Raw genomic sequence first — 220,449 nt, 5'->3', positions numbered from 1 at the left:
TTTTTAAAATTTTATTTATTTTAGGGGCCGGGTGTTGGCTCATCTGGTTGAGTTCACATGTTATAATGCACAAGGACCTGGGATCTAGCCCCTGGTCCCCCCCTGCAGGGGAAAGCTTCAAAAGTAGTGACGCAGTGTTACAGTGTCTCGCTGTCTCTCTCCCTCTCCTCCGTCTCAATTTCTGGCTGTCTCTATCCAATAAATAAATAAATAAATAAATAAATAAGGAAATAAATCTTTTATTTATTTTAATTTATAGATATTTAAGAGATTACATGTTGTTGCGGCGGTCTGGTGTCGGGCTGCACCGCGGAGAAGAGAGCGGACATCCAGAGCAAAGGGGTACACAGATCTTTATTATAGGATGGGGGGGAGGTTTGGTTCAGACCACGTGGAGCCAGCCAGCAATGGCCGACCACGGGGGGAGAGCAGGGAGCAAGACCTCAGAGAGGGAGAGCCGAGAGCCCAGAGAGAGAGAGGGGAGGGGTGAGGGGTCTTTTTATTGGGAGACAACCAGGGGTGACGTGTAGGGCCAGGATTGGTTGAAAGGGGGCACTCTAGGATTTAGCGGGGCATAGAAAAACCTGGGGGCGGAGACTGCATCAGAATAACTCCTCAGCAACAATTACATACATTTAAATGTATATTTATTTAATTTATAGGACAAAGAGAAATTGAGAAGGGAGAGAGAGAGGGAGGTAAGAGAGGGAGAGAAAAGAGACACGTGCAATACTATCGTTGGGAACCAGAATCTTGAACCCCAGTACCTGCATATGGTAATGTGTGTGCTCAGCTGAGGCCCCAGGAATTAGGCTTCTTTGCTTTTCCTTCTCCTTACTTTTCTTTGTTATCCATGGAGTTTGATGCATAAGGCTGAGATTTGACATCGCCCCAGGAATAAAGGGCCAAGGACAAGGACTGATGTGTCAAGATCCCAGATTTCAAGCCTGTGTGCACGGGAGGCGGGGGAAGGACTCTGGGTGGGGAGGGGCTCATTAGCAGCTTGCACCCAGGCTGGAGGCCAAATTGCCAGAAGGCAATGAAACATTCTGGTCACCGCAGTCCTTGGCATCCTGTCTAAATCCTTCACAAGCCGGCACATTCGTGTCCCACCTGCCGCAGTTAGTGTGACCAAGGGCTTCCGCCTGACACCTTTGGACACCTGATGTTGAATGATGTGTCTGACCTGAAAGTTGGGGATATGTCATCTCTTGCTTTTGAGCAGCTAGTGACTGATGAACACAGGAGGCACAAAAGCCTGATCCTTGTGCCTCGGGGGAAGGGACAATTCTGTAAAGCAATTTACAAGCCTGACTCCCCATGGATCCGGTCAGAGCTAGCATTTGACAGGCAACAACAACAACAACAACAACAATGGAACAAGAGTTGGATGCATTCCCCTCCTTATCCTACTGTCCTCAGTCCACACAGGATTTTGTCCTGGGCATTATGCACACCTGTAACTGTCCCAGGGAACCTACACTGAGCCGGCCCTGTTAGGATTTACCGTGTGAGTGGCAGGGGCCCACGTGCTTACCAAACACCATTTCAACAGCAGCTCAACACTTCCACTGGATTCTCTTCCTTCTTCTTCTCTTCCTCCTCCCCACACACTCCCCCACACTTCCACTGCCTTCTCCCCTCCCCCCTCCCCTCTCTTTCTCTCCCCTTCTCCTCCCCTTCCCTTTCCCCCTCCTCTTTATATTCCCTGAAGCCCACGGGGACCACAGAGCCAAGTGCAAGGGAGGGAAGGATGAGGGTCTAGAGCTGAGCTGTCTGAAACAGCAGACACTAACCACAGGTCACAGCTGGGCACTGGGAATACAGGGTCAGTGCAAATGAAAGACTGCACAGTTAATTTTACTTAATTATAACTTAGGCATTTGTGTTCTGTTTGGTTATCAAGCATGTTTAGAACAATTTACTTCTTTTTCAATTGTAAATTTTCATATAACTTAAATTTTATGAGGTCAAGAATTTCCAGTGAAGACTTAGTCTCCAAGCAGCTGAGGAGGCAGCTCAGTGGTAAAACAAAGGATTCACATGGCTGAGGTCCAGAATTCAGCCCTCACTCTATATATGCCACAGTGATGCTTGGGTTCTCTCTCATTATCATTCTTTCTCATTAAATAATGTTTCTCACCAGGGCTTTGCTGGGGGGGGGGGTTTCACTCTTACACAATTTTACTACTCATGAATGGCTTTTCTCTTTTCTTTTCCAGACAGAAGATGAGATACAGAAGAGAGAGAGAGAGAGAGAGAGAGAGAGAGAAGGAGAGACAACAGAGCACTGCTTCCCCTTTGAGTAAGGTTCCCATGTGGTGACCAATACCATGGAAAACCACTTCCCAGTCCCCAATTTAAAAAAAAATGTTTTTTTTAAATAAAATGCATTGTCCAAACTGAGGTGTGCTGACTGTATAAAAAATGGATGTCAAACCCTCACACTTATGGGCATCTAATTTTTGACAAAGGGGCCCAAACTATTAAATGGAGAAAGAAGAGTCTCTTCAACAAATAGTGCTGGGAAAAATTGGATTGAAATATGCAGAAGAATGAACCTGAACTACTATTACTTCACCACACACAAAAGTCAACTCCAAATGGATCCAGGACTTGAATGCTAGGCCAGAAACTACCAAATACATAGAGGAAACATTGGCAGAACTCTTTTCCATCTAAATTTTATAGGCATCTTCAGTGATACAAGTCCAACTGCAAGGATGACTAAAAAAAAACAAAAAGAAACCAATGGGACTACATCAAACTGAAAAGCTTCTGCACAGCCAAAGTTACCATCACCCAAACAAAGAGACTCCTCACAGAATGGGAGAAGATCTTTATATGTCAGACATCAGACAAAAGGCTAATAACCAAAATATATAAAGAGCTCACCAAACTCAACAACAACAACAAAGTGACCCCAATGGGGAGAGGATATGAATTAGAATATTTGCCAAAAAGAGATCCAAAAGGCCAACAGACATATGAACAAATGCTCCAAGTCACTGATAGTCAGAAAAAAGCAAATAATAATAATACAACATTGAGATACCATGTCATCCCTATGAGAATGTCATACATCAGAAACAATGGCAACAATAAATGTTGGAGAGGTTGTGGGGGCAAAAGAAGCCTCCTGCACTGCTGGTGGGAATATCAATGGGTCCAACCTCTGTGGAGAGCAGTCTGGAGAACTCTCAGAAGGCTAGAAATGGACCTACTCTATGACCCTGCAATTCCTGTCCTGATAATATATCCTAAGGAACCAAACACACTCATCTAAAAAGATCTGTGTACACCTATGTTCATGGCAGCACAATTTGTAATAGCCAAAACATGGAAGCAACCCAGGTGTCCAACAAAGGATAAGTGACTAAGAAAGTTGTGGTCTATATACACAATGGAATACTACTCAGCTATTAAGAACAATGACTTCCCCTTCTTCACCTTGTCTTGGATGGAACTTGAAGGAATCATGTTAAGTGAGATAAGCCAGAGAGAGAAGGATGAATAGGGGTTGATCTCACTCATAGAAATTGAGGAAAAATAACAGAAGGGAAAACACAGCAGAACTTGGACTGGGTTTGGCATATTGCACTGAAGTATAGACGTGGGGGGTGGGAAGGCTTTCAGGTCCTAGTGCATGACGGTGATGACTTAGGTGGGAGGGTTAGAGCGTTTGTAGAAAACTGAGAAATTTTGCACAGGTACTAACAACTGTATTTACTGTCAACTGTAAACCATCAATCCCCTAATAAACAAATAAATAAATAAACTGGATGTCAGACTTCAAAGATCAATTATCAAAAAAGGTAATGTCATACATTTATTAATACTTTTAATATTGGTTGCATATCTGTATTACTTTAGTTTGTTAACAAAAATGTTACTAAAACTAACCTGTTTCTTCTTATTTTTAAAAGGAACTGCCAAAAGAAAGTCAACTTATATCTGTCATAAGAATACGTAATGGTTACAGGTGTGATAAGAATTGATGCAAGGATCTGAGGGTCCGGCAGGGCAGTGGAGCCCAGGCTCATAGCTCTCCAAGTAGGGACTTAGAAACCCTTAGCCCCAGAGGTATTGAGACGCTTCGGGCACCTGTATATCCTCTCAGGAATCTGCCATGTGTCCCCTGTGACTCCCAGAAGCTAGAGCCAAGGTGAGGATTAAGGTACAAAGGAATTACTAAGGAAGTACTCCCAGGAGGAGCTGGCAGGAAATTGAGGGACTAGGGGTGGGAGGAGAGGGCAGGCATGATGATGCAGGGTTTTGTTGTTGTTGTTGTTTTGTTTTGTTTTTTGCCTCCAGGGTTATTGCTCCGGCTCGATGCCTGCACCACGAATCCACTGCTCCTGGAGGCTTCCCCCCCCTTTTTGTTGCCCTTGTTCTTTTGTTTGTTTTGTTGCTGTGGTTACTATTATTATTGTTGATGTCGTTGTTGTTGGATAGGACAGAGAGAAATGGAGAGAGGAGGGGAAGACAGAGGTAGGGAGAGAAAGAGAGACACCTGCAGACCTGCTTCACAGCCTGTAAAGTGACTCCACTGCAGGTGGGGAGCCGGTGGCTCGAACCAGGATCCTTACGACAGTCCTTGAGCTTCGTGCTATGTGCGCTTAACCCACTACGCTAGCGCCCGACCCCCCAACGATGCAGTTTTAACAGACCTGCAGCAGGGAAGGCTTTCAGTCTGACCCAGATAGAAAATTATACTTGGGAATGTAAATTGGTACAGCCTCTGTGGAGAGTAGTCTGGAAAACTCTCAGAAGGCTAGACATGGACCTTCCATATGATCCAGTAATTCCTCTCCTGGGGTTATACCCCAAGGACTCCATAACACCCAACCAAAAAGAGGTGTGTACTCCTATGTTCATAGCAGCACAATTCATAATAGCTAAAACCTGGAAGCAACCCAGGTGCCCAACAACAGATGAGTGGCTGAGAAAGCTGTGGTATATATACACAATGGAATACTATGCAGCTATCAAAAACAATGAACCCACCTTCTCTGACCCATCTTGGACAGAGCTAAAAGGAATTATGTTAAGTGAACTAAGTCAGAAAGATAAAGATGAGTATGGGATGATCCCACTCATCAACAGAAGTTGAGGAAGAAGATCTGAAAGGGAAACTAAAAGCAGGACCTGACCAAATTGTAAGTAGGGCACCAAAGTAAAAACCCAGTGGTGAGGGGTAGACATGCAGCTTCCTGGGCCAGTGGGGGGTGGGAGTGGGCGGGAGGGATGGGTCACAGTCCTTTGGTGGTGGGAATGGTGTTTATGTACACTCCTAGCAAAATGTAGACATATAAATCAGTAGTTAATTAATGAGAGGGGGAAAATCAATTGTATGTCTCAAAGTTTCTCAAAACACAAACTGAATCTTTTTAATATATAGGCTGTGTATTTGATATGCGGACTCTCTCAAAAGCCTAGACCAAGTAGATTAGAAGCATCCAATAGCACAGCTATATACAAGATACTGGATACTGTACAGCAAACCATAACAAAGGGACTTTTCAAAGTTAACCCAATTAACAAATAATGTGATGATAACATTAACTATCGATTGTCTCTTTGAACCCTAAGACAGCAGGAACCTCACATCTCCACTATAGAGCCCCTACTTCCCCCAGTCCTGGAACCCTTGGATAGGGCCCACTTTCCCGTATGCATCTCCCAATCCAAACCAAATAATATTGCATCTGCCGATCACAACCTAACCAACGCAACGATTGCCACCTCAACATGCTTCACCTCAGACTGTGTCCAGAGACTTCACGTGTGGAATGACAATCCTTCAGCTTCATTACTTGGGTGAGACCTTTCCTTTTATAGTACGCTCTAATTTCATCTCAGGTAGTTCACTTTCTAACAAAGTCCCATAACCTAGATATACACCAGTTTCTGTGAGAGAGAGCTTATGTGCACACGTATCCATAAACTACTGCAACATATATACCTGAAAGCAGAAGTACACTAGAGTTTGCAGTGAGTACCTCCCTAACACTTCCTCTCCACTATTCCAAGCTTGGGAGCCATGACTGCTCAACAAATTGTTTGGCTTCGTATGTTAACTCTCTTTTCAGTCACCAGGTTCCAGATGCCACCAGGATGCTGGCCAGGCTTCCCTGGATTGAAGACCCCACCAATGTGTCCTGGAGCTCTGCTTCCCCAGAGACACACCTTACTAGGGAAAGAGAGAGGCAGACTGGGAGTATGGACCGACCAGTCAACGCCCATGTTCAGCAGGGAAGCAATTACAGAAGCCAGACCTTCTACCTTCTGCATCCCACAATGACCCTGGGTCCATCCTCCCAGAGGGCTAGAGAATGGGAAAGCTATCAGGGGAGGGGGTGGGTTATGGAGATTGGGTGGTGGGAATTGTGTGGAGTTGTACCCCTCCTACCATATGTTTTTGTTCATTAATCCTTTCTTAAATAAAAGTTTTAAAAATAAATAAAAAAAGAAAATTATACTTGAGAAGTTGTCCCAAGTCAAGGTAAGGGAAGTTGGCTTCCAGAGTTCCCCACCGACCATTCTGTGACCACAGGTCTCCTCAGCAGGACACAGAATGCCTAGGTACCTCCCATTTGCTGTCCACCTACTGGTAGAGCAGGCCCAGTAGACCAGAGTAGAGCAGACTACAGGTAGAGACACTGAAGCCACGGAGTGAGTGGCCAGAAACAGGAAGGAAATTCTGAGCTACAGAATCTACAGAATCCACTGTCCTTCGTCATGAAGGCCACCTGAGTCCATCTCTTCCCTGCTATATGAAGAGGAAATTTGAATAAGCAACTTCATGCTCTCTCCTCCATTTATCTTGTCTCTCAGATTCTTTCTACAGCATTTCCTCTATGAATTTAGGAAAACCCAATCAGAAAGGGCTTTGTGTCTTCTAGTCAGCTACAAAGGGAGCCATTTTGATTTTGTTCTCTGTATTGAACCTGCGCTTTTGCTTAAATATCAAACTCCACCTGCTCCTGGTTGTCACTTTTTCCTTTTTTTTTTTTTTAATTGGATAGGACAGAGAGAAGTTGAGAGAGGAGGGGGAGATAGAGAGGGAGAGAGAAAGACATACACCTGCAGCCCTGTTTTATTGCTTTTGAAGTGACCACGCCCCTCCAGGTGGGCGGCTGGAACCAGGATCCTTGCTAACCCAGTGTGCTTCCACCCAGCCCCCGTCTGTGCTCTTTCTAGACATTCTGATGTCTGTTACCTCTGGTTTCATGCTTTAAACTTTCTTTTTAATCCGTTAATTCCCTGCTCCAGCTTTAAGACATTTTATTTAATTCCCCTATGGGAAAAGGTTGAAGTTGGGGCCGAGTGGTGGTGCAGCGGATTGCGCACACATGTTATAATGCAGAAGGATCTGGGTTCAAGCCCCCAGTCCCCAGCTGCAAGAGGAAAGCTCACAAATGGTGAAGCAGTGATGCAGGTGTCTCTCTGCCTCTCTATCTCTCCCATCTCAATTTCTAGCTGTTTCTATCCAAAAAATAAGTAAAGATAATAAACATATTTTTTGTTAAAAGAAAAGAAAAAAAGCTGAAGTTCACAGGATCAAAGCTAGTACATTATCTTTATTGGAAGAACAAATCTTGGTTAAGATTATTTAGATAAAAGAAGCTATTTTAGACTAAGTGTACTTGACTGCCCTCATAAATATGACATCATTTAGATTTTTTTTTTTTTGCCTCCAGGGTTATTGCTGGGACTCGGTGCCTACACTACAAATCCACTGCTCCTGGAGGTGATATATATTTTTTTGCCCTTGTTGTTTATCATTGTTGTTGTTATTGATGTCGTTACTGTCGGATAGGACAGAGAGAAATGGAGAGAGGAGGGAAGACAGAGAGAGAGAGAGAAAGATAGACACCTGCAGACCTGCTTCACCACTTGTGAGGTGACCCCCCCTACAGGTGGGGAGCCAGGAGCTTGAACCAGGATCCTTACACTGATCCTTGCACTTTGCACCATGTGCACTTAACCTGCAGCGCTACTGCCTGGCCTCCCATTTAGATTTTTTTAAAAATTGTGATAATTTCTTTTGAAAGATTATAGGCTACCACCTCTAGGGAATTTGACTGGCATTATTTAAAAAATCATATTTCACTTAAAATGTGGTTGGACTTAACTCACATTCTATGTAAATTTTGGAGACTTTGATATTTAATAGGTTCAACTTACGATCACTCAGAGGTCTTAATGTGTCATACTTCATTTCACCAACAGAAACAGTAAATAATAAACATTAGAGGATATAACAACATCCAGTGTTGTCAGCAAATACCTAACATTTTAGCAGAGAAACTAAAAGAATCTGAAGACTAAAGATCACTTCAAAACTCAGTTAATCAGAGATAGCAAACCTTCAGCACAGACACTCCAACTGGCTGAATCTACATCCAGAGCAGACATCATCAGTTAACCACTATGGTTTTCCTTTGTTTTGTGTATGTTTATAAAATGCTTCAGAGTTCTCTTCAATTCTCAGAAGCTGATGGTTTGGGCAGGGCTCTTCTGGTAGTACTAATAGAAACCAACCTGAGCCAGTAAGGGGCAATTCCATACACACATAGAAAGGTGTCCCCAAAACATCAAGCCAGAGAATTCAGCTGAACCTCAGGAACCATTAGCACTTTTACTTTTATCTCTGCGTGATTCTGCCTGTCTGTTTCAACTTTTCTTTCAGTAGTCAGGCTGTAGTATGTTGCATTTCCAACAGGCTTGAGGTAATGTGGCCAATCACAGCACCCACACTCATTCCAGTTACAAACCCACAGAGTCTATCTGAATCTAAGAACCAAATTCCTGAGGAAGAAAGGGGTTGGCAGCACTAGGTCATGTGACCACTCCTGGCCCTATCAGCTACAATCCAACAAGAAGTGGTGAGGATTCAAAATGGCTCCTTAGTGCTTACTCTTCTGGAATGGAAAGTTGCTATCAATGAGACCAGTGATAACATTTCTCCCAGAATAAGCCAACAACCCAGAGATATTTGCCATTATTATTATCAATCAGTAGGCCATGGTACAAGACATAAAACATACTTTTCTCTCCAGGATCTAGATAAGTGCTGATAATAGATCTTCCATTGGTAATAGAAATGTTCTGTGTCTGTTCACTGAGATAAGATTGCCACTGGCCATATGTGAGAGTCTAAGCACTTGAAATGTGACCAAGGAGCTGGATTTTTAATCTTATATAATTTTGACCAATTTAAATGTAAATGTACTGAGGAGCTTCCATGTTGGGTCATGTACATCTAGGCTTTTCCAGTTTAAAGATAAGGGAACTGAGCTCCTCTGCCACAAAGTTAAGGACACAACTGGAAGGAAAATATATGTCTTTTCTCTCTTTTTAAATTTCCCATCTTTAGTAACTGGAATTGTGGGAGTCTGAATCATTTTCCGTGTTATTCAAATTTCTCGTGTTAAATACTCATACTTAATCATTTAAGTATCATTAATCATTAATCTTTGATGTAAAACTTTCTGAAATGTATTGCATAATTTCCCTATCTTGCAGGGAGATGGATGAGGACATGTGGCCTTAGTTGTAAACTTTTCTTAAGAATACAAACTTGCAACCGGGACCTTCATTTGTCATTCCAGCTGCAATAATGAGGCCCCCAGAAGGAGGCCAGGGGAGGGTAACAGGGCTGCCTTATCTCTTTAGCTGGGAAGGAGTCAGCTGCCTCCCCTTTTCTTGTCATACCCTGACATGGTAGCTTCTGACAGCATCCACCTTCCTACCCTAGCTCCATAATGAACCAAGGACAGGAACTTGATCAACCAGTGGGCTTAAATTCACCCACAATTCCAACTCATTAGTTCTGGGGGAGTCAGGTACACGGAATTCTGCATGGAAATTTTCCATAGTGCCAGGTCGTCCTCCCCCCCGACTCCCCCATAAAGGTTTTTAATGATATAAGTCTCACACAAACTGATCGTGAGCTAAATGCTATGAGTTTTCTTTTCCTTTAATTGTGCCACTCTGGCAATGTTGATATTGCAAAGCACAAGGTATCAAGGCAGGATAGAATTGTGCACAAAATGTGTTGAGCAGTGAAATTAAAAATAGGTAGAGTGTATTTTGATAACTTCTCTGAGTTAGTGTATCATCTGATCATGGAACAGAGAGAGTTTTATGAGTCTTGGAAATATTCAGAAACCAAAGTGAATTTTTAGAAAACTGAAAGGGAAAAAAATGTTTTTAAAAAATTATCTCAGTATTCACTATTCATATAGAGACTTAACTTACAGTAGTTGTATTCACTCAAAACATATCTGAGTGCCTGAGAACTGAAAGGATTCCAAACCGGGGACTTGTTAGCACAAAGTCCATGTGTTAAAGCCCATGGCCTACGACTGGAAAAAGCAAGATACTCTGATGGCCTTAAGCTCAGACCTCAGACTCCTCTCCTGGGCTTGGACAGAGGTTATATGAATGAGGGCTTCAGAAAGAAATCTGAGTTCTGCCATCAGCAGCACCCAAAGTCAGTAGATGACTGTGCACTCTGTTCACCTCTGGAGAGACAAAAATCCATTTTCTCAAAAAGATCTCCCTGCCCAACTAAATTCTCCAATGTTCAGGAATCTTTGAGAGTAAACTTCAGTTATCCAGGGGAGAGGGGGAATTTTTATTGGGACCAGGTAGTAATGCACCCAGTTGAGAACACATGTCATAGTGTGCAAGGACCCAGGTTCAAGCCCCTATTCCCCACCTTTAGGGAAAAAGCTTTGAAAGCACTGAAGCAGTATTGCAAGTGTCTCTCTTCCTCCTTCTCTATCTCGCTCTCCCCTCTCAATTTCTCTCTGTCTCTATCCAATAAAATAAAATAACTTTTAAAATTGTTTATGTAAAGTAGAACCTGAGCTGGAATTGGCGTATTGCACCAAAGTAAAAGACTCTGGGGTGGGAGGCGGGGAGAATATAGGTCCAAGAAAGATGACAGAGGACCTGGGGGGGGGCTTGTATTGTTATATGGAAAAATGAGAAATGTTATGCATGTTCAAACTATTGTATTTACTGTCAAATGTAAAACATTAATTCCCCAATAAAGAAATTAAAAAAAAAAAAAAGAAAAGAAAAAAATGTTTATGTAAAGGCATCACCAACAGACAAGTGTTCTGTATTTATACTTGGCCTTCTGGAACTGCCTAAGAATTTGCACAAGGGAAGCTCCCAGCCTGCCTATATGCTTCTCTGGAAAATAACTTCACTAAGATGACCATGTTATATATAGTCAAGTTTTGATTATCCACTAGGCAGGTTCCCCACACAGTTTTTTTTCAGTCCTCTGTTTGCCTCTCTCACCTCCCACTGACACATACTTGCTACAGCTTGTAGCAACTTAGAATTTCCCGAGTCACACTCTCCTGCCCCAGTGCCACTCAGTCCTGCCCCCCACCCCCCCAAGAAGTCTATAGATCAGAACAACAGTTACCTTCCTCTCCTCCAGCCTTCCCAAGGAATGGTACCAGGGTGTCAGAGAGAAATAGAGAACTTATTGGCAAGGCACTGAAAAACCAAACTCCTGTGTCTGCAGCCTGAAGGGGTCATTGTCCAGGGTGGGGCAGGGACATTCAATAGCTCCCCCTCTCTTTTCACAGTTTGGCTTCATGTTGTTGTTTGAGGTGCTCTGTATTCCCGAGGCATGTGACACACCCTTCCCTCCTCAAATCCCAGATGAGTACACACACAAATTCTCAAGACCTGTCAGAATTGCTTCGTTCCTATCTGCATTTTAGGCATCAGTGAAAGTGGTCCTGGAGTTTGATTTGGGGAATTGAAAGACTATCCCCAGGTCTCCTGACTTCTGAGCCAGAGCAAACTCTAAGCTAAGAGCTGTGGTTCTCAGCCTTGGAGTTGGGCTGCCTCAGTCTCAGCTCCAGAGAATCTGATGTGACTGGCCTGAGCCAAGGTCAGAACACTGAGGCTTAGGGCAGTAGCTGGGTGAGAGTGGGGAGAGGCTGTCCAAGATCCCCTCAGTGATCCTGAGTCGTGGGGGTGTTATCGCATTACCCATATGATCCCAACGTGCACCTGAGGTTGAAAACTACTAGCTTAGAGCCTCACTTGGCTAATAGTGACTAGTGACTCGTCTTCAACTGTGCGGCTGTGGCTCCACTAAATTAAAAGACATGTTTGACTAGGAGCTGGGGGAAATGTGTGTAAGTCAACATTTCATCCACTCAACAGACTTTTTAATTTTTCTTTGAGGGCTGCTATTAAAGGGGTAGATGTGAGAGTGCATAATGAAATCACTGACACGAAGGACACTACAACCCCTCGGACCTGAGCTCGTGCCCCCTGGAGTTTCCCATGGGCACAGTGGGCTCTGGCCCCTCCTCCTTCCTTGTTTACACCCAGCTAGTGACTCCTTATCCCAGGCGCCATGGTCTCTGGCTGCTGTAAAGAGTGCAGTTGCTTGAATTATGACAGTTATCTCTGCTAATAAAGTTCACTTTTTTCATGCAGAGTTATAAATACATATGCAGCTCGCCTATTCGAGGAGGCACGTGGGAGGCAAGACTGAGCTGTGGGCCCCTTCTAGAACAGAAGCCACTCCCTGGCACCTGCGCATATATAACTTTCCTGATTAACAACCCCCTTCCCCACCCCACACCCAAGACTCATGCTCAGGGTTTTCTGGCGAAAAGAATTTATTGTCGACAGCCCTGGCAGAGGAAATCAGAAATCGCCCTCCTTGACATTACATTCTGTCCTTGGGGGCCCCCAAATGGGTCCACAGTCAATGACTTGCCTTTTCCTGAGGAGAGATGGTCCCAGTCTGTGAGAAGGCCAGGGTGGCATTAACCTGCTGTACACCAACAGCCAATTGGAGCAATTGGAGATCAGAGCATTCAGCATCAGAAAAGGGGTGTGCGGGAAGGGAGGCCCACTGTGCACATCTGGACCACGCCAGTAAGTGTCTTAAATCAAGGGAGTGCTTGACGGGCTGGTGAAGCACCTGAAGACGCAGGAGGCAAACAAATTCAGCCAGTTGTCTGGAGGAGAGCAAATGGAGGGGTTTTCTAAAAAGAGCTTTAACTTGCTACTAATTGCCACACCACTGCAAACTACCAACCAGATGACTGCAGTTTTACAACTGAGCCTGGTATTTGATCTGCTTGCAGGAGATCATACTGTGTGGGTAATAACAGTTAGGCATGGTGAATGTTATGTCACATACTGCTTTAAAAAGAATCTAAAGCTATCTATTTTGATAACAAATATGTTTATTTGCAAAGAAAAGTAAGAATCTGGCAATGTGGGTTGTCTAACCAACAGCTCTATTTCTTGCTACTAAGTGTTGATTTGGGAGGAAAAAGGAGGGGTTCCACTCCTCCTTCCACATAACAGAGTGAGCAATGACTTTACCCTCCCTATCCCCTATTCCTTCAGTTGGAGAGAAATCTTGCTGCATCCAAAGAGCCCAGTCAATTTTCTGGGACTGGTTGAGGGTTGAGTCTGCCATGGACATGGTGTTACCACCTTCTCTTCTATATGGAGGAAGCGGACTTTCCAGAATCATTGTCCCTGTCCTGTATCAGGTGACTACTCACAAGAGGAATCTAAGCAAGATCTGGGGAAAGGAAGGTGTCATTCTACACCCAGTGAGCAGCTATGACTCTCTTGGTAGCTTCTTGGCACAAACCTGAGGCATTACACACTGAGGTGTTTCAGACTAACATCTTTCAGGGTCAGCTTCTCTGGCGCTTGTAGAGTTTCTGGATTCTTTGCTGCTGGATCATCCAGAAGTCACTCAGAATGCACTGAGTGGCTTTATTATTTTTTTTTTTATCCTTGACCCTGACTGATAGAGTGCCCATATGGTACATTTCTGACCAATAAGTGTAAGGCGAGATCTGCTGGAGAACTTCTCCTTAATCCTAAGAGATTGGAAGAAACGGCTTCTGTCTACCTCTGGGTGACACAGCATTTGAATGTTATGTCTACTACAGCTGTCATTATTTGCAGCCAGCCAACAGTAGAGCCAGGATGCAAGTAGAAGGCAGAGGCAAGAGAAAGCTGGAGTCCTGCAGCCAGTTGTCTTTTAATGTATGCAGGTCCATTCCTTAGTGAAGCAGGTACTAAGAGTTTGATATTGCTCCTATATTTTCTAAGAAAGAGACAGCATTCTCTTGTCTGTCCTTTCTCCTTCCTTTTTCATACTCCCACCTTCCAAGCCAACAGATACCCATACCATCTCTGTATCAAGTACATCACACACCATTTAAATAACCATGTGAGTTATTGGTTCACATTAATATGTCTGCAATATTATTGTATTTGATCATTTCTCTATCTCCCCATTATACTTTCAAAGAAACTTAAATTGCCAAGGCATCAATATGATTCCATCATTTGAATCATTTCTTTTTAATAGCTGTTTTTTTTTTTACTTTTATTATTGAATACAGACAGAGAGAAATTGAGATGGGAATGGAAGGTAGAGAGGGGGGAAAGACAGAGAGACACCAGCAGCCCTGCTTCACCACTCATGAAACTCCCTCTCCCCACAAATGGAGACCAGGGGCTTAAACCTGGGTCCTTGCACATTGTTATGTGAGCGCTTAACCAGGTGTGTCACTGCCTAACCCCTTTGAGTCACTTCTTACATTACTCATCTATGGGCAGTCCTCACCATGCAAATACAGACAACCCTTACATAGCTGACCTTAACAACTGAGAGCTAAACTCTAGATCAAGAGTGTTCTATACAGACCACATGTGTGCAAAAGTAACTGCAAAGTAATTTTCTCTGCCACTAGGGTTATTGCTGGACTCAAATGCCTGCACTATGATTCCATCACTCCTGAGGGCCATTTTTCATTTCCTTTTTATGACTGAGACAGAGAGAAATAGGGAAATAAAAGGAGAGAGAAAGAAAGAGACAAAAAGACAAATTCACCTCTCATGAAACTTCCCCTCTCCAGGGACTTGAACCTGAGTCTTTGCACATAATAATGTGTGTACCCTACTGTGTATGTCACTGCCTCCCCCCGTGCAAAATAATCTTTTTTTTTAAAGATTTTATTTATTTATTTATTCCCTTTTGTTGCCCTTGTTGTTTTATTGTTGTCGTTGTTGGATAGGACAGAGAGAAATGGAGGGAGGAGGGGAAGACAGGGGGGAGAGAAAGACAGACACCTGCAGACCTGCTTCACCGCCTGTGAAGAGACTCCCCTACAGGTGGGGAGCTGGGGGCTCGAACCGGGATCTTTACGCCGGTCCTTGCGCTTTGTGCCACGTGCGCTTAACCCGCTGCGCTACCGACCGACTCCCTCAAAATAATCTTAATAGGAAAAATCACAACCATTTCATAAGAAATTTGTCAAAATATTAAGTAGGGATAGTTGAAAAAAGGTGAAACTACAATAACTTATCTGGAACCAAAAAACACCTAGAATTGCCAAAGCAATCTTGAGGAAAAGAAACAGAGATGGAGGCATCACACTCCCAGATCTCAAACTGTATTATAAGACTATCATCATCAAAACAGCCTGGTATTGGAACAAAAATAGGCACACAGACCAGTGGAACAGAACTGAAAGCCTAGAACTAAACCCCCACACCTATGGACATCTAATTTTTTATAAGGGGGCCCAAAGGATTAAATGGAGGAAGGAGGCTCTCTTCAATAAATAGTGCTGGGCAAACTGGGTTGAAACATCCAGAAGAATGAAATTGAGCCACCTTATCTCACCAGAAACAAAAATCAACTCCAAATGGATCAAGGACCTGGATGTTAAACCAGAAACTATCAAATACTTAGAGGAAAACATTGGTGGAGCACTTTCCCACCTAAACCTCAAGGGCATCTTTGATGAAACAAACCCAATTGCAAGGAAGACTAAAGCAGAAACAAACCAATGGGACTACATCAAATTGAAAAGCTTCTGCACAGCCAAAGAAACTATCACACAAACAAAGAGACCCTCACAGAATGGGAGAAGATCTTCACATGCCATACATCAGACAAGAGACTAATCACCAAAATATACAAAGAGCTCAGCAAACTTAGCAACAAAAAAAGCAAATGACCCCATCCAAAAATGGGCAGAGGATATGAATAGAACATTCAGTACAGATGAGATCCAAAAGGCTAATAAACACATGAAAAACTGCTCCAGGTTACTGATTGGCAGAGAAATGCAAATTAGGACAACACTGAGATATCACCTCACTCCTGTAAGAATGGCATACATCAAAAAGGACAGCAGCAACAAATGCTGGAGAGGCTGTGGAGACAGAGGAACCCTTCTGCACTGCTGGTGGGAATGTAATTGGTCCAGCCTCTGTGGAGAGCAGTCTGGAGAACTCTCACAAGGCTAGACATGGACCTTCCATATGACCCAGTAATTCCTCTCCTGGGGATATATCCCAAGGACTCCATAATCCCCAACCAAAAAGAAATGTACACCTATGTTCACAGCAGCACAATTCATAATAGCTAAAACCTAGAAGCAACCCAGGTGCCCAACAACAGATGAGAGGCTGAGAAAGCTGTGGTATATATACACAATGGAATACTACGCAGCTATTAAGAACAATGAACCCACCTTCTCTGACCCATCTTGGATGGAACTAGAAGGAATTATGTTAAGTGAGCTAAGTTAGAAAGATAAAGATGAGCATGGGATGATTCCACTCATAAACAGAAGCTGAGAAAGAAGAACAGAAAGGGAAACTAAAAACAGGATTTGACTAAATTTGGAGTAGGGCACCAAAGTAAAAACCCTGGGTTGAGGCTGAGGGTGGATGTCCAGCTTCATGGGGGAGAAGGAAGAGAAGGGAGGGGATGGGTGGGATGGGACACAGTCTTTTGGTGGTGGGAATGGTGTTTATGTGCACTCCTATTAATTTGTAGTCATATAAATCACTAATTAATAGGAGAGGGGAAAAATTGATTGAATGTCTAAAACTTTTTAAAGCACATACCAAGTCTTTTTAATACATAGGCTGAGTCTTTGATATGTTGACTCTCTTAAAAGCTTAGACCAGGGAGAACAGAAGCAACCAGTGGCACAGCTCTATACAAATAATGTCAAAGGACATAAATTATGGTGATGTTGTGTATGATACAGCAAATCCTAACAAAGGGATATTTCAAAGTTAACCCAATTGCCAAATGATGTGATTATAGCAATGACTATCTATTGTCTTCTTAACCCTAAGATAGCAGGAACCTCCCACTTCCTCTAAAGAGCCTATATTCCCCCCAGTCCTGGAACCTCTAGGGTGGGGCTCACTTCCCTGCATACTTCTCTCAATTCATACCAAATGATATTGCATCCGCCGATCCCAACCTAATCAACGCAATGAGTACCAACTCAGCATGCTTCACTTCAGACTGTGTCCAGAGACGTCAGACATGGAATGTCAACCCTTCACCCCCATTACTCGGGTGACCTTTCCTTTCACAGGATTCTCTAATTCCATTCCAGGTGGTTCACTTCCTAACAAACTCCCAAAACCTAGATATAGACCAGGTCCCATGAGATAGGGCATATGTATTTCACATGTATCCGTAAATTAGGGCAAAATATATACCTGAAAGCAAAAATACACAATAGTCTGTAGTGAGTTAGTATAAAGTTCATAATGAAATAGTGTCTACTTAGACTTAGATACCCTCCTCACCTACTTCCTATTACAGTTCTCTCACTCACTCCAAAGCTAACCTTAGCAAAGCAAGAACTGCAAAATCTGAATAAGGGCAAGAGACTGGCGTACTTTAACCATGACTCTTTAGTCACTATCAGGCCACTTCATCAGCTGGGGCCCTTATCGGAGAGTCCAGAGATTCCCAAACAGACATGGCCTAGACCTCGAATAAATCCCTCTCTCCATTGATACCAGTCATCTATATCAGGAACAACAAAACAGACCCCTTTATGGGCCCCCAAAGGACCTTGCCCTCAACTTGGATCAGCAATGGTAGAGAATGTTCCATCCTCCAAAGGGAGGCTGGACAATATACTCTATGCTACACCTGAGGAAGATGGGTCCTGATATTGGGGCAGCTTGTAATGTTCCTACTGATGACCACAGAATGTGAGGTCGGATCTAGAGGGATGCAGAGGTCACATAGGCCCCTAAACTGAATATGGGCCCCAGATCACATCAAATTGATGGGGTTTACAGTCAACAATATTTATACCCCTTTCCCACATTAGGGAACTACTCTCTTCCCTGATCCAGCTTTCTGATCCTTTTTCCAGCCATGACATCATCTCCCCAGACTAGATCTTGGATCCACCTGCATATCAGATTTCAGGCTCAGGGGAAAAAAGAAAAAGAAAAAAATAGACTGGTATAGTCACAGGCCCTTTGGAATGTAACTAAAATATGCCTACTAGCTATCTACAAAATGGAGGACCCCCCCCCAACTCTTCATCTGCACTATTCCAGCCTTAAGGTCCATGATTGATCAACAATTTGTTTGGCTTTGCATGTTAACTCTCTTTTCAGCCACCAGGTTCCAGATGCTAGCATGATGCCAACCAGACTTCCCTGGACAGACAACCCCACCAATGTGACCTGGAGCTCTGCTTCCCCAGAGCCCTTCCCCACTAGGGAAAGAGAGAGTATAGATCGACCTGTCAACACCCATATTCAGTGGGGAAGCAATTATAGAAGCCAGACCTTCCACCTTCTGCATCCCACAATGACCATGGGATCATACTCCCAGAACATTAAAGAATAGGAAAGCTATCAGGGGAGGGGATGGGATACGGAGTTCTGGTGGTGGGAATTGTGTGTAGTTGTACCCCTCTTATCCTATGGTTTTGTCAATGTTTCCTTTTTATAAATAAAAAATAGTAATAATAAAATAAATAAAACAGTAAAAAAGAAAAAGAAATATGTATACTGTTTGCAGCTCCAAAATTCAAACACATGAACTACTGTCATCATGGTGTCAACTCTACACAAAATTTCTTGGTGACTTCTAAATACTATGTGGTATTAGAGTTTGAAGATAATTATAGGTGAGTCTCTGCATCTTACCTCTGGGATGCAGACAGTTATATTCTATGAATTCTCCAATCAGGGTGAGTACTGATTACCTAAAGTGTCACTCTTCTTCCCCAGGCTCCCCTTAAACACCCCAAATCTTCTGAATTGGCATTAGACTTATTCTAGGAAGAAGTCAAGAGGACTTGTGAGGTTCGAATTTCACATGCTAAAAGTCAGCTGGACATGGAGAAGGAGCAGTTTCATTCGATCACTATCATCCAGGTCAGTGGATCAACAAAATCGTAAGACTTAGCAGTAGTGTGTTAAAGAGGACTTTAAGGCTCTATGTAGGCTCGTTAGAGAAAAACAAGATAATTGATTAGCAAAGTCTAGCTTGGCTCAGGGAGAGGGGAGTGAGCACACACGTGTTCTGTACAGGCCATTACTGGCTTAGAGTTCAGCTCTTAGTTGTTAAGGTCAGATACTTAAGTTTGCCAGCATATCAAAAAGGCTTTTGATATCTCAAGGATGTAGTTGTACCAGCCAAATCCACAAGACACATAATTATAAACCCACTTATATGAACTATAAATGAAACTGTATAGGCTCAGGGGAGATTCAGCCACAGAGCAAGTACTTTACCCGTCTAAGGCCCTGGGTTCAATTCCCAGTAGTGCATAAAATGGTGGAACATGACTTTGGTCTATAAATGAATAATAAAAGAGAATCACAGATGAGCATCTGTTACTAAGTGGGAAGCTGCATGGTAGGATTAAAAAACCTCAGCTTTGGAGTCAAGTTTTACACCATGGCTACATCTTACCAGCTACTAACTAAGTTTCTCAGAGCACTCTGTTGACAAGGATGTGGAGGCTGTGTCTCAGGCTGAGGGGGGGCTGTTGTGATTTATTCACAGTGTCAGTCTGGGTGGGGGGGCTGTCGTGATTTATTCACAGCGCATGAAAGAGTGCAGGTGGGGGAATGAGAGTAGGAGTAGCTTTTATTTCTATGTATTGTGATGTGTTCAGGTTTGTTTCTTTCTTTCTCCCCCCCCCCCCACATATCAATGCAGTTTCTCCCACAGGAAAGTCTGTTTTCTAGAATAAAAAAAAAAATAGTCTCGTGAACATGGGTATAAAAGATCTTAACAGCTAGTATCATCAAGTTATCATCATAAAATAAACACCACTGACACATGAATGAGAAGTGACAGTTTGTGACTCTGTACATATACTCCCCTGCTCAGAGCTGGAGACAGGAATGGTCTCGTTCTGTGCCCTCCACTCTCCACTTCATGTTCACCTTACAGGTCAGTGCATTCGAAGAGGAGCATAATGAACACGGTAAATGTGGCTTCCATACCTCACTGAAAATTTTTCTAGTTTCCAAATGAAAGAAGCAAAAAATAAAGACACATTTTTACCCAAAAAAAAAAGTTGTTATGCAGTTATTATCCATCCCACCTAACCCTACATAATCTTATTTGCAGAGGACTAGAACTTCAGAAGACTAGAAGAGAGAAATAGGGGCACCAGTCCTGCAAGTCTGAGCTCCCTCTGGTCTGCACTTGCCCTTGGTCACAGATGGAAACATCCCAGTTGGTATTTGTGGTTCTCTTCACGGAAGTCCAGTCTCACCACAGCCACTTCTTGGTCAGACCCTCAGCCAAGCAGAACTACATCTAACATGCATCTAACATCTCAAAAGTTGCTAAATAACCATCATTAAAAAAAAAAAAAAACTTAGACTAAGGGAGTCGGGCGGTGGCGCAGTGGGTTAAGCGCAGGTGGCGCAAAGTGCAAGGACCGGCTCAAGGATCCCGGCTCAAGCCCCCGGCTCCCCACCTGCAGGGGGGTCGCTTCACAAGTGATGAAGCAGGTCTGCAGGTGTCTATCTTTCTCTGTCCCTCTCTGTCTTCCCCTCCTCTCTCCATTTCGCTCTGTCCTATCCAACAACATGACATCAGCTTTGTTTTCTCTGGGAAAACTCCACTTCTGCCCCCTCAAGTTGCCTTGTAGTTTGTGGCAGCACCAGTGCCATGTTAGCCAAGTCAAGCACTGAAGACTTTTCTGATGCCTTTTTCTCATATCTCATATCTGACAAATAAGCCTGTCCTGCTGCTGAACTTTCAGAGCAGATCTCAAATTCCCAACTCCTCTCAGTTTCTCCCCTCCACCAGCCACTATGACTTTCCTCATATCTAACTCACATTTTGCTTCTTCTTATGGTCCCTTCAGTCTACTCCCCATGCAGCTGCCATTGTAAACTTTAAAAACTGAAATTAAGACAACATAATAGTCCTGATTAAAATCCTAGAGAGCTCAGACTGACAGGGGTTCAGAGGTTATACAGACTCCTGTGTCAGATTGATGGGGTAAACAGTTCATTGTATTTATATACTTTCAACAAGTTTGAGAGCTACTCTTTGCCCTCATCTAGCTTTCTAGCCCTATTCTCAACTCTGACTTCATCTTCCCAGACAATATGTTTAGCCCACATGCATGTTAACTATCAAGCTCAAACAAAAATTACTGAAGTCATGGGCCCCTAGGAACATATCTAAAATAGACTTCCTAACTTGTCTCCAAACTAAAATTCTTATTCTATTATGTTCTATTCCTATCTTTTGGTTTCTGTATATTGTTTACTGTGATTGTTTTGCCCTGCTCTATATCGTATTGTCTTTCAGCCAACAAGTTGCAGATGCTACTATGACACTGTCCTGACTTCCCTAGGCAGACAACCTCTCCAATATGTCCTGGAACCTCACCTCTCCAGAGTCCTACCTCACTAAGGAAAACCAGAAACAAGCTGGAGGTATGGATTCACTTGCCAATGTGCATGTCCAGAGGAGGCAGAGAAGCAGTTACAGAAGCCAGAATTCCCACTTTCTGCACGCCAAAAAGAATTTTAGTCCGTACTCCCCAGAAGGTAAGAAATGCTGAGGAAGATGACCAGAGGGCTCTGAACTCTAACGGCACCAAGACCCAGAAAAAGCAGAGGAGAGAAGGAAGAGCGCTCAGAAATAGGAACAAGTGTAGGTGTGACTTGGAAAGGAAGAGAAGGCAGGAGCATAGAAAAAAAAAATGGGGGGGCTGGACGGTAGCACACTGAATCAAGCACACATAGTAAGAAGCGCAACGACCCGCACAAGGATCCCAGTTCGAGCCCCCGGCTCCCCACCTGCAGGAGGGTGGCTTCGCAGGCGGTGAAGCAGGTCTACTGGTGTCTGTCTTTCTCTCCCCCTCTCTGTCTTCCCTCCCCTCTCAACTTCTCTCTGTTCTATCAGAAAAAAAAAAAAAAGAAAAGGCCTCCAGGAGTGTTGTTTTCGACGGGTTATGTTGTTTTCGCCGGGCTGGCTTCACGGGCGGGTAACAGACGACCAGGGACTCATGGCTGGGTTGTACGCAGTATCTCTTTATTCATGCAGGACGCAGCACAATCTAAGACGAGCTAAGCTAAACTCAAGGTACAGTACCCTAAAACTCACAATGCTGTCTTTATATATACTTGCCAAGTAAGGTGGAAACAGGATGTGACATAGAGAGGGTGGAGAGAAAAGTGACTGGTGAAAATCAGAGTGTGACAAAGAGAGGATCAGGGTGTGACAAGGAGGGGGGGTGGAGCAAAAACATATCATGAAACAGTGGGGATTGAACCAATGCCCTGGAGGGAGGTGCTTGTTAACAGCGGTTATATAAATAGAATGAAGTGGTTATGTAAATAAAATAGTGTTAAGCAGGGGGGATTTAAACCAAATGAAACAGAAGGGGTCTCATGCATACCAACACAGGAGTAGTGGATTCATAGTGCAGGCACTGAGCCCCAGCGATAAACCTGGAGGCAAAAAGAAAAAGAAAAAATGGGCAAATATATATAAACATAGATAGTTATAGAAATAATAGTCAACTGTGACTTTGGGAGAACAGCTTCACTTTCCAGTGGAGGGATGGGGACTCTGGTGTTGGGAACAGTATGGAATTATACCCGTTATCTCATATTTTGTAACAAAATTTTTTTATTATAACAAAGTCTTATCTTTTGTGGTATTCACATTCTCAATGGAGGGATCATAGGGCATAATAAGGGAACACTGTTACTTGGTATATACAATCTATACAATATAGTAGAAGGCATTATATGCTTCATATCTAATTGGTCATACTCTGGGAAATATCTCATGTGTTCATTTCCTTGTTTGTGTCCTGTCCCTGCTCAGTATACATTAACAAGAGAGATAGGACAGGACCCTTAGCTATCTGTGCCACAGCACACCTCCAGCCTTTACGACAGTGTTGGCTTGTAATCAGTTGTTCATATATTCCTTAAGTACGTGACTGGCTTTTCTGGCATGTGTTCAAATGGACAGAAGTAACCTTTCAGTTATAAAGGAAGACTTTGCTATAGAGGAAAAATTGCTCAGATGCCTTTCACTCCAATTATCTTCTCTAAATCTTGACCTCCAATCCTACCCCCACCTCATGCTGATGGACCCATTCATTACATTTGCATCAAGAAAACACATGTCAGCCTAATTATTCCTAAGTGACACACATTTCCTGAAGGGCAATATACCTCTTTGTTTCTGACTAAAATGTCTGTTTTCAGGATTGTATCAAACATCTATATTCCAGCTCTTTGTTTCGTTGACACAAGCAATCATCACCCAGCCAGAACCAAATAGAGATAATGAAAAGACATACACAATGCTGAACCCTAACGACCTAACATAAACAGTGAACTTAAGAGTCTAACGCTAGACAAATTATGTAGTCCCTTGTAATTCAAGTTGTTCTTTTTTGTATATATATAAAACATCTGAGTGATAATGTTTATTTTCCCTAATTTCCTTAGGAAATGTGTATTATTTTACACCATAGTGTTATGGAAGGTCAGGTTCTGAATAGACTTGGAACTCCTCTAATTTCAGTCCAGATGTAGAAACTAAGGTCTGGTAAGGCTAAGTGAGCGAGCCAAGCTCACAGATGATTATTGGCAAGGCTGAAAGCAGAGTGCTTATTTTCTGACCCCTGGGTTGGTGTTCTTCTAGCCTCATCATACTTAAGCTTGTCTTATTGTCTTCCAGTCAGCTAATATTACAATTATTTAGAAAGATTTATTTGTTTTTCATAAGTGACAGAGACCAGAGCACTGCTCAGCGTCAGCATATGGTGGTACCAATAATTGAACCTGGGATCTCTGGAGCCTCATGTGTGGGATTTTGGTGTGCTAACTGCTTCAGTATCTCCCCAGTCAGCTCACATAATCTATTTTTTCCTTCTTATGGAGTAAGGGCTCCACACATGGCCAGACTCATCATTTTAGGTCATTCTGCCCCTGTTCTGCTAGAGAGACAGACAGAGACAGACAGAGACAGAGAGGTCCAGGAGGTGGCGCAGTGGATAGAGCACTGGATTCTCAAGAAAGAGGCAAGAGATGGGGAGACAGAGCACCCCAGCACCAGAGCTTCTTCCAGGGTACAGCGCCTGCCAAGTGGTGCCAGGGCTTGACGGCATGACCTTTACCCAGTAAAGTCATCCCTCTGACTCACACGGTTCTTGAGGGACATGATAATGAATTGTATCTCCCATAGTGCTTAGCTGACCATATATAAATGTTTACGAAGTGGAGGAACTGTCATCGTTCCCTGTTGTCAATCATCTGGGAGATTCCAGTTGCTTCCCCTCCACTGAAAATGCGGACTCTTAGTTCACTGTTTGAATATGGTAATTATTCTTGGCGACTTCAACCAGTTCATAAATGGCTCATCTGATATTCTGGTCACTCAAGTTTTCTGAACACCTTACCTCTAATGATATTTTCCCCATGTGTATACACTGTAACTCTAATTTTTTTATTTTGGGGTAAGGATTTGCATATGAGAAAGAGAGAGGCGAGAGCACTATTCCGCTGTGACAATGTGATGCTAGGAGCCAAACTTGGGGTCTTATGCGTGCAGGTCGTCCTTTCCACCCAGATCTGTTTCATTGCTTGGGAAGAGACTCCGTCTCCCCACCCCCCCCACCCCCGCACCCTGCCCCCGCAGGTGAGGAGCCCGGGGTTGGAACCCAGATCCTTGCGCTTTGCACTATGTGTGCATAACTCCATGAGCTACTGCCCGACCCCCTCATTCTCTATTTTGCATCATTAATGTTTGCTTTTCTTTTCAGCCTCTACTATGATGTAACATCTTTCATCCTAAAAGACACAACTTTTAGGCTTCCCATCCTTCACCTTCTGCTCCATTTCTTTACTACCCTTTACATCAGGCTCCACCTGACGCTGTTGACTGGCTACGGAAGAAGGGCAATCGCTAGAAGAAGAAGAAGGAGAAGGAGAAGGAGAAGGAGAAGGAGAAGGAGAAGGAGAAGGAGAAGGAGAAGGAGAAGGAGAAGGAGAAGGAGAAGGAGAAGGAGAAGGAGAAGGAGAAGGAGAAGGAGAAGGAGAAGGAGAAGGAGAAGAAGAAGAAGACTGCCCTTTAAAACAAGACTCTTCGAACACGTTGCCTGTTCTCTCTTCCCATTGCTTCACTTCTCGTTTTCTTCTTTCTCTTTCTACTCAGATTTTTTATCTACAGTATTTTTCTTTAGCCTTTCCTAAGGTTATCAGCAGCCTTCATGTGGTCTAATCCAAAAGTCAGTTCTTCTCTTTTTATTGGACTTCGTGGCATTCAACCACTTGACCACTCTTTCTTGGTTTCTGGTTCTTACCTCATTCAGTCTCCTTTATTGACTCTTCCTACTCTGCTGAGAAGAGTTTGTGACTTCTGTCCTTTGCTTCATTAATATAATTTATTATAGGGAGTCGGGCGGTAGCACAGCAGGTTAAGCGCATGTGGCACAGAGCACAAGGACCGGCAAAAGGATCCCGGTTCAAGCCCCAGGTGCCCCACCTGCAGGGGAATCGCTTCACAGGTAGTGAAGCTGGTCTGCAGGTGTCTATCTTTCTCTCCTCCTCTGTCTTCCACTCCTCTCCGGATTTCTCTCTGTCCTATCAAAGGACAGCAACAACAACAATAATAATAATAACCACAACAGTGTTAGAACAACAAGGGCAACAAAAGGGGAAAAAATGGTCTCCAGGAGCAGTGAATTCATGGTGCAGGCATCAAGCCCCGGCAATAACCCTGGGAGAAAAAAAAATTACATATATATATGTACATATATAAATGTAATTTATGACATTATTTCAGATGTCAAACTAACCTTGCTTTCCTGGGATACACTCAACTTGGTTATAGTAATTCCTTTTCATGTTGTAAATTTTATTGAATAATATTTAATAATATTTTGTATCTTTTCTTATGAGGGAAAGTGATCTGTAGTTTCTTTGTCTTGTATTGTCTTTGGCTTTAGCATCAGAATATTACTGCCCTCATAAATTAAATTGGGAAATAGTCTCTTCTTTTGAAAAAGTTAATGAAAGGTTGTTATTACTTATTCTAAATTTGGCAGAATTCACCAGTGAAATCATCTGGACCTGGATTCCCATGAGATATAACTAATTCATTTTCTCAACTTCTTTTTTTTTCTCTCATATTAATTAGTGATTTATATGACGACAAATTAATAGGAGTGTATATAAACACCATTCCCACCATCAAAAGACTGTCTCATACCATCCCCCACCCCCCACCCCGAGAAGCCAAGCATCCACCCTCACCCTCACCCTCACCCATTTTCTTAACTTCTTACAGGTTTATTCAAATATTCTGTCTCTTCTTGAGTCAGTCTTGGTAATTGATGTATTCTAGAAATTTGTCTGCTTCACTTAGATTATTAGTATGAAGCTTATAATTGATAGTCTTCTTCTTCTAGCGTTTGCCTTTCTTCCGTAGCCAGTCAACAGGTCAGGTTGAAAGTTGTCAGGAGCTGCTTGTTGCTGGCTTTGAAAGTGACTGGGATCCATGTGGATTCAGTCGGCTAGGAAGGATCGTCAGTTTCCCCAATGAATGGGTACTCACGGGATGCACCACGAGAAGGTCGATCCAATGCATCCCATAATTGATAGTAATTGATAGTATCACCTTATACTGTTTTTTTTAACTTTATTTTCCCTTTTGTTGTCCTTGTTTTTTTTTATTGTTGTAGTTATTGTTGTTGTTATTTGATGTCATTGTTGTTAGATAGGACAGAGATAAATGGAGAGAGGAGGGGAAGACAGAGAAGGAGAGAGAAAGACAGACACCTGCAGACCTGCTTCACCACCTGTGAAGAGACTCCCCTGCAGGTGGGGAGCCGGGGGCTCGAACCAGGATCTTTACGCAGGTCCTTGCACTTCGAGCCATGCGCGCTTAACCTGCTGTGTTACCGCCTGATTCCCATAGTTGTTATTATTATTATTATTATTATTATTATTATTATTATTATTATTAAAAGGTTTACAAAGAGAATGTGAGCGAGAGGGTGAGGGGGAGATGACCGGAACACTGCTAATTCTGGTGGAAGATGGTACTTGGGATTGAACCTGTCCCTCCAGGGACTCTGCGTTCTAACAAGGCAAACTATCTCATCAGCTGATACTTTTAATTGTTCGAGGGTTGATCCCTCTTTCTTTCCTCATTTGAGTAGTTAAGTGTCTTTTGTTTATTTCCTTAGTTTATGTTGCTTTTTCATTACATTTTTCAAAGAACTATTTTGAAAATTATTTTCTGTTTCCAGACACGACAGTCATGGTTTGATTTTTCTTGCTTGTTTTAGGTTTAGTTTACACTGTGCTATCTACTTTTTGTGTAAGGTTAAGATTTTTATTTAAGGCTTTGCTTTTCTGATATGGTCATCTGACTTTACACAATTCTGTAAGCATTGCTCAAGATGCATCCCATATACTCTAAATCTCATATTTTTAAAAATTTTTATTTATTCATTCCCTTTTGTTGCCCTTGTTGTTTTATTGTTGTAGTTATTGTTGTCATTGTTGTTGGATAGAGCAGAGAGAAACGGAGAGAGGAGGGGAAGACAGAGAGGGGGAGAGGAAGACGGACACCTGCAGACCTGCTTCACCGCCTGTGAAGCGACTCCCCTGCAGGTGGGGAGCCGGGGGCTCAAACCGGGATCCTTAATGCTGGTCCTTGTGCTTTGTGCCACCTACGCTTAAACTGCTGCACTACCGACCAACTCCCTAAATCTCACATTTTTATTTTCAACTAGTACAACTTGATTTAAACCACGTTAAACCTCACTGAAAACATGAACTATTCAGATGTGTGCTGCTTACATTCCAAATTTTTTATGTTTCCTCAGACGTTTTTCTGTTATGAATCTCTAATTTAATTACATTGTAGCCACAGACAATAGTGTTTTTTTTTTTTAATAATTGCAATCTTCTTTATTTTATTTTGTTCTGGGCTACTACATAACCTTTATCCTGGAGAATGCTGCATGTCCACATTAAGAGAAATGTGTATTTTGCAGTTATTGTGTAGAGTATTCCACAGATAACAGCTAACTGAAAGTGCTGTTCAAGTCTGCTATAATTGTTACATCAATTATTAAAAAGTAAGTCATTGAGGGCAGGGGTAGACATCGTAATGGTTATGCAAAGAGAATCTCGTGCCTGAGGCTCCAAAGTCCCAGGTTCAATCTCCTGGACCACCATAAACCAAAGCAGAGCAGTGCTCTGGTAATAAGATAAAATTAAAGTAAAATAAAATAAATGTGTGTGAGTGTGTGTGTTTGTGTGGTTTATTTCTCCTTTCATTTTTTACCTGTTTTTTGCCTCCAGTACTTTTGGCATTGGTTCTTACGATTGTTATATCTCTTAGTTGCACTGACCTTTAGAAAAATATCTTCATAATATTTCTTGTCTTATAAGTTTATTTTGACTTTTGTTAATATAGTCATTCTATCAATACACGGTGTAAGGTTCTGCTTATATGCTGCTATTCCCCTTTCATTTACATCAGATGTGCTTTTATCTTTGAATCACAGGTATATTATCACTTATAGGCTTGTGACATGGAGTTAGGTCAGGCTGTTTTATTCAGTTCAATGAAATCAACTTTTGAGTAGTCTGTTTACTACTACAATCATGCTTAACCTATCTATGGATATAGCTAGAGTTTCTTTTGCCATTTTGATAGTTGCTTTTCAATTACTTCATATTTCATTCCAAGAAGTAATGGAATCATAAAATATATATATTTTAAAACAACTTCTCATTAAATACACAAAACATAGAAAAATAAAGAAATGACTTATACTGCCATCATTCAAAAATAACTCCATTTAGTCTGTGGTCTGACTCCTCTCAGTCTTTAGAATGTCTAGTCCCTTCACAGATGTTTGCCTGCTATCTCTTTTCTTGCTCGCATAGTTTATAGCATGCTAGAAGCACACTGTATATTTTCTTATGCAGTTTACTGTGTGCATTTTTCTGTGATGCTTTTAACCACTGAACCGTCGGTAGTAGAGACACTCAAACAGTTAAATAGCAACTTTCCTTGGTGAGTTTGTTTGTTTGTTTGTTTGTTTAATAAATGAAATGGCTCCAGAAAATCTGTTACGAAAATAACTGCAGTTATGAAAACAATGGTCAGGGTTGGCAGATAAGGTATCTGAAAAGCACCAAGTGCACCAGAAGTTTTGGAATTGTGTACTTAGTTTGTGGCTTCCTATTTTGTGAAACAGAACAGAGAAAGTGAACAATCTCTGTACATTATATAAAACTCGCATGTACAGTGATTGGTCTTAGTGTCTTAGAGGAGTGCTATGGGCTACTTTTTACTACAGATTACATCTGTGTGTGTCTGCATGCATACCATCTTCTATCAAACTTACTAATGTGGAATCTGAACCTTTCTCTGCTTGTCTTATTAACTTTTGATATTGTATGTGTCAGTTTCCCTATGTTCCATTATTTTTAAAAAGTGTTTGTTATATTTATTTATTTATTTATTTTGCCTCCAGGGTTATTGCTGGGGCTTGGTGCTGGCACTGCGAATCCACTACTCCTGGAGGCCACTCCCCCCCGCCCCCACTTTTGTTGCCCTTGTTGTTGTTATTATTGTTATTATTGATGTCATTGTTGTTGGATAGGGCAGAGAGAAATGGAGAGAGGAGGGGAAGACAGAGAGGGGGAGAGAAAGACAGACACCTGCAGACCTGCTTCACCGCCTGGGAAGCGACCCCACCCCTGCAGGTGGGGAGTCGGGGGCTCAAACCAGGATCCTTACGCTGGTCTTCGCGTCATATATGCCTAACCTGCTGCTTTGCTGCTCGACTCCCTTATCTTTATTTATATATTGTTGGTATGTTTCATATTGGTTTGCTCCCCTTCCCCCCGACCTCTGAAAGAATTGGTTTGGCCCTTGCTAGTTTCGAGCCCCAGTTTCTCCCTGCCCCCTATGCTAAGGACGTCCAGAGTCCCAGCAGCAACTGTGGAGGGAGAATGATGGGGAAGCACATGGTGTGGTGATTTTGCCCGCTTGTGAATAAAGATTAAACTGCAGCTTCTCAGCCCAGCCGTGTGTCCTCGAGTCTCTGTCTCTGTCTACCGCTGCAACGCTAGCCCGGCCTGCTAGAGCCTCTGAACTTAAACGACAATATATTGGATAGAGACAGCCAGAAATTGAGAGGGAAGGGAGTGATAAACAGAGAGACACCAGCAGCCCTGCTTCACCACTCATGAAGCTTCCTCCCTGCAGGTGGGGACCAGGGGCTTGAACCTGGGTCCTTGTGCACTGTAACATGTTCATCCAACTAGGTGCACCACTACCAGACTCCAGGTCTTGTTTTATATGTGTAAATGCACTCGAGTTCATGATTACATCATGTGGTATGTTTTCTTAGAGTGTAATTCCTTTTATAATTACTACATATCACATTTTTCCCTTGCATTCTTACATTTAACTAGATATTAAGTTGTTTTGGCTCGTATTTTCCTAGTTTCTGTGTGTTAGTTTTGCCTCCAGGGTTATTGCTGGGGCTGTGTCCACACTAGGAAACCACTGTTCCTGGCAACCATATTCCCCCTTTTCATTTGATAGGACAGAGAGAAATTGAGGGGAGGGGGGAGAAATATAGACAAAAAAAATTTAAAAATAAGTAAATAAAATAAAGTAGGAGGAAATAAACGAAATGAGAGGAAGCATTTTGCATAGAAATTCATTTCTCTGGTGCTGGTGCTGCTTGTGGTTTCAAGGTCACATTTCCAACACAGAGTTAGCATAGGTGCTATAGAAAGGCACCTGAGGGGCCCGCGGTAGTGCAGTCGGTTAAATGCAGGTGGCATGGGGCGCAAGGACTGGCGTAAGGACCCCGGAAGGACACTTCACAAGCAGTGAAGCAGGTCTGCAGGTGTCTGTCTTTCCTCCTCTCCATCTTCCTTCTCCTTTCTCTATTTCTCTCTGTCCTATTCAACAACAACAATGTACAATAAGGGCAACAAAAATGGGAAAAATGGCCTCCAGGAGCAGTGGATTTGTAGAGTAGGCACCAAGCCCTAGTGATAACCCTGGAGGCAAAGAAGGAGGAGGAGGAGGGGAAGGGGGAGAAGGAGACATTGGGTAGGAGAAGCAGTGACCCCTTTGTCACACTAGTTTAAGGTACTTTTCTAGAGCTTAGTCCAGCCATGTATTTTTAGTTCTCTTATTGACTCTTGGAACTGCTGACCATTATTTTAGGAAATTGGGGGGGGGTAGTGGTGGCACACCTGGCTGAGTACATGCCACTATGCTCAAGGATGCAGCTTCAGGCTCCCAGTCCCTACCTGAAGAGAGGAAGCTTCACTAGCAGTGAAGTAGTGTTATGTGTGTCTCTCTGCCTTTATTTCTCTTCCTCTTCCATCCCCTCTCAACTTCTCTGTCCTATCAAATAAATAAATGCACAAAAAAGAAATTATGTATCTTGCAAAAAAAAAAAGAACCCTAACCAATAAAACAAGTCAAAGTCTAAAATAATATTTGATTCCTCCTGAACAAACAGACTCTACCCTTTAACTCAGCTTTGCCTCCTACCATTATCTACTACATCTTAAAGGACTAAACTTTTGATTCATCTAGTTTTAAAATTCCAGAATACAGGCACTTGAAAAACGATGACTATTTTCTTTTTTTTTTTTCTCCACCAGGGTTATCTCTGTGACTCTATCTGCACAACTCCACAGTTCCTGGTGGCTCTTGTGATCGGGAGGGGGGCAGATAGCACAGCATCACTCCACTGCTTGTGAAGCTTTTCCCCCACAGGCACTCACTCTCCCATGTGGTGGTCAGATGCTTTCACATGGTATGTGTGCTGTTACCTGAGTCACCCAGCAGCATTACCACGCTATTATGGTAGATGAGCCAAGTTATTTGCAAATGTATTTTAGTTTATCCTTTCTTCTTACATTTCATTCATCCCCTTCAGATTCAACTTTTTCTTGTTGGATTATATCCCTTAGAATGTCTTTTAATAATTAGCAGTTGCAAGTCCTAAATTTTGAAAATGTGCTTCCCTTTTCCTCTTGAAAGTTTGTTAGCTAGGTATAGAAGTCACATTTCTCAGTTCTAGATTCTGAACACTGAAGATATTTTCCACTGTCCTATATCCACTATTTCTGCTAAGAAATAACAGGATAACTGGCATACTTTAAAGATGACTCTTTAGGGGGTCAGGCAAAAAAAAAAAAACTCTATAGTCACTATCAGGCCACTTCATCAGCTGGGGCCCTAGTCAGGGAGTCCTGAGATTCCCAAATAGACATGATGGGCCTAGACCTCGAATAGATCCCTCTCTCCATTGTTACTGGTCATCTCTATCAGAAACAACAAAACAGACCCCTTTGTGGGTCCCCACAGGACCTTGCCTTCAAATTGGATCAACAACGGTAGAGAATGTTCCATCTTCCGAAGGGAGGCTGGACAACATACTCTATGCTACACCTGAGGAAGACAGGTCCTGAAATTGGGGCAGCTTGGAACGTTCCTACTCATGACCACAGAATGTGAGCTCAGATCTACAGGGATGCAGAGGTCACATAGGCTCCTAAGCTGGATATGGACCCCAGATCATATCAAATCGATGGAGTTTACAGTCAACAATACTTATACACCTTTCCCATATTTGGGAGCTACTCTCTTCCCTGATCCAGCTTTCTGGTCCTTTTACCAGCCATGACATCATCTCCCCAGACTAGAACTTGAATCCACCTGCATATCAGATTTCAGACTCAGAAAAAAAAAAAAAAAAGAAAGAAAGAAAAACAAATACTAGTATAGCCATGGGCTCTTTGGAATATAACTAAAATAGGACTACTAGCTATATATAAAACGGAGACCCCCCCAACTCTTAATCTGAACTATTCCAGTGTTTAGGTTCATGATTAGTCAACATTTTTTTTGGCTTTATATGTTAACTCTTTTTTCAGCCACCAGGTTCTAGATGCTAACATGATGCCAACTGGACTTCCCTGGGCAGATGACCCCACCAATGTGTCCTGGAGCTCTGCTTCCCCAGAGCCCACTAGGGAACGAGAGAGGCAGGCTGGGAGTATGCATCAACCTGCCAACACCTATGTTCAGCAGGGAAGCAATTATAGAAGACAAACCTTCCACCTTCTGCACCCCACAATGACCCTCAGTCCAGACTCCCAGAAGGATAAGGAATAAGAAAGCTATCAGGGGAGGGGATTGGGATACAGAGTTCTGGTGGTGGGAATTGTACCCCTCTTATCCTATGGTTTTTGTCAGTGTTTCCTTTTTATAAATAAAAATTAAAGAAAAAAGAAAGAGAGAAAAACTTAAATGCAGGGCTGGAGAGACAGTGAAGCAGTAACACAAAGGAGGTGAGAAGTCCCAGGTTCAAATTCTAGTAGTCAGAACTGAGTGGTACCGTGGTTTTAAATACACACACACACACACACACACACACACACACACACACACACACACACACACACATCTTAGATGATAGAAAGCATATAGACACTACACAACACTAACAACAGTAATGTGGTTGCCTAGTTTTTAGCAATATCCCTCACAGTCATATCTGTTTAGGATCTTTGCTCCCACTTTAGAATTTTAAATGGAGCTGTGTTCAAGTCTTCTTCTTCTTCTAGCGTTTGCCCTTCTTCCGTAGCCAGTCAGCAGCGTCAGGTTGAGCCTGATGTAAAGTTTCGAGACCTCCTTTGAATCTGGAGAGGTGGCAGTCGTTGACAGACTATGTGGGTCATAGTCTGTCTGGAGCCGCAGGGGCAGTTCGGGTCGTCTCTGGCTCCCCAGCGATGGAACATAGCGGCGCACCGGCCATGGCCTGTTCCATAGCGATTGAGGAGGGCCCAAGAACATGTTTCATTAGATGCAGGTGCTAGTCTCATGGATTTGAGGATGTCTCAGTATTGTGGTGTTAACAGTTGGACATTTTGTAAGAGTAAGGAATAACTTTATAATAAAGCTTTTCAAATATTAGGGTTTGAACATGAAACTTATTTTATTGTATTGCTCAACTATACAGCTTTATCATTCCTATTATTACTCTCTCCCCAACTATGGAAATGTAGTTACTGTACTATTAAATCTGAATGGTCCTTCAGAGTTCCCACAGACTTTCCTATCAGTTTCTTACTTGCTTATGAAAGAATAAGCCAAGCGATGTCAAGCTTAGATTTTTTGTGATAAAATTCAGTAGCAAGTTAAATGGTTTTCTGGGTGAAGGGTGAAACTGAGTCAGGTATTATGCAACCTCTACTGGGAAAACTGAGTCTATCGTTTGCAAGGTTGCCAGAGATGGTGTACTATAAAATATTTTCATTAAGTGATCCATGAAACGGTGCAGTGGATAAAACAGTGGACTCAAGCATGAGGTTCTGAGTTCAACCCCCAGCAGCACACGTATCAGAGTGATGTCTGGTTCTTTCTCTCTCTGCACCTACCTTTCTCATAAATAAATATATCTTAAAAAAATAAAACAAAATGTTTTCATTAATTTTTGTTAATTAGAACATTTCAGAAGAATCCTGAAGTTTCGTTAGCTCAATCATAAAACCAATTAAAAGGCATGTTCAGTTCATAATTTAAATTATACTCTCCAATATATACATTTTAAATGTCTTCCCAAAAATTAATTTTCCCTCCTGTTCCTAATCTAGTTTCTGTTGTGCTTTTGAATTCTAGAACTTTAACCTAGAGGAGCGATTACTGTGGGTGGGGCAGGGAGACGGGGATGTATAAATTCTTGGCTAGTTATCCAGTGTTTAACAGGTCATGTGTGAGTGAGGGTAAAATTTTACACTCCTTTACTAAGAGAACTCTTTATTGGATTTAACACATAGGTAATTATTTACAAGGGTGACTTGTAATCACAAAGTAGTCTAGTGACATTACCACAGAACCTTTGTTTTAAGAGAACTCAAATGCTTTCACAACATTAATTCATTCACCTTCATTGAGCTGATAAGAGAGGCTGGGTGACAATATCCCTATTTTATAAACTGAAGTTGATGAAATAAGAGAGAAAGAGGTACTGAAGACAAAGCAAAGCAACAAGTTAGACTTCCCATTCAGCTTAATGTTACTTCTGTGGTAAGAGTCCCTCCATCTTAAGCAGAAAGTGCAATTTTATAGCAAGGGATGTCATTTTAGATAAATTGTTTCCATACAGCCAGGACACTAGCAGGTCAAAGAATATCAGAAAGTTCATGCTGTTAATTAATTGACACTAGTGTTCATTTTGCACTGTTTTTATTTTTTGAAACCTATTATTTATTTAGTGAATATTTGTAATAAGAGTTGCAAAGGAGAAAGGGGAGGGTTAGAGGGAAAGAGAAATATACCAGAGCACCGCTCAGCTCTGACTTAGGGTGGTGCTGGGGATTGAACCTGGGAGCTCGGAGGCTCAGACATCAAAGGCTTTTGCTTAACTATTATGCTATCTACCCAGCCCTGTTATTATTATTATTTTCCTACGGGGCTGAAAATAAGCTTTTTGTTATAAGTGCAGCTTTGTTTTATACTAACAGCCCTGGCACAGGTTCTCTCTCCTCCTTCTCCCCCCACCCCCTCCAGCCTGCCATTAGACTCAAATCGATCTTTTCAATAAAGTCTATCCCAGGAGACACAATTGATGGAGGGAAAGGGGGGGGGGGGAGACTTAAAAAAAAAAAACCCAGCTTGACGTCAGGCGTCTGCGTTCTAACCATCTGCACCTTTTATTAAGCAGGCTGGAGCCGGCAGGGCGTAGAGACACAGCACACAACACACTTCTCCCACACTCGCCAGGAATGGCACCGGCGAGCCCCTGCACAAGCAAGCAAGCGGGCTGCGAGCTGGAGGGTGATGCAGAGAGTGTGTGTGCGCGCCCCTTCTCCATGCGAGGACGCTACTGGAAATCCTGCACGTCTCTCTCATTGCTCTCGAGTGGGGGGCAGAACCCTTCAGATGCGAAAGAAAGGGGGTGGGGAATCATAGGCCAGCCATCCAAGGTTTTTTAATATATATATATATTTTTTTTTCTCCCAGAGATGCTCTGCCTGGTTTCGGAGGGGGGCTCCAGGCAGAGAAAAGGCTGAAAAAAGCCGTCGGGACTGCAGAAGATGCCGCCCCCCAGGACTGCCTTCTCCCTCCCGCGTCTTTCCCGGGGCCCCCAAATCCGGAGGGGCGTGTGCCGGGGAGGCGCGTTCATTCTCCCGGGACGCACAGGCTCCGCCGCCACCTGCCACCCCCCCCCCCCGGGACCCGCTTTGCCCCCTGGCCGACCCCCAGAGGCATTTCCCCTCTTCCTGCACGTGCGGGTCCCGACCGCCCGCCTGCTCCCGCCGCCTCCCACCCAGGTACCCACGTCTCCCGCCCGTCGGCCCGCAGCGCCAGCCTCGCGGGCTCCCGGCAGAGCCAGCACACGCCCTCCACGTGCGCGCCCCGGGCCGCTACCCCGCACCCTCCGCTGGGCTCCGGCTCCCCGGGCTCGCAGCCCCGGGCTCCGCCCACCGCGCCCCGGGCGCGCGCCCAGAAGCACCTGGCCGCCCCTCCCCCGGCTTCCGCCCCCCACGCCCCCGCCTCCCCGGCCCGCGCGCCGCCGCCTCGCGCCCACCCCGCGCCGCTTCCTCCCCCTCCCCCTCCCCCTCCCCCGGCAGTGGGCGGAGCCCGGGGGCGAGCGAGCGCGACGGCGTGGCCAATGGGCGCCCGGCTTACTCTGGCCTCTCCCCCGCGCGGCGGCCAATCGCGGCGGGCGGTGGTGGGAATATTGTGGAGTGGAGTTTGATGCCGCCGCTGCCGCGGGCTGGAGCGGCGCGGCCGCGGGAGCCGCCGGGGTGTTTCGGGAGGGGGGCGTGAGGCGGCGGCGGCGGCGGCGGCGGCGGCGGCGGCGGCAGGGGCGGCGCGCGGAGGCCGCCGGGGCTCCGAGAGAAAAGAAAGGCAGGAAGAGGGCGGGGAGCCCTGCTCCGGCGGGGAGGCGGGGCGGCGGCGCTCTGCACCTCTCGGCGGCGGCGGCTGGCGGGGCCGCCCCCTGCCCGCGGACTCAGCGCAGCTGGCGGCCGACGCGAGGGCCCCGGGCAGCGGCCGAGGCCACCGGGGCGGGGGCGAGGGCGACCGCCATGGCGTTCCTCAAACTCCGAGACCAGGTAGGCGAGGGGCGGCGCGGCGAGGGGGAGGACAGACGGACGGACGGAAGGAAGGAAGGAAGGGCGGGCGGGGGTCGCGCCCGGGGCGGCCGGGGGTGGCGGCGGCGCCTGTCAGCCGAGCGGCGCGGCCGGGAACCCACGTGGGGCCGAGGGGCGGGGCCCGCGCTCCCGCCGCCCCGCGCGGCCAGGTGAGGCCCGGGCCTAACAGGTGGCTCCCGCGGCCGCCCGGGCCCGGGGTCACGACCTCGCCCGCGCCGGGCCTCCGAGTGCGGGTTCGAGGCCCCGCCCGCAGCTTCCCACACGGGTCCGTGGGCCCCGGGTGTGCGCGCGTCTCGGCCGCTCCCGTGGATCCGAGCCGGCGCCCCGGGGCTCGGAGACAGACGGACGGACGGACCGACGGACGGGAGCAACTCGGTGACCCAGTCGCCGCGCCGTGACCGTGACGATGCTTCGCCCGCCTGAGGAGCCGGGAAGAGGAGAACCGGGCTTCCTTGCCCGCGGCGGGCCGAGACGGGCCGAGCTGTGCGCCGCTTCTTTGAAGGGAAACCGGAGACGGACGCGGGGAGCCGCCCGGGAGGCGTCGCGGGAGGCAGCCGGTCGGGTCCGCGCCGAGCTGGAACCTGTTGGCACCACGTGCGTCTCCTCCCCGCCCCCCGACGACCGAACTGTTGACTCAGATCGAAGGGGAAATGACTTGCTTGCATGGAAAAGTGGTTCTGGAAGTGAATATCCCACTCGCAAAAACAAAAACAGAAACAAAACAAACAAGCATGGTGGGACGCTCCCTAGCCACTTTGTTCTGTAGTGTCTCTTAGTGAGTTTTCTGCCTGATAGTTTTCCGCGGCTCGGTCGTATCTTGAGTTTTCTTTTCTCTTTTTATTTATTTTTTTATTTTTAAGTGAATGCCCCTTTTGGTTTAGGCTGGCTGAACTTGCCTTTCCTTCGGTATCCGAAGAGTTTGAACTGGGCTTAACACCAGGGCACGATACTTGGAAGCACGCCACTGTTGACAGTCTCGTTGAGACGTTGTCTCTTCTGTTGTAAAGCTGCGTGTTCAGAGGCTGCCGGCTGTTAGTCCGCAGGTATCACTCGTGTAGCGCTCCTGTATCACTCGTGTAGCGCTCCTGTATCACTCGTGTAGCGCTCATGTATCACTCGTGTAGCGCTCATGTAACACTCGTGTAGCGCTCATGTAACACTCGTGTAGCGCTCATGTAACACTCGTGTAGCGCTCATGTAACACTCGTGTAGCGCTCATGTAACACTCGTGTAGCGCTCATGTATCACTCGTGTAGCGCTCATGTATCACTCGTGTAGCGCTCATGTAACACTCGTGTAGCGCTCATGTAACACTCGTGTAGCGCTCATGTATCACTCGTGTAGCGCTCATGTAACACTCGTGTAGCGCTCATGTAACACTCGTGTAGCGCTCATGTAACACTCGTGTAGCGCTCATGTAACACTCGTGTAGCGCTCATGTATCACTCGTGTAGTGCTCATGTATCACTCGTGTAGCGCTCATGTAACACTCGTGTAGCGCTCATGTAACACTCGTGTAGCGCTCATGTATCACTCGTGTAGCGCTCATGTATCACTCGTGTAGCGCTCCTGTATCACTCGTGTAGCGCTCATGTAACACTCGTGTAGCGCTCATGTAACACTCGTGTAGCGCTCGTGTCCGCGGCGTGAAGCGGAAGCTCGAAGCTCGGCAGGGCCCTGGCAGGTGAAGCGCGGCCGCACCTGGCTCCTGCAGTCAGCCCGGGCCGGATTCTCACGGCGTGAGATTGGAGCCTCCCCGCGCATCCCTACTAAGACAAAAGGCATTTTGTGCTCCCATAGATGGTAGCTAAGGTGGTGATCGATTTTGGCTTTGTTTTCTTGTCACGGACTTTTGCAAAGGTTGTTTTGGGAGTCAGATCATGTCATGCATGCAGTAGGAGTTGGTGGACTTGTAGGAGAGGGTCCCCTTTTGTTCACCGTCAGGTTTTTTAATCAGAGTATTGGTGTTTTTTTTTTCAGATGGACGTAAAATGTAACTGCACCTTTGCATTTGCATATTTAGGAATCAACTGTAACACTGACTCCAGTTTTTTGTAGTGCCTATCAGCACGCTGTAATGTGACATGTAAAATGCCACTTGTAAACTTGAGACTTGGACAACTTAGTGACTGACGTGTCTGGGAAGAGCTCTGACATTTAAACTATTGCACTAAGCAGTATTTTGTCTCTTTTCAAAGGCTTTGGGAAATGAGGGGGTTTTTTGCCTGCTTTAAAAGGAATAGCCATTTTATAAATCATGACATTAGTTACTAAGGATGATAAAAATGAAACTTGTGCTGCCTACAGGAAAAGTAGTACAGCTAGACGAGTTATTTTATTTGGAGAGAGAGAGAAGCTCTAGATAGGTCCACAGGCTTCTTAGCTGTAGAAGTTACTCAACATCACGTTTTAAGTCTCATTTACATTGGAGATAGAAAATAGTCGAGTCTTACTTTTCTGTTTCTATATTTCTGTTTTATTCTAGTTTTTTAAATACCCCTTGATGTGTGTGTGTGTGTGTGTGTGTGTGTGTGAAAAGTGGTGTGCATGCGTGTGATTGTGCACACAGGAGTGTCAAAAGGTTTCTGATTATACAGACAAAATCAGTGGGTAGTATAGTATAGTTTTCATATTCAATAAGTAAATAAAAGTGTTCCCTCATTTCCTCTTGATACCTAATTATGGGCTAAGACTACTCATATACCGTCTATTCGTAGATGAAAATAATCTCTTTGTATAAATATAGGTGAGATAAAATCGTTTTCTGTTTGTGAGAGTAGAAAAATGAAGTATACCTCTGTTTCATAATTACCCAGCAGAAATCTGTAACTGTTGCAGGGTTTTATTCCAACAGGTGTCACTGTCAGAATTTTTCTTTGCACCTAGCAAAATATAGCAATTATTAAATTAATTACACTTTTCTGGTTTTATTAAGATATTTTTATTTAAAGCCTGTGTAAGTTTAAAATGTATGTAATAATTTGACATGTGTTTATATTGCAAAGTAATTACCACAGAAAGGTTAGTTGGCAGCTCCATTTCTGCACATAATTACCTTTTTTTTGGTTTGTAGATAACATCTAAATCTACTTTCTTAATAACTTTCAGGTATGTAATTCATTGTTGTTAATTATCATCATGGTGCTGTATACTGGATTCCCAGAACTTACTCATGTTATACCTAGAACTTTGTACCTTTTGGTCAATTACATTTTGATATCGCATCAGTGATTCATAATACAACCTTATCATAAGGCAGGAAGATAGTGTCTAGTTCTGAATGGACACATTCATAATTGGGAAGTTATATTGCAGCTGACAATTGGCTGCGTAATCCTGAAGGCTCTAGGCTGATGGAGATTGTGTCAAATGGGAGCAGGCCTATTAGTCACTGCTTGGGCCTGGTTTATTCTTACTGTTTGGTGCACTTAGTATTTTTCAGAACTCCAAAATGCTTTTTTTTTTAATTGAGAAATTCAGATTCTTAAAAAAAATCTCTGTCACTGTTGGTCAGTTGGTATCACTGACACTTTAAGCTGGTTTTAAGAGGAGCTTGTGGGGTGGGGGAGGTGGCTCTCTTGGCAGAGCTCATGTTGCCATGTTCCAGCCCCCAGCCACCCGTGGGAGCAGTTGCACCAGGGCAGAGTTAAGACCAGTGGATCAATGTTGTGGTGTCTCTTCTATCTCTCCTTCTTTGTCTCAGCCTCTGTCTTAAAAAAAAAAAGTCCACCAGATCAGAGGAATGGTGCAGGCATGGAACCCCCTGGTGCTGGTGGCAAAACATGTCCACCACTACAGAAAGCCACTAGCAGTCACCCCATTCCTCCCTGTCTGTGAATCTGTCCTGTGTATTCCATGTAAATGGAGCCATGTAGTATGTGGCCTTTCATATCTGACATTTCAGGGCTGGGCAGTGGCACGCCCAATACAGCACACACACAGTGCAAAAGGACCCAAACTCAAGTCTCTGGCCCCCACCTGCAAGGGGAGCAAAGCAGTGCTACAAGTGTCTTTGGCTTTCCCTCCTGGCTCTCCCTCTCCCTCCCCCTCCCCCTCCCCCTCCCCCCCCTTTCTCAAAAAGGAAAAATAAATGGCCAAGGAGAGCAGTGGATTCATCACACAGGCACTGAGTCCAGCCAGAACCCTGTGGCAAAAAAAAAAAAAAAGTCTATTCATGTTGTAATGGTTATAAACTTTCATATCATACCTAAGTTCTTAAATATCTACAGTTTAACACCACCACCCCCATTGCATTTGTGCAATCTGTACAATTATATTTCAGTTTTTTTGACTTTTGCTTTTATGATAAGTTAAAACTTTGTTGTAATAACTTTTATGTTTGGATTACCTTTGTCGAGGAATTATCCTTATACTCTAAGTTAATGGTCAGTAGGTAAGTATTCAAGGCTTTTTTGAGCAGGTGTGGCATGTGTCATCAAGCAGTAGGTGAGCATAACTTGACTGTTTTGTGTAAACAATGTGTTCTCCCTGGATCAGATGTCCACTATGGTAGAGCATTATGTAACCAGGGAACAAAATGACCCATGAAAAAATCTTACAAATGGGGATACAGAATTATGACATCCTGAAAAACACTGGCACACAACTCTTCTGGTATTCTGCATTGAGTATGTAACTGAGCATCATGCATGTGGAGACCGTGTGTGTGTGCGTGCGTGTGCACACGCACAAAAGGTGCAATAGCTGTAGAGTCTTGTCTAGAAAAGGTGCAAAAAAACACAGAGTACATGGTGTGTGAGGTACTTCACATGGAAAACATAAAGACTGGAGAAAAACATGGAGCATATTATCTGAAAATTTCCTGACTTGGGGAACTTTGCATTAACAGTGTAGAAGGTGGAGAGCATTGATGAGAGAGAGAGAGAGAGAGAGGGAGAGAGAGAGAGAGAGAGAGGGAGAGAGAGGGAGAGAGAGGGGAGTGTGCATGTATGCATTTTTGTTATTTTAAGAAAATTCGGGTTCACTTTACTGAGGAAATGTCGAGTTACAGGGTTGTTGTCAGGAGGTCGCGCCTCCATGTGTCCCCAGTGCCTGTACTCGCACCATCCCCCGAACCACAATCCGGTTCTCAGCAGAGGGACTTGGATTCCCTGCTCCCCTTAGTGTGCCTCCCTTGCCCTTCACAGAGGCACTTTTCTATTTCTCCATTGCAGGTTTCAGAATAGTAGGTTGCAACAGACAAAACAAGAACGAACACCCAAGACCAGTTACATAGCTACTACTGTAATTCAGAACGTAGCTGATGGAGGAGCAGCCCCTGCGTTTTGCCCTCCCCATCGACTAGGAATAGTAAAGAGGATCGATCACCTGAACGCAGCAAGACTGGGCTCACTCCAGGAACCCAGCAAGCCACGGGTGAGTGAGTGCAAACACTGGCTCATGGGCAGAGAGGGGCTTAAGAAGAGACTCCTGGGGCCAAAAGCCTGCACTTGGGAGCGGCTGGTACAGTCCGGCAGTTTGCCAGTTGACACACCACTTCTAGTCTGAGTTTTAGCAACAAAAAGATTGCTGAAGGGAGGAGAAAGTCACTAATTTATAACTGTGAGTCTCCATTGCTGTTGCCCCTCAGGGGCTGGAACAGAACGTTGCTGAAATATTGTAGTACAAATAGTAAGCTAAGCCATGAAAACATTTAAATTGGTATGCTTTTTGGTACAGGAGATCGAACCCAGCATCTCTGGCTTGCTCAGTACCACTGAACTGCGCGCACACACACACACACACACACACACACACACACACACACACACCAGCTTTTTTTCTACTTTAGAATTGAAGGGAGAGTGCTAGTAAGTGTGGATTGCTCTTCACCAGTACCTATGGCATTCTCCTTGCAGCATCGGTGTGGTGCCAGTGATTGATCTCAGAGCCTCTGACATTCAAGGAGGGCATTGCTGGACCATCTATCTCACTGGCCCCAGGGAGTGAGCACATCTAGAAAGGATCCTAACAACCATGTTAATGGCTCTCTGATTTGTACAATTGAGTGTCCCAGTGATAGAACACTTGAGTTTTTTGTTGTGGCTTAGCCCCATTAGGATAAATTAAACATAAAAAGGTAATTAATTTTTTTTATTATTTTTCCTTTTGTTGCCCTTGTTTATTGTCATTGTTGTTTTTGCTGTCGTTGTTGTCGGATAGGACAGAGAGAAATGGAGAGGGGAGGGGAAGACGGGGAGAGAAAGACAGACACCTGCAGACCTGCTTCACCGCCTGTGAAGTGACTCCCCTGCAGGTGGGGAACCGGGGGCTCGAACCAGGATCCTTATGCCAGTCCTTACGCTTTGTGCCACCATGTGCTTAACCCGCTGCGCTACCACCTGACTCCCTAAAATGTAATTTTTTTTATCAGCCAAAACATTGACTTGAAAGAATAGACCATCCAGGTTTGGGTTATATTACTATTATTATTTTAATATTTCATCTTATTCTCTTAGTCTAATATGTTACAGTACAATTTATAGTTGGTAAGTGTACCGTGCCTGGGCATGAGATGCCCTGGAAAGTGTTCTGTGCCCGGAGAAAATAACTTGAGGCGAAGTCTTTTTATTCTGGGTAATGTGTATCCTGTGTGTAGTTCATCACAAGCATGTTACAAGGCAATATTTCTAATTTGAAGCAAAAGTTCATGAAATCTGCAGTAACTGTAGCCAACAACACTTTATAGTGTTACAGTTCATTGTCCACAAATGTAAAGTTAAAATGAGTGAAATTCTCCAGTTTAATTTACATTCCTAGCTCCCAGTCCTAGTTCATAGTTACACGAAAGTGATTCTTCTACCTTGTTTAGTTTAGACTGACTTTACTTAGTTAGGGATATTCTGTATGTGTGCCAATTAATGTGCAAAGCAAAGATGAGATAGGACTGATCTCATAACTGTGATGAAGTCTTCACTTTTGCCTCATAAATTTAAGTTCAAATTCTCAATTAGCAATAGTTTATTTATTTAAACTTATTAATTACATAAGAGTAAAACTATTATATTTCCTTCTCTTTGATTAATTTTTTTACCAGAACATTGCTCAGCTCTAGCTCATAGTGGTGTTGGGAGTTGAACCTGAGACTGCAGAGCCTCAGGCTTGAAAGTTGTTTTTTATTTCCGTGCTTGAATGAGTCATAAAGAGATGTCTAGAATCAGTATTGACAAAGTGCTTTCTCCTGCATCTTGGAACTAGTTCTGAGTATTTATTTTAATTAAAAAAATGTTTTCATGTGCTGGGGTTGAACTTAGGGTCTCATACATGCAAGGCATGGTCTGTTCCTCTGACCTACATACCTCTTAGTACTGTGGTCTTTCCTTTGCCAGTGATCTTTATTTCTTCGTGTGGATTTCAGTTACTATCTTTTTTCAGTCTTGAAGAGCTTCCTTTACTATTTGATTTAATATCTCCTGAATAATACATGTTAGCATTAGTGAGTGAGCCCTGTTCCATTTTCACAGCTGGGAATCATGTTGGGCGAGAACTGAGGAAATGACAGGAGATGAGACTGGGGACAGTTCCTGAAGTATCTCGTCTTCTAAGCTGTGGAACTTGAATCTCACAACTGTGTGGAGCAACTTCTGGAAGATTTTACATAGGGGTTTGTCATCAGATTTGAGCTTTGGGGAAAGGGTTTTGCTAAGACTGGGTTCTAAATGTTTGTGTAGAAATGACAGTGACAAACCACAGGTTTTAGGAGGAAGGTGAATATATCCTGTTCTCTGGAATTCCTTCTTCATTCTTTTGGGCGATTGAAGGCTGTTTATATCCGAGTGACTATTTCCTTTCAGGCATAAAATATTTACAGATTTGTGGCATAGTGATATATAGTTTGCAGAATGAGAGCCTTGGGAACTCTGTGAAGCTTGTGATGGCAAATGTTTGAAAACCAAAAGGAAGAACAGATTGCTTACTGTTTTTGTAAATGAAATGAGGTGTTTATTGAACATTTGATATATACACATTCTGAAATAGGACTTTCCTATATGTCTTTTTGCCACCAGGTTATTACTGGGCCTTGATGCCTCTCATTGACTCCACCACTTCCAGTGGCCATTTTTTTCCCGGTGGGGTTTGGGGGGTAGTTGCCGCAGTGAGTGCTTCACTGCTGTGAAGCTTCCACCCTGTGGGTAGGGACTGCGGGCTTGAAGCTGGGTTCTTGCACCTGGTAGTCTGCACCCCCTCTTTTTTTGTCATTAGTTTTTAAAGACCAGCAGTAAATATGTGGTGTGCCTTCTAGTAGTTTTGATGTAACAGAAGTATTTGATGTTTTACATATTTGGTAGCTAGTGACATTTAAAAAAATATTTATTTATGAGCTAGAGAGATCTTCAGTATCACTCTAGCATGTGTGGTGCCGAAGATCAAACTAAGTCCCATGCTCCACCATTGGCATTCCCCTGGCCACACTGCGTTCTTTTTTAACCACAGAAAAAATATGTAGTATGTTTTGCTCCTTAGGAAAACTGTAAAGTAGAAAGTTTACTTATTTCAAGTTGTTGCTACTAATTCTTCAAAGAAGTAGGAAATGAAGGGGAAATTCTCATTCTTCGCTGATTCTTTTGTAAACAATTTGTCACAATGTGTCAGTGAATAGTTTTTCCCTTGAGTAACTTCTGCAAAAGGTTCTCCCCATCCTCACTACTCTTATATATCACTTCACTTGTCTCTAGGTGTGTAGGAGCTCTTTTTTTTTCTCCTCCTTCTCGTTTATAAAATCCTTAAACTTGGGGGCCAGGTGGTATTTAAGCGCACTTGGCATGAAGCACAAGGACTGGCATAAGGATTCTAGCCCCCAGCTCCCCACCTGCAGGGGGGTCGCTTCACAGGTGGTGAAGCAGGTCTGCAGGTGTCTGTCCTTCTCTCCCCTTCTCTGTCTTCGCCTCCTCTCTCCATTCCTCTCTGTCCTATCCAAGGACAACAGCAGCAATGGCAACAATGAGCAAGGGCAACAAAATGGAAAAAATAGCCTCCAGGAGCAGTGGATTCCTGGTGCAGGCACTGAGCCCAGCAATAACCCCTAAACTCCATCATTGTCAAGACTGTAACAGTGTCTTCATTAAGCTATTGGAAGTTAGAATCGAAACTAAGGTAATCTGTCTGTTTAATCTTAAAGATGATATTTCTCAAAGACTGGGATTATAGGGCCTGGCACCAGACACATAAACAGGAATTGAGGCTTGTAATTATGCCATGGTTTCTTTTTAAATTCTGGAGTGCAAAGTAGTATCTTCATGTGCCATCCTTGGTGTGTTTCCACTAGTAAAGACTACCTGAGAATTCACAGCATTGGTCCCACTGTTCTGCTTTGCTTCTCTTAGCACTGTCTGAAGTAATTCTACTTACTTGACTGTTTATCATCTGTCTCCCTCTACTGGAATGTGAGCTCCAAGAGGGCAAATACCATATTGCTTATGTACTGTATTTCCTTCACCTCTGCTAATGCTTGCCATATAGTAGTTGTTCAAATAATTGCTGGATGAAAAATGGGTTCTATTAGTTGTATCTGAAATAGGACTCTAGTGCCTGTATATTTTGCAAAAGCACCTCAGATTACTTTGATGTTCAGTCCCAAGGTTGAGAAACTGGCTTGTCTTCCTTTTCTGACATGCAGTAAGTAATATGCGTAGAGTACAGGAGACAGACTGTCCTACTATCCTTACTGAAAGATGACCAGTAGAGGCTGTCTCCATCCTTGAAGCTGGCAATACGGCTGAGTCCTCTAGAACAATTAAGTTTAGTACTGTTTGCAGAGTATTACTTGTAAATTAGAATAGGCAATTGCTTTCAGTCATCAATTATTAAAGTTAAGAAAGGTGAGATGGTAGAATGAAATTTTCAGTCCTTTTTTCTTTAAACAAAAAAGGCAAGATTGGGATTCTAGATTTTCTTCAAACATTGCTTCTCAGTGGCAGGTAAGTTGGGTATTTTGCAGTGGTGGGTGAGTCAGAGATGTTCTTTGCTTCTATGGAATAAAGACCAAGGATGCTGTTAAGAGCCCACAACAAAGAGTTGCCAGTCTAAAATGTCGTTATTCCAGAGGTTGTGAAACCCAGCTCCAAAACAGATTGCTTGGAGATAGTGTCATTGCTTAATGGAATATTCAGCTATGGATCCATGGAACTTGTGTGTGTCTGTGTGTGTGTGCACACATATACACACACATATACCAGTTTGGGGTTCTTTCTGCGTAAAACTGAATGTCTTGTTTAGAACAAGCTGGAATTGGGGAATTTCCTTTTTCTTTACTGAGTAGGCTGTAAACTCACTAGCAGTTGGAAAATAGTTATGTTCTAGGTAATTGTTTGTCACCATTAATTTGTATTAAGTGAAAGAACACCGATTAAATCAGCAGTAGGGAAAGGCAAGGGCCCAGGAAGAGTTCTGCACCACAGCTTCCCATTGTCTTTTGCCTTTGGAGTCTAGAGGACAGAGCTTATTTCCCCCGGCAACACTGTGACGGGCTGCATGGAGCACTCCAGTCAGAGTAGCCTATCTGTACTTTTGTGTAAAGGGTTTTTAGTGCTGGTCAGTTACAGAAGTGTGGCTGATGATTCCTGTGACTGATCTTGGACTCCAGCTCCTCCAGAGGTCAAGTTGATGCTGCATGGCCCAACCCCCTCACTGAACATCCCAGTATTAGACTATTCCAAGGCTCCATGTAAACAAATGAAACTTTTATAAGATAGGGCATTTGGAGGGTTTAGAGGTTACCTTCCTGTAGCTGGGAGAGGGCCAGTCTTTTCTTTACCAAGCTTATTTATTTTCTACACATTTTGGGACCTGGTATTTTAGAAACAAAGCTGAGTGATTCTTGAGCCTCCTTTAGGACATACTCTTGGTGAAGTAGGACTGCCAGTATGAATACTCAAATTTTGTATCTTAGTGAACCAGTGCTTTTCAAAGTGTGCTCATGAATCCCTGGTAGTCCCTAAGGCCAAGACTATTCTCCTAGTAATAGCAACAATTTTCTGTGTTCTCTCTATGTTGACACTAACCCCACAAAAGTGACGGTAGTGAATTGCTGATATCTCATTAGGCTTCACTGCCATTTACTCAGAGGTTAAGATCTTAGGACTGTTTTCAAATACAGATACTTCATGCATGCGGTTTTACAGTTTTAAACTACTTTTTCTGATATTATTGGTAATAATATATGTGACTCATGTATTGTAAGACCTTAATAACTTAGTGAAGTAGCATTTTCCAAATGAATGATTTGTAATATTTTAATAGCCATTCTAAAGTTTATGAAATGGTATTTTGTGGTTTCAATTGCAGTTCCTGAATGATCATTGGTGTTGAACGCATTTTCACGTCCCTTTAATGATTTCTATATTCTTCAAGCTCTTTGACCATGTTTTACCTGAGCTTTCTGTGCTTTTCAGTTGTCGTTCTTTTTCATGTTCCAGATATTGATCCCCTATGATTTGCACCTATTTCCCCTGTTCTGTACACTGCCTGTTTACTCCACTGCACATTTCACATTTTGACCAAGTTCACTCTCTTTGTTGTTGACTATGCTTTTTGTATAATATTTAAGCAATCACTGTCAAGCCTAGCGTCCTGAAAGTTTTGTCTATGCAAAGAGTTTTATAGTTTTAGCTCTTATGTTTAGATCTTTGATTAATTTTGACCTGATTTTTGTATGTGGTGTAGTATAGGGGCCTAACTTCATTTTTTTGCCTTTGTTTATTTCTCAGAGTCAGGTGTTGAAAAAGATACTTTTTCTTTTTTTCCGAGGAATGGTTTTTGACATCCTTGTCAAAGTTTTGCATTGGTCTCTGTGTCTATGTTTACACAAGTGCTACACTATTTAAATACTAAAGCATTGTTGTGAGTTTTGAAATAGGGAAGTGTGAAATTTCCAAGTTTATTGTTCTTATTCAAAATTGTAGTTATTTAGTTAGTCCCTGGCAGGTTTTTTGGGTTTTTTTTGCCTCTAGGGTTACTGCTGGAGCTAGGGGCTGGCACTATGCATCCACTGCTCTTGGTGGCCATTTTTTCCATTTCACTGCATGGGACAGAAAGAAATTGAGAAAGGAGAGGGAGAGAGACAGAGAGACACCCAGAGACCTGCTTCACTACTTGTAAAATGTTCCCCCTGCACAGGATGGGCAGCTGGGGCCTGTAACCCAGATTTCTGCATCAGTCGTTGCACTTAGTGTTATGTGCCACCGCTCAGTCCCCATCCCTGGCATTCCATATGAACAGAAGGCTGTATTCTATTTCTGTTTTTTTTTTTTTTATAATTTTTAAAAATATTTTGTTTTATTTATTCCCTTTTGTTGCCCTTGTTGTTTTATTGTTGTAGTTATTATTGTTGTTGTCGTCGTTGTTGGATAGTACAGAGAGAAACGGAGAGAGGAGGGGAAGACAGAGTGGGAGAGAAAGACAGACACCTGCAGACCTGCTTCACCGCCTGTGAAGCGACTCCCCTGCAGGTGGGGAGCCGGGATTCGAACCGTGATCCTTATGCCAGTCCTTGTGCTTTGTGCCACCTGCGCTTAACCCGCTGCGCTACAGTCCAACTCCCCTCTATTTCTGTTTTTTAAAATTGGGGTTTGGTAAGGATTACATTCAATCTATAGATGATTGCTGTACATTGTGTAGATGTTTTAGCAATATTGAGTCTTCATTGGAACAGCTCCTTCCATTTATTCTTTGTCATTAGTTTCAGGAACATTTTTGTTTTCAGTATATAGGGTTTTTGTTGTTGTTTGTTTTTAGATGTTTTATATACATTAGTATGATTACTGACAGCCATACAAGAGACCTGTATTGTGATTTTATAAAAATACTTTTATATTGCACCAGTGAAAAGGACTCTGGGGAAGGAGAGATAGGAGGGAGCAGACAAGGTGTTTGGTGTCCTGGTGCACAGTGGTGGGAAGGACCCAAGTTGGCTGGTTGTTGAGAGTGCCTTGTAGGCAGCTATCATGGGAGATGAGAAGTTGTACCCTGTGTCAGCAACTAAACTGTTACTCTCTAGTTAGATCGGAGGGTGGGGGGGATGCTTTTCAAAGACATTTTATTAACTGTGGAATTCTGTATTTAACATTGGTTAAAACTTAGCTTCATTTTCTTCAATGCCTTATCTAGTTGCTGCGTATCTTCCCCATTATAATTTTATTTTATTGATTGTTTTTTAAAGATTCATTTTGTGCTGGGGAGATAGCATAATGGTTATGTAAAAGACTTTCATGCCTGAGGATAGGAAATCCCAGTTTCAATCCCCTGCACCTCTGTGAGCCAGAGCTGGACAGTACTCTGGTAAAAAAAAAAAAAAAAAAAAAAAAAGATATATTTCATATCAGATACTTAGTCAACTTTACCAAGAGCACTGCTCAGCTATGGTTTAAGATGGTACTATGGATTGAGCCTCCACCTTTGGTACCTCAGACATGAAAATATTTTTGCATAATCATTATGGTGTCTCTCCACAACACTGTTATTAGCATTTTAAGTATTTATTTATTCCCTTTTGTTGCCCTTGTTTTATTGTTGTAGTTGTTGTTGTTGATGCTGTTTATTGTTGGATAGGACAGAGAGAAATGGAGAGAGGAGGAGAAGACAGAGAGGAGGAGAGAAAAATAAGACACCTGCAGACCTGCTTCACCGCTTGTAAAGTGACTCCCCTGCAGGTGAGGAGCCAGGGGCTCAAACTGGAATCCTTCAGCTGGTCCTTGCACTTTGCACCACCTGCACTTAACCCGCTGCGCTACCGCCAGACTCCTGTCATTAGCATTTTTAATTAATTATTTTTAAATTTCCTCCAGGGTGATCACTAGAGCTCAAATCCATTGATCTCCATGACCATTTTTTCCTCTTTCTTTTCTTTCTTTCTCTCTCTCTCTCTCTCCGCCTCCCCTCTCTCTTTCTTTCTACTTTATTGGATAGGACAGAGAAATTGAGAGTGGAGAGGGAGAGAGAGAGAGAAACACCTGCAATCCTGCTTTACCTCTCCTGAAGCGTCCCCCCTTTAGATATGGAGTGGGTACTAGAGCCAGGGTCCTTGTACATGGTAATGTGTATACTTAACCAGGTGCCTCACCTCCAGCCCCCTCATTATAATTTTAGTAGCTGTATCTGTTTTTCAAGTTGATTTACCATTTTGCCCTATTAATATTTAATCTGAATTCTTTTAGATTATAGTTCCTACTTCGGGTTTAGTATTTTTTAGTTGATATTTTTCCCAGCTCCACATTAGCAAAACAAAAGTAGCTACCTATATAATCCTTTTTTTTTGTCTCGATAAAATTCATGTAACAGATTTCACTATGTAAACTATTTTAAAATGTACAATTTGTGGAAGAATTAGCATCAAAATGGCTATTATACCCAGAGCCATATACAAATTTAATGCAATCCCCATAAAGGCTCCACCAGTTTTTTTTAAAGAGACTAGAACAAAAGCTACAGGAGTTTATCTGGAACCAGAAAATACCTATTTTGAGAAAAAAAGATCAGAACTGGAGGCATCATACTGCCAGTTTTCACCCCTCTCTTATCACCCTTTGTCTTCTCAATTTCTCTCTGACCTGTAAAAGATGGAAGGAAGGAAGGAAGGAAGGGGGCACCAGGAACAGTGGATTCATTGTGTAGGCACTGAGCCCCAATGATAATCTTGGAGGCAAAAACATTTAAAAATTTAAAAAAGGGGAGTCGGGCTGTAGCGCAGCGGGTTAAGCGCAGGTGGCACAAAGCACAAGGACCGGCATAAGGATCCAGGTTCGAACCCCGGCTCCCCACCTGCAGGGAATTCACTTCACAGGCAGTGAAGCAGATCTGCAGGTGTCTATCTTTCTCTCTTCCTCTCTGTCTTCCCCTCCTCTCTCCATTTCTCTCTGTCCTATCCAACAACAACAACAACAACAATAACAACTACAACAATAAAAAACAACAAGGGCAACAAAAGGGAATAAATAAATAAAATAAATATAAAAAAAATTTTTAAAAGAAACTGCTGGGACCAATGGTTGTAAAACTCAATGAAAACCCCGGTGGCAGTAAGCTATAAATAGCATCCTTTGCACAAATCTATTTAATCTTGATAAGTTACACTGTCTTTTTTTTCTTACTTGGTTACAGGGCATGAACCTGGGATCTCACACATGTGTAATGTCATCACTGAATGAGCTCTGGACTGTCATTTAAAAAAATATTTATTTGTTTATTATTAGCTAGAGATAGAAATTGTGAGGGAGGAGGAGGTAGAGATGGAAAGAGACAGAGAGACACCTATAGTCCTGCTTCCCCACTCGTGAAGTTTTCCCCCTCCAGGGGGGAACCAGGGGCTTGAACTCGGGTCCTTGTGCACTATAATGTTTGCACTTAATCAGGTGTGCCACCACCTGGCCCCTACTGACTTTTTCATTTTTAAAGAGGGGACAGGTGTTGGTCATCATTTCTCCTTTGGCTAATTCTGCTTCTAAAGACCCCTTCTGTTTCTATCCGTGTTAAGAGAGAGAAATTCTTTCCCTTATAATAGTCTTGTTACCTTTTTAAAATTCAGTTGACCATAGGTGTACAGTTGGAGTTTGTACTCTCAGTCCAAAATAGTCCATTGATCTGTGTATCTGCTTAAGCTAGCACCACACTGCTATAATTTACGATAGTTGTGCAGTAAGGTTTGAATTCAGTTGTGAGTTCTCCATTTTCATGTTTTTTTGAAGACTATTAGGAGTTTGAGTCCTGATTTCTATATAAATTTTATGATCTGCTTTCTCATTTCTGTGAAATAAGACCTTTTGGGGTTTTGACAGTAATGCTGCTACCAGTTGCATCACTGCCCTGGCCATGCCTCTCTGTCCCATAATTCTCCCTGCAAACTGTGAGACTTTGATTAGATTTGGGCTGTTTTTAAGCAAAAATATGTCAAAAACAATGAAGTATCTCAACACAGACTCACTATCACCTTATTCTGTGTGTCAAGTATCTTAGGCTGATATTTATATGTACATGTGCACATTTACATGCACATAAACACGTATGTAGATACATCGATTTATGACGCTTCACAGGAGGCAGCCACGTGTAGACTGGTTTTTCTGGTAGTAATACCAGTCTGCACATGCTGTCAATTTGATCCATTGTTTTTTTTCCCTTCAAATCTTTTACTTAATGTTTTCATTGGGGAGGGGGCTTAGCAAAATGATGATTGTTTTTAAATTGCTTCCCCTAGAGTGTGGCAAAATAAATGTTCTATTTATGAATCAGTATACCTGTTACTTACATTGTATTTTTAAGCAGGGAATAGTATCCTTGTTAGCTAGATTTGACTAACACAATGCTTTGCACATGAAAGCTATGCCCATTACTCTGAATTAGAGATACTATCTGGAAGTGCAGATTTCTGGGCCCCATCTCTAGAATTTTGTGATGTGATTGGTCTGGCAACCTTTGAATTGGAGGAAAACATGTCTGGCATAGTAAACGGAATCTATCTACATGTACTTAAGTTACCTATTGAGAAAAGAATTGTTGTAATTAACCATTAGCATGTATCTAATTCATCTTTATAGCTTTTTAGATTTCATTTTAACAGGCAATCATAGATCACTGTTTAAAGGAATAATAAGTATGCATCATACAGATTGTCCCATCTGTAGCCACATTACCCTAAGTCTTCTAATTTCTCTTAATATAGCCAACCAATATTTACTGGATAGAGACAGCCAGAAATCGAGAAGGAAGGGGGGGGGAGGTAGAAAGGGAGAGAGACTGAGAAACACCTGCAGACTTGCTTCACCACTCGTGAGGCTCTCGCCCTGCAGGTGGAGGTGGGGGGCTTGAACTTGGGTTGCTGCACATTATAACATGTGCACTTAACCATGTGTGCCACCACCCAGCCCCGCCTTTTTATTTCTAGAAGTGTTAATGGTTATATAAATAAATGTCTATTACTCTCCATTTACATGTTAGAGAGCATAATAAACATGCAGCATAAGTAAATGTGTGCATCTTACTGCTCTCTACCTCCAGTGTCTTGACTTCATCCTTCATCAGTTCTATTACTATGCTTTTTTTTTTGGTGGCCTCCAGGATTATCGCTGGGGCTCAGAGCCAGCACTATGAACCCACTATTGCACCTACTGGCCATTTTTTCCATTTTATTGGGTAGGACAGAAAGAAGTTGAGAGAGGAGGGAAGATAGACACCTGCAGACCTGCATCACTACTTGTGAAATGACCCCCCTGAAGGTGGGGACCCAGGGGCTCGAACTAGGATTTGTGTGCATGTCCTTGTGATTCTTCACATGATGTGCTCTTGAGCCTCTGCTCCGCCGCCTGATCCCTGTAACTATGACCTCTTTCTATTTTACCATTATGTACCCAGTTCCCCACTGATGGATCTCTAGGTCGTTCCCAGTCTTTTGCTAATACCAACAACTCTGCAAGGAATAACCACCAGACTTGAGAGATTACTGACTTGGTCTCCAAATGTCTCCTCAGTTTAAGCACTGGCTGCAGCTCTTGACATTCCCAGACCATCCATGCTACTGATTCACTGGGTATCCCGTTACCTGTCGAGTTTGGTAACTTGCTAGAATGATTTCTAGAATTTAGGAAGGTGCTATACTTAGTGCTATCATTTTGTTTTGATGAGATTGCCAAAATCTCATCTAGCTTAAGAGGGTCCCATACTGGAAGTTTGCGTGTCCTGGGATGCATTGCTCTCTAGCATGTTGATGTTCTGTTAACTGAACTTTGGCATCAGGATTTCCAGTTGGGATTTCAGCTTATAGGCATTATGTGCAGTCATTGGGCATATGATTGAACTGTCTCTAGCCCCAGCTCCTGTCCTGGGGACAAAGGGTCAGACAGGTTAAAATCACATGGCTTGACTTTTTTTTTTAAGATTTTATTTATTTATTAATGAGAAACATAGGAGGAGAGAGAAAGAGCCAGACATCACTCTGGTACATGTGTTGCCGGGGATCAAACTCAGGACCTCATGCTTGGGAGTCTGATGCTTTATCCACTGCGCCATCTCCCAGACTACAACTTGACCTTATCATATGGTTATCTGCTTGCCACTCTTGTTATTTTCCTCCTCCCTCTCTCTCTCCCCTCCCCCCTTCCCCTCCTCCATATAGAAGGTGAGAGACAGGGAAAGGTAGAAGGGGAAAGAGATAAAAGGAGGGAGAGATTGTGTGTGTGTGTGTGTGTGTGTGTGTGTGTGTGTGTAGGCATGCATGTGCACGCACCCACCCTCAGTACCAGTCCACCCCTCAAGACCCTCTTTGCAGTCCCTCCTGCACTGCTGGTGGGATTGTAATTGGTTTCAGCCTCTGTGGAGAGAACTCTCAGAAGGCTAGAAGTGGACCTACCCTATGACCCTACAATTCCTCTCCTTGGGATATATCCTAAAGGAACCAAACACTCATCTAAAAAGATCTGTGTACATGTATGTTCATAGCAGCACAATTTGTAATAGCCAAAACCTGGAAGCAACCCAGGTATCCAACATAGGATAAATGACTAAGAAAGTTGTGGTCTATATACACAATGGAATGCTACTCAGCTATTAAAAATAGTGAATTCACCTTCTTCAGCTTGTCTTGGATGGCGCTTTGAAGGAATCATATAAAGTGAGGTAAACCCGAAAGAGAAGGATGAATATGGGATGACTGCACTCATAGACGGGAGTCTAAAAGTAGAAGGGAAAGCAAAGTAGAACTTGGACGGGTTTGGAAAGGACTTTGGGGTGGTGGGTGGCTCAGGTCCTGGAGCATGACAGTGAGGGAGGATCTAGGTGAGGGGTTAGGTTGTTACACAGAAAACTCTAAAATGTTAACACTTGGACCAACTGCTTACTGTCTTTGTTGGTGCAACATTAAAGTGTTTATAGCTTTTGTCCAATTTAAAAATCGGGTTTTCTTATAGAGTTATATATATTTTTTGTTCAGGTTTACAGTTAATGGTATTTATATACTTTTCCCATATTTGGGAGCTACTCTTCTCTTACCAGCTTTCTAGTCCTATCTGCAACTCTGACACCATCTTCTCAGACAATACTTTCAGCCCACCTGCATGTTAGCTATTGGGCTCAGGCAAAAATTAGTAAAGTCATGGCCCCATGGAATATACCTAAAATGGACTTCTTTTTTAAAAATGATTATTTATTCCCTTTTGTTGCCCTTGTGGTTTTACTGTTGTAGTTATTGTTGTTATTGATGTCACTGTTGTTGGATAGGACAGAGAGAAATGGAGAGAGGAGGGGGAGACGGAGAGAGAAAGACACCTGCAGACCTGCTTTACCACCTGTGAAGTGACTACCCTGTGAAGAGACGGGGGTTCGAACCGAGATCATTATGCTGATCCTTGTGCTTTGCGCCACCTACACTTAACCCACTGCGCTACCGCCCTACTCCCCTAAAATGGACTTCTAAGCTCCTTCCAACATGAAGACCCCAGTCTCATCTGCTATATTTTTATCTTTAGATTCCTGACTAAATGAATTGTTCAGTTTTATATCTTTATGCTTTCTAGCCACCAAGTTGCAGATGCTACCATGATGCCAACCTGTCTTCCTTGGGCAGATGACCTCACCAATGTGTCCCAGAACCCCACCTCTCAAGAGCACTACCCCACTAGGGAGAGATAGAAATAGGCTGGGGGTATGGATCGACCTGTCAATGTCCATGTCCAGTGGATAAGCAATTACAGAAGCCAGACCTCCCACCTTCTGCACCCCATAAAGATCTTTGGTCCATACTCCCAGAGGGATAAGAGTAGGGAAGCTTCCAATGAAGGGGATGGGATACAGAACTCTGGTTCTGGGAACTGTATGGAGTTGTACCCCTCTTATCCCACAATTTTGTCAATCATTATCAAATCACTAATTAAACATTATTAAAAAGTAAAATATTAAAAAACTTCTTTCTTTAGTCTTATGAATTTGAAAGGGTTTGCACTCTGTGGCACATATATTCATTCCCTTACTGATGGATTTCAATAGACAGTCATTTGTATGAACTCTAATTACTATTTTTATTCATTGATTTCACTTTTTAAAAAAATTCTTTATTGGGGGATTAATGTTTTTTAGTCGACAGTAAATACAATAGTTGGTACATGCATAACATTTCCCAGTTTTCCACACAATACAACTCCCATTAGGTTCTCTGCCATTCTGTTCCAGCATTGATTGAATTTCTGATATTATCTCTGAGAACTATTTGCCTACTTGGAGATACACCTGCATTTTCTTCTTGAGGTTTTATAGTTGGAGATGATAAATTTAGCTCTGCGATCTACTTTGAGTTAACTTAATGGAATTAGAAGTCTGTTGCTTTTTTATGTAATTGACTTAGTTTCTCACCATTTTTGTAAAAAAGACTCCATCCTCCCCCAAACCCCAGTTGACTTTTCAAAGCTCAGTTGATCATCTATAGTTGTCTCTAGTTCTGGTCTTTTCATTTTAGAATAGAGCCGTCCCACCGAGCTATGCATTCATCCTTTTCCCTGTTTGCTGTTGTTTTACGTATGAATGATCACACACACACACACACACACACACACACACACACACACACACACACACACACACACACACACACACACACACACACACACACACACCATCACAGCCAGATGCTCCTAGGACAAAAATCTAGGCCCTTGTGCATGATAAGATGAGCTTTCTCCCTGCCCCTATATCATACTGTCTTTACAGTGTCCACTGGTACCTCATGACTGTGTTTTCCCTGCTTTCAGTGGAATTTTGTTTTGCTTCATTTTTTAATTTATTTTCCCTTTTGTTGCCCTTGTTTTTTCTTATTGTTGTAGTTGTTGTTGTTATTGATGTCGTCATTGTTGGATAGGACAGAGAGATGGAGAGAGGAGGGGAAGACAAAGAGGGAGAAAGATAGACACCTGCAGACCTGCTTCCCTACCTGTTAAGAGACTCCCCTGCAGGTGGGGAGCCCAGGGGCTCGAACCGGGGTCCTTACGCCGGTCCTTGCGCTTCACGCCTCGTGCGCTTAACCTGCTGCGCCACCGCCTACCCGTTTGCTTCATTTTTTTAATCTTGGGGAGAAAGAAAAGGAGGGATAACATGCCACTCTTTCATCATTCATGAAGTTTCCTTTGATGCATAGATGGTGCTTCCATGTAGTGCCAGGGGCTTGCCCAGGGCCATACCAAGTGAGTTATCTCCCAGGCCCTACCTCTAAATGGTTTTGACTCTTAAAAGTTGCTTTGCCTTTTCAAATCAACCTGAATTAGCTTTTTCAATTCTACAAATATCTGGAACTTCAGTTTGAATTGCATTAGGTCTACTGGTTTAGTGAAAAAAAGCTGACATCTTAGAAAATATTAGTCTTTCAACCCATGAATATTTGCTTTTTAAAAATTATTTATTTATTTATTCCCTTTTGTTGCCTTTGTTTTATTGTTTTAGTTAGCCTGTGCTTAACCCGCTGTGCTACCGCCCAACTCCCGTAATCAAAATTTTAAAAAAATATTTTTTATCTTTATGTGATAGGACAGAGAAAAAAATCAAGAGGGTTGTGGGAGGGAGAGGGAGAGAGAGAGGCCTGCAGCACTGCTTTACTGCTTGTAAAGACTCCCCCCCTGCAGGTGGGGACTGACTGGAGGGAGATGGGGAAGAAGCAAGTTACTAAACGGTATACATTAGCCCCCACCCCCCCAAAAAAAGAGAATTTACTTTGCGAGCAATTGTGATCTCTTAAAATTCATATATTTTTTAAGTGACCATGTTTTAAATATCTAGAATATATATTCATTGAATACTTTATAGCTTCTTAGATTAGGGTATCCCCAGAGAGAAATATCTAATACTGCCTTATAGCAAATGTATTTGATGAATTCTTTTTTTTCAAGTTTAGAAGAATGCCTTACTGCCTTATTATTTCTGATATCAAACCCAACTTTTTTTGAGTTTCTTGTGAGAATTCGGTAATAAGGATTAGTTCATATATAAAGAAAACTCTTCAAAGCCATCTTGTAGGTCAGTTATTTTCTTTCTTTATAGGAGGCTAGAACAGATTCTGAGTCAGTAAGCTGACTGCTCTCTGGTGATTCTGTGTCTTGTCATGGTACTCGTTATTTATAGGCTAGCCCTTCAGTCTTAGGGTCAGCATACCCTTGCTTTTGATATCTGTTTTCTGCCACACGCCTGATATTGGAATAGAAACAATACAACTACTGCTTCCACCAGAGGAAGATAGTATGGGAGTTCCCATAGTCGCTCTGCAGTTATGTAGGCAGCTTTTACTGATTGGTTGTTATTTGTGCTTTATAACTTTGAACATAACTTTTATGTGAGTGCTTGTAGCAGCCAATGTCCTTTGTTGCAGGCATTTTTGTTTATAAGTTAGTGGGATCTGCAGTCATGGAAGACTTAGTACAGTAACTTATAAATTCAAATAGATTTTCAGTGGAGGGTGTCTAAAAGTCAAAGCTAATATGTCTGTGGTGTAAATTAGAGAAGGGAATATTAAATAGCTGAAAAGAATACTTAGTTTGATCTTACCCGGAAAAACAAGTAGATTGTTAAGTGTCTTCATTCTTCTGGCCAGCGTTATGCATCTTCTTCCTCATAACTTATATTCCCTTACATGTTAAATGTGGTACGCACTGTAAATAAACATTGTCAGCCATTCAGTTATCACTGGGGAGCCTCAAATATGTGTGTGACCCCTGTGTTCTAAAGTGGTCTTAAAAAATCTCAAAGCCTAGAGGTGTCAGACTTTGGGTACCAGTGTGGTAGATGTTACCTCCTTGCAGTAGATATCATTGTCCTCGATGGTTAAACTTGCTACTAGGAAAACACACACTGGCAAATGTTCATGCAAATCTAGAAACTGACTGACTTTAAAGCTTCCTTACCATTGGCGAGCTGCAAACTGTGCTGCACTTTGGTTAGATGTTTGGTGATCCCAAAGAATTATACAATTTGATACTAAGTAGACTTGAAAGAAAGAATGGAAGGATGAGAGACTGGTTGCACTTGTGTGACAGCTGTCTTATAAATCATTCTTTCCCTAATAAAGCAGTAGAATTTTCCTAGGTAAATTAAACATTTTAAAAATGGCGGGGGGCCGGGTGGTGGCGCACCTGGTTGAGCACACATGTTACAGTGCACAAGGACCCAGGTTCAAGTCCCTGGTCCCCACCTGCATGGGGAAGATTTCACAAGTGGTAAAGCAGGGCTGCAGGTGTCTCTCTGTCTCTCATCCTCTCTATCTCCCCCTTCCCTCTCGATTTTTGGCTGTCTATCCAATAAATAAAATAGTAATAAAATATTATAAAAACTAATTTTAAATGATGATTAGAAATCTGTTATGTAGTCATTTTACTCATTTGTATTCTGATAATGGTGGGGGAGGTTATTAGAACATTATCAGGTTGTGTTCTTCAAGCAGAGTAAGGACCATACTCAATGTATATTTTCTCTTTAAGAATTCTGCATTCTGAAGAGAAAACACTCAGCAGAACCTGGACTGGAGTTGGTGTATTGCACCAAAATAAAAGACTCTGAGGTGGGGGCGGGGGTGGGGAGAGAGTATGGGTCCTGGAAAAGGATGACAGAGGACCTAGTGGGGGGTTGTATTGTTATGTGGAAAACTGAGAAATGTTATGCATGTACAAACTATTGTACTCACTGGCGACTGTAAAACATTAGTCCCCCAATAAAGGAAAGACTGTTTTTTTAAAAAAGTAATTCTGCATTCTGTATGATTGTGAATCTCTACCTGACTTTTTCAGATTATTTACCAAATTACTGCATTAAAGATGCACAAGACTGTGGTCTGGGAGGTGGTGCAGTGGATAAAGCATTGTACTCTCAAGTATGAGGTCCCGAGTTCAGTCCCAGGCAGCATGTGTGCCAGAGTAATGTCTCTGTTGAGACCCTACCGAATTTCTGTAAGGGAATAGAGCAGAAGGTACAAGGGTTTATCAGAATTTATGAGTAAGTTACTGTGCTAAGTCTTCCATGACTGCAGGTCCCACCAACTTATAAACAAAAATGCCTGCAACAAAGGATTTTGACTACCGTAAGTACTCACATAAATAAATAAAATCTTTTAAAAAAAATACACAAGACATTATCTCATTGGTTGCTAACCTGGAATAGTTGTTGGTGACTGAAATCCTGTAGAAAACTCACCCCCTTCACCTGCCTCTGTTCTTCATAATGACTTTTCAAGTTATCACCACAACCACTTCTGTACTTCATAATGATTTTCTAACTTCTAGCACTCAATAAAGACTGGACAAATATTGAAATGCTCCGAATTCTGCTCTTTTAACAGCATTTGATTTGAATTAGTGTGCAAACAACAACAAGGTCAAGCATAAGATAGTAGATGTGAGACTCAGCCAGGACATGGCAGGAAAGTGCAGGCTCTGCTGATGGCAGGTAGCCCATTTTTCCTTTCTTGGGTGAAGACTGTTTTAGATCATTAAGGACCTAAGTTGTAATTCCCACTCTTAGCCACTGGATGGTGCCTTTGGATTGATTTTTGAAAACTAAATTTACATAGGGGTTAAAAATTCATGGTAAAAAGCAATGAAATGTGGGTGGTGATATAATATTTGGCTGTATAGCTAAGCAGATTAAAGCGAGCAACACAACCATCATTTGTGATACAGCATGTAATTTATTTTTAAGTTAAATCGTGTATAAACAGGTGCTAACCTATGTATTCAGTCCAGCACATTAGAAACTTTTTAGATGTAATGAATAAGTAACTTTTTTACTTACTCATTAAATTTTATTTTGATGTGCTGTTGGGAATGAACCCAGAACCTCATACATGCATGATACCTCCTAGGCCTGGTCCTGTCCCCCACACTCACCACCCCCACGCCCGTACTTTTTGAGGCAGGCGAGAGAAGAGAGGCACGACAGCATTTTGCATGGTACTTCCGTGCTGTGACAGAGTCTAAACCCAGGGTCTCGTGCACAGCAAGGTCTGTGCTCTACCAGGTGAGCTATTTGCCAGGTGAACTGTCTCCCTCGTGGGGCCACACTACATGGGAGCTCCATGGAAAGGGGAAACATTAAGAATTAGAAAGCAGTGACGTAGTGTCTTGCCTTCTCTTTGTCTTTCTCTTCCTCTCTGTCACTCTCTATCCGAACAAATAAAGTTGTCCTTCTAATTATTTTGTCTATTTCCCCTATCCAGGACCCATCAAAATTTTATTTCACAAAAATCATATTCCATTTCTCTTTGGTAGTTACCAGATGACTTTAATAGTTACCGCCTTTGTTGAATACTTGGGCCTGTAGAGTTTATTTGGGATAGTAGCAATGTTGTAAAGGTCTCAAAGGGATACTAATCCCATGTAACAAAACATTCTCTTATTTTTTTTAAAGAAAGAAAAATAAATACAGACCATGAAACACCACTGTCTCCAAAGCCCTTTCACTAAGGTCTTCTTTCTTTAATGCACTTTTCTTTTTTTCTTTTTCGTAAGCTGTAATTTTAGAAGAGACTCATTGCATATGAGAGAATTCCATAGAGATGGAGAGAGAGAAGCCAGAGTGGCACGCAGGCCCATGAAGTGCAGAGAACCTCAGACACCCAGTCCTGTCTCAGTCAGTGGAACTACTTCCTTGGCTACAGTATTAGTTGTGTAAAAATAGGAATTATATTTATATAAAAACAAAGTTACATAAACTAAAAATAGAGTATACTTTCTATGCATAACTGTGCAAACACCAAACTAGAAGAAGTCCAGAAATGAGTTCCATTCACCATAGCAAAAATAGTCTAACACTTAGGGAGAAACCTAACAAGGGAAATGAAAGACCTCTGTAACTGAAAACTAGGAGACACTTCTCAAGGAAATAGAAAAAGAGATAAGAAGTGGAAAGACCAACAATGAATTAATGTCATCAAATTGACTATTCTACCCAGAGCCATATGCAGATTTAGTGCAATCTCTTATCTAGATCCTACCAGATCTCTTTTAAGAGAATAGAACAGAAGATACAAAGTTTTATCTGACGACAGAAATAGCCGGGATCGCCAAAGAAATCCAAAGATAAAAGAGCAAGAATGGAAGCATCATGCTTCCTAACTACAAAACATTCACAGAGCCACTGTGATCACAATGGCCTGGTACGAGAACCAAAATACACACGTAGACCAGAAGAACAGCACTGAGCATCCGACAATCAACCCTCGTGCCTACAGACGTCTAATCTTTGGCAAGGGGAGCCCAAAACATAAAACAGACATATGGTTTAGGGGGAATCTTGGATTGTAACACATAGAAGAATGAAACCAGATGAGCATATTTCATCATATGCAAAAATAAACTCCAAATGGATCAACAATTTAAAGTTAAGGCCAGAAACCCTCAGGTACTTAGAGGAAAGCATAGACTAAACTCTCCTCTGTAAGTTTTAGAAACATCTTTGCAATACAATTGCAAGGAAAGCAAAAGCAAAAATAAACTAATGGGATTACATCAAAGTGGAAAGCTGCAGGACAAAAGGAATCAGCACTATAGAGAGACCCATGTGGAGTGGGAGAAAATATTTATGTGTCATACATCAGACAGAAGACTGATAACCAAAATACAGAGAACTTACCAAAGTCAACAATAAAAGGACAGACAACCTATTGAAAGATGAGGAAGATAAAAGCAGAATCTTCTCCAAAGAAGAAATCCAAATGACCAGCAAACATGGAAGAAATGCTCAAAGCCACTGATGACCAGGAACATGCAAATTAAAAACAGTAATGAGATAACCACTTTATACCTGTGAGAGTGTCATAATTAGCAAAGAGAAACCAGCTTCTGGAGAGGCTGTGGTGGGAGGAATGAACGGAGCATTGCTACATTGCTGGTGGGAATGTACTGATAACTTGGTTCAACTCCTATGAAAAACAGTCTGGGCATTTATCAGAAGACTAGAAACAGACCTACCTTAAGACCCAGCAGTCCCTCTACTGGGCATATACCCAGGAAAAAGAATACCTGTCCACAAAGATATATGCACACCTATGTTCATAGTAGCATAGTTCGTAATAAGCCAAACTTAGAAGCAGCCCAGGTGCTCAGTGATAGATGATGATTAAGAAAGTTGTGGTACTTGTTTAGAAACAAACTTTCAAAGCCAAAGTCATTTAAACTACAGCCAGAGAACAGGCTTGGCACTGAAGTAATAAACCAAGGCTGCTGAGATTTTACACTTGTTGGGCTACCTCAAAGAACTAGTAGCAAAGAGCACAACTTCAGATGCTGCTTCTTTTCATGTCAAATTGTTGCTATTCACAAATGACATGATAGTATACGCAGAAAATCCAAAAGAAGCTAGTAAAGAAACTCATGGAATTGTGTGTGCTATATAATAAGGTGGCAGGCTACAAAATTAATGTACATAGCTCACACAATTCCACAAATTTTTTTTTTTTTTTTTTTACTAGATTCTTTTGGATTTTCTGTGTTTCTAAACAGTGAGACTTTTTGCCTAGGCAGTGTTAAGATTTTTGTCCAAACTCTAACTTATTGGAATGTGGATTTTTGTTATTTACTCTTGTAAGACTTGCTTTATTCTTTTTTGTTATCACCAGGGCTTTACTGCTCTGAGATTGCTTTTTCAGAGAGACAAAAACATAGAAGCAGAGATATGCAGAGAGAGAGAGACCGACCGACCGACCACAGCACCAAATCTTAACTCCTGTATACTGGGGCCTGAGCTTGAGCCTGAGTTATGCACAGAAAAAGTGAGGTACTTATCCAGATGAGGTGCCCAGCTCACTTTTCCCCCCCTTATCTGTAAAAAAATGTTGAATTTAGGAAATAAGAATCATTACTAGGGAGTAATGATACTAAGGTAAAGACAAGTATATCAGCATAGAGAGAGAACAAGTTACCCATAATCCTGCCATTGAGCTAGTCTAGTGTTGATTTTTTCCAAAAAGTCATTCTGTTCTCCATTAACATAATTAGAATCCTATTGTACACTGTGTTGTTTCTAACATCTTTAGGATTGTTTTGTGTATTTGGAACTTCTCAGCAGTGTTGGTTTCTTGATACTAACTGTTCCATTGCATGATATATGGGGAAAGGGAGACAGACACCTGCAGAGTGCTTCACCACTTGAAGTTTCTGCCCTGCAGATGGGGACTGGGGCCTTAAACCGGGGTCCTTGCTTATTGTAATATGTGTGTTCAACCTGGTGTCCCACCAGCCCCTAATGTTTTATTTAAAATAATTGCTTTGGCAGGATCATGACATGTAAGCTTTTATAGGCCTCTCAATACTTACATATGTCTACATTCTTGCAAATAGAAATGCTAGTTTAACTGGTCATTTGGAGGAGGGAGTGCACAGAAGTTTGGTAGTGTAGTATGGAACAGTGTCCCAGTAATCTTACAATTTTGTAAAGCATTATTAAATCACTAATGCAAATGTTTTAAAAGAAATGCTAGTTTAAAATTTTTGAAACATTACCATGCTTGGGACTGGATTTAATCATCCCACCCCCACCCCGGCCCTACTTGCAGGGGAATCTCACAGAGGAACAGCCCTGCAGGCATCTCCTTCCCTTCTCTGTCACCCACCCACCCACCCCCCCGTGTGTGGCAGCTGTGGACCAGGCCTCAACAATAATCCTGGTGGGATGGGGAAAAAAACTGGGAAGACTCACAGAACTCCTGACAGTAGCCAGCAAATTAATTTTCTCCCAAAAGCCCAATTTATGCCTTGAATCACCTCTGCTGACTTCTAGCTTAGCCTGTTGGTAGCCTACTTTTCTTGCTTTGACTTTAGAATTACTTTGTATTTTGGTTATATCTCATACTGCACCTTAGAGACAGGCTTCTGTGATACAAATCTGATCGTTATATTTTTATTTAGAATACTTTGCTTTTCTCTTTATTTTTAAATTTAATATGCATATATTTTGAAGTGGTCTATGTGAGACTTAAAAATAAGGTGGTAGTGATGTCTTCAGTGCAGTAAGCATACTTCAGACATTTTAGTTGGCTAACTAATAGGCATAGAATATTAGATCTGTGACTTAGAAAAGTGGCCGGTGGCATGTAGAGTTGTTAATTAGTTCACCCTGGTTATAAATGTCAAATACCAACTTAAGGTAGTGTGAAACACTAGAGAATATCTATTGATCAAACAGTGGATGTGGTCAGCAAAAAATAGATTCAGGACATGATAATACGGACTCCCCACAAACATTTTGTTTTTTTCCCGTGGACATTTTAGCTTAGGTCACCCATACTTAAAATTCCAAAAGACAGCAGCTTTTCTTGAAAGTTTTGGTAGGAAAGTTAAATACTGAGCAAGATACTTTTTTGCTTCAGTAATATGTTCATCCCTGAGCTAAACATGTGGCTGGCAGTAGGTGTTACTATGCCCAGTCCTGAATCTGCCATATGTGTTTGAACAAGACGCGCTCTCTAAAGGAAGGAATTCTTGTGGAAAAGCCTATGTCTGCTTGTGAGGTTGGATAGACCTGGAGAAAGGAGAGCTATGGCTTAAGACACCACTTAGGTGGTGGCTGTAATTCTGTGTGAGAATGGAAGTGGGTCTGAAGTAGGCCACTATGAGAGACAAGTTAAGGATGATTTATAAAGTAAAATGAGTGATGAAGTATGGAAACACTTTTAGATATGGTGACATCATCACTATTAGTTAGCCTGGGAATTTCAGTAAAAGAACACTTTTGGGAGTAAACTAGAAGTTGAGTTTTGCCATGGTTAAGGCAGAGATGGTGTAAAGTATGCAGGTGAACAGGCCTGTTGAAGATATCAAAGTTGAACTTGGAAGTTAATTTAGAAGCAGTGACTTGAAAGTGTCACATAGATAATAAATACTATAGATACAGATGTGATGGCTCAGAAGAGACTGGAGTGAGAGGAAATCCATTATTTCAGTGTATGGGCAAGGTAGGAAAAGTGGCCCCCAAGGGAAAGTGGTTTAGGAAAATACGTGAAATTTTTATGGAAATTCACTAAGAATTTAATAAAGCTGATTGACAACCCAGTATTGTAGAGTAATTGAAAAAAAAGTGTTTAGTTTTGAAAATGATATCAGCAGTGTCTTCACAGCATTTCCAGTTGTGTACTAAGTATAGAAATCAGATCAGAGCAGGAGTGAAAGTCAGTCAGTGGAGTGACGGACTGTAGAGAACTGGAGAAGCTTGCTGGTGGCAGAAGGGGACAGGCAGCAATGAGGGATAGATAAAAGTGATGTAAGAAAGAACTCGAAAGAATAATAAGACTTACAAACAACTGGGTTATATCTGAATACACTTTCTTCCTGCACAACTACCAGCTCTTCCCATCAGACTGCAGTTTTTGAGGTTTCTCACCTGACATTTATAAAATATTTGATAAGTGACTATTAAGTGACTGAAATATCAGAGGGCAGAAGTTGGCAATACAAGGATGTTTGGGTGAAAGTTGAAGGAATTCATCTTTTGTCTTTTCTTTCTGAGATAATTTCTCTCCAGTCTACTCATTTTAGGGGATTTCAGGGTGGAATCGTGAGAATAGACGTGAAAACATTCTGAAATTAAATTGTCTTGGTAAGATAAGATGGAAGGAAGCCTAACTGTTCATTTAATTTCACACAGATGTATGATCCATGGGAAGAGCCAGGCTTGGGGAGACAGGTGGGCCTGAGTTAGGATCCAGCTTCCTCCACTTCTTAGCTATGTCACCTCTAGCTTTAGCTTGTTTAGTCCATAACTTAAAACTAATAATACTGGCTTTCATTTTACCGGCACTGCTCAAGTCTGGTGCTGAGGATTGACACTGGGACCTTCTAGTTTCAGGCATGAATCCTTTGCATAATGATTCTGCTGCCTCCCCACACTTCAACTGTATTGACTCTTCAGTGGGAAATTTTATTTGTGTGTGTGTGTGTGTGTGTGTGTGTGTGTGTGTGTGTGTGTGTGTGTGTGTGTGTGTGTGTCGGGGGCAGGTAGAAAATAAAAAGTACTCGCTTCTGTCATACGTGGTGCCAGGACTTGAATATAGAACTTAAAAGCGTGCAGATCCTGTGAGCTGCTGCTGTGCTGTCTCTGTAGACGATTTAGCCCAGGTTTTTAACCTGTGAAATCAAGAGAAAAGGGGAGTCGGGCTGTAGCGCAGCAGGTTAAGCGCAGGTGGCGCAAAGCACAAGGACCGGCATAAGGATCCCGGTTCGAACCCCGGCTCCCCACCTGCAGGGGAGTCGCTTCACAGGCGGTGAAGCAGGTCTGCAGGTGTCTGTCTTTCTCTCCTCCTCTCTGTCTTCCCCTCCCCTCTCCATTTCTCTCTGTCCTATCCAACAACGACAACAACAATAATAACTACAACAATAAGACAGCAAGGGCAACAAAAAGGAATAAATAAATAAAATAAATATTTTTAAAAAAAAAAGAAATCAAGAGAAAAGAACTACTTTTCAGGCATATTGTTACAGCTGAGAGCACATGCAGGACCTAGAACAGATTAAAAAATTCTGTGCTAAAGAAACTGATAGCAGAGCTAGCTACTCAGTTAAGAATGGGGTTACTATCTTTTCTGGTATGGGACTTTTCTTTCCTTTCCTTTTTTTTTTTTTTAATATTTATTCCCTTTTGTTGTCCTTGTTTTATTGTTGTAGTTATTATTGTTGTCGTTGTTGGATAGGACAGAGAGAAATGGAGAAAGGAGGGAAAGACAGAGAGGGGGAGAGAAAGATAAACACCTGCAGACCTGCTTCATCACTTGTAAAGTGACTTCCCTGCAGGTGGGGAGCCAGGGGCTCGAACCGGATCCTTATGCCTGCCCTTGTGCTTTGCACCACCTGCGCTTAACCCACTGCACTACCGCCTGACTCCCTTTTCTTTCCTTTTAAGAATCTAAAAAAAAAAAATCTGTGGATAACCTTCAAGTTCTAGGCACTTGAAAGGAACAGACTTTATTTTACTCTGAAATAACTTTGGTTTTTATTTTTTTAATTTTATTTTATCTTATTATTTTTAACTAGAGCACTGCTCAGCTCTGGCTTATGGTGGTGCAGGGGCCCCTATTGAAGCTGGGACTTCGGAGCCTCAAGCACAAGTGTCCCTTTGCATAACCATTATGCTATCTACCCCTGCCCTGAAGTAACTTTGTTATAACCATAGGTTTTTACAAGTTTATCAAGGGCATGAAAATCTATTAAAATAAATTCCATACCTGAAACATATTAAAATTATCTTTTCTTTCGATGGCAAAAAAAATACTATTTAAATTTTCAGGTAGTTGACTATAAAGAGACAGTGTAGCCGCTATGTAAAATGTCTTTCATGCTAGAGGCACCGAAGGTCCCAGGTTCCATCCCTAGCACCACCATAAACTGGAATTTAGAAGTGATCTGGAAAAGAAAAAAAATAAGGTAATAATCATTAATAAAGGAAACTGGGAGTCAGGCGGTAGCACAGTGGGTTAAGCGCACGTGGCGCAAAGCGCAAGGACCAGTGTAAGGATCCCGATTAGAGCCCCTGGCTCCCCACCTGCAGGGGAGTCCCTTCACAAGTGGTGAAGCAGGTCTGCAGGTGTCTGTCTTTCTCTCCCCCTCTGTATTCCCCTCCTCTCTCCATTTCTCTCTGTCCTAGCCAACAACGAACAACATCAATAACAACAACAATAATAACTACAACAATAAAACAACAAGGGCAACAAAAGGGAATAAGTAAATAAATTAATTAATTTTAAAAAAGATAAAGGAAACTAAAGAATATGAAAAATGTTCTATTAGTTGTGTCATCAGTTCAGCTTAAAAATAGTTATGTTCAGTGTTTTCTGTCTCCACTCTTGTTTGCTTTAGAAAGATGTGAATCATTTCTCTAGTTTTTCCCAAACACTGGCTACGTTGAAGTGAGAGTGGTGTATGGAGCCTCAGTTTGTGTATGAAGTAACTAGTGTTCACTTCAGCTACTGATCTTACTGCACTTGTGGGAATTCCCCGGATGTCTCCTGTAATCATTGCTTATGGAGGTAAATACAGGGTAACCATAGCAACTTATTTTTAAATTGGAGATTTTCTCCCCTCAGCTTTTAATGTGCAGTAACTTGATACTACATTTACTTCAGTGTCACCAGGTTGTAGAAACCAGAATGAGTTCCCAGTAGCCTTTTCTCAGCCTTCTTTTAAAGAAAGGCAGAAATTCAGCTTGTTTATCATAAAAATTCAGTTTGCTGAGTTCTAATATTGGGACTAATTTGTTTTAGACATGGTTGCTGAAGAATTCTTAATTGGCAGCTAGTACTGTGATTACACTATTACACTTGAAGATGTTTATCCTGGATCTACTTGGACATAATTGGTACATGATTCTGGAGCTACCGCTAAAAAGCATAAGTTTGTTGCTCCAACTTGAGAGGTGAAATATGATACTTGAAAGCAACACAATAAAATGCACTTTCAGTCTTTTCTTTCATTCAGTCTGAATGATGACACTTTTGCTTATTAAACTACTTCTCAAAGTAATCAAAATTATAAAGAAAATATAATTTTAAAATATTGCTTTAATACTATAATATATATGAATATATATATATATATATATTTTTTTTTTCTCTCCCTGAACAGCAGAGCACTGATTAGCTTTGGGTTTTGGTGGTGCAGGGAATTGAACCTGGGACTTTGGAGCCTCAGGCATGAGAGTCTCTTTGCATAACCATTGTGGTACCTCTGCCTCTGTACTGTTTACTTAAGAGCAGTTTTCTCTTTAAAACACCGTTTATGAGTGAGTGAATAATGACTCACAATGTTGGGATACCCAGGCACACAGTTCTGTACTGCATCAGTCACCAGAGCTTTGTGCCACCCCTCTCCCCTCCCCGTAGTTTTCTTTCAGGGCCTGATGGCGGCTTTCTCAGTACAGTGACCATGTCACCATGTGCAGGGACCCAGATTCACACACACAGCCCCTCCTAGAGGAGAGAAGCTGCACTAACTGTATGGCTGTCCCGCAGGTGTCTCCACTCTTCTCTGGCTTTGTCCCTGTCTTTCAGCCTCTTAGAAAAAAATGGTTGCAGGGATTGAAAGAATGGTTCAGGCTCCAAGCTGGTAGCAGGGGGAAAAAAAAAGTTTTTAAAGGATAGTTTTCTTCCCTCTCACTTAGTTTTAGTACATTCTTGTAAGCTACCTGTATTATATTTGACTTTTTTTTTTTTTTTTTTTGCCCCCAGGGTTATTGCCAGGGTTCACTGCTCCTGGAGGCTTTTTTTGCCCTTTTTTGTTACCCTGGTTGTTTTACCACTGTTGTGGTCATTATTATCATTGTTATTGATGTCATAGTTGTTGGATAGAACAGAGAGAAATGGAGAGAGGAGGGGAAGACAGAGAGGGGGAGAGAAAGACAGACACCTGCAGACCTGCTTCACCACCTGTGAAGCGACTCCCCTGCAGGTGGGGAACCGGGGGCTCAAACTGGGATCCTTAACCAGTCATTGCGCTTTGCGTCACGTGTGCTTAACCCGCTGTGCTACTGCCCAACCCCCTATATTTGACTTATTAACATGCAGTAAGGGGCCGGGAAGTGGTACACCTGGTTTAGCATACACATTATAATGCAAAAGCACCCAGTTCAAGCCCCCTGGTTCCCACCTGCAAAGGGGAATCTTCAGGAGTGGGGAAGCAGTGCTGCAGGTGTCTCTCTCTCTCTCTCCCTCCCTCCCTCCCTCCCTCCCTCCCCCATCTCTCTTAATTTCTTTGTCTATTCAAAGTAAGTGAGTAAATTGTTTTTTATTTCTCTATTGAGGGATTAATGATTTATAGTCAACAGTAAAATACAGTATTTTGTACATGTGTAACCTTTCCACATAACAGTACAGCCCCACTAGGTCCTCCTCTGCCATCATGTTCCAGGACTTGAACTTTACCCCCCTCACCCACCCCGGAGTCTCTACTTTGGTGCAGTACACCAGCTCCAGCCCAAGTACTGCTTAGTGTTTAGTGAGTCAGTATTTTAAAAAAGTTAAACTACACAACAAATTCTGAAGAATTAAATTTAAACTATCATAACTTTAATGTCTATAAGCTGAAATAATATTTGGGGTGTATTTATAAAAATATAAACACACACTATGTATATGGTACATATATAATATTTATCAGTTAACCAACTTCACTCCTTCAAGATTTGTTTACTATTGGTGTAGAACTAAACATTATAATCTTAAAATAAGTTAGATGACAATTATCTGTATTTTGAGTAGCTAAACTATTATTCATGCATTAGAAAGAATTTTAGCATGTCAGCTATTTTCTCAGGAGTATAATGGTCAAGAGTAAATTTTGATACTGTTCTAGCAAGTACAATGCTGGTTTCTTTGAGAAGGAAATTCTCCAGTACATACTCAAGGAGGAAAAGATGAAACAATAAAACATATGGAGAGCTGTAAAAACACATTTTTCTTTCTAGAGAATGGACAATCAGTTACACTCTATACCGATTACAACTAGTAATTTTTTTTTTTTTACTGATTCCCATTGAAGTCTTGTGTATATAGTCTTTAACTATATTTTTGTATTATTACATTTTACTAACTGTTCATGTGTGTGCAACCACTTTTTTTTGTTGTTCGATAAGATCGTAGGATAAGAGGGGTATAATTCCACATAGTTCCCAACACCAGAGTTCTGTATCCCACCCCCTTCACTGGAAGCTTTCCTATTCTTTATCCCTCTGGGAGCATGGACCCAAGATCATTACAGGGTGCAGAAGGTAGAAGGTCTGGCTTCTGTAATTGCTCTCTGCTTGACATGGATGTTAGTACTTTGTTTTCAAAATATAAGGGTAGATATAATACTGAATTTGTGTTAAAAATTGAAACCAATTTAAAACTCTAAAGCACCTTCAATATTATATGATATAGCAAGTCATTATTATATGATGTAGCAAGTCATTCTATAAATTTGGAAAGAGAAACATAGAGAAAATAATAAGTAGCAGAGCACTGCTTTAAGAAAGTGGCCAGGGGTTCTGTGTAGCACAGCAGCTGAGCACAGGACTTGCCTGTAAAGACCCCAATATGACAGTGCTAAGCACAGCTCTGGTTTGTCAATCTCTAAAGAAATACTCTTAATTTTTTCTTGTATTTTTACTACTGATTTAAGTGTTTTTGCAAAAATTTTAAGATTTCAAGGGTGTAATTTCATAGACACAAAAGTGTGTCACCCTACCCATCTTTAAAGTTCTGTCCGCCCCTCCCCTCATAACCACTGTGATTCTCACAAAGTCCAAGAGACTAATTATTTTTTTTTTTTTTTAGAGAAAGGAACATTGATCTATTATTACTTCTCACCTGTTTTAATGTATTTTAATATTTATAAAGTATTATTCACTGGATAGAGACAAAGGAATTGAGAGGGAAGGGTGAAAACATATCTGCACACTGCTTCATCACTCATGGAAATTTCCCCCTGCTAGCAGGGACTAGGGGCTTGAACCTCGGCCCTTGAGCACTGTAACATGCACTCTGGTGTGCACTGGTGTAACTGGTGTGGCACTGCCCAGCTCCCTCACATCTGCTTTTTTTGTTTGTTTTGCTTGGCTTTTTGTTTTTGCCTACAGGGCTATCACTGGGGTTCCATGCCAGCACTGTGTGTGCCCCTGCTCCTGGCGACCATTTTTTCCCTTTTTATTTGGTAAAACAGAGAAGCTGAGAGGGTGGTCTGGGAGGTGGTGCAGTTGAGAGAAAGCATGAGGCCCTGAGCTTATTTCCCAGCAGTACATGTACCAGAGTGATGTCTGGTTCTCTCTCTCTCCTGTCTTTCTCAGGAATAAATACATTCTTGAAAGAGAAAGAGAGAAGCTGAGAGGGGAGAGAGAGAAAGATAGGCACCTGTAGACCTGTTTCACCACTTGTGAAGCATCCCTGCTGTAGGTCAGACTCGAACCCAGGTCCTTTCTATTGTACTATGTGCTCTTGCTTAACTGGGTGTACCAGTGCCCACCCCTGTTTTTGATCACTGATCAGTTACTTTCTAGACTTTCTCAATCGTTAGACTTTAAAAATAGTGAATGTATCTTGCCTAATTTCACTGCTTCCTCTTAGTAACTTAATAAACTATTATCTGGTCCTTAGAATCTAAGGCAAACTTACACTGATCTTTCAAGAGGCCTGTATTGGCTGGGATGTCTCCACTGTAGAGCGAACCACTTTACTAGTAGGGGAGAGTGAGGGCAGAGTTGTCAATAGCCCTGCTGTCCTTAAGTTAAGGGATGTTGTTCAACTTCCCAAAGTACTTATAATAATAAAATTATTTTGTAAATTTCACTCCGAGTGACACTACAGAAACTTTTTTTTGAGGGGAGAATGGGCTATGGCCTAGACTTCAGCCTCCCAGCTTGACTGTTTCAGATAGGAGGAGGGAGCAGGGGAAGAAAGCACAGCAGGGAAGCATCCTTCAGTGTAGTGGCAGCCAGGCTTAAACCTGGGCTTGCACATGGCAGAGCCACATGCCGTCACTACAGTGAGTTGTATTGCCAGCCCAGAGACGCTTTGAATGCCCTTTAACAGACACTAAATGAGACAGGGAGCCTTGAGTAATTTATTGGTGGGACGCTAGATTAGAATCTGGGCCGTTTGTCTATAAAGCCTGTATTTTTCAGTCTCTATGATTTGATAGTATTTTACAGTCAAAATCTCAGGAAGTTATTCTTGTGTGAAGAAATTTAGACTCAAGGATTTTGAGTAGCTTTTCCAGTGACATAACTGAGTAGTGGAAACAGAATTTGAACTACAGGCAAGCTGACTTCTGGGCTCTTTGTTTCAATGCTTCATTATTATGTTGTTGTTCTGTATCTTGTCAGCGTGCTAGTCTAATTTGCTCACCCACTAGATGTGAAACTCATTTTACTGCTTCCTACTGACTCCATTTTCTACCTTAAATGAATATGTGTTATACACATACATGCATATATATTTCCCCCATTTTCTTCTCTAATTCTACCACTGTATTCCAGAGTCTTGTGACATAAAAGAATTCATTCAGTAAATTATTTACAGGTGGAAGAAAGTGGAAGCCGCATTCTATTACACAATCCCTGCCTTCAGGAAGCCTGCTTTCTGGCTGGGAAAGACCTAAGTATGGAGGGTGACCCTAAACAAGACTCAGGATGTGCCTGAGTAGGTGGATTACACACTGGTGACTATAGAACAAGCGAAACATTTTTAGATGAAAATAGACTGCATGGGGGGAGGGCTGAAGATGAAATACAACAGACTGTGTTGATAGACTTACTTTATTTCAGATTATTTTGGATATTAAAGTATTTTAAACTCAACCATGTACAGATAGCTAACATCATTTTTTATATGTCAAAATGTTTTATGTCTTTAATTTGACTCAAAACCACTTGATAAATTTTAAATACAGCTCTATAACTTGTTAGCTTCTTGGCATAATTATGTTAGTGTTACAGATTTTTTTCATAGGTGGTTGGTTATTTAATGGTTTTTGTTCTTAAATGCTGGCATTCTTCTATTGATAGTACCTGTGTCATATTGTTTGTTTTTTAATGTTTTGGTGACCTGGAAGAAATATGCAGGAGCCCACTTAATAATTTGTTTGAGGATTTTATTAAAGAGCTTATTTCTTCGTTACCTAAGCTTTTTGCAGCAGGCTATTTGTCTTTAAAGATCACTTTTAACATCTAGTATTAGGAGTCAGCACGTGTGTGTGTGTGTGTGCGCGCGCGCACACGTGTGCTATTAGGGCATCTTACTAATGTGTACAATTTTTAGATAAAATAACTTCTGGGTGGTTTTTCCTCTCTCCTGTAGGAATGTTACACGGTTATTGTGAGTTTTAAATGAGAGAATGTCAGCCATCTAGTGCATCGTAAATATTTAAAAGTAACATGGTCTTTAAAACAAAAAATGCTTCGACCTGCAAGGCAGCTCACCTGAGGGGGCTCTTCCTTGGCAGCGCACATCACCCGGGCTGCCGCCCTCCTCCTGCCACACGACACTGGGAGAGCTTCTGTGCTACAGTCTTTCCCTAAAAATAAAATAAATAAAATAAAATATTAGTTTAAAGTAAAGTGATGAGGGTGGGATGTCGATTTTCTTTGTTTTGTTTTTTTGCCTCCAGGGTTAGTGGTGGGGCTCTCACTGGAGGCTTTTTTCCTTTGTTTTTGTTGCTGTTTTTATTGGGGCTGCTGCTGTTGTTGGATAGGACAGAAAGAAATTGAGAGATGAAGGGAAGATAGAAAGGCAGAGAGAAAGATTGTTAAGCAACCCCCCTGCAGGTGAGGAGCTTGAACCGAGATCCCTGCGCTGGTCCTTGAATTTCACACTATGTGCTCTACCACCCGGCCCCCTTCTTTGTCATTTTTCTGTGGGAGCAGTAACCCCATCTATAGAGAAGGGGGCAACTATTAAATGGCTGCTTTGCACACTTATTTGTAGTTTTGGCAAAAATAATTTTACTGGGAAGGGTGATTCTTTACTTTGTGTTGCCTCTTTGGCATACAGAGAGTTAACAGGATTTAAATCAGATGTTTTATGTGACTTAGTGGTTTAACATTGATCTACAAAATTACAACAGGTACAATTCTACACTGTTCCCAACACCAGAGTTCTGTGTATGAATTCTTAATTACAAACATTATTTGATTAATTAAATTCAGAGACCAGGGTGTTGTCAGTAAATGTTAATTTCTTGTGTTTAAATTTCTTTGCAATCTTGAAAATAACACACATTGGGGGTCGGGCGGTGGCGCAGTGGGTTAAGCGCATGTGGCGCAAAGCGCAGGGACCGGCGTGTAAGGATCCCGGTTGGAGCCCCCGGCTCCCCACCTGCAGGGGAGTCGCTTCACAGGCGGTAAAGCAGGTCTGCAGGTGTCTGTCTTTCTCTCCTCCTCTCTGTCTTCCCCTCCTCTCTCCATTTCTCTCTGTCCTATCCAACAACGAATTGCATCAACAAGGGCAATAATAATAACCACAACGAAGCTACAACAAGGGCAACAAAAGGGGGAAAAAAATGGCCTCCAGGAGCGGTGGATTCATGATGCAGGCACCGAGCCCAGCAATAACCCTGGGGGGAAAAAAAAAAAAAGAAAGAAAATAACACACATTGTAGATTTTAAATAATCTTGATGAAAAATAAGGGCAAACCCTGGTTCATGACTTTTGCATTTTCGTATAGTATTTCTCCTTCATTTCTAGTTCTTTCAAGAATTTACTGCAGACATTCTTATCCAACCTGCCCTTACAGGGTTAAACATTTGCTATATTGTAACATACGAAAACAGTTAAGCTGTTTGGAATTGTTTACTTGCTAAAACCAGTGTTAGTCAGCAGAGGCAGTACACCAGATTTCCTTGTGGCTTTTAGTGGAAAATGTTAAAAGCGCACTCATTTTTCAGTTAAAGAATTTCAGTTTGATCTGGATTAGTCACAGAACTGGCATGAACCTTCTGATTGTGAAGGCTGTCCAAATGCTCTATTTTTTCTTCTGTTAGAGGAAGTTACATCCTGAGCAGTAGCTGGGCTCTCTGGTAAGTGTAACATGTGAGCATTACTAGGCATTTCATCCTGCAGTTCTGCAGTCTTTGCTCTTCAGACTGTGGCTCAGGCTTCTGTGCGGCCGATCCTGAGGTTCTGTGGGTGTTTTTAAGGGTCTCTTATTTGGAGGTGGAAGCGCTATTTTGCAAGGTCATCTGAAGAACAGGAAAAGCACCCGAAATCTACTGAAAAGATAACTGTAGCGGTTGTCTGGGTGTAAGGAAACTATATTGGCACAGAGGCAGTTGACTGGATAAAGTAGTTGGCTCAGAGAAGATTTTGCAAAGCCTGCTGTTTTCTCCTTGAATGAAGACTGTTTAATGGAAGCTCTATTCGTGTGGAGGTCAGAGGAAACATTGGAATGATAAACTACTGGGGTGTTTTCCTTCTTTTTTCCAAGTGAAAAGCCTGAAGCAGTAACTTGAGCTCAAATTGAGCCTTTTAATTCCTTCTCAGCCTATTCTACTGGGACTCTCCCCTCACCATTTCTGCCTGGTGTCTGTGCCCTTTTGCTGGAGCAGCTGCAGACTACTGCCTGCTGGAGAAAGAATGAACGGGCTGCCTCGCTTGTGCTCTCCATGGGAATAAAGCTATCTGTGTTCCTATTACATGGGAGATCTGGATTCGTCAAGCTGTATTCTAGTACCAAGAGTCCCGTTGTCTCTTCTGGTCTGATTCATCGCATGTAAATGTACTGCAGCTTTGCTATTAATGCAGAGTGTTTTTTGTTGTTTTTTTTTTTTTTTCCTTAAACACAGAATTGTCAACCTCTGAGCTTCATTTTAAGAATTTGTGCTGAGCTTTAGATTTTTTTTTTCTTTTTTCTGGATAGTATCTACAACAAAGCAGAAGAAATGAAGGCAAATTACAAGTGGAAACAGAATAGTGAGGTTTTTATTTCTTATTTTCAGTTATAAGCAAGCCAGCCAGCTATTGGTAACTCTGTGACCTTGCAGGCAAGAGTGTACAGTATAGCTGTAGTCAGTCATCTCTGTCACAGGAGTTGTTTCTCATTCCATTGTGCGCCGTGTAGTGTTGTAATTCAAAACAACGATCTTTTTATGCAAGTAAATTTCTGTGAAACAGAGCAATATGACTATTTTGGAAGGGGGAGATATTTTTAAATGAGCTTATACTGGACTCAGTTTTGCTTACTGCTATGCTGATGGGAAATTTCTTTTTTTAAGTGTTGTGGTAGCCCAACAGAATATAGTAGAATTTTGTTGTTTTTAGGAAATTGAAGTTATGTGGTCATAATTTTAAATTTAAGTTTTTATGATAGTACTTATTTGAAAAAAAAAGCACAGCTGTGCTGCTCAGATGATGATTCTAAGTGTTGTACAGAAGAGGAGGAAAAACTGCTTGTGCTCTTCCAACTCTGAGTTTTAGCACATAGCTCGAGCTCTAGTATTTTAAAAGTGCGAATGAGTCGAGTGTGTATTGTTGTGTTGGAGGAGATAGAAGATGAACCTCCTGAATTCGTTTCTAAATTGCCACAGGAAAGTAAAGCCCTACATTCTCCACCTCTGGGAACTGTGTTGGTAAGATATGAGAGTTTATGTGTTTTCTGTTTTTCTGTGTTATACTGAATTATTATGGTAAATTTTATTTTGAAATACAGACATGTTTGTTTACACTTTCATAAAAATAAAAAACCCAACCAAAGCTGTGTAGGTGTATAAACATGATACGTTACTACCTAAAAATGCACCACTAGTACTACTTTTTGCTTTTTCGTATGCTGAGCTACCATTTCAGACCTTACTATCTCACATTCTCTTAAAAATACTTTTGAAATAATTTTAAGAATGGTAGCTATAGCAACCACGTTTCTGTTTTTATTTTGTGGTTTTAAAAACTGATGTAAGGAAGTCTGAAGAGCTCTGTGTTTTAGAAAAGGTTGACTGCCAGAAACACTGAAGTAGTAGCCTTTACTAAATTCTACATGTTAAAATGTAAGGGTTTTGTATGAAAAAGAATCAGGCTTCATTCTTAATTTTTTTTTTTAATGTTGTTGTCACTTGGCTTCTAGTTTGACTAATCTTTGAGACCATATCAGGGGTGCCATGTTGTTAAGAAATTGTTATATTTAGAAATGCATGTGTTTACTGCTTCGTGTTATTCAGGCATTCAGTATTTTTCAGTGTTTAAACATTCCTAATTTTCATGAACTGCCAGATCTTCTCTCTTTAGATTTATCTCTTTGTACATGTAAAGCTGACTCACGTAAGCTATTCCTATGTCCCAGACCAAACTTTTCACGGAGATTGCCTTTATGGGCCTTAGTGTGGGCTAGGAATGCTTTGACAGCACTTACTGCTCACAGATAGATGTTGAGGTGCCACGCTTGTATTTGAAAGATACTTGCATTTCACGGCTTATATAAATAAGAAGCTCGCACATCTAAGTGAATCTGATTGTTTACTATACTACCTAGTTTTGATCATACTGAATTGTTTTAATTAGGTTTGCTTTCCCTCTCCCTAGTAGGATTTCTATGCTTGTATACGATGTGGTTTTATGAAACTTCGGTTAATATAAAAAAACAAAACTAAATAATTATTGTTAGATGGAAGAAATATATTGATTTAAAAGATACATAGAAATGACTGGAGTCATCCATGTAGTATGGTTAATTTATCTATTACTCTTGTATTTTAGCCATCACTGGTGCAAGCTATATTTAATGGAGATCCTGATGAAGTTCGAGCACTAATATTTAAGAAAGAAGATGTTAACTTTCAGGTAAACCAGTTCATTCACTGTTTAGAGACATTAATCTTTAAACCTGCTTCTAAATACTTTTATGCAGTTGGAATTTTCCTTTAAAAAATTTTTTTTAACAGTAGTCGGGCAGTAGCGCAGCAGGTTAAGTGCATGTAGTGCAAAGCGCAAGGACTGGTTAGGATCCCGGTTCAAGCGCACGTGGAGCAAAGCCCAGGCACCAGCGTTAAGGATCCTGGTTCAAACCCCCGGCTCCCCACCTGCAGGGGGGTCGCTTCCCAGGCGGTGAAGCAGGTCTGCAGGTGTCTCTCTGTCTCTCTATCTCCCCCTTCTCTTTCAGTTTCTCTCTGTATCCAATAACAACAAGAAAATAATAGACTTAAAAAATCTAACATAATTCTGTTAACAGTTGTTTTAAATGAAATAAAGGTCTTAGTGCAAAAGGACATGACATATACTAAGGGTAGTAACTAAGAAGAAAACTAGGAGCCAGAAATGTTCATGAAATTAATTTGCACTCTACTGTGCCATTCACTTATAGCCACATTGGTAACATTTGCCACACATGCTTTCTTTCTCATCTTTATACAGACTTTATATGTGTACATATAGTATGTAATAATTTCCTGAATCCAGTTTGAAAGTAAATTGCAGAATTATGAGACTTTCTTCTTAATAGTTTGGTGTTCACTTCAAATGAGGGTTCTTTTGTATAAACTTGAAATAAGACATTTCTGTTGAGTCTATATCTACTTTGATTCTAATATCAGATTTGCTTGTAATCATGGTAAGAATTATATGCAAAGAGTCATTCATTTGAGCTTCTCAGTAGAGAATATTTTTAAAATCTCTTAAAGATAGTGGTAGAGTCAACATTTTAGGACTGACATGAGGTACAGTTTTGGAAAGACAAGTATAATCATTGATTTCTACTGCATATTTCTCCTACATAATTCAGCCCTTTTACTGTGTCAGGGTGTCAGAATAAAGTTGCTATAGAAACACCAAAACAGATGACCTAGAAACCACAGTACTTCTTAGAAAACCATAAACCATTAGCTCGTCTTAAACTCTTATTTCTTTTCTTTTTACAATGCTATTATAACCACTTAATGTTAAATAAATAGGGAAAATATTTTTTTTTATTGTATTATCCAGCTAGTTTTAAATCTTTAACTAAAATTGTTCATCTTAACATCTGGTAGCAATCAGAATTCTAACATTGTTTTTTCTTGGACCAGGTCGCTCAGCAGTAGAGTGTCAGCCTTGCATGTTTGAGGCCCTGGGCTCAATCTCATGCATTGCTTCAAGAGGGGGAGTAATAGTCTAGTGTAATTCTTCTCTATCCTGCCTCAATCTTCAATAGAAATAAAATTAATTTTAAATGCGTTTTTCTTAGGCCTCACAAAGTGAATTGCTTTTAAGTTTGGATTTAATTTAGAATGTTAGTTAGGAATTTCTTTAAAATAAAGTTCCTGTTCATTTTACCTAATTAGAGCATCCTGGACTCTTATTTTTCTTCGAACAGATAATACTTTATAGGTGTACAAATTATGAAAAGGAGAAAAACAGCTTTGTGTTGTGTTCAGTGATAGGTTTTTGCTCTTTTTCCCTTTTTATAATCTTTATTTATTTTCCCTTTTGTTGCCCTTGTTTTTTTTTACTGTTGTTGTATTTATTGTTGTTATTGATGTCGTCATTGTTAGATAGGACAGTGAGAAATGGAGAGAGAAGGGGAAGACAGAGAGGGGGAGAGAAAGATAGACGCCTGCAGACCTGCTTCACCGCCTGTGAAGCAGCCCCCCCTGCAGGTGGGAGCCAGGGGCTCCAACTGAGATCCTTCCACTGGTCCTTGCCCTTTGCACCACGTGCGCTTAATCCGCTGTGCTACCGCCCAGCTCCCTCTTTTTCCCTTTTATTATAAGACTCTTAATATTATGGTGATTAGAAAGTTTGGACTAAAATTCTGTTTACCAGTTAATTACTTCATATTACAGAGGTTCGTTATAGTTAGTGCTGCATTTCTGTTATATTGGCGAAATCATCCTAATATAAAAATGAGAGCCATTTTGAGTATCAGTTCATTCTACTATGATGTCCTTGGGAGTTATTGTGTATATGTAACTAGTGTGAAATTCCTAAATTTTGCAATTTTTTCCTATTTTTTATTAGTGATTTAATATTGATGTACAAAAGTATGGGGTAACAGGCATAATTCCGCACCATTCCTACCACCAGAGTTCTCTGTCCTCATTCCCTCCATTGGAAACTGCAGTAGTTCTCACAAGGCCACAGATATGGATTGACTTTTTTTTTAACCAGAGCACTGCTCATCTTTGACTTATGGTGGTGCAGGGGATTGAACCTGGGGCTTGACGACGGTCGACTTATATTTCTGTAACTTATCTATAGGTGGGGAGGGAGCTGGGGGCTCAAACAAGGATCCTTGCTCAAGTCCTTAAGCTTCAGTGGGGTCCTTGTGCTTCATACTATGTGTGCACCACTGCTCTGGCCCCTACAGGGGGACCTTTTGAGAATAATGCTTTGATAGTCTCTGAGTTGTAGCTTTTTAAGAAAAAATTTTATAGGCCAGCAAGATAACTCACCTGTGTGTGTGCTTTGTCCTGTCCTTGACCCATGTTCAAGCCCATCCTCCACTTCCCAGTGCTATGGAATCTTTCCTTCTTCTTCATTCTGCGAGAGTTGTCCCAGAATCCTTGAAACTCTTGATAGTATCAGCTAAATTTTTTATTGCTTTTAAGTATTATCTTCTCTGACAATACTTTTGAGAGTATTGTCACAGTTTTAAGATTGGTTAAATCTCCAGTCATTCTAATTCATAAGATGGTTTTTAAAATCCATTTTTGGTATCTTTGGTAAAGAATCACAAAGGTGTTTTTTTTGTTTTGTTTTTTTGTTTTTTGTTTTTTTTGGTTTTTTTGCCTCCAGGGTTATTGCTGGGGCTCCTGGAGGCCATTTTTCCCATTATGGTGCTGCTGCTGCTGTTGTTCTTGTTTTCATTGCTGATGTTGTTGTTGTTGGATAGGACCGAGAAATCAAGAGATGAGAGGAAGACAAGAGTGCCGGAGCGAGCAAGCCCCAGCCCCAGCGAAAGTAACTTAAGAGTCTGTGGAGGAAAGGGGGGAGTCGGTGAGATGAATGAGCGCCAGCTGCTTTAGGTGCAGGAGTGAAGCATCTCTGCAGAGCTTTATTTTAAACACTTTTTGCCAGGATATAGTTGACATCACGTAAGATTGTTTTCAGTAACATCAAAGATACAGATGACATCATGTATAATTGTTTTCAGTAACATCAGGAATAACCTTTAAAAAACATTATTGTTATTATTATTATTATTATGGGTATGTGTTCTTTAAAAAGTTCCCTAGGTCCGGGGCATCCTAATCTTCCCTAGAAAGTCTTGTGGGTCTAGGGTAGCCTAGATCTACTCTTGAAAGTTTCCTTGGTCTCAAGTAGTCTAAAGTTTCCCTTGAAAGTTCTCTTGAAATGACCATCTGTGTTTTGACCATCTCCCTGTTCTGACCTTCTGTATGAATAAACGTTTTTCCCTGGAGCTAAACCTAAGAGCTTTCCTTCTTAACCCACTCTTGGGTGGGTCTAACTAGATCATACACCAAGTTTGTTGTAATATAGTAAGCTGCCCACCTAAAGAAATCTTCTGCTGTAGAGTAAGCACAAACCATGGGGGCTCTCTTCTGGTTAACCTTTGCATATATGAAAGTGCACTAACTTTTAGCTATAGGAAAGTTTACTAACTTGTACCCATATATCCTAACATGAGCTATTTAACTACACAACCTCTATATTCATCATGGATGAATAAGTAGAAGCAGGGGGTCCGTGGGTGAGGGTCAGCAATAGGGCCTCTTTATATCTAGATGGAGACCACAGTCTGCCACTCATGCTACAGGCCACCCATAGTTCTGGTTTTTGGTCCGAGTCCAACTAATTGAGAAGCTGTAATGGTGACAAATAGCTCTTTTTCTGAAAGCCTCCCAATGGCTACAGCAGCTTCAGCTCTTAGGCCATTTTTAGTCTTGTTATACTCACTGTCATAATTGTTGTCACAATGTACTTTCCCCCAAGGACCTCTTTTTATTGTCCCCAGGCATTATGTGTGCATATCCATATAGGTCTTTATCAGTGTAAGGAAAAATAGCTTCAGTTTAGTCTTAGGACTCCCCGCTTTGCAGTTAGCCCTAGCCTGCTGGGGATGTGCCCTACAGCAGGCCTGACTTGCCTCCGCCATTGTCCTCAGGTAATATTTGTAGCTTTTCATTAGCCAAGAAGTCTTCAAATTATCAATGTAAGGAAAAAATAGCTTCAGTTTAGTCTTAAGACTCCCCGCTTTGCGGTTAGCCCTAGCCTGCTGGGGATGTGCCATATAGCAGGCCTGACATTGCTTCTGCCAACAGAGGGAGAGAAAAGATAGACACCTGCAGACCTGCTTCACTACCTGTGAAGCAACCTCCTGCAAGTGGGGAGTAAGGGGACTCTAGCTGGGATCCTTAAGATAGTCCTTGTGCTTTGCACTGTGTGCGATTAACCCGCTGCATTGCTGTGCTGCTGCCCGACACCCCCCCCCCCCCCACACACACACACACACAAAGTTTTAAGAGGAGTATAGATAGAAAACTCAAATTGTTTTGTCATCTAGCATTCATTACCTTTTTACTTTTTTCTCTTTTTCTATTTTTATTTGACAGGACAGAGAGAAATGGAGAGGGATGGGGAGATAGAGAGGGATGGAGAAAGACACCTGCAGACCTGTTTCACTGCTTATGAAATGTTCCCCCTACAGGTGGGGAGTAGGCCCTGGAACCCCAGGTCCTTGTGTGTGCTTGTGTGGTAAGCAGGGTACGCCAATACACAGCCCCAACAGTGAGGATTTTTCTAAAACTTTAAGCAAGTATTTGAGACTAACATTGAACATTTTGAAACTTAATGTTTCTGACATTATTATAAATATTTGGAGTGGTTTTAAGATTTTATATTTCTTTCTTTGGTGGGAAATAATCATCATGCTATTTTAGATTCATTTCCTCAACCACGTCATGAATTTTTCAATACCGTGGGCCACTAAATAGCATCTTTCCAATCATGCTATTTTACTTGGACCACAAATAATTGACTACTTGACTCAATACAGGTTTATTGCTTGTATAATTCAATCTGGAGCAAGATAATCTGGAGTTAAGTCAGAATTATGGGTGACTTTCTTTACGAGACTCCTGGGTTGCATCTTATGGTGAAGACAGGAAAGCTCTGTTGTGTACTCATGATATAAATACATTTATAGTGGATAAGGGCCTCTCCCCAAACTTCTTTTAAGAAATCAAGCAAGGGAGTCGGGCGGTGGCACAGCGGGTTAAGTGCACGTGGCGCAAATCGCCAGGAACTGCGTAAGGATCCCAGTTCAAGCCCCCGGCTCCCCACCTGCAGGGGAGTCTCTTCACAAGCAGTGAAGCAGGTCTGCAGGTGTCTGTCTTTCTCTCCTCCTCTCTGTCTTCCCCTCCTCTCTCCATTTCTCTCTGTCCTATCCAACAACAACGACATTAATAACCACAACAATGTTAAAACAACAAGGGCAACAAAAAGAAAATAAATAAATAAAAAACTTAATTAAAAAAAGAAATCAAGCAAAACCATCTTTTCCAGAATTCCCACAAACCTTACTCGGAGCTCCCATTGATTAACATACAAGCCCACTTTAAACCAACCCATCAGCAATAGTAGAATGGTAATTGATTTTGTGTGTGTGTATAATCATTGTTCATCTCTTTGTTTTTTTTCCCTGGGACAAGAATAGAAATTTTTTTTTTTTTATAGGAAGCGAAAAAAGGGGAACTTGTCACTTGAATAGGTAATACAGTAGAAGTTATTTTAGAGAAGATTTTTATTGCCTAACAACAGTTGAAATAACAAATGGGGCAATTAAAAGTCATTTTGCTGTGGAAGAAGATTGTATGCCAAAAAATTGAAACTTATTTAAAAGAAAACGAATTTAAAGACAGAATGGAGTGGGGCGGGGTGGGGTAAAGAACACTTGGAAAATAAGTTTAAAGACTCAAGTATTCTTACCATACTGGCCTTATATTAGTAACTGTGCTACTATAGAAAACTCATTTAGGGGCCAGGTAGTGGTGCACCTGGTTGATCACACCCAGGGTTCAAGCCCCCAGTCCCCACCTGCAGGGGGAAAGCTTTGCGAGTGGTAAAGCATGTTGCATGTTTCTGTCTCCCCCTACCTTCTCAATTTCTGGCTGTCTCTATCCCATGAATAAATATAATTTTTAAAAATCTCATTTAACTCCTTCAGAACTCATTTTTCTTTTGTCATTAAATCTGTGGGGTTACAGACTAGAGAGAGAAGGTGCATAGTGCTTATGCAACTGGTTTTCTTGCCTGAAACTCAGTGGTATCAGGTCTGGTCCCCAGCACCACCACAAGCCAAAGCTAAGTAGTGTTCTGTTAAGAAAAGGAGGTGGGGTCGGGGGGAGACCTGATGTACATTGGCATTGCACAACATAGGTTTGAGCCTGGCCACCACTATATTGAAAGAAAGTCCATTTCTGTGGCCTGTCTCTGCCTTGCTCTCTGTCTTTACCGAGAGAGAGAGAGAGGCAGGCAGGCAAGCAGACGTGTGGGGTTGCATAACAGCCATCTGGGTGTTTCCTCACCCCAAATCTCAGATGCTCTAGACATTCTAGATTACCTTGATGACTGGCTTTCTACCAGAAGCTTCCATTTATATTTTCTGGATTTATGTAGCCAAACTATCAGTAATAATAATAGTAATAGTGATAATGTGTTCTCCTCAATGTTTGCTAGATCTTAATGCTATATGTGTAGCCCAAATAATTAAATCTGATGGAAAAGTCATGACTTCAAAAAGTGAGTAGGTTGACTTGTCTGTCCCACTAGTAGACAGCAACACAGTTCAGAGAAGCTGAGCCTCTATAGAAGCAGTGAGAGTAGACGCATGAGAACTTGACCCCTGTCAGATTAGGAGATTTCAAGAGCAGATTGGGGGCCAGAAGAGAATTTCCCTGGGTGTCTGTTTTGTCATGCACGTGGCCCAGGTGGGAGTCCAGACCCCCATGCGCCAGGGCAAGATTTGGTGCTGTAGTAGCTTTCTCTGTCTGTCTGGATCTGGAAAAGTAATTTTAGAGCATTGAAGACCTGGTACAACAAAAATCAGAGGAAAATATTTCTTATTTAACAAAACAGTACCTTAAAGCAATATTCTTTAAAAAAGGTGTGTGTGTGGGGGGTTTCTCTCCTAAAAGGTCAGTGCTTCATGAGCCTCTACCTTCTATATCATAATTTATTCTATTTTTTATATTTATTTTCCCTTTTGTTGCCCTTGTTTTTTTTTAATTGCTGTTACAGTTTGTTGTTGTTGTTGTTGTTATTGGTATCGTCGTTGTTAGGACAGAGAGAAATGGAGAGAAGAGAAGACAGAGGAGGAGAGAAAGATAGACAGACACCTGTAGACCTGCTTCACCGCCTGTGCAGCGACTCCCCTGCCGGGGCTCGAACCGGGATCCTTATGCTGGTCTTTGTGCTTTGCGCTACATGTGCTTAACCCGCTGTGCTACTGCCCCACCCCTGGGCTTTTTGTCTTTTTTTTTTTTTTTTAATGTAACCTTATGTATTATACTTGTTTGTTCTGAGTTTATATGTATTTTGTCATTCCAAATATTTTAGGATTGGTTTTGCCAGAGTAGCTCCAAATCCATAGTGTGTCTCCCAGCACAGATACGCCCATAGAACAATCCACACAAGAGGATTGTTAGTGTTTATTATTGTAATGCTGGTACTAATACAAAGTAGTGAACCCTAATTTCCCAGAATTTATATGGTTCCCACCCACCCTCATTTCTCACCGTATTCCCTAGTCTTTTCTGGAAGTTTTTGTAAGAAGTGCTCTCATCTTGAATAATTTTTTTTTCCTTTGGTGGCCAGATGTCAATGTCAGTACACCAGGCTGTCAACATCCTGAGCTCTTAAAGCCTCTTCACCTAGGTTATGTGCACTCTGGCTACTTACACAATACCAGAGCCCTGAACCTTCTAGCACCTCCACATTCATGTACCCAGCGTTTAGCTGGCCTCCTATCACAGGGCGCACGATGGAAAAAGAAAAGAAAAGAAAAGAAAGCCAGGCTTCCACCCCAAGAGAGAATTCTCAAACCTATAAACACCGTGTTTCCTCTTGTCAGTACTTCTAGATTCCCACTTTTAGTTTTTTTCAAATTCTGTTCATGTTTAGGTTTCCACCAAGATTTATAAATGGATATATGTTTTATACACTGTGACTAAGTGACCGCCGTGGTGGTTTGTCCACAAAGAAGGTATTTTTGTCACTAAAGCCAGCTTTTTCAGTGCTTGGAATTTTAGTGTACTATCCTCATATTTTTTATTTTATCACTGTATATACACTGTATACACCCAGCTTCCTTTTTTTAAATCTAGTTTATTTTGGGAAGCAGTTTAAATTAATATAGAAATTAAAAATCCTTAATTATTGCCACAAAGTTCTATATTGTGTTTCATAATGTAATTGAACTCATCCTCTTTTTAGAAGACATTCGTTAATTGGCAAAGAGGGCCTTTTTCGAAGCAAACACAAATTGTTTCTGTCAACAGACAGAAACTTTAGAATGTTTGTATCTGTTAGGGATTATTAAATGTAGTCAACTTCCTGAATCTCCTTTAACTTCTTTGAAGCAGTTTCTTGTTTGTTTGTTTTTTATATATTTTAAAAAATTTATTTCTTACTGTCTTAATTTATTGGATAGAGACAGCCAGAAATCCAGAGGGAATGGGGAGAGAGAGAGAGAGAGAGAGAGTCCTGCAGCCCTACTTCACCACTTGTGAAGCTTTCCCCCTGCAGATGGGAACCAGGGACTTGAACCTGGGTCCTTACATACTAATTTGTGTGCACTTAACCAGGTGCACCACCACCTGGCCCCTGTTTGAAGCTGTTTCCATTGGTGTTAGCTAAATAGTGTTCTCACTTTTATAGATAATTTTTTAGTCTTTATTTATTTATTTTGAATAGAGACAGAGAGAAATTATGATGGGGAGGTGGAAATAGTGTGGAGGAGAGACACCTGTAAACCTGCTTCACCACTCATGAAGCTTTCCCCCTGCAAGTGGGGACCAGGGGCTTGAACTTGGGTCCTTACATACTATAATGTGTGTGCACTTAACCAGGCACGCCACCACCTGGCCCCAGTGTTCTCATTTTTATAGAAATCCGTATCCTTACTGAAATACTAAAAAATAGTGCTGTGGCCAAGCTTGCATGCTGTGTGCCCACCCAGGCTCAACACTGCATCTTCCCAGCCCACGGTGCGACCTGTGGTCTGACTACTCAAACAGTCTCTTCTTGGTGTTCTTTTCTAATTCTGCCACCTAAGTCCTCCTTAAGCAATGTATTATAATTTGCATATTTTTAAGTAAATGAATCAGACAACAGGTATTCTTTGGGGTCTCCATTTCTTTTGTTTGGTACCATTTTGCTTTAAAATTTTACCTGTGGTAAAGATTTTTTTATAGATCTCCACAGTTTCTCTGCATTACATGTGTAATTGGGTTATTTCCAGCTTTTTTCTTGTTATGAACAGTGCAGTTCATGAGCATGTCTTCTGTTGTACATGGGCTTCCATTTCTCCAGGGAGTATAGTAAGCACCAGAGTTTGGACACACAGAATATGAATCTAACAAAGACGTGATTGCTGTATGAGAATTCGATTTTTTTTTTTTTTTTTTGGTCCATATCTTCAAACCACATTCTTATTTTTTTTTAATATTTATTTATTCTCTTTCGTTGCCCTTGTTGTTTTATTGTTGTAGTTATCATTATTATTATTATTTTGCCTCCGAGGTTATTGCTGGGACTTGGTACCGGCACTGCGAATCCACTGCTCCTGGTGGCTATTTTCCCCCCATTTTTGTTGCCCTTATTGCTCTTGTTGTTATTGCTATTGTTGTTATTGATGCTGTTGCTATTGGATAGGACAGAGAAATGAAGAGAGGAAGGGAAGACAGAGTGGGAAAGAAAGATAGACACCTGCAGACCTGCTTCACCGCCTGTGAAATGATCCCCGTGCAGGTAGGGAGCCGGGGGTTCAAACCAGGATCCTTATGCCTGTGCTTAACCCTCTGTGCTAACGCCCAACCCCCTGTTGTAGTTATTATTAATGTCGTTGTTGTGGATAGGACAGAGAGAAATGGAGAGAGGAAGGGAAAACAGGGGGAGAGAAAGATAGACACCTGCAGACCTGCTTCACTGCTTGTGAAGCGACTCCCCTGCAGGTGGGGAGCCGGGGGCTCGAAATGGGACCCTTATGCCAGTCCTTGGGCTTTGCGCCGCGTTTGCTTAAAACACTGCGCTACCGCATTTGCTTAAAACACTGTGCTACCACCTGACTCCCCACATTCTTATTTTTTTTAACCCACTTCTCTATCTACAATTCTTTAGTAAAACCATCTAGTTCTGGACTTTTGTTTTGATGAAGGCTTTTTATTTGAATTTCCTTGATTGTAATCGGTTTGGTTAGGTTTGGCATTTCTTCCTAATTTAGGCGTAAGTTGTGTGCTCTAGGAATTTCTTTCCCCTCTTCTCGGATCTCCAGTTTAGATATTTCTCACAACTCTTTGAGTTTCACTGATACTCAGTATTTCTCCTTTTTCATGATCCTATTTAATAATGTCTTCTCTCGGGAGTCGGGCGGTAGTGCAGCGGGTTAAGCGCACATGGTGCAAAGAATCCTGTTTGGAGCCCCCGGCTCCCCACCTGCAGGGGAGTCGCTTCACAGGTGGTGAAGCAGGTCTGCAGGTGTCTGTTTTCTCTCCCCCTCTCTGTCTTCCCCTCCTCTCTCCATTTCTCTCTGTCCTATCCAACAACAATGACATCAATAACAATAATAACTACAACAATAAAAAATAAAAACAATAATGTCTTCTCTCTTTTTCTTAGACTGGGTAGGATTTACCTTTTTTTTTTTTTTTTTTAACCATTTCAAAGAATCAACATTAAGTTCCACTGATCGATTGTTTGTTTTCAGTATTTATTTCTGCTTTGATTTTTATTATTTCCCTCCTACTGTTGGATTTCTTTTAGTTCTTTTTCTAAACCCATCAAATATGAGCCTAGATTATTTAACTGAGAAGCATGCAAGTATAGCTATAAAGTTCACCCTTAGCTCTGTTTTACCTGCGCTTTACATTCTGGTATCTTGTGTCTTTATTTCATTTGTTTCCAGAGAATTTTTAATTTCCTCATTCACCCAGTAGGTGCTAAGAACATAGAATGTTATTAAGTCCCCATATTTTTTAGTGTTTTTCTGGATTTTTTTTTTTTTTTCAATTCCACTATGGTCTGAAAAGACACGGTGACTTCAGTCTCCTGGGTTGGCTGATGCTGTCTGTGTGGCGTGGCATAGCACATGTCCGTCCTCGAGATGTTCCGGGAGCATGCCTTGTATTCTGCCTTCTTGGAGTATATAGTTTTGACCTTCTCACTTCAGTCTTTTGTTCCTTATCACTTTTCTGTCCTGTTGATCTTCTGGGTGAGTGGAGTGTTAAAATCCCGCTAGAATTATCAACACCCCCCGCCCGCCCCCCCAGTTACGATGTTGCTGAGTATCTCTTCAGTTCTGCTTAGAGAGGCTTTATATATTTTAGTGTCCCTGTATTTGATGTATAGATAGTAAGGTGTGTTAGAATCTCTTGATTAAGTGGTCTCCCAATCATTACGTAAAGTCTAACCCTGTCTTTTATTACTTTCCTTATCTTCAAGTTTGTTGTGTCAGATGTATGACTGCCCTTACCATCTTTCATGACTTGTTTGCTTAGATGATTGCTTTCTAGCCTTTCACTTGGTGGCTGCTTTTGCCCTGCCAAGTTAGATGGGATTCCTGCAGACAGCAGGTGGGTTATGTCTTCTGATCTAGCTTACTACTTACTCTGTGCCTTTTGACTCAGGCCATTGACATTTAGTAAACTTATCCACTATAATGTAATGATACCCCCTTAAGACCCTGATACTTTTTAAAATTATTTTATTTATTTGATAGAGACATCCAGAAGTTGAGAAGAAGGGGGAGATAGAGAGGGAGAGAGACAGAGAGACACCTGCAGCCCTGCTTTACCACTTGTGAAGCTTTCCCCTTGCGGGTGGGGACCGGGGGCTCGAACCTTTGTCCTTGCACATTGTAACGTGCACTCAGCCAGGTGCACTACCATCCGGTCCCTTGGTGCTTTTCTTCTTTTTTTTAATAACATGTTGATATTATTTTAAAATACTACCTTAGCTTTTGATACTCTCTGCATGGCATAGGATTTTCTATCTTTTACCTTTTTCGTATTTAAGTGGTTTCTTACAGCTGTTATATAAATAGGTGTTGTTTTCATATTCTTTACCATGTACTCTTACAGCAGGGGTGGGAAATGCCCTTCCCTGGGAATTTGATATAGATAGTCAAGCCAGCAAATGTCTGCTGAACCTCCAGTGTAGTACTCTGCACTTCTTGTTTAAGATTCTCTACATTTATCACACTTGATATTATGAATTGCAAGTGTGGAATCGTTAGGTTGATCATGCATGTCAATTTAAAACAAATTTTATATAAACTTATGTCTTATTTTTTTATTAGTTGACTCAGTGAAGTCATCATTAAGTCACTGATAAATCTTCCTGCAAGGTTGTGGGATAAGAGGGGTACAATTCCATACAGTTCAGTTCCCACAACCAGAGTGCCATTGCTGTGCACTTTCTAAAGTTTGCTTTGCATTTGTTGCAGTACAGAAATTCATATTTGTAAAACGCAGCCTTGCTGTGTGAAGGGTGTACAAGATGAGTCATAGCTGATTATCTGTTATGCATTCATTGCTGAGTTGCCTGGCACGAATTTTTTTTTTTCAGGTAAATTGAACTTTTATTGAAAACAAAGCAAGTTAGGGAAAGAGATAAAGAGAAAAGAAGACTCACTTACAAGCTTTATGGTCTCATGGTGGTCCCAGGAGAGAGAGCAAGAGCCCATGTCCCAAAAAGATTTACCCCTTTAAAGCCAAAGGCCCCACTTACACCTGCAACCACTCCCATTTCGGGGTGGTCCTTCTCTCCCTCAGCATTCCCCTCTAGGAGCACAGACCCAAATTCTCTGTGGGGTATTGAAGGACGGAGTTTCGCGCTTCTGTAACTGCTTCCTGAGGCATGTGGGCAGTTGCCTGGTTGATCCATACTCCCAGACACACCTGTACTGTCCCTAATATTTCCCTAGTAGGCTAGGGCTCTGAAGAGATGAGTTTGCTGGACACTTCATGTGGTCATCTGTGCAGAGAGGTCAAGGTAGGGTCATGGCAGCGTCTGGGGCTTGATGGAAGCTTTATGGTCACGTAGTAGTCCCAGGAGAGAGCGAGACCAGATTCTTTTGCTATGTATTCTTAAGTGCTTACAACTTTATACATGCACTGTCTCTCACACCTACATAGAATTCTAAATCTCTGACTGATTGCAGCTTTTCTAAAGAAATGGAAGGGGAAATAGTATGGCAGTTAAATAATTAGTCCTCAGCCATCTCTTTGTTTCTGTGTGAATAAAGAAAGAGACTATAGTTCGAGCCCTGGCTCCCCACCTGCAGGGGAGTTGTTTCACAGGCGGTGAAGTTGGTCTGCAGGTGTCAAAAAAAAGGAAGAAAGAAAGAGACTATAGAGGTGACTAACTTACAGACTAATGGTAGTTCTGCTCTGTGTAAAATAAGTTACTTTCAAGATTCCTCAGAGAACTCAAATTTGTCACGCTTTGAGTAATTAAAAATTAAGCTGATTGCTTATATTTAGTTGATCAATTGTCAGTATTGTGATTTTCTGGAGAGGTATTTTTATTCTTTCCTTTACCCTCCACTCCCCATTAGTGGAATACCTATGATGAGGAGAAAAGCAAAATATATTAAAAATTACATGAAGAGAGACTAGTGGTAATGTGTTATACTCATGTTTTAAATAGTTTTTACATACTATAGCTAACCCTATTTCAGATTCCTGTATGTATAATCATTATGCTAGCTCCCCCACAAGCCTATTTTGGATTCCTATGAATATATTTAACTCCTTTTTGACAATCATGTTTTTCCTAACTTATTCTCAATAATCTAACTATCCCTTCTTTGAGTAATTGGGATCCCAAACTAGCAAACAACTGAAAAATCTATTGCAGAAACTTCTGTCCCCCAAAAAAGCTAGTATGTAAGGTAGTAGGTACATGAAGCAACGCATTAAATGTAGCTTCTTTCCCTGGAAGGAGACTTGAAAGAATGAAATACACACACACAGATATATATTAAAGATATGGGGGTCGGGCGGTGGCGCAGTGGGTTAAGCACACGTGGCGCAAAGCGCAGGGACCGGCGTAAGGACCCCGGTTCGAGCCCCCGGCTCCCCACTTGCAGGGGAGTCGCTTCACAGGCGGTGAAGCAGGTCTGCAGGTGTCTATCTTTCTCTCCCCCCCCCTCTGTCTTCCCCTCCTCTCTCCACTTCTCTCTGTCCTATCCAACAACAAAGCAATGTCAACAATGGCAATAATAACCGCAACGAGGCTGCAACAACTAGGGCAACAAAAAGGGGGAAAAATGGCCTCCAGGAGCGGTGGATTCATGGTGCAGGCACCGAGCCCAGCAACAACCCTGGAGGAAAAAAAAAAAACACACATATATATATATATATATATATATATATATATATATATATATATATATATTTCAAAACAAAGCATGTTAGGGAAAGAGAAAAGAGAAGAGGACTCACTTACAAGCTTTATGGTCTCATGGTAGTCCCAGGAGAGAGAGCACAATACTTTAATATATATGTAATAATATATTAAATATATCCATTACAATACTTTAATATATATAGTATATATATACACATATATATATTAAAGTTAGAAATTTATTTTAGAGCCCAAATAAAATTAGCAGAATATATTTTTAAGAAACCTTGAGTTTTTGTTTTTTTTTTTAAGGAGCATTTTAAATTTCTAGTGCTGTTTTCTCTGTTTGCCATATGAGTACGCTTAAGGATTTTGGTTAGCATACTTTGCTGTGGTTTGTCATCTAGCTGGATTGACAGTCTTAACTTACATAAACTTGTAGAAGTACAGTAGGGGGAATGTAGTTAGGAAATTTGTCTACACGTATTAGCAAGTGTTGTAGGCATCTTTATTCTAAAAAGTCTTAAGGTGTTTCTCACGTTAGCTTTTAATCTGTACTTCCTGCTGTATTTATACTATTTATACTATTCACATAAAGCCAAAGAGTATTTTTATACTTTTCTTCTCAAACTGTTTTTCTTATCAATTCTGTTATGCACGCTTGCATACTAGAATAGAGCTATTCTGGTATGCTGGTGTTCTAGTGGAAGTAATAAGTCGCTGACTTTTCTTCATTTAGAGTACATTAAAAATGGGTTTACATTGAAATTTATGCTCTCTCTTTCCTTTTCGTCACAGGACAGTGAAAAGAGAACACCCCTGCACGCTGCTGCTTATCTTGGAGATGCAGAAATCATTGAGCTTCTTATTCTCTCTGGTGTGTAACTCCTTTAAGCAAGTACATATTTTGTCATGATTGATATTTATCAAACCTAGTTAACTGTTCATTCTTAATAAGTTGAAACACTTGATTATTATTTGACTATAAAATATAAACATCACATGCCAGGTATTGTTCTGGACACTTAGGGTACATTAGAGAGCAAAGCATGTCCCCTTAATGGGATGTTAGTGGTATGCTTACTCTATAAAGAGCTAGGTTCAACTAGGTTCTTCAGGCAGCTAGAAGGTGATTTATGCTCTGGAAACAACAAAGTAATAGCTGGGGAGGTGGCCCAGTAGAACTTAGACTTTGTGTGAGATCCTGGGTTTGAGCCTCGGGAGCACATATGTCAGAGTGGTAGTCAAGTTAAATTTCAAAGTAGAACAGTGGGATAAGTGAGCTTTTTATAGAAGAGGACATCATGGGAGTTGGGCTGTAGCGCAGCAGGTTAAGCGCAGGTGGCGCAAAGCACAAGGACCGGCATAAGGATCCCGGTTCGAACCCCGGCTCCCCACCTGCAGGGGAGTCGCTTCACAGGCGGTGAAGCAGGTCTGCAGGTGTCTATCTTTCTCTCCTCCTCTCTGTCTTCCCCATCTCTCTCCATTTCTCTCTGTCCTATCCAACAACGACAACAACAATAACTACAACAATAAAACAACAAGGGCAACAAAAGGGAATAAATAAATAAAATAAAATAATAAAAAATAAATAAAAAAAAAAAAGAAGAGGACATCATACTGAGATTTCCCAGCAGACCTCATGGACCACAGAGTTAGTAGGACAATTACAGTTCTCCAAGAAGCGGTGATGGTGACTCACACAGACATGGCACTGGTGGGGATAAGAGATGATGTGGTTGTGGATAGATTTTTAATGTTACACCAGCACAATCTCTATCTCTTAAATAGCTCTTATTTAATTTTGTATGGGTGTCTATTAATTACTTTTAGGGAATTACTCTTTGTAATTTTGGCTAGTCCGTTGACAAGTAGTAGTAGAAATATGCCTTACAGAATAGCTTCTGTTGCCACAGGAATACTTGGTTGTAGCTAAATGATGAAAGCAATATTTATTGGACAAGGCTATCCATAACTGAAATGTACTTGTATTGCCTGATAACATTAAATAAATATTATTCCTTTGTTATTTGGGAGATGGAGGCTGAAATTTTGAGTGAAGAATCCATTCAGTAGTAGTAGCCTAAGTAGAATTTGGTAGTTATGAACTTATTAATTTTTGTTGTGTGGACCCATAGAATGAACTCAGGATCTCATGCGTATGTGATACCACACAGCGTCCTTCTGAGCCAACTGCCTTTCTTTTGATCTTAGAGAGATAGAAAGGAGAGCTGCCACCACATAGGTCTATCACCCCTGGAGCTTATCCTCTGGTACTCTCCATGTTGCTTCTCTGAGTTCTTAACGCTCAAACCCAGGACCTTATACCTGCGTAAGGCATATGCTTTACAAGCAAGGTATCTCTCAGCCTCTGATCATATAGAATTAAATATAGTTAACGTGGACCCAGCCAGGAGTCATACTAGTTTCTTCATGAATAACTTCATCACTGTTGTGCTTCCTTAAAGATGTCTGTTCCTCTGTGAATATTAGCTCTTTAATTTTTAGGTGAAACTTATTAGAGATAAGATCTCACCCAATTGAAAAAAAAAAACCTTCTATTTCCTCTTAATTGAAACATCTTCAGCCTTAACGTTGTGAGTCTAGGATTTGGCATAGTGATTCTGCTGCATTTTTTAAGTCAAAAATTTTGTTCTGTTTATTTCGTTTTGACATTAAGATTATATGTCTCAATATAGAAAAGGTTTTGTGTGTATGTGTTTGCCATGTTTAATTTTCCTTGCAAATGCCCAAAGCTTGACTTAATCCCTTATTTTAAAAGTGATGTTTTGAAGAGCCACACAGTGGTGTACCTGGTAAGAGTGCTTACCTCACTGAGCATGAGGATCGGGGTTCAACGCCTTGGAGGGGGAGGATTTACAAATGGTGAAGCAGTACTCAGCTGTCTCTCTCCCTCCAGCACTATAAATCCATTGCTCCTGGCAGCCATTTTCCCTTTAATTATTTATTTATTTCCATTGTATTTGATAGGACAGAGAAATTGAGAGCAGAGAGGGAGAGAGGCACCTGCAGAACGTGCTTCACTGCTGATAAAGCGCCCTCCCTGCAGGTGGGGTGCAGAGGCTCAAACCCAGGTCCTGAGCATAGTACTATGTGCGCTTAACTGGGCGCACCACCACCTGGCCCAAGGAGTGAAGTTCTGCATCTAAGCGCTTTAGTTAAGGGGCTTGTAAGTGTGGTAATCAGACCGCCCATAGGACTGTGACAGTATTGATAGCTTTGAAATAAGAATTGACAGAGTGCTTAATTTCTTTTGAATAAAGTAAAATTTACATAAGACCAACCACTAGTTCAACTTGTCTTTGTAAAATAATTTTGTATGTATTTTGTGAGTTTTGTAAGGTAGAAGAGTACAGTTCTAAATAAAGTGAGTTATTCACAGTTCTCAGAATTAAACAAAAAACAAGTCTTGCGTTAGTCTCAAATTGTGTGGCGCCTCTCTGCTTCCAGTTACTTCCGACTTAGTTTCTTCTGTTCTCCCCTTTGCTTACTCTCTTCTTTCATTCTTTGTTCTCTTTAAATTTTTATGGGGGGATTAATGGTTTACAGCAACAGTAAATACAGTGACTGGTGCATGTGTAAAACTTTGTTTCCTGCAAAACACCCTCCCCTCCCCCACTGGGTCCTCTGCCACCATCAGGCATCAGGACCCGCAAGCCCCCGTCCCCTAGGGTCCTTTGCTTGGGTGCAGTACACCAACCCAGGCCAAGTTCTGCCTCATGTTTCCCCTTCTGTGATTTCTCAACTTCGTCCATGAGTAAGATCATCCCATATTCACTCACCCCTCTCTTTCTGGTTTATCTCATTTAACATGGTTCCTTCAAGCTCCATCCAAGATGAGGAGAAGATAGTTCTCAAAGTTACCCCCAGGAAAGGAGATGATAATTTTGTTGAGGTATCATACTTCCTGTCTTTAACTACTATAAAACAGTAGTTAATGTAGTGTTGTATTGAAACAACAATGGACACTAAGACCAATGGAATAGATCTCCGGAACAAAAAACCCACACATATAGACACCTAATAGATGATAAAGGAGCCAAAACCGTTCAATGGAACAACGAAGGCCTCTTCAGCAAAGTGGTGCTGGGGAGATGTGGACGGCCACATAGAGGAAAAGTGAAGCTAGAGCTCCACTCAACGCCATGTGCCAAACCAGGGACTGTTACATTCTTGATGGGAATACAACCCAGTGCAGCCTCTTTGCAAAACAGTATGGAGTGTCCTTAAATAAAAATGTAGACGCCATGTGATCCAGCATTAGCACTCTTGGACATCTATCCAGATGACACAAAAACACTAACCTGAAGGGACAGGTGTACCCTTGTGTTCATAGCTGTCCTATTCACAGTAGCCAAATATGGAAACAACCTAAATGCCCATCGACAGCTGACTGGATAAAGGAGGTCTGCGACATATATTCAGTACTACTCTGCAACTGAAGATAGACTGCATCCTTTGACAAAATTGATGGAGCTGAGGGTGATAATGTTCAGTGAAGTAAGTAAAGAAATGAAAGACAACTACCAGATGGTTTCACTCACATGCAGAATATGTACCATCTGGAACTTGGGTGGGGGATGGGACCAGAAGAAGCAGACAAACTGTCTAAGCCTTTATGAGAGCTATGTTGGAAGAACAAGCACTATGAGGCAGGAGCAGTTTGGAGGCAAATAAAAAGAGTAGTAGGAGGTGAAGCAGAAGGAACCAGGAAATATTTCACCCACTAGAGCACATGCCATGAGGTCCTGGATCCATGGTCAGTACGGGGGAGTGGGGTTGGGGTATGGATGATGGAGCAATGATGTGGTTTTCTCCTCTTTCTTTCCTTCCTCTCTCTGAAATGCTAAAATAGTTGGTCTGGGATGCTATTATCATTCAAGCACAAGACCCTAGTCTCACATTTAAAAATAGACTGGAAGTAAGGATCTGGATCATATTTGGTCTTGTAGACTATAGGAAAGACTTGCTTTAATCCCTAAGTGATACTGGAAGGATTAATGGTTTACAGTAAATTAAGTTGTTGGGATGTGTGTAACATTTTTCAGTTTTCTGCAAAACACACCCCCTCACCACCACCACCATCAGGACCTGAAAGCCCCACCCCTACCACAGAGTCCTTTACTTTGGTGCAGTACACACACCAAACCCAGTCCAACTTCTACATTGTATTTTTCCCTTTCTGTTCTTGTTTCTCAACTTCTGTGCATGAGTGAGATCACCCCACATTCCCCATATTTAACCATTTCTTTCTGGCTTATCTCATTTAACATGATTCCTTCAAGCTCCATCCAAGATGAGATGAAGAAGGTGAATTCACCTATTTTTTTTTTTTCCCTCCAGGGTCATTGCTGGGGCTCAGTGCCAGCATCATAAATCCACTACTTCTGGAGGCTATTTTTTCCTTTTTGTTGCCATTGTTGTTGTTGTTACTGTTGTACTGTTGTTGGACAAGACAGACACCTGCAGACCTGCTTCACTGCTTGTGAATCCACACACACACACACACACACACACACACACACACACACACACACACACACACACACACGTGAGGAGCTGGAGGCTGGAACCAGGATCCTTATGCCAATCCTTGGGTTTTGTGCCATGTTCGCTTAACCCGCTGCACTGCGCTGCTGCCCAGCCCCAAAGTCACCATTTCTAATAGCTGCTATACAGGTATATGTATCATGGCATTCTTTGCCACTCCTGTTGTTGGACACCTAGGTTACTTCAAGGTTTTGGCTTTTACAAATGGTGCTGCTGTGAACATAGGTATAAACAGATCTTTTTGAATGGTGTGTTTGGTTCCTTAGAATGTATTCCCAGGAGAGGAATTGCAGGATCATAGGGGAGGTCCACTTCTAGCCTTCTGAGAGTTCTCCAGACTGCTCTCCACTGGGGTTGGACCAATTTACATTCTCTCCAGCAGTGCAGGAGGGTTCCTTTGCCCCCACAACCTCTCCAGCATTTGCTGTTACTATCCGTTCTGATGTATGACATTCTCACAGGGTGAAGTGGTACCTCATTGTCTTTATTTGCATTTTTCTGACCATCAGTGACTTGGAGCATTTCACTTTTTATCCTCCTTGTAAGTTTTTAGGGCGCTTTAGTTGACTTACGAATGTACTGCCAGGAGCCAGGTGCTGGGTACCTGGTAGAGCACACATGGTAGAGCACACCATCAGACCCCAGGCTCGACTTCCTGCTCCCCGCCTGCAGGAAGCTTCAGGAGCAGTGAAGTGGTGCTGCAAGTGTCTCTCTCCCTCCTCCTTGATTTCTGTCTTTATCTGAAAAATCAGTGAATATATTGATAAACTTTCAATAAAACTGAGAGCCAGAAATTAGACCCAGGTGGTCTGACTTGAGGTCTCGATTTCGAGCACTGTCACAATTTAAACATCTCTCCTGTCCCTTTATTGCTCTACCTTCTGTACTGCCTCCCACACCTACCTACTAATCAGTAAGACTTACATGGTAGGTGACTTTTATTTAAAAGCTTTTTTTCTGTAATAAAGAAATGAGTATCACTATAAATATAACAGTGTAAACAAGTTTCCTCTCTCCTCCTCTATAACTCCTTTACTGCAGTGTTTCCTTACCTCTAACCAAGAAATAAAAATAGGACATAGAGATGACATAAATATTATTGTAAATGTTACTATAAATAGGGATAAAGCCATGTTCTAAGTGTCTCAGTATACTCTCTGCTCATCTATCTCACCTTTCTCTCTTATTTCTTCTCCTCTAATGCATTGACTTAATTAAGATATGAATGTTAGTATAAATCTGGATGATATGGGTATGGATGCGAATGTGAGTAGGAAAATAAATATACAGTGGTCCAGGAGATGGTGCAGTAGATAAAGCATTGCATTCGCAAGCATGAGGTCCTGAGTTCTATCCCTAGCGGTACATGTAACAGAGTGATGCCTGGTCCTTTCTCTATCCTCCTATCTTTCTCATTAATATAAATAAAATATTTTTATTTAAGTTTAATTTAAATTTTCTGATTTTCTAAGTATGTATAGATACTTTCACATGAGTTAATTTTGATGCTTGTATTTAAAACCATAGGTTTAGTGGGATTGGTTCCTTTTGAGTGTGATGAGGGAAGGCTCTGTTCTAGATCACCACCTGTCTGTGTGCCTTCCTTCTGTATGTCTGTGTTTACCTGTCTTCATCTGTAATTATACGGTTACTAGTCCTCTTGGATCAAGGCCCATCCTGATGAGTTTGTTCTAAGTTAATCACATCTGTAGAGATTCTGTCTCCAAGTAAGATCATGCTGAGGTGCTCACTTCAGAACTTCAACTTGGGTTTAGGGTAAATAGTATCTTGCTCATAACACCTTCTGAAAGGAGATAATGCAGAAGCTGATTTGTTTGCTTCCTCCCATGTTACAGGTGGAAAAGTAGAAATGATTGTTTTTGGTAGCCTCCCAAAGGGGAAAGCATTATTTCCAGTGTGGGAAGAGTGATGGGAGTACTTGGCTTCTGTCCCAGATCACTGAATATGTAGTCTCCTCTGTAGCTTAGAAACAGAAAAGATTACTCCTCTGCAAATAGAACCTTTATTAGTGTAGTTATTTATGATTATTGCAAACATATGAAAGTAGAAATAACTTTCAACAATATCTGCTATCAAGAACTTAGCCTGGATCAGACTTTAAAAAAAATTATTAGTGATTTAACATTGATTAACAAAATTATAAGATAGCAGGGGTATAATCCCACTCCTTTCCCACCACTAGAGTTCTGAGTCCTCGTTTGTCCACTGGACGCTACAGTAGTTCTCCCAAGCTCAGGTATGGGCTGACTGTTGCTTCCATAATTATCAGTCTACATGTAAAATATATTTGCCCATTTTTCCTAAGGTCCTCTCTTCTCTTCCTTTCTAAGTCACGCCTTCTACTTCTGAGTGTCCTTCCCTTCCCCCACCCTCTTCTCTTTCTAGGTCCTGATAGGATTGGATTTCAAAACCCTTTGGTCATCTTCCCCCAACATTTCTCCCTCGCCTCTCGCAGTTTTTATCTCTGTCAAATACTAGAAAAATCAAAAAACGGTTTTCTGTAAGTGTTGATTTACAATCATTGTTGGTCACCTTATCCTTAAGTTGCTATTTTCATTGTCTTCAGCTTCTTAGTAATTTCTCCTGCCCTGGGTCTTTCAGTAACCTATTTCAAGACCTGATACAAGACTGCTGTTTTCTGTATTCTATTTTGAAGACTAGGAAATGATAATGAAGTCTTCTGCATGTCTGTCTGTATTTGTGTGACATGAAATCATTCTTATAAACTGCAGATATGTTCTGTCCTGCATAGAGTTGGTGATAAGGTCCGGGAAGTGGTGCAGTGTAGCATGTTGGTCTCTAGCATAAGGTCTTGAATTTGATCCCCAGCAGCAAATGTACCACCAGGGTGATGGCTGGTTCTTTCTCTCTCCCTCCTTCCTGTTCTCCTTCTCCTTTTTAATAAATAAGTAATACAAAAAAATATTTACTTTTGGGGCCAGGTGGCACACCTGGTTGAGCACACATTACCATGTCTGAGGACCTAGGTTTAAGTCCCCGGTCTCCACCTGCAGAGGGAAAGCTTTTAAAGTGGTGGAGCACCGCTGCTGGTATCTTTCTCTCTCCTCTGTCTCCCCATTCCCTCTCAGTTTCTGACGGTCTGTATCCAATAAAAAAAAAAACAAAGATTTAAAAAAATTAAAGGGGCCAGATGGTGTAAGACCTGGTTGAGTGCACATGTTGCAATCCACAAGGACCCAGGCTCAGGTCCCCAGCCCCCACCAGGAGGAGAGTTTTGCTAGTGGTGAAGCAGTGCTGCAAGTATCTACCTCTCCCCTCTCAATTTCTTTCTGTCTCTACCCAATAAATAAATGAATAAGAAAAAATGCTCACATTGGGACTGGGCGGTAGCACAACAGGTTAAGCGCACATGGCACAAAGCACAAGGACCCGCAGCATAAGGATCCCAATTCAAGCCCCTGGCTCCCCACCTGCAGGGGAAGCAGATCTTCTGTTGTCTATCTTTCTTTCCCCCTCTCTGTCTTCTCCTCCTCTCTGGACTTCTCTCTTTAGAACAAGGGGGACAAAAATGGGAAGAATGGCCTCTAGGAGAAGTGGATTCATATAGCGCAGGCACTGAGCCCCAGCAATAACCCTGGGGGCAAAAAAGAAATGCTCACACATATTTGGCTATATTTAGCTTTATTTCTCTGTATAAAGACTGTTTTGTATTTTAAGTGAATATGTTTTCCTTTTTTCCTGTCTCCATCATTTGTTACCTTTGCGGCTAGTTTTTTAGCAATTCGAGTAGTTAACTTTATCCTGGACCCTTTTTCTGTTACTGGGGGGCTTTATAATTTATCTTAAAATGTAAGCCATATATGCCTGCTAATCTATAAAGCATATACTAATTAACCAACGTGGGTGTGAGAGATCATCTTTCTGTTGGTGTCCTTAAAGATAATAGTCAAACCATTTCCATATGCTTGATCTTAAATTTCTAGGAAATCAAAACATTTGATGAGAAGTACATGATTTATCAACAGAAGAGTGTCTTCTGATAAAGATTACCATCAAGTGAGCATCCCGTCACACTTATCTTCTTACAGATAAATATCTTTAATATCTAACAAAATTAAACAATTTTTAGCAAATTACCTAAGAACTTGCTATGTAATGTATGCTTAGCCATTAATTAATTCTTTATTGCACTCACTTGTTTTTTGATAAATCAACTTTGCTTTTGTCACTGGAAGCAAAGTGACAGAAGAAGTAATTAGAATAACTTGAAAAGGAAGAATGGTGACAGCAGGGTTTGGAATTAGGGCTCTCAGATGCACTGTGCAAACTGGGCTTCTTCAGTTGTAAGCTGATCACCCTTGTTCAGATGAATGACAAAACTATCCCGTCATCTTTCCTAGACACTTCCTTGCTTTTCCCTATACTTGAAGGCAGTTCTTGAAACCATCTGTTCTCAAACACATTTCTGTAGTCAGTGTTTATCTAACGGTACACAGTATACGGCAGAGATGCCCTTTTACCCCAGCAGCCCCTCTCCACCACTCAGTGGCCCAGGTTCATTTTACCCAGCTTCCAGAACACTAGCAACCACTATTGTTCATGTGCTCACTGTTCTCCAGGAATTCTTTCTTTTTTTCTTTTTCCTACAGCGGGGCCTCATGCATGCATGACTCACTGCTTTAAAGCCAACATTTTTATACTTTTATTTCAGAAAGACGGCAGAGGTTGGGGGTGGGGGAAGACAACACAACGTCAGAGCTTAGTCTGGCGCCTTGGCACTCCCAGATGGTTGTGGGGGCTCAGACTCAGACCACACTCATGGCAAGGTACATACCCTGCTCAGCTCAGCTACCTCCAGGCCCCGCCAGTGTTTCCTAGGCATGTAAAACAGCATAAATACAAATGTTGACCTGTTCCTTTTCCTATATTAAGGAACGTTGTTCATACATTTCTCACTGCTTTATTTTCGGATTTTTATCAGCATATAGAAAGTCATTTTTTGTTCTGTATATACGAAACTTAAGTTCATAACTTGGAATCACTGTAGTTGATTATTTCCTGGAGTCTCACAATCAAAATAATTGTGTAAACAGGAAGTCTGAACTGTAGTCTTCATGATTATAACATTGGGTTATTTCTTTTTTTAATCTTTTATTTTAATATCTATTTATTATTGGATAGAGACAGAAATTGAGAGGGGAGAGGGGAGAGACACCTGCAGCCCTTCATGACTCATGCGGCTTTCCCCTAGCAGGTGGGGACCAAGGGCTTGACCCTGGGTCCATGCTCACTGTGGTAGGTGTGCTTAACCAGGTGCGCCACTGCTTGGCCCCCATTGGGTTATTTCTTGCACCTGTATTTCGTCATCTAGAAAGTAAGGGTGCTTAACTACATGTCAGTAACACCCTTTTCCTGGAGCTGTTTCTCTGTTTACTAAAGTAATCTATACTGTGTTGCTTCTGTTTGATTGGAACTTGGGAACCAGGTCGGTGGGTTTTATGTTGGTGTTCACTTTTCCCCTCAACACTTACTGTTTTATTAAGTGTATTTTCACTGCATACAGTATCATTTTTGCCCTTTATCCAGTATTATTATCCAAATATTTAACTTCATAATAATTATTGATTTAGTACTTTAGGAAAAAACCTATATAGTTGATCTGGTCTTTTAAAATGTTTTTATTGTTACTGATAGAGACAGAGAGAAATTGAGAGGGAAGGAGACAGAGAGACACCTGGAGCCCTGCCTGCTGCACCACTCGTGAAGCTTTCCCCTTGCAGGTGGAGACCAGGGGCTCGAACCTGAGTCCTTGAGCACTGTAACGTGTGCTCAGTCAGGTGCGCCACCGCCTGGCCCCTGTTGATGTGGCTTGATTGTACATTTTAAAATTTTAGTTGTAACAACAGACATGAGTTGGTTTATTTCTTCTCTTTTTGTTTTTTTAATCATCGCTGGAAAATCATGTTAATATCATTGCTTTGTAGCTTTATACATTTAATAGTGAAGAGACATAATGGGGACTTTTATTGTTTATGTATCTTTGTGTCTGAGTTTTTCTAAAATACATTAATTTTGGTATTTGAGACATTAAAGTGAGGCCTGATTTTACTTTGTATATGCTCTGTATAAAGGTGACTTTTCTAGTATGTGTAATGTTTCTTTTATTTTTAACTGAATCGCTGAAACTATTGGATAATTGCATCAATTTAAAGGATAATTTTGTTTTAATGATTTAGTAACAAAAAATACACTCCTTTTAAAATGTTATTTACTCAATTTGGACCATATATAACTATTTTAGGAGATTTATTGAAAATACTTTATGCAAAATATTTCAATTTAATTTTTCTTCTTGTTGCAGGAGCTAGAGTCAATGCCAAAGACAGCAAATGGTTGACACCTTTACACAGAGCAGCTGCATCTTGTAGTGAGGTATGAGATCTCTGAGTGTCTCTCTCTCTCTATGTATATATATTTACATGTCTGTATATGTTGTGTACAGAAGCATTAATGGGTGTGCTTATGCGTCCACAGTACACTACACAGAGCAGCTGCATCTTGTAGTGAGGTATGAGATCTCTGAGTCTCTCTCTCTGTGTGTGTGTGTATATTTACGTGTCTGTATACGTTGTGTACAGAAGCATTAATGGGTGTGCTTATGCGTCCACAGTACACTACAGTGCTTTCAGAAAAAGGAAAAGCAACAGAGGACCTAAACTGATGATTAAACTTTAGAATAAATACTGCAGACCAAGTCACTTGTTCCCATTTCTCCTTTGTGGACTAAGTAGGACCTCCTGGAGAATCTGAATCTGCAGAGAATATGCTCGCATGAGAAGATTTCTAGGTGCCAGGTGACGGCTCACTTGGTTAAAAGAACATGTTACAATGAGCAGTGACCAGGGGCTGGGGCAGTGATTTGCCTGGTTAAGTGCACATAGCACTAGGCACAAAGAACCGTGTAAAGGATCCAGGTTCGAGTCCCTGCTCCCCACCTGCGTGGGAGTGGGGGGAATACTTGAGAGGTGGAGAAACAGGTCTGCAGGTGTCTTGTCTTTCTTCCTACCTCTCCCACCCTCTCAGTTTCTCTCTGTCCTATCAAAGAAAAGAAAATGAAAAATGAATGTACTGTAACTATTAACCCCTCAGTTAAAAAAATTTTAGGGAGTCGGGCTGTAGTGCAGCGGGCTAAGCGCAGGCGGCGCAAAGCACAAGGACTGGCATAAGGATCCCGGTTCAAACCCCGGCTCCCCACCTGCAGGGGAGTCGCTTCACAGGCAGTGAAGCAGGTCTGCAGGTGTCTGTCTTTCTCTCCTCCTCTCTGTCTTCCCCTCCTCTCTCCATTTCTCTCTGTCCTATCCAACAACGACAACAGCAATAATAACTACAACAATAAAACAACAAGGGCAACAAAAGGGAATAAATAAATAAATTTAAAAAAATTTTTTTTTTAATTTTAATAAAATAAGCAATGGAAATGACCCCAAGGTTCAAGCCCTAGGTCCCACCTGTGGGAGAAAGCTTTACAAGCTCTGAAGCGACCTTGCTCTCTCCCTGTCTTCCCTCCCTCTGCTTTTCTCTGTCCTAGCAAATAAATATTTACTTTTTAAAAAAGGAAAATTTCTTTTAGGTTTTAAAATCCTTAGAGCTTTTGTGTACTAATTCACAGTAATCCAATAGACATTTATATAGTATATATAATTAATTGATAATATATGTGATTAATATAGATTATCTGTTCATATTGAATAAGTTACTGATTAATCGTTGCAAAGGTTCTGATGATTATAGTCAAGAAACTAAGCAGCCTGTAATGATGAATGGAAATACCTAAATACTGAATTCAGTTGCATTTCATCAATTCTAAATATATGACTTTGAAATTAGGTTTCTTCTGAGGAGTAACAGTTCCTCATTCATAGCCCTTTATGTTGTTTGCTTTAGGATAATTGGTGTTGGGGGCTGGGCTATGGTGCACCAGGTTACTCGCACATATAAAAGATAATTGATTTTTGTCCAGAGAATGTTTGTGTTTATATTTTTCCTCTCTTCTGGTTTCTAGTCTTCATGGCATCCCTAACTGTTAGTTTGAGGGTTTTGTATAATTGATGTTTTAGCAGAAGTCACTCAGATGTTGAGTAGCCCAGAGGGCACAAAAACCTGTACCCGCCTCCTTTTTCTATTTGTCACTTCCTTTCTAAAATGCTTGTTAGAAAATGTTTTTCAAAAATGTATGCTGTAGGAAGGCTATTTATCTACCTCCCAACGGTTGATGTGGATTGGAACTTTTTAGTAATTTAAGATGTAATGGTATGTGAGTCTGTAAGTGCTAGCCTGGAGTTTCTTCAGTTATTCAGACTGTCAGAACTGGGAGGTGTAGCTGCTGTGACTCTATGTCTTAGGATCAGATACTTCTCAATAAGGAAGCTGTTGCTTCATGAGAGTGTTTCTTAAAGATACTCTCCTTCTAGTCTTCATTGTTTGAAGAACCTGTTGTGTTGAGCGGAAAGTCAGGATGCATTTTTGCACAGAAAACATAGAAAGATACACCATAACTTTCCCAACAACCCAGTAGAACCATAGCTGGACAAGTGAAAAAAGTAACTGGAAACCTCACCATGTGACAGACTGTTTGCCGGAGCCTCCTACTTGGGAGTAGGAGGAGAGAAACAGTGAGCACTTGAAGGCACTCAGCTCAGTTCAGATCCCAGTCCCTGATCCCAGTCCCTGATGTGGGACATCTACTAAGACGTGAGACTTGGGCTTGGAGAAACTAACTTCCCATGTTACTTGCAACTTACAGTTGTGTGATCTTGCGAGTGGGGGATATCATCAAAATTTAGAAATATTAATCAAAATTCTTAGAAACTTAGTTATATTTATCCATTTTGGTATGACTCTTAGGTTATGGTTATTAAAGATAGTGAGGGAAGGGGGCCTGTGAGTTAAGTAATCGGAATACTTTATGAATTCAGACTAAAGAGTGTGGGCTTCATGCAGAGATTAGACGGCCGATTTTTTAAAAATATGAATGTGGCTTGGATTTCAGGGCATACAGCACATTAAAAAACAGTGATCCTGCACGACCTGTGTTTGATCCCACCCCCACCACATTAAAGGAAGCTGCAGTGCTGTGGTCTCTTTTGCTCTCTGTCCCTGTCTTTAAAAAAAGAAAAGAAAAAACAATACTGGTAAATTTCTTAGGTTCATTCATAGTCTAAAAATTACTTGGCATTAATTAGTATTACTAGTTTTTTCAAGATTGCTCTAACTTGCCTCCTGGCCCTTTAGTTTTAATCATTTTATAGTGCATCCACTAACCCGCCCACTAGCTTCCTCACAGCTCATCCTTCTTAAGGTAAGAACTATTGATCGTGCACTGAGCAGAGTGCATCTGTTAGCATGCATGAGGACCCGGACTCCAGTCCTCAGTTCCCACTCAGTGGGAAGCTTCATGGACAGTGGAGCAGTGCTGCAGGTGTGTGTTTCTCTCTCCCTCACTTATTTCTCTCTGTATCAGAAAAGAATAAATGGGGGGAGGGGCAGAGGAGGTGGCCACAGAGATAAACCTGATAGCAAAACATGTGAAAGAAAGTTTTGGTAATGTTTGTTCTCCATAAGGGGGAGGGGGGTCGGGGAGAGAGAGAGGAAGTGAGTATTCCTCAGTGGATACACTCCGGCTTGGTTTTTTTTTGTTTGTAATTGGCGTATATTTAGAACAAAATGCATAAATGTTGAGCACAAAGTCTTAAATTCTGGCAGATGTCTATATTCTTTTTTTTTTATTATTTTTTATTTAAGAAAGGATTAGTGAACAAAAGCATAAGGTAGGAGGGGTACAACTCCACACAATTCCCAACACCCAATCCCCATAACCCATCCCCTCCCATGGTAGCTTTCCCATTCTCTATCCCTCTGGGAGCATGGACCCAGGGTCGTTGAGGGTTGCAGAAGGTAGAAGGTCTGGCTTCTGTAATTGCTTCCCCGCTGAACATGGGCGTTGACTGGTCGGTCCATACCCCCAGTCTGCCTCTCTCTTTCCCTAGTTGGGTGTGACTCTGGGGAAGCTGAGCTCCAGGACACATTGGTGGGGTCTTCAATCCAGGGAAGCCTAGCCAGCATCCTGGTGGCATCTGGAACCTGGTGATTGAAAAGAGAGTTAACATATGAAGCCAAACAATTTGTTGAGCAATTATGGATCCCAAGCTTAGAATAGTGGAGAGGAAGTGTTAGGGAGGTACTCACTGCGAACTCTAGTGTACTTCTGCTTTCAGGTATATATTCTGCAGTAGTTTATGGATATGTGTGCACATAAGCTCTCTCTCACAGAAACTGGTGTATATCTAGGTTATGGGACTTTGTTAGAAAGTGAACTACCTGAGATGAAATTAGAGTGTACTATTAAAGGAAAGGTCTCACCCGAGTAATAAAGCTGAAGGGTTGTCATTCCACACGTGAAGTCTCTGGATACATTCTGAGGTGAAGCATGTTGAGGTAGCAATCGTTGCTTTGGTTAGGTTGTGATCGGCAGATGCAATGTTATTTGGTTTGGATTGGGAGATGCATATGGGAAAGTGGGCCCTATCCAAGGGTTCCAGGACTGGGGGAAGTAGGGGCTCTATAGTGAAGATGTGAGGTTCCTGCTGTCTTAGGGTTCAAAAAGACAATCAATAGTTAATATTATCATCACATTATTTGTTAATTGGGTTAACTTTGAAAAGTCCCTTTGTTATGGTTTGCTGGACAGTACCCAGTATCTTGTATATAGCTGTGCTATTGGAAGCTTCTAATCTACTTGGTCTAGGCTTTTGAGAGAGTCCGCATATCAAATACGTAGCCTATATATTAAAAAGATTCAGTTTGTCTTTTGAGAAACTTTGAGACATACAATTGATTTCCCCCTCTCATATTAATTAGCTCCTGATTTATATGTCTACATTTTGCTAGGAGTGTACATAAACACCATTCCCACCACCAAAGGACTGTGACCCATCCCTCCCGCCCACTCCCACCCCCCACTGGCCCAGGAAGCTACATGCCTACCCCTATATTCTTACAACCTTTTCCCAATGAAGAGCATAGATTCCTATCACTATGGCAAGTTCCCTTAGTGCCTTTTCAGTTCTCTCTGTTCACATAAGCCCCTGCCCCCCCTCCTGCAGGGGGAAAGCTTCACGAGTGGTGAAGCAGGGCTACAGGTGTCTCTCTGTCTCTCTCCCTATCTGCCCCTCCCCTCTCCATTTCTTTCTGCCTCTATCCAGTAATCATTTTTTAAAAGATTAAAAAAATAAACTTAGGGAGTCGGGCAGTAGAGCAGCAGGTTAAATAAGCGCAGGTGGCACAAGGCGCAAGGACTGGCGTAAGGATCCTGGTTCGAGCCCCCGGCTCCCCACCTGCAGGGGAGTCGCTTCACAGGCGGTGAAGCAGATCTGCAGGTGTCTGTCTTTCTCTCCCCCCTCTGTCTTCCCCGCCTCTCTCCATTTCTCTGTGTCCTATGCAACAACAACAATAATAACTACAACAATAAAAAAGAAGGGCAACAAAAAGGGAATAAATAAAAAATATTAAAATAAATAAACTTAAAATATATATATGTATATATATTTAAGGTAATCTCATCCCAAGGTTCAGTCCGAGCCCGAGTGATGGTCTGGCGCACACACTGGCATGCGCACCCTCCCTCCCCCCACCCCATTCGTATTAAACATTTAGAATTGATTCAGTGGAATGCTACATTTAGACTCTTGTGCCCGGCCTTTCTTGACCAGCTCACATTTTCTTTGTCTGCCCATGTTTTGTGTGATAGTAGCCAGTGGACACACAGCAGTTGCTTCGCCTTTTCCCTGTTGATGAGCATCTTTGTTTGTGTTTTGCCTCTTGTGAATTCAATTATTATGAACATTCTTGGCTGGGAGTTTTTCGTTTTCCTCTTGGGTGTGAGTAGCCAGAGTGGAGTTTGGGGTCGTAGAATCAGCCTTCATACATCATTCATTAGCCGGCTGACTTTTGTAACGGCGTGAAAGATTACTGGACGTTCCTCCAACCTTTTACCAGACTTTTGACATACTTGTTCTGTTTCCTATATTTCAGAAAGTTCTGATGACTTTTTACTTGAAAGTCTTAAAAATTTATGTGTAGCTGACATTTCGTTTAGTCTTGCTGTGTTGCATACTTTCAGTTAATTGTTCACTGTCACATTTCTCATGGACATTAGAATTAATTTTTTTTTGTTGTTCCTTATTGCTTACATGGCTCTGAGGATTGTTTTTAGTTCAGAATATTTTATTTTCTTGTATAAATCCTTACATGGTACATCCTGCCAGAACTGCTTCATTTGCATAAAGTAATTCTCTTCATGGATATATAATTTCTAAACTTGTAAACGGTCATTCGTAACTTTTGCTTTTATCTGTTTTAGGAAGCAGTACAGGTACTTTTGAAACATTCTGCAGATGTTAATGCACGAGACAAGAATTGGCAAACTCCTTTACACATCGCTGCTGCTAATAAGGCCGTAAAGTGTGCTGAAGCTTTGGTACCTCTTTTGAGTAATGTCAACGTGTCTGATCGAGCAGGGAGGACAGCATTACATCATGCAGCTTTCAGTGGACATGGCGAGGTAGGTGGTATTCAGACAGTGATTCTGTCTCCTTCCATCGTTTCTGTACCTCTCAAGTCCTAGTTTTCATCAGTTCATAGTAAAAGCAAACAAAAATATCTATCCTGCTAATTTGTGTCTAATTTTGACTCTGTTCTACTTTCTCAGACTTAATTTCCATGATACAGACTTCTTAACTTTGTAAATTTATTTAGCAGATATTTACAAGAATTTTATAATCAGCCTAGAGAGACAAAGGAGAACACTGCCAACTTGAACAGTATATTCTGTCATTATGGACAAAATAATCTAGCAAGGTAGAGTGATTTCATTTCCTCTAGAAAGGTGGTAGAAATGTATGGGGGGCTAGAATGCATTTTCTTACAGTTGGTTATTAACAGTTGGTAGAGTTACTTGGTGACTGACTAATAAGAAAATTTCTGTTTTTCATGTTCCTTAAGCAACACGTATGTCAGGTGTTACCATAACAAAGAGTGGAGGTTATGTGTGCAGGGAGGACTGGGGAAAGAAAGCAACACCTGGACTAGAAGCTAGCCTTTGAGCCCAGCTTGTTCAGTCTCAGATTTTTTGTTTGTTTGTTTTGTTTTGTTTATTGGGGGGATTGATGGCTTACAGTCGACAGCAAACACAGTAGTTGGAACATTGTAACATTTCTCAGTTCTCTGCGCAACATTCCAACCCCTACCCAGGTCCTTCACCATGCTCCAGGACCCAAACTTCCGCAGCCCCCAGATGCCAGGTCCTCCACTTTGGTGCAGTACACCAAGTCCAGTCCAACTTCTGCTTTGTGTCTCCCCTTCTGTTCTTATTTCTCCACTTCATCCATGAGTGAGATCATCCCATATTCACCCTTCTCTTTCTGGCTCATCTCACTTCATGTGATTCCTTCAAGCTCCGTTCAAGATGAGGTGATAAGTGTGTTGGGTTCCTTAGGATGATAATCCCAGGGATGGAATTGCTGGTCATAGGCTAGGTCCACGTCTAGCCTTCTGAGAGTTCTCCACTGGGGTTGGACCCTTTGACATTCCCACCAGCAGTGCAGGAAGGTTCCTTTGTCCCCACAACCTCTCCAGCATTTGCTGCTGCTACCTTATCTGATGTCTGACATTCTCACAGGGGTGAAGTGGTATCTCATTGATGTCTTTATTTGTATTTCTCTGAAAGTCAGTGACTTGGAACGTTTGTTCATACATTTGTTGGCCTTTTGGATCTGTTCTTTTGTGAATATTCTATTCATATCTTCTCCCTACTTTTGGATAGGGTCATTCCTCTTTTGTTGCTGAGTTTGATTATTAGCCTTTGGTATGATGTATAGCCTGTTAAGATCTCCAGTTCTGTGAGGGGTCTCTTAGTTTGGGTATTGGTTTCTTTTGCTGTGCAGAAGCCATTTAATTTGATGTAGTCCCATTGGTTTATATTTGTTTTAGTCTTTCTTACAATTGGATTTGTATCATTCAAGATGTCTTTAAAATTTAAATGTAAAAGAGTTCGGCCAGTATTTCCCTTTTAAGTATTTGCTAGTTTTCAGTCTAACATCCCAGTCCTTGATTGATTTGCAGTTTACTTTTGTGCCAGTGAAATAGAGGTTCAGTTTCATTCTTCTGCATGTTCCAACCAAATTTTCCCAAAGCCATTTGTTGAAGAGACTCTTTACCCTTTTAATAATCTTGTCAAAGATTAACTGAGCATAGTTGTGGGCTTATTTCTGGGCTCTCTGTTCTATTCAACTGGTCAGTGTGTCTATTATTGTTCCAGTACCGGGCAGTTTTGATTACAGTGACCCTGTAACACAGTTTAAGATCTGGGAGTGTGATGTCTCCAGTTCTGTTCATTTTTCTCTAGATTGTTTTGGCGATTCTTTGTATTTTCTGGTTCCAGGTAAACATTCGTAGCTTTTGTTCTAGTCTCCTAAAATATTGGGTAGGACCTTAATGGGGATTGCATTAAATTTGCATATGGCTCTAGGTAGAACATTCATTTTGGTGGTCTTATTCTTCCAAACGATGAACATGTAATTCCTTTCTGCTTCTTTATGTCTTTCTGTTTCCTTGTATAGTGACTCATAGTTTTCAGTATACAAGTCTTTCATTTCTTCTGTTAGGTTTATTCCTAGGTATTTTATTGTTTTTGTTGCTATAGTAAGTGGGGTTGATTTCTGGATTTCTTCTTCTGACTTAGTGTTTACATAAAGGAATGCTACAGACTTTTAATGTTAATTTTGTAGCCTTACAGCTTACTATATTGCCTGACAATTTCCAAAGGTTTCCTGTTGAATTCTTTAGGTTTTTCTATGTATACTATCATATCATCTGCAAATAGGGAGAGTTTGACTTCTTCTCTTCCAATCTGTATCCCTTTGATTCCTTGCTCTTGCCTGATTGCTTTGGCAAGATCTTCCAACACTATGTTGAAGAGTAATTAATGGTGATAGTGGACAGCCCTGTCTAGTACCTGATCTGAGGGGAAATGCTTCCAGTTTTTCACCATTGAGTGTGATGTTGGCTGTAGGTTTGCTGTATGTGGACTCCACTAGTTTAAGGAATTTTCCATCTATTCCCATTTTTTGTGTTTTGATCATGAAGCGATGCTGGATTTTGTCAAAGGCTTTCTCGGTGTCAGTTGATAGAATCATATGGTTTTTGGTTTTTTATTGATGTGGTTGATGCATTGTGTACTGATTTACATACATCAAACAAGCTTGATGAGATAAACCTCCCCTTGGTCATCATGAACCATCTTTTTAATATACTGCTGTATCTGGTTGGTTAGAATTTTGTTCAGTATTTTAGCATCTCTGTTCATCCAAGATATTGGTCTATAGTTTTCTTTTTGTTTTTGTATCCCTGTCTGCTTTTGGTATCAGGGTGATGTTGGCTTCATAGAAGGTAGAAGGGAGTATTTCTGTGTATTCAGTATTTTGGAAGAGCTTTAAAAGAGACTATCTTGAAGTTTTTATAGAATTCAGTTGTAAAACCATCTGGTCTTGGACATTTTATATATATATATAAAATGGAAATATTGACAAGCGCATAGAATAAGAAGAGTGCAGCTCCACACAGTTCCCACCACCAGAACTCCATATTCTTTCTCCTCCCTTGAAAGCTTTCCTATTCTTTATCCCTCTGGGAGCATGGAGTCAGGGTCACTATGGGGTGCAGAAGGTGGAAGGTCTGGCTTCTGTAATGGCTTCTCCCCTGGACCTGGGCGTTGGCAGGTCGATCCATACTCCCAGCCTGTTTCTCTCTCTTTCTGTAGTGGGGTTGGGCTCTTGAGAGGTGGGGCTCCAGGACATACTGGTGGGGTCTTCTGCCCAGGGAAGTCAGGTTGGCTTCATGGTAGCATCTAGAACCTGATGGAGCAGCTCCACTCAGTATCTGGTATCTGCATTGTCTTTTTTCCAGCCCATTGCCAGCCTGTATGTGACTTGTGGTTCTCTTCCTTGGTTCCACTTTGACCTCTCTCCTGTACACTTCCTCCACCACTGGCCTGGAAATCTTGCCCTCACTTGGAATTCCCAGGTTTTAAGCAGCTGCTCTGCAGAAAGTCAGGAGTTGTCTTACAGTCTTGGCTCTGCCCTGGCCTTGGACTTTTATTGTTGGGCAGGTTCTTGATAACAGTTTCAATTCCTTTGACTGTGATTGACCTTCTTTTTTCTCTACTTCCTCTTTGTTCAACTTTAGAAGATTGTATGTGTCTGGGAACTTGTCCCTTTCTTCCAGGTTCTCCAGTTTGGTAGCAAATAGTTGTGCATAGAACTTGCACGATACTTTGGATTTCTGTGCTGTCTGTTGTGATACCTCCTCAGTCCTTATTTCTTGTCGCAAAAACAGAAACTTTGAGGTAAATTGCAAGCTTTAAGATACCATAGCAGACAGTTAGTTTTTGCAGTGTTGTTTTCACTGTTCTTTGCTTTAGCATCATAAGGAATCTTTGCTTTGATCTCAAGACAAATTCCTTTTTGAAATATGACATGCCCTTTCCAGTAGAGAACTGTTGTAAATATTATAGTTTTGCATAGTAGAAATAGTATTCTTGACACATTAGACTTTGAAGTCTTGTCATACAGTGAATACTTCATTTGCATTTGAATTAAACTTAAGCATTTCTGGAATGCAAATGAATTTTAGTAACACTCTAAGCCATTAAAGTAATTATACCTATTGTTAATTATTCTACATTGAAACTTTCCAGATCTGTACTTAGTTTCTAGGACATGAAGTGACAGCTTTAGAATATAGTGGTTAAATAAAACTCAACCCCTTTTTTATATTTTGTCGTGTTTTAAATTAAATCATGTCAGTGACTACTGAATAATTAAACTAACTCCTTCCTTTCTACAAATGCAGATATTGTGTACCAGAGACAGAGAGGTTGAAATAAGTAGTCATCACAAATGTTCAAGGATACTTTCTACTTCTGGATTTTGATGGAACTGTGTTTACTTTTATTCCAGATGGTTAAGCTCCTCTTATCTAGAGGTGCCAACATTAATGCTTTTGACAAGAAAGATAGGCGTGCTATCCATTGGGCTGCATATATGGGTATGTACTTCTAGGACTTATTTGACACTATGTATTTGCGACAAGTTGCAATATTAATACTGCATTGGGTATAGCATCTGTCCATTCAGGCAGTGAGAAAAGTGATTACCATGTCTGACTTTGATACTTTTTAAAAATTTGTTTTATTTATTCCCTTTTGTTGCCCTTGTTGTTGTATTGTTGTAGTTGTTGTAGGATAGGACAGAGAGAAATGGGGAAGACAGGGGGAAGGAAAGATAGACACCTGCAGACTTGCTTCACTGCTTGTGAAGCGACTCCCCTGCAGGTGGGGAGCCAGGGGCTCTAACCGGGATCCTTACACCAGTCCATGCACTTTGCGCCACCTGCGCTTAACCCAGTACGCTACCACCCGGCTCCCCTGACTTTGATACTTAAGTGGAGTTAACCTAGTAATAGGGGAGGTTTGCCAGAACAGGTGTGCATTTGAAATTAATTCTGTTTACCTTCAAAGGAAAAAGATCCTAAACACAAACCTCAAATACTTGAGAATTAGTGTTTAATGAAAGCCCATGCTCATACTAAATATTTTTATGCAAATAGTAAAGTAGAGTAATAGAAGATGCAGTAATTATTATTTTCAGGGCAAGAAGTAGGTTAAATGGACATCATATTTGGGGTTTCTTTAAATATATTTTATTTATTGGATAAAGACAAAGAAATTGAAAGGGAAGGGGATATAGGGATGAAGAGAGAAAGATACCTGCAGCAGTGTTTCATTGCTAGTGAAGCCTCCCCTGCAGATAGTGACCACAGGCTTGAACCTGAGTCCTTTCACACTGTGACATGTGCACTCAACCAGGTATGCCACAGCCCAGCCCCCTCATGTTTGATTTCTACGACAGTAATTTCACGTAAGTGTGGCTTGGCTTATGGGCTTTGTTGTATAACATCATATATTGTTCTTGAAAGATCTTAGTATCTGCGAAATTACACTCAAACACATCAGCAGTGTAACTGGGGAAATAGTGTTTGAGTCAACCACCTAATACCTATGTACAGATCAGTCTGTCTTAGGGTTAATGCAAACACAGAAATTTGTAAGACAGAATAGAAATGCTGGCTTATGAGTGCTAAAAGCTTGCAGATGAAAGAGAGTGCTATCTGCCATGCACTGTGGAAGTCCTACAGTACTGGGGTCTTTCTTTGGGGGGAAGCCAGAGATGTTGGCATTGGTTTTTCAATTTTCTAAAAATAGAGCTGAAAGAATTCCTCCCTCCGCATCCAAGAAAGGGGCTTGGGATGCTTTCTTTTCTTTCCAGTGATAATAATTCTATTTCTGCAATTGTGTCTCTTCTAGCTGAGGGAAAATCACATCTGAGCTCTCATGTTCTGTGTAATGTTGGTGTTACTACTGATTATAAAGACATCTAGCTAGATGCCCTTCTTATAAGTATAACTTGCTCATTCCCATAACTTCCTACTCTTAAAAATAACACGTGTCCGAAAAAATATATACTTTTCATATGGTAAAAATAGCATAAGTAATAAAAATACAGCCTGAATTGCAAGTTCAGCCTTTAGTGATGGATTTAATAGCCTAACCAGGTGTACCTGTTTGGAAAGGCGAAGTTAAGACTTGTGTCCCTAGTAGTGTTATTGGCAGTTTAATTGAAGGCAAAAAGCCTCCAGAAGCAAGTCTTCTATACGACCTGAAAGTCCCCCTCTGCACAGCCTGTAGATCCATATTTAAAATCTTGGGGGCGTTTTGGATATTCTTGTAGGGCTTATTAAGAAAAGTTCAAGAGCAATTCTGTTGAATTTAAGTTTACTTGTTGGGCAGGGTTGTACAGCATAATGGTTATGCAAAGAGACTGATGCCTGAGGCTTCAAAGTCCCAGGTTCAGTCCCCTGCACCACCATAAGCCAGAGCTGAGCAGTGCTCTGGTAAAATAAATAAATAAATAAAAGCTTACCTGTCGTGTTAGAAAGTCGATAACATTAAGCAAAGTGCCACAAGCCTTTTACCTCAAAAGAATCATACTTAACAGCTGTTTCTATGTAATTGAAGGCCAGGGGATTTTGTGTTCCTCTTCTAACTGTGCTTCTCGACTAGCTGGATCCATGTAACCTGGAGTCTCAGATGGCTATTTTCCTTAATCCACTAAGTGTCACTTTCCAGCTCAGTTGTAGATTTAAAAAAGATACTTTCTGTCTCTGTGACCTCTCTGCACATTTAATTTTTAAGCAAAAATATTTCAAGATTTCGTAATTCTCTCCATTCCCTTTCTCTTTAGTATAAGCAAGGGGAAAAAAAAGTTAGTATTGATAATATAATTTCTAAAACTGTCCAGCTATTCTTGGCATTTAGGACTAACACAGTAAAAGTAAGGAGCTGTTAACTGCTCACTCATCTAACAAACAAGCCTGAAGTCACTGTGAGCTCTTGGTTCTGTCAGTATTAGCGCTAAGGGGCATTAGGACATGCGCGGTAAATGTCTTCAAAGGCCCCTCTTTTCCCTAGCCCGCATGTCCCATGGTTAAGGCTCACTTGTCTTTTCCCTAGCCTGCATGTCCCATGGTTAAGGTTCACTTGTCCTTATTTTACGTAATCCTGTCATGCCATTATAAATAAATAAATAAACAAACAAATAAACAAGCAGTGAAACCCAGAGTTGTTTCTTTGAAAATGTGAACAAAACTGAGAAACATTTGGCCAGACTTATGAAAAAAAGGGAGGGAGGGGGGAGAAGACACAAATCATACTGTAATTGAAAGAGAGAAATCACAGTAGGCACTGTAGAAATCCAAAATACAGTAGGAGGCTTCTATGAACCGCTATCAGGATGCCCCCGAACTTGAGAAAACCTGAAAGTGGTAAGTTCTTGTCTACACACTCCCAAGACGAAACCAGTAGGAACTGGAAAATATGAACAGAACCATTACAGCCAAAGAAATTGAGAGTCATCAAACACTCCCCAGCAATAAAAGTTCCGGTCTGGACAGGCTCACAAATGAGCTCTGAAACCCTTGAGGAATAGCTACTACCTATACTTTCCAGATTATACTGAAAGATGAAAGACACAGGAATATTCCATACCACATTCTGTGAAGCCAATATCACTCTAATACCAAATGTAGAGACACAAGAAAAAAAGAAAACTTCTTTCTTGGAGAGAGGAAGAGGGTTCTAGAAAGGCCTGCAGCACTCACTGCCTGTGGGAGCCTGGGATTGCACCTGGATCCTTGTCCATGGCAGTGTGTGCTCTACCAGGTGCACACCACCAGCTCACCGGCTCCTCATGAAACCTTTTATTACTATTATTATTATTATTTCTAAAAAGGAGAGAAATGAGACCAATCACTCACATACTGCTAAGGACATTTCACAAGGGCAAAGTATAAACTGTGTCTTGACAGTGAACTCAAACAAAAGGACATAGGTCAAAGGGAGATTGTAGAGCACCTGGGTGCCTTGGGGGAGTCAGTCAGTCAGCTAAATGTTATTTTCAGTTACACCTCTGCCAATAAGTAACAACATCCTGATTTTTTTACCTTCTCTCTTAGTTATGTCATTATTTCTGATGCTATTTTTGATGACTTGTGTACTGTTTTGTTAATTTGCATTTTTCTCTTCATAAACAAAACTTTAGGTCACATAGAAGTAGTGAAATTACTTGTGGCAAATGGAGCTGAAGTAATATGCAAAGATAAGAAGTCATATACGCCTCTTCATGCAGCAGCCTCTAGTGGGATGATCAATGTAGTCAAATACCTTCTAGATCTTGGAGTTGATGTAGGTATATAGATTGAGCATCATTAAAAGGAGGATTTTGTTTTATTTCAGGGACAATTTATTTTACGTTAAAATGTTTTTGTTTGATAATTACTTTATCATCATATGATAATGAAGTACCTTTTATAATCCCGTGAAACTGATATATTACCAAAATATAAATAGTCTGTGGCAGAGCAAAAGCTCACTCAGCAGAAAAGCTCACACAGTAGCTCACTGCTTTGCCATGTGTGCAGCCCAGGTTTAAGCCTGACTCCCAGGACTTGTTGGAGGATGCTTCAGGGTTATGGTATGCCTGTCTGTCTGTCTGTCTCTCTCTCTCTCTCTCTCTCTGTCTTTCTTAAGTACTATGTTAAGTACAGTTTTGTAGAGTATAGATGGAAGGGTTTTTTGTTTTCATTTGAATTGTTTTCTATGTACTTTTTAGATTTCTTGTTAGTGATTAAGCAGTGGTTACAAGATTGTAAGATACTAGGGTATAATTCTATGTCACTCCCACGACCAAAGTTCTGTTCCCCATCCCACCCCTTCAGTCATAACCACCATAGTTCTCCCAGGGTCACACATACAGGTTGTCCTGAACTTGACAAAGAAACTTGTGTTTCAGTTTTCTGTATTTCGCATAAATAAAGTCATTCAGTGGTTGTCTGTCACTTCCTAATTTGGCTAAGCATAATCAATGCCAGCTTTATTCGTTTTGTCCCAAAAGACACAGTGATAGTCTTTTTTTTCCCCCCAGGTAAATTAAACTTTATTGGACACAAAAACATGTTAGAAAAGAGAGAGAGAGAAGGGGGCCTGACCCACTTAAGTGATTTTTTTTAACTGCTAAAATACTCCATTGAGTGTCTGTGCCATGATTTCTTTCTTTATTTTTGTAACTATAAGACTTAAATGAATGACTTTTATTCCATTGTTAAAGGCTCTTCCTCCCACCCTTACGGTTAAGTATTCCTCCTAGGGTTGTTTGTTTTCAGATGTTTTACATTTTTAATCAGGAAAATGAAGTGGCTCATACCGAAGAAGCATGTGGGGCAAATATGAGTGACCTCATGGGGAAGCTGTTGCCCCCCCCTTTTCTTTTTTGTCTAAGGCCCAGAAAAAAAGATTTTATCACTTCAGTAGACCTGAGAGTTGTTTCAGTAGAGTAGTGTACTGCCTTAAAAGATATCATTACCTTGTTTTTGACCACTGTTTGCATTTTGGTAAAGTTTAGAAATTTATGTTGAAAAGATAGTCTGGTGTTAGGAAAAAAGTTTAGAAGTTTATTTCATGGTGCACGTGCCCTCACTTATTTTTAATACAGGCAATATTTGGGGAATCATTCTGTGAGAGAAAGTATTTTCCTATTTGTATTTTTTTAATTTTTAATTGATGATTTAATAACAGTTTATAAGGTTACAGGGGTCTAGTTCCAAACCACAAACACCACTACAGTTCTGTGACATCCCCTCCACCCCTCACTAGTAACCACTGTAGTTTTCTCAAAGTCTTAGAAACAATTTGGCTATTTTTTTTTCAACGAATCATGTGTTTTAGTTCTTTCTATTGCACATATGAGTGAAGCAGTGTAGTAGTTGTCTTTCAGAGAAAGGCAGGTCATATAAACTTAACAGGAAGCATTCTTGAACACAAAGAACCAAAGGGTAAGACTCCTCGACTTTACCTCTACACCAGCTCACACTGTCTTTTTTATTAGTGATTTAATACACACTGACAAAATTACGGGATAAGAGGGGTATAATTCCATTCAGTTCTCACCACCAGGGTTTTGTATCCCATCCCTTCCATTGGAAGGTTCAATATTCTATATCCTTCTGGGAGTATGGACCAAAGATTTTTATGGGGTACAGAAGGTGGGAGGTCTGGCTTCTGAAAAAAACCTCTTCAAAAAATAAAGTGGCCAGACTTAAAGTAGATGCCTTAAGCTGCAAATTTAATCTCCTAATGCTCTTTGGACTCAGAGAATTAATTCCATGTCTCCTCGCTTTTGGTGATGGTATCTAGGTAATTGACTAAAGTTACTTGGCTTTTTTATTTCCTCTTTTTTTTTCATTACGAGGGATCTCAGTAGAAAATTGTTAGAGGAATGTCTCCTGACAAAACCACCCTAATTTCCAATCTACTGTATGTGTAGGGAGTTCCTTAGAACCATCTTCAGATATGATAATTCCTATAGGTGGAGTTATAGATGAAAAGCTATTATACTCAGTTATATTGTATTACACAGAAAAAAATACAAATTAAGGGGATGGGGCCAGGCAGTAGCATACCAGGTTAAGCGCACAGAGTGCAAAATACAAAGATCCTAGTTCAAGCCCCTGGTTCCCGCCTGCAGGGGAGTCACTTCGCAAGTGGTGAAGCAGGTCTGCAGGTGTCTGTCTTTCTCTCCCCCTCCCCATCTTTCTTAATTCTCTCTGTCCTATCCACAATAACAGCAGCAGCAACAATAATGGGAAAAAAGATGGCTGTCAGGAGCAGTGGATTTGTAGTGCAGGCACTGAGCCCCGGTGATAACCCTGAAGGCAAAAAAAAAAAAAAAAAATCAGCAAAATAAAGAAATTCAAGACAGAATGCAAGAGTTTTATAAACTAAAGTTCTGTGGCCCTTTCCCCATTAAACTAAATAGAATTCCTTATTCTCACAGCTTTGGTTTGTGACAAGATGCACATAGTAGCACTAATCAAAAATCCTACATGGCTTCATTTTTTGAGTTTTATTAGGGCTCAATTACATTGATTGATAACAAGGTTGATTTTAGTCTCCAGGTGCATTGATCTTCAGTGGCCTAACCCTCCACTATAAATTACATGGTTAGTTTATCTGGAATGGTCAGCCTCTAGCTAAAACAATCAGCTATGATCAGTCCTACTCTAACATCCAGTGTCAGCAATTCCCAACTTAAGACATGTTTGCTGTAGATTACATCTCTTTGGGCAAATGCCAAATATTTATATTGCACCAAAGCCCTATAAGTTTTATTCACCCATGAACTAGAGGGATTGCTAACTGGTCAAACACATGCCCTGCACACAGCCGGCACCTTATAGAAATGTCTCAGCTGTCTCCTTGGGTAGAACTAGAAGACATCATGTTAAATGATAAAGCCAAAATGAGAAGCACAAATACCAAATGATCTCACTTACAAGCAAGACATTAAGTTATTATAAACAAATTATTGCTAAAAATAGGGACAGGGAGGAAGAGCACAAAGTGAAACATGGACTGGGCATGGTGTATTACATCAAAGCAAAGGACTCAGGAGGGAGGGCAGGGTAGGCTGGAAGAGAAGTGTGGGGTCCAGGTGCATAATGAAATTGCACTTGTATGTCAGTGACTGCACTGTAAAAGCAACCCCCCCAAAAAAAAAAAATGAAAGAAAGAAATGTCTCAGCACTAGAGGAAACTATCTTTTTTTTTTTTTTTTTCCAGTTGGGGGATTAATGTTTTACACTCCACAGTAAATACAATAGGTTGTACATGCATAACATTTCCCAGTTTTCCACATAACAATACAACCCCCACTGGGTCCTCTGCCTCTGGTTCCAGGACCTGAATCTTCCCAACCCATCCCAGAATCTTTTACTTTAGTGGAATACACCAACTCCATTCCAAGTTCTGCTTAGTGTTTTCTGAACTTGTTTTTCAACTTCCGCCTGTGATTGAGATATTCATCCTTCTCTTTCTGACTTATTTTTACATAACATGATTTCTTCAAGCTCCATCCAAGATGGGCTGAAAACAGTGAAATCACCATTTTTAATAGCTGAGTAGTATTATTTGTTCTGAAGTATATTATTTATTTTGAAGTCATCCCACATGTCTCTGTCATTTTCAGTATCTCTTAATCTCTTTTTGAGATCTCTTCTTTCTTAGTTTTCTCTAATTTGTCCTGAATCTTGCTGATTCTGTTTTCTGCCTCATTTATTCTATCCTCTTGCCCCTCTGTTTTCTTCTGTAGCTAAACTATTTTGTTACCCTGTTCTGATACTGCATTAGCTTGTTCAGCTAGTTGTGCTCTTAGCTCAGCTATTTCAGCTTTCAGCCCTCTAATAACCTTGAGATAGTGTTTTCTTTCAGAGTCCCATTTGTTGCTTTCCCATTTCTGATATTATTTACACCAGCTTTTCTCACCAGCTTTCCTCACTCCTCACCAGCTAATGCCTCAGTTAGGGTTTGGATGTTGTCCTCATTTTTACGTACTTCTGCCTTTGGGGGGGCTTGTAGCTGGGATTTTGTCCTGCTTCATATCTCCAATGTTTCTTCTTGGTTTAACCATTGTATATAGTGTGTTATGATTGACTTGTGTCTAAGGTACTTAGAGTTCACAGTTGTGGAAATTAACTGTTTTGATGTTATCTCAATCCCTGAGTTGAAGCAGGGCGGCTGTTAAACCCTCTTTTGTTCTTCTTCCTCCCTGTAGGCTATAGGAGTCTGAGGGCTTTCTACCTATAAGCAGGCTTTTTAGATTAATCATTCACTCTTGCCCAAGAGATAAATCAGGGTGGGGGAGAGATAGCACAGTGGTTATACAAAGAGACTCCCACACCCTGAGGATCCAAAGCCCTGAGCTCAATTCAGCTGCTCTGCCAACAACCAGAGCCAAGCTGCAGGCAGCACTGAGTACCAAACAAACTCCATTTATATTCTGTGGGTTCTGTGGCAGTTATTTACTGTGTCTCCCAATTCATCAGGAGAACAGTGTGGAATGGCTCCCACTGTACAGCCATGCCTCTAGTCCACCAGGGAGTAGATGTCCTGAGTTTCCTGGCCAGTTCTTGCCCTCCCCCCCCCACCCCAGTGTCAGCACGGGGCCTCCCAGCTGCTGCGGCAGCCTCCGAGGGGCAGTAGCAATGGAGTCTCACAGTTGTATTTGGTGAGCCTTAGGGGAGTCCTCTCCTCCCATCAGCAGTCTTTTTGTTGGTAAAACAGACTGGAGGTGGCGCCATAACCAGTAAACTGCCCAACTGTTAACCAGCCGCTTGGGGGTAGATATGGGCTTTAGCCCCAGGAGTCTCCTTAGGCTCCTTGCTGTCCACAAGCCACACGTGTTTTCACTCACAGGGCTACTTGGTGGGCTCCCAAAGTAGGTCTAGTCCTGTCTTGTGGTCCCAGGTGATCTCCTTTGATGTTTCTAGTTGACTGGGGAGCAGAGAGGAGTGGAAATGCAGCTGCTGCTACTCTGTAGCCCTGCCTCTGGAGGTAGAAGAAGCTATCTTTATATAAACGTAGAGAGTTCTGCCTAGGAGCAAAGTGATTGCAGGTTTACAAGCCCCCGGATAGGATAGGTGCCCAAGTTCAAGCCCTCAGTCCCAACTGGCCTGGGAAAAAGCATGATGACTCATGAAGCATTGTTACAACAAGCATCTTTTTCTTCCTCCTGTATCTCTTCCTTCCTTCTCAACTTCTCTCTGCCTCTATCCAAGGAAGAAAGGAACAAACTCACTTGGAAAAGAAAAGATAATTGAGTTGTGTGATTTGTTTCCCATTATTTAGTATAATCTTTTTTCTTGGCCACCAGGATCATTTATGATTGGAGCTCTGCACCTGCACAGTTCCCATCCCTTCCCCTGAAGGAGAGGAGAGAAACAGAGGGAGAAATAGGCCGATCACTGCTGCGCTCCTTGTGCCGCTCTCCCAGAGCTACATGCTGAACCCCAGCTCATTGTGGTGTTCACTCTGCTAGGCACATGCTTCTTAGCACACTCATTTTAGCAGAATGACAACACTGGAGACTTGCAAAGATCAGTAATTAAATAGGAAAACATGCCACTTGTTAATTCAAAACCAGCTTAGCCTTTTGTTACTACAAAATGAAAAATTGTTTTTTTGGCCACCAGGGTTATCACTGGGGCTTGGTTCTTGCATTACAAATCCACCACTCCTGGAGGTTTTTTATTTTTATAATGAAATAGAGGGATAAGAGAAAAGATGGCTGCAGCACTACCCCACCACTCGTGGAGCGCCCCCTGCAGGTGCCGACCAGAATTCCAAAGCAGGGTTCTCTGAGGATGACTTGTGGTGGTCTTTCTTTTACCCATTGCACCACGGCCTCTCCCCCCTCACCCCGCCCAAGGAATTTTTTAAATGCATTGTTTTGTTTTTAATTTTTGTGTTTATTAATAGACTCTTGTTTTTTACTTTTTATTTATTTATATTGGCTAGAGACAGAAATTGAGAGGACAGGAGGAGATAGAGAGGGAAAGAAACAGACACATGCAGCCCTGTTTCACCACTTGTGAAGCTTTCCTCCTACAAGAGGGAACAGGGTCTTGAACCTAGGTCCTTGCACACTGTAATGTGTATGCTTAACCAAGTGCACCACTGCCTGGTTCCCTAAATGTGTTGTTTTATTTTACCAAGAGCATTTTTATTGGAATCATTCACAGAAGTTTAGAATTATAAGCCTTATCTGTAGACATTGTTTTTAGATATAATTTCATCGAGACCACAACATCACTTAAATAGCTTACAATAAGAAGAATTGCTTTAACTTTGACTTTTTTTTCCTCTAATAGATGAATGAACCAAATGCCTACGGGAATACACCTCTTCATGTAGCCTGCTATAATGGACAAGATGTTGTAGTGAGTGAACTTATAGACTGTGGTGCTAATGTAAATCAAAAGAATGAAAAGGGATTTACTCCTTTGCACTTTGCTGCTGCGTCAACACACGGAGCATTGTGTTTAGAGCTTCTAGTCGGCCGTGAGGCTGATGTCAATATGAAGGTAAGAAATAAAGCCAGGGAGTCGGGCGGTAGCACAGCGGGTTAAGCGCACGTGGCACAAAGCACAAGGACCGGCATAAGGATCCTGGTTCGAGCCCCCGGCTCCCCACCTGCAGGGGAGTCGCTTCACAGGCAGTGAAGCAGGTCTGCAGGTGTCTTATCTTTCTCTCCCCCTCTCTGTCTTCCCCTCCTCTCTCCATTTCTCTGTCCTGTCAAACAATGACGATGTCAATAACAACAATAGTAACTACAACAATAAAAAAGGACAACAAAAGGGAAAAAAACAAATACTAAAATTTTTTTAAAGATTTATTAAAAAGGAAAGAAAATACAGGAGCCTTGCACGAGGGGGTATATATCACATTCAGATAAAGTGTGTGTACAGAGTAGTGGTGCCAGGGTACCATGTGCTTGGTAGAGTGCACGTGTTCCCGTATGAGCACCCTGGCTCGCCCACAGTGCTGCCTGTGTCTCTCCTGCCCCGCCTCCCGCCCATTCCTCAAAGAAAAAGGAAGAAAGGTGGCTGCCACAAGTGGTGGAGTCATCGTTGTAGGCCCTGAGCTCTGGTGTTTCCCCTGGGGGGGCAGGAGGGTGTACAGAATAGTGACAACTCTTGGGAGGAGGGTAAAGCAAAGAACATGAGGAAACTTTCTGGAGTGACGCTGTGCTTCATTTTAACAGCATTGTGCTGTGTACATAAGCCATTGTTAAAACGCAGGAAGTGGCACGTTTAAGATTTGGGGACTTTATTGCTTATGAGTTTTGCCCTTCGGTAGTAAAAACTGAGCATGAGCATGAGTTCTCGGTGTGCTTACTCAAGTGTTTATAGTTTGGAATCGATCACACTAGAAAAATTAAAAGATCTTATGTGGTACAAATAAAGGGATATTTTACTTTTTAGTTTTTTGGAGTAAGAATTTGAGTTTTATGAAAATTCTCGAACCAAAATACTTAGTGTCTAATTCTGTGGAAAAGCACATGAAGTTCTCCGGACCAGGAAGCCGCACTCTCTCTCCATGTGTGAGTCCTGGGCTCAAGCCTTCAGCGCTTACCTGCAGGAAGAAGGGAGCTTCATGAGTAGGTCCTCAGGCATCTGTCCTCCTGTCTCTTGCTCCCTCTGTCTTTCTCTCCTTTGCCTTTATTGAAAAAGAGAAAGGGAAAAATCGGCATCGGGAACGATGTTGCTGTGCAGGGGCTGAGCCCCAGAAATAGCCTTGGTGGCAGAACAAAATAGAGGCAGGCTGGGAGTATGGATCGACCAGTCAATGCCCATGTTCAGCGGGGAAGCAATTCCAGAAGCCAGACCTTCCACCTTCTGCATCCCACAATGACCCTGGGTCCATGCTCCCGGAGGGCTAGAGAATGGGAAAGCTGTCAGGATATGGAGATCGGGTGGTGGGAATTGTGTGGAGTTGTACCCCTCCTATCCTACAGTTTTGTTAATGTCTCCTTTCTTAAATAAAAATCAAAAAAAAAGAAAAGAATATATCCTTAATATTTTGAACACTGCTGCTTTATAATGTGCAGTCATCTTTCATTTTCGAAGATGTTTTTCACTGATTGTTTCTATACTAATTCTTGAGTACTTGCCCAAGCTTACCTTCTGAAAAGAGAACTAGAAACAGTATAAGATTCAGCTCTTTCTGTAGATTTAACTACTCAGTCTTTCAGAGTGTTAAAGGAGTCTTTTCCCCTCTAACTTTAGAAAAGCTTTTAATGATGCTGCACCCCTTTCTGACAGCTGTAGCAACAACAGGCCCATCTATAATTAGGTCTAGCTCTAAACTGCCCTCTCCCTGCAAAGGAGCAAAATGTTTGTACACTTCACCCAAAGAAGGGCAGGGCAGAGTCTATCATAAAGAAGCCTGTGTGTTAGAATGTCTTTTCAAGAACACCTAAATCATGTACAAAAAAAAAAAAAATTACTGAAAAGGTATTGATAGCAAGTTAAAACTGCATATTTTACTTTGAAAAATTCCTGTTTGGATAATTGGGACCCAGAAAAATATCTAAACTCTTGTGAGAAGGCATTTGTAACTAGTTTCCTCAAAGTTCTAATACTAATTTCTCACGTGAATATAAGCTATTAAAAAATAGATTTTGGAGTTATTTTAACATTTTCAAAAGATCACAATTCAGTGTTTTTAGTCTGTGTAGAGCCTGTATGACACAGTAGACAGAACTGTACCTACATAGTTCACTACCTCTGACAATTGTCAAGTCTGTGTGTTCTGTTGGAATGTGCAAATTAGGGGCTGACAAAACAGTGCGCCTGGGGTGACGCACGCCTGCTGTCACCATGGACATGAGCCCGGTTCTAGGCTGGCCACCACCACGCAGAAAAGTCAGTCTGTTGTGATGACAAACAATATATGGAAATCATCTGTGTGAGCTTTACTCATAACCTGATGGTAGTGGTTCTGTTTGAAGTTAGTCTCCTTAATGATTTCAAAAATTCAGTGAAAGATTTTATATATAACCATGGAATTCTGTGCGAAAGACTTAAAATGGGCTGGTGTACTGGCATGATGGCTTACCTGGAGTGCTGAGGCCCCAGTGACAAACAAACGAGAGAGAGGCGAAGAGTGGTGGCCAAGGAGGTTTGAAGATTACAGCTTGTGGTGCTGATTTAAAAGTGGATTTCATAAAAGTTGTGTTGCTTGCGTAAGGTTATGTGGCATTCTGTTTATATGAAATGATCCGGGTATCTTACTGTTACTTTCTGTTGGAACACCTTGCCCATGTGTTTTTACTTCTAAATTAACCTCCTACCTTGAAATTGTTGATAGTTCTACTCCTCGTTTGTCATTTGCAAAACCCAGGTTCAAACCCAGCCCTCCCTGTCTTTCCTTTCCTCCTCTCTTTCCATCTGAAAAAAAAGTTGGCCTGGAATGGTAAGGTCACATTGTACCTACCACAAAATTCTTTAAGCTTTGTAATTTGAGGATTCATTTGTGTACTTTGCAATATATATTTGCTAACAAGAATGAGAACATAATTTGAGTAGCTGTTTTTCCTTTGTAAGCTTGACTTTAACTTGATACTTAACAAATAGACAAAATAAAGATACAAAATGATATTCAGAATACAATTAAGAATTACATATGTGGGTACAATAATTTAAAATGTCTTGTTTGATCATTTCAGAGCAAAGATGGAAAAACCCCCCTGCACATGACAGCCCTCCACGGTAGATTCTCCAGATCACAAACCATCATCCAGAGCGGTAAGAAGGATTTCTGTTTGGTTTTGGTTTTTTTCCTGAAATATAGTAAAGGGCATCCATAAAAATGAATGGTATTGGAAGTCGGACTGTAGTGTAGCGGGTTAAGCACACATGGCACAAAGCGCAAGGACCGGCATAAGGATTCCTGGGGTTCAAGCCCCGGCTCCCCACCTGCAGGGGAGTCGCTTCACAGGTGGTGAAGCAGGTCTGCAGGTGTCTTATCTTTCTTTCCCCCTCTCTGTCTTCCCCTCCTCTCTCCATTTCTCTCTGTCCTATCTAACAATGATGACAATAATAACTACAACAATAAAAGCAACAAGGGCAACAAAAAGGAATAAATATTTTTAAAAGAATATATTTTTTAAATGAATGGTATTGAGAAATTGTCCTAACAGTGTACATATTTTTAATATTTGGCCTTATGACAATAAGAACATAGGTATTTTATCTCTGTCTTTCATAATTTTCTTTTTCTTTTATTTTCATTTTGCTTCCCTCTGATAATTTCTCTAACAATTAGTGATGACTTGTTCTACAAACACTTCTAAAGAATAGACTCTGCATTTCCACTGTAATTTGTATCATATACTAACAAAAGTTGTGTTGCATTTATCTCTTGAAATTTTTTAACTTTTTTAGAATTATAAGGTCTTTTTTTTTTTAATTTTTATTTATAAAATGGAAACACTGACAAAACCATAGGATAAGAGGGCTACAGTTCCCACCACCAGAACTCTGTGTCCCATCCCCTCCCTGATAACTTTCCTATTCTTTATCCTTCTGGGAGTATGGACCCAGCATCATTATGGGGTGCAGAAGGTGGAAGGTCTGGCTTCTGTAATTGCTTCCCCAATGAACATAGGTGCTGGCAGGTCGATCCATAATCCCAGCCTGTCACTCTTTCCCTAGTGGGGCAGGGCTCTGGGGAAGCAGAGCTCCAGGACACATTGGTGTGGTTGTCTGTCCAGGGAAATCTGATCGGCATTACGTTAGCATTTGGAACCTGGTGGCTGAAAAAAGAGTTAGCATATAGAGCCAAACAATTGTTGACTAATCATGAACCTAAAGGCTGAAGTATAGCAGGTGAAGATTTGGGATCTCCGTTTTAGAAATAGCTGGGAGGTCTATTTTAGGTATATTCCAAAGGGCCCATGACTTTATTAGTTTTTGCCTGAGCCTGACATCTAATATGCAGGTGGACCCAATTTGCTGTCTGGAGATGATGTCGTGGCTGGAGACAAGGCTAGAAAGCTGGATCAGGGAAGAGAGTAGCTCCCAAATACGGGAAAAATGTATAAATATTGTTGACTTTTTTTTTTCTTAACTTGTATTCTCTACACTTGAATGTAAACCTTACTGTTAAACCTTTTAAAGGTAAGCATAGGGGGCCAGGTGTTAGTGCACATGGTGCGAAGCACAAGGACCAGCATTAAAGATCCCGGCTCAAGATAATTACGTTTATTGGAGCAAAATGGGCATAGTTTCAAGATGTGATTAGTGAAGCTCCGCATGTGGTCTTCTTGCTGACACATACAGCACACATATTAAAGCTCCAAACCGTCTTGCCCAAAAGAAATGTTTATTTTTGTTTTACTACAGTGGTTTCCAGACTTACTGAACCCCAAAACTCTGTGTCATTTTGAACTTGTTAAAATCTTACGTGTTAAAGTAACCTATAACCAAGGTGCCTGGCCCAATAAATACTACTAAAGGAGATCTAATTAATTTGCTTTACCCATTAGTTTCTGCTAGGGTAGCACTTTATATTACATCATGTGATAGGTGACACTTGATCTTTATAGAGCATCTGATACTATGTGCTTTGTTGCAGGAGCTGTAATAGACTGTGAGGACAAGAATGGAAATACCCCTTTGCACATAGCGGCACGGTACGGCCATGAACTGCTGATCAACACTCTTATTACAAGTGGTGCTGACACTGCAAAGTGAGTACTGACGAAGGTGTCAATAGTGTGACAGAAGCACAGCAGAGAAAGGAATTGCAGTTTTCTTGCTAATGGTAAAGTTGTTCTCTCTAGTCTAGCGGGTGACCTTTCTCCCAGGAGAGCTAAGTGGGGGTGATTCTTACTCCCTGGGCAAATGTCCAGACGTGTGTTTTACTACCATAATTTAAGGTGGAGCTTGTGACTGGCAAATATTCAGTGCGAGTAGATCCAAGGGAGTTTCTCAGCAGCCTGCATGCTCAATATAGCCACATTCATACCCTCTGCAAGTCCATAGTAATTGCAGCGTTGTCCTTTTGTTATTGGAATTGCTTGCTTTCAAACATTAATTGCTGACCATCATAGCCTCACCCATGAAAGTTCTAGAGAAGCCATTGGTGCCTGGAGAACTACGTCCCAGTGTGCACAGTCAATGATCACTGGGCGCTGAAGATCCCTACTGTCCTGGACCCTAAATTCAGCTGTCCCAAGGAGACAGGTCAACTGGCAGGCTCTTTGGGGGCAAGAGCATTGATTTGTACAGGAACTGTTCATCCCTCTTGCACAGGATATCAGAGTCCTCTCAGGTTTTCAGCCTGACTACCCTGGTGACAGTTGATCTGGTTCTAGATTCCCATAGCTGTCAATTGCTCCCATGTGCTAGGGTCCAAAGATTAGCGGTGTGTGTGTGTGTGTGTGTGTGTGTGTGTGTGTGTTTGTGGTTTTCCTTTCAGATAAAGGCTTTTGTAATGAAAATAAGCGTATAATATTGGAGTTAGAAAAAAAAGTTACGCAAAGAGACTCTCATGTCTACGCTCCAAAGTCCCAGGTTCAATCCCCTGCACCTCTATAAGCCAGAACTGAGCAGTGCTCTGGTTAAAAAAATAAAATAAAATAAAATAAAATAAAAACTACTTTTAGCTACATAATAAATTATGCTGCCCTTCAGGATTTTGCTCTGCAAAGTATTATAGATGGTTTTTGTTGCTGTTGTTTTGTTTGTCACGTGGTGCTGGGCATGGAATTGGTCCCTCACTATATGTACAGTATTTCTGAACCACCTCCTCAATCCACTTTCTTTTTTTCCAATATTACTTTACTGTGGAAATGTTGATTTATTGGTCCAGTATTTTCACAAAGATACATTCCCACATTTCACCCTCAGTCAAACTATCTTATTCTATCACAGGGCTTTTTCTGTATTTTGAAAGAGAAAGGAAGGAAGGGAGAGAGGGAGGGAGGGAGGGAGAAAGACACACACACAGCAAGCGTCACTCGTTCGTTCATCCGTGGAGCTCCCTTAAACCAGGCCAATATGCGTACTCTGCGGGGCAGACCACCACCAAGCCCCTATATATATGTTTGTTTGTTTGTTTTCACTTTTAAGTGGCTCTTTGTAATTTATTTAAATGGTTATGTCTGTCCTGTTTACTTTAGGCGTGGCATACATGGAATGTTCCCTCTCCATTTGGCAGCCTTAAGTGGCTTTTCAGATTGCTGCAGGAAACTTCTTTCTTCTGGTGAGTGCAGCCTTCACTGTTTTTTTAACTGAAATACAATTGGCATGTTAGTTTCAATTAAGCATAGTATTTATGTGATATTTTATATATTGTGGCATGATCACAGTCTAGTTAACAACTACCCCACTGATTGTCCTTCTATTTGTCCTCCCCTCTGTCCCAAAAATGATTTTCATATTATCTCTTTACCCTGCTTTTCCAAGGTTTTATATAATTAAATACAAGTGTTGATCATTAATCCTTTTTAGAATTTTAAGATTGTTTTCAACTCTAGAGAAGTTTGATGAGGCCAGGCAGTGGCACACCTGGTTAAGCACACACATTACAGTGCACAAGGACCCATGTTCAAGCCCTTGGTCCCCACCTGCAGGGGGAAAGTTTCACGAGTGGTGAAGCAGGGCTGCAGGTGTCTCTCTATTTCCCCCACCCTCTCAATTTCTCTCTCTCTCTCTGTCCAATAATAAATAAATAATTTTTTTTAAAAAGAAAAGTTTTTTTGGGGGGGGTCCTTAATTAGGTGATAGAATGTAGAGTACTTTTCTTGCCCTCACTGAATGGTGGTCTTCATGAATTGTCAAATTGTCATTTTCATGCTTGCTTTAGAGCCTGCAAACCATTCTACAGTATCTCCTAGGTTTGTGAAATGATATATGCTATATATGATCACTATTTTAAAATAATGGTCATTGTAGTAATTGATTTGAACTGAAGCAGGATCAGTAGATATCTATAAACATATTACAAAACTGTAGTCCTTATTGGAGGCATAGAAATATTAAGTATTTAGTGAGATTTCGCTGATTTTATTGTTACTTACTGGATAGAGACAGAAATTAAGAGGGGAAGGGGAGATAGAGAAGAAAAAAGAAAAAAAGATCCCCATAGCACTAATTCACCACTTCAGTTTCCCCCTTCAGGGAGGGACGGACCAGGGGTTTACACCTGTTGCATCCCCTTGGCCCCATGATTTTAAACTGTTTCTTGGAATGTTAAGAAAGTTAAGCACATTTCACATATTACTCATGGTTGCTAAATTAAAGGGAGATTTCAGTGAAAATTAACATACACTGTGAAATACTATTGCAAGTTTTCCTTGATATTTCTGAGTAATTCTGTCTTGAAGATTGTTTAAAACATGTTTGTCTACAAGCTTTAGTAATAACCCACAGATATTGAAGTACCCATGACTTTTTCTTTTTAAAAAGCAGCTTAGTAAGATACAATTCATATATTGTACAACTAACCCATTGAAAGGTACAGGTCAGTGTTTCTCCAGTGTGTTCACAGAGGTTTGTCAACATCACTACAGTTTTAGAATGTTTCATTCCTCCTAAAAGAAGCTACATTGACTATTTAGTTCCCATTACCCATAAGTGGCCACCATTCTGCCCTCTGTCTTTATACACACCTGTTCTAAATGATTCATATAAGAAGTCATCCAAGATGTGGTCTTTTGTGAGTAGTTTCTCTGATGTAGCACCATGAACACCACCGTCAGCCAGCTGTTATCACATGTGTCAGCACTGTATAAATGTGTGTCACTGTGTTGTGTAATGCTTAATTTGCACTTCACAGAAGTTTTATACATGACGCTCTACCAGTAAAGTGAGTACACTTGCTTAAGGCTCAGATAATGATTAGTAGGTTTTAGCAAGACATTTATAGAGGTGGGTGGTGGTGCGTCCCATCGAGCACAGATGTAATGTGCAAGGACACAAGTCCGACTCCCTGCCCCCCACCTACAGGGGAAGCTTTGAAGTGTTGGAGCGGCTCTGCAGGTCCTTTCTTTCTCTCTCCCTACTTACTTGCCTCTTCTCTTTCTATTTCTCTGTGTATCACATAAATATTTCTTTTTTAAAAAAGTTTTTAACTAAGACATACACATATTATTTCACTAGGCATAATGCTTTTGCTCAATTAACATACTTTTTCCCCCTTTTTTTGGTGAATAATCTTTTGTAAAGCATTTTCAGTACTTGTCCTAAAAGAAATTAATCCTCTAATGGGTAATGTTTTGGCAAGATTGTACATTGTTAATCCATTTTTAATAATTTTGTGCCTATTTGGATTTTCTTGTTTTGTGTGAGACTGAGCAGGAGTGAATCTTGACTCATTAAAGTAATACATATTATTTAAAATATGATATATTCATTCTTTTAGGATTTGATATAGATACCCCGGATGATTTTGGCAGGACCTGCCTACATGCAGCTGCAGCTGGAGGGTATGTTAATTGTATTTTTTTAAAAATATTTATTTATTTATTCTTTTTTGGTGCCCTTGTTGTTTTATTGTTGTAATTATTGTTGATGTTGTCATCGTTGGACAGGACAGAGAGAAATGGAGAGAGGAGGGGAAGACGGGGAGAGAAAGACAGACACCTGCAGATGGGGAGCTGGAGGTTCAAACCAGTATCCTTGTGCCAGTCCTTGTGCTTTGCGCCACCTGCGCTTAACCCGTTGCACTAGTTAATTGTATCTTCATTCCTGTAAGAGAAAGGTAGCTGATTGTGGCAGCTTTTCCTTTTTTTTTTTTTTTTAAGTTGTTTTTTAAATATTTTATTTATTTATTTTCCCTTTTTTGTTGCTCTTGTTGTTTTTATCATTGTTGTGGTTATTGTTGTTATTGATGATGATGTTGCCAGATAGGTCAGAGAGAAATGGAGAGAGGAGGGGAAGACCGAGATAGGGAAAGAAAGACAGACAGCTGCAGATTTGCCTGCAGGTGGGGAGCCGGGGGCTCAAGCCAGGATCCTCACGCTGATCCTTGAGTTTCCCACCATGTGTGCTTAACCCGCTGCGCTACAGCCCGACCCCTTAAGTTAGTTATTTCCCTTTTGTTGCCCTTGTTTATTGTTGTTATTGTTGTTGTTAGATAGGACAGAGAGAAATGGAGAGAGGAGGGAAAGACAGGGGAGAGAAAGACAGACACCTGCAGACCTGCTTCACTGCCTGTGAAGCGACTCCCCTGCAGGTGGGGACCGGGGGGCTCGAACCAGGATCCTGATGCTGGTCTATGCACTTCTCACCATGTGCGCTTAACCCACTGCGCCACCACCCAGCTCCCTTTTTTTTTTTTCCCCCAATTTATTTTTATCTTATTAGTTCTGGGCTACTGCAAAATAAGAAACAAGACATAACAAATGGTTTGAGAGAAGTAATTTCAGAGTGGTAGAAACTGATTTTTCATCTTTATCTAAATCATAAGTTATGAGTAGAAAAGATGGAGTTAACCTACAAGAGAAGATTATTCCTGGGTATAAATTAAAAGATGATAAATATGTCCTTATGAAAGCATCAAAGCATAAATATTTTTAGTAGCTAGTGTGCTTTTAAAGTGTGTAGTTGGTATTTTTCAAATCAAATTCAAATTTCAGAGGGAATAGTATATTTGTCTTCCCTCGACTAAAGGTTAATATTTAATTTAAAAAATTTTTTTGAGGTTAAATGATTTGGGACTTTTTTTTTAATTTTTATTTTATTTTATTTATTCCCTTTTGTTGCCCTTGTTTTATTGTTGTAGTTATTATTATTGTTGTTGTCGTCATTGTTGGATAGGACAGAGAGAAATGGAGAGAGGAGAGGAAGACAGAGAGGAGGAGAGAAAGACAGACACCTGCAGACCTGCTTCACCGCCTGTGAAGTGACTCCCCTGCAGGTGGGGAGCCGGGGCTCGAACCGGGATCCTTATGCCGGTCCTTGTGCTTTGCGCCACCTGCGCTTAACCCGCTGCGCTACAGCCCGACTCCCGATTTGGGACTTTTAAAACTTATTGCTGGAAATCCTAGTAAGTTGATTTGAGTGACAGACCACAACTAAAACTTTTGATCTCTGAAGCATGCTACTAATCTAACCTTTTTCTTAACTACACCTTGAATCTGTGATAAATCATATAATCTGTGTCTTGAAGACATTTTACAAGGCTTTCATTCCAATAATAAGTCTCTAAAAATCCCTAATGATTTCAGAAGGCAAGTATGCCACGCCAATAATACTATCAAGCCAGTATCTGTTGGCGAGATAGATCGTGAGCATGACTTGGTCCTCTTGTTCCTCCAAAACCAGTTAAGAGCCTTCCAATTATAATCTTCTCTTCTGCTTGTTTAGTCTACAGAGAAATGGTCAACAGGTGGCACCAACTGTGTGATTGCTTCACAGTTAGAGCTTCTGCTGTACTGTCAGATGTTGGTGTCGGAACTACCTGTGCATGTAGTGTGCCACCCTAGTGTCAGCTACAGATACATCAGAGTCCGGAAAAGATCAGAGAACGCTGACTTGGAAAGTTAGTGTTTGTAGGACTGCTTGGTTAGTTAACTGTTTTGCCTACTGTTAAGTATTAAGTGACCAGACTTGCGTTCCTGCAGCCCCAGGTTCATGTGCTAGAGGTGCTTTAGTGTCTGGCGCTCTCACTCTCAAAATAAATAGATCTTTCAAGGAGGTAAACCTCTAAACCTGGAGGAGTCAGTTAAGTAAGTAAGTAGCGTGGTTTATAAGTACCTAAGAACTCTTCAGACATTCTTTTATAAATGTGAACTTTCTTTTAAGTAGTAACAATGTGATTGATTACTTACTGTCTGCATGCCTGTGTATATGTACCTAACTTTAATTTTAGGTAAGATGAATGTAGTGTTTTTAATCTTAAAATACGAATCATGGTATTTTATTTACTTTTACTTTCATTTGAAAACACGCTTTTATACTCAGCTGCCAATTTCATCATAAAATTGTTGACAATGAAGTCTTCTCTGTTTTCCTGGGTAGGAACTTGGAGTGCTTAAACCTGCTGCTGAATACTGGTGCAGACTTCAGCAAAAAGGACAAGTTTGGGAGGTAAGTTGTGATACATTTTTCTCAAATTGAACTTTATTAATGTAATTTACTTAATTACTTGATCTTCTAACAATTCTAAATTGTTGAGAATTGAACAAGTTAGCATCATTATGAGCATGATTTGATTCATTGAAAGGCCCAATTAAGCTGAAAACTTTATTCATGTACTATCTATGTATCATAGCACCACTTGGCTCTGGTTTATAGTAGTAGTAGAGATTGAATGTGGGGCCTTTGGTACCTCAGCCCTGAAAGTCTTTTTGCATGTACTGTCCTCCCCTCCCCTAAATTGATAAGTTATAAATACTCAGTCTATCCTCTAGCGCCGTTTCCATGGCCCCAGGCTGTCAGGCAGCCTCAGCAGTAAACACTCTGTAGATATTGAGCTTCGCTTCTTCTCTTCTCACAGTCATAGCCTTGGAATGTAAGATCCTGTGGCATCTACCTTCCTTCAAGAAAATCTTCACACCTAGGACTTAGGAGTAGTTTGAGAATTTTGACTATTTTGGTTAGAGAACATTAGAAAGAAAAAGGAAATAAACATATATAATTTTGTTTTTCTCTTCAGTGGTTCCCCCAATACGTGTCCACAGACATCAGCATATCCATACGCTATTCATTGTGACCTACAAGTAGATCAGCTGTGAGATGACGGCTTTTTAATATTCACTCAGCCAGTTCTCATTCTCACTGTTCAATCCCTGGCCCAGATTGTTACTGGCATTCATGGCTGTAGTATTTAAAGGCCACCATTGTCGTATAAGTTACTTTGTTTGATTGAACCATATAGGAAAGAGCTGAAGTCCATTTGGTGGGAATCCAGCATGACTAGTGGGGTCATACAAGAGCAAAGCCCAGGCAAGGAAGGGTACTCTGCATAGTAGGAAACCAGAAATATATGTCAGGAAAGAAAAAAAAACTGCTATTTGATTCTGTAATTGTTTGAAGAACACACTGTTCTTAGGAGCCTGCTAGTGAACGGAACCAATGACAATCAAAATTTAAAAATCACTGAGCCAGCAGGACCAAGGTTTGAGGCTACCCTCCACCACCCTGAGCTCAGGAAAGGTCTCTGCTGTGGTGTCTTTCCTGTCTGTCTCTATCTGGAAAAGTCAGTCTGGAACCATGAAACCCTGGTGACAACTACAATACAGTGTTGACACCTGGGTACAGTGTCTCATTCCCCACAACAGGTGTCTACAAAACACTCTCACCCCAACCTGGGTCCTTTTCCATCATCTTGCACCAGGACCCCAGAGTCCTTTGCTTTGGTGCCACACACCAAACCTAGTCCAAGTTTTATTTTGTGTTTTCCCTTTCTGTCTTTGTTTCTTAAGTACATTTTACCTTCTATCTTATTTACTGTCTTAGAGATTTTCCACCACTTTGTTTCTCCTAATTTTTTCATCCAACTTTCCAAAAGACTTGGTATGTGATAGAAATCATTCTCAGGTTTACTGAGAATATAGTATCTATATCTGGGTGGAGTTACTAGTGTAACTAGTGACTAGTGTTCGTATTCATTGACATATGTCCCTGAAATTTGTTTTTCTTGTATTGACTTGGCCATAAAAAGGTCTCCATTGCACTATGCTGCTGCCAACTGCAATTACCAGTGCCTGTTCGCTCTTGTGGGCTCGGGAGCCAGTGTGAATGACCTTGATGAAAGAGGCTGCACACCCCTGCACTATGCAGCTACTGCAGACACAGACGGCAAGTGAGTAGTATGTGGGGAGAATGAGGGGCTGTTGCTTCTGTAAACCAGCATCTTCCACGCGGGTGACTTTTTATGGTAAATTCTTAACGGAAAGTTAGAGAATCATCAAAGATGTGTTGTCCCACGACAGGGACACCCACCAAACTTAGTAATGCTTGGTTTCATTCTGTTGTAGTAACTGGAGAGAAACCAGTCTTTAGAAATCACAACTGCGTTGTTAACACTTCTGAATAGTGAGCCGGCTACAAAATTAACTTACCTTTATTTGAGCAAGTAATAGCCCAGCAGAAACCTCTTTGTAAAAGTAAAATGAACCCTACATCTTGAATTACGAAGAGTATTAGCTGAGGTCTTGAGTATAAAAGAATCTAGCGTGGATTTTTTTTTTCATATTTTTATGTATAAAAAGGAAACATTGACTAAACCATAGGATAAGAAGGGTACAGCTTAACACATTTCCCACCACCAGAACTCCCTGTCCCATCCCCTCCCCTGATAGCTTTCCTAGTCTTTCTCCCTCTGGGAGCATGGACCCAAGGCCATTGTGGGATGCAGAAGGTGGAAGGTCTGGCTTCTGGAATTGCTTCCCCGCTGAACATGGCCGTTGACAGGTCGATCCATACTCCCAGCCTGTCTCTCTCCCTAACATGGATTTTTATAACTTCTGCTCCCTTCAAGTATCAGAATCCTAGAAGCCCAGTATAATGCCCTCAGTCCTGACACAGTGATTGGTTTCCTAGGAGCCTTCTAGAGCCATAGACAGGTTTCTAGGCTGCAAGACACTTGTTCAATAAGTGATTATTTATGGGCTTTAGTATTAAAAAGTTTCTTCTTTATTCCAGGGACTAGGTTGAGTGATTAGGAAGTCTGGAATAATTAATTCATGCTTTTCCTAAAGCAAAAGTAAACTATTTTCTGAAAGGAGATTCCTCATTGCTTCAAATTGTTAATAATTTTTTGTTAAGTCATTCAACAATGTTGGGGTTTGTTTGTTCCATGATCAGTACTCACTGCCGTCAGCATTGCAGTTTCTGCCTTTAGACCCCACCCCACCCCACCCCACCCCCAGGAAAGTTCACATCTTGAGTTTTAAACACTCGGGACACTGGCTTTCTGCTCTCCGTAAGTCTTATGATTCTCATGGGTCTCTCCATTCTTACTTTCAGTAAATTCTGGAAAAATACACAAAATCTGTCCTGACTCATCCTGCTGCTCACCCCATCAGTCATCCTGATGTGTACATTCTGTTACAGACATTTGTGAGTCAGTAAATACCCAGCTACTATCACAAGAAACAAATGTAAGAAAAGTTTCTCGGGGAGTCGGGCTGTAGCACAGCGGGCTAAGCGCAGGTGGCGCAAAGCACAAAGACCGGCATAAGGATCCCGGTTCGAACCCCGGCTCCCCACCTGCAGGGGAGTCACTTCACAGGCGGTGAAGCAGGTCTGCAGGTGTCTGTCTTTCTCTCCTCCTCTCTGTCTTCCCCTCCTCTCTCCATTTCTCTCTGTCCTATCCAACAACGACAACAACAGTAATAACTACAACAATAAAACAACAAGGGCAACAAAAGGGAAAAAATAAATAAAATAAATATAAAAAAATTTTTTAAAAAAGAAAAGAAAAGTTTCTCACTAGTGAAGAGAAATAGACTTTGAGCAAGGTGGCTGAGAGCTCGCTCGTGATGTAAAAAGAGAAGACGCTGGGGGTGGCGTGCTCGCTGTGCATGAGGAAGAACCCGTCTTGTGCCGCGCTTCCCATTTGTCTCTGTGCCTGTACGCGGGCACAGATCATTTCATGTCTTAAAGGCCCGGTCAGAGTTAAAGACCTGCCGTGTGCCTTCCTGTGTTACGGGATTGTCCGTGAAAGTGTCGGGAATATATACACATGCTTCAACAACATGTTTTTTCCTGATGCTAGCTGGCGGTTTTCGAAAAATGGGGCCATATTTCCACTTCTGATAGCATTGTTTATTTGGTCTGTTTTTTAAATTTTTACAAGTGGAACCATAGTTTTTTCAGAAGATTCTATTAATCTCCTCACTCTATCTTTTAATGGGGTTGTTTGTTTTACTGCTGCTGGATTTTGTGGACTTTTTATATACTTTGGTTATTAGTCCTTTAGTGTATGGCATTTGAAGTTTTTTTTTTAAATATTTATTTATTTATTCCCTTTTGTTGCCCTTGTTGTTTTATTGTAGTTATTATTATTGTTGTCATCATTGTTGAATAGGACAGAGAGAAATAGAGAGAGATGGGGGAAGACAGAGGGGGAGAGAAAGACAGACACCTGCAGACCTGCTTCACCGTCTATGAAGCGACTCCCCTGCAGGTAGGGAGCTAGGGCTCGAACCAGGATCCTTACGCCTGTCCTTGCACTTTGCGCCACCTACGCTTAACCCGCTGAGCTACAGCCCGACTCCCTGATTTTTTTTTTTTTAATATTCGCTTTTGTTGCCCTTGTTTTATTGTTGTAGTTACTATTATTGTTGCCATTGTTGGATAGGACAGCGAGAAATCAAGAGAGATGGGGAAGACAGAGGGGAAGAGAAAGACACTTGCAGACCTGCTTCACCGCTTGTGAAACGACTCCCCTGCGGGTGGGAGCCAGGGGCTCGAACTGGGATCCTTACTCCAGTCCTTGAGCTTTGCACCACCTGCGCTTAACCCGCTGCGCTATTGCCTGACTCCCGGCATTTGAAGATCTTATCCCATTCGGTGTAGTGTATATTTTGCTTTGGTGATGGTTTCTTTTGTTGTGCAGACATTTCTCAGTTTGATGTGGTTTCATTAGTTAGTTTTTGCTTTTGGTTTTATTGTTACTGGGCTTGAGTCTTCATAGCTGTTTCCAGAACACATAGTTTGGAATGTTCTGCTGATTTTTCTTTAGATGGGTGCTAGTCTGAAGCCCATGTTTTTTATCTGTTTGGAGTTGATGTTTGTTCATGGTGACATGTTATGGTCCTGCTCCATTCTTCACATTTCAGCCCAGTTTTCCCAATACTACTTGTTAAAAAGACCTACAGATAGTTATAAAATTGTATTGCTTAGCAAAATCTGAAAGGGTGTGCAGTAGTAGAAAGTTTATCACTAGAAATCAATTTAGTATTTTGTTACAGGAAAGCAATCTCCTGAGTAATGCAAACGTAACCTATTAAAGGTGTAACAATTCAAGTTATCTCTGACCATTTGCTTTAGTTTACTTGTGACTCAGCACTATAAATACTACTTTGGGACATGCTTTTCTACTTTAGAAAGTCAACATCAGCATACCTACTTGATATGCTTTCCTTAAATAAATTTCCTCAGTACTCATGTGACAGTTACCTTAAAATAGTTTGTTCCAGTGATAGAATCTGTCTTATTTTCAGCTCTTAATAAAAGAACTATTCTTGTCATGCCACTTACATCTAGGGAAAGTGATTAAAGATTAAAAGGTGCCCTTGGTTAAGGTACTCATGTCTACAAAGCACTGGGACTGCCCTCCAGCCCAACAGATGTTTTTCTCTCATCACTGAGCATTAACCTCTGAGCTAAACATCTAGGAAGGCAATATATACAGGCAAAGCTTACACTTCCTGTTCTGGAAACACCTTCAGCTAGTTTATGAACACCAAAAAAAAGAAAAGAAAAAGGTTGTCTCTCACAGAGAATTAATAAAAGACCAGTTACTGCTTTAGAGTTTCTTTTCAGTTTCTTTTTTTTTTTTAATATTTATTTATTCCCTTTTGTTGCCCTTGTTTTATTGTTGTTGTTATTGATGTCATCATTGTTGGGTAGGACAGAGAGAGAGGGGAAGAGTAAAATAGACACCTGCAGACCTGCCTCACCGTCTGTGAAGCGACTCCCCCTGCAGGTTGGGAGCTGGAGGCTCGAACCAGGCCTTATTAAGCCGGTCCTTGCACTTTGCGCCGTGTGTGCGTTTAACCCACTGTGCTACTGCTCGACTCCCGCGCCAGTTTCTTTGTATATAACTTCAGTAAGCTTTTGGAAATGTGAATTTTTGATAATATATTTAATTATATTTACCTCCCAAGTTGTTATTGAATAATTATAACTTTAATTTGAATATGAATGAACGTTATTAGATTTCCCCTATCAAGACTAAACTGAAGCCATAAAGATGAAGTGATTTGCCCAAGATCACTGGTATTAAACTACCTTCAAAGGTAAATTTTAAATTGCAGATTCAGTGCTTTTTGTTGCAACTGTAACAGTAAAAAAGTATGATCTCATTGCTGTCTACATGCAACTTTCACTTTTTATGCAGTTTTCTAATTCCAGGTCTTTGAATGTTGGACATAGTTTTCTGAAAAGTTTTTACATCCTTTCTTGAGATTCCTGATGAGACATTATGCTCATTAAGTGCATTCAGTGTTTACCACCATTAAGAGTTTTGTTTTAGATAGAGATGGAGAGAGGGAAAGAGACCACAGCACCAGTGCTTCCTCAAGCGCAGTGTGGTCTGGGCTCAAACCGGAATCGTCCACATGGCAAAGCAGCACATAACCCATCGAGCTATTTCACTGGACCTCACCACTAAGAGTCAAGTCTGTCAGACACTTTCAGATGTTAGACGTGTCTAAGCAGCTTGAGCAGAAGAATGGGAAGTTGCTAAGAAAACAGCCTTCTGCTCTAGCAGACTTCTAGCAGACTTTGGGGGTACCCGTTTTGAATGAAAAAATACTCTTCTGAGCATTTCATTAGTTCTTTTGAGATATACCATCATCATTGAAATAAAAATATATAGTGTAGATATATTTATGGTTCTTGTATTCATTGCTGAAATACAAAAAAAAGTTCAGCTTAACATGGCACCAAGCGCGAGGACCGCATAAGGACCCCGGTTTGAGCCCCTGGCTCCCCACCTGCAGGGGAGTCACTTCACAGGCGGTGAAGCAGGTCTGCAGGTGTCTGTCTTTCTCTCCTCCTCTCTGTCTTCCCCTCCTCTCTCAGTTTCTCTCTGTCCTATCCAACAACGACAACAGCAATAACAATAATGACAACAACAACAAAACTTCAGCTTAGTTTAAGTCTGTGTTTTCATTACTGGGTATAAAGCATTTAATGTTTTAATTGTTATTGTTGCATAGGTGCTTGGAATACTTATTAAGAAATGATGCAAATCCAGGGATCCGGGACAAGCAAGGCTACAATGCAGTTCATTATTCAGCCGCTTATGGCCACCGCCTATGTCTTCAGCTGGTAAGACTCCTTAATTCTTGTTTCACTGTTTATATTCTAGTAATAAAATAAACATTAGGATTACTGAATCAAGAGACATTCTTTTTAGCCTCCTTATATTGTTAGAATCCATACCACTTCTCACATTTCATACTGCCTCACTAAGATAACCTCTCATTTCCTTTTTCCTCAAAAAGAAAGGAGAAAGAAATGGTCTCTGAAGAGATATTTTTGACTCATATCTATATAGCATTTATTTCTTCTGTCCCTTTAATAATAATGACTTTGAAAAATAAATGTCCCTGGAGAGGAAGATTTCTCTCCTATGTACTTAGGGTATTCTGAAAAGCCCATTCTTTTAACAGTTCATCATGGAGACTCCTTCTACAAAGGTACCTTTAGTTTCAATGTAGTCTGGTCCTTAAGCACATACATACATCATTCACCTCAGTATGCCAAACCCAAGAAAAAGAGACAAGTCAGAAAATACCTGAGTGTATGGTACATGCTTCAAGTGAAAAGTCCCTATATACCACAACAAGGGCAACAAAGGGAGTGGGGGAATGGCCTCCAGGAGCAGTGGTTCGTGGTGCAGGCACCGAGCCCCAGCAATAACCCTGGAGACAAAAAGAAAAAAAAAAAAAAAGTCCCTTTATGTAGTTATTTTATAATCTACACTAAGTGTTTGAAGAAAAATTCAAAGAGAATAGATGTAAAAGATAGAAATAAGGGTGCAGCCTTATTTCTGGAGTACTCTTAGAAGGCTAGAAGTGAACCTTCCCTATGACCTTGCAATTTCTCTGCTAGGGATATATCCTAAGGAACCCAACACACCTGTCCAAAAATAGCTCTGTGCACCTATGTTCATAGCAGCACAATCTGTAATAGACAAAACCTGGAAGCAACCCAGGTGTCCAACAACAGAGGAGTGGCTGAGAAAGCTGTGGTCTAGATACACAATGGAATAGTACTCACCTATTAAAAATGGTGAACTCACCTTCTTTACTTCATCTTGGATGGAGCTTGAAGGAATCATTTTGAGTCAGATAAGCCAAAAAGAGAAGGGTGAATATGGGATGATCCCACTCATAGACAGAAGGGGAAACACAAAGAGAACTTGCACTGAACTTGGTATATGGCACCGGGGGGGGGGGGGTATTGGAACTTGATGGCAGAAGAGGACCTAGAGGGGTTGAGTTGTTACGTGGAAAGATGAAAGACAACTAACTAAATGATGGTTTCACTCATATGGAATCTAGAGAATTGAAAAAGAAAAATATTTAAAAAAAAAAAAAAAGAAAAGAAAAATATTTAAAAAGAAAGGAAAAGGTGGTATATTTAATATAACATTTAGGACCCTGCTGCAGGCTTATTTCCTTAGATTGTTATGGTATCTAGTGAGTAAAATCTCAGAACCTTGTATGTAGATTCATGGCCTATTATATTAAACAATTGTTTATTTAGAAAACTTGATTTTGAGAAAAGGAAGCATAGGTTCAGAATAAAAATTAACAAAACCCAGTGTAATTAGAACATGCAGGGAGTCGGGTGGTGGCACAGCAGGTTAAGTGCCCATGGCACAAAGCACAAGGACTGGAGTAAGGATCCCGATTCGAGCCCCCTGGCTCCCCACCTGCAGGGGAGTCACTTCACAGGCGGTGAAGCAGGTCTGCAGGTGTCTGTTCTTCTCTCCCCCTCTCTGTCTTCCCCTCCTCTCTCCATTTCTCTCTGTCCTATCCAACAACAATGACATCAGTAACCACAACAAGGGCAGCAAAAGGGAAAATAAATAAATATTTTTTAAAAATTAAAAAAAAGAACATGCAACTAACATTTATCTCATATGTGTATGTATATGAATGCTTATAAATATTCCATTCTTTGTTTCAGATTGCAAGTGAAACTCCTTTAGATGTTGTAAGTATTAGTTACTTCTCCTACTATTCAAAATATAATTATTCATTATAATTTTTCATTTCACTAAAACTGAGACCAGTCTTACACATTCCTAAGAATAAAGATGAAAGTAACATAAATGGGGGGCTGGACAATAACACAACGGATTAAGCCCACATAGTGTGAAGCACAGGGATCCTGGTTCAAGCCCCAGGATCCCCACCTTCAGAGGGTTGCTTTGCACGCGGTGAAGCAAGTCTGCTGATGTCTTTCTTTCTCTCCTTGTATCTCCCCCATCTCTTTCAGTTTCTCTCTGTCCTATCCAACAACAGCAGCAGCAATAATAATAATAACAGCAATAACAACAGTAGAAAAAAGATGGCCTCCTGCAGTGGATTCGTTGTGCAGGCACCAAGCCCCAGCAATAAGCCTGGAAGCAAAAAAAAAAAAAAAGGAACAAAAATGGTTGATACAGGGGAAGGGAAAGAGCTCTTACCTAATTCTCCCTCATGAAGCTCAGTCTGTATTCCTTACCATACTTTCAGAATGGTCTGTTCTGTAAGCTAATTGAGTTTACTGTTTGTGGCTTTATCATCTGGAACTTTTAACTTCATATTCAAGTATCACTTATATTCTAAACTAAATTTAAACTCAGAGGAGAGAATCCCGGGCAATGGTGTCCGCAGTAAAAGGCACACATGACCATGCAGAAGGATCTGTGTTCAAGCTCTTTGTCCCCAGCTGCAAGTAGAAGCTTCACAGTTGGTGAAGCTGTCCCACAAGTGTTTCTTTCTCTCTCCCTCTCAATCTCCTACTCCCTTCTCAATTTTTCTATCTCTGTCAAAAAGAGAAAAATAACAAGAATAGGGAGTCGGATGGTAGCACAGCGGGTTAAGCCCAGGTGGCGCAAAGCACAAGGACCAGTGTAAGGATCCTGGTTCTAGCCCCCGGCTCCCCACCTGTAGGGGAGTCGCTTCACAGGCGGTGAAGCAGGTCTGCAGGTGTTTTTCTCTCCTCTCTGTCTTCCCCTCCTCTCTCCATTTCTCTCTGTCCTACTTAACAATGACAACATCAATAACTACAACAATAAAAAAAAAAAACAGGGCAACAAAAAGGAAAATAATTTTTAAAATAATAAAAAGAATAATAAACTCGGGGGAGAGGAAGTAGGAGTAACTGCTATAATATATCAAAGTACTCTTTCTGACATTTTAAATGCTTCTCTTTTTTTCTCAGTTAATGGAAACCTCAGGAACAGATATGCTAAATGATTCGGACAATAGAGCAACAATAAGCCCTTTACACTTGGCTGTGAGTACTCTTTCAGCAGTAAAGACCAGCTGGGACCGAGGGCAAGGCTGAGTGAATGAGCACATATATCACGTGCGTGGCCCATGAGTTTGTTCCCCATTACCACGTGAGAGCAGCAACTGCAAGACCAGTGCAGTGCTGTGGTTGGAGGGCTGGTGCTCAGGACGCTTCCCTCGTGTAAAGCTCAACATAAAAAACCAGACCTGGCATGTTCCATGTTCGGTGTCCTCTGGTCCCTGGCACTGTATAAACAAAAAAAACCCCAAAATAGGGCTTTTGGACTTTCCGCAAGGGCTGGTCTGGAGAAGAGATGTTATTTGAGATACTTTGTCCTTATGGAATGACTTCTAACTTGCTAAGCAGAGAGCATGAGCACTGCAATTTTTATGGCGTTTCTACAGCTTTGTCTTACTTTAATAAGTCTGTGCCCACTGAGCCTTCAGTTACTCGTTCTCTGTAGGCTTTGGATCCATGGATCTATGGTGTTCCCTGTATTTTAAGTTGCTTCTGAAGTTTTCTTCATGATACCAACTACTTAGAAGAGAAGACCGGGAGAGGAGAGAGTAAAACAAGTATAAATGAACGATAGTCCAGTCTAGTCATTTCTGTGCTTAGAAGAAGCAATTTTTAATCAAAGCATTTTACAGTTGGTCTGGGGTGAAGAGTCTTGGGTACAATCACCAGCTATTCAGACAACCTCTGCTTTTAAGTATAATGATAGTAAAAAATAAATAAATGAGCTTCCAGGAGTATATACTTTAGCTAATGTGACACAGTACAAGTCCAGTGTCCTTTCATTTGCTGCTGCTTAATATCCCCTTGCATTTTCTAGTACTACACATGTCCATTGGACTTTCTCCTTTGCCTTTCTCTCCTTCCATTCCCCATTAGGACCTTCTGTCAGATTCTAAGTAACTAAGAAAGTGTCCTGAAAAGTCCTGCTTCCTTGTCATTTGGGACTTTGGAAATGCTATTTCCCAGATATGCAAAGTAAATAAACAGTCAGAAAGAGCAAACCTAGCACAGAGAAAACTTGAAGAAAAAAAACAAACGGGAGTAACGCAGTGGGGTAAGCGCAGGTGGCACAAAGTGCAAGGACCGGGTAAGGACCCCAGTTCGAGCCCCAGCTCCCCACCTGCAGGGGAGTCGCTTCACAGGCTTCTCTCCCCCTCTCTGTCTTCCCTTCCTCTCTTGATTTCTCTCTGTCCTCTCTAACAGTGATGACAACAATAATAATAACTACAACAACAATAAAAAGCAACAAAAAGGGGAAATAAATAAGTATATATTTTTTAAAATCTACTTTAAAGAAAAAAAACAAACTATTCTTTTCCCTATATTGTGTTTCTCAGAATTTGCTCTTCTGCTGGCACAGTTTCATCCACTCTGCTCTTACAGGACAAGATTAGATATGGTCCTAGGTCCTTGGTGTTCCTTAGTCTCCAGTCTCAGAGGTGGTAAGGCGTGTAGGTCGTGAAGCAGCCCGCAGAGTGGCACTGACCAGACCGTTTAAGTGCCAGAGCAACTTCACTTCTTTCTGCACTTCTCACATATTCCACGAGAAATGGTTTTACAGCTCATTGATGCAGTGTGGGACTTTTGATTCCACTAAGTAGCTTTTTTTTTTTTTAGAATAGGAGCAAGAGAGATTCAGCTCAGCCATGGTAGACTTTATTTTTCAATTCCCAATAGTAAATTTTCATGGTAAATCACCAACTTGCTGTGTTGTGGGTATTAATAAGATCTGAAAAAGACTTGTGAAAAATCCCTTCCCTTCAAAGTAGTGGTAAGGTAAATATGAGTCAACTAAGGACATTTCTTTCATGCTGAAACTGTATCTTATTACTACTTTATATCCTCTCGGCTTCCTGTAATACTCAAGTAATACTCAGTGACAGGTGTACCATACTCTAAAGAAAGGAGACGTCAGTCTGGCAAATTCTTCTACTACCTTGTATAACTAGTGCAATATTTGGTGCATGGCAGTTTGTGCTGCTGGCCGACTCTACCACAGAAAGGTAGACTGTCACGGAGTCATGCTTGACACTGAACTGCGGGTACAAACACGAGCTTTAGGATCAGAGACGTAGACTGAGAGCTCTAATTGAATCCGTGTCGCACACCCATTGAATGTCCCCGATGAGCCACGCGCTGTATATTCTGAAAAGGTCACTGGTCACTAGCACTGTTGTTATTTGCAGAATGTCCTAACACTATAATCTATTTGATCACTAGAAGAAAAATTATAGCTAATGAATTTTCAAGACAAGTTTTGGGTTTCTCAGATGTAATCATATGAAGACAGATCTCAGGGAAGTGAGATGTATTTTTTTTTAATTTATCTTTTTATTGGTCCCCTAGGCCTATCATGGTCACCATCAAGCACTGGAAGTGTTGGTACAGTCTTTATTGGATCTCGATGTCAGAAGTAGTAGTGGCAGAACACCCTTAGACCTTGCCGCATTTAAGGGTCATGTTGAATGTGTGGATGTACTCATTAATCAGGGAGCCTCAATCTTAGTAAAAGATTACATCTTGAAGAGAACGCCTATTCATGCCGCAGGTGAGTACACATGGCTTTGTTTACCATTTATTACCTAGTATTCCTCTTTATTCCTAGTATTCCTCTTCGATTCCTGGTGATTATTTTAACAATTGTAATTTTAAAAGTTATTTTCCTATGTGCTCATGTTACTGAATGCCTCTACCTTAAAGGGTCACATCCAAGACCAAGAGAGTAGGGATATTTTCCATTATCAGGCATAGAAGTATTTCCCAAAAGCCCTCAAGGTTTAATGTCCCATTGTGTCGGAATTAAATCAGTGCTCACCTTGAAGCCAGCCAAAGGCAGAGGTGACCAGAATTACTAGGATTAGCTTAGTCTGATCGTTACTTCATCTCTTGCTTAAAAGCAAGCCAGCCATTGCCACAACCAGAGCACTTTTATCAACAGGGCAGTCGATGAAGACAGCTACCTACCATGATTTACCAAAAACTGTTATCTGTTCAGTTTTGGATAACTTCTTCGTATCTATGTTTTGTTGTTGTTTTGTTTTTGTTTTTGTTTTTTTGCTTGCTTGTTGTTGAGTTTGATGAAACTGTCCCAAAATCACATCTTGAAAATAGGCGTAGAGGTGGATATTTTATGATAGACATTGTCCATTTTATCATATATAACTGGAAATTTCACATATCACCTTACAGCAACAAATGGTCATTCAGAATGCTTACGGCTACTAGTAGGAAATGCAGAGCCACAGAATGCAGTAGATATTCAAGACGGAAATGGACAGTAAGTTTTAATCATTCCTAATTATGCTTAGGATGTTTGCTAATCATGTTTTTTAAATGCATGTCACAGTATGTAACTAATGTGAAATACAGGTTTGGTTTGTTTTTTTTTTTTTTTCCTTTATTGGGGAATTAATGTTTTACGTTTGACAGTGAATATAATAGTTTGTACATGCATAATATTTCTCAGTTTTCCACACAACAATGCAACCCCCACTAGGTCCTCTGCCATCCTTGAAATACAGTTCTTATTGAAGCATGCTGTAAAGCTGTGTCACAGCTTCCAGGAGATAGCTCACTCAGTAAAGTGACAGCTTTCCCATGCCAAGGACCTAGGTTTGAGCCCCTGTCCACCACATGGGAACACAGTGCAAAAGGAATGCTTCATGAACAGTGGAGAAGTGTTGTGTCACTTCTCTCTCTCCCTCGCCCTCTCCCTCCCTTGCTCCCTCCCTCTCTCTGTCTCTCTCATCTTTTTTTTAAAAATTTAGTCTGCAAACATGCCCATCCAAAAAGATGTGTGTATAACTATGATCATAGTAGCACAATTTATAATAACCAAAACCTAGAAGCAGCCTAGGTGTCCAACAACAGATGAGTGGCTAAGAAATTTGTGGGGTGTGTGTGTGTATACACAATGGAATACTACTCATCTGTTAAGAATGATGACTTCATCTTCTTCACCTCAGTTTGAATGGAGCTTTATTAAGTGAGATAAGCCAGAAAGAGAAGGATGAGTACAGGATGATCTCACTCATGGACTGAAGTTTAGTAATAACAGGGGAAACAGAGTAGAACTTGGACTGGATTTGGTGTATTTTGCACCAAAGTAAAGGACTCTAGTGCGGAAGGAGGCGTTCAGGTCCTGGTGTGTGGTGGTGGAGGACCTAGGCTGGGAGTGAGAAGATTTTATACATGTGCCAACAACTAGATTTACTGTAAACTATTAATCCCCCCATAAGTAAATAAATAAAATTAAATCTACTGGGAGTGGTGGAATCATGCAAATCTGAATGAAGCCCCAGTGAAGACGCTTTGTGGCAATGATAATATAATACAAAGTAATAATAATAAAGCTGTATCACAAGAAGGCATGCTTAGAAAATAGGACATGAAGTGAAATCTGGGTAGACCGCTGAAACTGTCTCCATTGGTGCTCAGGACTCCCCTGATGCTGTCTGTTCTCAATGGGCACACAGACTGTGTTTACTCACTGCTCAACAAAGGAGCAAATGTAGACGCCAAAGATAAGTGGGGGAGGACAGCGCTGCATCGAGGGGTAAGCAGACACACTCCCTTTTCCTTCCAGAAAGTTTGAAGATTCTGTCCTCTAAGCTGAATAGACTCTTCTTTATTAAAGTGTTACCAGTTGTTACTGTTCGTTGCAGAATCGTAGTTTCTAAGCCCTAATTTCAGACAATTGTAAAGCACAACTTATTCCAGAGAATCTTATTAGAAAAAGTGAAAACTAAAGTTAATGGCAAGTCGACTTTTTCCACTATCACCATTTACTTGTCTTTTTTTTTTTTCACCTTTGAAATGTCAGTTTTCATTAAATTGCACATTTCTTTATCCTTTTATTTTTTTTCATTACTTGTACTTTGACAAATTTACTGCTTTTACCAAAGTCTGCTTCTAATGAAACTATGGAACTGTGGGAAAATGGTGAAATGCTGATTAGAGAATATGAACTTTAAAAAATGTTAACTGAGGGAGTTATGCGGTAGCACAGCGAGTTAAGTGCATGTGGCGCAAAATGCAAGGACCGGCATAAGGATCCCGATTCGAGCCCCCGGCTCCCCACCTGCAGGGGAGTCGCTTCACAGGCAGTGAAGCAGGTCTGCAGGTGTCTGTCTTTCTCTCCCCCTCTCTGTCTTCCCCTCCTCTCTCCATTTCTCTCTGTCCTATCTAGCAACAGTGACATCAATAACAACAACAATAAAAACAACAAGGGCAACAAAAGGGAAAATAAACAAATGTAATTTTTTTTAATGTTAACTGGCTGTGGTTGTCATGTGCCACTCAACATGACATCGTAAACTCCATGTAAGCAATTCTGTTTTTCAGGCAGTGACAGGCCATGAGGAGTGTGTAGATGCATTACTTCAGCATGGTGCTAAGTGCTTATTTCGGGACAGCAGGGGCAGAACACCTATACACTTGTCGGCTGCATGTGGGCACATCGGTGTTCTCGGAGCCCTTCTGCAGTCAGCAGCGTCAGTGGACGCAAATCCAGCCCTAACAGACAATCACGGATATACAGCACTTCACTGGGCATGCTACAATGGTTAAGTATATAAGCCAATACGATGTAGACTGAATGCCTGTCATTTGCCAGGCAGTAACAACTAATTCGTGACTTACAAGTAGCATAGCAGTCATTCACTGTTGTCTGTCTGTCTGTTTGGAACCAGAGCATTTATCAGCTTTAGTTTATGGTGGTGCCAGGGATCAACCCTGGGGCCTAGGAGCTTCAGGCATGAGAGTCTTTGTGATAACTATTGCACTGTCTCCTTGCCCGTCTACTACATTCTCTTCATGAAAAAAACAAGATGTTGGGGACTGGACGGGTGTCACACCCGGTGGAGTGCACACACACAGCCTCGACTACCTTATAGCGGCTTTATCTCTCAGCTGAGCGCCTCCTCATAAATATGCTATCGCACCACCGTGTGGAGTCACCGTCTCGGGTGGCCTTCCTTACCAGGTTTTCATGGAGAATGCTGCTTCCCTAAAGTGAATTCCTGCTCTACCACTGCTAAGTTTGCTCTTTAACCACGTTTTGTACAAGAGACAGAATTCTGCACGAGCTATATGCCTGGTTGCCATTTAAAGATCATAACAGATGTGTCTAATTTCCAGACTGTAGCAAAGCTGTGGTGATTCTGAGTCGAACTGGAATAGATGTGTAGTTGTTATATATGTATAAAAGAGACTAACAGCATCCTCTAAAATTAATATATTTATAGCCAAAAGGCCTGTTTTGTAATTTGTCATTCTGAGAGTAGAATATATTAAGTGGCTTTACTTTGACTAGTAATTATTGTACGAATGAAAAAATTGTAAGCACACTAGAAGGATAACCTTCTCTCAAAATTAAGGCAATTATAGCAGATTTTTAGGAAAGAAATAATTATATATGCTTTAGTGTTTAAAGATAAGTCACATAGTCAGTCAGTCATAGAACTCTATAGAGTACTTACATGTTCTTTCTTTCTCTTTTAATGATGGAGCCTGTGGAGATAGCATCATAATGGTTATGCAGAATGACTTTTGTGCCTGAGACTCTTGAGGTCCCAGCTTAAATCCAAGGCACCACTATAAACCAGAGCTAAGCAGTCAGTGCTGTGGTGAAAAAATACATGTCAGTTATTATGACAGCTTAGACATCCTCAGAATATCCATCCCCAGGAGTCGGGCAGTAGCACAGCCGGTTAAACGCAGGTGGCGCAAAGCGCAAGGGCCAGTGTAAAGATCCCGGTTCGAGCCCCCGGCTCCCCACCTGCAGGGGAGTCACTTCACAAGTTGTGAAGCAGGTCTGCAGGTGTCTCTCTATCCCCCCCCTTCTCTCTCAATTTCTCTCTGTCTCTATCCAACAACGACTACAACAATAATTACAACAAGGGCAACAAAAGAAAAGAAAAAGAAAGAGAGGAAGGATATCCATCCTCGAGCATGAACAGGTTTTATCTTTCACCAGAGACCCAAGGTGACCCCGTGTGCAGCTTAGTATGACGCAGTGCTGGGTGCTGGGAGTATTTAAGAACCTCAACATCTGCTATTTCACAATACACCACCGACACAGTGTTTTTTCAACCTTTTGGTTTCAGGGCCTGCGAGTTACGGCTATTGGTATTTACCATATTCCAAATTAGAATTGAAAATTAAAGGATTTTAATCTACTTAGCAAAACCATTACACATTAATATAAAAGACTGTGGAAAATATTTTCTAAAAATAAGTGTGAGAATACCATGTTTTTTTTTAAATATTTTTACTTTACTTATTCTGGATAGAGATAGAAGTTGAGAAGGGAGGGGGATAGAGAGGGAAAGAGACAGAGGCGCCTGCAGACCTGCTTCACCGCTTGTGAAGCGACTTCCCTGCAGGTGGGAGCTGGGGCTCGGAACTGGGATTCTTACGCTGGTCCCTGTTCTTTGTGCCACCTGCGCTTAACCCACCGCGCTACTGCCCGACTCCTGAATATCATGTTTCTATAATGACAGTCTAAAAGAAGGCTAGTTTGTAATATCTTTCCAGAGTTCTCTGCAACCACACATTGAGAACTATACCAGAAATATAGGAAAAGCTTAGATTTATACAGGACAGCTTTCCTGATTCCTTCTTAGTAGTAGCCTAACATTTGGGGGAAACAAAACAACACTCAAGCAGAGTTTCTCAGCGTCAACCCTGTTGACATTTTGGGCAAGATGATTCTTGGTTGTAAAGGACTGTCATACGCTTTACAAGGTGTTTAGAAACAGATATTTCTACCCATCAGGTGCCTGTAATACTTGCCTATCCAACCTCCAGTAATGAATGTCTCCTCAGGGGCAAAATTGATCCAGTTGAGAAACACTGGAGTAGAAAAAGTTATTGACAGAAGATGAACAAAAGGGGCCAGGCTGTCGCACACCTGGTTAAGCACACACATTACAGTGCACAAGGACCCAGGTTCAGTCCCCTCATCCCCACCTGCAGAGGGAAAACTGGTGGTGGAGCAGAGCTGCAGGTGTCTCTCTCCTTCTGTCTTCCCCTTTCAATTTCTCTCTGTCTCTATCCAGTGATTTAAAAAAACAAAATTAGAGTCTTCCTAATAAAAATTGTTGATAGGATAAAGATTAACTTGAGTTATTGTTTGAGAATGTTAGGGTAATTAGAAAGAAAAGAAATTTAATCACTTTGATAGCCATGCATTAAGCCATGAAAACAAAGAAGCTCTGTGAGTCTCATATTTATTCCTAAAGCAGATCCGACATGAATAATGAAATAAGTGGACCAACATTTCATTTGCAATATTAGCATGATAATTAGAGTATTTTCACTAAAAGGCATAGCTTTGAAATTTAGTTTGAGAAAATATGAGGTCGGGTTTTTCCCTGTTTCCAAAGTTACATTGAAATCTGGGTCTGATAACTGTCATTGATTAATATAATTGTTGTTTAAACCTAGTAGTATCATTTCTAGGAAGTTCTACAAAAATGATTTGTGTGTGTTTTTTTTTTCAATACCTGAATTTTCTTACAGCATTGTTTATGGTATCACTAAGGAAAAACAAGCTAGCAATTACCTTGAAATCTCTTAATGATTTGTTTGGTTGGTTGGTTATTTACCGGAGCACTGCTGCTCTGGTTTTTGGTGGTGTGAGGATTGAATCGGGACTTTGGAGCTTTGGAGCCTCAGGCGTACAAGTCTTTTTGCATATAGCCATTATGCTCTCTCCCACCTAGCCCATGAGTGAATCTTATATAAAAGCAAGCCAGTACTGTGAAGTTGTTCCAAACATTCAGTTGTGAATTTTCTATGCATGCTATTCTGGAAATATACGTACAATTCATTAAGTAAAAAATCAGTTGCAGCAGCTAGGTGGTGACGCTCACGTTACAGTGTGCAAGGACCCTGGTTTGAGCCTCCGGTCCCCACCTGCAGGGGGAAAGCTTTTTGAGTGGTGAAGCAGGGCTGCAGGTGTCTCTCTGTCTCCCCCACTCCTCTTGATTTCTGGCTGTCTTCTATCCAATAAATAAGTAAAGATGATAAAAGGAAATCTAATCTTTGCAAGAGTCCATGTTTGCGAGCAGTTGTTTACGCTGCAACATCTGTGGTCACAGTCTAGAGGATGGGGTTGGGGCCAGGGGTGAGGTAGAGACAGGGACTTGGTTGGTTGGTTTGGGCTTTTTTTTTCCTTTCCTGTTTTGTGTTTGTTTTTGTTTTGTCTTATCAGAGCACTGCTCAGCTCTGACTTCTGACGGTGTAGTGATCTAAACTGGCGTTGAAGGCTCAGGCATGAAAATCTTGTTGCATAACTGTTATACTCTCAGCCTCTGTACTTGTTCCCTTCTGAATATTTTTTTAGTTTTGAGATTATTATTTCCGACTCTTTACTATATTTAGGGAATTGTCAATATTAAAGTTATTTATGGCGGCCAGGTGGAGGCACACCTGCTTGAGTACACACACTAGTGTTCAAGGACCCTGGTTCACACCTCTCTTCCCCACCTATAAGGGAGAAGCTTCTTAAAGCAGTGTTGCAGGTGTCTCTCTGTCTCTCCATCCTCCCCTGCCCTATCAATTTCTGTCTATCCAAAATAAATTAAAGTTAATTATAAATACAGCATTCTAAAGACTAGTGACCAGATAGCTCTAACTGGTCACCATAGGAAAGAATAATTAACTGCATGTTAATTGCTATTGGCTTTTCCCCACAACATATTTATCGTGTCTGTAAGAAACTACTACAAAGTGAGTAAGAAATTACTTTGGACTCCAAACTCCCTCCACCCCCAAGTGTGCTCCTTAACAGTGGACTTGATGACTTGGGTGGGGGTGGGGGGTGGTAGTGGTGGTGGTAGTGTTTGTTGTTCTTCTTAGGAGAGAAGGTGAGAAAGACCAGAGCATTGCTCAGCTCTGGCTTATGGTGGTGCTGGGGATTGAACCTGGGACCTCGGAGTCTTAGGCATGAAAGCCTTCTATATAGCCATTATGCTATTTCCCTAACTTGAACTGTTTGTTTTTTTTTTAATCCATGTAAAGCTTTTTCTTACTCAGAAAGGAATGTGTGTGTGTATGCTATCTTCTTTAGAATTTAATATCTTGGTTATTCTTTCCTTATTTAGGTCATGAGACATGTGTAGAACTTCTTTTAGAACAGGAAGTTTTCCAAAAAATCGAAGGAAATGCTTTCAGCCCGTTGCATTGTGCTGTGTAAGTAAGCCAGAATGAGTCCAGCACAGTTTGCCTGTTTAACACTACACGTCTGCTCTGAGTGATCGGTCACCTTCTCACCCTGCACAGGATAAACGACAACGAAGGTGCTGCGGAGATGCTGATCGACACGCTGGGTGCCGGCATCGTGAGTGCTGCTGACTCAAAGGGAAGGTAGGCGCCTGTGCGAGTCGCTCTTCAATAGAAAAAATACGAACTGCACACCTAGTGTGGAAGAGTTTAGGAAAAATTCTGTTAGTTAAATGTTAATAGTTATATTTGAAGTCTTCTCATTGTAAAAGGTCTCTTGGCCTGTCTGCCTCGTCTTAAAACTTTCAAAATGAAAATTTTTGCTTTTTTATTTTTTTATATTTATTCCCTTTTTGTTGCCCTTGATGTTTTGTTGTTGTAGTTACTATTGTTGTTGTCATTGGTGTCTTTTGTTGTTGGATAGGACAGAGAGAAATGGAGAGAGGGGGAGAGAAAGACACCTACACACCGCTTCACCACCTGTGAAGCAACTCTCCTGCAGGTGGGGAGCCGGGGCCTGGAACTGGGATCCTTACGCTGGTATTTGTGTTTCATGCCATGTGTGCTTAACCCACTGCGCTACCACCTGACTCCCTGCTTTTTTCTTTTTAAAAACTATATTTGCTCCCCAAAGATCATTGCTTTCTAAAGAGGAATAAAGACAGAGAGTTCAATCACTTGTAATATATGGCAGTGTTTAGGCCAGAATTTAATTCTTTTGAGATTTCCTGCAGTGGCATGATTGTTAGCATTTCTATAATTTGGTTTTATACCATTTTAATGAGGGGCCCTTTATATTATGGAAAATTACAAATTTCTGTAGCATAGAATAAGACTATTCTGTACTTAATTTGTAAATCCTGGGAAAGTGGTTGTCATAAGGCTATAATATAATATTTTCCAAATCATACGCCACAGCATTTAGTGAAGTCTCTCAACCTCTCTGCACTGCAGAACCCCCCTTCATGCAGCTGCCTTTACAGACCACGTAGAGTGTTTACAGCTGTTGCTTAGCCATAATGCGCAAGTAAATTCTGTGGACTCTTCTGGAAAAACACCCCTGATGATGGCTGCAGAAAATGGGCAAACAAATACAGTCGGTAAGGAAGCTGTGCCTTTTAGTGTTCCAAGTGCGTCTGTCGCACACGTGTACCAGAGATCCCAAACCTGTCAGAGATTCCAGAAATGCGCTGAATTTCCCACTCGTTACAGCACTGCCCTTGTGACCCCCAAAACCTTCTGCCTGCTTTTACAACCCACGTGATCACTGGGGCCTCAACGTTTTCATTTGCACTTGGTGATCACGAAGCTACGTAGGTTTGTGACTCTTGTGTTTGGAGTCAGACTGCCATGAATGTAGGCCCTAAATCTGCCAGATAAATGACTGTACACCTCAGTCTTTCCTCTGTGAACTGAGAAAATTAACAGTACCTACCTATTGTGGGGATTAAATAAGTTATCATAAATCCAGAGCACTTAAAATAATTTTTACAGTTTATTAAACATTTACAAACTAAACATTAATTTTGTGCCTGTGACTTGAAGAACAACTGTGACAATATAGTATGTATATTATATCACATTTTTCTTGCATGTATAAGGTTTCCTAAAGGGATATATTTATTCTGTATCTTCATTTCTCTACAGTGAGATATTAGTAATCTAAGAAATAATGTTGATACACATAAGAATTGATGCAATTTTTCCTCCCAGAGATGCTGGTTAGCAGTGCTAGTGCAGATCTGACATTACAAGATAACAGTAAAAACACTGCCCTTCATTTGGCTTGCAGCAAGGTATGTACATATTTTAAGGATTTGTTTTTGTTACTGTTAACATTAAAAGTGACATTTTATGTTGTTCCTCTTTACTGAAATAAACAGAGCTAAGAACCAGTGTGATCACTGACACCAGGTTTTGGGAGGCAGGAGGGGATGACCTAACTTTGAGGCACCATGGTATCTAAAAGCCTTCAGTAAATCAAGTAGTTTTGGAACATAAACCTAGATAGAGTTGTTGTCTTACTTAATCTCTCTAATCTTAATTCTGCCTGTCTTCTCCCAAACTCCACCCATGACTAATAATTTAAGCATTTGCCAAGAAAAGTCATGGCATCTGTATGGTGATACGTATATTATATGAATTAGGGTTGGGGCGTGTTGAATGTATAAGTTTATCTTCAATGGTGCTTCAGGTTTTGAGAGTTACCTGCTATAATTTTAGGGTCATGAAACTAGTGCCTTGTTAATACTGGAAAAGATATCAGATAGAAACCTCATCAATGCAACCAACTCAGCCTTGCAAACGTGAGTACTTTTTTAGTCTACTTTAAACCTTGTGATCAGTAATTGCAAAAATTACTAATGTTTCTTTTCTACGACAGAATCCTTAGAATTAGTCTCAGATACAGTTAAAAAGGTAAAGAACTGGGAGCCAGACAGTAGCGCACTGGGTTAAGTGTACAACAGTACAAAGGGCAAGGATCCTGGTTCAAGCCTCTGTCTCCCCACCTGCAGGAGGGGGTCACTCCACAAGCAGTGAAGCAGGTCTGCAGGTATCTGTCTTTCTCTCCCCTTATCTTCGCCTTCTCTCTCAATCTCCCTCTGTCCTAGCCTATAAATAACTGTCACAGGAAGAAAGAATTGTACTTATTAATAAAAGCTGCCCTATCAATTATTTTCCCCAATAAAAAGTAATTTGGAGAGATGGGGGAGGAGTAAAGAACTTTCTTAAATCTATTTGTTTATCATTAGAGACAGAGAGAAATTGAGGGGGAGATAGAGGGAGAGAGACAGAGACCCCTGCAGCCCTGCTTCACCACTTGAGAAGCTTTCCCCCTGCAGGTGAGGACCAAGGCCTTGAACCCAGGTCCTTTTGCACTGTAATGTGTGCATTTAACCAGTGCACCACTGGCCCCCCAAGAACTTTTGATAATTGTTAAAAAAAACTTGTAAATTTATCACAATTAAAAGCTACATTCCTAAAAGAACTTTTGAACTGAAAATGTATTATTGGACTAATGTGTCTTTTCTAAACCCAGCTACCCATAGTGTTATCCTATGTGTGTTTTGTGAAAAGCCAGAATAAGTTAAATGAGAATAATAACAGTTTGAAGGGGACTTGGAAGATAGCTCAGCAGGTAGAGCGTGTTCTTTATCGTGCGCGAGGACCCAGGTTCAAGCCACCTGCCATCACGTGGGAGCACCATACAGGGAAAGTTTCACAAGTGGGGATAAAGTGCTAGCGTATCTTTCTCTCTCTACCTCTCACCTTTTTTTTTTTTTAATTTATTTTTTATTTAAGAAAGGATAAATTAAGAAAACCATAGGGTAGGAGGGGTACAACTCCACACAATTCCCGCCACCCAATCTGCATATCCCGTCCCCTCCCCTGATAGCTTTCCCATTCTCTGTCCCTCTGGGAGCATGGACCCAGGGTCATTGTGGGTTGCTGAAGGTGGAAGGTCTGGTTTCTGTAATTGCTTCCCCGCTGAACATGGATGTTGACTGGTCGGTCCATACTCCCAGTCTGCCTCTCTCTTTCCCTAGTAGGATGGGTCTCTGGGGAAGCTGAGCTCCAGGACACATTGGTGGGGTCTTCAATCCAGGGAAGCCTGGCCGGCATCCTGGTGGCATCTGGAACCTGGTGGCTGAAAAGAGAGTTAACATACAAAGCCAAACAATTTGTTGAGCAGTCATGGAACCAAAGCTTGGAATAGTGGAGAGGAAGTGTTAGGGGGATACTCACTGCAAACTCTAGTGTACTTCTGCTTTCAGGTATATATTTTGCACTAGTTTATGGATATGTGTGAACATATGCTCTCTCTGACAGAACCTGGTCTATATCTAGGTTTTGGGACTTTGTTAGAAAATGAACCACCTGGGATGGAATTAGAGTATACTATGAAAGGAAAGGTCTCACCCGAGTAATGAAGCTGAAGGGTTGTCATTCCACACGTGAAGTCTCTGGACACAGTCTGAGCTGAAGCATGTTGAGGTGGCAATCCTTGCGTTGATTAGGTTGTGATCGGCAGATGCAATATTATTTGATATGGATTGGGAAAGGCATGCGGGAAAGTGGGCCCTATCCTAAGGTTCCAGGACTGGGGGAAGTAGAGGCTCTATAGTGGAGATGTGAGGTTCCTGCTGTCTTAGGGTTCCAAAAGACAATGGATAGTTAATGTTATCATCACATTATCTGGTAGTTGGGTTAACTCTGAAAAGCCCTTTTGTTAGGGTTTGCTGTACAGCTCCCAGTATCTTGTATGCAGCTGTGCCACTGGTTGCCTCTGATCTACTTGGTACCTCTCATCTTCTATCTGGAAATAAAGAAAAATCCACCAGAAACTGTAGAATTGCACAGATATGAAGCCCTGGTACCAAAAAGAAAGAAAGAAAGAAAGTTTGGCCCTAATAATGAAGCAAAACTATGAAGTCTTAAATGTGTGTATAGAAGCTAAAAACGTTTCGCATAGCTTTCAAGTCTTCCATGAACCCCCAGACTAAAGGTGGCTACTGAGTCAGATCTTAGATGAATCTCTTTCCGTGCTCTCTCCCAATTTCTGCGCACTGTTTACTTTTCCTTACTGGTTCCCATTCATGTATCAATTGAAATTTCTTAAGGGCCTAAAAATCAGCTGTGAAACCTGTAAACTGTTTCAAATCGATCAAAACTAGCAGTTTTTTATTGTATATGTTTTATTGTATATGTTTACTGCTCAAGAATGCAAGTTAGCTGTTTAGAATCTTTGTAAACATTGACTGTCTCCACTTCCCTCTGTGCTATTATCTGGGTCTCTTGACAGCTTAGCAAAATTGCTTCTAAACAGTGAGAATGGGAAGCAAGGCAAGGTAGAGGCTCAGTGGTGGGCAGAGAGTGTGTGCGCATAACACGTGTCCGTACATGTCTCCCCAGACCTCTGCATGTCGCTGCCCGAAACGGCCTGACACTCGTGGTTCAGGAACTTCTGGGGAAAGGAGCGAGTGTGCTTGCAGTAGATGAAAATGGTGAGTAGGTTCTCCTTCCCCAAACTCCACCACGCTAAGGACTTGCCTTCACCAAACTCCACCACGCTAAGGACTCGCCTTCACCAAACTCCACCACACTAAGGACTTTGTTCTTTTGCTGAAGCGTATTTCAAATGCAGCAAACTAAGTTTTTGGTGAAAGAGAAGAGTTAAACTTAGTATTGAATAGTATTTTGTGACACAGAGAATGAACAGCAGGAGAAATGGGGAAAATATAACTGTTGGACTTGTGGATTTCACACTAGAATTATTACTTACTAGCAGCACCCTCGTTTAGCTGAGTGCCCAAAGAACCGTTGTCTCTGTTGTCAGCACCAGGTTTAATCTCAAGCTGATCTCTCGACTCTTCTAGTAGACCCTGCGCCCTTTGCCTACTTTAAACTGTCACGTCACACCCTGGGATCACAAGGACCTTTAGGAATCTAGATGATTTCCACTTCTCTTTATCTTCTTTTGCAGATTTTCCCTTTCTCCCAACATTTAATATTGGAGGACTCTTAGGGTTCAAGCTTTAGTTCCGGGTTCTTTTTGTTTCCCTGTCTGCTCTCATGCCCTGGCTGATGTTCTGCTGCTCCTATGCTCTGAATATTACCTACACACTGAATTGCTAACTTGCATCTGCAGCACAAGTCTCTCATCACCTTGGTGTTCATATATTCAGCTGCTCGGTTGGCAGTCAGCTGTGACATGTCCAGAATTAAACTGCTCACCTCACCCCTCCCTGCTGAAGCCTTCCTGACCTCAACGGATGGCAGTTCCTATCCTTATAGGCACTCAGGACAGAAACCTAAATAATAGTCACCCTTAACTCCTCTGTCTCAAATCCAGTGTACATGCCAGTCCGTCAGCATGTACTGATCACCTCCAAAATGTATCCATTTTTTCTCCTCTGTTCCCACCACCCTAGAGTGGATCCTTTGAGTAACTGTGGAGGGAGACAGGTGATAGATAGCTCCCTTAGCAAAGCACAAGGCCTGTGTGTGAGGCCTTCATTTGAGTCCTGGCACCACGTGGGAGTGCCACTAAGGATCTCCATGGACATGGTGGCGTAGTCGTGTGGTGTCTCGTCTCTCCTCTCTGTCTCTCCCTCTCCCTCTCTCTCTCTCCAGTCTCTCAAAAAGAAAATAAAAGCTAGAAGGTCGAGCCAGGGAGGCCATTCAGCAGCATGGCAGACGCACGGGGCCTGGGTCTCATTCCCCAGCACTGCATAAAAACGTGAGGAAATATTGACCCTCTAACCAAAGCACACCTAGCACAGTCACTCACCTGGGCGCTGTGCTGCTTCCCATGTGCACAGCCAGGTCTGAGCCTGCCTGCAGCGCACTGACGGAGCCTGGCTGCTCTCCCTCTCAGAGAAGAAAATAGATTCCTGCCTTTAGATTCAATTCAGTGCTAGTTCTTACAATAGGCAGTAAGACTCAACAGGGTGAGTTCACTGCCTCACTACCTCTCTTTGTATTTTATTTATTATATTTTCAACAAGAGAGAGAAAGATAGACATCAGAACATTGCTCGGCTCTGGCATGTGGTGGTCTGGGGACTGAAATTAGTAGTAGAACCTCTACATAGCCATTATTCTGTCTCCAGCCTGACCTGCTGCCTCTCTTACCTCGTCGTCTGCTTTTTCTTGTCTCCAGTTCTGCTCTGCCAGCCTCTCCACACCAAGAATGCATGACTATCTTTGATCTGGCTGTTTCCTCGCCCCCGCCCCCAGGCTTTAGCTAAAGCGCACTTGTTTCAGCTCTCAGCTCACATTTCATCATCGCGTGACGCCTGTTTGCATTACAGCCTGCTGTGCGCACCCCGACCACAACACTCTTAGCCCTTGTCTCTAAGACTGGTCACTGTACACACACTGCTTTTATATTACACTGTTGTCTGTCTCCCTCACTTTGGGGGTGGGGGGCAGTCAGACCAGGCTCTAGTACACTCAGCAGAGGGCACATGCAACCATGCATGAGGACCCAGGTTCAAGCCCCAGTCCCCACCTATTGGGGAAAACTTCATAAACAGTGTATCAGTGCTACAGGTGTCTTTCTCTCCTCTTCTCTTAGTCTCTTATTGGGGCGGGGGGAGGGGGGGACCAGGAGCTGTGGAGAAGCGAAGTGTAGGCATTGAGCTTTAGCAGTAACCTTGGTGACCGAAGCACAGCAGTGTGAGCCAGGGGAGACGAGCGTCATAGCGATGTGGCCATGAGGTCATAGGAGAGAGTGATGTCACTCACTAAGACAAGTTGAGGTTCAACAAGCTTTGAAAGAAACTTTCATTTCTGGAAATAGATACTACAGGTAATACATTCTGGAAATTGCGGTTCTGTATAGATGACTGCAGGGCCGGAAACGCTAAGCAGTGTGAGGCACTGGCTGGGCTTGTGGGATTCTCTGCCCAGCAGCAGCAGCACATAGTAGAGGCCTTCAGCAGGGCCCTGGGAGGGAAGGGTGGGCCGTGAAGCACTGTCCTAATCACTTGAAGCAAACACAGGCTGGTTAGAAATGCACCCGCCACGTGACCTCACTACACAGGGGTAGAGGACGGGACTGGGGCCATGAAGCGTCTGAGTGGGTGGATACCAGGTGCTGCGACAAATCTCTCAGATAAATAACATATTATTTAAGCCTTCAGCCAAACCAACCTTGCAGGAATATCAGCTACTTTCTTTGACCCTTGAGAAGTGGAGAAATTAATGAAGGAGGAAAAAAAAAATTGTTGGTTTTTTTCCCCAAAGCACATATAACATGGATAAAAATAACAGAATTAGAAACCACCAAATAAAAGTTAGACTGTTCAGTAACTGAAGCACGGCATCATCCCACAGTGGCATATAGAACTGTGACATGCGTAGTAATGCAGCTGCACATCACAAGGTGAGTGGGTCACAGCGTCGAGCAAGAACGGCATCTGCTGTAGGACTTCATGGCTATCAGTGCACCCTAAAGCCTGGGTCATGCTGTTCATGAGCACAAGTCTGAAGAAGAGCAGTGTGAGCTCTGGACGAGTCGGAGTAGTGGTTGACTCGGTGAAAGAGAAAAGGGGTAGTGACTGGGGGCGGGGGGCAGTTCTGGTCTGTTGGTACTATTCTCCCCTCGATCCAGACAGTGCTCACAATAGACGTTCGTTTTGCGACAAGTGAGTCCGATGATTATAAAGTGTCGCTGACTCTTACGAGTATTTTGGTGTGTGAGAATGCTGGCATGATGACATGTACCCGGTGGACAGTAGCAAATAAGGAGGCAGGCTGAGAGTGGAAGGCCTTCCTTTACAGTTGTTCCTTTACGTGTGACTTAAGTCGTGTGGATTATTTTAAACTCCACGTGATGATGATCTATTCTTGGCACCACACCGTGTCTCACTGTCTCTCCCACTGTATCCTGAAGCTTGGTTCTTGTACCGGCAGAGGTGCCAAATGTTTCTTTCCTCAGCTTGATGTATCAGTACTTTGTGATGCCTCAGGATTAAGGTCAGTCTTAGGCTTAAAGAACAGTTGCAAATAAAACATGCATTTTGACATAGGTTTTCTATCCATTTTTTTTTCTCTTCTGTTTTTTTCCTGAATGGACTGTGACCCTAAGAGAAAAGTTAGTCTGTTATAGCCTAGTGTCATCTATTCCACACGTACCTTCCCAGCATCTAACTGTTCAGTATCACTCATGAATCTGTACACATGTCGATTCGTCGTATAGGAGCCCCTAACTTACAGTTAGTGGTAAGACTGCCACCATTCCGAAGGAAGACTGATGGGTTTTTCTCCCACACTGCCCCACTGCCTTGTGTGTGTGTGAGTTCAGATGGCGCCGGGTAACTTGCGAGGCTTGCACAGCCGTTCGTTTCTAGGACTCCTCCTCTTCTGTGATGTAGTTCGCAGGGTCTCCTTCCAACCTAGACTTCTATACTTGTTCTCTTTTTTTACTTACTAGAAATCATCCTAATTAAATCAGTTCATTATATAACCCCAATAATTCAAGTATGTCCAAGGCTGAAGGCCTTTGGCTGATTTTTCTTTTCTTAGTGAAATGAGCCTTGAGATGTTTGATTCTGAAACTTTATCTTTAATCCTAGGCTATACCCCAGCTTTGGCCTGTGCTCCCAACAAGGATGTGGCTGACTGCCTAGCTCTCATCTTGGCCACCATGATGCCTGTCTCATCCACTAGCTGTTTATCATCTCTGACATTCAGTGCCATTCACCGCTATACCAACACCTCAAAAACCGTCAGCTTTGAAGCCTTGCCCGTCATGAGGAATGAACCAAGCTCCTACTGCAGTTTTAACAACATTGGTGGGGAGCAGTACTTGCACCCTGACGCAGATGAGCTCAATGACTCTGATTCTGAGACCTACTGAGAGGCTGAGCCAGAGTTCTAAGAATCTGTTCTGACACGAATGCATCAGACTGTGCTTTTTCAGGCAAAAGGCACGTTCATGTTCACGTCCAAATCCAACCTAAGAGGAAAGATCAAAGAATGAGCGAGTAACAGAAAAGGGATGACATTAAGAAGAGTTTTAAAGGCAAGTTTTGCAAAAGGAACTTCTAGAATCTTGACATAGACTTGACAGAGGAAAACCCTTGATGTCACATTGCTTTGTGGAATTGTTTTAATTTGAATTCACAGTGCCAGGAGTAATTTGGGACACTGTGCACCCTACTTTGCTTACATAAGCAGCACTATTGTAAAAGGAGCAATTAGGACAGTAGGTTGAAATTTGATCACTAAGACTACAACTCAATTTAAGGGCAATAAAAGTTTGGTACAGTAGGCATTATGTGCACAGAAAATTGCCAAAGGACCAAATAACTTAAAGGTTTCCTTTTTACTAGAATGCCGTTTTTCGGAAACTGGAGTAGCTGAAACGAAACGATCTAAACCTAACTTGAATATTTTAAAATGAAGCTGAGATTTGGGTTAAAATGATTTTTTAAGGAAACATCTGAAAGCCTTCCAATACTGTATTAAACCATGAGAGAAAGCAGATGTATTTTTACATTTTTTCTTTTACATAAAAATCCCAACTTTTATAATACTAGAAATGAAAGTCAGCTGACTGAGTACAGTCGGGATGAAAATACTTGGGGTAGACTGGGGCCAGACTGTTGTTGCTCAGTTTTGAATGGTTTGGGTTTAAAATGGGATTATTTTTGTTTGGGAATGTAAAGAATTTCCTAAGAAAAGAAAATTCATGAAACGAAAAAATAAATTATTTTCACCCAATTGCAGCTAAACTATCTGGAGAACAGTGTTTTCCACCTCACTACTTTGGGCGGTATTCCTGTTACTGTGGTTCCTGTGGTTACTATGGCTCCCCCACAATTGATTGGGTCTGGGTGGGTCTTTTAGTTTTTAGTTTATTTTTGTTGTTTTTTAAGGGAAGAATCAAAAAGGAAAAAACATACCATGTTTTGTTATTCTTAATGACATCATCGCGTCTCTTAGGCATCTTGATATTGGGCAGGATTTAAAATACTCGAGGCCTTTAAGTTCAAAACATGTTACTGTTTGGGGAAGTAATTGCCTGCAGAGTGGGGAGGCTAACTTTCAGATAACAGAGAGAAAGTGAGAGACAGAAAAGTCTAAATTGGGGGCTTTTAATTAACAATTTACTGTAACTGTCACTTTTCCCGGTGAGAATGATTTCACATATGTAGGGAGTCTTACAGATCTGGGTAAAGTTCCATAAATTTTTCACAAAATAATGCCCAATTTTATTTTATCCTTTTTGTATTGTGAAACTGAAAACATTGTAAATTATCAGCTGGTTTTTCTGAATATAAAGTGTGGAAACACAGAACAGTATTTTGATCTATTTGCTAATTTTGTGGGGCTTTTGAAGAATTAATGAGCATGTACATAGAAATAGTGACTGCTTGAATACTGTATTTACTTGCACTCTTTCAGTACATCAAAATTCCTGTATATTTTAGAGTATAATAAAACACAAATGTGAGTTGTATTTAAATGAATAATGTATTTGTATCTGTGCATAGTACCTAAAAATCTATAAAGTTTCTAGGGCATTGACTACTAGATTTTAAGCATTTTTTTTTCTAAACTATTTACAAAAATTATAAATGTAACCCTCCATCTTTTCTTTATAATATAAAGAAGTCATAAAGGATCCTTCCTAATTATGAGTGATAGGAAGGTGAATATTCATTTAAAGACAGCGGACTACATTTTCTATTGTACCTTTAAAAAAAAAAAAAAAAAAACTCAAGAGGATTCTAAAAGTATGCATATGTGTGCTTTCTCTTTCCTTTTAGGAATTCTCTTCTGAATTCCCTGAGGGAATTTTCTAGAATCTCAGAATTGAAAGAGACCTGAGGTTCATCCAGTCTAACCTCTTAACAAATGCAGGAGTCCCTTCTCCAAGGGTGACCTTCCCACCTTGAACACTTCAGTGACTCTACCTCACCACGCAGTCCATTCAGTTGTTGAGCAGCTCTAACTGTTAGAAAGAAAGGTCTTCCTTAGATGGAGCTGAAGCCTCCCTCTCGGTAACTTCTGTCCCTGGGCCGGGTCTGTCCTCCAGAAGAACGCCGAGACCATCGGAAGGATGGAGCGTGCACCCTCTGAAGGGTCTTCTCTTTACAGGCCGCGCAACTCTTAGGCTGAGGTGATCTCTTCCAGAAGGACTCGTCAGACACACTGTCCAGTTGGCCGCATCTAATGAAAATCCAAGGTGTAGCTATAAAGTAACAAGCTGTCTGTAACGTATCCTCACACGTGCCAGAACTTGAGGTTTTGCCTCAGTTTATGTGACGGCTGCTGTCACTGAAATGATCTCTGAGGTGGCGCTTTGGATGGCTTGCCCAGCAGGAAAGCTATTTCATTGCTTTGTGATCATATTCTGTGAAAAAAAAAAAAAATGTGTTTATCCTCCAGCTTGGCCAGCCACGTCTTTCCATCTGCACCTGAAGAGGATCCCCACGAGTCCTGGCCCAGGGTACTGTCCGCGTAGCCTTGAACAGCACTAATATTGTTACACGCCGCCACAGTGAGCTTTACAGTTACACCTTGTATGTCAAAAGCCTTCGGGCCCTGCTCTGTCGTGTCACTTTCTGCATCCCCATACAGAACAGAAAAACCTGTTTGCTTTTTAACTTCTGCATGAAAGATGACATCTGAACTATCCGATGTGTATTATAATAATACCAGCTTCTGCTCTAGAACTACGGTGGGAGAAACGGTGGGAATAGCAAATGACCTCCTTTAACAAAACAAGACACTCGACTCAAACAGTGCCATTTAGTTCAGGAGATCTCTAAGTCTAGCCGTCAATTTGGGGTTTAATTTGGCTGATATTGGACCTTTTAAATGAAATAAAGTTTTATAATGCAATAAATCAAGTGTCATTCTTTTTTACATGCAAACGTCCTTTATCTTAAAACCTTCGCTAATTTGTCATGAGTGTGACCCAAGTTAAAGTTCAGGGAAGCTTCAGTACTGTGGTGTCTGCCTCTGCCCTATCTTAATACAGTTGTTTTAGATCAGATGGACTGATCTGTTGTGTTGTTGGAAAAGTCATGGCTGACTTTTCTGATTTTCTATACAAAACTGTCTTGTGACTTTTCCAACAACCCAGTAAATGCTCGCTTTGAATAAATTGACTCAACAAATGTCTCCTGCCTGCTGTATGGACAGAAAGTGAGTCTTAAACTTGGGTTCTTGCCCACTTCAAATCTTATTCTGAAAGTAGAAAGTAATAGAAATGTAATCGTGGCCCCAGGAGACGGCACAGTGCTAGAGCTTTGGACTTAGAAACAGGAGGTTCCAGATTCAGTCCTGCTGCTTCATATGCCAGAGTGCTGCCTATTCCTATAAAATAAAATCTTTTAAAAATGTAATTGAGGGGAGTTGGGCGGTAGCGCAGCAGGTTAAGTGCAGGTGGCGCGAAGACTGGTGTGAGGATCCCAGTTTGAGCCCCAGGCTCCCCACCTGCAGGGGGGTCGCCTCCACAGGCGGTGAAGCAGGTCTGCAGGTGTCTGTCTTTCTGTCCCGCTCTGTGTCTTCCCCTCCTCTCTCCAAGTCTCTCTGTCCTATCCAACAATGACAACAACAATAATAACTACAACAACAAAACAAGGGCAACAAAAGGGAATAAATACTTTAAAAATGTAATTGAGATAGAAATATATTGAATTCTTTTTTTTAATTTATAAAATGGAAATATTGACAAGATCATAGGATAAGAGGGATACAATTCCACATAATTTCCACCACCAGAACTCCATATCCAATCCCCTCCCTTGAAAGCTTTCCTATTCTTTATCCCTCTGGGAGTATGGGACCCAGGGTCATTATGGGATGCAGAAGGTGGAAGGTCTGGCTTCTGTAATTGCTTCCCCGCTGAACATGGGCGTTGACTGGTCAATCTATATTCCCAGCCTGTCTCTCTCTTTCCTTAGTGGAATAGGGATCTGGGCAGGTAGGGCTCCAGGACACATTGGTGGGGTTGTCTGCCCAAGGAAGTCAGACTGGCATCATGATAGCGTCTGGAACCTGGTGACTGAAAAAGAGTTAAGATATAAAGCAGAGCAAATTGTTGACTAGTCATGAACCTAAAGGCAAGAATATTGCCGATGACGATTTGGGGGAGGGGGTCTCCATTTTGGAAATAGCTAGTAGGTCTATTTTAGGTATATTCCAAGGGGCCCATGACCCTACTAGTAGGGTTTTTTTGCCTGTACCTGACATCTAATATGCAGGTGACTTAAGTTTTTGTGTGGGGAGATGGTGTCATAGTTGGAAAAAGGACTAGAAAGCTGGATCAGGGAAGAAAGTAGTTCCCAAATACGAGAAAAGTCTATAAATATTGTTAACTGTAGACCCCATGACTTGATCTGGGGTCCATAGTCAGCACAGGCGCTTATGTGACCTCTGCATCCCTGTAGGTCTGAGCTCGCATTCTGTGGTCACGGCTGCACTAGTTCCACGACCTATCATCAATTCCCTTTTGTTGCCTTTGTTTTATTGTTGTAGTTATTATTGTTGTTATTGATGTCGTCGTCGTTGGATAGGACAGAGAGAAATAGAGAAGACTGAGAAGAGGAGAGAAAGACACCTGCAGACCTGCTTCACCACCTGTGAAGTGACTCCCCTGCAAGTAGGGAGCCGGGGGGCTCAAACCGGGATCTTTACACTGGTTCTTGTGCTTTGCACCACCTGCGCTTAACCTGTTGTGCTACCCCCTGACTCCAATAAATTGAATTCTTAAGGGAAATCAGAATAACAAGACCACTGTTGGCATGGGAGATAAGAGGCTTCACTAAAGAGATGAACTTAAGCTGAGCTTTAAGGAACAATGACTTGAGCAGGTTAAAAAAAAAAAAAGAGGGGGCCAGTGATAGCCATCAACTTACTGTCTTGCCATTAAGGTGATCTGTAGGGCTCAGTGCCTACATGACTCCACTGTTCCTAGCAGTTACCTCTCCTGCAGACCAGGGAGACTTTTTTCTGCCAAGGGCCATTTGGACATGATAACATCACTCAAGGGCCCTACGGAACCATGGACTTAAAAGTTAGCACTTAAAGCTGCTCTGGGGAAAGCTGTGGTTGCTTTGGCAGGGCCAGGCCAGATGATTTCACTAGTCGGGGATGCCCGGGGCTTAAGGCTCCCTGCTGCATCTGCTTCAGTTAGGAGAGGTGGGGGTCGGGCGGTGGCACAGTGGGTTAAGCACACGTGGCGTGAAGCATAAGGATCCCAGTTCCAGCCCCCGGCACCCCACCTGCAGGGAGGCCACTTCACAAGCGGTGAAGCAGGTCTGCAGGTGTCTTTCTCTCCCTCTGTCTTCCCCTCCTCTCTCCATTTCTCTCTGTCCTATCCACAACAACATCATCAAATGACAACAATGATAAAAGCAACAAGGGCAACAAAAGGAAAAAAAAACAACCTCCTGGAACAGTGGATTCATGGTAAGGCACCGAGCATCAGCAATAACCCTGGAGGCCAGAAAAGGAGAGGTAACCACAGCACCACCGTGAAGCTTCTTCCCTGCAGGCGTTCTGGGCAAGGGACACAGGACTAGAGCCTGGGCCCTACCTCATGGTGCTGTGGTTTGCTGCCTGCCACCACCACCCCCATGACTACTCAGTGAGTGGAGTCTCTGTTGATGGAATAGATGTCCTGAGCATTTAAAAAGACCATGATAACCTACAAAACGCAATTACAAGCATGTACAGAGATGTAGGAACAAATAGATAAAAGAAGTGATTTGGAAGAGCAGGCAAAGATTGGAACGAGTCCTTGTTCAGAACCATGCTGGTAATAACAGGAAATGTTTATACAGTGTGTGTCATGCATCAGATAAGGTTGTCACTGCTTGAAACAAATCCTATAAAGCACAGTCGTCCAGTGGAAAAGGTACTGTTACTAGCACCAACAGACAGCAGAGATATGGGACTTGAGAGTTGAAGTAACTGTTACCCAGTTACCTCACCATCTACTGAGAGAGCTGAAGGGCTTTCTGGTCCTTGGGTTCATGCAGGTTGACCAATAGACAGGGGGGCGGGCGGTAGCGCAGTGGTTAAACACAGGTGGCGCAAAGTGCAAGGACCAGTGTAAGGATCCCAGTTCCAGCCCCCGGCTCCCCACCTGCAGAGTGGTTGCCTCACAAGCTGTGAAGCAGGTCTGCAGGTGTCTATCTCTCTCTCCCTGTCTGTCTTCCCCTCCTCTCGCCATTTCTCTCTGTCCTAACAATGGCGACATCAACAACAATAACTACAACAATAAAACAAGGGCAACAAAAGGGAATAAATAAATTGGATATTTAAAAAAAAATTTTTAATTAAGAAATGCCAAAACTGGGGGCTGGGCAGTAACGCAGCAGGTTAAACGCAGGTGGCACAAAGCGCAAGGACCAGCGTAAGGATCCCAGTTCCAGCCCCCGGCTCCCCACCTGCGAGGTGGTCACCTCACAAGCAGTGAAACAGGTCTACAGGTGTCTGTCTTTCTCTCCCCCTCTCTCTCTTCCCTTCCTCTCTCCATTTCTCTCTGTCTTATCCAACAGTAATAACAACAATAAAGTAACAACATTAAAACAAGGGCAACAAAAGGAAAAAAGTGGCCTCCAGAAGCAGTGGATTCATAGGGCAGGCACAAAGCCCCAGCAATAACTCTGGAGGCAAAAAGAAAAGAAGAGAAGAGAAATGCCGAAACCAGAGTGTGCATGAAGGAAATCTAAGGGGGTTTCTAGAGAAAAACTTTGCCCTTTTGTGCAGGTGTCCGTAAATATCAGGGGAAGAGTATGGGAGAAAGTTTGTAATTCACTGAGGGAAATGGGCCCTAAGACACTGCATACTCAGAGAGTCTTTGTCAAATGCTGTCAGTGAACGTGCAGAACAACAGCAAGGGTCTCTGAGGATCGACTCCTCTACAGAAGCAATAGAGACATCCCACAGAAGCCTAGACGTTCGAGGCTGCTGAAATTCGGGGGAGGAACTGCTGAGTCTGCAAAAGCAGCAAACTTTGTGGCGTTTTCACTTACTCAAGTGGCTGTTCTTGGCTCCCGAGTTCTGCAGTGCCCTTGAAAACAGGCAGCCTGCATTCCTGGTGCAGCCTCACGGCAACCAGAGGGAGCTAAACAAAGAGCACTGTCCAAGTCTCACTACTAAAGAAGTGTCATCATCTGACCTGACGGTTTCCTGGAAGACACCAGGGCTGGCTGCAACCAGGCCAACCAGAAACTGACTATATATGGTACCTGCCATAGGCGATAGCTGAGAGCTGATGCAACTAATGAGTTAAACAAAAAAAGAGGAAAGCAGATGCAGGCAAGCACACAGTGGGTGAGGCACAGCACTTGCATGTGTGAGAACCGAGGTCTGATCCCTGGCATTGCCTATGCCAGAGCAAATCTGTTCTGGCCTCACTCTCTCCTTAAATTAATTTTTAAAAATTCTTTAAAAGCAAATAAAAGAAAAGTTGGTGAATAGGTCGTCACAGGACCTTTGAAAAGTTCTGACTTAGTCCTGGGTATCTGGAATGTCATAGAGACTGAGGGGAGGTAGGGATAGCATCCCTGGGTTCAAGGCCTCCCCGTTCCTCACCTGCAGGGAGCAAGCTTCACAAGTGGTGAAGCAATGCTGCTGGTGTCTATCTCCCCTTCCCTCTTTATTTCTCTCTGTCTATCCAAAATAAGTATTTTTGGAGACTTGTCTGCATACTCATGAAAGACTTGAGAATGTCCTAAGCTCTTACCTGCTGCTAATTCTGGTGTTGTGCAAACAGAGAATCCATTCTTTAAATGCACGATTCTTTTTTATTAAGATTTATTTCAATGAACTAGCAAGAGAGACCAGAGCACTTCTGCAGCCTCAATTCTTGCAGTGACAAGAATTGAACCTGGGCCCCAAACACACAAGTCTTGTGCTCCACGCACTGAGCCATCACCCTGACCACCAACGTAATCTGAATTGCTCTGTTTGTTTCTTTCTTTTCTCTTTCTTTCTTTCTTCCTTTCTTCCTTTCTCTTTCTTTCTTCCCTCCTTTCTTTCTTTCTTCCTTTCTATTTAGTTATTTGCCTCCAGGGTTATTTCTGGGGCTTGGTGCTGGGGAATCCACTGCTGGATCCTTAGGCCAGTCCTTGCACTTAACCCTGTGTGCCACCACCCGGCCCCCTGACTTTTCATCTGTACAATGAGGATAAAAAAAGCTCTAAAGGGGATTGGCTGTAGCACAGCGGATTACACGCACATGATACAAAGCACAAGGACCTGTCTAAGGATCTCCGGTTCAAGCCCCCAGCTCCCCACCTGCAGGGGAGTCGCTTCACAGGCGGTGAAGCAGGTCTGCAGATGTCTGTCTTTCTCTCCCTTTCTCTGTCTTCCCCTCCTCTCTCTATTTCTCTCTGTCTTATCCAACATCAGTGGCAATGGAAATAACAAGGGCAACAAGATGAGGGGAAAAAATGGCCTCCAGGAGCAGTGGATTCATAGTGCAGGCACTGAGCCCCAGCAATAACCCTGGAGGCAAAAAAAGAAAAAAAAGAGCTCTACCTCAGAGATCTTGGAAAGGGGAAATGCATCAGTGGGTTCTGCTGGGTGAAGCACTGGACGTAGAAAGCAGATGTCAGTACAGCAGCCCACTCAGAGATGGTTCAGAATAGCCAGAGACTGGTTATCACTTATTCCTCTCATCCAAAGGGAGCCGGGCTGTGCAGTGACTTCAGCTCATGGCACAGCTGAAATATCACTGTCCTCAGCTTTGAGAAACAGGCAGCTTTTTTTTTTTTTTTTTTAGGGCTCCTTTCTCTTTCACTTCTCACCCTCTCTCAGCTCCTGTCCCTCTCCTCCTTGCTGTCATCCAGAGATGTTGGGCTAGAAATCTGACTCAGCTGAGCCACATGGAGAGGCCCAGTAGGGACCTCCCTCCTCACCACGTGAGCGTGAGCGTGCTGGGCAGAGTCTGGCTGGGAGACACTTCTCCCGGGCACGACCACTCAGGCTAAGACCATCCCAACAGCACCAGTCAGTCCTGAGCACGTGGAAGTGGTTCTTTCACAACCTGAAGTCTCACAGTAGCCCTGACACCTTAGCAAGAGGGAATCACAACTCTGGGTGTGAAAATCTGCATTTGCTGAGCAAGTGGGTGTGGAGGGTGAATCATCCGGCAGACAGATGACTCCATACAGCAGAAGAAGCCCTTGTCTGGCTGGCTGCACAGTATGGAGTTCCATATGAGCACCTTCCTCCAGGTGGAAGTGGATGCCAGCGTAAGCCAATATATAAACCGTTAGTGAGAGATAAGCGAGAAAGGAGTAAACTCTCAGGGTGTGGTTTCAGCCCCCGTGGCAGGGACTGGACCTTGGGCCCAGAGAGCTGCAAGACCGGGCCCTCCTAGAAGGAAACTCGGCCTGGTCTCTGCCCTCTCGAGTCAGCATTTTAAAAATAGTATTTTAGGGGGCGGGGTGGTGGTGCATTGGGTTAAGAGCACAGAGTATGAAGCACAGGGACCCAAGCAAGGAGCCTGGCTGGAGCCCCCAGCTTCCCATGGGTGGGGGTGTCACTTCACAGGCGGTGAAGCAGGTCTGCAGGTGTCTGTCTTTCTCTCCCCCTCTCTGTCTTCTCCTCCTCTCTCCTTTTCTCTCCTATCCAACAACAGCAACAAAAATGGAATAAATGGCGGAAGCAGTGGATTTGTAGCGCAGGTACCAAGCCCCAGCAATAACCCTAGAGGCAAAAAGAAAACAAACAAACAAAAAAAACCCACTTCAGGTAACAGGCAGCAGCCTACCCTGTAGAGCACGTAACTCACCCTGTGCCAGATCTTGGTCCCCACCTTCAGGGCGGAAGTTTCATAGTGAAACAGTGCTGCAGGTGTCTCTCCTTCCCTCTGTCATTCCTCTTCCCTCTCTCTCTTTCTATTTCTCTGTCTTTATCATGATATATAAATATGCCATTGGGAGTGGTGGAATCAGGTGGACTCCAAGTCCCACAGATAACCCTGGTGGCAAACACTATATATATATATATATATATATATATATATAATTTTATTTCTTGTTTCTCTACTCTGCAGGAAGAAATCTGTTTGCGACATATAGCCTCTTGACATAGTTGCCATATACTACCTATCCCTAGTAAAGAGGGAAATGGTATTATAGAGGGATCAGGTACTGACACACCTGGTTGAGCACATATGTTACAGTGCACAAGGACCCGGGTTCGAGCCCCTGGTCCCCACCTGCAAGGGAAAAGCCTCACGAGTGGTGAAGCAGGGCTGCAGGTGCCTCTCTTTCTCTCTGCCTCCCTATCTCCCCCTACCCTTCCGATTTCTGGCTGTCTCTATTCAATAAATAAAGATAATAAAACTAAAACATAGATAAATGATATTTTAGGGACCAAAAGAAAATAGGAGTGAAATCGTGCTGCACTCATCAGAAGACAATGACTTCTCCCCCTTTACTAGGGATTCTTATCACATCAGAAGACAATGACTTCTCCCCCTTTACTAGGGATTCTTATCATATCTTTGTCTCCACATCCCACCAACCCAGTAATTATTCTAACACATGTCACTGTCCCCATATGATTCACCCCCGAATATCCAGCCATCTCGGCGAAATGCACGTTATGATTCTGAGGACACAGCGCTCTTTGTTGTTTTGAAGGCTGCTGAGAGATTTGGAAAGCTGCCATTCTTGGAAGATGCGTGTTTACAGGGAAAATGAACGGCTCTCTGTGATCTGTGAATACAGAGGCTTTCGCAAAATGTCTAACTGTGTTTTTAAATACCAGAGCAGGACTAGATGAGAAAACCTTAAACGTGAAATGGACAATCTCAAAGGACGATTGTCTTTCCCCACCCCATGAAATTGCTATTTATCTGATTCTATTTTTTTTTTTTTTTAATTTTCCCTTGAAGTGCTCTTTATCACAGTCCTCAAGGCTGGTCATGAGTTACTGCGGACTTTGGAGGGGGTTGAGCATCTGTAAATTTCCATCAGCAGCAGCCAGAGGCCTCGTGCTAATGAACCATGTCATTCCCTTGCTTGACGCCCTCCAGTGATGCCCCCATCCTTCCCAGTCTGCAGTACCCACACCGCAGGGCCTGCTCCCTGCCCTGCCTTCCAGGAGCCTGCACTCTACCCAGTGCAGCTGCCACTGGCGCTTCCCTGGGGTCTAATTCTTCACAGAAGACAAAACGCCTGTGGTTGCTTTAACCGCACACTGGCTTTCAGTTTTGGCATAACAAGTCATCTCAACGTGTGATGACTCAGACTATGGACAATCACTTATTTTGCTCTGGAAGCTGCCATGAGGGCGGTGCTGATGGGACAGGGCTGCCTGTGAGGGAGGCATCAGCTGGGCAGTTCTGCTGAGGGTCAGGGATCTGCTCCCAAGACGTCACCTTTGGCCCTCCACCTCCACCCCATTCCCACCAGGGCCCCCTGTCGCCACTGAGGAGCTGGCTCTGCTGTCAGCTGGGGGCAGGGGGGCCTCAGCTTCTCTCCACATCAGTCCCTCCCTTGTGGTGTTTGAGATCCCAGAGTAAAAGCCCTGCCCCCACCCCCCAAGAGAGTCAGACGGTGGTGTTATTCATGGCCAAGCGTTGGAAGCCGCATAACGTCCCATCTACAGCCTTCTGGTCTTCGAGGGTCAGGGAAGCAGTAAGACCCCACTTCTTGAAAAGAACTGGCACAGATCTGGAGAAACAACTGGGACCAAAAAGACTGTCTCAACCATTTTTGGAAATAACAAGCAGCCACAAAGTCCTTTCCTAATTTGCCTTGCTGTCTGTGTCTAAATCCTGTGTTTACACAAGCATTAGATAATAAGTTCTCTCCTCAAGGCTATGTGACTTTGCACACACCTCAGTTTCTAGCACGGCATTTTACTCAGAGCTAATGCTTCATTTTCAAACCAAAGTTCACCTGAGCTGCCTGCTGTCTATAATTGAATCAACAATACTTAAAGAATGAGAACCCTAAGATAGGCCTTATCTTAATGTCATGCTGTACATAATTTAATGTTTCTTTGATTATTCAGCAATCATTTTAGAACCTTATGGTCCTTCCAGGCCAGTGATATGAATTTATTTATTTATTTATTTATTTACTTATTTATTTTTGCCTCCAGGGTTATTGCTGGGGCTCGGTGCCTGCACCATGAATCTACTGCTCCTGGAGGCCATTTGTTACCATTTTGTTGACCTTGTTGTTATTATTATTGTTATTGCTGTCGTTGTTGGATAGAACAGAGAGAAATGGAGAGAGGAGGGGAAGACAGGGAGGAGAGAAAGACAGACACCTGCAGTCCTGCTTCACCGCCTGTGAAGCGACTCCCCTGCAGGTAGGGAGCTGAGGCTTGAACTGGGATCCTTATGTTGGTCCTTGCGCTTTGTGCCACATGTGCTTAGCCTGCTGCGATACCATCCAGACCCCTATTTTTTAAAAGATTTTATTTATTTATTCATGAGAAAGATAGGCGAAGAGAGAGAAAGAACCAGACATTACTCTGGTACATGTGCTGCTGGGGATTGAACTCAAACATGAGCTTGAGAGTCTAATGCTTTACCCACTGTGTCACCTCCCAGACCACAGTTCTTTTATTTTTTAATAGAGCTTGAGAGACAGTGGGAGACAGAAAGGGAGAGACAGAGAGAAGAAACACCTACAATCCTGTTTCACCTCTCGTGAAGCTTCTGCCTTTCAGGTGGTGTCTGGGGACTTGAACCTGGGTCCTCAAGCATAGTAATGTGTGCACTCTACTAGGGGTGCCTCCATCCAGCCCCCTTCAGTGGTCTGAATTTTAATCATATTGCAGTGATCAGAGAAATCAAATGCTGATTATTTGAATTTTCTTTTATTTATTTATTTATTTATTTATTCCTTTTTGTTTCCCTTGTTTTTTTATTGTTGTGGTTATTATTGATCTTATTGATGTTGTCGTTGTTGGATAGGACAGAGAGAAATGAAGAGAGGAGGGGAAGACAGAGGGGAAGAGAAAGATAGACACCTGCAGACCTGCTTCACCACCTGTGAAGTGACTCTCCTGCAGGTGGGGAGCCGGGGGCTCGAACCGGGATCTTTATGCCGGTCCTTGTGCTTTGCGCCACCTGCACTTAACCCGCTGTGCTACTGCCTGACTCCCTATTATTTGCGTTTTCTAAGTATCAGTTTAAAGTGTGGCAATGAAAAAAGTCATGCCTTTGCTTTTTGTGCAGTGTTATCACTAATTAACACATCAAGACCCTGTGGCAATACACTTTAGAATTCACCAAATAAATTACAAACAGACTTCTGGAGTTAAATGACATCTAGAAGTTCGTTCTACCAAGTCAAGTGATAACATACTAAGCATTTTAAACACTAAAAAATATTGGTAAAATCTAGTCAACTAATTTGCATGGAAGCTTCAGTATAGACATGCTCAGAAGGCAGAAAATTAAAGAAATAATTATATATATAGTTATTTATTTAAATCAGGCAGTGTTGGAGGTCTAACTCAGTTTGCACACATGCATTCTACTTTGACTCCACCTCCCTGGCCCTGCATCCTACATATTTCATTCAAAATGTTCAAGCACCAAATGAAAGGATTTCAAAAGAGCCCCCTGCCAATTTTCTCACGTTGAAATTAAGTGAAGAGACGAGTCTCAAAAATAACTGCAGACATCCTCATTAAGCCTCACGTGAAGCTTCAAAGGCACACAGAAGCAGATGAAAAGTGGTTTCTTTTTTCCCCACCAGAGTTACTGCTGGGGTTCAGTGCCTGCACAGCGAAACCCACCACTCACAGCAGCCATTTTTCCTTCCCTTCTTCCCTTCTTTCATTCTTCTTTCTTTATTTTTATTAGATAGGACGGAGAGAAATTGAGAGGGTGGGAGAGAGGGAGAAGGTGAGAGAAGGATAGACGCCTGCAGACCTACTTCACCACTTGTCAAACATCCCCCACCCCTCTGCAGGTGGGGAGTCGGTACTCGAACCCGGGTCTTTGTGCACCAGCCCTAATTCTCAGGATAAGGGAGTAGAGCTGACATGAACAGAGAGCAAGTCCAGAGAATAAGGCAAAAGAGAGAAACTGGAGAGTCGGGAGGTAGCGCTGCGGGTTAAGCGCAGGTGGCGCAAAGCACAAGGACCGGCGTAAGGACCCAGGTTCGAACCCCCGGCTCCCCACCTGCAGGGGAGTCGCTTCCCAGGCGGTGAAGCAGGTCTGCAGGTGTCTGTCTTTCTCTGCCCCCTCTGTCTCCCCCTCCTCTCTCCATTTCCCTCTGTCCTATCCAACAACGACGACATCAATAACAACAACAATAATAACTACAACAACACTAAAAAACAACAGGGGCAACAAAAGGGGAAATAAATAAATAAATAAATAAATAAATGAATATTTAAAAGAGAGAAACTGAGGAAATAGACCTCAAAACTTTCAAGTACAGTCACCCACTTTGCTGAGAAACCTCTGGTTCCTTTGGGAGGTGACTGGCACCTTCTAGACTCAAGTCCTGCACGCTAAGGCTGTGTGGCAGGGCCCGTGCCAGGTGTTGTCTGAGCGAGCAGCCCAGGGCCCTTTCCAGGCACAGCCTCCCGGCCAGGTAGCTCTGGGCTCCGGAGCCAATGAGCGATCGCAGGGGGCGGGGCCACGCGCAGGGGCGGGGCCTCGGGCAGAGGGCGGGGCCTCCCAGGGGGCGGAGCATCGTGCATGCTGGGCTTCTCCGGGCCTAGGTTGGGTCCGGGTCCCATGCATGCAGCCCCGGTGGCCCTGGTTTTCTTGCTGAAGGAAACCGCAGCCAGGCGCAGATGCACCTTCTCGAGAAATCACATGGACCAAGCGACTTCCCCCTGGGGCTGAGTCACCAAAAATACATTTGATTTCCTGCCTCTGTATTGCGGTCAAAATAACCATTTGCATCCTGAATTTCAGGATCACAGCTGACAAAAGCGTCTCACAGCCATTAGTCATGAAATTGTGCTCCCCGCACCGCACCCTCCCCAAGTTGTTTGAGGAATTTTCTCTTCTTCCACTGTGTCATGCCATCTGGTAACTGGCGCTTTTTATTGCACAAATCATTTCGTTCTGCCACCATTCCTCATCGCCTTCACTTGTATTTGATGAGCATCTCTACGTAGCCAGCAGAAAGCAGCTCATGGAAAGGCCTAGCTGCTCTGCTCAGAAAGGTGGAGCACACACCCAAGCAGACGCCTCATAGAGTTTGCTGAGTGGGACCTGAGATATTCCAGGTAGAGCACATGCCTGGCCAGACACCCAGCCCTGGTTCAAACCCCAGTACCACATGGCGAACCGTGGCACTGGGGGAATCTCTGGTACTCTGGTAATCTCTCTTCTCCTCTCCCCTCCTCTCCTCCCCTCTCCTTTCCTCCCCTCCCCTTCCTCTCCTTCCTCCCCTCCCCTTCCTCTCCTTCCTCCCCTCCCCTCCTCTCTTCTCTCCTCCTCCCCTCCCCCACCCCTCCCCTCCCCTTTCCCTCCCTCTCTTTCTCCCTCTCTCCTCTCTCTCTCTCTCCCTCTGAAAAAGTCAGCTCAGATTTGTGAGATTGCACCCAGCTCTACACGAAATGACGACGATAATGTTAGGGAAAATAATAAAAATAGTCGGTGAAGTGCTTTCACCAAGTCTGTGTTTAGGACCGACCTCCCTCTCTCTTGGGCTGATCTGAATCATCTTGGCATGAAGCAGCAGGATGCATTTTCAAGATAATTTCTGTCTCCCTGGGGAAGGGGCAGGGAAGCTGAGTGGGTGGTTGAAAGCCACATCCGGAGTCACTGCTGCCTGCCAGCTGGCTCTTGCCAGCGGGGCTGTGTCATCCGGTGGGAGAGGTCGGCTCCCATTCCAGGGGGACTCCCCAGGCCTTCCTCAGGAATCTGGGCTGTTCCTGTGCGCTCCTGGAAGACTTGTCTGGGCTTCTGCAAGTGAGCAGTGAGTCAGCAGGGCCCTGCTGCTTCCCCACGTGGAGCACATCAGATACGGTAGACAACACAGAGAGCCAGGGTGTGCCGGGGTTTAAGTAAAGCGACTGAGGTCCCTGCAGTGGTGAGCTAGAGTGACGCGAGTCTGTCTGATGGCGGGGCCTGGGCTCTTGCTGTCCTGCTGAAAAGACTACAGTGGAGTAGGGCAGAGGAACAATCGCACTTCTTTTTTATACATATTTTTTCTTTTTATATTTCTTTATGTATTTCCTTTTGTTGCCCTTGTTGTTTTATTGTTGTTGTTGGATATGACAGAGAGAAACGGAGAGAGGAGGGGAAGTGTTGCGAGCACTCACTCGGAGAGCGTGTGGGGTCAGCAATGATTCTTTACTGATTCAGATGCCAGAGAAGAGTCACACAAGTCACACAACACACACTGTCAACCCGATCCCTCTCCTTACTCAGCAGCTGCTCGCAGGTAAGGCTCACAGCATGGTCACCAGCCGCTGTGTTGCCGAACTGGAGGCCCTTTGTCCGCTGGTGCAACCAGATGAACGAGGGTCCCTGGAAGCTGGGGAAGCAGCTACTTAGCCTGGCCGCGTGTGCTTAGTCTCTAGCAGCACCGGCAGCATCCTGGTCAGTAACGGTGAAGGCACTTCATCCAGATGCTTTCTGAGCCCCTACTCACACTAGCTTGCCTCTGGTTTTAAGGTTACAGCTCCATGTTGATGACTATCCTACGTATACATATGTCTCTGTCTTATCACACTATCCAGGTGCAATATGGTTCTATGGTAACTAGGGTTACTTGTTCACGACAGGAAGGCAGAGAGGGGGAGAGAAAGACAGACACCTGCAGACCTGCTTCACCGACTGTGAAGCGACTCCCCTGCAGGTGGGGAACTGGGGGCTCGAACCGGGTCCTTACACCAGTCCTTGTGCGCTTAACCCACTGCGCTACCGCCCGACTCCCTGGAGCAATTGCACTTCTTACCTTCTGCGATTCTATACAGGCACATTTCATACAGACTGAAGTCACCTTTGATGTTGAGAAGCCAGAGTATTGCTCCACCATTTACCATGCTACATTTTCCTTTTCTATTTCTGTTTTATTTTTTAAGTATTTTACTTTTTGAGAGAGATACAGAGAGAAACACCAGAGCAATGCACAGCTCTGCCTTATTGTGGTGTGGAGGATTGAACCTGTGACATTGGAGCCTCAGGCATGAGAGTCTCTTTGCATAACCATTATACTATCTATCCCCCACTGCTTTTCTACTGCTTATCTTTAACAAGTGCCAGCATGTGGTGCTGGGCATTAAACCCTAGGCCTTGTGTATTCAAGGCTTATACTTCACCCATTCAGCAAGTTCCCCCACCAAAAAAAAAAAAAAAAAAAACCCCAATAAAAAAAAATTGGATGAAAGAAAATAGCTACAACACTGAAGCAGTGAATCACAAAAGGCTAAGGCTCTATTCTCTTGTGCAGCGACCCATTTCTTTCACTGGAAAAACGAACTGAAATGGTTCCTAGGTATTGAGTCAAACTGATTTTGAAATGTTGCAGACAGACCTCTTGAGAGGTCTCCACACATGGAGTAGTGTGGTTTCACATCTGGAACAAATGTAGTCCTTCCTCTGTCTGTACCTGGTAAGCTCTCAAAAAACAAAAACAAAAACACCAGTGGAGTGATTAATAAGTGGATGCTGAAAGTGGGGCACCCTCCAGGACACTTCTGGCATCAGCCATTCTGCAAAGCCAAGCCCTCCCCCACCCCCTCAGGACGGCACGATGAGTAGAACTAGCATTTGCTGCAGACCGCGCAGCTGGGCTCTTGCCCAAAGTGAGTGTGATTTATGAAGGTCTGTGGAATCCCTGGATGAGACACGCAGTACGGAAGGAATCCTATTACTCATACCTTCCCCTTGCTGACATTCTCTGCAGTACTTTTTTTCCAACATTCACACATTCTTTCTTTCTTTCATTCTCTCTTGTGCTCTTTCCAGTTATTACCAGCCTAGTCTGACACATTCTATCCACTTCTTCTTCTAGCGTTTGCCCTTCTTCCGTAGCCAGTTAACAGCGTCAGGTTGAGCCTGATGTAAAGTTTCGAGACCTCCTTTGAATCTGGAGAGGTGGCAGTCGTTGACTGAGAAAGCCTAGATGCTGAAGGGGGTGGGGAGTCCTTTCTATTTTTTTTTTCACCAGTGCACCACTCAGCTCTGGTTTATGGTGGTGCTGGGGGTTGAATCTGGGGCCTCTGAGTCTCAGGCAGGAAAGTCTAATGCATAAGCCTTCTGCTGTCTCCTTAGCCCTTGCCTCCTATTTTAAAGACCTGCTTCAGGAAGCTTTGGTGCTGTAGTTTCTTTCCCTCTCCCTCGGCCTCTCTGTGTCTTAAAAAGGCTGCCCAGGGGGTCGGGCGGTGGCGCAGTGGGTTAAGCGCATGTGGCACAAAGCGCAGGGACCGGCGTAAGGATCCCGGTTCGAGCCTCCGGCTCCCCACCTGCAGGGGAGTCGCTTCACAGGCGGTGAAGCAGGTCTGCAGGTGTCTATCTTTCTCTCCCCTTCTCTGTCTTCCCCTCCTCTCTCCATTTCTCTCTGTCCTATCCAACAACGAATTGCGTCAACAAAGGCAATAATAATAACCACAACGAAGCTACAACAAGGGCAACAAAAGGGGAAAAAAAATGGCCTCCAGGAGCGGTGGATTCATGGTGCAGGCACCGAGCCCAGCAATAACCCTGGAGGAGGAAAAAAAAAAAAAAAAGGCTGCCCAGACCTGTGAAGCTTGGAGATGACCAAACTAGCAAACAACAAAAACAACAGAAAACTCCTGTTTCAAGAGCCCTGTTTCTGATGTGGTTGGTAGCTCTGGCATAACCATTTCATAAACACAAAACTCTGGCCAGGTAGGATGCATACGATCCCCAAGGCTGTCATTTCTAACACAGCTTTTGCTTTGATTTTTGTATTTTATCCTAGAAAATATTCAAGGTTCATGAAATATTTGCCTATCCATGGTGTTCGACTATATGATCAACAAGGAAAACGCACACAGAGAGACAAACACACACTGCTTAAGGGATGTGTAAAAAATAAGAAGATTTTTATTGTCGTTTTGAAAGCCAATTGTGTCATAAAAGATTGGCTGGAGGAAAATAAGACTGGGAAAACATAAATGTAAGTAGAATATACTAGAAAAAATGTCTTAGTGATACTATTTCAAAGGAAGAGACTGGCTGTATGGGGGGGGAGATCTTTCGCCTCCACAGCTCCTAGGGTGGGCTCAGGGGCAGAGAGGTGGTCCCGGTGCCTGTGGGCTGGGGTCCCCACCTGTTGTTCCCTAGTCCCTCTCATACAGCCGCCCATACAGGGCCGCAGTCACCAGGCCAGAGGACAGGCCACTCTTCCTCAGGAAATAGTGCTCGTTCTCCCAGCCCAGCCGGTCAGGGGTCTGCAGGGTCATCCCTGAGGTGAGAAGCAGAGGAAAGATATAGGAAGTGCTAAAGTTCCCCCACAGGTGAAAGTCAAACACCCCCGCGGCCTCTGTGATCTCCTGCCCACAGCTGTCAAAGCCCAGGCTGCCACACTTGACCAGGGCGCAGACTTGAACATAGTAAGTGCCATGCACAGTGTGCAGGCCGTCAAAGACGCCCAGGGCATACAACTCCCGGGACAGTGCCGGCCTCTGGTAAAGTAAGGAGCAGCAGAGGCTGTTGGAACAGACTCTGAGGTAGCCTTCCTTCCCCCACACCGGGACCAGGGTAAAGTTGTCATACATCATCTCTGAGTGGAAGGTCGGGGGAGCGTCCAAGTTCCACCTGGCGTCCCTCTCACAGTACACTTCCTGAGCGTCCCTCTCACAGAAAGGACTGCTCGCCAGGATTTTTAAAAACTTGCTATGGGATATGTCTGTGTCAGTAGTGGTGTTCTCTGAACCCACAAGTCCCACTGGGTTTCTGGCTACCTTGGCAGTTATCAGGTGGCCTCGGGAACTTTCCATGTCATGGTACCAAAAGGACTGCAGAGGGGTGTGTATGCCACTTCCTGTCATGCCCAGAGTTGGGTGGTGGACGTTAGCCGCCAGAAAGTTGATGCCGAAGGCGATGGCAAAGGCACTCTGGATCTGAATGGCTGCCAAGAGTGGGAGCTGGTTCATCCAGGCGGTAGGGTACACAATGTGCTTCACTTCAGGGTCTCTCAGGAGACTGACAGCGGGGTCGAAGAACAGTATGTCAAAGCAGGTGAAGATGCCAACCTTGCCAGCAAAGGGGGTATCAAAGACAATGTGGTCCACCTGGAGAGGGGTATCAAAAGCCGCCTCAAAGTAGAGGTTGTGTTTGCGGTAGCGGTCAACCAGGGTTCCGTTGCTGCTGAACACGACGTTCGTGTTGAACTGGTATCTGCCATCGTCTGGACACCCGGGGTTGCTGCTGTGGCAAGGCTGCTTTGTCCCCAGATTGGCCACCACGAACATCTCTCCCTTCATGGCCATACAGCTCAAACGCTGGAGGACCTAGGGGGGGGAAAAAGGCATCAATAAGAAAGCGATGTTTAAAACCCTGACTTTTGTCTGATAATTATAAAATACAAGATGCCTGTATTGCTTTGTGTCTATAACACAGAGAGCTGTCTGAAGGGAGTCAGGCCAACTGGCGCACTGGGGTAAGCACAGTTGGCACAAAGCGCAAGGACTGGATTCGAGCCCCTGACTCCCCACCCGCAGGGGCGTCGCTTCACAGGCGGTGACACAGGTCTGCAGGTGTCCGTCTTTCTCTCCACCTCTCTGTCTTCCCCTCCTCTTTCCATTTCTCTCTGTCCTATCCAACAATCACGATGACAAAAATAACAATAATAACTACAACAACAATAAAAAAGGGCAACAAAAGGGAAAATAAATAAATAAATATTAAAAAAAGATATGTATGAATACACACTTATCAAGCAAATCGAACAGAAGTAAGATATTGAAAGCCCACCTTCAGCACACCACACCACACCCCAGATCCTCCCTGCCCTCCCAGAGAAGTTGGCATTTGCAGTCTGACGTGCATCCAAATGGATCTGCCTCTATCCATTTCATCGTTACTGGTGTTCTCTTTACTGCTGTGCTATATGTCAGTTCTCTCTCTCTCTTTTCCACTTTATTGGATAGGACAAAGAAATTGAGAGGGGAGAGAGAGATAGATAGAGACAGAGAGACACCTGCAGACCTACTTCACAGTTTGTGAGGTATCCGTCCTGCAGATGGAGAATGGGGAGCTTGAACCTGGATCCTTGTGTGGGTCCTTGCACTTAGTACTATGTGTGCTTAACTGGGTGCACTACCACCCCCCACTCTCTTTTTTTTTTTCTTGCCTCCAGGGTTCTCACTGGGGCCCAGTGCCTGTGCTACAAATCCACTGCTCCTGGCAGCCATTTTTTCCCCCATTTTTTTATTGGATAGGACAGAGAGAAATGGAGAGAGGAGGGGAAGACAGAGAGGGGGAGAGAAAGACAGACACCTGCAGACCTGTGTCACCGCCTGTGAAGCGACTCCCCTGCAGGTAGGGAGCCGGGGTTCGAACCGGGATCCTTATGCCGGTCCTTGCGCTTTGCGCCACGTGTGCTTAACCCACCGAGCTGCCGCCTGACTCTCATTCATACATATCTTGCACAATTAATAAACAGATGGACCCACAGATGAGTCAGTGCTTTGCATTACAGGAAATTCTTTTCCGTGTGTCTTGGCCTCTGTCCCCTGTGCGTGGTTTGGCATGCTGAAGGGGCAAGCTGGCGTCCTCACATACCTCTGTGTCATTGAATCGATGGGGCTCCAGGCACGGGTTCCACCTGACCAGCTGGGGAGAAGGCATGAAGTCCAGAAATGGGTAAATGGAGGTTCTTGTAAAGTTGAAGCCATGAATGCCGTCTTCTGGAAACACAATGATCTGTGCGCCCTGGAAGTCAAAGCATCAGAGCACGTGCTGTGTTATCTGGTAACAGAAAGCATCCTTTCACTCGTTTATTCATTCTTTTATTCCTTTACTACACAGCCATCAGGCAGTTGCTCTGTACCAAGAGCCACAGCTAGCAAGATGGTGGCAGGACTCTCATCTAAGGTCTCGTTCCTGGGAAAGCTGCCACACCAGGTTGAGCTCTGAGGAAAAAAGACCAAGTCCCCTGGGCATGTCTGGGAAGCAAAGAATGAGTGAGCTTGGTTAAAGGGGCAGAGTCTTTGGGGCATGATGGGAGATTAGAAAATGTTATCTGGGGGGCCGGGTGGTGGCGCACCTGGTTGAGTGCACATGCTACAGTGCGCAAGGACCCGGGTTTGAGACCCTGGTTCCCCCGCTGCGGGGGTGGGGGGGGGGTTGGGGGGGTAAGCTTCATGAGTGGTGAAGCAGGGCTGCAGGTGTCTCTCTTTCTCTCTCTATCACTCCCCTGTCTCTCAATTTCTGGCTTTCTCTAGCCAATAAATAAAGATAACAAAAAAAAAAACTTAAAAAATATTATCTGTCTTTTTTATTTAGTTTGGGTAGAGACTGAGAGAAATTGAGGAGGTAGGAAGAGAAAGAGAGGGATCGAGAGAAAGGGAGAGAGAATACTGCAACACTGCCTCACTCCTTAGAAACCTCCCCCCTGCAGGTGGGGACGGGGGCTTGAACCCAGGTCCTTGTGCACTATAATGTGTGTGTCCTCTACCAGGTGTGCCACCACCCGGCCCCCTATAAGAGGTTTTAAATATCAGGCCATTAACAAATGTGAGATCTTGGGCTCAGTGGTTGGCAAGCTTCATTGTACATCTATCTCAGAGGAGGGACAAAAAACAAAAACAAGCAAAAGAAAGAAAGAAAGAAAGAAAGAAAGAAAGAAAGAAAGAAAGAAAGAAAGAAAGAAAGAAAGAAAGAAAACCAGCCACTGCAGTAGGGCTGGTGTTGGGGGTTCCACATCTAACGTCTCATTCAGTTGTCTGTGGCAGGGTCTCTAGGTATTCTAAGGAGTAGCCAAGGTGGGGGAGCCACCTGGTTGGGGTGAAAGTCAAGTGTGTTGATTTCAGAATAGAAAGGAGGACTCACTCTGATGTGCAGTTCCCCAGCGAGGAGTCAGCAGGCTCCTTTTAGGACCCTGAAGCCCTCTGTGCCTTTCCCCACACCTGGAGACACTCTCTGCTCCCAGCAGTGTCCTAGCCTGGGGTTCCCTGTGGCTTCTGCAGTGGCCTCTGGGAACTCCAAACAAACAGGGTGTCCTGAGCTCAGCTTCAGGCCTTATTCATTGCAGAGGCTTAAAAGGCCAAGCAGGAACACTGGCCCCAGTGTGGAAGTTGGAGGAGGAAGAAAGGGGAGGCATGAGTAATCTGAAATAACAAGAGAGCTGAGTCACTGGCTTCTGAGTGCGGTACAAACCCTGCCTGATTGCTTTCTTTCTTATTCCCTAGTTATAAAAGCTGAAGAAAGTTTAACTGTAGAACACTTACGAACAGCAACTATAAAGTAAGAATCAGAGTCCTCTAAATGAAGATAGGTATTGTGCATATCTTGGCTATTTCATCACTTGTTTCTCTGTGTATATATGCATGTGTCTAACTGAGATTCTCTATTAAACATGTAGTTTTCCTGTTACTACCTTAGGACATCAAAATGACAGAGATACCTCCAAAAATATCATTTGTAATGGTCCTGTTGTTATCCCCCCTGAGAATTTTTTAAAATATTTATTTATTCCCTTTTGTTGCCCTTGTAATAAGAAGAATTGGTGTTACTGATGTCATTGTTGTTGGATAGGACAGAGAGAAATGGAGAGAGGAGGGGAAGACAGAGAGGGGGAGAGAAAGAGAGACACCTGCAGACCTGCTTCACCGCCTGTGAAGCTACTGCCCTGCAGGTGGGGAGTCGGGGGTTCGAACCAGGATCCTTACGCCAGTCTTTGCACCGCCTTTGCATTTAACCCACTGCGCTACCATACGACTTCCCAGAGAATACTTTTGTTGAACCTCTACTATTGGACACTTGAGTGATTTCCAATTTTTTTGTAATGAAACAAAAACTGGGACCCTGGGAAGACAGATAGTGAAGCACTAGAATGCAAGCCGTTGAGGATCAAACACTGGCCCACTGCGAGTTGTGCACTCTGCTGGTTGAGCCATCTTCTGGTCTCTGCCTTCATTTTACTTATTTATGTTTTTGTTACCAGGGTCAGCTCTGGGCTCTGAGTCACAGAACTCCACAATTCCTAGAAGCCACTTTTAAAATATCCAGCAGAGATACAGATGGAGAGAGTATCAGAGGGATTTTTTAATCTCTAACACACAGAGAGAAGGAGAGGGTATGGGGTAGATAGCATAATGGTTATGCAAAGAGAATTTCCTGCCAGAGGCTCCTGAGTCCCAGGTTCAATCCCCTGCACCACCATAAAGCCAGAGCTGAGTAGTACAAAAGGAAGAAAAGAAAGAAAAAGAAAGAGAGAGAGAGGAAGAAAACATATGACAAGCTGTCTGCAGTATGTCTCTCTTGGCAGAGGCAGGTACAGGGGAAAAAGGAGTCCAGTTTAGGGCTGGGTGGTGGCCCACCTGCTTGAGTGCACGTGTTACTATGCCCAAGGACCGGGTTTTAAGCCCGCTCCCCACCTGCACTAGCCCTGGGTTCACTCCCTGGTACTGCATTATAAAAAATACTGGGGAGGGGGGAGTGTGGTGCGGGCGGTAGTGCAGCAGGTTAAGCACACACGGTGTGAGATGTAAGGACCCGTGTAAGGATCCCAGTTCGAGCCCCCAGCTCTCCACCTACAGGAGGGGTCACTTCACAAGCAGTGAAGCAGGTCTGCAGGTGTCTTTCTCTCCCCCTCTCTGTCTTCCCTTCCTCTCTCCATTTCTCTCTGTCCTATCCAACAACAACAGCAACGACAATGGCAACAATAACAACAACAAGGGCAACAAAAATGGGAGAAATGGCCTCCAGGAGCAGTGGATTTGTAGTGTAGGCACCAGTAGAGGCTGGACCAGAATTCTCAGCTTCCTGCCAACATTAGTTACCAGGTGTGTTTGTTAGTGAGTGTGTGTGTACATTACATGTTAGAATATTTAACATCCAGTTATTCCTGTAGTCCAGGGGCCTTACATATGCAAGACTCCACTGTTGCCATGCTGACTTTAAAAATTAATTTTAGTTTCATTTTCTTTTGCCACTAGGGCTAATGCTAGAGCTTGAGTTCCTGCAATGATGACTCCACTGCTCCTGGCAGCCACTTTTTTCCCCTTAAAGAGACAGAGAGCAAAAGGGAAGAAAGAGAGAGAGAGAGAGACAGAGAGAGGGAGAGAGAAAGAGACAGAGAGACACTTATAATACTGCTTCACTACTTGTGAAGCTTTCCCCACTCCTGCAGGTGGGGGTCTGGGGTTTGAACCCATGTCCTTATGCATTGCAACATGTGTGCTCTTATCAGGTGCTTCACTGCCCAGTGCCCCCATGGAGTTTTCTTTCCAGTCTTTTTTATTCTCAAAGTAGAGTGAGAAGGACAGAGAGGAAGAGGGATGTCACAGCACTGCTCCACCGCCCATGGAGCCTTCTTCGGCGTGTTCACTGCCAGGCGAGCTAGCTCCTGGCATAACACTTATTTTCTTCTTTTTTGAGATGATTTTTAATATTATTTATTTAATTCTAAGAGAGACATTGAGTAGGGAGAGGGACATAGAGAAAGAGAAACACTGGGGGGGGGGGGCAGTGGTGCACTTGGTTAAGCACATGTCACCATGCTCAAGGATCCGGGTTTGAGCCCCTGCTCCTGGGACCTGCAGAAAGGACCCTTCAGGAGTGACGAGACGGGTCTGCAGGTGTCCACCTTCCTCTATTTCTCCTTCCCTATCAATTTCCCTCTGTCCTGTCAAATAAAAATAAAGTAGAAAGAAAAAAAATGGCCTCCAGGGGAGTCGGGCTGTAGAGCAGCGGGTTAAGCGCAGGTGGCGCAAAGCACAAGGACCGGCATAAGGATCCCGGTTCGAGCCCCGGCTCCCCACCTGCAGGGGAGTCGCTTCACAGGCGGTGAAGCAGGTCTGCAGGTGTCTGTCTTTCTCTCCCCCTCTCTGTCTTCCCCTCCTCTCTCCATTTCTCTCTGTCCTATCCAACAATGACAACAACAATAATAACCACAACAATAAAACAACAAGGGCAACAAAGGGAATAAAAAAAAAAATGGCCTCCAGGAGCCATGGATTCATAGTGCTGGCACTGATGTGTGAGAGAGAGAGAGAGAGAGAGAGACACCCGCAGCATGGCTTTGTCACTTGAGCCTGGGTCCTTGCACGCAGTAACCCATGTGTCTGAGCATTCGACCAGGTGCGCCACCACCCAGCCCCCATTTATTAATGTCTTTTCATAGCACCAGGGAATGAGTCTAGGGTCTTGTGTGTGCAGGGTACTTTTGAATGGCCTCCTCAGCCCATTTCCCACCATACATATACATATATATGGAGAGAAAGAGGAAGAAAAAGAGAGACAGAGAGAAAGATGAGGGGTCCGGGAGGTGACGCAGTGGTTGGGGCACTGGACTCTCAAGCATGAGGTCCCGAGTTCGATCCCCGGCAGCACATGTACCAGACTGATGACTGGTTCATTCTCTCTCTCTCCTTTCTCATTAATAAATAAATAAAATCTTTAAAGAGAGAGAGAGAGAGAGAGAGTGATGAGAGGTGCTCACCGCACTGCTCTGTTACCCATGGAACTCCTGGTGCTATCCATGCTGCTCCAATGGGGTGGGTGTCAGGACTTGAACCCGGGGCCTTGCACACCTCTCTGTGTCAGCTATAACTCAGTGACAGAATTTTAAAGCAAAGCAGTGGACAGTGGCTATCCTGCCATTACTGAATGCTCTAAGGAGAGAAGGCACAGTCTGGGGCAACACGTGCTGGCATGACACCAGGGCCCTTCTGCTCCCCCTGGCACTTACTTACTGTGGGGACTGGGAGGGTTTCCTCACACAGCTGGCTCTGCCCACCCACCTCCAGGCCTGAACACCAAACTTCCCTTTGGCTGTGGGTTTCCCAACAGGGCATTTTCTGAGGTCACATCTGGCACCAATGCTTCCTTCTCTGCCCCACCCTTCCTGGTGGGAGTGGGAAACTGGGCCAAGCAGGAAGTCTCCACAAAGGCTGGCTCCCATCACCTACCTCCCTTTGTCTCGGGTCCACTGACGCCTCGGACTGTTCCAGGTCTGGACGGAGCCAGAAATGAGCCCCACCTCTAGCCTGAGGCTAGAAAATGGGCTGTTTGATGACTTCAGTTAAACTGTGCAGACTTCCAAGAACATAAGAGGCCCTGGTGTGCCGTTGACTCTGCATTTTTCAGTATATCTGACTCCATGGTGGCACCGGGTGGGGGTGGGGGGCTTAAACAGATCCCATGGCCCAGTTCACACCTTATCTGACTCTCAGGGAATGGCCCAGGTACCCACGTTTGTCTGTGAGCGGCCAGGATCGTATTTGAAAACCGGGGATCTTACCAACCCCACCAACACTGGTCTGACTTGATGTGAAAAGCATCATCTGAGCATCTTCCTTTCTGAAATGGAGATCTGGGGTGGGAGAGGGTGTCTTAACAGAGAGTGCCTTACAGCGTGGGGAACCCAGGATACAGCCCGGCACCATGTCTGGGCACCATGGTTGGGGAGGGGAAGCCCCATGGACCATGGATGGCGGAGCAATGCTGTGGTGACTCTTTCTTTTCTATTTTAAATATTTTTTTTTTCCTCCAGGGTTAGTGCTGGGCTCGGTGCCTGCACCATGAATCCACTGCTCCTGGAGGCCATTTTTTCCCCCTTTTTTGCTGCCCTTGTTGTTGTAGCCTCCTTGTGGTTATCATTATAACCATTGCTGATGTTGTTCCTTGTTGGATAGGACAGAGAGAAATGGAGAGAGGAGGGGAGACAGAGAGGGGGAGAGAAAGACAGACACCTGCAGACCTGCTTCACCGCCTGTGAAGCGACTCCCCTGCAGGTGGGGAGCCGGGGGCTCAAACCAGGATCCTTACGCTGGACCTTGCGCTTTGCACCACATGCGCTTAACCCACTGCACCACCGCCTGACCCCCTAAATATTTTTTAAATTTATTATTGGATAGAGACAGAGAGAAATCAAGAGGAAGAGGGAGATAGAGGGGGAGAGAGACAGAGAGACACCTGCAGTCCTGCTTCACCACTGTAATGTGTGCGCTTAACCCGGTGCATCACTGCCTGGCCCCTGACTCCATCTCTTTCTGTCTTTGCCTTTCCCCTCTCAACCATACACACACACACACACACACACACACACACACACACACACACACACACACACACGATAAAATAAAGAATGGAAAGTCTGATCAGGGAATCAATGATATTGTACATGCATGAGGTCTTGAGTTAAAGAAAAGAAAACTAAATTGGTCTATAATGCAGAGCCTAATTCAGGTCTGCAAGCTCCTGATTTTTTTTTTTTGCCTCCAGGGTTATTGTTGGGGCTCAGTGCCTGCACCATGAATCCACTTTTGTTGTAGTCCTTGTTATTACTGTTATTGTTGTTGTTAGATAGGACAGAGAGAAATGGAGAGAGGAGGGGAAGACAGACAGGGGGAGAGAAAGACAGACACCTGCAGACCTGCTTCACCGCCTGTGAAGCGACCCCCCTGCAGGTGGGGAGCCGGGGGCTCGAACCGGGATCCTGACTCCGGGTCTTTGCGCTTAGCCCGCTGCGCTCCCGCCCGGCCCCGAAGCTCTGGTCACTCGGCACAGTGAGACCCCAGCCAGCTTTCTCACTCAGCTCTGTTTTCCCCAGCGGCTGGCTTTTGCGAAGGGGCCTCGGGCTAGGGAGCAAAGCGCTGGGTGCTGCGGACCCGGCGGCGGTTCTAACCCCGGCCCGGGTCTTGCCTTTCGGGCGGCGGCCATCACTTGCTCTTCATAGACGGCCAGGTTCTGGTCCATGAGCTCCAGCGCCTCCTGGCGGCTGATGAGAGCCAGCGGGTCGGGACTCAGGACGGACTGGTGCTCGTACACCGCGGCCACGAAGCAGCCGGCCTGGGGACACTGGGCGCGGGGCTGCTTCCCGGGACGCGCCGCTTCACCCCAGGCGCCCGGGGCGAGCACCAGACCGCAGCTGCAGAGGAACAGCGCGAACATGGCTCGGACCATAAATCTGGAAGGGAACGGGGGCAAGGGCAAAACAGCTGAATGCAGAATGCTGCCAGCAGGAGGCGGGCGGTAGAGCAGCGGGCTAAGCGCAAGGACCGGTGTAAGGATCCCGGTTCGAGGCCGCGGCTCCCCACCTGCAGGGGAGTCCCTTCACAGGCGGTGAAGCAGGTCTGCAGGTGTCTCTCTTTCTCTCCCCCTCTCTGTCTTCCCCTCCTCTCTCCATTTCTCTCTGTCCTATCTAACAGAGATGACTTCAATAACAACAATAATAACTACAACAGTAAAACAACAGGGGCAACAAAAGGGAATAAATAAATATTAATAAAATGCTGCCAGGAATTGCACTTTTGCAGCTGTGATATATTCATCTTGGCATATTAAACTCACCCACCATGAGAGCACAGCTCAAAGGGCTTGCTTCATGCTTCTAATGAAAGGCTCTGTGTTTCCCTCCAAGCGCCTAACGAGTCCTGGTTTGCAAGGGCTCACTGTGTTAACAGACCTTTTGGAAACAGACCCATGCTTACCAGGGCTCGGTGAGGTGCTGGGGTGTCACTATTTGCTGGAAAGGCTGCTCCTTCAAATATTAAGCGCCAACAATGACTCCTCATTATTTTGCAGGATTCTGTGTCCAGCTGACATCTCACTGCCTTGCCCGCTGGTCACACATGCAGAGTACAAACTGGTCATCTGTAGACGCCATGCTGACTGTGACCCTCACACAGCCTGACCTTCCTACCCATAAGGACCAGATGGATTAAAATTCTCCCTGCGTTGCTTTTGTTAGTCAGGAGTATAAAGGGCAAGTCTCCCTTTATCCAGCACAACAGGCTGGATGTGGTGCAGTGCAATCCCTGCCTTCAGCTTCAGAGCCAGCAACTAGCTACTCTCTGCTGGGCTGGGACAAAGAGGTCTCCTCAGCAAAGGTGGTTTGTGCTTCCTCCTTGAACTCCACTGTGGCCCTGACACAGCATTTTCCCATCCCTGTGAGGTGAACACTCCTGCTCAAAAGCATCATCATCTGGCAGTCAAATGTTTTTGCAACGTGAAGATGCAGCTTCCCAGAAAACCGACTCCAGTCTTCCAGAAAGCACACTTGGCTTTGTGGCTTCTACCAAAGGAATTGGAAGTCAAAGCATGGCCCCTACCAAAGGGACCGGAAGTCAAAGCATGGCCCCTACCAAAGGGACTGGAAGTTAAAGCATGGCCCCTGCACTGATGCTGTCGTGCCCCTCCCCTGTCCCAGAACAGGAATTTTTAGTTGTAGTTGTTATGAATTACTAAGTGCTTTTAGAGGGAAAAGTTCAGTTCTGCCTTGAATATTAGGCTGAGGTCCCCATCTCTGTGCCAGGCTCAGGCCACTGGCTCTGTGACGTGCTAGGGAGGAGGGGATTGCTGACTAGCGGCCCAAGAGCCCGGACTAACCATCATATAGCTGTTCTCCCCTAAAAAAAAAAAAAAAGACGCCTTGCTCAAGTCTGACTCACAATACTTGTGTGGTTATTTCAAAACTGAAACTTTCTCGGGGCTACAGATTTCTCTTAATTTCCCCTCTCCAAAGTTCCAGAAACAAAAATCACCCCAATTGTTTCCACGACAGCACAAGGACTCAGGATGCTGTCAGAATCCTTACGAAACCACATTTATTCTCAGCACCCACCCAACTCCATCTCAAACTGCCACTTCTTCCCAGGAAGGAATGAATGTACCATCCAAATACCAAATGCCAGGATTTGTAGCCATTCATCAAGAACACTGTAAACAATGTTTTAAGATGGGAACAAGGGGCCTTTGAGCAAGCAGTCATGAGGTTTTTTTTTTTTTTGAGTAAAAACAAAAGTGTAATTGATAAGCGTCCTTATCTGGGTTTTGCTTCTGAAAATCAGCAAGAAATATTCAAAGTCTCAAACTCTGTTTGCTGTTCCACCTCTGGTTTTGTCTAACAAAAACCTGATGATGCTAACAGGGTGATTTTTCTGGGGGGAGCTTTCACCTTCAGAGCTATAATTACAGTATTTTTGGGGCTAGGTGGTGGCACACCTGGTTAGGCAAACACATTACAGTGCACAAGGACCCAGATTCAAGCCCCCAGTCCCCACCTGCAGGGGGAAAGCTTCACGAGTGGTGAAGCAGGGCTGCAGGTGTCTCTCTGTTTTTCTCCCTCTCTACTTCCCCCTCCCCTCTCAATTTCTCTCTGTCTCTATGCAATAATAAATGAATAAAATGAAATAAAGATTTAAAAAAATTTAAAGAGGCTGGGTGGTGGCGCACCTGGTTGAGTGCACGTTACAATGCACAAGGACCTGGGTTCGAGCCCCTAGTCCCCACCTGCAGAGGGGAAGCTTCACAAGTTGTGAAGCAGGGCTGCAGGTGTCTCTCTGTCTCTCACCCTCTCTATCCCTCCCTTCCCTCTTGATTTCTGTCAATAAATAAAGATAATAAAAAAATAAAAATTGTTAAAAAATTTAAAAAAGAGAACTCATGACATATTTTTAAAAAATAATAATTACAACACAGCTAATAAGAACAATGAACCCACCTTCTCTGACCCATCATGGATGGAGCTAGAAGAAATTATGTTAAGTGAGCTAAGTCAGAAAGAGAAAAACGAGTATGGGATGATCCCACTCATCAACAGAAGCTGAGAAAGAAGAACAGAAAGGGAAATTCAAAGCAGGAGGTGACTGAATTTGGAGTGGGGCACCAAAGAAAAAACCCAGGGATGAGAGTGAGGGTGAATGTTCAGCTTCTTGGGGTGGGGATGGGGGAGGGGAGGGGACACAGTCTTTTGGTGGTGGGAATGGTGTTTATGTACACTCCTAGCAATTTGCAGTCATATAAATCACTATTTAACTAATATGAGAGGGGAAAAATTGAATATCTCAAACTTTTTAAAGCACAGACTGAGTCTTTTTTTTTTTTTTTTTTATTTAAGAAAGGATTAATTAACAAAACCATATGGTAGGAGGGGTACAACTCCACACAATTCCCACCACCCAATCTCCATAACCCTCCCCTCCCCTGATAGCTTTCTCATTCTCTGTCCCTCTGGGAGCATGGACCCAGGGTCATTGTGGGTTGCAGAAGGTAGAAGGTCTGGCTTCTGTAATTGCTTCCCCGCTGAACATGGGCGTTGACTGGTCGGTCCATACTCCCAGTCTGCCTCTCTCTTTCCCTACTAGGGTGTGTCTCTGGGGAAGCGGAGCTCCAGGACACATTGGTGGGGTCTTCAGACTGAGTCTTTTTAATACACAGGCTGAGTCTTTGATATGCTGACTCTCTTAAAAACTTAGTCCAGGGAGAATAAAAGCAACTGGAGGCACAGCTATATGCAAACAATGTCAAAGGCCATAAAATATGGTGAGGGTGTGTGTGATACAGCAAATCCTAACAAAGGGATTCTTCAAAGTTAACTCCATTGCCAAACAATGTGATTACTGCAATAACTATCTATTGTCTTCTTAAACCCCAAGACAACAGGAACCTCCCACTTCCTCTATTGAATCTATGTTTCTCCCAATCCTGGAACCTCTGGGGTGGGGCTCACTTCCCTGCATGCTTCTCTCAAATCAGGCCAAATAATATTGCATCTGCTGATTCCAACCTAATCAATGCAACCAGTACCGTCTCAGCATGCTTCACCTCAGACTGTGTACAGAGACATCAGGCATGGATTGCCAACCCTTCACCCACATCACTCGGGTGAGACCTTTCCTTTCATGGTATTCTCTAATTCCATTCCAGGAGGTTCACTTCCTAACAAAGTCCCAAAACCTAGATATAGGCCAGGTCCCGTAAGATAGAGCATATGTTCACATGTATCCATAAATTAGGGCAAAATACTGAAAGCAAAAATACACAATAGTCTTTAGTGAGTCAATATCAAATTCATAATGAAATAGTGTCCACTTAGACTTAGATACCCTCCTCACCTACTTCCTATTACAGTTCTCTCACTCACTCCAAAGCTAACCTTAGCAAAGCAAGGACTGCAAAAGCTGAATAAGGGCAAGAGACTGGCATACTTTAGTGATGACTCTTTAGTCATTATCAGGCCATTCCATCAGCTGGGCCCCTAATCGGGGAGTCCTGAGTCTCCCAAACAGACTTGATGGGCCTAGACCTCAAATAAATCCCTCTCTCCATTGTTTCTGGTCATCTCTATCAGGAACAACAAAATAGACCCCTTTGTGGGCCCCCATAGGACCTTGCCCTCAACCTGGATCAACAATGGTAGAGAATGTTCCATCCTCTGAAGGGAGGATGGACAACATACTCTGTGCTACACCTGAGGAGGATGGGTTGATACTGGGGCAGCATGGAATGTTCCCACTCATGACCACAGACTGTGAGCTCAGATCTACAGGGGTGTAGAGGTCACACAGGCTCCTAAGCTAATTATGGGCCCCAGATCACATCAAATAGATGGGGTTTACAGTCAACAATATTTATACCCCTTTCCCATATTAGGGAGCTACTCTCTTCCCTGATCTAGTTTTCTGGTCCTTTTCCCAGCCATGACATCATCTCCCCAGACAATAATTAAGATTCACCTGCATATCAGATTTCAGGCTTAGGCAAAAAACAACAAACAAACAAACACACTAGTATAGCTACAGGCCCTCTGAAATATAACTAAAATATGCCTACTACCTATCTACAAAATGGAGACCCCCCCAACGCTTCACCATTCCAGCCTTTAAGTCCATAATTGTCCAACAGGTTGTTTGGCTTTGTATGTCAGCTTTCTTTTCAGCCACCAGGTTCCAGATGCTAGCAGGATGAGACCAGACTTCCCTGGACAGACAACCCCACCAATGTGCCTTGGAGCTCTGCTTCCCCAGAGCCCTTCCCCACCAGGGAAAGAGACAGGCTGGGAGTATGGATCGACCTGTCAACACCCATGTTCAGAGGGGAAGCAATTACAGAAGCCAGACCTTCCACCTTCTGCATCCCACAATGACCTTGGGTCCATACTCCCAGAGGGATAAAGAATAGGAAAGCTATCAGTGGAGGGGTTGGGATACAGAGTTCTGGTGGTGGGAACTGTGCGAAGCTGTACCCCTCTTATCCTATGGTTTTGTCAATGTTTCCTTTTTATAAATAAAAAATTAAAAAAAAATAATTACAGTATTTTTTGAAGGATGGGGCTGTGGCCCATGTGGTGGGGAAACTGAGGCCTGGGGCTGGGAAGCCTACCAACCAGCGTTCAGGAGAGGCAAACAGGAGGTGCTGGGACCAAGAGGGGAGATCACAGCAGCCCCCCACCCCGCCTTTCTCTTTTAAGAGCTGTGTGTCATGAACCTGGGGACACAGAACATTCAGGGGCTTGCAGTCCAGCAGTGAATTCTTCCCGATTTGAGAAGATAAAATTTAAGATGATTTACCAAAGGAGAGCTGTGAGCACTCGTGGACTGTGCATGAACAAAGGAAGGTGATAATAAGGGTTGTGCAGATTCAGCCAGGTATACATGCCAGAAAGCAGCGAGCTTGCCGAGGGAGGAGAGAATGAGTAATTATCATAAGAATAGTCCCCCCCCCCCCCCCCCCCCCCGTTGAGTGGCACAGCAGTTGTCTTAGTCAAACATGCAGACACTGGTTCTCCCCTCTTGGGGCACCACACAACTGCCTGGGGAGAAACCAGAGGAATTTTGAAAGGCCCAGCAGGCAGAAGGGGGGCAGTTCTAAAGGGGCTGGAGGGCTAGGGGCGCTCCCAGGACCAAAGGGCTCTGGGAAATGGGGTTATTAGAAACCCAGTAATAGATCCGTAAACAGAAGGGCAACTTGACCCGCGTGCCCAGTCTGCAAAGGCAGCCGTGCTGTCTCTTGGGGCGGAAGGCTCCATACCCTTCAGACTAAGCCTCAGGGAGGGGCCTGTAGGAAGGCATCACTGAGGTGACAGTGTGCTTCCTTACCCTACCTGGAGAGCAGGGTGTGGGTGTATGAGGCACCCCCCGCCCCACGACCAGGAAACAGTGGGTCCCGGACAAGGTGTAGGTGTCTGGACACAACAGCGAATGAGGCCAACCATTCTGCTACATTCTGGACAGGCCTCCCACGGACCAAGGGGAAACAGGCCGGGCAGGGCCTGGTGTGCTGAAGGGTGCTCTGGACTGCGTGGTCAGGGCGGGCTGAAGTGAGGACAGGACAGGCGGAGGAAGGCTCTATAGGATCCCTGTGGAAACCCGGTGAGCAACCTGTCGGAGGCCAGAGGGAAGGACGGCCATTAGGTTTGGGAAACAGGAAGGAGAGTGGGCTGAAGCTCAGAGAAGAGGGCCAGGCAGCAGATAAATGAAATAACACAAGGAGACTGCTCTCTGGCCTCCTCACTGCCTCCTGCCCCCCCACCAAAACTGCCTGGGTGCCCCTCCTTCCAAGCACCCATCATTAGCACAGCCAGGAGATCAGTGAAAGGCTCAGTCAGCCGTGACATTTCCCTACGTTCAGTCTTCCAGTGACTCCCACTTTATGAGGAGTGAAAGGCACAGACGGCATGCCAACCAGAATAATCTGGCAGACAGGAAGTGAGAGATGGGTGGAGTGAGGGCTGCTGAGTTGGCCTCTTAGAGCAAGCATCCTCAGAGGCTGCTGCTCCCCTCCCACACAACCTCATCAGGAAGGTGTCGGTGGTCGGTGAGGAAGAGAAACCCGAAATCTAAATTGCATGGGAATCTATTTCGTGGAAATCTGGTAACATATCAGTCACCCAGGTATTTTTACACACAAGGAATCTTTCTTTCCCTGTTGCTCACTGACTCATCTTGAAAATTGGCCGTGTTTCCTTCCTAGTGATGCATTACAACAGTGTCTTCTGCAATAAAATGAAAGGCTTATTATTAAGGTCTTTGTAATAAGATCATTTCAGGGGGCAGGTATATGCATTTGCAGTTTTATATGTAGGCCTACTGATTGTGTTCATAAGAGCTTTTGTCACTCCTCACTTGTCTGGGGGAAAGGCAGTCGCATGACTGAGAAAGGAGGCGGGGAGAGTCCCGGAGCCGGTGTCACATCCCGTGGTGCAGTGCCCGAGGACTCTGCCGCGTGAGGACTCAGCTCGGGAGACGTTTGTATGTCTTCTGCATGGAATGCCAAGAAAAACACCGGAAAATTCCTAGTAGTCTTACACTGACTCTCACGACTGTTGTGGTCTCCTCGTCGAAACCCCTTTACAGAAGGACGGAGGAGTTCATGACCACCTAACCTGCATCACTGGAATCGAAAGACATCCCCAAAGAGGCCTTTTCTTTCCCCGAGGACCTCTTAGATTTCTCTTTCTTCCCTTCTTTCTTTCTTCCCCCCCCCCCAATTAATCTCACAGTGAGCTTGGTTGGTACCTGGAACAAGAAAACCCACAGTGGTAGGGGGTTGGGGCAGCTTCCTGCCAACCCATCGGCCACAAGATGCCTTCTTCAAAAGCATCAAGTCGGTGCTGGGTACTGTGAGGAGGAACTTGAAATTCAGAGCTGAAACCCTGGGGAGCAGTGAGGAACTAAACAAGATCCCCTGAGTTGAATAAGTAAGAAGTGATTTCACCTCCCGAAAAGCCACAGCTGTTGTGCTTTTCAAAAGAGAACGGCATACAGGCTTGCAGGAGTGTCACTGAAGGGCAAGCTTTTTTGATTTCTGCTCCACTGTCCAAAGAATTGATTGTAGGGGATTACATGAACAGACAGCACTGTGACCCCTGAGCCTGACATACACACCACTTTGCTATTTTCTCAGAGGGGAATTCTTTTCACAGCTTTAGGAAAATAAAAACTCTCTCGGAAATGCCCAGGTGTTCAGTGGAGAAGGGGCTTTCCAGGGCTGATTTTCATGTGGGGCAGAGAGCTCCAGTTGGGAGTGATTTCTTCAGGTGCGGTACTGCCACCTGGTGGACACACTGAGGATCACTCCCCAGGTGGGTTAATGCCCTAACACACGGGGGTGGGTGGGCGTGGGGGGTAAACAAAGGACTCACAATAGTCAACTTTTTTTTTTTTTACAGGACTGCAGCATAATGAATGTGGTATCTGCAATAACTTAATATTAGCCAATCTTTAGTATACATGATACAGCTACCTTTTTTTTTTTCCCTGCCAATTCAATTCACTGGTTAAAAAGTAGTCAATTCTTGGTGTATACATCATTTATTTATTCCCTTTTGTTGCCCTTGTTGTTTTATTGTTGTTGTTACTGATGCCGTCGTTGTTGGATAGGACAGAGAGAAATGGAGAGAGGAGGGGAAGACAGAGAGGGGGAGAGAAAGACAGACACATGCAGACCTGCTTCACCACCTGCTTCGACTCCCCTGCAGGTGGGGAGCCGGGGGCTCGAACCGGGATCCTAATGAGTTTCCAAGTGGTGGGAATGCAGGTTTCCAGGAACCTGCCTGGGGTCACACCTAGAAAGCCAGAGGCTAGAGGACAGAAGTGTGGGTCCCATGTAGTGAAAATGAGCGGCAAAGTATTGCAACTCAAAGGAGGGAATACATTTACTCTCCATGACTTGATTCAGAGGACCAGCAGACAGCTCGCCCAGCAGAGCACACACTTTCCACGTGTGAGGAGCGGGGCCAGAGTTCTAGCACCACCTGAGAATGTCAGGGACGGCACCAGGGACGCTCCATGGCTGAAGTGCTGTGCTGTGCCTCCTCCTCTCTGTCTCCCTCACTCTTTGAAATAAAAAGAATAAATATGTCAACGTGGGAGCAATGGACGTACGCAGGCACAAGGCTAGCAAAACACTCACACCCTCACACACCCCCCACCCCGCGCGCGAGTGAGTGTGTGCGCTCCGGGCGAGTTAAGGAATTCAGTGCTTAGGCGTCCGGCGCTAGCGCAGCGGGTTAAGCGCACGTGGCGCGAAGCACAAGGACCAGCATAAGGAACCCGGTTCGAGCCCCCGGCTCTCCACCTGCAGGGAGGTCACTTTATAAGCAGTGAAGCAGGTCTGCAGGTGTCTTTTTCTCCCCCTTTCTGTCTTCCTCTCCTCTCTCCATTTCTCTCTGTCCTATCCAACAACGATCAATAACAACAACAACAAGGGCAACAAAAGGGTTTCCATTTGTGTAAAGAATTTCCTACTCTCGAGAGAATAAAACAGGAGCAATAGATAGATGTTCTAGTCTACAGGGAGATAAAATGAATTTAAAATGACAATTTATTATACATTTAATTAAACATTTAACTAAAGGGCCTGGGCACTGGCATATCCAGTAGATATAGTTCTCCCAGGGTTACAGATACGGGCTGACTCTATCTCTGTCTAGATCTGTGTCTTTCTCTGTATTCATCCCCCCATTTTTTAAAGAAAAATTAAATATTTTTTATGTATTTTCCCTTTTATTTCCCTTGCTGTTTTTTTATTGTTTTCCCTTTTATTTCCCTTGTTGTTGTAGTTATAGTTGTTGTCATTGTTGGATAGGACAGAGAGAAATGGAGAGAGGAGGGGAAGACAGAGGCGGAGAGTAAGACAGACACCTGCAGACCTGCTTCACCGCCTGTGAAGCGACTCTTCTGCAGGTGGGGAGCCGGGGCTCGAACCGGGATCCTTACGCCGGTGTTTGTACTCTGCGCCACCTGCGCTTAACCTGCTGCGCTACCACCTGACTCCCTCCCTTTTTTTAACGGTCCTGCCTTCACTTCCTGTCATCCCTACACCTATTGCTACTTCCGGGTGTCATTCATTCCCCCTCTCCTCCCTCAGACCAGAGAAGCAGCGCCTGATTCCCGCTGGTGTTTTCTGGATCCACTTGCTTTTCAGTGATGGCACAAAAGCCAGATTCCTGGTGATCACGGGTCCTGGTGGAATGGGGGTACAGAGCCCCTGGTTTTCTTTCCCTAGCATCCACCCCTTGGGAGTCTGGAACAAAACTCTTTATGGGGTGCAGAAGGCGGGAGGCCTGGCTTCTGTAACCACTTCTCCATTGGACACGGGCGTTGGCAGGTTCACCCGTACCCCCAGCCTGTGACTTACCTCTTCTACCCTGTTGGGACATGAATGGAAGTAGCATGCAGCTGAGGTCAGCCCGAGAAGCATACCACAGATTAACGCAAACCCACAGGGATTGTGGGTGTACAGGAAGTGACTTAAACAAATGTCTGGTGGGAATCAGGCTTTCTGTTCCTGCTGCTCTGCCATCCGCTTGCCTTCTCCTCCGGACGCCATGCTGCTTTGACCTCAGACTGCTAACTGAACTAATGGACTCTTGGCTCCCTGTCATTTCATGAATAGTCATTCTTTCCTTCTGTGTTCAATTAGTGTAAGGCAATTAAGCCGGAAGATAACACACTAGGAGGTGAAAACTAGGAACAAACAGTAACCAAAAGAGAAAATTAATATCTATAAGCCAAATTTTCTTTCTTTTCTACCAGAGCACTGCTCAGCTCTGGCTGGTGGTGGTACAGGGGTTTGAACCTGGGACTTTGGAACCTCAGGCCCGAGAGTCTCTTTGCATAACCGTTATGCTATCTATATCCCTTCCCCTGACAGCAGCCAGGGAGTTTTTTTTTTTTTTTTTTTTAAAGAATTTTAACTTATTTATTTATTTTTTTAAATCTTTATCTGTTGGATAGAGACAGTCAGAAATTGAGAGGGGAGGGGATGATAGTGAGGGAGAGAGACAGAGAGACACCTGCAGCCCTGCTTCACCACTTGTGAAGCTTTCCCCCTGCAGGTGGGGACCAGGGGCTCGAACCTGGGTCCTTGCGCACTGTAACATGTGCGCTCAACCAGGTGCGGCACCACCTGGCCCCCAGGGAGGGTTTTTATGTACTTAAATAACCCGAGTTGTAATAAACCTGCCATTTGGCCCCAGCCAAATCGAGCGGAAGTTTTTTAAAAAAAAAATGTAATCACTATAGTACCCTACAACTAAATTTTAATTTTTGTACCTAGGAGTTGGGAATGAGATCATCTGATGTGAAGTGCTGAGTGTTCCATTAGTGCAAATCACTTAAGCTATAAGATAACACACTAGAAGCTGAAAGCCAGAAACACACAGTATCCAAAAAAGAAAAGAGTATAAGCCAAGTAGAACCTACAGCAAAATATTTTAAAGCAGTTATGAAGACTGATAGTGAAATATTTTTATGTGCCAAAAATTCAGTGACTTTGTTCTATAGTAACTTCAAAAATATGGATGTACAAACATGTACACATGTGATCAGATACGGGAAAACGCTTCCATCCATGCAAACACCACAGGTCATGCTATCGGATTTAAAACGGCTTCTCAAATATTAGTTACTCTACTGAACAAAACAGTATAGGAAAAAAGTAAATATTTAAGACTCACAAATCCCAGTGTGGGACTAGGAGCTTGGAAATAGGCATTCTGTGCTAACAAATAAAAAGCTAAATGAGTTTGACTGAAAACTGACTCTTCTTTGATACTTCAGAGAACTGAAGTTACAGAAAATTGCTTCCTCCAAAATTAGTGAGACAGATGAAGGAAAAGAATCACAACTTAATGTAAGTGGACACCTCCAAGGAGAAACCTCCATGGGACCAGGTGACAAGCTGTACTTACATTAAGTTGTGATTCCCTCTGTCCTGTTTCATAAAAAGGAAAAAATGGCCTCCAGGTGTAGGTGTGGTGGGTTCATAGCACCAGCACTGAGCCCCATCAATAATACTGGAGACAGAAAATAATAAAAATAAAATAAAGGGGGCCAGGCGATAGTGCAGCGGGTTAAGCGCATGTGGTGTGAGGACCAGTGTAAGGATCCCGGTTCAAGCCCCTGGCTCCCCATCTGCAGGGGAGTCGCTTCACAGGCAGTGAAGCAGGTCTGCAGGTGTCTGTCTTTCTCTCCTCCTGTCTTCCCCTCCTCCATTTTTTTCTGTCCTATCTAACAACGAACGACATCAACAACAACAATAATAACCACAACAAGGCTACAACAAGAGCAACAAAATGGGAAAAATGGCCTCCAGGAGCAGTGGATTCATGGTGCAGGCACTGAGCCCCAGCAATAACCCTGGAGGCAAATAAAATAAAATAAAATAAAATAAAATAAAGGAATTATACTAGCTCACCACAACCTCTTCCAGAAGACAGAAACAGAAAGAATACTTCCTAACTCATTCTATGAGGTCAGAATTACCTTAATACCAAAACCAGACAAAGACAAGAAAATAAATTACAGGATATTATCTCTAATGAACACAGATGTAAACTCCCATAACAAAATATTAGCAAACTGAAATCAGCAGTGCATAACAGAACCATACATAAAGATAAGGTAGAATTTATTCCAAGCAGGAAAGGCTGCATCTACATTCAAAAATTAATTCATGGGCAGGGGTAGATAGCATAATGGTTATGCAAGGAGACTTTCATGCCTGAGGCTCCATAGACCCAGCTTCAATCCCCCACACCATCATAAACCAGAGCTAATCAGTGCTCTGGTAAAAAAGAAAAAAAAAATCATAGGAGTTGGGCGGTAGCGCAGCGGGTTAAGTGCACATGGCACAAAGAGCAAGGACCAGCGTAAGGATCCTAGTTCTCCCAGTTCAAGCCCCCGGCTTCCACCTGCGGGGAGTCGCTTCACAGGCGGTGAAGCAGGTCTGCAGGTGTCTGTCTTTCTCTCCCCCTCTCTGTCTTCCCCTCCTCTCTCCATTTCTCTCTGTCCTATCCAACAACGACGACATCAGTAACAACTACAATAATAACTACAACAATAAAAAAACCAAGAGCAATAAGAGGGAAAAAATATATATCTATAATCATGACAGGAGGCTGAGTGGTGGCGCATCTGGGACTGTACGGACATCATGGTACTCAAGGACCTGGGTTCAGCCCCTACTTGTAAGGGAGAATCTTCACAAGTGGTGAAACAGAGCTGCAGGTGTCTTTCTCTCCTTGCCTCCCCCTCAATTTCTCTGTTTCTATTTTAAATAAATAAATCCATCTGCACTCCGTAATGACCCTGGGTCCATACTCCCAGAGGGATAAAGAATAGGAAAGCTTCCAATAGAGGAGATGGGATACAGAACTCTGGCGGTGGGAATTGTGTAGAGTTGTACCGCTCTTATCCTATGGCCTTGTTGATCACTATTAAATAAAAATAAATAAATAAATAGATACAAAATTTTAAAAAATAACTCAAGTAGATAAACTAGTTCTAAAATCTAGAAAAGAAAAACCATGATTAAGTCAATAAAGAAAAAAGTATGTCACAGAATTGAACACTAATTCCTGAAAAAAGCTCTCAGTTGGGGCTGGGTGGTGGTGCACACAAGTTTCAGTGCTCAAGGAACAAGGTTCAAGCTCCTGGTCCCCACTGGCAGGGAGACAAGCTCTGTAAATAGTGAGGCAGGTCTGCAGGTGTCTCTCTCTCTCCCTCTCTATCTACCCTCCTCTCTATTTCTTTCTTGTTCTCTCTCTCTCTCTCCAGTAAGTAAATAAATAAAATAATTTTTTAAAAAAACCTCTCAGTGAAGGAGGAACTAGAGAGGCAGTTTCTTAATATGACAAAGAACATCTCTATAAACCCTGCAGCTAGCATTGTACTTAACAGTGAGAAACTAAGTGTTTGTTCAGTGAGGTCACTAACATGACAAGTGCATCCCTTCTCACCACAGCTTATCAAAACGGGACTTGAAGTTTTAGCTAATGTCACATGGAAATAAAAGGCAAACAGACTGAGACGGAAAATATGAAAGTGTCTTTGTTTGCCAATGCATTGCTATCTCTGTAGAAGATTTGAAAGAGACCCTCCTAGAACTAATCAGTGGTTATAGCAAGGTCGCAAGATACTAGGTTAATAAATAACAGTCAGTCAATTGCTCTTATAATGAGAAAGTAGGATCTGAGACATAAAATACAGTAGCATTCTCATGGGCACCTGCAGAATTAAAGTTAAATCTAGTATAAAGTTAGTATAAATCAAACAATGAATATAGAAGCCTAGATGAGAAACCATAAAACAAATGAACTCAAAAGAGCTACTCCATGCTCGTGGAGATAAAGTGTCGACACAGGGAGATAGCACAGTGATTTATGCAATAGACTCTCATGCCCGGGGCACCAGAGGTCTAAGGTTCAGTCCCCGGCATAATCATAAACCAGATATGAAGAGTGCTCTGATGACAAAAAAAAAACCCAAAACCAAACCCAGACAAATGAAATCAAAGAACGAAGGGCTGAGATTGTCCACGTTCATGGAGATAAAAGTCAATATCTTAACTAAAGTGCAGCGTCAGTACAATTCCAACCCAAACCCCGGAAAGTGACTCTGAACATACCTAAATACTGATGCTCAAGCTGATAAGGAGAAGCAAAAGAAGAAATCAGCAAACACAGCACTGAAGAAGAGTGAAGTGTGAGGATTCCTCTAGCTTCAAATCTACTATGAAACCAGGGAAGTCAAGTCGGTGAGCCAGGGAAATAGCTCATTTGCACAGTGTTGCTTTGCCATGTGTGTAAGCCGGGTTTGAGCCTAGCACCCACCACAATGAAGGAAGCTTTAGTGCGGTGGTCTTTTTCTGTATAAGTCTATCTGAAATAATAAATAAAACTGAAAACAAACCAGTATGGTACTGGCAAAAAAAAAAAAAAAAATATATATATATATATATATAGGTAGCTTTGAGACAGACCCAAACAAATAGTCAACTGACCTCTGGCAGAGGAGCAAAGAGTCTTTTGAATAAATCGTGCTAGAAAAAGTAGACATTCACATGTAAAAGAACAAATCCAAAGCGCAAGGACCGGCGTGAGGATCCCGGTTCGAGCCCCCGGATCGGATCCCCACCTGCAGGGGAGTCTCTTCACAGGTGGTGAAGCAGGTCTGCAGGTGTCTTCCCCCCCCCCGCTCTGTCTTCCCCTCCTCTCTCCATTTCTCTCTGTCCTATCCAACAACGACGACAACAGTAATAACTGCAACAACAATGAAACAACAAGGGCAACAGAAGAGAATAAATAAATATTAAAAAAAAAAACGAATCCGGAGAGAGATCTTACACTCACTCTCTATGTGTTGTCCGGCATCATCATCAAGCAAATAACTCAGTTTTGGTTTTTTTTTTTTTTTTTTTTTTTGGTATTATCTTTATTGGACAGAGACAGCCAGAAATTGAGAGGGATGGGGGAGATAGAGAGGGAGAGAGACACCTGTAGCCCTGCTTCACCACTTGTGAAGCTTTCTCCCTGCAGGTGGGGACCAGTGGCTTAAACATGGGTCCCCGCGCCCTCTCACGTGAGGTGCGTCACCACCCGGCCCCAATTACCTCAGTTCTACTAACACTACCAGGAGAGCAGGTCAGGCTAAGGGCTCAGGTCCACAAGCCTCGCCCTCCTGGAGTTTAGACACTGCTGCAAACCCAGGCTGCTTCCTGTGCTTCTGGCTCTAAAGTGGACGTCCCACAACACTGTCCTTGGGATGCATGCATGTGTTAGAACAGCTCGCAGAACTCAGAAACACATTTTTATTTATCCAGAAATTAAGAAGATATTATAAAAGATAGGAGTAAAAGTTAGAGGAAGAGGGGGAGGTACATGTGCCCCCCATCTCCATTTATTTACCAGATGGCATTCTTTGAGTTCTTAGGGAATCTTTTTTTTTTAAAGATTTATTTGTTATTTATTATTGGATAGAGACAGAGAGACATTGAGAGGGGAGAGAGAAGAGAGAGGGAGAGAGAGAGACACCTGCAGCATTGCTTCACCACTCGTGAAACTCTCCCCCTGCAGGTGGGGCCCAGGGGCTTGAACCCCCTCCTTGTGCCTTCATTGTAATACGCGTGCTTAGCCAGGTGCACCACCACCTGGCTCCTTCATTACGATTTTTAAAAAATATTTATTTATTCCCCTTTGTTGCCCTTGTTGTTTTATCGTGGTAGTTATTATTGTTGTCATCACTGTTGGACAGGACAGAGAGAAATGGAGAGAGGAGGGGAAGACAGAGAGGGGGAGAGAAAGACAGACACCTGCAGACCTGCTTCACCGCCTGTGAAGCGACTCCCCTGCAGGTGGGGAGCTGGGGGCTGGTCCTTATGCCGGTCCTGGCGCTTCAAGCCATGTGCACTTCACCTGCTGTACTACCGCCCGACTCCCATGAATTTTTTTTTTCTTTTCTTTTCTTTTATTATTATTTTTTTTCCTCCTCCAGGGTTATTGCTGGGCTCGGTGCCTGCACCATGAATCCACTGCTCCTGGAGGCCATTTTTCCCCCCTTTTGTTGCCCTTGTTGTAGCTTTGTTGTGGTTATTATTATTACCCTTGTTGACGCAATTCGTTGTTGGATAGGATAGAGAGAAATGGAGAGAGGAGGGGAAGACAGAGAGAGAGGGGAGAGAAAGACAGACACCTGCAGATCTGCTTCACCGCCCGTGAAGCGACTCCCCTGCAGGTGGGGAGCCGGGGGCTCGAACCGGGATCCTTACTCCAGTCCCTGCGCTTTGTGCCACATGCGCTTAACATGAATATTTTTTTAATGAATTTTTTTTTTGCCTCCAGGGTTATTGCTGGGACACAGTGCCTGCACTTCGAATCCACTGCTCCTGGAGGCCATTTTTCCCATTGTGTTGCCCTTGTTGTTGTTGGATAAGACAGAGAGAAATCGAGAGAGGAAGGGAGGACAGAGATGGGGAGAGAAAGACAGACACACCTGCAGACCTGCTTCACTGCCCACAAATTGACTCCCCTGGCAGGTGGGAAACCAGGGGCTCGAACCCGGATCCTTAAGCCTGTCTGTGTGCTACGTGCCATGTGTGTTTAATCTGCTGTGCTACCGCTCGGCCCCCCCATTATGAATTCTGACTATAGGGGCTGGCTGGTGGCTCACCTAGTAAAGCACACACAATTTTTTTTTTTTTGCCTCCAGGGTTATCTCTGGGGCTTGGTGCCTGCACTACGAATACACTGCTCCTGCAGGCCTCTTCTTCTTCTTCTTCTTCTTCCTTTTTTTGTTGGATGGGACAGAGAGAAATTGAGGGGAGGAGAAGATAGAGAAGGGAAGAGAAATACACCTGCAAACCTGTTTCACCGCTTATGAAGCGACCCCCCTGCAGGTGGAGAGCCGGGGTGCTGGAACCGGGTCCTTGTGCTTCATACTATGTGCGCTGAACCCTGTTCGTTACCACCGCCCCCAAACACACACAATCTTGAAGACTCTGGTTCAAGTCCTAGTCTTCACCTGCAGGGGTAGGAAGTTTCACAGGCTGTGTCCTCTAGCTCTGTCTTGCATGCCCTACGAAGGAAAAAAAAAAAAAAAGCATCTAGCTGGAAAGGAGCAGACGATCCTCAAGTTATTTCGTGTTCTAGGACATAGTAAAAGGATACACATTTTCTTTTTCTTCTACGGTGATTACATTCTGACAAGCAAAGCTGACAAAAGAAATAAGGAGAAATGGTCTGGACAGTGCTCTGACTCACCTCATGGTTGCAAGAGGACTACTACAACCCCAGTACCACGTTGCACAGAGAAGAGCTAGAGGTGCCGTGGATTCAGTCAGCTCCCCGCCAAAGCCCAGTCAGGCCACTGACTATTTAAATGATTTTGGCCCACAAAGGAACTCCTGACCACTCCCAGACACATGGGAGATTGGGGAGAATGTCGCACTACTACCTTGGGTTAAATGAAGGCCTTGCCAGGTAAAACACAGGAGGCCAGTTAAGTTTGAATTTTGATAAGCATTTTGGGATATACACTAAATTCTTTTCAGCTTATTTGAAATTCAAGAGGCACAAGCACCCACCTTAGGGCCTTGGGAAAGAAAAGCAATCTTGCCAAAACTAATATTATTCCCACGAGACCCAGATCTCTGGCTGCTGAGCCACAGAACTTTAAGATTTGTAGGGTGTGGTATTAAAAAATAGACAACAGGTGGGCCAGGTGGTGGTGAACCTCGCTGAGCGCACATGTTACAGTGCTCAAGGACCCAGGTTCGAGTCCCCGGTTCCCACCTGTAGGGCGAAAGCTTCGCAAGTGGTAAAGCAGTGCTGCAGGTGTCTCTCTCTCTCTCTCTCTCTCACCCCCTTCCCTCTCAATTTCTGACTGTCTCTATACAACAAATAAATATAAAAAATACACAATACAGATTTTTTGAAGTATTTATTTATTCCATTTTGTTTCCCTTGTTGTTTTATCATTGTAGTTATTATTGTTGTTGTTATTTATGTCATCATTGTTGGATAGGACAGAGAGAAATGGAGAGAGAAGAGGAAGACAGAGAGGGGGAGAGAAAGACACCCACAGACCTGCTTCACTGCTTGTGAAGCGACTCCCCTGCAGGTGGGGAGCTGGGGGCTCGAACCGGGATCCTCATGCCGATATTGCCCTTTGCTCCACTTGTGCTTAACCCACTGTGCTACTGCCCGACTCCCACAATGCAGATGTTTAAAAAAAAAATCTTGCTCCACTCTGCTTCCCCAGAGACCCACCCTACTAGGGAAAGAGAGAGGCAGACTGGGAGTATGGACCGACCAGTCAACGCCCATGTTCAGCGGGGAAGCAATTACAGAAGCCAGACCTTCCACCTTCTGCAACCTGGGTCCATGCTCCCAGAGGGATAGAGAATGGGAAAGCTATCAGGGGAGGGGGATGGGATATGGAGATTGGGTGGTGGGAATTGTGTGGAGTTGTATCCCTTCTACCCTATGGTTTTGTTAATTTATCCTTTCTTAAGTAAAAAATAACTTAAAAAAAAAAAAATCTTGCTCCAGAGCCCTACACAATTAGGGAAAGATAGAAACAGGCTGGGGTATGGATTGACCTGCCAACTTCCATGTCCATCAGAGAAGCAATTACAGATGCCAGGCCTCCCACCTTCTGTTCCCCAAAAAGAATTTTGGTCCATGCCCCTAGAAGAGCAGAAACGTTAGGGGAAGATGACCAAATGGCTCTGAATTCCAATTCCATCAAGACTTACAGAGAGAAGAGGGAATATATATATTTTAAAGGATAATAGTCAACCTATTCTGAAGGGTCAACTTCACTAGCCGTATGTCTCTGGTCGTCTCTGTTACCTGCCTGTGAAGCTAGCGCGGCCAGCTAGAGCCTCCAAATTTTAACAATAAATGGCGCCCACATGGACCTGACCTGCGCATCTCTCAGATAAGTGAAGACAATTTGGCTACCTATGTACTATGGCCTTCTCTTCTGCTTGTGAAGAGATCTCCAAAAGCCTCTGCTCTTTCTTCACGAGACTGTTTTGCTGTTTCTGGAACATTTATCTCTTGACCACTCTGTGGTTTCTACTCGCTCGGCTGAACCCAGAACAGCCAGGGGGAGGAGCCAGCAGGCGGGAGGCAAGGCACGGAGCTGCTGTTTCCACCTGGTTAAATAGCCAGCCAGCCGGCTGCGCCCAGACAACCCCGCGCACCACTCCCGCAGCCCCGCAGCCCTGCAGGAGGCCAATGCCAGCACGCAGGAGCCCGATGCCACCACACAGGAGCCCGATGCCAACACGCTGGAGCCCGATGCCAACACGCAGGAGCCCGATGCCACCACACAGGAGCCCAATGCTAGCACTCAGGCCAGCCCACAGGAGCCGGCTCTCCACCGCGTAGCGCAGGGCACTGGACGTGGGATCCCTCCACACTGCTCGGTCACTGCGAGCAGGGCAGCAGATATGACAGGGCCATGGGGCAGGGCAGCAGACATGGCAGGGCCATGGGGCAGGGCCGCGGCGGCCTATCATGGCCGCCACCCCTCGGCACCTAGGCCCACGCCTTCTACAAGGCTGGCCCGCCCGCCTGCCCTCTTGCTATGAATTCTGGAACGATCCCGGACCTCCCGGACCCCCGGGCTCCCTACTGAAACTGGGCACACGAGATCTCCAGCTGCCGGTCCGGTCTGAAGGCAGACAAGCTGGAGTACGCAGAGATTTGTACAGAGATCGCAACCTGCAATTCCTAGAAATGAAGCTGCCCAAGAGACCACCACTGGACAATGCACCCCCCCAACAACTAAGACAGTACATATCTAAATTCGTGTTTAAAATGACATGTCTTCGTAACAAAGGTTTCTCTCCTTGTGCATTAATGACCATGTTTATGTGTATGTTTAAAGTTTGGTAAACAGTAACTTTAAGGCTAAATTCTTACTAGTGAGAGTTAAATGAAAAAGGTTTTCAACGTAATTCTCATAAACATAAAATTAACTTACATTTAAAGTCTGAGGTAAAAATTAGTTAACAATCAATATATTTTAACTAAGTTGGTCTAAACAAAAGGTTAAATAGACTTGTTGATATGTAAAACTCTCCATTACCTTCTCTATTAGAAATGGTAGATCGCACAATGGCTATGCTAATTATTCTCATGCCTGAGGTTTCCTTTCCTGCGCACACCTAGGGTGTGTCTCCATCTTGAATGGGTGGAACAAAAGGTTAAAAAGACGTTGTTGATATGTAAAAGTCTCAAATTCCTTCTCTATTAGAAATGTTAGATTGTGCTTTGGTTATGCTAATAACAAGTTTTGTTTCATAGTAAGTAAATTGCAGCCAGCTGCCTTTGAGACTCTAGGCCGTTCCCCGCCCCCATGCAAATGCCTGTTGAGGCAAGTACGTCCCCCAGATGCAAGAAATTTTTTTTAAGCTGATAAAGTTTTGCCCACAGAGGCAAAACATGGCCCCCTCAGGCCTTCCCTTGGCAGCACACTGGTTCTTGTTACTTGCTTACATGTTTCTCCATGTTTGTGCCAGTTTCTTTTTTAGAAATGCCTGTACGATATAGGTTTCTGTTCACCCCACACCCTTGATACTGTAGTCATTTAGTTAAAAAGAAAAGGGGGAATTGTTGTATGCTTTACATTGGGTTGTTCTAGCTCTCCCCCGCCAAGAAAATTGGATCAGTCCTGCTAGTTTGGCGGGCCCGCTTGGCCCCGCCCCAAGGAACCCTGAGAGGGTTCCAGAGTTCCAGAGTTCCAGAGTTGGAGAGTTGCAGAGTGTGCTTGGCGCCGTTGCGGGGGAAAGAGGCAGCAGAGTTCTGTTTGGTGATTAGTTTGTCTTAGTTTATGAATCGTTGTTCCTGAATAAAGAAATACAGCTTTCCTGCCCAGCCGTATGTCTCTGGTCTTCTCTGTTACCCACCCGTGAAGCTAGCCTGGCCAGCTAGAGCCTCCGAATTTTAACAACAACCAAATGGCTCTGAACTCCAATTCCATCAAGACTTACAGAGAGAAGAGGGAATATATATATTTTAAAGGATAATAGTCAACCTATACCTGTGACATTGGGGAAATCACTGCAGTTTCCAATGGAGGGAAAGCGGACACAGAACTCTGGTGGTGAGAACGGTGTGGAATTATAGCTAATAATAAAAAATCTTGCTTGTCCTTGTCTAAAATCAAGGCATGATATTTTTTTTCTAATTTTTTTAAATATTTATTTTTTCCCTTTTTGCTGCCCTTGTTGCTTTATTGTTCTAGTTATTATTGTTGTTG

General features: G+C 42.8%; 2 protein-coding genes across 9 annotated transcripts; one reads left to right on the top strand and one right to left on the bottom strand.

The window, feature by feature from the left end:
* Positions 1–37,295: 37,295 nt before the first annotated feature.
* Positions 37,296–172,918, top strand: ANKRD28 (ankyrin repeat domain 28). 7 transcript variants are annotated; one of them, XM_060180844.1, is made up of 28 exons: positions 37,296–37,506; positions 80,690–80,773; positions 96,293–96,371; positions 107,409–107,479; positions 113,466–113,666; positions 118,120–118,207; positions 121,819–121,961; positions 128,480–128,692; positions 131,839–131,917; positions 133,749–133,863; positions 135,298–135,380; positions 137,541–137,604; positions 140,141–140,209; positions 141,786–141,926; positions 147,016–147,127; positions 148,997–149,023; positions 150,239–150,313; positions 152,675–152,876; positions 153,518–153,605; positions 154,766–154,883; positions 155,672–155,891; positions 160,438–160,525; positions 160,616–160,699; positions 161,510–161,655; positions 162,269–162,351; positions 162,779–162,861; positions 165,470–165,561; positions 169,638–172,918. In XM_060180844.1, exons 1-28 carry the CDS (start codon positions 37,480–37,482, stop codon positions 169,919–169,921), a joined length of 3,159 nt encoding a protein of 1,052 aa, XP_060036827.1. In that variant the 5' UTR covers positions 37,296–37,479; the 3' UTR covers positions 169,922–172,918. The 7 variants fall into 7 exon arrangements, with proteins under 7 accessions (XP_060036827.1, XP_060036831.1, XP_060036829.1 ...); XM_060180848.1 differs by lacking the exon at positions 107,409–107,479 and adding an exon at positions 75,484–75,650; XM_007529791.3 differs by lacking the exon at positions 37,296–37,506 and adding an exon at positions 78,078–79,569.
* A 16,101-nt stretch (positions 172,919–189,019) lies between these two features.
* BTD (biotinidase) lies at positions 189,020–216,252 on the bottom strand. 2 transcript variants are annotated; one of them, XM_060180851.1, is made up of 4 exons: positions 216,199–216,252; positions 198,818–199,082; positions 191,732–191,881; positions 189,020–190,458 (listed from the first exon to the last, which is right to left on the bottom strand). In XM_060180851.1, the coding sequence occupies exons 2-4, from the start codon at positions 199,076–199,078 to the stop codon at positions 189,286–189,288; spliced, it is 1,584 nt and encodes a 527-aa protein (XP_060036834.1). In that variant the 5' UTR covers positions 199,079–199,082; positions 216,199–216,252; the 3' UTR covers positions 189,020–189,285. The 2 variants fall into 2 exon arrangements, with proteins under 2 accessions (XP_060036834.1, XP_060036833.1); XM_060180850.1 differs by lacking the exon at positions 216,199–216,252 and adding an exon at positions 199,606–199,745.
* Positions 216,253–220,449: the final 4,197 nt, after the last annotated feature.

Source organism: Erinaceus europaeus, chromosome 21 (genome assembly GCF_950295315.1).
Source record: "Erinaceus europaeus chromosome 21, mEriEur2.1, whole genome shotgun sequence".
Classification (NCBI taxonomy): Eukaryota; Metazoa; Chordata; class Mammalia; order Eulipotyphla; family Erinaceidae; genus Erinaceus; species Erinaceus europaeus.
This window is presented reverse-complemented; position numbering and strand designations above follow the sequence as displayed.

What these genes read in the sequence shown, in the direction of transcription:
- ANKRD28 (XM_007529791.3), top strand. Translation starts at nt 79,453, where the DNA reads ATGAGTCGAGTGTGTATTGTTGTGTTGGAGGAGATAGAAGATGAACCT. An exon ending in ACCGCCTATGTCTTCAGCTG is followed by an intron (nt 147,128 to 148,996) that starts GTAAGACTCCTT and finishes TCTTTGTTTCAG; the next exon opens with ATTGCAAGTGAAACTCCTTT. An exon ending in ACCAACTCAGCCTTGCAAAC is followed by an intron (nt 162,862 to 165,469) that starts GTGAGTACTTTT and finishes ATGTCTCCCCAG; the next exon opens with ACCTCTGCATGTCGCTGCCC.
- BTD (XM_060180851.1), bottom strand. Translation starts at nt 199,078, where the DNA reads ATGGTCCGAGCCATGTTCGCGCTGTTCCTCTGCAGCTGCGGTCTGGTG. An exon ending in TGATGGCCGCCGCCCGAAAG is followed by an intron (nt 191,882 to 198,817) that starts GCAAGACCCGGG and finishes TTTGACTTCCAG; the next exon opens with GGCGCACAGATCATTGTGTT. An exon ending in ATCGATTCAATGACACAGAG is followed by an intron (nt 190,459 to 191,731) that starts GTATGTGAGGAC and finishes TCCCCCCCCTAG; the next exon opens with GTCCTCCAGCGTTTGAGCTG.